This window comes from Mauremys reevesii, linkage group 2, assembly GCF_016161935.1.
Source record: "Mauremys reevesii isolate NIE-2019 linkage group 2, ASM1616193v1, whole genome shotgun sequence".
In the NCBI taxonomy this organism is placed as follows: Eukaryota; Metazoa; Chordata; order Testudines; family Geoemydidae; genus Mauremys; species Mauremys reevesii.
The window spans coordinates 39673519-39954504 of record NC_052624.1 but is presented as its reverse complement, the minus strand read 5'-3'; the positions used below and the strand labels follow the sequence as shown (position 1 = coordinate 39954504).

General features: G+C 41.8%; 4 protein-coding genes and 1 long non-coding RNA gene across 13 annotated transcripts; 4 read left to right on the top strand and 1 right to left on the bottom strand.

Annotated features, from left to right (window-relative positions):
• The first annotated feature begins 14880 nt into the window (after window positions 1–14880).
• LOC120397232 (macrophage mannose receptor 1-like) lies at window positions 14881–72771 on the top strand. 2 transcript variants are annotated; one of them, XM_039522931.1, is made up of 30 exons: window positions 14881–14941; window positions 17266–17667; window positions 19477–19659; window positions 20674–20838; window positions 21182–21295; window positions 23153–23296; window positions 24646–24828; window positions 25024–25181; window positions 27076–27189; window positions 30899–31014; window positions 32595–32743; window positions 34460–34659; window positions 35611–35732; window positions 38475–38562; window positions 42105–42249; window positions 43052–43087; window positions 43188–43357; window positions 44490–44557; window positions 48255–48355; window positions 51467–51609; window positions 53209–53323; window positions 54427–54575; window positions 55792–55894; window positions 57172–57404; window positions 61068–61233; window positions 62673–62825; window positions 65739–65855; window positions 69881–70048; window positions 70992–71033; window positions 71745–72771. In XM_039522931.1, exons 1-30 carry the CDS (start codon window positions 14881–14883, stop codon window positions 71990–71992), a joined length of 4356 nt encoding a protein of 1451 aa, XP_039378865.1. In that variant the 3' UTR covers window positions 71993–72771. The 2 variants fall into 2 exon arrangements, with proteins under 2 accessions (XP_039378865.1, XP_039378866.1); XM_039522932.1 differs by lacking the exon at window positions 70992–71033.
• A 7594-nt stretch (window positions 72772–80365) lies between these two features.
• LOC120397233 (macrophage mannose receptor 1-like) lies at window positions 80366–146844 on the top strand. The gene is made up of 30 exons (XM_039522933.1): window positions 80366–80507; window positions 81854–82255; window positions 87057–87230; window positions 88830–88994; window positions 89568–89681; window positions 91724–91870; window positions 92808–92990; window positions 94700–94857; window positions 96564–96677; window positions 98151–98266; window positions 98829–98977; window positions 100819–101018; window positions 103832–103962; window positions 105710–105797; window positions 110077–110221; window positions 112384–112419; window positions 112546–112709; window positions 113801–113868; window positions 125418–125518; window positions 126618–126751; window positions 131306–131420; window positions 133049–133248; window positions 135080–135170; window positions 135767–135999; window positions 136999–137164; window positions 138308–138460; window positions 140290–140406; window positions 142971–143132; window positions 144085–144126; window positions 145862–146844. The coding sequence occupies exons 1-30, from the start codon at window positions 80447–80449 to the stop codon at window positions 146077–146079; spliced, it is 4347 nt and encodes a 1448-aa protein (XP_039378867.1). The 5' UTR covers window positions 80366–80446; the 3' UTR covers window positions 146080–146844.
• LOC120397235 lies at window positions 104395–137627 on the bottom strand. The gene is made up of 2 exons (XR_005593731.1): window positions 137309–137627; window positions 104395–104728 (listed from the first exon to the last, which is right to left on the bottom strand). It is a non-coding gene; the product is annotated as an uncharacterized LOC120397235 (long non-coding RNA).
• An 8832-nt stretch (window positions 146845–155676) lies between the features above and the next one.
• Window positions 155677–213826, top strand: LOC120397234 (macrophage mannose receptor 1-like). 3 transcript variants are annotated; one of them, XM_039522935.1, is made up of 28 exons: window positions 155677–155823; window positions 158528–158689; window positions 159542–159655; window positions 162389–162535; window positions 163827–164009; window positions 165292–165446; window positions 167489–167602; window positions 169032–169147; window positions 175592–175740; window positions 176686–176885; window positions 178321–178448; window positions 180395–180482; window positions 181397–181541; window positions 185071–185106; window positions 185203–185366; window positions 186149–186216; window positions 187612–187712; window positions 187985–188037; window positions 190544–190658; window positions 191288–191469; window positions 192096–192198; window positions 194469–194698; window positions 200640–200805; window positions 202812–202961; window positions 207569–207685; window positions 208937–209104; window positions 212093–212134; window positions 213182–213826. In XM_039522935.1, exons 1-28 carry the CDS (start codon window positions 155763–155765, stop codon window positions 213406–213408), a joined length of 3684 nt encoding a protein of 1227 aa, XP_039378869.1. In that variant the 5' UTR covers window positions 155677–155762; the 3' UTR covers window positions 213409–213826. The 3 variants fall into 3 exon arrangements, with proteins under 3 accessions (XP_039378869.1, XP_039378868.1, XP_039378870.1); XM_039522934.1 differs by having other exon boundaries at window positions 187895–188037; XM_039522936.1 differs by lacking the exon at window positions 212093–212134 and having other exon boundaries at window positions 187895–188037; window positions 213236–213826.
• Window positions 213827–222083: 8257 nt separating this feature from the next.
• On the top strand, window positions 222084–280386 carry LOC120397230 (macrophage mannose receptor 1-like). 6 transcript variants are annotated; one of them, XM_039522926.1, is made up of 30 exons: window positions 222084–222230; window positions 229400–229801; window positions 230678–230851; window positions 232710–232874; window positions 233505–233618; window positions 235170–235316; window positions 237230–237412; window positions 237887–238044; window positions 238479–238592; window positions 244771–244886; window positions 245885–246033; window positions 251338–251540; window positions 251877–252004; window positions 253517–253604; window positions 254161–254305; window positions 255974–256012; window positions 256124–256287; window positions 257233–257300; window positions 258306–258406; window positions 259523–259668; window positions 259815–259929; window positions 262462–262658; window positions 265192–265294; window positions 266406–266638; window positions 267715–267880; window positions 274878–275030; window positions 275954–276070; window positions 277323–277490; window positions 278699–278740; window positions 279102–280386. In XM_039522926.1, the coding sequence occupies exons 1-30, from the start codon at window positions 222170–222172 to the stop codon at window positions 279314–279316; spliced, it is 4374 nt and encodes a 1457-aa protein (XP_039378860.1). In that variant the 5' UTR covers window positions 222084–222169; the 3' UTR covers window positions 279317–280386. The 6 variants fall into 6 exon arrangements, with proteins under 6 accessions (XP_039378860.1, XP_039378858.1, XP_039378859.1 ...); XM_039522924.1 differs by having other exon boundaries at window positions 266406–266671; XM_039522925.1 differs by having other exon boundaries at window positions 237857–238044.
• The last annotated feature ends 600 nt before the right edge of the window (window positions 280387–280986 follow it).

The following is a 280986-nucleotide window of genomic DNA, read 5'->3' as shown; positions in this document are numbered from 1 at the left end:
GTGTCAGGAGTACTCAGGGAAGTGAGACCTGAAGAGAGAAACCTGCATGCTAAAAAGTTAATTTGGAGTGAGAGTTTTACTAGAGGAACATAGGCCTCTCCTGCTAGAGCCTGATTCAAAGCCACCTGATGTCAATGAGGGTCTTTTCCACTGACTTCAATGAACTTTGGATCAGAGTCATGGAGAGCAAGTCTACCATGGAAGAGGTGGCACCAGCCAGAAGAGATTTGAAAGGGATAATTGGAGCAGGAAAAGAAACAAGGCCATATTTATTTTTATTGTAGTAACATCCAGAGGCCCCAGTCAAAATCTGGGCCTCATTGTGCTAGCTACTGTTCGACGACAAAGGTAGACAAGGTCTCTGTCTGATTTGAACCAAGCCACAAAAAATGAAAGTGACAATAAGAGGGAAGGAAGGAGAGAAGAAAAGGAGTGAACTATCTTCTGAGTGCTCTGAACATCATCGCCACATACAGTGAATTAGAATAGACATGGAGCTGACAAAAGAAGGGATAAGTTTAGCAAGATTTGTATCCAGAAGCAATGGTTACATTCTCCTAACCACTAGTGAAATTCACCCAATGCAGGGGGCCTGCAGAAGGTCTCTGAGCATTTGTGTCCCATCTGAGCCCTCAAGATGGTGCTTTTATCTGAAGTGCAGATGAAAAAGGCATGTTTGGCTATAGTTACTAACTGAGTATCCAGTATCAGGCTTGGGTCTAACAATACTGAATGTATCCATGCCATTATATAAACCAATAGTACTAGTTCATGTAGAATATTGTGTTCTGTTCTGGTCACCTTATCACTAAAAAGATATAGCAAAAATAGAGGAGGTTCAGTGAAAAATAATGTAAATCACTCCATTTGAAGACAGATCGAAAACTCTGGATTGTTCTCCTTAGAGAGAGGATGAATGAGAGAGGTCATGGTAAAGATGCACAAGATAACAAACTTTGAAGAGAAGGTACATCAGGATCTTCTGTTTGCACTGTCACAATACCAGGACAAGAGGGCATTCAATGAAACAGCAAATTTAAACAGGAATACTTTTTCACACAACACCAGTGGAACTCATTGGCACAAGATATGTTCAAGGCTGAGATTAGCAGGATTCCACAAGGATTGGACGTTTATAAAGATAAAAATATCCATATTCCATCATAATAGTATGTAAAAAGACGAGCTTTGGGAAGGCTATAAACCAACCTGCAGCCCGTCAAGGTAATTGGCGGGCTGCCAGACAGTTTGTTTACATTTGCACGGCCGCTCACAGCTCCCAGTGGTCACCATTCCTGGCCACTGGAAGCTGCGTCAAGTAGCAGCCAGCATGTCCCTGCAGCCTGCGCTGCTTTCCGCAGCTCCCATTGGCCGGGAACAGTGAACCGCAACCAATGGGAGCTGTGGGTGGCTGTGCAAATGTAAACAAACTGGCAGCCTGCCAGCGGATTACCCTGATGGGCCGCCTACCACTGCTATAAACACTCATGCTTCAGTGCATAGACCAACCTCTAACTAATGGGTTAGGTTGAAACTTCATCTGTGGGCAGATTACTATGTAATTGCCTACTGCAGAACTTCTTTCGTCTTCTTCCAAATCACTTGGTACAGGCCACTGTCAGAGACAGGCTATGGAGTAGATAAATTTATGACTTGATCTGGAAGTGTAATTCCTATACACCACCACTAAGAGGCACACCTCTGTCATAAAGCGGTGATTACACTTCATCAAGCTGAGGATGTTGATATAATACTCAACACTTCCAATTTCTTCCCCTGAACTAAAAATATGATTTCCCTTTTACCTGGACTGAACTTCTTGTTAAATGACTTGGTCTTGTCCAACATAAATGCAGAGCTGGAAAGAGCGCCCAGTAGTTTTGGCTCCCAGTTCTGTGTTGTTACCATTAAGTTCCACTTTTCCCCAGGAAATGATTACTGTATAAAATGTTTCTACAATCTAGAACTGTGGAAACTACTCATAATGACTAATTTGAAGTTAGCCCTCTTTTGAATTTGTGAATTGTTCACAAACACTCATTTTTTTTTATAAATTTGTTATTTGAAATTAAATATTTAACATATTTTGGCCAAGGGTTGCTCATGAACTGTTCATTGAGTTTATTCAATCAATATTCACAAGTTACCATTTGCTATTAAATGGTCACCTTAGATTAATGTTGTTACTTTTTGTTCCCTGATTGGATGACTAAAATGTATATATATTTAAATTGCAGCCTGAACATTCTCATGACTCTGTGTGACTATATATTCACATGGTGGTTTGAGACTTCCACAAACATTCTTGGCCACAACAAATCACTTCTCCATGCAAATGAACGGATTGTGCCTGGAAACTAATTCATGGGTTTAATTGAATGAATGTTTACCAATAATCCACTGCAGTAATCCCCTGGCTCTACCAAAATTCCTTATTTTAGTTCTTTGCAGTTAACAAATTATATTTAACCCTCTAATTTTATTAATTGCTTAAACAATGTCTTAAACAATTGCTTTAGAAATATTCCCAGCTCAGTTCCTTTTTTGTCCATTATACTGGTGCATCTTAAACTCAGTTTTCACATCACCTTTCTTGCCTAGTGCTGGTGAAAGATGCCAGATTACACAAGAGACTGAGAACACCTGCTTCTTGTACCAAACTAGTACAGCATGAAAAGCAACAGTGAACATTTCCTTAAATTGCTCTGTCAGTGTGTTTTGATCCTGACCTGGAAGCACCCTCTGAAGGGATAGAACCATTATATTCTCTCCTCATATTATTTAGCTCATGGCATGGAGACTTCCAGCAATATCTTTCTAAAAGATATGTTCTCTTCAACCACAAGCTGTTGAGCTTGCTGCAGGAATTACTGTGTGAAATTCTATGGCATTTGTAATGAAAGATGTCAGGCTAGATGATCATCATGTTCACTTCTGGACTTAAGATCTGTTTTTATGAATGAATCCCTGAACAATGATGCCAGTTATGGTGATAGGGTCTGTGATAGGTTGTACCTCTCTGGCACTCCAGTGGGCAGCACTTCTCATGTTGGATGTCCTTCTCTGGACTCTGGTTTGACTTTCTAGGCTGGGTTCCAGACTCAGAGGGCTGTACCTTTTAGGGCATATCTACACAGCCTGTGGCAGCAAGCCTCTGATCCTGGGTTGGGTCTCACACTAGTGCTCTAATAATATCTGGGTAGACCGTGTTTTGAAGTTGGGGCTTGGGCTGGAGCTCAGTTTCTGTAGTCCCCCCCCACTCTCCTTCTCTAGACTTCAGAGCACAAGCTCCTGTCCAAGCCCCATCTTCAAAACACAGTCTACCCAGCTATTATTAGCACAATAACATGAGCCCTGCAGGGCCCAAGTCTGTCAACCCAGGCTGGAAAGCTTGCTGACACAAACTGTGTTGATGTATTCTTGGGGAATCCATCCCTTCCACGGGGGGAGGGAAACAGGGAGGGGAAGGTTAAAGTAGCCCCCCCCCCAAGGGCCAAATACCTCCATGGCCCTTGGGAAGTGCTGGGTCCCTGCAATCTCACATAGGGCAAAGCCCATTAGGTACTTAGAGGAAGGTCTGGGCTTCTTACCCCGTGTGTGTCTAAATAACCAAGGCCATGTCCCAGGACTCTGAAAATAAAAGTAAAGAAAAGTTGGTCCCTATATTTCCTCAGAGGGCTTGGACACCTGGTGCCATCAAGCAGTCCCTCAGTGGTCAGCCTCTGTTCCCTGGGGACAGAGAACTCTGCATTCCTCTCTTTGCTCCTAAATGCCACCAAGCCTCAGCCAGGATCTTCCCTGAAATGTCCTGTCCCTTTAAATGTTTGAGTGCTCTGCACTCACCCTTGCCAGTGAAAAGCCTCACTTCACTTTTGGTTCTGTTTTGAAGCCACCACAACAGACAGTGGTGTTTCTATAGCTCCCCCATCCTCTACTGGGTCTGGAGAACACACTGGTGACAAGAACCTTCTATCCCACGAGTGTCCAATGCACCCATTGCCTGAATAACAAGAAAAAGTGAGCAAACAATAATATAAAAAACAAAGAAAAAAGCTCACCAAAAGGCACAAGATAGCTGACTGCTGCTTTTTCTGCAAGGGGTTGTATGAGCCAGCCAGCAAGAAAGGGGGAGTAGACAAACAAGGCCAGATCAAAGACTTGCTGCAGTGAGGGGAGAGCAGCTTGCTTGGCAAGCTAGAAAGACAACCTTTAGCCTGCACTGACGGGCTACAGCCAAAGGATTGATTTGGAATGTAAGCACACAGCCAGCAAAGGGAGATCAAGCACAGACAGTGCATGGTAAACAGGGGAGGCTCTAGGATTTCCGCTGCCCCAAGCATGGCCGCACGCCGCGGGGGGCGATCTGGCGGTTGCCGGTCCCGCGGCTGTGGTGAACCTCCCGCAGGCATGCCTGCGGATGCTCCACCGGAGCCGCGGGACCAGCGGACCCTCCGCAAGCACGTCTGCGGGAGGTCCACCGGAGCCGCCTGCCGCCCTCCCGCTGGACGCCGCCCCAAGCGCGCGCTTGGCATGCTGGGGTCTGGAGCCGGCCCTGATGGTAAAGAAAAAAATAAAGTTTCCCTATGGAAGAGAAGACCACAGGGAGGGTGTGAAGTTCAACAGGAGAGAAATGAAACGGCAACTTTGTGGGCAATATTAGTAAATTTGATGAAAACCAAAAATCACGGGTGATACCTCAAACGTTTTGAGCAATGTGTAGCTTGCAATTCTATTCTAGACAGACGAGTTTCTACCTTGCTAACAGTGATGGGTCCAAAGGCACGTGGACAGCTCCATGATGTATGGACTCCAACTGTGCCTGGAGCTCCCATATATGCAGCAGTTACTGCAGCAATGCAGGGACATTTTTCTCCTACCCCGCTGATGATAGCAGAACATATTAGTGCCCTCAGAGACATCAGGAAGTAGAGAGTCAGTAGCACAGTTCATTGCTGCTCTAAGGAAGTTGGCAGAACATTGTCAGTTCAAACAAACATTAAGCAATATTCTGTGTGACTAATGAATCTGAATTACACAATGACCAGATCTGGAAAAAGTTACTGCTGTGTCAACTATTTCTTCCAAGAAGACTGTTGAGGTAGCTATTGCCGTGAAAACTGCAGAGAATAAATTAACACAAATCTGACATCAAGAATTATAACATTCAGAAACCAGTAGGAGAACACTTCAATCTCCTTGGACACTCAATAACAGACTTAAAAGTGGCAATTCTTCAACAAAATCTTCAAAAACAGACTCCAACGAGAAACTGCAGAGCTGGAATTAATTTGCAAACTGGACACTATCAAATTAGGTCTGAATAAAGACTGGGAGTGGATGGGTCACTACAAAATTCTAATTCTCCCTCTGCTGATACTCATACCTTCTTGTTAACTGTTTGAAATGGGCCACCTTGATTAAACTGGTCTCATTAGCACTACAAAAGTGATTTCCACCCCTTCTTGTCAACTGTTGAGAATAGCCCACTTCTACCTTAATTAAATTGGCTCGTTAGCACTGACCCTCCCCCCCATTTGGTACGGCAACTCCCATCTTTTCATATGCTGTGTATTTATACCACTCTACTGTATTTTCCATTCCATGCATCTGGTGAAGTGGGTTATTGCCCACGAAAGCTTATGCCCAAATAAATGTGTTAGTCTATAAGGTGCCACAAAGACTCCTTGTTGTTTTTGCTAATACAGAATAACATGGCTACCACTCTGAAACCTGGAATTTAGTGTGACATCATAAACTCACCTCCTGAATCAGCAAAACAGAGGACCACGGGAATGTAAGGAATTTCTGTGTGGTGTGACAAAGTTCCTCCTCTACCTTGGTGGGTCCTGTGCTTATTGGCAGATTTGCTCACCTAAGTGGTCTTCCCCTCTGGTGGAACCCACAGTCTGGGTCAACTCCTCCTGTGTCTGATCAGGAGTTGGGAGGTTTGGGGGGAACCCAGGCCCGCCCTCTACTCCAGGTTCCAGCCCAGGGCCCTGTGGATTGCAGCTGTCTATAGTGCCTCCTGTAACAGCTGCATGACAGCTACAACTCCCTGGCCTACTTCCCCATGGCCTCCTCCAAACACCTTCTTTATCCTCACCACAGGACCTTCCTCCTGGTGTCTGATAACGCTTGTACTCCTTAGTCCTCCAGCAGCACTCCCACTCACTCTCAGCTCCTTGTGCCTCTTGCTCCTAGCTCCTCACACGCACACCACAAACTGAAGTGAGCTCCTTTTTAAACCCAGGTGCCCTGATTAGCCTGCCTTGATTGGCTGCAGGCATTCTAATCAGCCTGTCTGCTTTAATTGGTTCTAGCAGGTTCCTGATTACCCTAGTGCAGCCCCTGCTCTGGTCACTCAGGGAACAGAAAACTACTCATCCAGTGACCAGTATATTTGCCCTCTACCAGACTCCTGTACCACACTGGCCTGGGTCTGTCACAGTGGCTGTTGTGCACAAACTATGCATGCTGAAAAGGATTACTGGGCAGGCCAAGTCATTTGGAGCAAGTGCCAGAAGAAAGGACACATCACTGTGACCTGTCATACAGCTCAACAACCAGCAACACAGAGTAACCATATATCCAAGAAGATGCCTATGAAGACTGAACTTAGGAAAGGATGGAAGTTGGAAATCTATAATATAGAGGGAGATGAGTTCTAGTGACACTGAACAAGACCTAGAACTGCGTATGTTAGAAGCTGAAGTCATACATGGCATCTGGCTCACAGCCTTGGTCAAGGGAGTTCCTACAAGAATAGAGATTGATGTTGGAGCAGCTGTCTCACTGATTTCTGCATCTGCCTATCACCAGACTTTGTCATAAGTTCCCCTGGAAGAAACCTCCACAGTTAAGAAGCCTTATACTGGAGGAAAGTTCATCTTTATGGACAATCAGTCATTTTACCCCTGCATGTGATTGAAGGAAAGTATCCAGCATTATTTGGCAGAACTTGGCTTGAGAAGCAGTTGGACTGAGATTAAGGTGATCACAAAAACACTTCAAAACCTTTAAGTAATACTGGACATACACTCCAAAGTTTTTGAAAAAGAACTTGGACAGATGAGCAACATGTCAGTGAAGATCACTGTTAAGTCTGACAGCCAGCCAAAAGTAGGCAAGTTGTGCCTTATGCTCTGAAGCCTCAGGTTTGCTGATTTGGACAATTAGTGAAAATTGGAGTCTTGTCACTGATTTCACACACTGAATGGGCTACACCCATCATACTAGTGATCAAGAAGGATGGTTCTGTCCAAATTTGTGGAGATTTCAAAGTGATGCTGAATCTGGTTTTTTGTGCAGACCAGTATTCACTACCTCATATTGAAGATTTGTTTGTTGTTCTTAATGGAGAGACAAGATGGGTGAGACTTTTGAGCTACATAGAGCTCTTCAGGTCACCTGTGTAGCCCAAAAGCTTGTCTCTTTCACCAACAGATGGTCCAATAAAAGATATGACCTCATCCTCCTTTTCTCTTTAATATCCTGGGACCAACATGGCTACAACAACACTACAAACAACTCGTAGTGGAAGATAGTGTTTCAATAAATTGGAGGTGCTCAGTGCATACCTACAAATGAAGATTGATCTGGCCTCTCATAAGTATGTCATAATCAACACACAAAAAAGGCTTATTTTGCTACAACATGTTGCCTTTTGGTATCACTCTGAGCACCTGCCCTGTTGCAGAAAGGCCATGGATGAGATCCTGAATGGAATGAATAGTTCAGTGCTATTTGGATGACATCCTTGTTACAGGAAAGTATCAAGAGGATCATCTTCAAAATTTGAATGCTGTCTTGCAAAGTTTGGAAGACTATGGACTGAGAGTATGTCAAGACAAATGTGAGTTCTTCTTTGAGTGCTTGCTCATATCCATTCCCATGTAGGTGTGTGCACTGCATGCATACGTTGAGGGGAAAGCAAAGTGCTGTACCACATGTCAGCAAATTCAGCATGACTCTGGTCCGGCTTCTGACTCTTGGTCCTAGTAAGGAGGAGAGGATGGAAGATGATAAAATATGTGTAGGATCTGGTGAGAAACAGTTAAATGAAAAAGAGTCCCATTCAATTACATTGTGTAATGGCAAACAAAATATTGTCACTTTTTAGCTAAATGCTTATATACAAATGCTAGAAGTCTAAATAATAAGATGGGTGAACTAGAGTGCCTCATATTAAATGAGAATATTAATACAATAGGTATCACAGAACCTTGGTGGAATGAAGATAATCAGTGGGAAACAGTAATACTGGGGTACAAAATACATCAGGAGGACAGAACTGGTTGTGCTGGTGGGGGAGTGGCACTATATGTGAAAGAAAGAAATCATAGATTCAAATGAAGTAAAAATCTTAAATAAATCAAACTGTACCATAGAATCTCTATGGATAGTAATTCCATGTTTGAATAATAAGAATATAGCAGCTGGGATATACTACCGACCACCTGACCAGGATGGTGATAGTGACCGTGAAATGCTCAGGGAGATTAGCGAGGCTATAAATATAAAACAATAATGAGGGATTTCAACTATCCCCACAATGACTGGGTACATGTCACCTCAGGATGGGATGCAGAGTTTCTTGAAACCTTAAATGACTGCTTCTTGGAGCAGCTATTCCTGGAACCCACAAGAGGAGAGGCAACTCTTGATTTAGTCCTAAGTGGAGCACAGGGTCTGAGCTAGAGGTGACTATAGCTGAACCACTTAGTAATAATGACCATAATATAATTAAATTTAACATCCCTGTAAAGGGCGGGGGGGACAACATAGCAGCCCACTATGGCAGAATTTAATTTTCAGAACTACACAAAAATGAGGAAGTTAGTTAAGCAAAAATTAAGATACAGTGTGAAAAGTGAAATCCCTGCAAGCTGCATGGAAGCTTTTTAAAGATAACGGAATAGAGGCTCAACTTACAATGTTTTTTAATTTTGAGGTATACATTTAAGAGGAACAAAAAAAATGCCATCGTGGTTAAACCACAAAGTGAGTGGCAAGAAGACATTCTTTTAAAAGTGGAAGTTAAATCCTATTGAGGAAAATGGACAGGAGCATAAACTCTGGCAAGTGAAGTGTAAAAGTGTAAAAATGTAATTAGGCCAAAAAAGAATTTGAAGAACAGCGAGCCAAAGACTCAAAAACCTAATAGCAAAAATTTTTTTGGGTGATAAGGCCATTGAAGAGAAACTAAATGAATTTTTTGCATCAGTCTTCACTGATGAAGATGTGAGGGAGATTCCCCAACTTGAGCCATTCTTTTTAGGTGACAAATCTGAGGAACTGTCTCAGATTGAGAAAAAACAACCCCGGGAATTATAGACCAATCATCTTAACTTTGGTAGCTGGAAAGATAATGGAGCAAATAATTAAACAATCAATTTCTAAGCACCTAGAAGAACATAAGGTGATAAGTAACAGTCAACATGGATTCATCAAAAAGAAATCATGTCAAACCAACCTAATATTCTTCTTTGATAAGGTAACATGCCTTGTAGTTAGGGGGAAGCAGTAGATGTGGTATATCTCGACTTTAAATCTTTTGATACTGTTTTACATGGCCACTTCTTAAACAAACTAGAGAAATATAGCCTAGGCCAGTGTTGGGCAGCCCATGGGCCACACGCAGCCCCTGGGCCACACGCAGCCCATCAGGGTAATCTACTGGCAGACCACCAGACAGTTTGTTTACATTTGCATGGCTGTCCACACCTCCCAGCCACCAGGGTTCACCGTTCCCGGCCAATGGGAGCTGTGGGAAGCGGCGCAGGTGTGGCAGGTTGGGGTTGATTGAGCGCAGAGGAGTTCTTTAATCCCCTTTTAACTAGGGCAAGGAGCAGTTGTGCCACAAGGACTTTATGTGGAAAACTGTCCACTAGAACCTGGTCTGAGATCACTGACTCATTTCCTCTAGGCCACAGAACATCAGTCAGGTGATGATACACAGCTGTATCTATGTTTAATGCATTGCCACATGTCTTGCTAATTTGTACTTAATCTTCATTTTCTCTTTTTCTGTAAATGTGTCCAGATTTCCAGGCAAGGTGGTGCATCTGAGTACTGTGAATGTAAAGATTTCCTGTCCCCTAGGCAGATGCCTCTGAAAGAACATGCTGAATCAGCACTACACACAGTAACCCTCTTCCCAGGTCCAGGCTTTTGGGCCCCACCTCACCCAATAGAAGCTAGATTTAGGCTCTGCCAACTGCTACCTCCCTGAAGTGTTGCTGCTGCTGCTGGAGACTTGTGCTGCTGGGGTTTGTGCTTAGGGTTGCCAGAAAAACAAACACCCTTCCCGCCCCTTTTCGAAGGCCACACGTCCTGCTCACTCCATCCCCTTCCGTCTGTCACTCGCTCTCCTCCACCCTTGCTAACTCACTCATTTTCAGCGGGCTGGAGCAGGAGGTTGGGATGCAGGGTGAGGGGGGTGAGGGCTCCAGCTATGGGTATGGGCTGGAAATGAAGGTCTCTGGGCTGAGGCAGGAGATTGGAGTGTGTGTGTGGGGGGGTGAGGGCTGTAGCTGGGGGTGCGGGCTTTGGGTGCAGGAGGGGACTCTGGGCTGGGGCAGAGGGTTGGGGTACACAGGGAGGTGGGGGTGCGGGCTCTGGGCTGTGCTTACCTCAGGTGCTTCCAGGAAGCTGCCAGCATCTCCCTCTGGCTCCTAAGCAGAGTCACAACCACGTGGCTCTCCCCGCTGCCCGCACCTGCAGGCACTGCCCCTTCAGCTCCCATTCGCTGCGGTTCCTGGCCTATGGGAGCAGCTGAGCTGGCGCTGGAGGCAGGGGCAGTATGGAGAGTTCCTGTGGCTGCCCCTTCACCTAGGAGCCAGAGGGAGATGCCGGCAGCTTCCTAGAAGTTGCACAGAGCTGGGTAGGGAGCCTGCCTGAGCCACCAACTGGACTTTTAATTACCCACCAGGGTTCCTTTTCGACCAGGCATTCCAGTCGAAAACTGGACACCTGGCAACCCTGTGGTGGCAAAATCAAGTATAAGCCCTGAGGTGAATCAGACCCCTAATATTTCCATTTATTTGGTATTAGCATCTCTCTGCAGGTCATTGGTGCCTTTTAATATCAGCAACTACTTCTCCAAAAACTAATCGATCTCCAGAACAGGTTCAGTTTCTCGTCCCCCACTGTATTAATGTGCATTCTGTTAATATAAGCCCCCTCCCTTGGCTTCTGTTCTATTGCGACACTTGATGTCCTGCGCACCAGGCATGAGAATGGGAATGATGGCAGAGCTTCTACTCTCCAATTTCCTCCCACTGTCATCATCAAGCTGCCTCCACTGCAACTTCTGCTGTCTCTGCCCCTTGCAGAAGAAACAGAAAAACACCTGACCAGGGAGATAGCGATTGTACTAGAAAAAGAGGGCCTTAATCAGGGGCCTCCAAAATAACCCAAATTACAATTTCATATATATTACACACAAAAATTATGCTAAAGGAACATTACAATTGCAAAGCTGAGCATTGCAAAGTTACGCAAGGCCAGAATAAAGGTTGCTTGTTTGTCCTTATTTTGAGTGCCTTGGGCATATACATTATGATACAATCTTTAATTACATGTATACATACCATTTTTCCAGCCACTCATAGTTTCTTCCATCCACTGGCTCCCAGTCACCTGTTCCCTGCCCACCCCCATTTCCCTGCCCAGCCAGTCTCAGGCTCCCCTCCTCTCAGTCCCAGTCACCTTGTCCAGCCCATCCCAGATTCCCATCCACCCCCAGCTTCTAGTCTAAGCTTCTCTTCCCCAACCCCTACCGCTCTCCAGCCCCTGTCTATCAAATCCGCCTCCCCCCAAGCTCTGCTCCTTATCCCATTCTATTCCCTGGCCCCTCCCCAGGGCATGAGTCATGCCAGAATGCTCCAGAACACGATTCCAGCACTGCCAGAAGAAGCATTTCTTTACGACCGGTACTATCGCTTATGAATGAGAGTTCTTGATGTACCAGAAATGCACTGCCCCTCTCTGATCTGGCTCTTCTCTCCACTGCATTTGCCAGGTGGCTTGCTCCTCCCTGCTTCCTGGGACAGGAGCGAGAACACTGAGAGCACAGGACTGAAAGGCTCCCTGTACTCAGTGCTGGTGCCCAGTGCCACCATGGGCTGCAGCAGCCAGGAACAGCAATTTCAGGGAAAGCCTGCTCGGTGCCTGTAGAGCCTGCTTACTGTAGGCAGAATCTTCCTAAAGCATTGCAGTTAAATACTTCCAACTCTCTACTGAGCATGTGTGAAATGAGATTTTTCAAAGACTTATATCTTGGTCAAATCTGGATGAATTTGGTCCCCCTGACACAATTCAAGTCCCTTCTCCAAAGCCTAAAGGCACTTGAGCTTTTCAAAGAGTAGGTCACAGGAATTTTTTTAATATGACTAAACAACATATTTACCTAACCTTGTTCTAAGAAATGGCTGAACCCTTTTGGTGGAAACTTTCAAACAGACAAGCAAATAACAGACACCCAGCACAGAAATTTTCAAACCAAATGATTAAAGTATGGCAAAGTTATAAGCAAGTGAAAATAGGGTCTTATAATGGAAAGTGTCAGGCAACCTCAGTAAGAGTTTGTAACCCCCCTGTACCTATTATATATACTTTTTAAAGGGAGCAAGTGTTTAGAAAAGTGAGCCACTCTTCTAAGAGTGAGGTCGGTGCATATGGCATTACTTTAACTTTCCTAATGGAATTTTTTGTTTGGGAATTGCCTCTAATTTTTGAAAAATAGGAAAATAAACTTTCTTTCATTCTTCATAACTTTACCTTAGGGTATGGCTACACTTGAGAGTTGCAGCGCTGGTGGAGGCTTTCCAGCGCTGCAATTAGTAACTGTCCACACCTGCAGGGCACATCCAGTGCTGCAACTCCCTGGCTGCAGCGCTGGCCGTACACCTGGGTCTGCTTGGGGAATAAGCATTGCAGCGCTGGTTCTGCAGCGCTGGTCGTAAAGTGTGGCCACACACCAGCGCTGTTATTGGCCTCCAGGGTATTAGGAGATATCCCAGAATGCTTTTAACTAAAATTATTCCCTTTGTTTTGTTATGCAGCCTCTCTTTGTTTTGTTGTGAAAGCGGCTCCGGGCTCCGGGAGCTGCTTATCTAAAAAAACAAACACAGCTCCTGTTTGCTGTGATCAATCTGTGAACAATCAAATGAGATATCCCCTTCCCTGCCTGATTCACAGGGGTTGAGTGTTTGCTTTTTGCTTGACCAGCAGCGAGAAAGGGAGTCGGCAGCTGCTTATCTGGTCTGCAGGCTTTTGCAGTTAAAGAGTAAGGGGTCAGAAAAAGTTTCTGATTTTGCAAGTCAGGGAGCCGATACACAGTGTTGGCTCCAAAAATCCACTCTCTCTCTCTCCCCCGCTCCCTGTCACACTACACTCCACCCCACCCCCCTCTTTTGAAAAGCACGTTGCTGCCACTTGAATGCTGGGATAGCTGCCCATAATGCATCACTCCCAACAGCGCTGCAAATGCTGCAAATGTGGCCACACTGCAGCGCTGGTAGCTGTGAGTGTGGCCACACACCAGCGCTGTCCCTGCACAGCTGGACGACCAGCGCTGTAACTCCCAGCGCTGCAACTCTCAAGTGTAGCCATACCCTTAGAGTGAAAATTCTTAATCGAAATGTATTTAGCTGAACAACTCAGCTAGCCAAGGACAGGTCATGTCCCTCAGTCACTGTTCAAAGACAAAGCTCAAGGGAAGGGAATGTACAGCTTTTAGAACTCCGTAGCCTCTCACCTGCAGCGTTTGAATTGCAAGCACCTGCTCCCAAATCCCAATAATGTAAAACTACCTTTAGCCTGACCTATATAGGGCCTACCATCTTTTCATAACATTAAAGCACCCAACTCCTGAAGATTCCTCAGGAAATGCCACTTTGTTGGAGCTCTATGGTTTTTCTGTGGGGCAGTGATCTAGCTGACCTCTAGAACATAAGAGTGGCCATACTGGGTCAGACCAAAGGTCCATCTAGCCCAGTATCCTGTCTTCCAACCGTGGCCAATGCCAGGTGCTTCAGAGGGAATGAATCGAACTGGTAATCATCAAGTGATCCAGCCCCTGCTCCCCATTCCCAGGCTAGGGAGACCATCCCTGCCCATCCTGGCTAATAGCCAGGATGTCTATTAGCGCTATCCCTTGAAACACCACCAAATTTCTAGCTGGAGATCTGCTTTTGTCTCTGTGGGTTCCCTCCATGGCCGCTACTAATGTAGTCATCAGCCTCCTGGCTCCTGTGAGAGCACGGGCAATGGAGCCACGGAAGGGCCAGTTGTCAATTAAGACAGGTCTTGCTTCTTTTCTATGGATTCTCAAGGTTGGGAATCCTCAGTCCCTGCTAACTCCAAGGTCATATCAACTTTGAATTTCATATTCTCTAAAAAGTGTAATGTTGTACTAAAGGTTTTTCTCTGAAGTTACTGACACACATTTACAGACTCATCTCTGCTTCCTCTTTCTCCCTCTACTGGTCTTTTTTACTATATTCTCACTGGAATTCTGATTGGCTTAGTAACCCAGTAAACTACCCTTGTGTGACAACCATGTTCCCAGAAATCCACAATGAACAGCAAACACTAAGTTTGTCATTGATGTTTCGGTAGAAGAACACACACTTTCAACCCTAGAGAAATTAGCTTACGCATGCAAAGTTCTCACAATAAATTTATTTAAAAATGTCACATGGGATAGGATAGTTCCTTATTTAAAGCCTTTATGTAGAACTTCCCTATATTCACCAACTCTTCAAAACTAAGGAGTACCTGCTAATCTGGCTCATTAGAGAAGGATTTTCTTATGAGGCACTGATTATAGCTCATTGTTATTTTTGGTGAAGGGAAGAAGGGAATGAAACATTTGCAATGGCTGTCTACCTGCTCCTGATTTTTCTTTCCCTCATCACTACATCAATTCAACTGCCAGGTAAGTTCCTGTCCTGACTTTTTTTGAAGGGAGGATATAAAAGTGCTTCTCTTATTGTCCTTTCCTTAGTTACTTTAACTTTCTCTTTGGGGCAGAGTGAGATTATTTATTTATGCCTAATTTAAAACAGCTTCACTCAGTTTTGGTGGCATCTGGAGTCCTCAGATTTCCTTCATGGCATAGAATCAGGGTTTAGACCAAGATATGGGTCAGAAACTGTGCTGGTGGATCCCGAGACTGTGGGGTTACTGCCAGGGAAGCTTGCCCCAGTGCAAAGGGGCACCAGGGGCCCGGAGGGACATAGGGGCCCAGGAAAAGCGAGATGTTGGCCTGCAGAGGGCGCTCCAAGGCTGGAAAAAGAGCTAATTCCCAGGACACCAGCAGGAGGTGCGGCAGGGGTGAGTCTCGCCCCGTTACAGGGATACATAAGGCAAGATCCTGGACCCTGCTAGGGCACACTTCTACCACTCTAGTAGCATAAATCCATAAAGTTGATCTAATCAGGCAGCGGAGGGGATTTCCTTTGTGTGACACACAGCGGGCTCTAAACCATCCTTTTCTAGCCCCCAGATGGTAAGGCATGTCAGGGGTGTGCTTGTGGGAGGCAACATGGCCAATGTGCTATTGTGCTCCTTCAAGCCAGAGCCACTATAGTTACCGTAAGGCTGCTCTAACTTTCACAGGGAACTAAACCATTCCCTTGCAGTCCTGAGCGTGCAGCCACCTTTAGTGAGCTTTAACAGTGTGCTCAAAACTGCCCTACATATCAGAAGTCATGGTCTCTGCCCAAAGGAACTTACAATCTAGCCTAGACACTTGAAAAATTAACACGTATAACAACACACTACGTGACAGTACAAGATTGAGGTGGTTGAGGTAATCATGAATTCTCGCAGACTAATCTTTGAAACACTCCTTGGGATCAGCATGTCTTAAGGAGGATCTGAATAAGAGCAACTTGCATTACATTTGTTACATTCCCAATATCTGCAGGTTATACAATGTTATATATTTTGTTTGTTTGGATGATTGTCCTCCTGTGCTTATGATGAGTCACACCTGATCTCTTTCTCAATAAGTTTAGATAGAAAGGTACAGCTGTTAAGATGTCCTACAATGACTCAAGAGCATGCCAACGAAACTCAGGGCAGACTGTTAAAAAGCAGGGTTCAACCCCCAAATTGGTTGTGAGTTCCATACTTAGATTTTACCAATCATTTATTAAGTGCAAATTCCTCAGGCACTATAACAGCCTAGCCATGGATCTTGTCACCCAGGGAAGCTTGGCTTTGTGATAGATGGTCTCTTAAACCAAAAATCAAAACAATATTCAGATTATTGCCAGTCGCAAAGGACCACTCACTTACCCCAGGTCAATTGTTCCTTAGATTTACACCAAAGCCAACACTTGCAGCCAGTCCTATAATAAACTAACTAAAGATTCATTAACTAGGAGAAGGAAATAAGAGAGTTATTTACAAGGTTAAAGCAAGTAACATACACCCAAATGAGATAGGCTCTTAAGTTTCAAAAGGTAATAGAAGCTTCTGTAATAATTAAGCATTATATGTCCTATGGGGCTAAGCCGGAATAAACACTGGGGATCTCTTGCTTGCCCTCGAGAATCCATGCAGCATAGAGATACAATTTCTCCATATCAGGGATTTTTATTCCAGTCCCACTCTGAGCTGCCAATTCAGCTGATGGGAGGAATTCACACTCACTTTTCCTTGTCATGAGGTGCTGGGACGGGGGAAAAGGACAACAGAAGAGCAATCAACAAAGTCTTTTGTTCTCTGACATTCCACAATAGTTTGTCTGGTTTTGATGGGCCTTCTCTGATAGGCAGGACATAACACCTTTTTTGTTGTAGGCCAGCATTAATTTCACACTAATTAATGTCTCTCTCTCCTGTCTGATGACTGACACAGATCCAGACTAACACGGCTACCCCTCTGATACTTGACAGCTATAGAGGCTTGCAATGCAAATGCACAAATATGACCTCACAATATGCGATACAGATGTACTAAGTGAGATCAATGCATGCAGCATCTTACAAGCATTGAATAAAATCTAAACACTCAGCACATTTTTCTAGTACTGCATTTATTTTAATAATACACACAAGGGAGGCAGCATAATTCCAGCTATGTACGTGTCAGTATCAAAGTGAGGCCTGGGGACCTTGGCATAACCTGGCACCTGCTTTGCCAGCATCACAACAGCATCTTTCACTGCAGGAGGCTCAAATGTCCAATAAGTGACCAGCTTACCTCCTATTACAGCCTTCACCATATATTTTTTCTCATTTTGTTTTACAGGCAGTGGAATATTTTTAATACACAATGAAGGCCATAAACTCTGTGTAAAAGCTCAAAGCTCTAACTCAGTCATAATTGCCACTTGCAACCAGGACGATGAGTCTCAAAAATTCAGGTGGGTCTCTGACCATCAGATTCTGAGTATGGCATTGAAGTTGTGCTTGGGAGTGCCTTCAATGAAAGACCAGGCTGCGATCACACTGTATCCTTGTAACAAGACAAGTGAACTCCAGCAGTGGGAATGCAGAAATAAGACCCTTCTTGCAATCCAAGGGGAAGATTTATTTTTCAACTCTGCCCAGGGAGAGGAAAGGAAAGTCATGCTGTCCAAAGGATCGGGCTCATGGAATAGGTGGAAGATCTATGGAACTACAGAAAATTTGTGTTCTCAGGGCTATGAAGGTAAAGTTTTGAAAATTAATCTCATTATTCTGAACTAATTTACTTGCGTAGCTATTAGAGAATTTCGTTGCCAATGCACTTCATCTTACCATCATTCCAGAACCTACGGTTGGCTCAATAGCAGAGCTGACTACAGGTAGAGAGCAGAATTGGACCTTTCAAGAACTGACCTTGGCAATTTGTGGTTAACTTGGCAAGGGCAATTCCAAGTGCCAAATGAAGTACATTAATGATAGACCCCTACATTGTGTCAATCAGTATATAGGGAATGATGATTCTACTTGTACAACAATGAAAACAAAAGATCTGTGTATATATTAGTATCAACCTGGCCCTTTGTGGAAGAAATGTGGAATGACATTGTATTTAATGTCCTAAGGTTGATTTAACTGTTCCTCATGGAATATTACATTCTAGTAAATGGACCCAGCTCTTCCCGAGTTCAATTGCATACATCAGGCATGGTGGTCCAGCAGCATATGAAAAGGAGTTTCAATTTATGATCCCTATTCACTCACTATGTATGCATTATATGGGGAAAATACATTTAAAGGTGAAGTGAAATAATGTTTGTCAAAATAATAATTAAAAGAAAACCACTTAAATCCTAAGGACCTGAAGTTTACTGTACAAAGAAACATATTTTAAAATGGATTCAGTAAAAAATAAGTGGGTTTTTTTCTGCTTATTCCAGAAGTCTTAGCTTTGGAGAAGCAATTTTCACCTACTACAGTTGGTGTCACAGTCTGCTATAAACAGTGAGAGAGTGCCTGAGCATGTTCTTGGCTGCTCCAGCTGTTCCTTCTGATCCCGTGCTTTCATGGGCTGGGAGTTAAAGTTCAGAGCTCATGTCATTAATTTAACAGTAAAAATCATTTCAGTATCATTGTAATTACCAGCGAGCAAACATTAGAAGTCAGGTGATATGGAATTGAGGTTGCACTTAAACTAACCGCAAAACTTTGGAAACTCTTCACCTTTACCAACCACAGGAGAACAAGTGGAAATAATGACAAGACTTATCTATTTTGAACAGCTAGATTGTAACTAGAAGAGTAAGGGGGAATAAAAAACACCCCCATTGTGTCCCTTCTTGGGTGACCCAACTCTTGGCTCCAGTCACAAGGGAATGAAAAGGGTCTGCCTGCCTGTTTATTCCCCTCCCACAGCAAGAGGGCAAGGGCAAGGATGTGTAAGCAGGATTGGACAGAGCTTTGGCTCCTCCCCACAACTGACCAACAGCCATTGCTGCTGAGCTGAGAGAGGGGTTGTCATAATTTGCTGCTGGTAGAAGCCAGACACAAATTCTGATCCCTCGAGCAAAACGGAAGCAGTCAGTGAATTAACCATTCCAAATGTAAGATTTAGCTACAGATCTCTAGGGCTTTATCAAATATTCTTTGACTAAAAGAAAAAAAATCCTCACATAATTCAAAGCAGGTATTAAATATCTAACAGGTCTGAACATTTTTGAAAATCTGGCCCAGACAGAGTTACAAAGAAATATGGTAGGTCGAAATGACTATGAAGGCCAGGCTAAGGTTGTTTGGATGAGCTTAACTCTGCATATCTCTACTTTCTAAATAACTCTTTAAAATGTAACATTCAATCAGAATTTCCTGGCTCTCTCAGCTTTGATTATGACAATGGTCTTAATGTAAGGATTTTTACTATGAAATTAATTATATGTAATGTCAGCATCAACTCCTGCTTAACTAAGTTATTTGCATGGAATGTGGTTTTATGATCAAACATTTTCGTGGACACTGGTACCCAATTATTGCTATCTCTATCCATTTGTCTCCTTAGATATGTTTACACTGCTAGGAAATGCCTTTGGGGCACCCTGTGTATTCCCTTTCAAGTTCAATGGTACGTGGTACGCTGAATGTACAAAGGATAGAAAGGCTGGTAACGAACAGGGCTTCCCCTGGTGTGCAACATCTACAGACTTCGATGAAGACTCTCTGTTTGGATATTGTCCATTGAAAGGTAAGTTCCTCACATTTAAAGCAAGGGCCCTGGTTTAAGCACACGGTTAACCCCCTATCACTTGCAGTCCCTGCCCAGGAGGCTCAGAGACTCTCTGTGTGGTATTGGGGAGGCAGTGGCCCTTTTTGCTGGACTCCCAAAGGCTGGTGATGGAGGAGGAGACAGCAGCCAGGCATCCCCAGAAGTCAGTGGGAGGAACTAGAAGACACACATGTTAAGGGGGAAGCCAGGGCCTGGGGTTAGCTGTGGGGGTGAGGTGGAGAAGGGGGAAACATGGGGAATCAGGATAGCACACTGGGGGATGGGGCAGCGAACGAGGTCAGGGATAAATGAGATAATGGGTGAGGCTGCAAATGTAGGAGCAAGGGCACATAGTGGCAGCAGCTGCCTACCTACCTTCAGAAGGCTGGTAATTCCAGGGGCCTTACCCCCAACTTGGATGTTTCTAGCTAGTGGGCTGTGAGGCAGTATTAGCGTCTTTATCCCCTTTGCTGGCCTAAGGAGTTGGGAGATGGTTCTCAGTTGGTTGAGAGCAGCTATTTACATCTGTGAGGCGGGGGTGGGAGTTCTTCCTGCTGCACAGGCTGAGAGATCAGACTTTCCATCAGGGTGTGTAACATCTCTGATTAGCTGCCCTTCCCCAGTATGTAGAGGAAAAGCCACCAATCAGATGGAGATTTCATCACAGACCAGTAGAAGAGGTCTGAAAACCTAGTCTGCAGCGAAATCCCATAATGTTGGAAATTTGGCAGGTCTTAGGAGAGGTTCTATGGGGTCAGGGAATGGATGTGCAGAATGACATTATATATATATTTGGGTAGGTGTTGAAAAGTAAGTACTGAATGAATGGAGGGTGTGTAAGTGGTGCAATCGGTGTGTGCAAAGCAATCTAAATATATGGAAATTGCTACTTTATGTTAATTAGAATATACTGAGGGCATGGTTTCAAATCTTGGCAGGTATGATTGATTATATTTTCGATTAACAAATACTGTGCCATTCATCTCTTTACAGACAACATTGACAAAGACTTCTGGACTACAAACCCTTTCACAGGCACCCACTACCAGATAAACTCCAACTCAGCCCTAACATGGTACCAAGCAAGAAAAAGCTGCCAGCAACAGAATGCAGAATTATTAAGTATTACAGAACTACATGAGCAAACTTATCTGACAGGTAAAGCTAAATAACAAGTCGATCTCTGGAGCTTTCACATTATATATATATACACACACATACACATACACATACACATGACTCAGGGCCATTTTTAGGAAGATGGGAGGGAACAAAGTGTCATTTTCCCAACAAAATGTATATTAATATGCTCCAGAAATGTACTTCCCCCTTACCAATAACAAGGTGTTGCAGCATCTCTGCATGATGGATGACTCTACATACCTGATTTTGTCCAAGACATGTAGTTTTCAAACTATTAGTTTTAATTAAAGCTTTGTACAGTCACTACAAAACCAATTCTGTTTAATAAATTGTCACTTTATTTCTTTTTGTTACTTAGGGCTAATTGGCAGAGTAAATTCTGAACTCTGGATTGGACTTAACAGGTTGAATTCCAATGGTGGATGGCAATGGATTGGTGGCAGTCCATTCAGATATTTAAACTGGGCTCCAGGTAGGTGCACGTCTGTTTAATGATGGTCTATTTATGGGCAAAATTCTGCTCTCATATATGCTTATATATATAAGCGCCTATATTCTGCTCTCTCCACATTCACAGAATTCCCATTGATGTCAATGGGACTATAAAAAAAAAAGTAGAATACTGGAGTGCTTGTGAGAGGAATTTGTCCTTACTTTGTAGTGCAAAATGAAAGAGAAGATTCCCAAACTAGGAAAGCATTTAAAGTCTAAAGACATTTGCATCATCTTCACGCACTTGATTTTCCAGTAGCGATTTTCTTACATACTATTCAATTCAGATGGAAAACTCATTTAAAAACATTGAAATACCTTCTGTTTAGAAACATTACATACCATACATTGTAGATTTTCATTTTTTCTCATTTTTAAAAACTATTTATAACGTTAGCATGAAGATCTTCATAGACCCCTGCTATATTTCCCCCCAGCTAGATTTATAATCCTGTATCTGTGACATAATAATCATTTTCATGAAGCATGTAAACTACTAACGAATCAAACATTCATTTCTTGTAAAGTCCTTAAGTAAATGACAAACAAGGTGAAACACCACCACCAAATATCATACCCATAATGCTGTTGCCACATCTGTTTTGACCCAGGGTTTCCAAAACAATTAGCTGTTACTTTAGGCAGCTCAAAAGAAAAACAGAATCATGCAAAATAAGATACACTTAAATGCCATTTCCTCCCTCAGTTTCCTCATCACTCTTGAGCATTCTTTGGGATTTGGGTCACTGTTTTCTAAGGAGTCCCTAACTGTTTTTAAAGGGCTGTCTCAAGACTTGAGTCTTTGTTCCCCTTCTGAGGAAATCCCACTGCTCCAAACCCTTCTCCTTGTAGACCTCTTGGAATAACTGGATTATGCAAAGTCAGGTACCTCTGCTGGCATACCCACTGGCCTGCCAGAACACAGTCACTAAAATGTTAGTGTCTTCTTTTGTTTATTCTGTAGCTTCTTCCAGACAGGGTGTGTGATAAATGATGCAGTCCTTGCCAGCCCATGGCTAGTTTGCTACACATTGCAGGTTAGCTTTATACATAGGACTCATAAAATCAATCAGAATTCACAAGTTCTACATAAATAGATTCCCCAAATCAGGGTTGCCATTTCTCAGGTATTTATCTTTTGCCTTAGGCTCTAGTATATTTCTTCAGCATGTCTCCTCCCATTTATGGCCAAAGTGGGATAAGGTTCATAAACTATAGATGCTCAGTAAATACTGAGGTTGAAAATTTTCAAATCAACATATTGCCTCTGACTTGTGGAAATATATATTTTGGTCTATCCTTTGTATTATCAAAATTAATCCAACTTTCTTCATAAATTCAATATTACTGAGTTTCTTCCTGAACACTGTTTCCCTGGGATTTCTAAAGGTCAGAGAGAGCAAGTGTGATGAACACCATGACTGACACATTGGAATGGAATCAGGGACCTCCAGAGCTAAAAGCATGGGTTGAGCTAAGCTTGAGCTAAAGCTTGCTAGGTAGGATTGTAACAGACTCATATTCCCTGGAGATGGGGCTCAAAGGGAGACTGTAACAGACACTCGCCAGTGGGTTAAATGTGGAACTATATATGAATATCCAATTGTAGTCAGACTGTTTGGACTAATGGACAATAACTTCATAGCATCGGTGTTGTTGTCAGCTAAGCAATTGTTTCCTAATCTTCTGTCTTTAATGTGATGATTATTAGCAAATAATATGGCAAAGAATTTGTAAATGCAAGAAGACCCCCAACATATTGTTCCTTTGGTTGGTGAGATGAAGATGTACAGTGTTAATGTAGCGATTCTCTGCTTTTTGTGTCTGTTTCTCAAAGGAAGTCCCTCTCTTGAGTCTGAAAAAATCTGTGGACTGCTACAGTCTGGGAATGGTAAATGGGAAAACCAGCAGTGTGGTCAGAAACTTGGATACATCTGTAAAAAAGGAAATTCCTCTTTGGATTCCTTTATTATTCCCTCAGGTAGGCTAGTCAATGCAAATAAAAGCTATTTATTCAGACTCTATAGAACATCTTGCAATGAGCAAAAGATAAAAAGGAATTCATCTTTATACAGTGTACATAACCTTCTGTCTCGATTGTCAAAACCGAATTGTTAGGCCTGTTGGTGAGTTGTAAACATGTGTGGAAGAATTCCATGATGTCAGTTCTCTGTAGGTATCTAAATGTTACTGCACTAAAGCGGGGTGAAAATAACTTACAGGATTTATCGGTACTGCCGGAGTCCTGAGGGGGGTGTGGCCTCATCAGGAAGAGGCAGGGCCTCAACTGGAAGAGGTGGGGCCTCTCACGATTTAAAGGCCCTGGGGCACCAGCCGTGGCTGGGAGCCCCAGGACCTTTAAATCAACACAGGGCTCCCAGCTGCAGAGGTGGCTGGGAGTCCCCCGGGGCCCAGGGGCAAATTAAAGAGCCCGGAGCTCTGGCCGCCACGGGGAACTCCGAGCTTTGCCGGGCTGGGGCCGGGATTTAAAGGGCCCAGAGCTCCTGCCACTGCGGGGAGCCCTGAGCCCTTTAAATCCCGGCCCCAGACCGGCCCCCGGAGCTGCAGCTGGGATTTAAAGGGCTCTGGGCTGTCCGCAGCCGCGAGAACACCGAGCCCTTTAAATCCTGGCCTCAGCCGCGGGCAGCCCAGAGTCCTTTAAATCTCTGCCGCAGAAGCCGGTGCGGTCCGGCATGGTGTACCGGCTCTTGCCAGTACGCCGTACCGGACGGTACCGGCTTACTTTTACCTCTGCACTAAGGCCACTTAAATCTCCAGCCCTGGGGGGACTAATCAGGACCTGAGTCCCTTGCATGTATGCTGATGTTTGCAGAATGTATTAGAGGGACCATGTGCTGCAGTCAGGGGTGATCTGGAGTGCATCCCGCACCTGGCCTCTGAGACCCATTGGATACATCTATATCTACAGCTATTAAAAATCTGCTGCACAAAGTTTTCGAACCCAGATCAATTGACTTGGGCTCGTGGGGCTTGGGCTGCGGGACTAAAAGTAGCATGGACGGTTGGGCCAGGTTGGAGCTCAAGCTCTGAGATACCCCACCCCTCTCACAGGGTTTCAGAGCCTGGGCTCCCACCCAAATGTAACTTCTACACTGAAGTTTTTAGCCCTGCAGCCCAAACCCAGCAAGGCAGAGTCAGCTGGCCCAGACCTGTCGTGGCTGTACTGTGGGTCTTTTATTGCAGCGTGGATGTATCCTGTCCTACTCTGGCAGGATGAGTCATGACCCGCTTATGTAGCTGGATCCCTTCATTCCCACCTCTTTTGATTGCTCTTCTGAATAATTGTTCGAAACATTTTTTTTCCTTTAGGTGACTTTAGGCCTATTAAATGCCCCAGTGGATGGATCCCCTATTCAGGCCACTGTTATATGATTTACAGAGCACCCAAAATTTGGAAAGATGCTTTATCTTCCTGTAGAAAAGAGGGTGGAGATCTGGCGAGTATCCACAACATTGAAGAATACAGCTTTACAGTGTCTCATCTTGGGTACAGTGAGTATTGCTACAGGGCAGTATTTTACCTGCATACATATTTATAATGTAGCCGTGATCAATTCTGCAGTTCTGACAATGATGTTAACATAAGGTCTTAAAGTCCAAGAAGGCAGATCCACCTTCATTACTCAATCAGGGATGGACATGAAATTTAATACTATTAAAATATATAACTGCTTCTTATGTTTTTAGAGCCTACAGATGAATTGTGGATTGGTTTGAATGACCTCAAGATTCAGAGGTATTTTGAATGGAGTGATGGGACTCCTGTGACTTACACCAAGTGGCTACATGAAGAACCATCCCATGCAAACAACAGGAAAGAAGATTGTGTCACTATGAAGGGAGAGGTAAAATAATGCAGTTATATTTACTACTAGCTTGTTTTCTTTCAAAGGATATGTCTACACTGCAGCAGGTATCGTGCTTCCCAGCTTGGGTAGATAGACACATGCAAGCTCTTCTCCAGCTAGGGTACTAAAAAATAGCAGTGTAGCTGGCAGTAGCCTGGGCATCATCTGCCTGAGTACAATCCTACCTGGATCCCCTGGATACGTGCATGTGTAGCTGGCCCGAGCTGCTGCTATGCTACCCCCATCTACACTGCCGTTTTTAGTAAGCTGCTGTGTGTCTGTCTGCCCCAGCTGGGAAACACGCTGCCTGCTGCAGTGTACACATAGCCGGCCTAAGTGACTAGTGTGGTTTGATTCATTGTCCAAGAGCAAGGGTACTAGTCTGAAGCCAATGACATCTGAAGTAATCATGTCTGGAGATTTAGGTTTTGTAAAAATCCAGCTCTCAGGCCCTGATCCTGAAAGTCTGCAGTGTGAGCATGGAGGCTATGCACAGGTACAAGTAAGGTTTAACATAAGGGGTGATCCATTAGGTTAAAGCTTTGTCTGCTCTCAGGAAGTCGATTAAAGAGCACTGAGCATCCACTCACAAAATGTGGGATCTTCTTGGTAGTAAGACTCTTGGTGCAGGGATTTTCTTACTTGTCTATAAAATATCTTGCATATCTATTGTGCTTTTCTGAAAAATAAATTACAGCTTTGGAAGTCCATGTAGCTGGAGCCTCTTAATCAGGAAAGGCACCACACAGTTTGTGCTCAGTTTACAGCCCCTCATCATGGGCACAGTGGAGATAGGACAACTATATTCCTATTAAATCTCTTATAGTCTCAGTTTACTTTGTTTTCCCCATTTTGCTTGCAGTTTTTTTTTTAAAAACTAAGATGTTTTCTCAAAAACTCAGTTTGACCCATTGTGAGGTTTTGCAACTGCTACACACCCCTTTTCTTGGCTGGTGCAGCCCATAGGGCTAGTTTGCCTTTATTATATTCACTAAAAAATATCTACAAGACCCAGGCCAGTAGGTCCCATAAATCTGGAAAAACATAACGTGTGTGTACATTGGGACATTCTTCTCCATACCGTTCTACTAGATCCTAATTTGTCCTTGCAGAAGCTCCCATCTCTCTCTCGGATGAGTGTTTTTATTGTCAGGAACATGTCATGATGTGGGATAGCATGGTGTATTTCAGTCATAGGCCAGCCCTATGGAAAAACTCCCTCAGGAACCAAGAACTGCTTCAGATCTTATCACATTCTGCTCTGCGTGCAAGGCACACTTCTTTGACTTATCTTTGGTAATAAATATGCAGAGCAGAGCAGAAATTAAAGAAATATTTTTTGAAAATATTTCACATTTTTTTCTTCAAGGAGATAAAAGGAGAGAGAGAGAGAATCATACGTGCCATGGTTGAGACTAGTCACGTCCTGTAATGCACTTCTGCAGCGTGCTCAGATACGGCACTATGAGAAGAGAATAGAATAGAATAGAATAGAATAGAACGTTGACTTATTCAGCAGTCACTGAAGCCTTCATAAATGCCATTTAAACTCTGTGCACTCTGAGGATATGCACCCAGCACTAATAATCTAATGAATTTTTGGACAGAGCAGCAGAGCCTCCAATGAAATTTCAAAGTTAAAGGGATGACCTTTATTGATGGGCCATGGTAAAGAAAAAGATATCTGTAGTCATGTGGGGAGGGAATTGAAGTGACCCAAACCAAAGCTTAAAGGTGGTCTGGGTGCTGCCTGGAGACCGGTGAATGTTCAGTCTGGTTCTTATTTCTTCTGAACCTTTTTACAGAAACCTCTAGAAAAAAGGAATGAGGAATGTTCTAAAGACCTAATCCTTCGTCACTGACTTTCCTTTCCTTTCTTTGCCATGTTCAGGATGGCTATTGGGCAGATGATCTTTGTGAAAAGAAACTTGGTTACATCTGTAAAATGAAACCTTTGGCAGAAGAATCTGAGGAAGTTGAGGTCATTGTCCCAGGCTGCCAGAAAGTAAGTACAATATATATGGCATTACATGAAGATCATTTGACTTATTGGTTTCACTCCTTTTAAAATTATGTTGTCTTTTAGGATGCAATCTATGATAACTGTTTTTGACAAAACTTGTTTTTACCCTAGCAAATTGTTACTTTATGCACATTGATGATTTTCAGACCACTGGGAAAAAATTGCTCCCTCATTTAAGCAAAACCTGCCCTGAATATCTTTTTCAGATACTTGTGTCTCCTTTTGACTTTATTCTCTCTTCTCTGAATTGAGCAGACCTATGCAGTTTTGGTTATTCATGAGTCATCTGCTGTTCACATGTACACTTAATCATTGTTCCACTGAAAGATTTTGCATTGCCCAACAGCACAGCAATAATGATTTTCCTAGAAGTCAGCCTGCAGCCAACATCAGTGTCTTTCTGGGACTTGCACAGCTCTGAAGGCCACGGGGTGTCATTAAATGAGGTTGTGACGATTTCCTCCTGCCGGGGTGCCACCTGGAACTGGGGTACCCCTGAGCTCTCTGACCCACCAGCCTGGACACCCTCTCAGCACTGTGCTGCTGTGACAAGTTTCAAAGCCCTCTCAGCTTGCACCGTCACCAGCATTCATACGGATAGGGATACACCCAGCTGCAGTTACAGACAGACTCTCTAACCACCAGCCTCCCAGCCTGGGACCCCAGAGCACTACCATCCTGCCCTGGTCAAATCTGGCCAGTATATGGGTTTAATACCTGGTCTGCCTCTCCCTCAATGTGAAGAGAACAATGCACACTTGCGGTAACCAAGCAGAAATTTTCCCCAGACATCTTAGTCAAATGCACAGTGGTTTGGATTAAAACATAAAATAAGTTTATTAACTACAAAACATAGATTTTAAGTGATTATAAGTGACAGCAAACAGATCAAAGCAGATTATCTAGTAAATAAACAAAACCTCAAACTGAGTTTAACACACTAGATAGGTAGGATATAAATTAGCAAATTCTCATCCTGATAAACAGGCTGGCATATTCCAAAGGCACAAGCTGCCTTGGCTTTGCAGCCTGGCTTTCCCAGGCTTTCACACACAAGTTAGCAGTCCCTTAGCCTGGGACCATCACCTCCCCCCGTTCAGTCTTTATTCCTCAGGTGTTTCCAGCTGTGTGGTTACAGGGAGAGTGAGGTACCCCCTTTTTGATCGTCTTCCCACTTTCTGGAAAGCTTTTTTTTCTGTGACCTGGGTCAAACAGTTCCCGTTTGTGTAGTGCTATCTCTGAGAGGTTTCTATTGTAAACAGTTCCTAGGGTAATCATTGTGCTTTGTATGCATTTCCTCAATGAGCTATTAACATTGTTTGGCCTTTTTATTGTTGTCCCTGAAAGGCTGCTTATGGGTGTTTTAAACCTCACAACATGTTTCAGTAACACATAAATAGCCACACTTCATAATTTCACATAGGACGATAGCACAAATAATACAATGAGATATTACTGTCTAGCAGATCAAGACTTTAGAATGATACCTCACAAGGCATATTTTGTACAAAACATATCCTAATTACATGACAGTGGTGAATACTGGGGTTCCAGGGTGTCACATTTGTTTTGAAACAAATTGATAAATTAAACAGTAATAAGTGACCAGGACCAGATGGTATTCACCCAAGAGTTCTGAGGGAACTCAAATGTGAAATTGCAGAACTACTGTGTTATGTAACCTATCATTTAAATCAGCTTCTGTACCTGATAACTGGAGGAAAGCTAATGTGACACCAATTTTTAAGAAGGGCTCCAAAGGTGATCCCAGCAATTACAGGCCGGTAAGCCTGACTTCAATACTAGGCAAAATGGTTGAACTTATAGTAAAGAACAAAATTGTCAGACACATAGAGGAACATGATTTGTTGGGGAAGAGTCAACATGGTCTTTGTAAAGGGAAATCATGCCTCACCAATCTACTAGAATTCTTTGAGGGGGTCAAAAAGCACATGGACAGGAGGGATCCAGTGGAAATAGTATACTTATATTTTTAGAAAGCCTTTGAGAAGGTCCCTTACCAAAGGCTGTTAAGCAAAGTAAGCAGTCATGGGATAAGAGGGAAGGTTCTCCCCTAGATTGGTAACTGGTTAAAAGATGTGAAACAAGCATAGGAATAAAATGTCACTTTTCAGAATGGAAAGAGGTAAATAGTGGTGTCTCCCAGGGGTCTGTACTGGGACCAGTACTATTCGACATATTCATAAATTATCTGGGAAAAGGGGTAAAGAGTGAGGTGGCAAAATTTGCAAATTATACAAAACTACTCCAGATAGTTAAGTCCAAAGCAGACTGCAAAGAGTTACAAAGGGATCACACAAAACTGGGTGACTGGAGAACAAAAATGACAGATGAAATTCAGTGTCGATAAATGCAAAGTAATGCACATTGGAAAACATAATCCCAACCATAAATATAAAATGGTGGGGTCTAAATTAGCTGTTACCACTCATGAAAGAGATCTTGGAGTCATTGTGGATAGTTCTCTGAAAACATCCACTCAGTGTGCAGTGGCAGTCAAAAAAGTGAACAGAATTTTGGAATTAAGAAAGGGATAGATAATAAAACAGAAAATATCGTATTTGACTCTATATAAAACAAAGCTATTCCCACATCTTGAATGCTATGTGCAGATGTGTCGCCCCATCTCAAAAAAGATATATTGGAATTGGAAAAGTTTCAGAAAAGGACAACAAAAATTATTAGGGGTATGGAACAGCTTTCATATGAGGAGAGACTGATAAGACTGGGACTTTTCAGCTTGGAAAGAGACAACTAAGGGGGAATATGATAGAAGTCCATAAAATCATGAGTGGTGTGGAGAAAGTAAATAAGGAAGTTATTTACTCCTTCTCATAGCACAAGAATGAGGGGTCACCAAATAAAATTAATAGGCAGCAGATTTAAAACAAAGGAAGTATTTTTTCAGACAATGCACAATCAACCTGTGGAACTCTTTGTCAGAGTATGTTGTGAAAGCCAAGACTATATCTAGGTTTTTTTTTATCCCTGTTAAATTCATGGAGGATAGGTCCATCAATAGGTATTAGCTAGGATGGTCAGGGACAGTGTCCCTAGCCTCTGTTTGCCAGAAGCTGGGAATGGGTGACGGGATGGATCACTTCATTATTACCTGTTTTGTTCATTCTCTCTGGGGCACCTGGCATTGGCCACTGTAGGAAGACAAGATACTGGGCTAGATGGACCTTTGGTCTGACCCAATATGGCTGTTCTTATCTTCTTATGTAATATTTTGCACTGGACAAGGCTCAAATTGTGGATAATTGGCAGCAACGAGGGAGGAAAAACAATAGTACAGCCCACCTTTAATTAAGCATAGGGCAAACAAAAAGTCATATTTAACAGGCTTTGTATGAGAACTGTGCAGTGGTTGTGAGCATGTATTCCCACCAACCCTAGGCAAATGTGGGACACTCACACAAATGCCATTATGGATTCTACTTCAACCACTGGAGTTGCAGTTCGTAAATATGCCCAATCGAGGCATTTGTGGTCCCTATCACTGTTTGATTATCACATTATTTTTTCTCTCATTGTTTCTTAGTTTAACTTCACGGTTGAGTATAACATTAATTTAATTTTTTAGAAGTGTAGTGGACAGTTATTGTGTGCTATGTAATTTCACAATCTGACAATAGCTTGTGTGCATGTCTGATGTTTATGTTGACAGGGCTGGATAAGACATGGTTTTTACTGTTACTCAGTCGGACAGACATCTGTGACATTTTCAGAAGCAAAGAAAATCTGTGAAGGAAACAAAGGTTACCTAGTTACTGTGAAAGACAGGTATGAAAAAGACTGCCTTTGCTTTCAAATGTGTGAGCAGGATGGAAGACCGAAAGGAGGTTCTGTGTTCCAAACTTGTAGTCAGTAATGACTGATGCTTGTCAGATGCCATTCATTGACTGACAACTGCATTGTGGAGTTGAACAAGATTACACAAAGCAGCGTCACAAGGAACATCAGAAGACAATTATACTATCAATCCTGGTTTTAACAAAAACGTAAAAGATGGTCAAGCTCCTGTTACTACCTCTCTGAGGTACTGCCAACCCCCAAAATTAAAAAGTCAGCAGTTAGCCCCCCCAATCATAAGTTTAGCTTAAAAAATAAAATTTGAAAAATAATACATTTTGGGTACTATTTATTTCTCTTCCAGTTTTTGAGTCTTTGAGGTTTACATTTTCAATCTTTTATCTGCAAGCCAGAGGGTTAGAACCTTTTTTTTATTATTGTATTTAATAAAAGCTGAAATTCTCCCATAACATAATGACTCCAGAAGCTATGGCTTATCTCACGACTCATGATAAAATTGTAGGAGTTGGGGACCCTGTATCTGACCATATAAGGGATGTGTATGACACCCATCACCTTGGTATCACAGCATTTTATGTGCTAGAGTGGTACTGTGACATGCTTGATGCCACATTAACTAAGAAAAGAGTCTCAGTTCTGTGACATAAAATGGAGACCAGTATCAGAGGGGTAGCCGTGTTAGTCTGGATCTGTAAAAGCAGCAAAGAATCCTGTGGCACCTTATAGACTAACAGACATTTGGGAGCATGAGCTTTCGTGGGTGAATACCCACTTCGTCGGATGCAAGTAGTGGAAATTTCCAGGGGCAGGTATATATATGCAAGCAAAAAGCAAGCTAGAGATAACAAGGTTAGTTCAATCAGGGAGGATGAGGCCCTGTTCTAGCAGTTGAGGTGTGAAAACCAAGGGAGGAGAAACTGGTTTTGTAGTTGGCTAGCCATTCACAGTCTTTGTTTAATCCTGTGCTGATGGTGTCAACTTTGCAGATGAACTGAGGCTCAGCAGTTTCTCTCTGAAGTCTGGTCCTGAAGTTTTTTTGCTGCAGGATGGCCACCTTAAGATCTGCTATTGTGTGGCCAGAGAGGTTGAAGTGTTCTCCTACAGGTTTTTGTATATTGCCATTCCTAATAAAAATGGAGACCATGGTTCTTGAATACTACCTGGGGCAGCTATTTTATGACGGAAGATGTTTCCTTCGAAAAATATTAGGCTTTAGCTGAGGAACTGCTTATAACACGCAAGAAACAAAGACAAACAACAATACACTACAGTTAAAACTACCCTTTTGTACGTTGTTCTTTATTTATATGCTGAATAAATAAAATCTGCAAATCAACCCAAGTATTGCAGCTTAATTCTCTTTATTGTACAGTACAAAATAAGGAAGGAATCATTGTCGATTATGAAAGTATCAGCATTTGTTTATGATATAAATTAATATGCCATTATAATATTGCAAACATTTGTATTATGTATGATTTCATAAAAAGAACAAAGTATGATAAAATCTTGGTTTAAAATTGATTTGACACTTACTATTCTCCTTCCAGATATGAACAAGCCTTTCTGACTGTCCTGATTGGGTTCAGTCCCGTGAAATATTTCTGGATCGCTCTTTCAGATGTTGAGGAACAAGGGACTTTCAAGTGGGCTGATGGTGAAGCAGTTCTGTTTACTCACTGGAATTCAGGAATGCCTGGTACGCACTGCCATGCTGTGTGGTGGGTAACACTGGGTGAATGTTTTGTCGGTTCTCTGGCAGTTCAAAAAAAAAAAGAGTTTGGGAAGAGCCGAATCTGAATTTTTGGAAAATTAACAAAGTACATGTTTAGTTTAACCCAAATCATTTAGTTTCTGGGCATTTCTAAAGGGTTAGATTCACAAAAGAGCTAGAGGAGGAGCTGGTGTGACCTCTCCCCACCCAAAAGCCACTGGTTAGGGCAGACAACTGGGATGTGCGAAATCAGGTTCAAATCCCCACTCTGGAGCAGGGATTTAAATCCAGGTCTCCTCTATTCTAGGGGAGTGCTCTAACCACCAAGCTGTAGGCTGTTCTTGGAAGGGGCTTTCACAGTCTCTCCTGTTGAATCTGTTTCATTTTGTATAAAATACTTGAATAGTCATTGGGTCAGAGGTAAAGAGTGAGAATGACTTTACAGCCTGGTTGTTAGAGCACTCCCCCGAGGAGGGGAGAGACAAGTTTAAGTCCCTATTTCAATGTCCAAATTTGTTACACAAGTTTGTCATTCTGGTGCCATGGAATGAATCAAGGCAGTCCTTCTACAGAAGGATCATAGAGAAGCAATTAATTAAATGTTCCATGGTTTGGATGTCCTCCCTCTTAAGTGCTTTGGCATGACCAGTGCCATCAACATGGCAACTGAACACTGATTGATGGTCTGACAAGCCACTTAGGTGAGTATTTAATTATTTATATAAAGTAGAACTACTTCAATGGGAGAGACAGAGAGAAACCCATCTCAGAATAGTGCATGAACTGATGGTTAGGGCACTCAGTGGGGAGACTAGGATTCATATCCCTGCTCCAGAAAGGAGATTTGAATCTGGGGCTCCCACATCCCAGATAAGTGCACTCACCACTGGGCTAAAAGTTATAAGTGGAGCACCACCACTACCTTCTCCACTGGCTATTTTATGAATATGCCTAAATCTCTGTGTGAATTGAAAAAAAGGTTTCAGCCAAAACTATTCAGTGAATTCATGTTAAATATGTGAATTGTTTCAGGTCGACTGAAACTACATTTTTCAGCAAATAAACTATTTCTTCTGAAAAGCTTTGCCCAGCTTTCATTGTGGGGACAGCACCTCTGGAAATCAGGCACAAGATGTCACATGGTATCTTTCTAGACATCCAAAAAGTGAGGGTCTCAAAATTAGAGAACACTTCTGAAAGTCTGCCAGCATAAAACTAAAAAATGTACAAATTACATTATTGAAATGATTTCATTTGCACTAAAAATAAGCGCATCAGACTGGATATGCTGGAAATAACTTCCTAATAGACTATTGGGAAATGCTGCTTCTGATGGACTTTCATTTTCCTTAACTCATTTGTTACTTGGGATTTGCTAGTTGGCTCAATCCCGCTTCTATGTTTGTGAGTGAAATTCTGTATAAATTCTTCATGAAGTCTTATTATCAAAGTCATGACTATTTATTGATTATAGTATTTATTTAAATCACACCTGAGCTGCTGGTGAGTGTATGCATATGGAACATGCAACATTGAGTGACTTTGACTCTGAAGCAAATTTATAATCTCCACTTGATAGATATATTTTTTTTAAAATTAAACAGAACAATAAGTACATACTTTGGGAAGAGATCATTAATTAAAAGACTCTTACTTGATTTAACTTACTAGTAGTTTTCTTTTCTTTTGTGTGTCATGAAGGAAGGGAGCCAGGCTGTGTTGCCATGAGAACTGGAACTACAGCTGGATTATGGGATGTTGTGAACTGTGAAGAGAAATCATTGTTTCTCTGCAAACAGTTGGTTGAGGGAGTGACCCCTCCTCCTGTTCCAACAACAACTCCTGCCCCCTCATGCCCAGATGGATGGCGTTCAAGCACCCACAGTAGCTCATGCTTTAAAGTAGGTATTAAACTCCTGAAAACAAAATACTCATGCTTTCTTATAACAGCATAAAATAGATAAATTTGAAGAAACACTTGGCTACAACTGACCCAATAGCAACTTGCATTTGCATAGCTCCTTTTATCCTCAAGGATAATGTCAGGGAAAAGAGACCCCCCCGAGGCCTAGGCCTCAGCCTTAGGCAAAAGCTGTAATATCTTATAGCTATAGCTAAAGCTTGCTTGTCTGCACAAAGGGCATGCGGGGGCAAGAAAAATATGGCCAAAGCCCCAAAAGAAGGATCTAAAATAGGGAAAAGGGGAACCAAGGAATGTAACAAAGGCCCAGTCATGCCAGATTGCGACAACTATCCTTGTATGGCCAGACCGCAGGAAAAGGGGTGTTGGAACGGTCAAACCACTAGCTTGACAATAACAGGAAAACCCCTAAATGGAAAGAAAATTGGTCAGCTTGCTTGTAAGAAACAATGTATTCCAAATAAGGTAATAGAAGTGTGTGTTAAGCGTGTTACGTTTTGCGGTTTTAGCCTTTATAAGCTCGATAAAATTTGCTTGCCTCTTGCGTGGGGCCCTGCTGTCTCTCCCTGCATATATGCTTGTATAAAATGAAGGAGCCTCAGGCTGTCTGATCTCAAATCAACCGTGTGGTCAAATTTTCCACAACAATACCAGGCATTTCCCAGTGGTTTAGGACAGAAAGTGAGGAAGAACACCATAGTCAATTGAAACTACAGTAGGATTCTTAGAGACTCAGAGAAGGACGACTGGATGAGGTTGCAGTAACCAATTTCGAGAGATGACCAGGCATGGACCAATGCTTTGGCAGCAGAGTCACAAGGCAATGGATGAATGTAGATGGTGTTAGGCAGATTAAGATGGACCACAACGGATGTGTTTTCTTAATTTCTGTGATGCCAGGCACAGTATGTAATTGTACAATTCTCTGTAGGATTTTCAGAATGGGCGAAAACATATGAAAACATGGTTTGATGCACGAGATTTTTGCAGAGCTATAGGAGGAGATCTGGCCAGTATCCATAGTGAGGAAGATCAACATGTAATAAATGGCTTGTGAGTATCTGCATTGCCCTTATTCCTTCACTTGAAATGTATTCCATGAAAATAACACAAAATATCCTTTCTGAAAGGGGTCATTTCAGCTGAAAATCTATATGTCTCTATCGTGGTTCTTACCAGGGGCGCTCGTTTTTTTGGCCCCAAGCAGTCATCTTCGCGGCGCGGCGCCCGGCCGGAGCAGCGGCGGACAGGCATGATGCATGACTGGAGAGGACGCTGGGTCCCTGCTGGCTCTCTGCTCGCTCCGCCGCTGAGCTGTCATGCTGCCGGGCATGCCAGCCCCCCGGGCGCGGCCCCCCCCCCCGCCGTCCGCGCCCATGTCTGTGTTGTGTCCGTTCCCCCCCCCCCCCCCCCCGGCGGGGGGGGAGGGGGCCTCCAGCCCCTTTTAGCCCCTTTGCTTTTGATTTTGGCACCAGCTTGTTTTGCTGGTGCCTAGAGCCGCCCCTGGTTCTTACTCAAAGATAAACATTTTTGTTGCATTAAAAATAGTGGGGATGGGCTTTGGCATCATTTGAACTTCACATTAAACAAAATGTTTGGGCATCAGATTTCTGATCTGTGCAGATTTCTGAGTGTCATTTGGGAGTTTCTAAAAGTTGGTCCAGAGTTAACTGAAGATAGTATAACAATATATCCGAACAGCAGACATATTTTTATTATTATTGTTTATTATTTATTGACCATACCCAAGAATATGGTAGGGAGGTGACAGTGAAAGACAGGACCCTGCCTTTGGAGATCTTACAGTCTTGACTTCAGATATGATACAATGAGTGAGGGTGATTAAATAAAGGGTGAAAGTGTTTTAGTAAGATCATGCAGTTACTCAGTTTAAACATCTGTACATCTTTGTGGTTCTGATTTTTTTCTAATTTCTATTCTCAGAGTTTCATACTAATTTTCTATGTATGTGAGATTGCATACATAAGGTTTTAGAAGTGATTTGAATGAGGATAGGGGGTGGGTATGCAAACAGCATTGAAAGGTGTTTCCATGTGTCAGGGCAGCCTTGAAAGAGAATGAGAGATAAGGAAAATATGTGGGAATCAACGTTGGTGTCTGGTGGAACAGAGGGGATAGGTAATGCCAAAAAGGCAGACTCAGATGTGCACTCTGGGGCTAAGTGATGTAGGCCCTTGAGAGTGAGGAAAATTGGTTAGATTTGCTATACAGATCTATGGGGTGCTAGGAGTTGATGGATTCAAAGAGGGAGCAGTGGAAGAGATGATTTTGGCAGAACATTGTGAGTGGAGAGGAACAAGGTGGGTATCAAAACAATTGATGAGGAAAGAGTTACAATAGTCAGCTGTAATTAGGACCTGGACTCGGATTTCGCCATTATGATAGATAGGAAGGGATTTTTAAATAAAGTTCTGTAGGAAGCAATAGGCTTTGTTATGGACTGGATGTTGAGGGAGGAAAAAAGGAAGGTGTCACAGATGATGATCAGGTTGTGGCCCTGCTTACAGGGAGGAGGATGGTGTCATCAACAAGAGTGGCATTCTAGGGTGCTGCTGAAAATTTGGAACTCTGCATTTTTACCCATGTTGAACTTATGCAGATGATGAGTCATCCAGGATGAGATGTTTGAAAGACATGGAGGAATGTGACAGTGATCTGTAGGAAATAGATGCAGTGTAGAGCCGATTCAAAATGAACGACAACAAAAAGAATGAGATTAAAAATTTCAAATACCTTTACATTCCACAGGTTTGGAACAATTTTTCATTTATTTGATTTTTTTCATGAAAATTATTTTAAAAATTGGTTTCAAAAAGTTCATTTTGGAAAAAAAATCATTTTCTCATTTTTTTTTTGGCTTTTGTTTTCCTGCCCTCTCCTACCCACTTCTATTCTTTCTTTCCATTACTTTTTTTCTCCTCTTTCCAACGTTTTAATTTTTTGGCCACTGAAAAAAGGGAAAGGGGAAGGAAAAAGAGAGACCTGGAGGAAGGTAGAATGAATGGGATAGTTTTCTTGGTTTGTTTTTTCTAATTTTGTTGAATTAATGGAAAGTTTTGAAAAAAATGATTTTTTTTCACAATTTTTTATTTTAAACGAGGCCATTTATTCACACAAAATATTTTTCATTAGAAAAATTTCAATCAGATCTAGTTCAATGAGTTAGTTTATATTTTGGGCCTGTCTGTAATTAAATAAATGGATGAACCATTTTTAAATAAAAGAGTAGTTCATATTGCACAAGGATCTTTTCTTACTTAATAAAGGCAAAAAAACAATAGAGAGACTAAGAAAAAATATTTAGGCATAGACTGTGCCAAGTCTTGTATGTGTGCATGTAATTTAAGGCTCTGATCTGGCATAGCGTTATACACACATGCTTAACTTTAAGCACGTGAAAGTGAGTAGTCCCATACTCACATGCTTAAGTTCTTTGCAGGACTATGGTATTAATTTGCATTTACTACTGTGTCACTGTGGGTGGTAACTCAGCAGTTGGGGCCTTTCCTGCAAAGAATTCTAGGACTCGACCTACTGCCATGTGCAGTCCCAGTATATTTTTCTGGGGATGCTGGAAATTAAGTAAGCAATTTAAATTATCGTGTTAGGGAAGCAAAATATTTCTTATGTCTTTAGTGCATATTAGAGATATTGAATAGGAAACATTCAAACTTATAGACATGTTGCAAGTCCTAAAATGTTTTGTGTATAATGATATGCATGCTTTGATTTATATACCGTCCTCTCTCTCTGTATTCATATATAATATTTTAGGGAAAGAGCTCATTACTATCAATCATACTGGATGGGTATGAGTGCCTTTGATCCTGACGGAGGGTTTACTTGGAGTGATGGCTCTCCAGTGAGTAATTAATTGTTTTGCACCAGAGTTGGCTTTCTGAATTTATCCTATCGTTTTTATGCAGTCTTTACTCAACCTATTTCTGCTTCTGTCCTCCTTCCATCTTAAGCTACCCTGTGTGAGCCCACAACAGCATTTACATGAGGCAATACATCTGTTACTCACCATTGCAGGATTTTTTACAGTGGAAGCTGATCAATGATCATCACTATTGTCAGGGCTGGCTCTAGGTTTTTTGCCACCCCAAGCAAAAAAAAATTTGGCTGCCCCCACCCCTGCCCTGGGCTCCCCCCCACACCCCCCTGCTGCCCCATCCCTGGGCTCTGCCCCCTCCACCTGCACCCCCTGCCGCCCCAGCCCTGGGCTTCCCCCCCCCACCTGCACCCTCCTTCCCCTCCAGCCCTGGGTCACTGGTAACTTGCTCCCCGGGCGGATCATTCAGCAGGAATTTTGGATGAACACAGACAGGATTAGTTCCCATATGGTTACAGAACTGCAGTAAAGTGGAACAATTTTCAGCTTGTGTGATTGGAGGATATCTGGATGCATATTATAAGACTGTCCTCCATAAATGAGGAAAAGTTGAGGTGCCTTTATTATTCTTTTGTTCCACTCTTTGTTTCTATGGGGAATTTGCCAAAGCAATATCACTGTCTTCCTTTTAAACAAATAAAACTTTAAAAAAAAGGCAATGGCTGTTGAAAATAGCAATTCCAGTCCTAAAAACTTCTGGGAAGCATTTCTTGCTCAATTTTATCCTACTTTTTCTACAGCAAATTACAGTGGATCAGTATATTTGATTTGGGAGAAATGAAGTAACAGCTGCCCAAATTGAGCTTGAGCACTCCTGAATTTTGAGGTGTTCAAATCTGGAAGGCAGGTGCTAGATTCCCTTTCTGAATATTAGCTAAATCTGGAAAGGAAAAGTCAATTTATGCTTCCATGGCTCAGAAGTGGAAATCCTCCTACGTGCCTGGTACTATATCTAAAGCTGCCCAGGTCCTTTAGAGCCTCCCCTCCCTTACTTTTCATTTTAAATTCTAGTGGGATCCACATACCTCCCTTGCTAGGCTTCAGATAGAGAGGTGCACTGTCCATTTAGTCCACCCAATTCTTTCTTTGGGGGCTGCAAGGTGAGGTCACACCAGTATCCCTAATCCATTCTGGGGATGTCTTCTGAAGGGGCTATCTGGGCCAAAGTCGTCTTCTCCTTGGGCACACTTGTTCCCCATTCACAGTGCCACCCCACTCTAGCAGTGAGCTCTCTCCATTCACAGCAAGCTGCAGCATGAGGTTTCAGCTACCAAACTGCCTCCCACTCCCTTTCCTGTTGATAGTGGCCAAGGGAATGCTGGGAAATGTAGCTCTTTCCCTGCTCCAGGGCTGGCTCTATAGGCAGGGAGCTAACCAAGGAACTACAGCTCCCAGGGCCCCCTGTTGGTTCTCAGCTCCCAGGCTGGATCTTTGCCGGTTGCCACCCCTGCAAATGGGCTGCCCCAAGCACCTGCTTGCTTTGCTGGTGCCTAGAGCTGTGCCTGATTATTGTAGCTGCATAATTTAGTAGCTTTAAACAGCTCACTTCAAGCATTAGTTTCTTTGCATAAGCACTGAAAGATTTCTTACTGCTTTGGAAAATCTAAAAGTTTGCCAGGGCCATGAAGAGATTTCCGAACCTACCAGCTGGCGCAGATGCAGAACTTGGATTCTTTGCAATAGTTGATGTCTAATATTCAGGGCCTTTTAGAGAATATTCAGTGTCTTAGTTTGCAGATGGATGGGGAGGGGGGTCTAGTACAAAGTACAAGATTTTGCCTCACTGAAGAGGTCACATTTGGGAGGGGGCAAGAGCCCTATTGCTTGGGATGCTTTCAGCCAGATGAGAAAGCACTTGAAAATACTCAATAGGGAACAATCCTGCACTAGCCCCAGAGGCAGATGTGATAGGATGCTGGAATAACAAGGTTTTCTCACCTCTAGCTTCTTTCATTTCCCTGCTTTGCAGAAAGGTCCTCCTGGGGTGTGGCATTGCTCCCCCAGGGTGCACGTGTCAGCCTCCTCCCCACTCCATTCTATGCATTATCTTTCCTGTCACTCCTCCAACCCTAACTATTGTTATTATTATTTTATTATTTTATTAGGTAGTGCTAGAGGCTGTACAAACAGATGGAATGTGGTCAGATGATGTTTGCCCCCTAGCTCTTGTGGTGACAATGGAACAGAAATGGCCAAGCTCCAGCAAAGCAAGACTGTTACAGGCAAAAGGCCGAAAATCACTGCACCAAAGTCCCAGTGCATTCTGGGGACTGTGGGTGAACTGTTTTGAGAGCTGGGCTTAGCTGGATACTTTCTGAGACATACCAGGATTGCCTCTGTTTTTAAGTTAATAATGGGTCCTTGAAGGACTGCTGTGAACAGCCTAGTTCTCCATATAATGAGTGGTATCAAACCCAGAAAGGGGATGCTGAAATCAAACTGCTTTGGAGGATAGGTTCATTAATGGCTATTAGCCAAGATGGTCGGGGACACAAACTCATGCTCTGGTATCCCTAAGCCTTCTCCAACTGCTAGAAATTGGGACTGAACAACAGGGGATGGATCACTCAATAATTGCCTTGCTCTGTTCATTCCCTCTGAAGCACCTGGTACTGGCCATTGTCAGAAAGCAGGATACTGGGCTCTACGGACCATTGGTCTGACCCAGTGTGGCCATTCTTATGTTCCAAGTACCTTTCGTGGTAGCCATAAATAGAGTACATTTGAGTAGTCTTGTCTGGAGATGACTGTGTAGCTATGGTGACCCCCGCATATAAGAGAAAAGGTGCCAACAAAAATGGTAAAAAGGAATGCCCAAAAGTCATGGCAACCTTATTCCAGCAAAATGAGCCAACTAAAACACATTGGCTCCACTCATGGATACTTTATTTCATCCTAGCAACATCTGAATTTGTTACTAAAACAATTTTTGTAACATTGTCAAAAGACTGGAGACTCCCTAACTGGTTCTGTTTGTTTAAAGAAAACAGTTGTACAAGTCTCTTTGTCTTAATCTTTTTGCTTACTGTTATAAATCATTTTATATTACAGGTCGAACTAATATTTTGTTACCTTTCACCTTTTTAATAGACTGGAATTAGCAAAACCTAAACTGGAACTATACCGCCCAATGTTAATCTTGGGTTGAATCAACCAAAGAGACAAATCCCCCTCCCGCCGATCCCAACAGTAGTAAAACTAGGTCATTGTCCCACATTGCTCAATCTTTATAGCCCATGTCATGACTGGTATCTTTGTTGACAGGGGCTAGGCACAACTTCTTCAGTTCGTTAATGTAGCTTGTAAATCAGGTGGAAGAGTCACACAGTGTTCCTCCTTCACCTGGCAAGGGCTGAGTATGCTGTTTCCCTAATAGTCCCAGCCTTTACTGTCCCAATGGGTGCAAGATTTAAGAGCTGAAATCAAACTGGGTCCATCTGCCCTTGCAGAGCACAACCATTGTTCTTCTTTGAAAGGAAAATAGTCACCGAGTTGTGTTTCTACCAAAGGTAAACTATGAAAACTGGGCAGATGGAGAACCCAATAATTATGACGGAAATGAAAAATGTGCAATGTTCAATGGATACACTGACATGCAGTGGAACGATATGTTCTGTGAAAATTTAGGAGACTGGATTTGTCAAATAAAAAAAGGTAGGATGATTTCCTTCTTTAAATTAGAATATTAAACAAAAACAGTCGAGTCGGTTTCATGGACTGTTCATAAGGCTTCATGCAAACAGAGCAATGTAACACAGTGGGTACGAAGCGGGAGGTGGTAATTCAAACCTCTGAATTAAATTTAGACATACAGATGCTCAAAAGGCTCCCTTCCATTATGACTATGACCATTACTTCACTCGCTCTTCTTGGCCTGATGAAGAGACCACAAGATAGCAGGGTCATCCAGCTGATAGAGCCAATTTAGTGAAAAACTCTTGGCTCTGTTAAGGGGCTGGGAGGATTCTGAATGCTAACATCTATTAGCTGTTGCAGCTTCCAGATTGATGGAAAGTGTTTCAGTGAAAAGATATTGAAACCTAGTGTGTGCTTAAGGACATCAAAACACTATTTATTTCACTCTAAATGGAAGACACCATTTCATTCTAAATAGGAGTCATTGATTTCACCACCTGAAACATATTTTAGGACACACATTTTAAAGTAGCGTATGGTCTATACTCCGTACTATCGATATCTGAAATCCAATACTTTGAGGACATGAATATGTTCTTTAAGCTTAACCATTGATTGGGCCTAAAATGATATTTTGTTGACTATTAAACATTGTCATATATTCTTATTAATTGTAGGTCAGTACATGAAAAATGTATTAAATAATGCTGGGGTTTATTTTCTTACTCCACATTAAAATTATAATTACAGTATTAATAAATCTCATTGACAGAACATGCGTGAGACATATAACACATTCAGATTTTATTTTATTTTACAGGAGCAACATTAAAACCTGAACCAAGTACCACATTTGGTAGGTTTTGTATTTCCTGTTGCCAGAAAAATGTTACCATATAATGATTCTAACCTGTTGTAGAGACACTGTATATGTGCCTTCATTATGTATCTTGCAGAATATACATATAAAGTCAGTGAAGATGGATGGATTATATATGAGGACAAGGTGTACTACTTCAGCCATGAAACTTTGCCTATGGAAAAAGCCCGAGAGTATTGCAAGAAGAATTCTGGAGATCTTGTTGTCATTGAGGGTGAAAGTAAAAGAAAGTTTCTGTGGAGATATGTAAGAAACATATTTACTACTTCAGAAATGAGTAATTCAGTGCAGCACACTGAAACACTTCTCACAATCTGCTTCTGAAACATTGGAGAGAGTGTACTGTCATGCCATATATCTGCACCACCTTGTCAGGCCCTGAAGGTAACATCTAGCAAGGGTCAGGGCTTGTTTGCACTTGGAAATGTACTGAAATAAGTACTCTGGAACATTTATCTTGGTATAGTTCCAAGGGTGGATAAGTCCTCAGCTTCTTTACAAGAAGTGAAATACAATGCAAACTAACTGTTGCTAACTTCTGGAGCTGTTCCTTTGTTAAACTCAATAGAATTTTGACTAAATCAGGCATGCAAAAATCTGACATTGAGTTACTGAGCTGTCAGCACATGTGAAAATTTCGAAGTGGTACAACCATGGGATACAAGGGAGCTGCTGAAACCTCATTCCATATAAAATCATGGAGTCATGGTCTCGTTCTGAAAGAGGTTTTTTCTCTGCTATTTTGCAACATAAATTGTGGTGAGGTAGAAGAGGACATGGTGAGCCATGGATTAACCATTTTAAAGGATTTTAACTGAGAATTAGAGTTGGCTGGGAAATTAGTTTTTGCAGCAAAACAAAGTATTTTTTATGTTTGTCAACAATGTTCTTTGATATTTTTGTTGAAAATCTAAAAGATAAAAAGAGTTGGGTTATTTCAATTGAAACCTGGACATTTTTTGATGGTGATTTTTTCCCCGCAAAACTTCCCATATTGTAGAAAAAAACATTCTATGACAATAATAATAAAAATATTGTGATGGAAAATTTTCAACCAGCACTTATGAGAACTCTCCTAAACTCTTCCAAAATGTACTTTTGCTTCATTTTAAAATTTGCCAGCCAGGTAAGTTTTCCTATATCCTCGCAGCTTTTCCTCTGTTTCATTTTCATCCTGCTCTACTTTTCTTTTTTACTTTAATATTGGCAATCAGGTGAAGGACTTGTAGTCTTCAGATATAAACCATAATATGGCAAAGTGCCTCCACCATCAGCAAGTTAACAAATCATTGCTGACTATGCATGCTGTACAATAGGCACTAAAACCAGAATTACAGCTATTTCGTTACATTTAATTAAAATTTTATTTTTGTTTTAGAGCTTCTATAATGACTTTGGGGACTCCCTTTATGTTGGTTTACGTGTGAGCCTTGATAAAAAGTTTAGGTAAGTAAACAATGAAAGTCAGACTTGTAGAACATAGTACAAGTATTGTACTTAGCAAAGCTGTCCCTAAAGGGGCTATTACAGTTTCATTTTCAAAGGGGGTGGGGGTAAAACTTGTTTGGGGCTCAATCTTGTCACAATATTTCCAGAATATAATTTTTTTATTTAGAAAATAAATAAAAACATGTATTTTATAGACGTTGTTATAGACCAGAGAAGTTGTTAGTGGATAGACAAAAATATTTAAAAGTTCAGCAATTTTGTTTGATCTGCAAAATTGTTTCTGCAAAGATACCCATCTTAGCTGTACCCCTGTGCAGAACTCAGTTCCAACTTTTAATCAGTTAGTTCTCAGCAGTGAGCCTTTTGCATCACTCCTTCTTACTTCTCAAAGAGTCAGATCTTTTCTGGCCATGGTTGATTATGGGTCTCTCCTGTGATCCCAACTGGCACTCTTAACCTCACATCCACGGTGCTTCATCATGTGGTTTCTCTGACCCTACATGTTCTTTAGGCTTTGGTGTTTGTCTCCTTACTTCGCTGAAATTTTTTTTTTTTTAGTTTCAGATTTTCACCTGTACACTGACTAATTCTCAGGTCTTGTGCTTCTGGCATAGTCAACAGTGCTGGGGCTCATCTCCTTTTATTCAAAATCTGTGCAGCATAGATGGCAGGTATAATAGGCCAGGGGAGGCTAAGCCTCCCCTGCAGCGCAGCCGCCAACTTGCTGTCTTTGAAAGCTGTGGTGGCTCTGCCTGTACTCTGCCCCAAGGCCTCCTCCCACTTTTATCCTGTGGCCCTGCCTGTGTTCCACCTCTTCCTCCCCCTGCTGTACCTCTCCCCCGAGGCACCGACCACTTGTCAAGTCCCTCCTCTCCTCCATCCCCCTACCCTGAGGTGCCAGCCACTCACTGAATCCCTCCCCTCCTCCGCGGAGTGGAACAATGAAGCGAGCGGTGGGCAGTGGGGGTCTTGTGGAAGAGGGATAGAGAGACTCAGAGAGCAGTGGGCAGGAGGATCTTTGGGGGAAGGGGTGGAGGCAGGGAGGGACTCGGTGACCGGTGGGCAGGGATGCCTTTCTGGGAGAAGAGATGGAGGAGGAGAGGGACTCAGCATGTGGGATAGGTCTTGGGCATGTGGAATGACTCAGCAAGCTGCAGGTGAGGGGTGGAGTATGGGTGAGGCCTCGGGGGAGGAGGTCAAGCTGGGGTGGAGCAGGAGGTGAGACCATGGTCCAGGTACCGGGGGAGTTTCCAGCACCTGAGTCAGCCTCCCCAAATGCCAGAGCCATGCAACACCCATGCTGTGCAGAATGTCTTTTCCCCATGTTGACATCGTTTCCGTATATATTAGCATGCCAGCTTCAGCTCCAGAGTTCACTGTGAGCCAACAGAGACAAAACTTAATACCTGTGAGTTCACATTCCTTACCTAGTAGGTTATTTTCTGGTGGCAGCGATTTCAACATCTAGAGTGAATAAGCTACAGACTTTGTTGACTTATTCATTTTCTTACAAAATTCCTCAGTGATTGTATGGACAGCCCCTGAATTTCTCCCCAAAGTGTCGGTGAATTATATTTTCCCATGTCAATGGGGATCCAAGAGGTCATTCTCTACTCCCAAGGTCTGTCTTTTCCTACATCTTTCTTTTTCCATCTATGGCCATGGACCGAGAGACAAAGTGTTATGGTGCCATCTACTGGGACATTTGCTTATGAGTCACAGCCACTCAGCCTCATCTTCAGCCACTCGCTCCACTACTCAGGGTGCCTCATTTGTGCAGATGGCTTTATTTGTATGACTTTCATTAGCTTTAATGGAAGTCCATCTAATGGACTGTAGCTCCAGTGGCAGTCCTGCCTTCTGGAGCTACTGCTTCATACACCCACTGTCTGCGCAAATTACTTACTGGAAATTCTGTTTGCCACAGTCTATTCTTCTCCCATTCTGTGTTTCACTCTCCTCCTTGCTTGGTGATATGCTGCTACTTGTCAGTTATAATAGTTCTCTCAGTTTCTTGCATACTGTTTCTTCCTCTATGGCTCTGGAAGTGTCGCTGACAAGAAACAGTATGTTTACAGTTATGCATTGTGTGTTGCATTTCCTATTAGAATTTTACTTGTAGAGACATCCAGAGAGTTGTGTTGGCTCCAAAACTGGGAATGTTCTGAGCTGGGTATCTTTGAAGAAAAGATACGGATTGCTCACTTGTAGCTGATGCTCTCTGCTGATAGGCAGCCTTGGCAGATTACTTGCCCATCTCCTCCCCAGAGAGCTGAGACTTTTTTTCATTTTTAATTGGCTTTTATTTTGGGAGTATTTCACCAACCACTAAGATAAGAAGTGATTGTGGCATTGCTGAGAGCATCATGCATACAGTGAGGGTGTCTGAGATGCCCTCTACTGGAGACTGTCATTCTAGACCTGCTTGGGGCCAATGTATTAGACCTTTGAGTTGAGGAATCTTCCACTAAATTCACATGTAGGGGCCCTGACCCAACAACCTACAGAGATGTATATGTCCAGAGAACAACAATTACAGGCAAGTAATTATCTTAGCTAGCTGTTTTAGTGATGTGTTGTGATCCATGAACTCTGAGAAAATATGCAGGTGGGGAAATAGAATGTATCGATATGAAATGTATTAGTATATCTATCTAAATAAGGTACATATGATATTCGTTTAACACTGAGCTGTTATACTTTAAATGAATGTAGTTATTGTGAACACGGGGCTAATGTAAATTATAAAAACCAAGAGAATATTCTCTACTTGAGCTCCAGGACTTTGGTCATATGATTTCCATTAATACGAATGAAAGTCACACACAAAGCTGTTGTTAGATGTTAGATGTTCTCTGTGTGCTGTCCCAGCTCTGTGCAGATAGTTGGCACAGCAAACCTCGATTGAGCTGCCCAATAACCACAGACTCAGTTTGTAGTGAGTTGTGAAGGCACTTGGTCAGGTTTATTGTCAATGAAACATAGCCCTAATGCCCTTGTTCAATAGTTACAGGTAAACTAACACATGTGCCCGTTGCAATGGACTAGCTCAGTTAATGGTGAGATTTTCCATTATCTCCTAGGCCAGCCAAAGACACTTCCTCTGAGACTTCATTTTATACCCCAATACAAACAAGTTATGTACTGCCCCTCTGACATAGTTACTGCTCCCTGACATGGGTTGTTACCACCTATTACCTCGTACATGTTGGTTGAATCAAAACATCTCTATCCATCACACTGTCAACCTGACCTTATCTTTAGGAGGGGTCAGTATGTTCTCGTTATCTTTGAAGGGGAGTATTTGTACCATACTTGGTATGGGGTGTTCTGGAAAGTGTTTGTGTGAGCGTTCTGTGCCCAGCACTTCTTAGGAATGTGTGTGTGTTTCTGAAATATCTGCCCTGTTCTTGCTAGATTCTGTGAGCAGACCTGTCTCTTGCTCACAGCCTGGCTTTGCTTTATATCAGCAAAACTTTGACCACTACTTTGGCCCAGGCTTCTGGCTTCCTATCAGGCATCTGATACAAGGGCTTATGTCTCAGACTCTCTTCCTACTACAAAAGGCATGTTCATCAAGCTGACTTTTTGTTGTTTAGCTAGAATTTTTGTAATGTAAAATCAAATGATTAATGCGGCCGTAAAAAATAAAAATGGATCTATCCAGTAACTACTGCTACGTTGTTTCTTTTAGCTGGATCGATGGAACCCCAGTAAACTATGTAGCCTGGGCTCCAAATGAACCTAACTTTTCAAATAATGATGAAAACTGTGTGGTCATGTATACACAAACAGGTGAGTATAGTAATATTTCAGTGTCGTAACAGCTCTGCAGTGTGTGACATAGAAGTGTGTGTGATACACATATTTCATGTAAAGTAATTTATTGTATTAAGTGGGTTGATACTGAGTGAGATTTTCAACAGTAGCTAAATGACTGTGGAGCACAAATCACACTAAGACAGTTGAGGCACTTTTTAAAAAAAGTCACCCTTTGTGCATGGCACTGTACTGGGACTCAAGAGACATGGTTCGATTCCTGGCTTTACCAGAAACTTTCTGTGTCACCAGGGCAAATCAGTTAAACTCTCTGCCTCAGTTTCTATAAGAAAACAGAGACAATAACATTTTATCTCTCCTACAGTTTGTCTGATCTATTTAGAGCATTAGCTTTTCAGAACAGGAACAGTCTCTGACCAGGTATTTGTGTAGTCCCTAACAAAATAGGGCCACTACCTTAGTTGGGACCTGTACATACTATGATCACATAATAATAACAATTTATAAATATTTTATAATACAGAAGATGGGGGAGGAGAATTGATATCTAATATCCAAGTCATGTAGTCTCTCTGCATCTCAGTCCCTCATATGTAAAATAGAGATGAGAATAATACTACTACTTCCCTGTCTTGCGAGGATAAATACATTAAAAGTTGTGAGGTGCTCAGATATTATGGCAGGGGGATCATATAAGACTCTTAAAGTGATAGAGATAACATACTAAAACAAATTGCAAGAGTAGTTAACCTACTGTAGTTCTATAGTAGAAAATGATTTATATGCCACTGCAGCTCTATCTTTATATGCATATAAATGATGGTTTAATGTATTAAATCACCTCAAGAGGCATCTTTAACTCACATATCAAACTTTATAAGCTTTTTTTTGACATTTTTCAGTCATAGTTTAGTACTGTTTGCTCACTTAACCCACTTCCCTCCTTTTTTTTCCCTCCATTCCTTTTTGATCTGCACTGTTCTTGAGTTCCGGCTAGCTGTACAAAGCAACTCCCTGATAAACAGGTGTTCCCCTATAGGAATTTGTTTACATATAGCCACTGCATAAGTTTGGCTATAGAATGAGAGAGGGGCTTGTGGGGTAAGCACTAACTGATACTGCTTCAAAAAAGTTCCAAGATCACTATCCCAAGCATAGGACATTAGTGGTGTGGCTGTGTGGAGGCAAACACTTTAGGAGAAAAACAGTTACGAGAGGTAACTTCTTTTTATTCTGGGAAACAGGAGGACTGTGTATGAAGTAACTCCTGTTTATGAAGATTGTCTTTAATCCAGTTGTATGTCATACATGGAGACTCTTTAACACCTTTCTGTTAGGGCTAGTAAAAAATGTCCTTGAAAATTGTTTTTCAGTGGAAAATTAGGGTTTCAATTATACGACGTTTTTTGCAAAAAAGGGTCTATTTTCATAGAAAATTTGGATTTTTCATCAAAAAGTGAACACTCAAAAACTTAAAAAAAAAGGTGTGTGTGTGTCTGAAAACCAAACTCTTTTGATTCTGAATGTCACTGAGATGCCACCTGAGCACTGTAGTTGGGGAGTCTCATGACCTTATTCTTCTCTATGGGCTGTGCCCCCAGCCAGACTTCATCTCTGCTGATCCACCTGGGCCATGCAACTGCATGGTGCACTTTCCCCTCTCAGCAGGAGACGTCGTCTGACCAGGAAGCCTGGCCTATAGAGGAGAACGGGTAGGTGTTCAGATGAAATATTACACATTTAGGGTTTTTTTTCCACAAACACTTGAAATTGTCCATGGAAATTATGAAAACAATCTTTATTTTCCAACAAAATTTTCCTGGGAGCTGTGACGTTTTGGGGACCACCCAGATCAGTAAGTGGCTCTCTCACCACCCTGCCTTGTAAATTAGGGGCCTTAATACTATGCTGTTATGGCTCAGGGCCCTGAAACCAGTCCTCCAGCATAAAGGTCTCACCCTGGCTTCCACCAGCCTAGTCACTCCTTGCAGAGTGTCACCAACAGCCCTACTGGTCCGGAGTCTTCCCAAATCTGTCCTTCCTGAGTTCTTGACTACCAGACACTCGGACTTTTCCCTTTTGGTTCGTCACCCCTGAAGGTGTGAAAAACAGCCCACTCCCCGTTATCAGTTCACTTTCATACACACACTCCAGACATTTTGTACAACAGAGACCTGCTTGGGAGAAACATAAACAAAAACGTACTTAATAGAAAAATCACAGATTCAAAGATGAGTGAGTAAGGGGAGCAAATGCATACAAATTACACAGAAAATACACATAAAGATGCAACCGTAGGCATTACACTTTCTAATTAGCTACATTCCCTTTTCTAGTACAAGTTACCTTTTGTCTTTGAAGAGTTTCCCAGCAGTCCCCCTGTCATAAAGTGGATCCAGTATTTCACATACAGCTTCCCACTTAAAGGCCTGCTCCTCAGTTTCTGGATACCTTTCCACTTCAAATCCCTTCCCTTCTTATAGAGTTAGCAGGTGTTTTTTTGTTTGTTTTCTTTTTTTTTTTCTTCAGTTTTCTCTCAGATTATGGTGATTCACAGTAGGGGAAATTCCCTCCTTTCTTAGTTTTCCAAAACTGGTGATTTCTTTTCCGTTTCAAGCTGTTTCAGTGTTGTCCCATTAACTTTAATCGCCCACCATTTGCCTTTTCCTGGTTGTACAATGTTAGGTACTTGGAATATTCTCATCTGCCCCTCCCTGTCTGATTGTTTCACCGCCTTGTGGTGAGGTGGAGGTGAAGTTGCACCAAAGTTACAATTACAATTTTCTCTCTCTCTCTCCCCCCATATGCATACATGCATAACCATAACTTGTATACATATCTCACAGTGACAATCAAGTTCAGAACATTACAAGCTTTCATAAATGACCTTCCTTGATATATTTTTATAACACAATAACATTGTATACAACAAGCTGATTCAATTGTTTATTCTTTGGGATTCATATCCCCTGTTCTTCCCCTAAGGTGTCTGAACCCTAAATGTTGCAGGAGGAAAATCCCAACTAACTGTACTTTCTATACTGTAATCACCAGAAGAAGGGGTAGATTTTCATTCCAGTCTTCATCTTGTCCAGTAATTTACTTTCCATATTTAATATGCTCCAGGTATGTGGAATGATCTGAACTGTGGTGCTCCAAACGGCTTCATCTGTGAAAGGCTCAGTAATATTACTCGTTCAACAGTTGCTCCCACATCAACTGCACCTCTAGGGGGATGCCCTCAAAATTGGTTTTTGTTTAATAACAAGGTATAGTAGCAAACATCTTCCATACATTTTATTTGCAAAGGAACCGAACAAAAAATTATATTTTTGTCTTTTATTATTGTAGTATGGGTTTAGATGATCTGAAGTTGTGTTCTGATTAGCTGATCAGGCCATTCTGGTGACATTATATCCATATTTAAATAATCTAAGAAATGAGTTTGAGAGTTGCTATAGGTTTTAAATGGCTTAGGCCCCATTCCTGCAATTACTTTGCAAATGCTCAGTTGTAAAAAGATTGTATCGCTAACCAAATGTGTGCTGTTTTGTCTGTAATTTATACTTGCTTTTATGCATGTTCAGTGAGCAAAAGTGCCAGCTGTCAGCATGAACCGAGAATGTAAAGCTGCTTCTCAGCTAGAGTGAATTAGAAGAAAAAAATGCATACGTCTGTACAAAGCTCCCTCTTTCCCAAAAGGATGTATTCAGAATTGCAGAATATAAATGCATGTCTTCTGGAAAGGGTGTACATTGATTTGGAATTGCCCACTTATGCACAAAAAGCAGATATTTATGCAAGTACTTTTTGTCTCTCCACTGTGAGACAAATGTAGTGCAACTTTATATTCACACCCTCCCACCCTCTCTTGCCTTGTTCTCTAAGATGCTGGTTCCAGATCATCCAAGAGACAGTGAAACTGTACAGAGTTCACTGTGGTGAACGATCACCTACAAGGTGTTAGCAGCAGCATGTGAGAACATTGCCTTCTAGTGGTGGAGCTGCAGCTGTATCATCCTAGCAAACTCAGTCACATTTATACCAACTAAAAATTCTTTGAATACAAAGGTGTCAGCACTGTAGGAAGAACTTACTGTTACTACCCTGTATGTTATGGCCTGAAATGCTCAAATTAACAGAGATTGCACAGAAGGCTACAGGTTACTGTTCCATGAAACATTCAAAATGTATTATCCACATTCCCTGTCAAAAAAATGCACCAATAGTACAAATACTTTACCATTGGTTGAAAAAGGTTGATAGAAGAAATACAAAAAGTGGGCGAAAAAATTAACTTTTACTTAAAATGTTCAGGTTAGATTCTTCCATACTGGGACTGCAAGAATGGGAAATTATTTTCTTTCATTGTGCTTTTACCCCTCTCCTCCCCTTCCTCTCCTCTTCCCCCGCTTTGTACTGGAATCTTCCTGTTGGATGAGGAGGGTTATTTATAGCCAGGATCAAATTATTTTGTTTGTTCACTGCTAATATGTATATTTACCTCACCATTTTTAACAAGCCAGAGAGTATTTCTTTATCTTTAGTCCTTTAATTGATAAGATAAAAGCTTTTCCTCCTCTTTTATTATATGCTTACTTTTTGTTATCTTACAGCCATATTCTGTTCTCCTAACCACTAATCAGTTAAGTTTCTCACTGGATGCTAAAGGAAAGGAGCTTTTATGTTAGTTCTCCAGTGTGCATATTTTCTTTTTGTAGATTCATAGATTTTTAAGACCGGAAGAGACCATTAGATCATCTAGTCTGACCTCCTGTACAATGCCAGAAATTGATCTTGTTCATTTCAAATGTTTTTGATGCAAAATGGCATCAAATTACAGCCTTCAGCATACTTTTCTTTTTCAGTGTTTCAAAATATTCGGCTCCAGTGAAAATGAGAGACTGACGTGGCATGCTGCACGAACGGCTTGTATAAATTTGGAAGGAAACCTGGCTTCCATCCCAAGTGAAGAAGTGCAAGGTGCAATATATAGTCCAGGGGTGGGCAAGCTTTTTGGCCCAAAGGCCACATCTGGGTATGGAAATTGTATAGCGGGCCATGAATGCTCATGAAATTGGGGGTTGGGGAGGGGATGAGGGCTCTGGCTGGGGGTGTGGGCTCTGAGGTGGGGCTGGGGATGAGGGTGTAGGAGGGTGCTCCAGGCTGGGACTGAGGCTCCAGGTGGTGCTTATCTCAAGCAGTTTCCAGAAGCAGCAGCATGTCCCCCCTCCAGCTCCTATGCGGAGGTGCGGCCAGGCAGCTTCCATTGGCCGTGGTTCCCAGCCAATGGGAGCTTCAGGGCCTGCGCTTGGAGCGGGGGCAGCGTGCGGAGCCCCCTGGCTGCCCCTATGCGGAGGAGCCAGAGGGGGAACATGCTGCTGCTTCCAGGAGCCACACAGAGCAGGGCAAGCCCCAAAACCTGCTCTCCATCAGGAGCTCAAGGGCTGGATTAAAATATCTGGCAGGCCGGATGTGGCCCTTGAGCCATAGTTTGCCCACCCCTTGGATAGGCATTTTGGTATTAGATGAGATATCAGCTAATCTCCTAACATACAAGTTAAAGATTTAAAGCTTCAGTTTTTATAATAGAGCCTGCTACTTTTGCTTAAAACTAATAATTAATGGACACTTAAATTAGCTGAGAAAAATGTAATTTTGATAACATTTGTGTGCATGTATCAGTGGCTTTCCTAAGTTGCCTTTTTCGAAGTCTGAGCTTTGGAGGACTTAGTAGCAGATAGACTGGTGTTGCAAGTGTTGTAATACTAATATTTGAAACTTGGAGTTTGTCCTCTGATAGATTGTGTTTTTAAAATCCAAAACCACATGAAATCAGACTGTGCACATGCATAAGTATCATTCAAATTGATTAAATGTTGCAGAATCAGGCTGAGGGAAAATGATAGCTAGACACACCCACCTTCTGATTTAACTGCCAGGGAAACCATCTCAGCTGTGAAGTTGCTGGTCTAAAGTGATAAATCCATTAAAACAATCTTGTTTATATTTTATAACTATGATTCTAGCTCTGGATATTCTGGTGTCTCCATGTTTCACTTGTAAAAATGTTTGTTTTCCTTCAGCCTTCCTCATCACCCACTTGAAGGATGCCTCAACTGATACCTGGACTGGACTGAATGATATAAATTCTGAGTACACATTCCTATGGACAGATGGAAGCGGTGTCTACTATACAAGCTGGGCCAAAGGTTTCCCAAATTATCACAGTCAGGTAAATGTGGATTGCAAACGATCATTAAACCATCATATATTTGATAAGGTCAATCAATCAAACCATATATAACTTGCACAATTTATTTCTTATGTAGGCTTATTTCCATTAACTTCTTGCGGTTGAGAGTAGAATGGTCATGCTGCAGAGTTCCAGCTCTTTTAGTAGCAGAAAGGGATAGCGATGTCAGCTTATAGTAGAACCACCTGTTTGGAGCTTCATTTTCAAATATTCCTTTGCAAAAGCCCAGAACTATATTTGGTTGGTGCTTTACTAGAAATAAAGTATTTGCAGATAGTAAATGTCACTCTGGGGTTTTATTTAAACTTCAGTTTTAGCTTTTCTCTATGATACAATATGAATCCAAACAAATGGATGGAATAAGGTCATATTCTGCAAACCTTACTCAAGTGAATAGACCCATTGACTTCACTGGGACTAGTCAGGAAACTCACATGGGTAAAGGTTACAAGATGGTCTGACAATAACTCTGTAACTTTGGAGCCTTATAAGGGATTATTAGAAGGAATTATAAAATTAAGAGGATGGTGTATATTTATAAATATCAGATGCAGATATGCACTCGTGCATAAGTTATCATGAAATACAATTCTATGAATAAAATCCTCAAACGATGAGGAATCTGTGCCTCTTGTTTTCCTCTTTTTTTTCCCCATGCACTAACCACTAAACATTTCTTCAGAATAAGCTTCTGCTGTGGGCTTTGAAATTTTCCCTAGCATTATGTCAACTTATTTTAATAGCAAAACATAATTGTGTGTGGTTCAATAATAAATGAAATGGCTAATGTGAAATAATGGATGTAGTTCCATTTGTTGTGCTCTTACTTTATTGTCTTGACTAAGTATGTCTCCTTTTAACAATAAAAGCATATAGCTGATAAGTGATCTGAGGCAAACGGGGTGAGTGGTCACAACAGCACCCTGAACAATAGAGAAGTTGGTTTTAAAGGGCTGCCCCATGAGAGAAGATGTGATTTGGAAATGCCATCACAACAACACTATCAGTTCTATTGAAATATGAAGCAATTCAATAGATGATTAGATAATGCGGATGAGAGTGGATATAAATAGTGACAGATACATAGCTGATTGAACCACCCAAGATATCTGGGTCTGCAGATCCAGAAGGAAGAGGATTGTTTCTTGCTTGCTGTTTATTTATTCTTACTCATTTATGTATCATTTTCCCCCAGGCTGATTGTGTTATTATGATAAAGGACCCCATTGAGGAAGCAGGGAAATGGAAAGATGAAGACTGCCAAATGAACAAAAGCTACATATGCCAGAGGAATGCTGGTGAGTTCTTTCTCACCAAGCTTCCAAGTTAATTGCATTAAAAATTTGACTGTGATTTTTAGATTGTCTTTATGGTTCAAATGCTGACTTTCCACATACAGCACATCACCTATGGCGTCCACATGAAATGAGTTTCACGGCCTTATGTGTTAACATTTTAACAAAACAGACACGTACACTGATCTCTAATACATGTAGCAGCCTGGCCTATAGAAAAGCTAGTGTATGCCATGCAGCATCCTGCTCTTACATAGATACAAGAATGGGAGCGCACCAAGGGCCAGAGCTGTTTCTCCTGCAGCCTGGTCTGACCTGGGACCCCTCCTCACAATGACGAGCAGCCCAAAGAGCCCCTCTGCTACAACCCACCAGAACCATGAGGATAGCATGACTTGCTTTGGAAGGGATGATTAGGTTGGGTGATGTGGATCAAGGTGGTTTTGAAAGGATTGGATTAGGAGGAGGAGGAATTTTTTTAAGTGTTTAGTGCTCAAAGACGGTAGGGATGGATGCTTGGAGTCTGTTGACTGATGTTCTGTGTGAGAGAGGGTGGTGGTTTATGGATTAATTTTGAGGGCAGGGTGAGGGAGGTGGAGGGGAGGCAGAGGGATAGTGTTCAGGCCCCAGATTTTGAAGCCTCGCCTGGATTATATCCCCCCTCTTCATCCTCTCTCTGCCCATTTACTGTTGGTGGGGTGTATTGGCTCTGCAGGCTCTGCTCCTTCTCCCCTGCCTTGTCCACAGTCCAGCTAACTCTGACATGAGCTCCACAGGGATGGTTAGTGGGTGGGAAGATTGTGCTTCCACTTAGTACATATAGCGGCATTAAAATTAATCACAATCCAGGGCATAGGGGCCAAATGAGTATAAATCCATGGGAGAATCTGGCTCAGTAGTGGCCAGCCAGAGCAACAAGGACCATGGCTTTTTATAAAAGAACTCCGAGTCATGTTTTTTGTCACTGAAGTCATGAGTGGGATGTGCATCCAGTCTTAATTTCTAGTGTCGGGGGTAGCCGTGTTAGTCTGTATCCACAAAAACAGCAAGGAGTCTGGTGGCACCTTAAAGACTAATAGATTTATTTGGGCATGAGCTTTTGTGGGTAAAGTGTGGTGTTTTACCCATGAAAGCTCATACCTAACTAAATCTATTAGTCTTAATTTCTGTTAGTGCTACCACTCTTAAGTGTTTGAATACTGCAGACATTTGTTGTTCAGTGGAACAATAAGTCCATGTACTACAAAATTACCTTTCCATGTGTTTGTTTTTCACTACAGACCCTAAATTATATAATTCCCAAACAACAGTTCCAGTCTCTGGCTTTACCCTTTATGGTAACAGTAGCTATTCACTCATCACTTCCAGGATGAACTGGAAAGAAGCACGAAAGAACTGCAAGGCTGAATACTCAGAACTTGCCAGTATTTTAGATCCCTACAGCCAGTCATTCCTGTGGCTACAAGTGTTAAAAATCGGGCAGCCTGTATGGATAGGTCTTAACAGCAATGTGGTAAGAACATCAAATAACTGTGAATATGATGCTGATGATCTATGTCAAATCAGACCTCCCCCATTCCTTACTCAAGTGTTGTCTGCAGTTATTACCAAGGGCTCTGCTGATGTGCTTGCTTTTGTCTCATAGTTGAGCGGTGATTGTGAAAGAACTCCTACTGTTCCTGTTACCATGCTTCAAAAGCAGCTTAAGCTATAGCTAGGGAATGGTGGGAGCCATGGAAATGGGCATGGGGGAGACACAGAAAAGGGTGTATGAAGAGGAGACAAGCTGCGGATGGAGTTATATGCCTGTGGAAACACAGTAATGTGAGGAGACCAATAGGAGAGTGGAAGCCATCAAAGTGGTGGGGGAGGGAGAGAAGCCATGGAAGAACATGCGGAGAGGTGCAGAAGGGAAATCCTGAGAATGGGAGAAGGGACGAACCAACAGCAGGTGAAAGGGGATTGTTTTCCTTTTTAAAACAATGATTTAGCAAAATGGTTGAAGATCCCCCAAGCCTCAAGGCCTGATTCGCTGAAGCTGGTGCCTGACTGATAATGAGGAAGGGCAGGAAGTGTTACTGTTGCTTGCCCTCCTTCAGAATTTCCATTGAATTGGAACAATTTTGAACTCTAGGGTGAATGAAATGGGAATGCATTAAATCATCTTACCCCCTAGCTGCCCGGGCATCACACCATTCCCAGTCCATGCCACCCACTTTGCATTTCACCTGACCCCCAGACTATTGGCAGAATGTGGGCCACTTCAGGCTGCCTTCTTGGCAGACTTCTCTCCACCAGATGCCTGCAGATGTATAAAACTTGGGCTTGGGAACACTTTGGGCTGAATTTACTGCAGAGGCCGTTGTTTGTTCCAGTGGCTAGGGCTGCAGTGCTACCACACATCTGTTTACCTACATTCTTAATTAGTTCTCACATCCATTTTGTTGGGAAGCTTTACTCCCGCCGTACTTTGAAGCAGGGGTTTAAATCTGACAGGGGCTGGGATCAAGGATCTGCTACTTGCCCTCCCCATGACAATCTGCCCAAATTTGGCTGAGTTATTAGCCTCTGAAAATTTCAGTTCACACATGCTCAGCAGGGACTTGTTAAAGTTTGGCAGCTAAGTTATCCAAAGATTCCATCTGCTGTGGGCATGCTCCATTCCCTCACTGTGTCTGCGTGCGACCAGACTGAGCTTGTTCCATCCCTTCTCCTCAGAGCAATTGCATGTGCTCCATCCTTAGGCTGCAGGCCCAGAGCAAAGACTCTCCCTGCAATGCTCTGCCTGCCAGTCAGGGGCCACCGAGATACCAGGCACAGGAACCATGAGCAGGGAGCTGACCTTTCTTGTGCTCTCCTTGCTTGGCAATGAGCAGGAGGAGTAGGAGGAAGCATGGCTGGAATGCACAGGGCTGAGCAGCTGGGGACAGTGCACAGTCAACTTGTGGAATTCCTTGCCTGAGGAGGTTGTGAAGGCTAGGACTATAACAGCGTTTAAAAGAGAACTGGATAAATTCATGGAGGTTAAGTCCACTAATGGCTATTAGCCAGGATGGGTAAGGAATGGTGTCCCTAGCCTCTGTTTGTCAGAGGGTGGGGATGGATGGCAGGAGAGATCACTTGATCATTGCCTGTTAGGTTCACTCCCTCTGGGGCACCTGGCATTGGCCACTGTCGGTAGACAGAATACTGGGCTAGATGGCCCATTGGTCTGACCCAGTATGATCATTCTTATGTTCTTATGAAGATACTGAGGTGAAGGGGTCAGGCTGAGACAAAGAGTTGGAAAGGGTGGGGAATGGAGCTGGGGAAACATGAGGAACTGGAACTGGGTCAAGAAGCTGTGGCAGGGGTAGCAAGGCAGGGGGATGGGGATGGGACAAGGAGTCAAGAGAGGCTGAGGGGTGGGAGATTGAGATAAGGGTGCTGTGGTTGAAGAAACTAGGATGAGGAGTTCAGGAAGGTGGAGAACTGGAACAAGAGGCCGGGGGAGGGAGACTGACAGGCTGGGTCAAGGGCAGGCTGGAGAAGCCAGGGCAGAAGGGGGTCAGGCTTGGGGAGGTCAGAGGCAGAAAGTCAATGACCACTACCCAAGAGTCTTGAGCCTCAACATTCCACTGATGTCAGCAAATTGTGGCAAAATTGGCTGACACATGTGTGCCTTTTCTCCCTGCAATGGCTGGCCTACATAGAGGATAACAAACTACTACTGCTGTCAGTCACTCTGTTAGCTCAAGTAGCGGAGGTCTGTGCTATGGAGCCAAAGGTTCTAGCCCTACCTATAAGACCAATGGGAATCAATATGGCTCCACATGGTGGAATTTGTGTTTTTTCAGTTTGCTTTAAACAAACAAAAAACTAGGAAAATACATTTAAAAAACAATGAATGTTAAGAACATTGCTTGTGCAACCTTAATTTGGACTCCTTCCACCTGTGTGTTATGCTCTAGTCTTTAATCATATGATCACATGCTATTTTTTCCCCACAGTATCCCTGCTTCATTCAGTGCACAGCCTGGAAAGTGCTCATTGAATGACTTGGGGCTGTGCAGTGAATGAGGCTGTTGTCTGCAGGACCAATGAGACATATGTTGCACACATTAGAAGGTGTATGGTTGCAAGGATGGTCTCATGGTTTAGGTAATAGAATACTCCTTTGGAGAAATGGATTCTGTCTCTGCCCCAGAGTTCCTGTGTAACACTGGGCGAGTCACTAAATTAACATTTTCACAGGTGGTCAGTAAGGCCATATCTACATGGGGCTACTCGGAATTAAGGCAAATCAACTAAAGGTGTGAAATCAATGTGCACAAGTTAAAGTGCATTAAACTCACGTGTAGATGCTCTCACTTAGGAGTACAGTGACCTTAGCTCGCTGTAACTTAATCCCGCTTTGAGCATCCATGTGGGAGTTTAATATACTTTAACTTATGCATTTTAACATCACACCTTTGGCTGATTTGCCTTAACTTTCCTTAGTGTCCAAATGTAGACATGGCCTTATTGTGTGTGCCTGTTTTCTGGGTGCCCAACTTGGGATATTTGGGGCTTATTTTGAAGAAGTCCTGAGTACTCACAACTGCAACTGAAGTAAATGAGATCTGTGATCCGAACATATAAAGTGCTTTATAATGCTAAGTTACCTGAAAAATCAGGTCATATTCATCTGTCATGGGCCACTCAAAATTAGTGAACACTTTTGACATTAATGTCTCTGTGCACCAGTTCCTGATCTGTCAAATGGGAATAATAATATCACTTCACCTCATTAATGTTTATGAAGCACTCAGATACTATAGTGATGAGCACCATAAAAAAGCTCATTAGAAAATGATTAATTCTGTTTTCAAAGCAGGATTTGAGTAGTGTGCCATAAATAAGGCCTGGGGACATATATTGAACAATGAGGATAAAATCTAATATTGAATAATTGCCCATTCAGTGAGCACCATCCATTTTGTGCTCTGAAAGAAGCAGGCATCCTGTGGAAAAAAATAGTGTGTGATCATGTAATTAAAGATGATAGCATAATGCATACCCACAGGGGGTCTGAATTAAGATTTTATAGACAGACTTATTTCTGACATTTGAGTGCGTGAGTTTGTGACCGTAATGTTCTTTTTTTTTTAAGACAGTTTTTGGATGCAATATTATCTTAATTGTCTTTTATTTTTAGACTAGTGGCTTTTACAAGTGGGCTGATAACTGGAGAATCAAGTACTCTAAGTGGGCCAGTGAGGAGCCAAAACACAACTTGGCCTGTGTTTATTTAGATGTTGATGGGACCTGGAAGACAGGGTCTTGTGATGAAAATTACTGCTCTGTCTGTAAAAGGTCTGATGGTAAGCAACTGAATTTAGCAATTTTAATTAGTGAGCTTCAAGTTTAAATGCATTCAAGTCTTGATTATCACTACAGTAGAACCTCAGAGTTATGAACACCAGAATTATGAATTGGCCAGTCAACTGCACACCTTGGAACTGGAAGTATGCAATGAGGTAGCAGCAGAGACCAAAACAAACAAACAACAACAAAAATCAAATACAGCACAGTACTGCATTAAATGTAAATGACTAAAAAAATTTTTAGTTTTAAAAATTACAATTTTAAAAAAAGATTTGACAAACTAAGGAAACTGTTTCTGTGCTTGTTTCATTTAAATTAAGATGGTTAAAGGCAACCTTTTTTTTCTGTATAGTAAAGTTTCAAAGCTGTATTAAGTTCAGTTGTAAACTTTTGAAAGAACAACCATAATGTTTTGTTCAGAGTTACAAACATTCAGAGTTATGAACATCCTCCATTCCTGAGGCATTCATAACTCTGAGGTTCTATTGTATGTATATATAAATAATGAATGTGACTGTTGACGTGTACTCTGCTCTAATATTGGTTTCTTTAAAGGAAATAGTCATTGATACAGTTTCTTGGTGCCTGACAGATGCTAACTAGTGAATTCTAAACATTTTTCAAAGTTTATTCCACAAACTAATTGGTGCATTATGCCACTTTGTTTTCAGTCTGTAAGCTGTGGACCCACTGTTGAATCCCTTGCATTTCCAAATACTCTGACTTGAATGAGAGTTTTGGATGCTCAAGAATTTCAGAATTAGGCCTTTTCTACTCATCTACAAATCTGTCAATCCAACAGGAAGTATCAATGGAGATTTATTGGAAAGTCTAATATCAGCTGCCCCTGCTTTTCGGTCCCCCCCGGAAGCAGGGTCTAGCCAGCTGGGAGAGGGGTCCATTCTCATCTTGGCTCCCAGCCAGGAGCAGGGTCCAGCCACCCAGCTCTCCAGAGGAGTTGGGGGGCAGCTAGGTTCTATCTGCCTGGCTTTCTTGTCAATTTCATGGCTCCTACAGCTGATGTAAGGGACGCAGGGTCTACACAGATGCTGTGTCACCCTAACTACACCGACATAAGCCCTACACCTCTTGTGGAGTTGGAGTTATTATGCTGGTATAGTAGGGCACTTACAACAGTCGGACAAGGCTGTAGTGTAGACACTGACCTAGTTAGACCAACATGAGCTGCCTTGTGTCGACCTAACTGTGTTGTGTAGACCAGGCCTCAGCTAAAGTCAGTGCAGTTACCCCAATGTAAAATCTCCACAGCAGAGTAGAGAATCTGGCCCAGATCATGAACCGTGACTATCTGAGGTTCTTTTTCATGGTATCACGGTCAAATTAATAGTGGCTACTTATGGTACAGTATATATGTGTTTTCAGTAACATATCTGAGAAGCTCTTATTGATTTCATACAGCATGGTTTCTTCTCAGTTTTAGCACCTACTGAACTTCCACAACTCCCTGGAAAATGTCCTACATCTGACATACGCAGATCTTGGATTCCCTTCCATGGTTACTGTTACTACATTGAGTCCTCAGAGACGGAAAGCTGGCCGCAGTCTTCCATGGAATGTGTTCGATTAGGTGAGTGTCATCTTTAATTAGGACCTAACAGTTTCCTGCAGGCTCACCACTTATTTTGGGCACCAGCCCTACTATCTGTCCCCCAGCAGTTTGAGCTTATCTTCAAAGTGAAAAACTGGGGCATTGTAGGGAAGTGTGCAGGTAGGAAAAAGGTTGGTGGGGAAAGTGGAATTAAAGGAAGCCCTTTCTCCCCTTTCAAAGTGAAAAACTGGGAAAGTAAAGGTGAGGGTAAAAGAAAACAATATTTATCTCTCAAGCCCCCCCCCACCATCCTCTTACTGTCTGCCTTTTAGCTTTCCTCAGTTGATGAGCAGAGCCACCTAGTTAACTGGTTAATCATTCAGTCCTTAACCAATTATCTCCCTAATTTGCTCCATGTGGGGATGCTTACCAAATACCCAGAGTGGTGAGTCAGCCTAAGGCTCATCTCACTCCATCACTGGTCTGAACCTGGCATAGGTTGAGAGTGAATGAAATTAGTTGCTATGTGATTACTGTTTGGTGGTGAGACATAGTGCACTGGCCATTCGGGGTTTGAGGAGGGAACACATCTGGGCTGACAGTGTCCTGGTCCCTAGAAATAAAACCCACTACCCTGTACCTATATAGCAAGGAACCAGGATCAACAAGGATTAAGAGGCTCTGTTTACTTGTAAGGTGGCATTTGGTATCCTGCCAGTTAACCTAGCAGTAGGAATTTAATCAGCTGACTTTCCAAAGGAAGGAAGCTGGGAGTTCAAGATGCAGATCTGCAAGGACTCTTGTCCAGGTACCTGGGAAAAAGCAGATGTATTTTGGACCCTCTTGGTTTCCTTTTACTTGTTTCAATTTAATGACTGTAAAAGGGGTTCCTGGTCTGTGCCAAAATGAGAGAGGTTCTTGATATTTTGTTCTGTTAAAGTCCTAATGAACTGAGCACTTCAAGAAGAGGAGATTTGGTTGTTAGCCACAACTCAGAATTTTATGTGGCCTATATGAAATGAGTTGGTGGTCTCAGTTTAATACTACTTAGATGTTGGTACCCTAGTGTGGGAAATCCACCATAAAAGGAAAAGAACCTAATGCTGGTCTCTTGTAATAATTGGGCCTACAAATTTACCCTAATTGTGAGCTCAACTGTAAGAAGTGAGTAAAGGTTTATAAAATGTCACAACGACCTATGACAATAGATGTTAATAGTAAAAGGTACAAAAGGGGGATGGACTAAATTAGTCCAAACAAAAAGGCTTACTGATACAATTCTAGGACTGTGCTGAGATGGTGTCTGGTAAATAAGAGACATTTGGGACTGAAAAACAATTAACCAAAACTGGCATGTTGGTTATTAGACCTAATTGATGGATAAAATAATAAGGGGAGGGGCTATTCCATCCAGTGTTCCCTTTTGTGGTCCATAAAAAGAAACTTTTTGTGGGGAAAAGCTGGCTACCAAGATGCTGGCTCACTGAAAGATGAGAGAAGGGGAAGGAGCAAACTTTACCATCATGACTGCCACCCCCACCATCTCCTGGGATCCTTGGAGCTATTGGGCCTTCACTGTACTTTGGACATCCTAAGAGAGACCTTCGTCAGACAGAGGGACCCAGATGACACTGGGTCACTGCTACCAGCTTTAGTGAAATCTCAGCCATGACCTGGGATGTGAGACTGTGTCTCCACCACATGTGTCCTTTTCCTTCTCCACCTTATTTTTTTTCTAGCTCTCTCCATTTTCCTTCTGCTTAATAAGGATCTGGCTTAGCCAGCAAGGACTGCATATTTTGCAACATTGCTATAAGGGCAGCTAAATGCAATGCTCTGGGCAGCCCAATAGTGGTACAAGTTTGCCAGGTCTCAGAGTGGCTGATAAGACCTTGTGCTATGCCTGTGTTTTTCCAGAAGTAAAGTTGCAAGTGAGAGTCAACAGATACATAAACAATATTTTCTGTTTTAGCTGTTCTTTTCTTCACTCTTTTGTTTTGTCTTCTAGGAAACAGAATTAGACTTTAACAACAGCTACAACAGCCCTGTCCATTTCAACTAACTTTTTCTCCCCCCACAAAAATGAGTTATTACCATTTTTAATACCATCTAAGAGACTGTCAGATGATGGGGCAGGCAGTTCTTTTTAAAAACTCTCTCCACCTAAAGGGAAGGGGAACATGGAATACTGTTAAAATGGAAGACTTGCTTAATACTTTACATTTCACATGCTTTAACCTTTCTCCTCCTTGCTTTCTGTATCTTTAATAAAAGGTTAAAAATATGTTAATGACATGTTTGCCAAGGTACTAAGGTGTCTGAGGACTCTGAATACTAAACCTTGTTTAACTCTGGTTAATGTTAGACAGTCACAGGATTATGTTAATATGTTGGATTCTTGGGTCCCACTTATTCCATCTACATGAATACAATAGATGTCAGTAGTGAGGAAACTGGGACTATGGTGGTAACAAGATCATCCCCTTACCTGGCATATGATATTTCTTATTTACCAAAACAGCTTCTCTCTTCTTTCTTGTTTTGTTTTGTTTTTATCCCCAGCGCAAGAGGAAATATATTTTAAAAAAAAGCTGCATTTTTCTAATTGCATTGTCTCCGGCCCATTAAACGCAGGGAAGGATTGGGGTTAATTGAAAAAAATGGAGCATGCAAATACAAAACTAATATAAGATATGTATTGCCTGGAAATAACCAGCATAGCTGCTCAAAGAAAAGGATGTTTTCCTCTAAAGAGCAAAATGCAAGGGCTGTTACTGATGTGTTTCTGGAGCTCTCACTGACTTCAGTGGCAAAAATTAATTATAGTCTATGGCTATTTTAAATGTTTCAGAAGGGTTAAGAAAATGTCATCATGATTCTTTCAAGGGGCAGATCATTTTCTATGGTGAAACATGCTTAAATTATGCTTATTTATTAATTTATGTTTTGCAGGAGCCTCTTTGATTTCCATAGAAAATATGGCAGAAATGAATTTTCTCTTGCACCATTTGGACACATTTGCAAGTGACTCAAGACAGTTTTGGATTGGAATGTACAAGAATGTGGATGGTAATTATTTAACTTTCAATAGTTATTTAAAAATATGTACTCAAACAGAAGATGGAAATCTGATGTCAAATGTTTAATATTTTTCAATTATAGAACATAAAAAGGAGAAATTATCCAGAAAGGTGACTGCATATTTTATATCCCCGTCTCTCTCTCTTGTAAATAGAAAAAATTACACACCTACATTATTTCATCCAATTTATTTCATTTCACACTTTTCTTTCATTCCCTTGACATTTAACCAAACTTAACAGCACTTCAGTTTTTGAAGAAACCTCGGTGTTAACTATTTATTCAGCAAGAGGAAGTTCTGAAAAGTTTGCTAAAGTCTTTTAAAGAAATATATTTCTGTATTGATAGGTTAGGATTGTAATGCTGTTTTGTGCCTGTGAAGCCACAGCCTGTCGTGGGGAGGGGATAGGAGGAGGGTTTCTGTAGCAGCAACTATTCTTGCTGGTATTTCGTTTGAGCTAGATGCAATACCTCCAGAAGCCTTGGAGAGCATGTATAACAGCAGACTTTGATATACCATTAATACCACTGCAGTGTGAGGTGAGCATTCTGCTCCTTGCTGGCTGGTTGATCCTGGATGGTGCAGAAAATAGACAGGACCTTACCAGTTTATTCCTTTTGGGCCCACTGGATGTTTTCAGCACAGTTTCTGGTACTAGACTTTCTTAGTCCTAGGCACTGGAACTACAGCTCCCATGAGGCACTGCAACAGCATTTCTGAATTGAACTGTTCAGTTTTCAGTCACAAGTTTTGGCAAAAAGATTAGTTTTCAGTGAAATTATTTTGGTTTTTAATTTGCTGAAAGCTTGAAAATTTCCATGAATGAAAACAATTTGATTTTCATTTTCCATCTAGCTCCAAGTCTAGGCACTGTGATCCTTTCATCCTTGAGACACAGGAAGTAGCAGCTATTCCTGCTAGCTGCACCTGAGTAAGGGAAGAGCAGAGAACAATAGGTATATATTTTAAGTCATCCTGATACAATCAGGCAGAATTAATTAACTAAGCCAGACCTTGCAAGGGAGCTGATTTTTCTAAGTCTTGGCTCTGATGCAGAGCCAAAACCTCAGGGGCTGCTCAGATCCCTGCATCTGAATGACCATAGAGAATACACGGTGTGGGCTCCTAGTGCAAATTCTGGTGCAAGTTCAAAGTACTGGTCTTAGTCTTTAAGGGTCAGTGGGCCTGGCCATTTCATTCATAGTTCACTGAGGCAGCTGTGCTCCTCTAGGACAGCAACCTGTGGCACTTGTGCCACAGATGGCACAAGAGATGATTTTGAGTGGCACTCACAATGCCCGGGGCTCTGCTGCCATCCCAGGGTCTCGGATGCCAGCCCCCTGCTAGCCGTCCACCTGCCCCACTCAGCCCGCTGCTGGCCCCAGCTCCCGGCCACTGGTCCCGTGGGCTCTGCTGCCATACTGGGGTCCTGGCCTTTGACCCAGGGCTCTACAGCCACCCCCAGTAGTGGCCCACTGGCCTCAGCCTTGGGCAATGAGGGGTGCAGACAGGGGCAAGAGAGGGTGCAGCTCAACACCCCCACCTTAAAAATTGTTCCAGCACCACTGTACTGGGATATTTTTAAGTCCTGATTTGCTGCTTACATCACTATCCCATTGCGTGGAACAGCACACTGCGTTTGACGTTGTGCGTGCCGTCTGTTGCAATTTTTTTTCCACTGTAAGTTGAGGGGTACTTTTGACAAAATGTCAGCTCCTAAGAAAGCAAAGTTAGATGTCCATTCGTTTCAGTCTTCTTGGACAGACACATTTGGATTTATTCAAAAGAAGGACCATGCTGTTTGTGCTTTCTGTTGTGAAAGTGTTGTTTGTTGCACATCAAGTGTTCGATGACATTTTGAAATGAAGCACGAGAAAACCTTTCTTGACGAAGCAGACAAGAGTGAATCGATCAAAAAGGCAGTAACAGGATATGAGAAGCAAAGCAGTGTTTTTAAATGCTTAAGTGTAAGTAAAAATTAAGCCACAGAAGGAAGTTACAAGATTGCACAATGCATTGCAAACAACGGAAAGCCATTTAGAGATGGAGAATATATAAAAAGTTTTTCTCAGCAGTTTGGAGGTTTTGTTCAATGATTTGCCAAATAAAGATGCGTATCTGAATAAAAGAACTGCCTGTCTCTGCCAGAACAGTTGAGAGACACGACAGCGAAATGGCAGAAAACATTAACAAAAAGCAGACGACTGCATTAAAAGACACAGCAGTGTTTAGTGTCACAGTTGATGAGAGTGTAGATATAAACAAAGTTCCACGTTTGGCAGTTGTTGCAAGATATTGTACTTCTGATTAAATCCAAGAGGAACTTTGTTGCCTAAAACCCATGCATGGCACAACAAAGAGGGAAGATATAGCAGAAACTTTTGTAAACCATTTTGAAAACCGAGCAGTTGACATCCGAAAAATATTTTGTGTGACAACAGAGGGTGCGTCTGCCATGGTTGGAAAACAGAACGGATTTGTAAAGTTACCTGAAGATCAAATTGGCCGCCAGACAGTCAAATTTCACTGTATCATCCATCAAGAAAATCTGTGTGCTAAAATTTCTAATTCAGAGCTTAATAATGAGATGAATACAGTGGTGCAAATTGTTGCTCTATCTGCTTTGACTCTCAGACAGTTTCAAGCACTGCTAGAAGAGATGGGCAGTGCTTATAATGACATTCCACTTCAAAGCAACATTCGGTGGCTAAGTTGTGGCAAGGTTTTGGTGCACTTTGTAAACTGTTTATGCAATCAAGGCTTTTTTGTTGGAAAAAGGACAAAACTACCCCAAACTGGATGATGACAAATGGCTGTGTAAGCTCATTTTTCTAACTGACATCACTGCTCACCTAAACAAACTCAACCTCTGTCTCCAGGGTGCAGGGCAAACGGTTCTGGATCTTTATGAAACCTGGAAGGCATTTGGTGTAAAACTAGCAGTTTTTTCTCAGGATATTCAAACTTCGACTTTCTGCTACTTCCAACACATAGAAGAGCTATTGACACATTGCACTGTCAGTGTCTCTGAGATTGGAATGTACATGCAAGAACTGGAATCAGAATTTTCTGACAGATTTCAAGATTTCCAGCGATTTGGCCCAGTACTTTCTTTTCTAATTAAAGCTGAAAAGTTCAACGAAAGCGACTTGGATTTGTCTGTATTTCAGTGGATGGATGTTAAAGATTTTGAAATGCAGCTCATTCAGTTAAGAAACTAAGAATTGTGGGCATCAAAGTTTGGAGATCTGCGTAGTGCATTTAAAGCTACCGAGAGAGATCATGGGGCCTCTGTTTTAACCTGCTGGATGTCCCTGCCAGTGAAATTTAACTGTTTGAAGAAAATTGCATTTGCAATGATTTCAGCATTTGGATCCACATACCTGTGCGAACAGCTATTTTCACACATGAAATCTGTCCTCTGTCTCTCTCGGAGCTGGTTAACAACTGATCACTCAGAAGTCTGCGTGCAGCTTAAAGTATCCAAATACGTGCCAGACATTGGAAAATTCAGCAATGACAAGGATCACACTAAACTGATAAGATCTGCATTTTAATTTAATTTTAAATGAAGCTTCTTAAACATTTAAAAAAACGTATTTACTTTGCATACAACAATAGTTTAGTTATACAACACAGACTTAGAGAGAGACCTTCTAAAAATGTTAAAATGTTTTACTGGCATGCAAAACCTTAAATTACAGTGAATAAATGAAGACTCGGCACACCACTTCTGAAAGGTTGCTGACCCCTGCTCTAGGACAATGCAGCTAACAATGTCCAGGTGAAAACTTACAGACATAAGGCATTCTCAGTTGTGTCTGCCTGGAAGGAGAGAGAAAACTGAATCCTATAGAATGTTAATGTATTGATTTAATAAATTAATGAATCCAGTGCTCAGATTACAACAGTGACAGGTGCCGTAGAAATCATATTATATTGTTTTCATCTCTAGAAATAGGTGATCCTTAACCTGTCATTTGTTATTCTGTATTTTTCATTTTAACTTTAGGAGAATGGACGTGGGCAGACAACAGTGCAGTAGAGTTTGTAAACTGGAAAGAAAGAGAGCCTACGGATGGTTATCATGAATATTGTGTTGACATGGATGCCTCAGATGGGGGCTGGAGAAGCTATTACTGCGCTGCTGACAAAAGATTTATTTGTAAAATGCCAAAGAGTAAGTGATATGTTCAGTACAGTGGGCTATTAACAATGACTAATATTTATGCTACAAAATCCTTTGCATTGCGTATTCTGTATGGGTCTGTGTTTGTGGTAGATATTCTGATCCTACTCCCATCGAAATCAGGGGTGAAACTCCCATTTAATGGCAATTGCTAATAGAGAAGGGGCCTGGGACTCCTGAGTTCCACTCCAATCACCCTTATCCTTAGTGCCTTGGAAGAGCAGGCACTAACCAAACCAGGCTCTGTTGGTAGGGAGGTGGAGAGGGCACAACCAGAAGGGTTCAGGGAGGAGGAGGAGGCAAAACATAGGAGTTGCAGATGGGATGTGAGGGGAAGAACTTGAGAAGAAGTTAACTGTGGGTGAGAGGACCCAGAATGACAGAGCTACTGCTGAGAGGGAGGAAGGAGATACTGCCAAGATACAGTATGTAACTGTGAGGTAAGTAGAGGGGAGGATGTGCCTAGGACCCCATGGAAGGAAGATGGGAATTGTGACCTAATTTGTTTTTCTGTTGCCCCCTTGGTCTTGGCATCCTAGACTTAAAAACACAAATATGGATTTTCAGTTTTCCCCATACTTCAGTGTGAAAAATCTTCAGCTTCTCAAAATGTCATGAAGGCTTGACATTCTGAAGGTGTGAAATCATCCCAAATCAATTGGTAACATTTTTTTCATGCAAAACAAACAAAAATATCTTTTTTTTCCTGGATCTAATTTTTAACTGGAATTTGTTGCTTGATTTGGGTAGATGATTCATTTGGATTAAATTAAAGGTATCAGATATTTTGCATCTCCATTATTTTACTTTATTTTAAAATGCAGCGTGTCCAACATAGTAATTCTTCATACAGGATTTATTTACTCTGTGACTGCACAATTTGGTGTAAAATGGAGACTTAAAGACTATGAATATCTTTTTTTTTATTTGAAAGTTACTGAAGTTGAACCATCTGAGAAGCTATCAGACAATAAAGGTAGGACTGCTTTCTTATAAGCAAATTAAAGAGAGACCCAAATCAGGTTATAAATATAAGAACATAAGAACAGCCATACTGGGTCAGACCAGGTCCAGTATCCAAGCCCAATATACCATCTTCTGACAGTGGCCAGTGCCAGGTGCCCCAGAGGGAATGAACAGAACAGGTAATCCATTCCCTGTCACTCATTCCCAGCTTCTGGCAAACAGGCTAGGGACACCGTCCCTGCCCATCTTGACTAATAGCCTTTGATGGACTTGTCCTCCATGAATTTATCTAGTTCTTTTTCAAATATTTATTTTATTTTCTGACAAGATAACTGTTTGATACCCAGCTCTGTGGATGTTTATTTGAAAAGTATTATTGTGATTATTATATCTCCAACCTGACTAAAAAGCAGAACTCTCCCCTCAAACTCAATTTCATTTTGAATTAAGTATTTAACTGTGTTTTGACTGGACCGCTGTATGATATATTTTGTGACTAGCACTATAGAAGTTATCTGTAAACTGTAATGATGTACAGCCATAAAACTCTGCCTTCAGAAATAAGGTCATTGGGCCTGATTTTCTGCTGATTTTCCACAATTTACATTGACTTGGAGTTATGGGTGGTCAGAACTATTGGAAATCAGACCCATTGTCAGACCCTAATATATATCATCATAATCCTTAGGATCCTGAGTAATTGCTTCACATTCATTTACAGTATTGAAGACAGATGAAGCTGTTCCTGCACACCACTTAAGTGGGATGGCTGTTATTCTGGTCCTTCTCATTCTAGTAGGAGCTGGCCTTGCAGCCTATATTTTCTACAAAAAAAAAAGACACAACCAGTTACCAACAGATGTCACCTTTGACAACACTCTGTATTGCAGTAGAGATGCTGTTCCTGCAGCTAGTGACTCAAAGTATCTTGTGGCTAACATTGAGCAGAATGAACAAGCTATGCTTTAATTCACAAAATAAAAATGATTTTGATAAAAATGAATTCATCTGGACTACATGAACCCTTAAGAAAAAGCTGTTTTATCCTGTTAAAATTGTAGTGCATTTTGCAGAGACTGCATTTGTGTGTTACATAAATTCTTTCCATAGTCATGCGAGGTTCTGAATCTACTTGTAGAAGAATAGTTCTGTGGGAGCTATTTAATAAAAGAACCAAATATGACCTCAAGCCACGTGAAAAACATCCACAACTATTCTACTGTCTCTACATGGTGCCTGCATCCCTATCAACTATAAAAAGAGCCAGCTCATCATGCTGATTATGAGAATAATCATTACAGACTCTTCAAAGCACTCAGAAAAGCAACTGTCTAATTCTATTGGAATCGTGCAAATCTCACTCCAGAGTTCCAGCACTCCATGCTGGTGCCATTGTATTTCACTTCAGCATATAAAAAGAGCCTTTTTTTGTTGTATAACTTCAGTTCAGGTGACTTCAGAACACCTACTCAACATGTTCTCTTGTAGGGCTTGATCCACTGAAGTCAATGGGATTCTTTTGACTGACTTCCTAGAGCACTAGATCAGGCCATAGGCGCCGACTCCGTGGGTGCTTCAGCCCTGGAGCACCTATGGGGAAAAATTGGTGGATGCTCTGCACCCACCGGCAGCTCCCCGCCACGCCCCCATGCCTCATCTCACCTCTGGCTCCACTCCGCCTCCTCCCCTGAGTGCACCATGTCCCACTTCTCTCTCCCAGCACTTGCTGCTGGGAAACAGCTGTTTCATGTGGCAAGCACTGGGAGGGATGGGGGAGGAGCAGGAACGTGGCAGGCTCAGGGGAGGAGGCAGGGAAGAGGCGGGGCCGAGGTGGGGATTTGGGGCAGGGGTTCAGTAGGGACAAGGAGGGGGTGGAGTTGGTGTGGGGACTTTGGGGAAGAGGTTGGAATGGGGGCAGGGCAGGGGTGGAGTTGGGACAGGGCTGGAGGTGTGGGGGGGTGCTAAAGCACCCCCCGCCAACAGGAATAGTTGGCGCCTATGGATCAGGCCCGTTCTTGCTGTTCTTTTAGTTCTGCGTTTTATTTTTTGTAATATGTAAACAATAAAATGCTTCATAGGTCTTAGCTTCAAGAAATGTCATATAATCTAATGTTTGTTCCTTTTGTGAAATTTCAATCATGTTTGAATTAAAATGTATCCCTCTGGAGATGAATGGCTGAAAGCAAAGAGTACATTACTTTCCTTTTTGCTGCAGTTCTGTAAAATAAGCATTAAAAGATAGTTTGTAAAGGTTTTGCATTTTTATTATGCCTGGTAAATAGGAACATTTTTATGTAGTTCGCAGTTTTTAAAAACGATATAGATATTTATCAGTTTGGCCGGCAGCCATGTAGCACCTTATGTTGTGTTTTTTAAAACAGTTGTTTAGTGCTGTAAGTTTACATAATACTGTACAGAACATAAGTTGAACATGTTCAGCATATAGGCCTTGATCATGCAAATACTTGCTCACCTGCCTAACTTTACATATGTCCCAAGATTGAAGATGCTGCTGACTGGAAGCTAGGCAAAGTCAAATAGGAAGTAAGGTGCATATTTTAAAGAGTGAGTACATGAGTGTGAATGGGAGAAATTAAAGTCTCATGAATGCAGTAACACTTACTAAGAACATATTCTGTGATGAAGATTTTCAGAATAAAGGTAAGCCTGGCAGAAAAAAAAGATTCATATTATGGTATCAGATATACATGTGTAATTGGGAAAAGCAGAATAAGTTGAGGGGTAGAAAGGGCAGATGGGATGGTTCCAAGCTGGGCAATCACCAGGGTGAAATTCTGGCTCAGTAGAAAAGGCGCAGGAATCCCTTTCTGTAGGTGCTGCATGATAGAGGTTGTGTAGCCAGGAAAAAAAGGCTATGATTTATGTAATTGTGGGCTTGATCTGAAACCACTGTAAACACTCACTGGTTTCATAACTATGGAACCTCAGCTGAGTTAACCACATTCTATATATGAAGTGGCATAAACTGCATCCACAGGCAGGGTCGGCTCTAGGCATTTCGCCGCCCCAAGCACAGTAGGCAGGCTGCCTTCGACAGCTTGCCTGCGGGAGGTCCACCGAAGCCGTGGGACCAGCGGACCCTCTGCAGGCAAGCAACCGAAGGTTGCCTGCCTGCCACCCTTGCGACGACGGCAGAGTGCCCCCTGTGGCATGCCGCCCCAAGCACGCGCTTGGCTTGCTGGGGTCTGGAGCCGCCCCTGTCCACAGGAGTGTATCTTTATCCTTGGTAGAGAAGGAAACACAATGAGGCTACCCCCAGAGATGCTAGTGGCACAGACCAGTGTTTTTCAATCTTTTTGATACCAGAGGACTGGCTTGCGGCCTTCCTAACCTGTGTCAAGGAGATCTCAGGGCCTGGTGCCAGCCCACAGACTGGTCATTGAGAAAAATTGGTATAGACCACATGCCAAGGTGGCCATTACTAGAGGGCAGTGTGATGTGTTGGCTGCAAAGAATGAAATATCAAATGTTCCTCATCCTTTCCAGTGCCCGACCTGGAATTCCATGCTGAGAATTTGATGAGGCCCATCAGCTCATTGCAGGTACTCTAGACTTGCTTGAGAAGTCCATAATATTTGCGCTGAATTAGCGCCTTCTATGTACGGACTTTTCAGACATTAACTAGGCTTCCCAACGCCCCTTTGAAGCAGGTATCATTACAAGTGTCTAAAATATAGCCTGCAGTTTGCAGAATGTCACATATAAGGGAGAGAGCTGAGAACTGAGAAAATGAGCCCTAGCTTTGCTGTGTCCTAATATGCTGCTTTGTGCTGGTGGAGATATACAAAGCTTTCCTACTTGCTGGGGATTCCAATAGATCTGGCCCGAGACCACACATTCATTTTGCAACTGTCAGTCAAACACATCTTTCTATATTTAGTTTGATTCTACATTTTTTTTAAATTTTCTGTTTTTCATCCTCCAAATCTTAACAGAGTCCAGAGAAAGAAACGGGGAGTTTAAATCCTGTCAATTCATAGCCTTCCTCTTTTTAAGTCTCACCTTTTGCAGGAGCTGCCACTTATTTCTATGAATCACACAGAGAACCACCTCATATTTTTATTTTTATTAGCAATTCAAAAAATAATTGTGATTAATTGCGCTGTTAAACAATCATAGAATGCCATTTATTTAAATACTTTTCGATGTTTTCTACATTTTCAAATATATTGATTTCAATTACAACACAGAATACAGTGTTCAGTGCTCACTTTATATTTATTTTTGAATACAAGTATTTGCACTGGAAAAAACAAAAGAAATAGTATATTTAAATTCACCTAATACAAGTACTGTAGTGCAATACCTTTATCATGAAAGTTGAACTTACAAATGTCGGGAAAAAAAATTGCATTCAAAAATAAAACAATGAGCACTGTACACTTTGTATTCTGTGTTGTAATAGAAATCAATATATATGAAAATGTAGAAAAACACTGAATAATATTTAATAAATTTCAATTGGTATTCTGTTATGTAACAGCACAATTAATCACAATTAATTTTTTAAATCACAATTAATTTTTTATCACAATTAATTTTTTGAGTTAATTCTGTGAGTTAACTGCGATTAATCATCAGCCCTAATTTTTATCCATGTTATCTTACCTCCCCAGATCATCAGAATTAATATTACCAGCTACTTTCTCAAAAAAAAAAATCTAATCTTTTCTGAATAAGTTCCCCTTCGTACAATTTTATCTGCCACTCCCCAGTTACCTTCTGTCATTACAAATAATTGCTCAGAACAGCGAGTCCACAGTTTTTCTTTCCCTAAAGGCAGGTTACCATTTTTAATTCTGTGATAGATTGCATAGGCATGAGTACCAGCAAACTGAGAATTTACTGCCAGCCTAGCAATACTGCAGGAGCGATGGGCGGGGAGTATGAAGCAGTGAAAAACAGAGGAAAGACTGGAGAGTCTCTAATAAAATAACTTCCTGGTAATTTGAGAGAGAGTACAAGCATGTGGGACAGCAAAGCTCCTGTCTATCCATCTACATATAAGGCTATATACTTCATGTCCACTTGTACTGAGTGCCTAGTCCTTAAGGCTGTAGCATAACCTGAGCAGGTTCTTTTCCCTAGAAAATGTAAAATCCTTTTGTTGTGTTTATTACAACCTGTGAACTCCCACACTTCAAAATAAAGATCTGATGGAAAAGCTCTTATGGTGAAGGAGGTTTTGTGTGTGTCTGTGTGTGTTGCTGTTGTTTCAGAAGCTGCATGTGGTGTTAGAATTTGGGGTAGTGATGGGGTATTCCCTGGGGTATCAGTTGAGCAGATCATAAATTATTTTGATCTGATGTATGAACATATTCAAGACACCCATGATCCTCACAATTTCAAAAAGGCATCTCAGCTTCCAAAGGCTTTTTCCTCCTCAAGGGCTAGGGGCTCCAGTCCAATGCCTATTGAAATCAATGAAAATACTCCCACTGACTTCATTAGATATTGGATTGGTCCCTAAAAGCATTCCAGAGAGAGTCTGTTGGATGTGTCAAAGTTAGAATCAAGACTCACAATTTGTCAGACCACTCTGTTTTTATTAGCGCAGCACTCCGCCAATAACACCCAGATAATGTGAGTGGCCATGCAAGACCCAAACTGTCTTATTTATACAGATAAAAGAGCGGGAATTAAACAAAGGGACAAAGAGAGAAAAACAGCAAAATTCACCTGGGGCCCAGCATGCATATCCTACTTCCTTACTAACTCTTATCAATCTAAGGCTAATGCTTCACCAATTGCCCTTAAACCGTGCAATTGTTCTAGGTTAATGTCTGTATTCCTGACACCTGGACTCCAGCATTCCAGCAATTTTCCTTAAAGGTAAGACAGCATTTCTTTAATCCTATCTATTTTTGTAATATAATTCATTCTACTTTCACAGATGTTACATTCATAACCCTCCCACCATTAGCTCTGCATGTCTCCCTGAATAAAGTCTGTCTTGTCCAAGTATACCACATACAGTAGTGTAGCCAAGTGGACAGTGCACTAAACTGGAACTCAGAAGGCCAAGCTTCTATTCCTGGCTCTGATGCTGGCCTCTTAGGTGACCTTAAGCAAGTCTCTGTGCCTCAGTTTCTCCATCTGTAAAATAGTGATAGTGACCTCTTATGTAAAGTGCTGTGAGATTCACCTATGCAAATTGTTATAAAAGAGCTACTTATTATTAATAGTAGGTATCTCTTCTTATTGAGATTAATCATAAGGTCATGTAAGTCAATGGGAGATCTTGTCTAAACAGTGAGTTAGTGTACAGCGAGCTGGGGTGCAAATCTACAGTGCACTAGTGTGTCATGCATTAACTGTCCATATGGACCTTGCTATCCTGCATGCATTAAAAGTTTCCCAATGCGCATTGACCTACTCCCAGAGTAGATCAAAACACACTATATCACTTTTAATGCATGATAGCAGGATCCACACGGACAGTTAGCTAGCGGCATACTAGTGCGCTGTAGATTTATACCCCTGCTAGCTGCCCACAGCCTCCCCACGTAGCCGCGCCCTCATTTTGTGTGAATAAGGACTTATGTTAAAAATTAGTAATAACCTCAAGATTTGGGCGTCAAAACACATTTTAAAAAAATCTTATAACCTGTGTCTGAGAGTGACTAATGCGGGGGGTTCATCGAATGAGATCTTCATCTTGTTCTGTGAATTACTGATCTACGTTACTGTCTTCTCCTGAGTCTCAGAAGAAGCCTTCATATAAAATAAAACTGTAAGCATCAGTTAATGAGGAGGAGAATAATTTCAAGACTGTCTAGAAAAATATCTGCCAGAACTCCAGTTGGGGCTTATGGTGTTATTTTGTTAATTTTTAACTATGTCCGATAAATTCTTGCATAATGAGCTTTGCACTGTTGGGTCTAGGGAAACTCTGAAATGTGAGAGCTTCTTGCAGAGAGCTTCTTTGCCAAAAAACCCTTAAAATCAGAAAAAAATAAACATTTTCCTTTAACATTTCCAAAACAAATGTGTTTACATTTTTGAGCTGAATGGGCTTTTCATTTAGAAGTTTCCTTTAATTTCATTAAACAGCAAAACAAAACATTTCATTTCCATTCAACCAAAAAGTTTTGTTCCAATCTAAAATTAATATTTTGATTGAGAATTTTGAAAAATGTTGTTTTCCACTGGTGCAAAATGAATTTTTCTTTCAATTTTTGCAGAATTGCCAAAATAAAAAAATAAATCTGTTATTCACACAGCTCTGATTCTTACTTATTTTTGTTTATGTTCTTATTCTATCAACATATTTGGTCCTCAGTTGAAAAGTTCAAATGATATTCTTTTCCCTTGTCTAATGTTTATTATTGCTATCTTTGAGTGTCCATGGAGTTATATTATTCATCAATTATTCAGTTCCTCTTTTTAATGTTCTGGAGCTTCTTAAGGATCTTTCCTTCCTTTTAAGATTTAAGTTGAGCTGTTAGCTTATGTCTACTTTTTGCATTTAGGTCTCTCTGTTTCATAATTAAAGCAGAGACTTCTGAGTTTTTTCACTGGCATATGTTCACTTTAGAGTCTAATCTCTGAGCACTTTCCAAACAAATGCCTGCTACTTGTGATGGGTGTTTCAGCTCATACACCTTTATTTTGTGGTACAGCATTTCTCACAGTAAACACAAAGTGACTTTCTTTCACAGAAGTTTTCTGGTGGTTTAGCAGCCTATCAACATTGGCACGTGGCGTTAAAGCAGCTCATAAATGCTATAACCATACAATAGGTGGAGTGGCAGTGTATAGGTGCTATAAAATGCCTCCTGAGACTATAGGCTGATGTAAAAGTTCTTCACCACCACTTTCCCCAGGCCTCTGCATTGTAAATACGTTGACTGTAGCAGGAGTACCTACACTGCTGCAGCTCACTTCTTCCCAGAGCCTGCAAGTAGACTGAGGCTGCTCTAACAGAGGATCTTGCAGAGCTCTGCACCTAGAATAGATGGGATGAGGTCCTTATTCCTGCTCCAGCCCTTGGATGCCAGGTAAAAGGGCTGACGTGATGTAAAGGTGCCCAGATGCCCCGGTTCTATAAGGGAAGGATTCACCTAGTGCAGACACTTCAGAAAACAGCTGACCTGTGAAGACCCCCTCCCCTGCAAGCTCTGGTATAGGGGACATGTCAGGGGATCACCTGGGGGCACAATTCATGTGTGAGATGCGAGGCCACAGCACGCAGTGCAATGGAGATTCTGGGCAGGGCTGTGGTTCGTGGTGCAGCCCTGCAACTCTGCTATAATTTAGACATGCCCCTCACAGCTTTTAAAGTTACACCAGCAGCCCTGGAGCAGCCTGGGACTGGGATTAGAAAAAAAGGTTAAAGCCACCTTACGGGCCCCACTCTCCCCGGACTGTGCATTCTGTGCTGCGCCTCCTAGAGGCACAATGCACAATCTCACCCAAGGAATGTTACCTTTGCTACACCTCTTCCTCTGCTGCCTCATGCAAAAGAACAAAGTCAGGGCCGGCTCCAGACCCCAGCGTGCCAAGCGCACGCTTGGGGCGGCGTCCCGCGGGAGGGCGGCAGGTGGCTCCGGTGGACCTCCCGCAGGCATGCCTGCGGAGGGTCCGCTGGTCCCGCGGCTCTGGTGGACCTCCTGCAGACGTGCCTGCGGAGGGTCCATTGGTCCCGTGGCTCCGGTGGAGCATCCGCAGGCACGCCTGCGGGAGGTCCACCGGAGCCGCGGGATCAGCGGACCCTCTGCAGGCACGTCTGCAGGAGGTCCACTGGAGCCGCGGGACCGGCGACTGCCAGAGCACCCCCCGCAGCGTGCTGCCCTGCTTGGGGCGGCGGAAATTCTAGAGCCACCCCTGAACAAAGTAGCTGTGAATTAGGCCCAATATTCATGATGAGCCATTCACAAACAATCCAGTGCCCATGTGTGTTTGGAAAAAGGATTCATGGAACAATTTTGACTGATGAACAAATTGTAAAAAAAAAAATAATAATAAAAAAAGGGATTTGTTCATGCATACTTTATTACTAGGGAAAAATGGCTCAATCTAATAAATGTTTGCAACATCATTTCAATCAGCTGTATTGCTGCCTTACTATGGCAACCCAACACCTGACCTATTTGTCACACAAACATGTCCCCAGAAAATCTGCACTGAACTGACACCACTTTGCTTATCACTTGCATTTCTGTGGAAGAAGACTTTAGCCTCAGTAGAAAGTGATTCACGTACAAAATCAAAGTTTGCTCTGTGAATTCCTGGTGTTTCAAAATGCTACATGTGACAGGATATTTCCTTATTTAGAAACATCCCCGGATCCATCTGCCTTCAGAACTGAGGAGGCCCTACTATGCAGCTCATTTCATAAGAATCTTTTAGTTTGTGATGGGAACTACTCACACAGCAGAAGAAAGCGATTAAATATTTGCAATGACTCTCTCACTACTCCTGGTTTTTCTCTCTCTTATCCAGGAAACTATTCAGCAGCTGGGTAAGTCCAGGTCCTAGGTCTGTTGTAAATAAGGCTATGAAAGTGCTTATCTTCTCATGCTTTTCCTGGGTCACTTTAACCCCCTTTGATGCAGTCTGCTGCTTCTTTATATTTTATTTCTGAAATTATTAATTTGAATGGCTTATAGAAATGGGATAGGGATGCAGCTCTGTGTAGCTGAGATGTGAAAAACAGCATCTTGTCTGCTTAACCTTAAATGTCTCACAAATGTTTCCTGTGGTGAGAGAGACACGTTCTGATTGAAGTCACCTCTCATTTACACAAGTGTAATTCCTTTAGCTTCAGTGGAGTTACTTCTGATTGGAACTAGGATGCATAAGAGGAGAATCAGAGACTCAAAACTGGATTTACAATAAAGGAAATGTGTTTGGAATATTATACAGTATTGCTAGGCCTGGAGCAGAGGACATTGTCCCCTCAGGTTATGAACAGAGCTCTATGTCCACACAACGCCAGCTGGTCTACTCTGTGGAGCAGGGTAGCGACATTATTTGACACGAGTTTTGACTGTATAAGGAACGCAGGGTTCAGCCTGAAAGATTTGACTAGAAATTGATACTTCTGAAAAATGAAAGTGGAAAGGTTCAGTATGGAGAATTAGAAATACCCTGTAGGAACCTTTCCAAAAAAATAACAGAAATAGGCAATTGGTTGATTTTCAGATTATTAAAAAAGTAAAATCAGACCAGGATAGCACAGTAAATGACAGAGAGGAGGTTAGATATTATATAACTAAATGATTGCCAGTAATGCAACAAATTGCACAGCATTATTATTATTATTACTATTATTATTTTCAATAATGATACCAATGAATGGACAATCAGTGCTATGAAATTTGGCCTTAGGATTTGTCAAACTTTAAAATCTGAGTCTCTAAAATGGAGTTGTTGATTTTTATGATATATCATATTTAAAATCTATAAATCACCAATGGTGTGTTTCAGGCTGTACAAATGTATAAGACATTACCACAGATGTTAGTCTAGTTACTAAACACACAAAGCACTTTTAACACACTATACCCAGTGATATCATCTGCTTGAAGTTATTTTGAATTCTCAGAGTTCATCTTTGAAAGGCTTCTTGGAAAAATGTCTTATGTATTTGATCTGTGCGTGTATGTGAATGATTGCTTCTCTGTGCATGCATGATTTCTCCTCAGTTATCAGTACTTCAGAAGAAATTACTTTTTTCTGCTTAGGTTTAACAGAACCTATAGTTAAGTGGTTAAAAATCATGCTTCCTTCACTAGGAAAAAATCTACTCTTCTGCTTACAAACCCCTCTTGCCAAAAAAATGTGTTTTCTCATGTTGTTTTACAGATAGTGGAATATTTTTAATATATAATGAAGACCACAAGCGCTGTGTACAAGCTCACAGTTCTAGCTCAGTCAGAACTGCCATTTGCAACCAGGACAATGAGTCACAAAAATTCAGGTGGGTCTCTGATCACCAGCTTTTGAGTGTGGCATTGAAGCTATGTTTGGGAGTGCCATCAAAGAAAGACCAGGTTGCAATCAATCTGAATCCTTGCAACAAGACAAGTGAACTTCAACAGTGGGGATGCAGAAATGAAGCCCTGTTTTCACTTGAAGGAGAAGATTTATTTTTTCATTCTGGCAACCGAGACGAAGAAAATATCATACTATCCAAGGGAGCAAGTGTAAAGAGCAAATGGAAGATCTATGGAACCACAGATGATTTGTGCTCCTGGGGCTATGAAGGTAAAGGTCTGAAAATTAATCCTGTTATTATTTTGCTAATTTCTTTGTGTATTTATTAGAGCATATGGACTCTTCTACATTTGACCCCACAATCCTTGACTCAGTTTTAAATATGGAGTTTTGAATATGGATGTATTACAGAACTGGGCCTTGAGTGAACTGACCTTCCAAGTTGGTGGCTAACTTGAGAAAGGTAATTTTATCAGCTAAGTGTTAATAATGACACAAGGACAACTATGTGATTACACTGTAGATGCAACACATAGGGAATGATGACTGCTACAACACGTAGATGAAATTAGACCCTGATGCAGCAAAACACTTAAGCATATGATTTGCTGCATTGGTATCTTAGTGATTGTACCTGCCTTCTTTGACAAAGAAATGTGAAATTACACTGTAAGTATTGTGTATATCATCATCATCATCATCATCATCATCTTGTTAGTTTATTCAGCTACTCTGCATGAAAAATTACTTTCTGCTCACTGGCCTATGTTCACTGCTCTCATCAAGTTTGGTGGCCTCAAAGGAATTTTTCTCCCAGATTTCTCTCACTGAGTATGAATCTGGATGGAGAAAATACACTGAGAAGGATTTATATTTTAAACCAGTTCATCTATGGAACAGAAATGCATCTTAAAAAAAGATTTTAAAATACAAAATTAGTGAAAAAAGCAAGTTCCCTCATTTACCTCACAAGTCAGTGCATCTGGGAGTTTGGTTTTCAGCTGCTGTAGTTAGTGATAGTTGTTACTATATACATTCACCAGGAGCATAATTCAGATGATTTCCTCTCTAAAGTCCTGATTCAGAAAAGCACTTGAGCAAATGTTTAAATACATCCCTATTCCAGAAAGATCTTGAGGAGGTGTTTAACTCCCATTAATTCAGTGGGACTTAAGCACTTGCTTAAAAAGTCAGGTATGTGCTTAAGTGCTTTGTTGGCTAGGGATGCTTTTGTGAATCAGCCTCCCTACAGCTCCCTCACCTCCTAGTTTTCTTTTGATAACAATGGGCAGCAAGTGTTGAGAGACCTTGCCTCATGTTGCTATAAAGTTATTTTTTGGGGTCCAATCTTGCAGTCTCCTCTCAGTCACAACACCTACTTGCTATAAGGGGGAGTTTTCTTTCTCTCTGTTAGTTTTAGTATTGCACTCTTCACCATAGTATCTGAACAGAGTTGGGAGCATAGAAATTACCACACTGGATCACACCCAAAGTCCATATAGTCCAGTACTGTGTCTCTGACAACAAATGCTGAAGAGGAAGGCATAAGAAACCTGCAACAGGCAGGTGCATGGTGATCTGCCCCATACACTAGGTCTTATCCTGATCTCTGAGACTGGCTAAAGCCATGAAGCATGACATGTAATATTTCTTCCAAAATGCTTGTATTTAATTATAATTTCTGGATATTCTTGCAACCTATGTAAACAACCAATTCCTTTTTGAATCTTGCTAAGTCCTTGGTCTGGGTGGCTACCTGTGGCAGTAAGTTCTACAGTCTTTCTACCCATTATGTAAAGAAGTATTTCCTTTTATCAGTGCTGAATTTCCCACCTTTTAATTTAATTGAATGTCTCCTTGTTCTCGTGTATGAGACAGGGTGAACAGATGTTCCTAATTTACTTTCTTTATATCAGTCTTTATTTTATGTACTTTTTCTCATTCATCTCCTTTCTATAGTAAACAACCCCAATCATTTCAATCTCTCTTCATAAGATAATTTTTCCAGGCGCTTGATCATTCTTATTACCCTTCTATGTACTCTGTCTAATTTTGCAATATCCTTTTTGACAGGGGTTAACTCTCACTCCCCAGCTAGGACTCTAGGGATGAAGACTTCCCTGCATGTCCTTTTGGCCTTTGACTAAATAAATGAGACACCCCCCACCCCGGAAGGGACACTGTTCACTCTATAAAGCCTCATTGAACTTACTGATAGCCCATAAGAGGAAACTGAGTCAGGCACACCCTGCCCCCCCAGCTCCACACTGGCCAGCCAGGGAGTATGCAGGGTGACGCCAGTTTTGACACAAGTTAGCTCCAGAGATGAGGGCATGCTACAGCAGCTGCTCAGTCACTTAGCTTCCTTAGGTGTTTCTAAAGTTTCTCACAGTCCTCTCTGGTCCTGACTAACCTAAATAACTTTGTGTCCTCTGCAAAATTTGCTACATTGCTACACTGTTTACAAATCATTAACAAATATAGTAGGCAGTACAGGACCTAGTATGCATCCTTGAGACACTGGCCTGTTAACATTTTGCCAGGATAAAAATTGTCTATTTAATCTTACTTTTTGCTTTCTACCTCCTAGCCAGTTTTTGGTCCATGACTATATTTTGCCCAATAACCCATGATTAGTTGGCTTCTGTAGTAGCCTCTTGTCAAAGGCTGTTTGGAAATCTATATAAGGTATGTCAACTAGTTCTCTTTTATCCTCTAGTTTATTGACATGGTCAAAGAATTCTAAGAGATTCATGAACATGATTTTTCTTTGCAGAAACCATGCTGGTTAGACATTATCAGATCATGATCTTCCAGGTGTTTCATTTTTCTGTTTTTAATTATAATTTTAACCAATTGGCCAAGTACACATGTAAGACTTACAGGTCTATAATTGAGAAAGTTTAACATTCATAATAAACTTTTTTGTTATGGAAAAATGCTTTTCAGTGCTTTAATTATAATTGTTTGGGATACACCAATCTTTTCTACCTCAGTATAAGGTTATTTTTCAATTTAGTTTTACTTTTTCCATTGAGCTGTATACTTTTCCCTGTATTTGCTCAGTGTTCATGGTTACTCAATAACTGATGATTAGCTGGAAAATTGAATATCCATTACTTAGGCTTAGAGGGTATGTAAACAAACTAGTCATTTTCAGTGACTTCACTTTTTTCCCTTAAGTCAGTATTTTTAACTATTTATATTTCATTCAAATGTAACTGTATTTCTCCAGATTTATATAGATATATAGGCTGTCAAGTGATTTAAAAATAATTATAATTAATAATGCTGTTAAACAATAATAGAATACTATTTATATAAATATTTTCATATGTTTTCCACATTTTCAAATATATTGATTTCAATTACAACACAGAATACAAAGTATGCAGTGCTCACTTTATATTTATTTTTATTATAAATATTTGCACTGTAAAAATAAAATAGTATTTTTCAATTCACTTAATACAAATATTGTAGTGCAATCTCTTTATCATGAAAGTTGATCTTACAAAGGTAAAATTATGTACAAAAATAAGTGCATTAAACAAATGTAAAACTTTAGAGCTTACAAGTTCACTCAGTCTTACTTCTTGTTCAGCCAATCTCTCAGACAAAGAAGTTTGTTTACATTTATAGGAGATAATGCCGCCCTCTTTTTATTAACAGTGTCATCTGAAAGTGAGAACAGGCATTCACATGGCACTGTTGTAGCTGGTGTAGCAAGATATTTACGTGCCAGATATGCTAAAGATTCATATGTCCATTCATGCTTCAACCACCATTCCAGAGGACATGCGCCCATTCTGATGATGGATTCTGTTTGATAACAGTCCCAAAAAAGTGCAGACCAATGCATGTTCATTTTCATCATCTGAATCAGATGCCACCAGCAGAAGGTTGATTTTTATTTATTTTTTTGGTGGTTCAGGTTCTGTAGTTTCCACATCAGAGTGTTGCTTTTTTAAGACTTCTAAAGCATGCTCCACACCCCATCCCTCTCAGATTTTGGAAGGCACTTCAGATTCTTAAACCTTGGATTGAGTGCTGTAGCTATCTTTAGAAATCTCACATTGGTGTCTTCTTTGCATTTTGTCACATCTGCAGTGAAAATCTTCTTAAAACAACCAACATGCTGGGTCATCATCAGAGACTGCTATAACATGAAATATATGGCAGAATGTGGGTAAAACACAGAGCAAGAGAGGTACAATTCTCCTCCGAGGAGCTCAGTCACAAATTTAATTAGCACATTTTTTTTAATGAGCATCATCAGCATCGAAGCCTGTCCTCTGGAATGGTGGCCTGGAAGGGGAAGAAGGGTCACATGCCCCCCAGACACCTGGGGGGCACATTCAGCAGGGAACCTCAGTGGTGAAAGGAGCAGAATGTGGGGTTGCCACTGCCAGGACGGCCCCACACCAGCAGTTCCGCCGGTGTGGCTGTACTGCCACCAGCCCTTCCACGTAGCTGTGTCTCCTGTCTGTGGTCTGTACAGCCCCACCAGAGGACAGGACTCAGGCTGGGGCTGAGGATGGTTCTGGTACAGCCATGCTGGAGGAGCTGCCAGTGTGCGGCCCCATGTTCTGCTTCTTTTGAGGCTGCAGTTCCTGGTGCAGCAGGAGGACATAGGTAATGTGGGATGGGAAGGAGACAGGGAGAGCCTGGGGCTCCCAGGCTGGAGGCAGAGAGGAGTCATTTTGGGGCTATGGGGAGGTCATGTACCCCCACTCCCCCTTTAGCTGGTGCCATCCTCTGGGTCCCTCCCATGAGTTGCACAGTTGTAAATAAGAAGCAGGCAGCATTATCTCCCGTAAATGTAAATAAACTTGTTTCTCTTAGCGATTGGCTGAACAAGAAGTAGGACTGAGTGGACTTGTAGGCTCTAGAGTTTTACATTGTTTTATTTTTCTGAGTACAGTTATGTATAAAAAAAATCTAAAGTTGTAAAGATGACCTGGAATGTGATGCTGTTTGGAAGGCAATCTCCAGCATGTTCTATATACAGCAGACCCTGCCTACATTAATATATTATCACTTGTGTGTCTTTATTATTTTGTCTCCTTAGATATCTTTACATTGCTAGGAAATGCAAATGGGGCACCCTGCGTATTCCCTTTCAAGTTTAATAGCAAATGGTACAGTGAGTGTACAGATGCTGGCCGGACAGACGGTTGGCTCTGGTGTGGTACAACTGCAGACTTTGATGCAGACCAATTATATGGATTTTGCCCATTAAAAGGTAAGTTCTGCATTAATATATTGTTTGCTTATAGCACAGTATTTAACAAACCAATGCTAGCAAAATGTCACTATCTTGTTAATGTCGAACAGTCTAACAGATAAAACTGCAGTATATGACTCATTCCCACATCCTGTTCTTCTTGGCAAGGCAGTAATACAAAATGTTGCATATGTGAATAGAAAAGGGTGCAATTTAAAAATAAAAGAGCATGCAGTTTCCCTCACTTAAAGTCTTGCTGAAAAGCAGTATAATAGAATGTTCCCCATTTACACCTTACTATATTGTATTAATAGCATGTGCATCGCTCAGTATTACGTAATCGTGCAATGAGACCCTATTGTAATGTATATGCACATGAGAACAGAGTTACAGTTAATGTAGGATGCTTAGTTATGAATTTGCTTACTCGAGAGAGGTTAATATCTCATGTTGCAATAATCTAGTTTTATGTTTTCTAACATGTTTTTTTTTAATAAAACCCTCTACGAAAACTCTTTAGTCCCAACTTGTCTGAACCACTGCAACATTCTCCTTCCTCTACCATCTTCCCCACATTCAGTCTCTCAGAATTGCTGCTGCTAAAATTCTTCCTCTGTTATGGCTCTGCCGACATCAGTCCTTCTCCAAATCCCTTCACTGCTTACCCTTGACTTTAACATGAACAAGTTTCTTCTCCTCACTTTCTCATCTGCCACCTTACATTTCAGCTCTCACTGTCTCTCAGTTCTTCCCTAGATTCTCTTCCATTGTTGTGCCTTCTTTCATGATGCCTATTATCCTTAAACCTCACTTCCTCTCCTGTGGATTCAAAATGCTTTTCTATCATGAAAACACACTTCTTCAAGTCCCTAGAGAGGGTGCTACAAACATTCAGCATAAAGGAATCCCCTCCATCTGCATTTGAGCAAACTGTTTCCAAAGTTTGTTATTCACAGCCAACTCTATCAAGCCCTTCTTTCAACTCTTCTTTGGATTGGCTTTGTTTACCATTCAATATCTGACTTATTTCTTCATTTGTATTTTATGAACACTCAGATTTACAACAACCCAAAAAAGCAAAAGAATCCAAAAGAGGAGTAAATCTATGCCTCAGTGACATTATAATGGTCAGTTTACTACAGGAGGAAGTGTACCAGATGTTGTTTAACCCCATAAAGTGTATTAATCTAGAAACTATTTAAGGTTCAGTTCTTGGGGCTGCTAACCTAGCTTTCGTTGCTCTCTGTGATGGCTGTGTGCATAACTCCATCAAGGGAAGAATTGAGTCCTACAGACCTTTGCATAGATTTGTACTCAGCAGATTCCGTTGATAATATTCCATGCAAATATGGCACCTTCCGTCCAGTCTGAAGTAAACCCTACTAACCAAGTGTCCCTCATTCCACAAGTGGCAATAATTGCCAGTTTCACATAATTGCTGGTGTGCTGGCATTATTATCTTGTCTCCTTGGCCTTCCTGAATTGTTCCCGGATTTCCTGTGGAACTGGCACAATGACGTTTTACAAAAATATCAGACTCCATTTGACTCCATAACCAATTTTACCTGGTTAGCCATCATTACTAGTAATCAGACTGTATCCGTCATTTCTCTGCAGGTAAAGACACCATCAGATTTTGGAAGACAGATCCTTCAACAGGTTTCCACTACCAGATAAACCCCCAATCAGCTCTAACATGGCACCAAGCAAGAAAAAGCTGCCAGCAACAGAATGCAGAATTATTAAGTATCACACAGCTGCATGAGCAAATGTATCTAAGAGGTAAAGTAACAAACCACTAGAAAGCCCTGGCTTGCATTCTGGGAATACAAGGCATAGTATTATAGCTACCTCCTCTGATAGTCTTTTGGGAACGGTAGGATGGAGGGAACTTGTTTCATTTTTAGTCTTTAATGCTACTTCCAAGAGTTTATATAAAGGTGGTTAGCCTCGTATGAATGGATGTATGTGCTGATGGGTCCAATAATGTCAAGAAATGTGGTATTTTAGGCTACTTTAGGAATCGTCAGTGAACAGAAGAGCAGTTCTTAACTTCCAGTTTGGAGCAGGATAATAATGAAATTGACCATTTGTTAATGTGTTTTACGTATAGCTTCAAGGCTGAGTTTACTCTGTGGAATCTTGCTCATGTTCACTTTGCAATTGCTGCCATTATTTCTCATACTGACTTAAGAAATGCAGCTTCTTGTCAAAATTTCAGCATGAAATGTTAATTAACTTCTTATTAGCCTGTCTGAAATGCATATACGTGAATAATCTACAAAATATAATTTTTACTGACTGATCCTATCCGAAAATGTAATAGTGCAGCATGTCATGCAATTTCTTGTTTAGGGTTAACTGAAAGTATGGGTTCTGCTCTCTGGACTGGGCTTAACAGGCTGGATTTAAAGAGTGGATGGCAATGGATTGGTGGTAGTCCTTTCAGATACTTGAACTGGTCACCAGGTAGGTATAAATCTGTTGAATATTTAAAACCAGAATTCTGTTTTCATATGACCACAATGGATCTCAGCAAGGGCTGCCAAGCAATTAGAAAACATTACTCATGATTAATCGCATGATTAAACAATAATACAATACCATTTATTTAAATATTTTTGGATGTTTTCTGTATTTTCAAATATATTGATTTCAATTACAACACAGAATACAAAATGTACAGTGCTCACTTTATTTTATTACAAATATTTGCACTGTAAAAACAGAGGAAATAGTATTTTTCAATTCACCTAATATAAGTACTGTAATACAATTTCTTTATCATGAAAGTTGAACTTACAAATGTAGAATTATGTAAAAAACAAAAAACCTGCCTTCAAAAACAAAACAGTGTAAAACTTTAGAGCCTACAACTCCACTCAGTCCTACTTCTCGTTCAGCCAATTGCTCAGACAAACAAGTTTGTTTACATTTGCAGAAGATGATAATGCTGCCTGCTTCTTGTTTACAATGTCACCTCACAAAATGAGAACAGGCATTTGCATGACACTGTTTTAGCGGGTGTCACAAGATATTTACATGCCACATGCACTAAAGATTCATGTCCTTTGATGCTTCAACAACCATTCCAGAGGACGTGTCCATGCTGATGGCAGGTTCTGCTCAATAATGATCCAAAGCAGTGTACAGTGAATCATGTTCATTTTCATCATCTGAGTCAGATGCCACCAGCAGAAAGTTGATTTTCTTTTTTGGTGGTGTGGGTTTTGTAGTTTCTGTATCAGAGTGTTGCTCTTTTAAGACTTCTGAAAGCATGCTCCACACCTTGCCCCTCTCAGATTTTGGAAGGCACTTCGGATTCTTAAATCTTGGGTCGTGTGCTGTAGCCAGGGTCGGCTCCAGGCACCAGCGAAGGAAGCATGTTGCTCAAAGACTAACTTTGGCATTAGACAGCCCCCAGTGAGAGATTGGCGGGAAGGGAAACTTTGAACTGATAATGATTCATGATAGTAACCTATAAGATAATAGTCTGTGCATACAGAGATATAGATATAGATATTTATTTGTTTTTATTTAGATGGTTACATATGGTTAAATAACCTTGGTAGAAAGTTATACTATGCATGTGTATCCAAATAATTATTTTTTATTATATATACTCTTAATATATTTAATGTTATTGTAGATGGGTGGAATCCAGTTCCATTCTGATTTGAGTAAAATACCTGTTATGTTTTGTTTTTGTATTTTTTGACAGTCAGTTATATTACTTTGTCTACTATTAAATAACTTTTTATCGCAGTATACTACCCACCCACACACACACACATACGCTTCCCGGGTCTCACCTGCTGAATACATTATACCACCACTGTGACAGACAATTGCTAAATCTTGGTCAGTGGTTTTGGGACAGGGTAACCCATGCATGTATTTCAAATTATAACACAATAACTCTACTCTGAGAGGTCAGTTTACACATGCATAATTTTTACTGTGAACAAAAGCTTGTTCAAGAATCTATAGAAGACTGCAATATTCCAGTACCATAAATATTGAGTTAAATTCTGTCCTGAGATTACATGGATGTAAATAAGGGCAGGATCTGGCTCATTAACTGTACTTCTAAGCATCATATCAGCATCTATTTCAGCTTCTCTTGTAAGATATATCAGTTATAAAACATTCAAAAATGTATGTTTGCGCCAACTATATTTTTTTATCATAAAAATAGATTTGCCTTTCCCATAAATTCAATATTTCTTGTTTTTCTGTATCCCATTATGATGGGATTTTTAAGGTCAAAAGGATGATGGAACTGAATGAACCTCGAGTTCAGATGTTTTTCCTATTCCTTAAATTTGAATACTACATGTAGCTATTTCTAAGACTGCAAATCTGAGTTTGGATTGAAATTGGGGAAAAATGAGAATTTCCTGGTTAACATTCATCCAGGAACGAGCTCCCCAGTCATATTTATAACTCAGAACTGTACTTGACATACAGAGAGAGTCTCTCTTTTTGTGTCTTTTTTTTTTTCCCCAAAGGAAGTCCCTCTCCAGAGTCTGGAAAAATCTGTGCAGCTTTAAATCCTGGAAGAAATGCTAAATGGGAAAACTGGGAATGTGATCGGAAACTTGGCTACATTTGTAAAAGGGGAACCACCAGATTAGATTCTTTCACTGTCCCCTCAGGTAAGTCAGTCAATAAATATAAAGTTTGTTGATCTGTGCTGTAGCATTCCAGCCTGCAAAGGTGAGCAGATAAAATGCATTTTATCTTTGTATCTATATGAGATTATGAACTATTTTCAAAGAGAAGGAATTCTTTTCCTAACATACACTCTTCTGTTTTGTTGGTTTTCATTTTGCAACCACCCTGCCCTTTACCCTGTTTAAACATCGCGGGCTGGATCTTATAACTCACTGGCACAGTAGTAAGTAAAGACGAGGAAGGAGAAAAGGAACTTAAAATCCACCTTTTCCACAGCATTTCTGCCAGTTAAATGCTTCACTGAAATATTCACAATAGTGAACATAAGAAGGGGAGAAGACAGTTGAAACAAAGTGAATCATTTTTTCATAAAAGGGAAGAAAGTAAGAAGTGAAAAAGCAAAGGGAGAAAACAGTGACACATCACAGAGGTGGCGCACAAGTTATTTTAAGGGAACAGGGTTTTTCCTTGTAATTTTTCCCTATATCCATATCTGGGAAGTTCACCTAGTCCCATATATGGTCTGATATTTCTTAGTGAAAGCATCTATTTAAAAAATACTCAATTCAAAGGCATTCAGCATTAGATTACAATTTCTGATGTTCAGATAACTGAGAATCAATTATGAAATAATATAGAAAAAGATGTCAATACCTACACAATACTTAGCTGTAATATATGAAAATCTTACATCTGACATTGAAAATAGTACCTAAATTGTAAAATGTCCTCTTTTTCAAGTGTTTTTAAAATGTTCATATTTTTAATATCTCATTTGACTATACTGATATTTTCTATAGCAGATTCTGCATCAAGTATTAGACCTGACCTTCAGACTTTTATACAGAATGAAAGCAAATACAGCCAGTTTTATTTACTTTGTTTTTTTAATTATGCTGATACATTGTTTAATTTTAGATGATTTGGGTCCTATTAAATGCCCAGATGGATGGATGTCATATGCAGGTCACTGTTACATGATTCACAGGGAGCCCAAAATATGGAAAGAAGCCTTGACTTTTTGTAGAAAGGAGGATGGTGATCTGGCCAGTATCCGCAATGTTGAAGAGCACAACTTTATAGTGTCTCAGATTGGGTTCAGTGAGTATTTTTACAGGGCAGTAATTTGCCTGTGTTCATATTTATAATATTCCACTTGGCTGGTTTATATTGTTTAAACTAAAATGACTTGCATCTGAAGAAGTGGGTATTCACCCACGAAAGCTCATGCTGCAGAACGTCTGTTAGTCTATAAGGTGCCACAGAATTCTTTGTTGCTAAAATGTCTGTAGCCAAAGAATATAGATCAAAGTTCACTTGACATATGGAGGGGATAAATGATGAAAAATAAAGTACAATTGTACAATATGGAACAATATATATATATTTTTAAAAAAGCTCAAAATTGTAATTGAAATTTCCTTTCAAGGTGAACAAAACATTTAATCTGAACTGAAACAAAATTCTTTTGACTTTCTGATTTGCTGAACATTTTTTTTTACCTGAAATGATTTTTTCCTCAATTTTTCAGAATTATCAGTGAACTGAAAAATCTATTATTTACCTACCTATTATGAAAATGCGGATTCTACTGTGAATAGGAATGTGAGGTATTTATTTTTACCCATTTGTCTTGTTTTTTGTCTTTGAAGAGATGTGGCACAAGATGAGTAGGGTTACATACATTTTGCTAAAAAGTTTTAAAGGTAGAGTAGGGTGAATAGCAGATTTTTTTATCATTGGCAATTCTGAAAATTCGGAAGAAAAAAATTACTTTGGAATTGGACTGTTTTTTAATTTTTTTTTTAATTTTCAGAGAATCAACAAGTTGAAGAAAAATTATTTTGGATTGAATGAAACATTTCATTTCAGAAAAATGTTTCATTTCAATTTTAATCACTTATCTATTTTTGAATTTCTAAAATTAAAGAGAATTTTTAAATGAAGTCTTTCAAATCAAAGTAAAACATTTTATTTTGAAAATGTCAAAAATAAATGGGTTTGTTTGTTTTTTTATTTTTTTACCTTTAACGAGCAATTCAGTGAAATTTGACACAAATTCACAAAAACATTGGTCACTAAATCTCCATTTTTTCACCAAAAAAAAGTGTTGGCAAAAGAATGTCACCCAGCCCTGCTTAAATGTTTGTTAAAAGTAAGAGAAACTTTTTATTTTCTTGGTAGGTGGGTACAGTGTGTGAGAACAGGAAGTATGATTTTTGAAGAGTTAGAGTAAAGTTTTGTTTGCATTATTTTATTCTAAATATACTGGCAATGTGTTTTGGACAAAGTTGGCAACCTTTTGGAAGTGCTGTGCCTAGTCTTCATTTATTCACTCTAATATAAAGTTTCGTGTGCCAGTAATACATTTTAACGTTTTTAGAAGATCTTTCTATAAGTCTATAATATATAACTAAACTATTGTTGTATGTAAAGTAAATAAGGTTTTTAAAATATTTAAGAAGCTTCATTTAAAATTAAATTAAAATGCAGAGCCCCCCGGACTGATGGCCAGGACCCGGGCAGTGTGAGTGACACTGAAAATCAGCTCGCGTGCCGTCTTCAGCACACGTGCCATAGGTTGCCTACCCCTGGTCTAGAACCATGCTATTGTAACAGATAAGACCCCCAGTTATTTGTCTAACTGTTGCTGTTAAGAGGCACAACCAAGGTTTTTGATAAAGCAGCAAGAATTCACTTCTTTGTGCTACATCTTAAAATTCTTGAACACAACTTCCTCATTCCAAAATCAACATGAAACTTTATCCTATAGACGGATTGTTATCACAATAACTGTTTTTATGTTTTAGAGCCAACAGATGAGCTGTGGATTGGACTGAACGACTTTAAGGTTCAAATGTTTTTTGAATGGAGTGATGGGACTCCTGTGACATACACCAAATGGCAACGTGGAGAACCAACTAGAACAAACAACAGGCAAGAAGACTGTGTTGCTGTGAAGGGCCAGGTAACATAATCCGATCAATATTAACACAGTTAACATTGAAGGTAGCTTCCCAATATACATCTGGTTTTGAGCCCCACTTTCACCACCTAGCCAGGGCCAGACTAAAGAGTAGGTTCTACAGGCCCATGTTGAGGCCTAGAGTCACAGGATGAGATCAGAGTGATGAAGAATCCACCACACGGTACCTACGTTGTTTCAACGGTTGGTTACAACTAACCATTCAATGGTTAGTAAGATGCTAAGAATTGCATCTTATTTCTAGTAAAAATATATTCTAGTGTCAGCTTCAGCCATTTTTATGCTTTTGCCTGCTAAATTAGAGAGCTCTCTTGCCTGCTAAATTAGAGAGAAATTGATGGTTACCTCTTAACCTTTTCTTGGATAAACTAAATACACTAAGGTTTGCTTTATTTTTGGTGAAGAGTGGTGCCTTTCATTAGTTTGTGGTGAATTATGTAATTATTAGCTGTGATTTATCATTCATAAGCATATACTATTTAGAGTGGTGAAGGAAGCGGCTGCCTACTTGCTAAGTGGTACTTCATGCAAACAGCACATTTCACCAGTGCTTTGAGATCTGCAGTGGTTGCCAAGGAGCCTATAGGTGGAATTTAAGGTACTGGTATGGTTGATAAAGACCTATTTGATTTGAGCCCTGCCCACTTGAAAGAGTCTCTCTCATGTTAAACGGAGATACTTGTGACTTTTGGAGACATTCTAGCTAGTACACATTGTCTGTGATGAGTTCTTGACTGACTTCCTTCACTGCCCCTTTGGACTGACAAACCAGATTTGCTGTATTGCAAAGCGCTCTCCAAGGCTTGCTTATTTACTGGGGGGTAGGTGGCAAGTGGGGCAAGCATTTGGTAGAGACAAGTCAAGGGACTTTGTATGAATTAAAATTGAATTAGTTTAACATCTTTGCTGGTGGCTGAAATATTGTCAATATTTTGTAGCAACATTGTCAAAGGCAATTTACTGTGCAAGTTATATTATGGATGTAATTTAAAAATTGTACACATGCTTAGATTCAAACTAGTGTAAATATTGAATTAGATTATTATTAACACAGTTCCCAGAAGAGTAGTGGTGGACAAGGACCTCCGTGTGCTAGTGCGATACAGAAACAGAACAAAGACTGTTCCTGTCCCAAGGACCTTACAAGCTAAATATAAGCGAGAACAGAAGGATACAAACAGACCAATGGGGGAGTATAAGGAAGGAAACAATGGCACAATATTAGCTAGTATGATAGGAAATGGTCTCAGCACATACCCAAAGCTAACTGACTAATAGTTGTTTCAGTACAGAAAGAGCTAAACATTGACTTTTAGTTTAAAATGACATTTATTTGAGATTAAGTAGATGAACTACAAGAAAGAACAAAGAGAAAACCACCATGAGCGCACAATGCTTGCGTCTACTCTGTAGCAGACTTCAGTAGAGTAGATTTGCTGACAAAAGTGATCTGGACACAACCTTCATAGTACCTTTGCCTGCTTCCCACAGTGACACTGTCACCACTATATGCTTTGTGAAAGAAATGCGATTTATATTTCTAAATCAATTAATAGAAGTGCTTAAGAAAGAGAAAGAAACAGGATTTTCTCTTTCAAAGAACAGGACAGATAAAGGAAATGAGCAGTTTTCTAAAGACTCTGAATCTCTTTTCACTGACATTCCTTTCTTCCTAATGCCAAATTCAGGATGGCTACTGGGCAGATCATCTTTGTGAAAAGAAAGTTGGTTACATCTGTAAAAGGAAACCATTGTCACAAGTATCTCAGGAAATGGAAAGTACAGATGCAGGCTGCCAGAAAGTAAGTAGGCAGTGAGAGTACCATTAATTTTCAAAATCAATGGGAGCTTTGCTTGTGAACAACTCAAAATGAATTATATGGATATCCAGGAAGTTAAATTTTATTACTAGGTTTCACTCTTTCAGTTACTCTCTTTCATTATGCCATCTACAATAACCACTTGTAAATGAGCCTAGTATTTTTGCTGTAAAGCATTGGTAAATTATGCATATTGATTATTACTAATCTGAAAAAAAATACTACTTCAGTTAAGACAAATCTGGTCTGAATTCATTTTTTATTTATATGTATGCTCCCATACTGATAGCTGGGACCAGCCTTAGGGAAAATAGTGCCCTGGGCAAACTCGTATTTTGGTGCCCTTTTCTTTGAGTTTGAGGACAGCAGTATGGGATGGTGAGCATGTGGACCAGCTCCTGACCCCAGGGCCCAGCTGAGCTATACAGGGAGGAGTTTGAGCCCGGGGGCTTCCCTAACCATACACTCCCTGACCACCTAGCATGAGGAGAGCAGGTACGCAGCCACCACTAGTGCCCATGGGAAGGGGAGACACAGCCACAGTATTGCCAACTCCACGTAGCAGGAAGTTACCAGACAAACCCGAAAAGTCACTAGATGTCACTATTTAAGTACTCAAAAGGAGTAAAAAATGTCACTAAACAAAATTTCCAGAGAATTCCACAGATAATTTTTATATGTATATAATATGTATGTGCCCAGGCGAATATAGTAACAAAATCATTCACAAGCAGCTCAATAGTGTTAATAAAATGCATTTCATGCTCTTCTTACTACATTCTATTGCACACCAAGTCAATGTCATTAGGTCTAAATTGAGCATGTCCTCATTAGCCAGGGCTTGTGTTTACCCAAATGTGTTCTTTCTTGCCACTCTGTAGTAGGTAGCGAACCCTGTGATGCAGGGAAAGATGGCTAATGAAGCAGGCAGTGTGGGGGAAGCAGGCTAGAGAGGGCAAGGAGAGCCGCACGGGTGGAAGGTGGGGTGGACTCTTGTGAATAAGTCAACTAACAGCAGAGCTGGCATCTATGTGCTTCAGGTCTGGCACAACTCTGGAGGCTGTGAAAATTTTGCAGTAGACCAAGCACAAACTGAGACTACTCCATTTTCAGCAGACTGTAATACAGAAATAGTACTGATGTCATTTTACTCATGGTTAGGCAGACAGAGTTAGTCAAACATCTCTGTAGGTTTGCATGTGGTGTTCCTTCAATTAAATTTACAAAACCATTATCCCTAGTGGAAATTCTGAGAGTAAGTGCTAAATAAGAATTTCCTGCCTCTGATGATGACATTCTTTTCTTTTTTTTCTAATTATGTCTTAGTTTGGCTTTAATGATGAATTCTTAATTAATATGTTATTAATACACTTCAAAATGGGTCGAGTTCATTCAATGTGTAGTATATCACAATTCATCAAGAACTCATGCAGATGCCTGATGGTCATGTTACAGGGCTGGAAAAGATATGGCACATACTGTTATTCTATTGGACAGATACCCGTGACATTTTCAGAAGCAAATAAAATCTGTGAAAGGAATAAGAGTTACCTAGCATCAATTGAAAATAGGTACGGTAATGATTTTTTCTTTTACTTTTACATTTGTGCTAATGATGGAAATAACTTAGAGCCTCCTAAGTTCTAAAACAGCCTAGAACTTGTTTATCAAATCTAATGTTGTATCAAAATGGTCTAATCTGCAAATAAAAAATCAAGGTGGAATGTTAAAGTTACCTGCTCCTGTAAATTTTTTTTTTTTAACAAAATTTCCTTCCAGGGGAATAAGTCATTTTTGTTTTGGAAAAGTGCTTTTCTACATTATAAAACCACCACCTCATGCCATAGCTGCATCCCTAATTTTAGTACCGAATGGTCAGTAGAATGCCCCAAAACTGAGACAAAAGAAAACAAACAAAAATCTGACTTCCTCTTTCCCATCCTGTCCCTCAGGCCTTCATGGTTTAGTGAACAGCAGAAAAGAAGAACTCAATTGTTATACATTATGAATATTCCAAAGTTAATATGCTGCCTGAGTTATGTTAGTAATTATATCTTGTTTAGTTTTAAAATAAATACTATGAAAACAAAACTCAATTTATCTTTGGTTTGACACTACTTATCCTTTTTATAGGTATGAACAAGCCTACCTGATTAGTTTGGTTGGGCTGAGGCCCGAAAAATATTTCTGGATCGGTCTTTCAGATGTAGAGGAAGAAGGGACTTTCAAGTGGACCAATGGTGAAGCAGTTCTGTTTACTCACTGGAATTCAGCAATGCCCGGTATGCACTGCAGTGCTGTGCGATATATACTGTCTGTATTGTAAATATGGTCTAAAACTAGAGCCCCTGCTTGTTCAGGGGAAGCCACTGGCGGGCCGAGCCGGTTTGTTTACCTTCTGCGTCTGCAGGTTTGGCTGATTGCGGCTCCCACTGGCTGCAGTTCACTGCTCCAGGCCAATGGGGACTGCAGGAAATGGCACGGGTCAAGGGACATGCTGGCTGCCCTTCCTGCAGCCCCCATTGGCCTCAAGCGGCGAACCGCAGCCAGTGGGAGCAGCAATCGGCTGAACCTGAACAAGTGGCGGCCCAAGTTTGAGAACCACTGGTCTAAAAGACTGAATGTTGAATCTCCAATGAGATTCCATTCTCTATTCCTTAATAGATTTTACAGTTGTTGATAGTTCTCAATACATCTTTATTGATTGGTTTCATTGTCAGGAGATTTGGTATTTCTATTCTCAGAGGAATGCTATGACTTCTGATGTGCTATCTCCATAAGGTTAACCTGCTGGCTAGTCTTCACAGGAAAATCAGATGACCTCACAACACCTTAAGTGGGGAGGAGGAAAGTGGCAGCACAGTAGCAGTGTTTGGTTTGCTGGAGAAAAAGGTATACCGCTTTAAGAGGCAGAGAAACATGGATGCTAGTGCAGCCACAGAGCGGGTCAGTGTGGGGGTGCTGACTCATCCCCCCCAGGTGACCGGACTGGAAGGGAGGGGAGAGTACATAGGGTAAATGGGCAGGAAAAGCCCTCTGAAACCAGACTAAATGAGTACTCCCAGACAGTTATTAATAACGTTGCGGCCTAATTAAACCACATCCAGAGTCTCTTGTTCTTCTTCCCATATGGCCGGACAATCAGAATCCTTGTTGTTGTTATAGGCCAGGGTCAAAGACCAATTCCTAGAGCTTTATGTCTTGAGTTGGTCTCACATTCATCCCCCTAACTTGGGTGATATTTAGCACTGGATAGAAGTGGCCCAAATAGAGAAATAGTAGCTATGGGGCTATGTTAGAAATTAAACAATTGCATAACTAGAGATTATCATTCTTTGTGTGTTGCATTTGTATTGTTAGCCTGAATATATGGAAACTTCCTTGCAAACAGATATCTGGAATAGTTTGTTGGGACCTGATCCAAAGAGAAACACTCACATTAGCTTCAATAGGTAGTGGATTGAGCCTTTTATCAGCAAGTTGTTTAAATCATTTTGATACAGACGGATTTTTTAGGTGATTTAATGCTCTTTACTCTATATGGGAATAACGTTCTACATACCATTTTCAGGACTTCTCATGGTCAAGGTGGTGAAGGTTCCTGTTTAAATTCTGTAGGGGTTTCCTTCTTTGTTAAAAGTGCTCATGGGACTTAGCATATCACGTGTGCTGCTGGTGTGTGTGTGTGTGTGTTTGTGTGTGTGTATATGTATATGTGTATATATATACATACATACTGAGGACCTGATTTTTGGTGACACTAAAGCCACTTTACAGAGCCAGAGCAGAGCCCTTGTATTTACACTCACATTAATGCCTTTTACATGACTTCAGTAGTACGCGAGCCTGCGTGTAAATGGGAAATCATGTCCTGAATGTCTTTGCAGTAAAATCTTCATCTTTTACCTCATAAAATGTATTATTAAGTTAACTAGAAGTTTCATTTCTTTCGAGCTACTCAGGGCAGGGACTCTGTCTTCAGTGTTTGGAAGGCACCTAGACCATTGTCTACCATGTAAATATTAAAATACTATTAAAAAGTATTGCTGTAAATATATAAATAACAATCAATTAATATGTTATATTATTGTCAACTAATTTGTGCTATTTTTTTCTCATTAAGGAAGAAAGCCAGGCTGTGTTGCTATGAGAACCGGAACTGCAGCTGGATTATGGGATGTTCTTAATTGTGAGAGGGTGGAAACCTTTCTCTGTAAACAATGGGCTGAGGGAGCGACACCACCTACTATTTCTCCAACAACTCCTTCTCCCACATGCCCCCAAGGTTGGGAATCAAGCGCTTATAGCAGTTCATGCTTCAAAGTAAGTTCTAAACTAGTCAATGGAGGGTGAGAGGCTTAATTCTTGATTTTAAGGAAAGGAGGGGACTCAGTTCTCTCTGCCTTATCTGAGGGTATGGCTACACTAGCGATTTGCAGCGCTGGAAAGCCTCCACCAGCGCTGCAATTAGTAAGTGGCCACACCTGCAGGGCACTTCCAGCGCTGCAACTCCCTGGCTGCAGCGCTGGCCGTACACCTCACTCAGCATGGGGAATAAGGATTCCAGCGCTGGTGCTGCAGCGCTGGTCATCAAGTGTGGCCACACACCAGCGCTGTGATTGGCCTCCAGGGTATAAGGTGTATCCCAGAATGCTTTTATAAATTACTCTCTTTGTTTTGTTATGCAGCCTCTCTTTGTTTTGTTGTGAACGAGCTCCGATCGGAGCTCCAAACAGAGCTCCTGTTTGCTGTGATCATCTGTACCTGGCTGTAAACAATCAAATGAGAGGCAGGCAGGGAGAGTGAATGAAACAGAACCGATCGGAGCTCCGTTGAACTGCTAATCTAAAAAAACAAACACTGATCACAGCAAACAGGAGCTATCTGTACCTGGCTGTGAACGATCAAATAAGAGGCAGGCAGGGAGAGTGAATGAAACAGAACCGATCGGAGCTCCGTTGAACTGCTAATCTAAAAAAACAAACACTGATCACAGCAAACAGGAGCTATCTGTACCTGGCTGTGAACGATCAAATGAGAGGCAGGCAGGGAGAGTGAATGCAACAGAATGGACGATTGGAGCTCCGTTGAACTGCTTATCTAAAAAACAAACAGAGCTCCTGTTTGCTGTGATCATCTGTACCTGGCTGTAAACAATCAAATGAGATTGCAGGCAGGGAGGGAGTGAAACAGCGGGGAGCTGCAGGCTTTTTGCAATTAAGAGTTAAGACTAAGGGGTTGGAAAGGTGTTCTGATTTTTCAAGTCAGGAAGCTAAACACACAGTGTGGCTCCAAAAATCCCCTCTCTCTCTCCCCCCGCTCCCTGTCACACTAGACCCCACTCCACCCCCCTCTTTTGAAAAGCACGTTGCGGCCACTTGAATGCTGGGATAGCTGCCCATAATGCATTGCTCCCAGCAGCGCTGCTAATGCTGCAAATGTGGCCACACACCAGCGCTGGTAGCTGTGAGTGTGGCCACACACCAGTGCTGCTCCTACACAGCTGGATGACCAGCGCTGCAAACTACCAGCGCTGCAAACCGTAAGTGTAGCCATACCCTGAGACTAGACCAAGCTCCCCTCAGATAACTGAACTCAGTCCTAAAGATCCAGCTCAATTCTATACCCACCCAGGAATGGAGGAAGATCAGCTGTCCATTAATATCCTCTGACTTGGGGATGGGCAAGGAAGGCACTCCTTTTATGCGAGGTGTTGGGACTAGTGTGAGTGAATATTGCTGTGAATATGAATTTTGGAGAGTGGAAAACAAAGGAGGGAGAGACTGACAAGGAAGGTGATTGAAGGGTAGGAAATGGTTAAAGAACACAACCCAGAACAAGAGAAGAAAAGAAGGGGAATAGAGTAAAAGGAAGAAAAAGATAGGAAGATTATACACTAGAGGAAAATAAACGAGTAGAAAATTGGTGGGGAGGGGGAAGGAGGAACAAAATACATCAAGACATTCGGTCTATGAAAAGAAATAACAAGTTACGGCAACTACAGGAAAAGAGAGATCAACACAAACAGAGCAGATCTAGTATTTCTGAAAAAAATACTTAATAAAAAGGGAAAGGCTAAAATGCTTGATTTAAATAATACAAACAACAAAGCTTGGCATCAGTGGGATTATTTAGTGAGTCAAAAAACAAACAGAGCTCCTGTTTGCTGTGATCATCTGTACCTGTACAAGCTCACCGTTGTGAGTTAGAGGTTCCATATTTGCACTCATGACAGGATGGGCTATAAGGATAGATGGCATGGGAACATAAATATTAAGTTCACCCAAGGCAGGAGAGAGTCTCAGGCTTGGCCCATGATAAGAACAGGACGTTCCCCATATTCTTTAGGCTAACATCTATCAGGGATGCTGGTGGGTTAATTTAAATTAATATTTGTGAGGAGCTTTGAGCGCCTCAAATGAAAAGTGATAGATGGGAGATGTCCAAAGACATATGAAATAAGTATCTTTTAGAAGACATTTGAAATGACCTAAGAAAGAAGTGCAGGACTGGGTGCAAAGTGTGTCCAACATGCTTTGGGATTCTACAGAACAAAGAGTACAAAATAAATGTAAGATGTTAATAGTTTTTGTTTTAGGAGACCCTTGTTTTAGTTTTGTAATTTTTTTGTTTTTTGTTTTTTTAAACAAACCCAACCAAAGGTAATTTTGATTCTGGTCCTATTATTCCCTTATTGGTCAGGTCAGCCCTGTGCTCACCCATTGCTCAAACCTCTTCTTGTGAGGCCTAAGCCACTCTAGTCAGCATACCCAGATGCTCCTCACTCCACTTTTTCTCATCTCTGACAATTCTCCCTCCCACTCACGTCACGGGGTATCCTTGGCACTTCCACAGCTCCTATGAGTTGTAAACTGACTTCTTTCCTTCTCTGCTATTCTAGCAGCTACAAATCCTCCCCAATATTCCTCACTTCTGTGAGTGAGTGATAGATCTCCATGCGAAGTGAAACAGTTAAATTTACAAATAGAGCACTCTGTAACTTGTTACCTGTATATGACATGCTCTTTGACTTGTCTAGCTGTACAAAAATCCCATTTTTAAAGAAAAGAGATGTTTCTTGATTTTATAATATAATGTAGTATAGACTATTGTATTGTAAACTATATTCTCTTTAGTGTTTTTGTAAGAATACACAACAACAAAAGAAAACATGGTTTGAAGCTCGAGATTTTTGCAGAGAAATAGGAGGCGATCTGGCTACCATCCAGAGTAAGAAGGAAAATCGTATAATAAAAACTGCAATAAAGTATGTATCATATTTTATTCTAATTAATTATATGTCGTCTAATAATAATTAGAAATGCTCTTTTATCCTTTGTGAAATAGTTAGTCTGTAAAAGCAGAAAAATCCTCTGTGTTGGTCAACACTCTCAAATTATTAATTTTCTTAGCGGTCACATTTTAAAAAAAAGCTTGGGTATATACAGGAGCTTCATAAATATGTGTCATAATATATGGAATATGGTTTGGGAGAATATAAATTGGTCCAGAGTTCATTTGTGCAAAAACAGCTATATTTACAAAAATAAGAATAGAAAATAGGGCCAATTTTTGTGACTCATCTTTAACTAAGCACTGATTGAACCCATTTCAAAAAAAAAAAGAAAAAAAAAGGCAGCCCTGAATTGACAGACATTTTTCTTTCTTAAAAGAAGACACAACACAGAAGAAACAAAGGTTAAGAGCAACATTAATAGTTTTAGTTTGAATTCATCAGTCTCTTCTATGGAATCAGTATGTGGTAATTCCTCCTCTGGGGCCTCTCCTTTACATATGTCACAGTTCCCTGGTTAACGACATCTCTGACCTCTTTGTCGCCTCCCGGAGAGCACTCCTATTTAGGTCTCACTTGGTCAAGGTGGAATCTCATAATCCTCTTGCTCCAGACCAGGTCCTTAGGCTGCAGTCTCCTGTAATGAAGTGTGACCAACTCAGCGGGTCTGAGTTTAGTTCAGCCCCTGCAATTCTGTTCTTTCAGGGGCAATGGCAGAGTTATCTAGTGAACCATCCAGCTGTCAATAAAGCAAAGTATTATTTATTCAGACAAAAGTATTACAGATAATACACATCTTAAAAATAATAAACTGCTTCTACACATGCCTCGCTTATCACATAGAGGCTCTGGTAGGTTTGAATTACTTCAGGTCCTTTCTGTGCAGCCTGTCTTTTTTTGGTTACAGTCTCCAGTCTGTCCATTCTTGGCTAGAGTGAGAGTCACTGTCTCCTCTGGTCAAAGCTGTTATTTTACATGATTTCAAGTCCTTTGTTATCTTACACTTCTTGAACCAGATCAAACCAGTTTATGCTATTCCCAGAGGGACTAGCAAATACTTGTTACCTGCGTTTTATCCCCATTGTCTTAAATTCCTTCAATAAACATCCCTAATCTTACCCATTGAGCCAGGAATAAAGTCACTAGTCTGCCCATAAAGATATTGATAACATTTATGAAGTTAATACAATAGTCTTTGAATACTCCATGATTCCAGGGCATTGCATTGGTCATACACTTCTACCTCGATATAACGCTGTCCTTGGGAGCCGAAAAATCTTACCGCGTTATAGGTGAAACTGCGCTATATCGAATTTTCTTTGATCCACCGGAGTGTGCAGCCCCGCCCCTTCGGACCACTGCTTTACTGTGTTATATCTAAATTAATGTTATATCGGGTTGCATTATATTGAGGTAAAGGTGTATCATATACCAGTGAGTTTGATCTGATGATACTGGCAGCAGTAAATAATTTGAATTTTCAATTGAAAACTGCAAAATGTCAGTTGATCTCTCCGATCGATAATGAGGTATTTCTATAGAGAACTTGTTGAAGTACTGTAGGATCCTGATCTGAAGCTCACTGAAGTCAGTGGGATTCCTTCTGTAACTTAATTGGGCTTAGAATCGGGACCCATGTTCTAAAACATAACAGTTTTTGTTTATATAAACTACACTTATACCTATTTATATACTGTTCTCTTCATGCAATATATACTAGAAAAGGTGGATCCTCATATAGTACTTATTGGACTGGTATATTTTCCTTGAATCCTGACGAAGGATTTGCATGGAGTGACGGCTCTCCGGTGAGTAATTTAATTTTTAATGATGTTTCTGACTTCAGGATGTCTTTTTTCTCTGTTCTTATCTCAACCTATTCCTGTCCTCCTCCTCCTTTCATAGGCCCTAATCCTGCCAACACTTACACACTTCACTTTATTACTCTGAGTATCTCATTGGAACCAATGGCACATTTGAACATTGGTCACTTTGAAATCCACGGGCTACTCATGGTAGTAAAGCTAAGCATGCCTGTGTTTCCAGGATTGGGGCCCCAGGCGACCCGACTCAGCTCCCAGCCTTTCCTGAAGAAATGCTTCTGTTACTAATCATGACTCCAACTACAGATTTCAGTGAGTCAGTTGCCTTGTTCATGTCAAAGCATATAGAGCATATTATCCTTTCTAAGGGAAACCAAAGATCTCCAGTCATTGCTTCTGAAAGCCAAAGCATGTACTAGAGGTTTCCAGTCCCACTAGCCAGTAGCCTTGAATCCTGGGAACAGTAGATGTCTAATACTTATATGCTTGCTTGTTGTTGTGACCAACATCATGGTATCTGACATTTATTACAAAATTTGCAGTCATCCCACCACTACCTTCCCAGGATATTACAGATATTACTACTGGTTACAGACCCAAACCAAGAAAAAAATAAGTGGATCATGTCCTAAAAGACAGGGTTCGTTTCCCTGCAAAAAGGCTCAAATTCCAGAGCTGTGAGCCCTTCGCTAATAGCACCCTTCTACTAACCCCCAGGAGTTCAGCCATAGAGAAAGGCAGCAAGAGAACTGCAGTGAAATGCGGGTGTTACAGTGGGGCAGACTGAGGAATGAGGTCTCTGAGGCCTGGTCTACACTAGGCGTTTAAAACGGTTTTAGGAGCGTAAAACCGATTTAACGCCACACCCGTCCACACTGAGAGGCCCTCTATATCGGTATAAAGGGCTCTTTAAACCGGTTTCTGTACTCCTCCCTAACGAGAGGAGTAGCGCTAGTATCAGAATTACCATATCGGATTAGGGTTAGTGTGGCCGCAGATCGACGGTATTGGCCTCCGGGCGGTATCCCACAGTGCACCACTGACCGCTCTGGACAGCAATCTGAACTCGGATGCAGTAGCCAGGTAGACAGGAAAAGCCCCGCGAACTTTTGAATATTTCCTGTTTGCCTAGCGTGGAGCTCAGATCAGCACGTGTGGCGATGCAGTTAAAAATCAAAATAAAGAAAGAGCTCCTGCATGGACCATGCGGATGTGATCGCTGTAAGGGCAGGCAAATCTGTTCTATCAGCGCTCCGTTACAGAAGACGAAATTCAAAATCATTTTAAAAAAATCTCCAGACAGACGCCATAGCAGGGTCTCAGCGCACTGCTGCGTGACAAACATAACGGAAAGCCCAAGAATCAAATGGACGCTCATGGACTGGAGGACTCAAGCTATCCCACAGTTCCTGCAGTCTCCGAAAAGTATTTGCATTCTTGGCTGAGCTCCAAATGCTTCTAGGGTCAAACACAGTGTCCGCGGTGGGTCAGGGCATAGCTCGGCAATTTACGCACCCCCACACCCACCCCCAGAAGTGAAAGGGAAAACAATCCTCTCTTGACTCTTTAACATGTCACCCTATCTTTACTGAATGCTGCAGACAGACCCGATGCTGCAGCACTCAACACCAACATCCTTGCTCCCCCCCGCCATGGGTGGCTGATGGTGCAATACGACTGGTATCCGTCCTCGTCATCAGCCTATTGGCACATGGGGCAGTGCAAAAGGACTGGTAACCATGCAGACTAGCGTTGGTGAGGTCTATCAAGGGTGCCTGGCCCTAATTTTTCATGGTAGATGGTACAGTATGGCTGATAACCATTGTCGTCATAGCAACAGGGGGCTGAGCTCTGTCAGCCCCCACCCTTCATGTGTAAAAAAAAAAGATTCAATTGCCCCTGGACTAGCAGAGGGATGCTGGGCTCCTCTGCTCCACACTCCTTACTGTCCTGTCTGGACTATCATAGCAGCTGGAGGCTGCCTTCCACTCATTTCTCACTAACAAGTCAGTGTGTCTTATTCCTGCATTCTTTATTACTTCATCACACAAGTGGGGGGACAATGCTACAGTAGCCCAGGAAGGCTGGGGGAAGAACGGAATCAACAGGTGGAGTTGTTGCAGGAGCACCCCCTGTGAATAGCATACAGCTCATAATTTCTGCAGGATCTGACACAGAGCAGCTGTGCTCTCTGATACAGTGGTTCTCTAGTACACTTGCCCATATTCTAGGCAGGACTGATTCTATTTTTAGATACCAAAAAGGAGGGATTGACTCTGAGAGTCATTCCCAATTTTGGCTTTTGCGCCCCTGGCTAAGAGCAGCCAGGGGCACTTATGACAGCAGCAAATGGTGCAAAACGACTGGTAGCCATGCTCATCTTTTTACCAAGTTATGGATTGGTAGATGGTACAGTATGGCTGGTAACCATCTCTGCTGTCATGCAAAAGCAAAAGCATGCTGCTGTGTAGCGCTGCTGAATTGCCTCTGTCAGCGGCATCTAGTACACATACGGTGACAGTCACAAAAGGCAAAACAGGCTCCATGATTGCCATGCTATGGCATCTGCCAGGGCAATCCAGGGAAAAAAGGCGCGAAATGCTTGTCTGCCGTTGCTTTCCCAGAGGAAGGAGTGACTGACGACATTTACCCAGAACCACCCGCGACAATGATTTTTGCCCCATCAGGCACTGGGATCTCAACCCGGAAATTGCAAGGGGCGGGGGAGGCTGTGGGAACTATGGGATAGCTACGGAATAGCTACCCACAGTGCAACGCTCCAGAAGTCGATGCTAGCCTCGGACCATGGACGCACACCACCGATTTAATGTGTTTAGTGTGGCCGCGCGCACTCGATTTTATACGATCTGTTTTACAAAACCGGTTTATGCAAATTCGGAATAGTCCCGTAGTGTAGACGTACCCTGAGATAGCCATGTCCAAAAGGATTCAGGGCTTTATACAGAATTACATACAAGAAAAGATGTTAAAATGAAATGATTTAGGTTGCAAGGTCAAGCATTTGAAAGAAAGGAAACACCAGAGTCACAGTTGCCCACACAACCGTAAGTCTTCCCCTTTCTGCCCCTTTCCATCCTATGCCCTGAATGAGAGAGGGTTCCTGTGGAAAACATGAATATTTAATCATTCCTCATTTTCCAATGTTTGACTTTAACTTGCAATGCTTGTAACTTTCTTTTAAGATTCTTTGAGTGTGTTTAATTTCCAAAGGAAAAAACAATTCTATTATGTGCAACTCTAACAACCTTGCCCCATTATGCATCAGCTGATTATACATCATCAGCAGGGATTGAACCCTGAACCTTCAGCATTGTACCACAATGCTCAATCCCAACAAAGGAAGGTGTGAGTCAGGGTGAATGCTTCTGAGATTAACTTCAAGTGACAACTGCCTGAGCAGGGGCCTAGTTCCTGCTTGTTTTGGAGATGCAGGTAACTTGTCCTCACAAAGGGAGATTTTAACAATTCCCATCACTTATGGATCTAGGCAGACACTCTGCTGCTACTCTTGGAGGCAAAACACAGAAAGTGCAGATCAAGGAGAGGGGAGGTAAACATGGCTTTAAGCCCTCTCTGTGCCCCCAGATGCCAGCTGTGGGGTGCTTTAATTTACAGCAGCCTTACCTGGCTGCCTACAGGCTGTTCTGCATCTTGTAGAATCCCAGTATATCAGTCAGTGCTGTGAAGAGTTCTCTTCCATCCCCAGATTGCTCCTTGTGCTGGGGTTTGCAAGGGAGGCAGCATCGGGCTGCCAGTACAGCAATATACAAGGGCAGAAGCAGGGGAGGACTCTCTACCAGTGTCTGTTTAATAGCCATGAGGGAGACAGCTCTATCACGCAGGTAGTCAAGTGAAGTTTATCCAGCACTTACAGAAACACCAGCAGTGAGGCTAGATGAAACTCGCAGCCAGAGAAGCAAGTGCACTTGTCTGTTCCTACCCTGACATTGTGTCCTCAGACTGCAGACAGGAGGGAAAGTTCTTCACAGCAAGAAATGCTTCATCTTACTCCCACTGAAGATAGTCTCAGTCCACCAGTGGCCCACTATGCTATGCCTGAAACTACGCTCATCCTCACAAGTGTTAAGCACATTGTTTCCACTACACTCCCGCTTTCCCAATCCCATTGAATAAGAGACTAAATCTGTAAAACAAGCCTAGGTCACTCTTGCATGATAATGCAGAAAACAAACACTGTCCCTCTTTAAGGCAAAAATAGTAACTACGCTGTTTTCTACAATAGGTAAGGTACACAGACTGGGGAGAAAGATCAAGAAATCGGGAAGGAGACAAAGATTGTGGAGTGATCAGTGGATACAGTTTTGCCTTACATTGGGAGCATGCATCTTGCGAAATGCTGCATGATTGGATTTGTCAGATAAAAAAAGGTAGGATTGCTTCCCCTATAAATAAGAAAACTAAACAGATTTTTTTTTAAAGTACCTTTGGTGGGCTAATTACAAATTAAAGAGGTGAGATTTTGAAAACTATACTTTACTTAAGGTTACATGCAAAAAGAGAGCTAAGTAGCACAACATATATACGGCCAGATTTTCAGAGTTAGGAATATGCAGTTGAACATGCATATGTACATGTGCTTAAATAAGGCATATAAATAACTGGCGAGTTTGTATATGTCCTATAGAGAGCAAATTCAATATGTGGTGGGTTAATGTTCTTTATAGGTTCATACCGTAAAAGTTAACACTGTTAATAATTATGGTGTGTTCTGTGAAACATTTGTTTTTATACTTGTATAAGTCTCCCTAACAAAGGAAGGATTTCAAAAATAACCATAGACTGAGAATCCTCTTTCCTCTGTGTGTGAATATTTGTACTGAATGGCACTGGAAGCAACTGAAAACAATTGTGGATTAGATCAGAGAGTTCGGACTAATCTGTTTAGATGAGATAATATCTCTGGAACCTTATGTGCTTTTCTAACTGAAATCAAGCTTGTTTTCTTTTGTTTGGTAACACAACTGTGTCTAGTAACATTGATGAAAATATCTGGAAATACTTTGTAGTAGTTTTTAATTTTTAATTATTTTTTCCGGTACAATATATAAATAATTATGACTTGTATACTTATAGACATTACCTGAAAAACCCACACTTATACATTTTTGAAATGCAACGTTTGAGTAGTGTTTTACAAAAGGGCATGAGGGGAGGAAAATAAATTGGCTTCCTTAATTTAAATGTAGAAGGCCAAATTCTCCTCTCAGTTGTATAAGGACAACCCCTTTAGGTTGAAGGGTGTTACTCTAATGTAACCAAAGTTGGTTTTTTGTTTTTTGTTTTGTTTTGGGGGGGAGAGGCGCTTAAGATTCACATAGTTAAATTGTTATCAAACTAGAACTTTTCAAAAATTTTAATGCAAAAGTTGAAGCCATGCAAAATTATCCGGATTTCAGGTCACAGTCAGATCAGAGCAGCAGGTTTGTGTTTGATTTTCCGGGATTCATAATCTTTTTGCCAATGTTTGATGTGAAGATTTCTTCTCTATCTGCAACATGTTCAATCTTTAGAAGTTGTCTCATTGGGTCATTTTAGATAAGTCTGGCCAGAAAGCTGTTTAGCTGAGGCGCCTAGGGAGCGGGCCAGTCTGCCAGGTGGATGCTTGGACAGCTTAGGGAACCAGAGAGCCACCTGTTTGCCAGACAGGTAAAGCAGCCCAAGGAGCTGGGTAGTTGGGAAACAAGGAAGCCTCAGAGGTCAAGGAGCCAGGTGGCCAGGAGAATCAGGGAGCCCTCATGTCCCCCAAGTGGGCAGCCCTGGGAGCTAGCCAGCTGGGGAATAGGGCATCCAGGGACCAGCTAGCTGGGGGCTCCAGGCAGACTGGGGAGTCCAGCAAACCAAGCAGCCAGCCACCCAGGAAAGCTGCCTGCGTACTGGGCAGGCAGCCTGGGAGCCATACAGCCCAGTAGCCTGCTAGCAGAGGGATCCCAGCAAGCCAGGCAGCTTTGGGAGCCAGCTGGGTTGGCAGGAAATCCAGTAGCCTTGCCTGGTTTCCACCTAAAGTAACTGTTGGTGGAACAGACACATTCCCACAGGAATCGGCATTATTGCTATCACTGCTGGATGGGCACATGACAGTAAATGCTCTTAATTCCCTTCCATTCTTGAGTAAGAAATCAAGTGCTTCTCAGAAAAGAAATGGCCAAAAGCCATGGCTATCTTGTTCCATCAGAACTGATCAATCAAAATAAATGGCTGATGATCCATACATTCACACTTCCTCTCATCTTAACAACATTCAGGCACTTTGACACTGGAGTAAATTTAGAAAAACTTATCTAGATTGTGGTGAATGGGTTGCTCTGGGTGTTAGGTCCATTTTCTGCTGCAGCTGATAGAATTTAAACATAACTATTGAATGTACCTACCGTGATATTTTTCTGATTGAAAAACATTAACATTGTGACGGCGTCTAAAACATCTTAAGTAACACTGCATTTCTTTGCATTAAATCACTGTGTAAAATAAATTTTCCTTGAAGAATATGCATGACATACATTACACATTCAGATTTTCTCTTGTTCTGCAGGAGTATCATTAAAATCAGAACCAATTCGCAAGTATGGTAAGCTTTTTTTTTAATTCTTTTTTTTGGGGGGGAGGGATATTAACTCTTAGTAAAACTACTATTGTAGAATAAATGTTTTGTGCTATAGATGTAGAATTTATGGATACATTATTTACTTTCCAGAATATCAAACCACTAAAGATGGATGGATTATATATGAAGACAAACAGTATTTTTTCAGCAGAAATGAGGTGCCTATGGAAAAAGCCCGAGAGTTCTGCCAAAAGAATTTTGCAGATCTTGCTGTAATTGAGAGTGAAAGTGAAAGAAAGTTTCTATGGAAAACTGTAAGAAAAAACTTTTATTTCAGAAATAAATAATGTGGCATACTGGGAAATAGATACTTTTGATATTGTGTTTCTGAACTTTTGGAAAACACAAATTGAGACATGTTGTATTGAGAGGAGTGGAGCCGTGATTTTTGTGTGTGTGTTTGTTTGTTTTGATGAAATTTGCCTGCTGTTGAATTTATGAAACATCCCCCAAAATATACCTAGTTACTTGTGAAATTGTTCACATTTGAGAAAAATGTCAACCAGGTGTGTTTGCATGTCTATCAAGGCAGGGACGGCGCTAGGGATTTTACCGCCCCAAGCACGGCAGGCAGGCTGCCTCTGGCGGTTTGCCTGTGGAGGGTCCACTGGTCTCGCGGCTTCGGCTTGGCTGCGGGAGGTCCTCCGAAGCGAGGACCCTCCGCAGGCAAACCACCGGAGGCAGCCTGCCTGCCGCCCTCGCGGCACCGGCAGAGCGCCCCCTACGGATTGCCGCCCCAAGCACGTGCTTGAGCCAGTCTCCCCTACTGGAAGAAGCATAAGGCTGTGGATTCCTGGAGCTCCTGAGTTCGCTGTATGTGACTAGCCTTAGTAGTAATTTACACGGATATGACACTGGAAAAACATAATTTCTGTCTCTCAACACCCTGAGTAAATGGATAAATATCACTGTCCCTGTTTTAGAGATGTGGAAATTGAGGATCGGAAGTTGTTACATAATTATGCAGTGTTTAGGGACCTAATTAAAAGTAGTGCTGACTGTCTGCAGTTCCTAATGAGCTCAGACTTTAGTATGAGTTGTGGGTGCCCAAGACCTCTGAAAAGCAGACCACTTGTACTGAGATACCTAACTATAGATTTTTAGGCTCTGATTCAGGAAAATATTTAAGCATGTGATTAAATCCACCTCTATTTATAATAGCATTTAAGTACATGCTTACCTTTAAGTTCCTGATTAAATCCCATCGATTTCAATGATTGTCTTCTCTTCAGACTCTACAGTACCCACCTAATCAATTGAAAGAGAATGGCTGCTTGTTTTGCCTGAGACCTCTTTGTGACATATAAAGGAATTATTTAATTAAAATGGCATCTTTTTATTTTAGGGTATCTCCCCTCATCGGACCAGATCATATTTCATTGGTTTAACAGTGAGTCTTGATAAAAAGTTTAGGTAAGTAAATATGAACATCTAGGCTTCTAACATGTAGCAAAAAAAATGTATTTAGGTCATCAAAAGTGAAGAGTCTATAAATGCTACCATTTTCAAGAGTTGATGATAACTCTTAGTTATAGTTAGTTGTGGACTAATCTTAGCAGAAGAGTGGCCGTAAGTGGCTGAATAAGTGGAAAGTGCTATGGTAATCAGTTCCTTTCTGACTATATCTCCCTTAGAATAGCTATCATCTCTCCAGCTGTGCAGAATCCTGTATATCCCTGATAGACCCTGGTCATTGGCAGGCAGAATCAAACCTGGGAACTCTGAAGCTTAGGGCTTGTCTACATTAGCGCGCAGGATCGATCTAAGATACACAACTTCAGCTATGTGAATAGCATAGCTGAAGTCAATGTACTTAGAGCTACGTACCGCGGTGTCTTCATTGCGGTAAGTCAACAGCTGATGCTCTCCCATTGACTCTGCTTATGCTCCTCATTGTGGTGGAGTACTAGAGTCGATGAGAGAGCGCTCAGCGGTCGATTTATCGTGTCTATACTAGGTTCCCTATGTCGAAGAAAAACTTAGTTCTCGCTTTTTGTTTGGGTGCAGCAAAATTAAATACTTTATTATTTCTCCAGTAATTACCATGGAGGGAGAGAGTGCCATAGGACACAGGGTCACCCCAGTCCTGGACAGGTCTCTCAACTGGTAAACAATCACAGCAAGCCTTTATACCTTTTACAGACAATTTCTAACAATAATACAGACAGTAAAAAGCAACAACTACATTTTGTTTATACATAGCAAAAAGGCTTATCTTATTTGTCTCAATCCTAAGAAAAGCAAGCCTGCATTTTGGTTAGTGATTGCAAGGTCGTAATAACTTTGTACACAGTTCCTGTCCTGTCGCCTCGCACTATCTTTGCTCCTACAAGTCTTACGTCATTAAGGTTACAGTATGGCCTGACTCTTGCTAACTAACATTCATTAAGATCTCTTCAAATCCTTGTTAATTATTTACTGGCTTCCACACTCCCCCCTTTTGTACTTCTAGTACAACAAACAATTTCAAATCTCAATTCGCATGAAACCATGGACTTCAGATTCTACAGCAAACATGTCAACCATCATGGGACGTAATGACAATGCATGATTAGCATGAACATGAAAGGTATTGCTATTCTTACGTTATTTACAACAACAACAACAATAATATAATCCTAAATTAACTAACAACACTACAAACAATAACAATCCCATAGGAATAATATAATAGGGCTGTTGTACAATTGCGAACACAAAGCACAAAACATCATACCTAGTACATAAAGTAAACACTCTATAAGCTGTATGAAAGGCATTCCTTCCAGCTTGATATATATTCTAAAGCATGGGAATTTGCCCTTGCAATTCAGAGATTCTTTGAACCTTTGGTAACAATGAAAGCAAATTTTGAAACCGATCAGGCACTATTCTAGTCCAATCAAAATATACCTAAAATCTAAGAGCTACTTGCAACATTCTATCTGCATTCTATCTGCAGGCCAGTAAATGATATAATGGCCTGCAGCAGTGGTAAGATCAATATGTATATCTTGTCAGGTGTTATTCTAGGGGTACTGTCTATAAATCAGGTAGGTATACCAGGTGGTCTAATTTCCCAGATGTCTCGGTAAATAATTCAGTTCCACATGCATCCTCCCCATGGACCCAGCAGGATTCGGTATGTGGGAGCCCACACCCCCTAACTGGTCCATATGCTTGGAAGGAGCACTGTGAATGTCCACATTTCCATCCAGAAAGTGTCCAAGTATGTATTCATGACCACAGATCAGATGGTACTCCTGACATGTCTGTAAGGGCAGTGGGCCAAGTCTGGTCCAGATCCCACTGCAATGCCTTCCCAGCCTCAGTGATATTCAATACCATCTCTGTCAGTAACTTCTGGGTCATAGAACTAAGGGTGGAAATGACATGTAACTCACCAACTCCAGCCTGTACTTAAGATAGCTGAGCTTCAAAAATAAGACTAGTGGCCTTTTCTAGTTGCCCCAATTTCTTATCATGTTCTTGGCCTTTAAGAATAGTCCAAATGACTACTACACTATTGGCCCCAGCCCACAGGGATCTGGTCAATTCCCTTTTTGTCCAGAGGAAATAACCCAGGCCTTTTGTTGTGCCAATCTAATGGCAGCCCCTTGTGAGCAATCTGGGTATGTAGAAGTGATTTGAAAATTGGATAAGGGCAATGTCAGTTAAAATCCAATTAGGGAGGGCAATACATACTGAAGGATTTATCCAGAACACAGGGCGCAGCCTGTAGAATAAACCCCAAAATCCAATTAATACCACAGTCCCAAGCATGGGTCCCACAAATTTCTTCCTGCCAGTATGTAATTCTTTGTTTCTTCACCAGGGTCAGTTCTCAGTGTCCTTTTCAGTCAGGAATTCCTGGACTTTGGCAATGTCAGTGGAGTGAGTGTTTCTTCTTCGTTCCCAAAACAATCGAGGTTTAGCATCCTACAGGAGAGGTTGCCAGCACATATCACCCTGTAATGGCTTTGCTTTTTTCTAGAAAAGTCTAAAGGCACAGTTGGTCTGTCAGTGGACAAGGGAGAGGTTGTCCAGAAGCTGTCCAGAAGCACAGTAGAACTAGAAGAAAGAATAGGCTAATCATCAATAGGAAAATTCTTCTGATGTGGAGGGGTCTTTTTGCAGTGAGAATCCTGGGTCCAAGCAGTCAGTCTGTGGCACTTCACAGCGGTGTCGGTAGTCAGCAGGACTTGGAAAGGGCCTTTCCAGCATGGAGCCAAGGCAGTCTTTCGCTGATGGATCTTTATGTAGACCCAGGCTCCTGGTTCCAACGAGTGGCAAGGTTGCACAGGATCCTTTGGTAGTGCTTCCATCACCTGTGTATAAAAAGACTTAACACATTTCATTAGTGCCTGACAATATTTAAGCATTATGTTATCCAGCAAATGAATGTCCATCTGAGCTGGGGTTAGTGGGGGTGCAGTTGGTAGTCAGCATTGGGTGTCCTGTCAAATTTCATGAGGGCTGAGTCCAGTCGTTCGATTGGGAATGGCTCTCATACACATCAGTGCCAAAGGAAGGGCATCTGGCCACTTTAAGTGTGTCTCAGCACAAATCTTGGCCAGTTCATTTTTTTGTAAGTCCCACTGTCCCAGCAGACTGTGGGTGGTGAGGGCAGTGAGTTGCACATAACTCCATTAAAATCTGTCCAGTAAAGTGAGTTCCACGACCACTGTTGATAGTCACAGGGATGCCAAAACGTGGTACAAAATCTGTAAGCAAAGACATCTACTGTCCTGCAGGGAAAAGCTTCAACCCAAGTGGTAAATACATCAACTAAAACTAATACATATTCATAACCACAACATTTAGACATTTAAATAAAATCAATCTGAATATTTACAAAAGATCCCCAGGGAGGAGAGTGGTGTGCAGCGGCCAGCCCAATCTCGTGTAACTGCAGCAACCATTCCCCCACCCCCTTCCCTTGGTAGGCAGCCAAGCGGTGTCCTTGACTGGGGCCAGCGCATGTTAGTCATTCTCTTCTTGGCTTTTTTTTTTTTCATCTAACCTACAAAGGAAACTTTTACTCTTCAATTATACACCTTTTTCATACCATGAACACATAAACAGTACTGTTATACAGTACAGAAGTATTATCATTCAATGTATGCCACATATACCCTTTCACTAAAATAACCTTATTACAGAACTTTGGAAGAACAAGCCAGGACAAGCACACCCACTTTGAGAAGTTCACTTAATATAACTTCTAGTCCAATAGCTATCCACCATCCCCAGCCCTCTGGCTAAAAGTCTGAGGTAGCCAGAAGAATCCCTTGTACAATATGGGGAGTGGGTTAACTTTTTATGTCCTCGCTTCCAAAGACTGTCAGTATGCAAATTTTAACAACAATTCTCAATTAAAAGATTTGGCCAATGTAGTTTCTTTCTCTTACTTAAGAAAATGTATTAGACTTTAGTATATCACATTTTCTGATGTAACCAAACACTTTGTATTCTAAGTTGAACAAAACAAGTATCTGCATCTCAATCCAACATTTCCGCTTGATATCAAATCAGACCATCTCATGAAAATATTAAACACAACAATTCTAAAAACACAACAAGACAGAACATAGAACACACAACATAATTTTTACTGTGCCAGTAAATCAAGGTACGTTGAATGCTGTGCAGCTGGCATTAGTTTTCTTTGATTATCTGAAAGACAAAAACAGAGGTCCACCCCGTCTGGGCAATTAAATACTTAAAATATACAAATACTCTTGTTGATTCTAGGCAAAACAGAGGAATTACCCCATATTTTCTCGTATGTGTTTCTTAGACAGCCTTGGTTTCAGCGGCCTTTACCTTATCAGTTAGTTAATTTGCAGTAACACAGATTATTTCTGGCTTGCTTTTTATTTCTTTTAACTCCTGCTTTTAAACACTGAAAGAAAACATCACCACTTATAGTGCCTGTAGAGCCTAATAAAATTCTCAGTACATAGCACTGTATACATTCTTCAACTGATTTAACAAAATTGTTCATAGCCAAATGATTGCAATCCAATAAGTTCTTTGCCTGAATTTATTTACAAACATTTCATAGACACCAAAAACTGTTCTCTTAAAAATCACTTGCTTTTCCCTTCCAACAGCCACTTTTATCAACTCAAATCACCATTCCAAATATCCTCTTGAGTATTTGAAATCCTCATGCTTATATTCACTTACTCCTTCTTTCCACTACACCCTCAAAAGTTTCCAACCTGTTTTCCAAATCTCTTTGTCTGTTGCCTTCCCGCTTGGGCCCGATCCTTTTTCCTCACTGAATCGTCCCGCCCATGGACACGAGCTTGTTCCACAACCAGTTCTTAGCTAGGAGGGTGGGCTACTCAACTAGCCCCCACCCTTCTGGTCTTGTCCCCAAAACATTTCTACTCACAAGACTACCTGAGTCCTCCCTAGTAAGGCTTGCCACCTGGGCAAAAATACATGGCCATTCACTTAACACATAATCCAAACCCCTTTGGGGGTCTACCCAGAGACCCACCCATTTGTCTGCTGACACTTAAACAGAAAAGAAAATTACACAGAGAGCCAAGAAAATTACAGTCTAAGCCAGATTTTTCCTACTTCTATTACATTGTCTGCTGGACTGTAAAATCTCAGGACAACCTCAGAGCTTCATCGCACACATGGCTTCCACCCTGAGGAATTGAAGTTCAGTTCCGCTCACACACCTAATGCCCAAATGAACAGAGCAGAAAAACATCAGTAACCGTTAAACAAAACAGAGCCAAAGCTAAATAGTGCACCAAAACCAAATAGTGTTTCCTTATTCTATTAGAGCTCACCTATAATCATGCTATTCTTAACACATAACACCAACAGTACCAAACAAAGCAAACATAAACTAACAAGGGTAAAACAGATAGATGGTGTAAATTCTGCAGTGCCCCCCATTCTTAATTGCTCACCAAACTGTGACAAATTCCTGTTACTAATTATCCCTCATGTCAGGTGATCAGACCGACAGAGCATATAATCAAATTTTAAAGCTTCATTAAAAATAATAAAACAACAATGGAGAGTGTTGGGAATGCTCCCACATCACTCGGGAAAAATATGAATGCCCCAAGCCTTAAACCACTTTAATACTCACACATGTCTCACTGGGAAGTTAAGCTTTGCAAATATAATTCCAATTCTGTAACTCCTGCTTTTGGTTTGCCTCAGTTTCTATTTTCCACAAGCAGCTGGGGCTGAAAGCAGTTTTTCTTTGCACTTAGCATAGTCTGCACTAATTCATGACCTTGAACACAAAACAACTTCTCCTTTATCTCTGGGCTAAGCCGAATTTCAAATTAACCCGTTCCTAGACAAATTGCTCACACTGTGTCAGAGGTTTTTTCTCTGTGATTAAAGCTCCACTGAGATATATGATCTTATCTAGATTGAAGGTACCTTCTAATGGGCATTGTTTAAATGAATTTTCACGCGTGTACATTTAAATACCTGCAGGTTTTAGGACCATAATGTACGTACATGTAATATGCTGGGGCACCCTTAGGGGGTAAGGTGGAATATTTAGACTGTCCCTTACCCATTTTCCACTTACACACACAGAGAGGGTGTCCTGTCCGCGCTAGCGGCTCAAAAACCAAGGAGATGATCAGACTGTCAGTAGCCCACACGGAAGGGAAAGGGGAGGGAAGATGGGTTCACACACCCCTAGACCCAGGCAGCTTCCTCGCCGGACTATGCCAGGCTGAGTCAGCCCACCGTGGGTCGGATCTCCTAAAGATCCACTAGTTACCGGGCTAGCCCGGTAACAGCCACTCACACTGGTGTACACACACACACACCAAGGCCTCTTTTTCTTCCTTTTTCTTTTTTTTTTTTAAACCCTTTTTTTTTTAACCTTTTTATCTCTTTTTTTTTTTTTTTTTTTTAAACCATGATGCATCTTTACCTGGTCCGGACCAATACCATGAGGCGGTATGACAACCCCTCTTGAGGCGGTAAAAACCCCTCAGCACCGGTGCATTCTAATGCATTTACCTATGCATTACCTTATGCATTACCTTATGCATTTCAACTCAGCAGTTCCCAGTACTGCTATAACCTAACCTTATTGGGGCCTCTCCCCAATACCACTTTGCATCTGATCCTGCTGCACAGTCAATAAGTTCAGATGGCGTGAGCCCAACAGAGACAGACGTCCTCACGGAAAGTCCTCCTCCAATACCCCAATAGAGATTTCAAAAGGTCTCATACCTCTCATGTGGCGCCATGGGGTTCAAAGGGGAATGATCCGTATCCCAGACGAGCCCCCAAATTGTCGAAGAAAAACTTAGTTCTCGCTTTTTGTTTGGGTGCAGCAAAATTAAATACTTTATTATTTCTCCAGTAATTACCATGGAGGGAGAGAGTGCCATAGGACACAGGGTCACCCCAGTCCTGGACAGGTCTCTCAACTGGTAAACAATCACAGCAAGCCTTTATACCTTTTACAGACAATTTCTAACAATAATACAGACAGTAAAAAGCAACAACTACATTTTGTTTATACATAGCAAAAAGGCTTATCTTATTTGTCTCAATCCTAAGAAAAGCAAGCCTGCATTTTGGTTAGTGATTGCAAGGTCGTAATAACTTTGTACACAGTTCCTGTCCTGTCGCCTCGCACTATCTTTGCTCCTACAAGTCTTACGTCATTAAGGTTACAGTATGGCCTGACTCTTGCTAACTAACATTCATTAAGATCTCTTCAAATCCTTGTTAATTATTTACTGGCTTCCACACCTACTAGACACAATAAATCAATCCCCGCTGGATCAATGGCTGCCTGCCGATCCGACGGGTAGTGTAGACAAGTCCTTAGTTTATGAGCCTCTACTGCATGAGCTAAAAGCCACAGATCTCTTAGCTAAGGCTGTAGCAGACTCATCAATCTCTCAGAGCTGCCCAGAGGGGGGGCTAGTGGGGCAATTTGCCCCGGGCCCCACAGGGGCCCCACGAAAGTTTTTCGGGGCCCCTGGAGCGGAGTCCTTCACTCGCTCTAAGGGCCCCAGGAAACTCTCTCGGGGCTCAGGCCCCTGGAGCTTCTTCCGCTCTGGGTCTTCGGCGGAAGAAGCGGAATTACCGCCGAAGCTGGACCCGCCGCTGAAGTGCAGCTGGGTCTTCGGCAGTAATTCGGCGGCCGGGGGTCCTTCCGCTCTGGGACCCGCCGCCGATGTGCCCCGAAGACCCGCAGCAGGGCCCCCCCTGCGCTGAATTACTGCCGAAGACTCGGCTGCACTTCGGTGGCGGGTCCTGCTTTGGCAGTAATTTGGCGGTGAGGGGTCCCTGCCATGGGTCTTCCGGGCACTTTGACAGCGGGTCCCAGAGCGGAAGGACCCCCCCACTGCTGAATTACCGCCGAAGAGGGGACCCCCTGCTGCCGAAGACCCCAGGCCCTCAGAATCCTCTGGGCGGCCCTGCAATCTCTAGATGGTCTAGGGAAGGGGTAGGGAACCTTTTTACTATTGGAGGCCATCGACCCACAGAAAAAATCAGTCACGGGCCACACACGGCCTAGCAGGGTGGGGAGGCATAGAGGCTCGGGACTTGCCCTAGGCTCTGGGGTGGGGCCAGAAATGAGGGGTTCAGGGTGCAGGAGGGGGCTTTGGGCTGGGGCAGGGGGCTGAGGTGCAGGAAGGGGTAAGAACTCTGGCTGGTGGTGCGGGCTCTATGGTGGGGCTAGGGATGAGGCGTTTGGAGTGCACTCAAGGCAGGGGATTGGGATGCGGGGGGAGGTGCAGATCTGGGAGGGAGTTAGGGTGCGGGAAGGGGTTCAGACTGGGGCAGGGAGTATGGGGTGTGGGGTCTGGGAGGGAGTTAGGGTGCGGGAGGGGGTTCAGACTGGGGCAGGGAGTATGGGGTGTGGGGTCTGGGAGGGAGTTAGAGTGCGGGAGGGTGTTCTGACCTGGGGCAGGGGGTTCAGGGTGCGGGCTCTGGCCGGGCAGCACTTACCTCAGGTGGCTCCCAGGTGGTGGCGTACCAGGACTAAGGCAGGTCCTGCCTGCCCTGGCTCCATGCTGTTCCTGGAAGTGGCTGGCCAGTGGGAGCTGTGGAACTGGTGCTGGGGGCGGGGGCAGCGCGCGGAGCTTCCCTATTCACCCCTGCTTCTACAGGCTGCAGGGACATGCTGGTTGCTTTCAGGAGCTGTGTGGAGCTGACCGGACTTTTAACTGGGGGAGGAAGGGCGCTGAGGCTCAGGGCTTCCAGCCCGCAGTGCAGAGACTGGCAGCAGGCTGGATTAAATAAAGCAGTGGGCTGTAGGTTCCCTACCCCTGGTCTAGGGGCTACTAGAGTGGGACAGAGCACCATACCAAGCAGGCATGGGTTGCATCTGCTCTCCATGATGCTTCATGTCACCTCTTTGCATCTCACTGTGCTATCAAAGATGCCATATGTCATCGTTATTTTGTCAAAGCTTTTTTCTAGTTCCTGCCTTAGAATCATAGAACTGGAAGGGACCTCGAGAGGTCATCTAGTCCAGTCCCCTGCACTCAAGGGCAGGACTAAGTATTATCTAGACCATCCCTGACAGCTGTTTGTCCAACCTGCTCTTAAAAATCCCCAATGCTGGAGATTCCACATCTTCCCTAGGCAATTTATTCCAATGCTTAACCACCCTTACAGTTAGGAAATTTTTCCTAATGTCTAACCTAAACCGTCCTTGCTGCAATTTAAGCCTGTTGCTTCTTGTCCTATCCTCAGAGGTTAAAAACAGTTTTTCTCCCTCCTCCTTGTAACAACCTTTTATGTACTTGAAAATTGTTATCATATCTCCTCTCAGCCTTCTCTTCTCCAGACTAAACAAATCCAATTTTTTCAGTCTTCCCTCATAGGTCATGTTTTCTAGACCTTTAATAATTTTTTGTTGCTCTTCTCTGGACTTTCTCCAATTTGTCCACATCTTTCCTGAATGTGGCATCCAGAACTGGACACAATATTCCCATTGAGGCCTAATCAGTGCAGAGTAGAATGGAAGAATAAATTCCGTGTCTTGCTTACAATACTCCTGCTAATACATCCCAGAATGATGTTTGGTTTTTTTTTTTTTGCAAGTGTTGCGCTGTTGACTCATATTTAGCTTGTGATCCACTATGACCCTCAAATCCCTTTCCGCAGTGCTCCTTCCTAGGCAGTCATTTCCCATTTTGTATGTGTGCAACTGATTGTTCCTTTCTAAGTGGAGTACTTTGCATTTGTCCTTATTGAATTTCATCTTATTTACTTCAGACCGTTTCTCCAGTTTGACCAGATCCTTTTTAATTTTAATCCTATCCTCCAAAGCATTCACAACCCCTCCCAGCTTGGTATCATCTGCAAACTATAAATGTACTCTCTCTGCCATTTTCTAAATCATTGATGGAGATATTGAACAGAACCGGACCCAGAACCGATCCCTGCAGGACCCCACTCGTTATCCCTTCGAGCATGACTGTGATCCAGTGATAACTAGTCTCTGGGAACAATTTTCCAACCAGTTATGCACCCACCTTATAGTAGCTCCATCTAGGTTGTATTTCCCTAGTTTGTTTGAGAAGGTCATGTGAGACAGTATCAAAAGCCCTACTAAAGTCAAGATATACCACATCTACCGCTTCCCCACTATCCACAAGTCTTGTTACCTTGTCAAAGAAAACTATCAGGTTGGTTTGAAACAATTTGTTCTTGACAAATCCATGCTGACTGTTACTTATCACCTCATTATCTTCTAGGCTTTTGCAAATTAATTTCTTAATTATTTGCTCCATTATCTTTTCAGGTACAGAAGTTAAGCTGACTGGTCTGTAATTTCCCAGGTTGTCCTTATTTCCCTTTTTATAGATGGGCACTATATTTGCCCTTCAACTGACTTCCATGTCTGTCTGGAATCCAGTGCAACCAGAATCTTTGAAGCCCTGAGTGTTTCATGTGCTCTTCTCCTGCTGTGTATATATAGAGACTTTTCCCCATGCCCATCCTTTTGTTTGGCACAATTTTACATAGAAGGGATGATTTTCAGGTGCTAATGACTGATTTATCACTTAGAAAATTATTCAAAATAAGATGTTGATTTTTCTAATTTCAGTTGACTTATTTTGGGAGTAGTTCACCTCCCACTAAAACAGGGAATGAATGTGGAGCACCTTAGGTTGGTGCAGCTTAGGGACTGCAGTAGCAGGGTGTAAACTGAGAGAGTTTCTACAAGTCTCTATGCAGGAGCAAAGACTGAAGAGTGGTAACCTATTGAGATATTTATCTTCTGAGACTAACAATTACAGATAAGTATCAGAGGGGTAGCCGTGTTAGTCTGGATCTGTAAAAGCAGCAAAGAATCCTGTGGCACCTTATAGACTAACTGAAGTTTTGCAGCATGAGCTTTCATGGGTGAATACCCACTTCTTCGACTTGCATCCGAAGAAGTGGGCATTCACCCACGAAAGCTCATGCTGCAAAACGTCAGTTAGTCTATAAGGTGCCACAGGATTCTTTGCTGCAATTACAGATAAGTAGCTCATCTCATTTTTGCTTATGTGAAATCAGTAGCAATTCACAGCTGGGAGAACAGAATAGATTTATAAAAATATATCATATCTGTTTAAGTAATTGCCATATTTGATATTCATTATTTGTATTAGAACTCGTTGAATACTGTTTCCAAATTTATTTAATGACTTCTATCAATCAATGGAAAAAAATTTTGATTGTTTTTTTCATTATTTCCCAATCTGTAATATTTGTTTTACATAATTTATCTCCACAAAGGAATAATCAAAGTAAAGAAATAAAAATTTCTGACCTGATGCTCATGGTTTTAGCCATGTAACTCCCATTATTGCTAATGGATATCATGCACCTAAAACTGTACATAGAAATTATGAATATACCTTTTTGGATTCTTGCCAAATGATTTTTGTAATGTATTGATGTGCCTCTTTCTAAAAGTGATTTGATTAATGATTACTGTTACATCCTTTCTTTTTTAGCTGGATGGATGGAACCCCAGTGAATTACGTAGCCTGGGCTCCCAATGAACCCAATTTTGCAAATAATGATGAAAATTGTGTGATCATGATATCAGCCTTTGGTAAGTGACAGAACTAGGTTTTTAGATTTTATTTTTTGTGTGTACAGAAGTAAGATTTCTCTTTCTGTGTTGTTTCTAGCTTGCTGCCATATCGTGTAGTCTGTTGGATCTAGTCTTTTAAAAGGCTTGTCACCACTTCTACAGAGAGAGGCTGGTGCTGGATAAGTGGGATGGGCCTGTTGAAAAACTGCCATACTGTACCTTTCATTCCTAAGCTCTTTACAAATGATATACAAAAAGTCAGCACTAAATGCAGGAGTCTGTGGGATTGAAGGTAAAAAACATCCAGTATGTGCAGAAGAGAGGAGCATATGTTTACATAACAAGGAAAAAACCCTTATCTTATAAATGCTCTATAACATTCACACAGAATAAAGAAAGTTTCAGAACTAAATTTTCCTTTCAGTTACATCAGTGTAACCCAGCTGAAGTGAGATGAGAATCAGGCCCTCTGTTTTTTAGATGCTGTCTGAAACCCCACAGCACTCAATGTAGAATGAAGAGACTAGAAAACCCTGACTTGCCTTGAATCTCTGGCTCCAGAAAGACTTAAATATTTCAAAGCAGTTGGTTAAAATGCTAAACCATCTCCTAAAGGAGATGCTAAAAGTTCCATCTCTCATGTATATTTTCTTTCTTTAAAAAAAAATCTATTTCAATCTGTTTGTGCCACAGAAAATTCTTCTGCCAAACATCCAGCTATTACTTCTCAACCTGTATCCCTGGAAATTCTCCTATTCAGGCTCCATGTGAAAGAAAGCAGAATTAAGAGTAATTGATATAAACTGTTTGTTCTTTTGAGCCACTTCCTTTTTTTATCTCCATTTCTTATTCATTTTTAATTGCCCTGTCACAGGGTACTGGTCAAGTAACTAACTGTACGGAACAGCTCCTGTCAATAAATACCTATTTTTTTGTGAACAATACAGAGATTTGTACATTTTCCAAGCAGCTTAGCTGACAAATCGTTTTTAAGATGTGTATATTCTACTCTTAGAGAATATAAATGCTGTTTTTAAACAAAACAGGAAGTGTCCGATTATCATTCCATTTATTAATATTATACATTCATTTACTTACTATAGTTAATTTTTTTCAGGTTTGTGGAATGATATAAATTGTGGCTATCCAAGTGGTTTTATCTGTGAAAGGCACAACAGTACCATTAACTCAACATTTGCTCCTGCACCTGTAGGAGGCTGTCCAGAAACTTGGCTTTTGTTTAACAATAAGGTATGTTACAATTTACTGAAGATATTTGTTATATGGCAGAGTAGGTGAACAAAGGACATATTTTTATGGTTAGAATAATACGTTGGACAGTGATTATCCAAATCTGCATGCTGTTTGGCAGGCAGGGCCATTTGGGAGATATTATACCATTTTAAACCTCCAAAGCAATGAGTCTGTAGGTTGAATTACTTAAGACAGAAGTACGCTTTGCAGGTCTTTGCTGATATAACTTACACTTCCTCCCCCGCCCGTGTAATTTATATCCCATTTTAAGGACTGAAGTTATCAGTGGTCAACCTGAAAAGACAATATAAAACAGTACTCTCAGCCAGGATAAATTAGAAAGAACACTTTGAACAATAAATATTTAATCTTCATAAAGTTTCCCAAATGCTTGGATTCAGAATGAAAGAGTAAAAATGCTAGGGTTTCAGTATTGGGTTATGTATAACATTGGCTTGAAATTTATCTTTGATGTACCAGGTGATTTACACAGATTCCTGGGATGGTGTCCTTAGCCTCTGTTTGCCAGAAGCTGGGAATAGGTGACAAGGGATGGATCGCTTGATTATTACCTGTTTTGTTCATTCCCTCTGGGGCACCTGGCATTGGCCACTGTTGGTAGGCAGGACACTGGGCTAGATGGACCTTTGGTCTGACCCAGTATAGCTGTTCTAATGTTCTTATGTTCTGTTTTCTTTCCACTCAAATGCAGTCGCTACTGCTACTTTACAAACACTGTATTAGTCTTGTATTCTGAAAGTGTTAGGTGACAAGATCTAACTGTGAAATTTCAGGCAGTTCAGGAGCATGAATGATCACTAGAAAGAATCACTAGTGGCAGCATGAGAAACATTTCAGATCAGTGTATGCAGCTGTATGACCATAACCAATAAGAAGTTATATTTCTCTAGCTGTAAATTCTCTAACAATAAGGATATCACATAAGCACTGTGGGAAGAATTTATTAGTAAATAATAAAACTAAAAGTCTGTCTATACTGTATACCAAGAAATGCATGCCCTCCCCCCCCCAAAAAAAAAAAACCATACAGGAAAAAGAGCATCATGTCGTTGAAATTTGTCATTGTGCAGCATCATGTATACCGAACATTTACCACTCATTTTCCCTTTTCCCCAATTTCACTTTCACGGATAGTGGTAGCGGTAGGAGAAGGAAATGTGAAAGGGGCAGAAAGATCAAGCTGTGATCAAAGTGTTTGATTTTAAATTGCTCTGTAGTTGCGACAGTAGGCACTCTCTCATCTTTTTTCATAGCTTATTACCTGACAGGTAGGTAGCAGATAAAGGTAGGGTCATGTGTATTCCACAGCCACAGAATTTGTTGTGAAATTCACCCCTTGCTCCAAAGTATGAGCTTTCATTTCTACCATGGTGCCAGAGAATGTAATGTGGACATCGCATATGACTGCATTCTAAACAGAGAATAGGATAGATACAAGTTTGGTATCCTTCTTCCCCCCCCCCCCACACACACAAATTCACTTTCAAATTATTCAAGAGGGTTACTAAATATTTCATGTAACATGCATTTGGAGACCAAAATTCTTTGCAACAAGACTACAGTATTTAGACTCATCCTCATAATGCTATACAACTAATTTTTTTCTCAAAATCAATAATACAGCTCTGACAATGAATAAAACTACCAATATATCTGTATTATGTGATCCAACCATGCACCTATCATCACTGTAAAAAACCTGGTTCAAACCAGCATCACAAAATGATAAGGGATTTACTAATCAATAATCTGAATCCCAGACTAATGATTCTGGCTAGAATCAAAGGCTACCTAGAAGAACTAAAGGCTGTGACTAAACCCACCAGCCTAACATCCTTTAAACTGCGATTGTTGTTAAGTATCCACTAGGATGTGTTGTGCTGAACTTAAACATGGTTATCTAAGTATTGTGGTTGTTAGTCCCACTTCATCTCACCCATCTCCTACCACTGTAACCCTTCACTTCTCCATTTTGCTTATCCTATTCCTCTCCCCATTCTCCTTATTCCTGTTCCCTTTCCATAGGCAGCAAGTTATATGGGCTCGAGGTGCCCGAGCACCAGGAATATTCAGGGCTGGGGACCCTGCTCCAGCAATATTTGGAGCTGAGTCTCTCCCCTGGCCCTGCCTGGATTGGGCCCCGGCCCCCGCTCCCCTATGCATCTCTGCCGCCACCACAGCTCTGCCCGGAAGAAAGTGGCAGGTGCCTCTCCCGTTCCTGCTTGTGCTGCAGGTGTAGCACATTCCTATGTGGAGCTGCTGTCTGCTGCCCCAGGGTCCTAGTGCCCCCATCTATTAATGGCAAGGCAGGCTGCCCTTACCCTGCCCTTCCACCCTACCCCTGAGCCTCTCCAATGCCCCAAACCCCTCATCTCCAGCCAAGCCCTCATCCCCCTGCACCCTAATCCTCTGCCTCAGCCCTTAGCCCCCTCCTGCATCATGAAACCCTCATCCTCAGCCCCAACCCTCATCCCCTCACACCCTGATCCTCTGCCCCAGCCCTGAGCCCCCCCGCATCATGAACCCCTCATCCCCAGCCCCAGCCCTCATCCCCCTGCACCCTAATCCTCTGCCCCAGCCCTGAGCCCCCTCCTGCATCATGAACCCCTCATCCCCAGCCCCAGCCTCATCCCCGCACCCTAATCCTCTGCCCCAGCCCTGAGCCCTCCTGCATCATGAACCCTCATCCCCAGCCCTCATCCCCCTAACACCATAATCCTCTGCCCCAGTCCTGACCCCCCTCCTGCATCATGAACCTCTCAGCCCCAGACACAGCCCTCATCCCCCTGCACCCTAATCCTCTGCCCCAGCCCTAAGCCCCCTCCTGCATCATGAATCCCTCATCCTCAGCCCACAGCCCTCACCCCTGCTCTCCCTCCTATCCCCAAACTCCCTCCCAGAGCGTGCACCCCCTCCCCCTTCCCCCACACCTCTTCCCACTCCCAACTCCCTCCCAGAGCCTGCACCTCCACCCCCATCCCAGAGCCTGCACCCAAACTCCATCCCAAAGCCTGCACCCTGCACCCCTCCTTCACCCTAATCCCCAGCCCAGGACCTGCACCCCAGACCGCCCACCACAAACCCCCTCCCAGAGCCTTAGGCAGGTGGGGGCGGAGTTGTGGGGGTGGGTTCTGGGCACCACCAAAATTTCTACAAACTTGCCACCCATGTCCCTTTCTATTTTCCTCTCCTTCAGTTTACTTCTCTCTTTACTCATTCCCCTATTTCACATCAGCTATCTCTTCCAATCCTCTATTTGAACCCCGAGTATCCTCTCACAAAAAGCCTCTACATTTCTGTAACTTAAAAAACACAGCAAGCTCTAACAACACAGCACATGTCTATCATCAGCATGATTACTTTGGGCTAAATTGGGCCCAAAGTATCCTGTCTTCTGCCGCTCACACTGTACCATGCATGAGTATGTACACGTACATGTCTTGCATAGCCCACATAAAAGCTGCTCCTGAGCTGATTGGCCATACAAGGTGAATATGGGAAGACTAGTCATGCCAGGAGAAGTACACTCTGTAGAAGACTATAGGAAATTTACTGTCCATCTAGTACAATCAGGGAATGCATCCAGTACTTTCCTGTTAATTGAGTTTGCCTAGTAAATACCAGTTTATGACTACAAAATAAAACCTCCACTGTTACTTTTTTCTCATCTGACTGCTTAAAATAAAAGCACATTGATAATGGGACTTCTAGCATTTAGTATTCAAACTGTTTTAGCTTCAGAAGAAATTTAATTTAAATTTTATAAAATACTAGAATAGAACTATGATGCAACAGAAGAAGGCTCTTAAGAGCTGCAGAAACTGACCGGGATTGATTTCAGTTACCCTAGAACTCACCAGATTTAGGCTTTGCATGTGGAAAAATAATCAATACTATGTTTGTTTTATTTTATTGCATTGTTTTCATATAGTAGATGGAAAGCAATCGTTTTCCTGTGAGAAGCACTTTTTAAAAAATCTGCATGTTCTCCCTGTCATTGAGGGATAAGATGAACTTTAACAATAAACCTCTAAGTTGCTTGAATTCACAATGCTTTTCAGCTCAGGTTTAGCAAAGTTTAAATTACAGATCCTAAAGCTTTGCTAGCCTTCCCATCCTTGCTTTCTTTCTGTGGGAAGATGAATAGCACATGAGTAATTAGGATTATTCACATATAACAGCTTCCATTTGGTGTGCAGCATTCAGGGGCGGCTCTAAGAATTTGGCCGCCCCAAGCACGGCGGCATGCCGCAGGGGGCGCGCTGCCAGGCGCCGGTCCTGTGGCTCCGCGGGACCTCTTGCAGCTGGTCTGCGGCACCGGCGGAGCTTCCGCAGTCATGCCTGCGGGAGGTCCTCTGTCCCGTGGCTCCGGTGGACCTCCCACAGGCATGACTGCGGAAGGTCCACCGGACCCACCTGCCGCCCTGCCGGCAAAATGCCGCCCCATGCCCGCGCTTGGCGCGCTGGGGTCTAAAGCCGGCCCTGGCAGCATTGCATGAAATGTCCAGTTGATTTTTTTTTCTTTTTCAGTGTTTCAAAATATTTGGCTCAAGTGAAAATGAGACAATGACGTGGCATGCTGCACGAATGGCTTGTATAAATTTAGGAGGAAACCTGGCTTCCATACCAAATAAAGAAGTCCAAGGTATAATGTGTGAACCCTTTGGTACTAAATGAAACATCAACCAGTTCCCATAAAACAATTATAAATGAAGGCAAAAAATGTAAAACTGCAGTTATACATTCTACTCTGTTTGCCCGTTGTATAAATGTAACAAAAAATTTAGTTTGATAGGAAATGGGCCTTTGGATCATAGGAACATAGAAACTGCCATACCAGATTAGACCAGCAGTCCATCTAATCCTGTGTCCTGTTTCTGAGACTGCCCCTGTGACAGAAGCTTCAGAGGAAAGTGCCACAAACCTCATAGTGTACAGTTGTGGACTAATCCGCTCCCTCAGGAAATTACTTGTTAATCCCATCAGTTATTGGCTGGTTTTTACCCTGAAGTATGAGAGTTTATATTCATTATTACATACAAAAAACGACATTAGGCCCTCAGAAGTTAGGAAATGTCAAAATTAAGGTTGCCTGAAGTCACAATGGTCAAGCACCCACCAGTGCCAGGAGAAGTTGGCACCTATGCTGTGAGCACAGAGTGACCCGGGAAAAGCGAGAGAGAGAGAGAGGGAGAGATAGAGAGAGAGTATGGATCTGTTGGCTACAGAGGCTTGGGCCTGTAAACTAAGAAACTGCTCCTTTTGTTCCTGGTTCCTCCAGTGTTTGGAGAAGCAGGACTTTGTACATTCCTTTTTTTTTTAAAAAATGCATCAAAGAAAATATTGGACTCCATCAATTTCTACTTCCAACTGGAACCTCCCAAGGGCCCCAAAATTTGACTAGCTGCTCAGGTCAAAAAGGGGCGGCAGTCTGAAAATATTTGGTGAATCATCACGAATTATGTAGAAATTGGGATAGGTTTGTGAAAGATTCTGTTAACTGTTTAAAAAAAAAGTATATGTTCATTATGAAAATTATTCAAAATGAATCATTTGACCAGCTCTTCTAATAATGCTGCATTACTCATAAAAGGTCATCAGGTCTATTTTCAGTGTTGTTGCACAACAACCTCAAACGAAACAAAACTAAGAAGGCATTTATTCCTTCCACTTTTACACTGGCAATATGAACGGAGAGAAAATTTTGGGGAGGCATATTTCAGCATACTCAAAACCTTCCTTTTCGCATTGGTTTTTAAAATTAAAATGCCTTGTTTCCTATAAGTTAGTGTTTGAATAGCTTATATTCCTTATGATTTCACCACCAAATGCTATATTTAAGCCATAAAATGTGACATGTAGGGTAGGTGTACACTAGAAGTGCTGTATTGGCACAGCTGCACTGATGCAGCTGCACCACTGTAGAGCATCTGGTGAAGATACTCTATGCTGATGGGAGAGCCGGCATAATTACTCCACCTTTGTGAGAGGTGGAAGCTATGTCAGTGGGAGAGCGTCTCCCACCAACATAATACAGGCATGGACAGCGCTTCAGTTGCTGTAACTTGCATCACTCAGAGGGGTGTCTTTTTCACACGCCTGAGTGATGCAAGTTAGATCGACTTCAGTGATAGTGTAGACCTGCCCTTATTTTCAAGCAGGTGGGATTTTGCAGAAAAATGTTTTCACCGTGACCTCAGTTGTGTTAATTTTTTCTATCTGGAGAAAATCATGTTGAGGTTCCCTTCATTTAAAATGTTTGCTTCCTTTCAGCCTTCCTCTTCTACCATTTAAGAGAAGTCATGACTGATCCATGGATTGGATTGAATGATATAAATAGTGACCTATCATTTCTTTGGACGGATGGAAGTGGTGTCTCCTATAAAAACTGGGCCAATGGTGCACCTACATACAGACGCACATACTCTTATTTTTATTATGGTGGTGGTGGTGGTGATGAAGACTATCAGGAGGTAAATCAATCATCATTAAATAGCCATGAATGGCTGTGCAACCGTAATTGAGCCGTCTTGTGAATGTGCATTATTCTGCAGTTTTTAATTACATAATTACGTGCTATTTTTCTCACAGGGCTAGTTTTTGAACAGGATGACAAAAGGCACATCCTTAGCACAAAGGCTTTTCCCTAGCCAAATTTCAAATCCCTGCTCCAAAGCATTGAGGCATTAGAACTCCTCAAAGTAAAGGCTACCAGATTTTATTTTAAAATCTAGCATTAGTCTCAGAAACAGCTGATCTGCTCATGGCTGAAACTTCCCAGAAAAATTCAGCCTGAGGAAGACAACCAATATGGAAAATTTCATCCTGGTTGGTTAAATTCTGGCAAAGGCATAAAGCAACTGAAAATAGGGTCTTGTAACAAGAAGTATCAGTCAAACTTAATTATTGGCAAGGCTGCATGCTATGTCTGCAATATGATAATAGCTATACAGCCTGAGTGCACAATAAGTGATTTTTTTTAACACTTCAAGTGCAGTTGTACCCATCTAACACACCTACAGACTAATGCTTTTAGTATGTAATTTTACTAAAATAAGTTTCAAATAGTCTTTTCCTCTTTCCTGAAAATCCATTTTAATGATTTTCTATACAATCAAAAGTTGGACCTAGATAGACATACAATAGATATTCTAGTCCATCACCCTGATCCTTACAGGAGTCTTTCATGTTACAGGAGTGGGCGGGTGAGATTCTGTGGCCTGCATCGTGCAGGAGGTCAGACTAGATGATCATAATGGTCCCTTCTGACCTTAAAGTCTATGAGTCTATTACAGCTGATAAGAATTATGCTTTTACAAATAACATTTTGTTACAAATTTAGCCCCTTTTCAGGTGAGTAAACCATCTGTGAACTGCATCCGAAGAAGTGGGCTGTAGCCCACGAAAGCTTATGCTCAAATAAATTTGTTAGTCTCTAAGGTGCCACAAGTACTCCTGTTCTTTTTGCGGATACAGACTAACACGGCTGCTACTCTGAAACTCCTCATATTAATGTTTTTATTTGTAAGTATTCGCTGTCTACAACTTCTGGCACTAGACAGCCCAGAAGTTGTGAAGAGGAAATGAGGCCATGGCCATTCTCTTTCCTCCACAATAGCTAGGAAAGGGGTGGGGCAGTCTTAGAAGGAAGGTATTTGATGAATTCTGAACGTTCTGATGAGATTCAGCAGTATCAGTATCTTCAGTCCGACTCCATGCTACCAAGCTCCCATTGATATCCTTCCATTAGGAGTGGAGAAGAACAGCTGAATTAACCAAGGATAAATGAACTGCCGCCATCTGTCCTCCCAAACATTTATCACAGTGCCACGTAGTGGTGAGGAGCCAACATTGCTTCTAAAATAATCCAGAGCAACAGCAGCTTCCAAACTCCAGGGAACATTGTCTGGGATTATGAATCATAGACTATCAGGGTTGGAAGGGACCTCAGGAGGTCATCTAGTCCAACCCCCTGCTCAAAGCAGGACCAGATAGATTTTTATCTCAGTTCCCTAAATGGCCCCCTCAAGGATTGAACTCACAACCCTAGGTTTAGCAGGCCAATGCTCAAACCACTGAGCTATCCCTCACCCAGGAGGTATTTGTAAAAGCTTGGTTCCAACCAAAAAATAGATTTTTAGGAGCTATATGAATACTGACATTACAGTACTGAGACTTCAAACGTTGGAGGATTGAAACACTTGTAATATGCATGTCTACAGAACCTGCGAGAGGAGGAGGAGAACTTGTCTCCTGACAGTTACTTTTTCTTCTGAATGTGTGTTCTCCTTTTTCCCCTCTTAGAAAGACTGTGTCATTATGACAAAGGAAGAAGGGGAATGGAAAGATGAAGACTGTGAAAATGACAAAAGCTATATATGCCAAATGAATTTAAGTGAGTTCTATTTCACCAGCTTTCTAAATTTAAAAAATCATTGAAAACTCATGATGGCTTTTTAGTTTTGCTTGTGGATTAAATTCTGGGTTTCCATATAGAACATATCACTTATTGGAAGGTATTCTGATCCTCTAAGGCCTCTAAAATTCCTTCTTCTCAAGTGGTGCAGTTCTGCATCCACCCTAAGCAAAGTTTCACCTTAAAAGTACAAGCTTCCCACAATATTTTCTGAATATTGGGGAGAAATTATTATTTTAATTTTTTTATTTGTTCTACAGAAAATAAAGGTTATACCAAAATATGAACGATGATAGAACTGAATACATTGAAACTGATGCCATAGCAGATTCCACAGCTGGGTCGATCTAACTTTCTAGCGTGGACCAGGCCTATATTTTCTGTATTCACAAACTATTCATAATTTTTCATTAATTTTAACTGAAGAATTTTCACTTATTGTTAGTGCTATACCACTTAATTTGTGCAACAATGTAGATATTAAACATTATTACTACAAAGTAAATCCATGCACCTGATTTTTGGTTGTTATGTATGTATGCATTTATTTATTTATTTATTTAAAATTATTACAGACCCTAAATTACTTCATTCCCCAACAACAATTCCAGCCTCTGGCTTTATCCGTTATGGTGACAGTAGCTATGCAGTCATCCATTCCAAAATGAAATGGGAAGAGGCAAGAAAAAATTGCAAGGACAGATCTTCAGATCTTGCTAGTATTTTAGATATCCACAGCCATTCATTCCTATGGTTACAGATGTTAAAGTATGGAGAGCGTGTATGGATTGGTCTTAACAGCAATGTGGTAAGTGTTGGATATTATTGTACTATTACATACAAAAATAAGCTCTCATGTTTTATATATAGATATGGGTTGCTTTCATTGTAATGGTGCTGTAAAAGATACAGTCTCAATTCACCAGAAGCATGCATGGACTTCTAGCACTCCTGCTAGAGTTCCTCAAAGACCACATAAAGCACATGGGATGGATAGGAGGATCCATAGAAAAAGTCCTAATGGGAAATAGTAGATGGAGAGCTATAAAAACTGCGGAGGGACTCGGTGTTAAAATCAGGAACCATGGAGGCAGGGCGTTGAGTGCCAAATAATTTTTACCCTCAAAATTATTAAAATTGTAATCTAAAGAAATGATGATTAGGCAGGCTGGCTTGTCAATAATCGCTTCTCTTGATAACTATCTGGGAAATGATCCCACATGTACTCACCTAAAGTTCTAGCCATGCTTTAGAGGACACCATTACTGCAACAAGCAAAATAGTAATAAATAATTTAAGAAGATAACACCGAATGTAAATAGGCAATAAAATAGACTATGCTTAGAATAAGTTATGCTTGGAAGAGCTGCTCAATTAAGTTTTAGTTTGTGCTGCCCTCTCCAGCTTTATAAATCCCCAGAAAAATTATCTGTCCATGTAAATATCCAGAGCCAGAGCTCCAGCCTATTATATTATTTTGTCATATCCTGCATTGTGCCTGCTTGTTCCTGTACATTGAAAACTCCTCAAGGAAGAGATTCTGCTATTTGTTCAACTCAGTTCATATGTTGGACTGTGAAGTGCCCTATAAATACTGTTAGCTTTAAAAAAATAATAAAGTATTACTCTCCTCATGACTCAAGTGTCAGGCATTTATTCACTATTTTCATATGTGAGGTATTAGAAAATGACCTAAATAGAGTGTTTCTGATGAAAAGCTCAAATAACTAATGCCAGTGCAATTAAAACTACATATTGGTACCTTTTGTATTGCCATTTATATTATCTTAATTTATACTGGTTTTAGACAGATGGCCATTATAAATGGGTTGATAACTGGATACTCCAATATACTCAATGGGCAACAAGAGAACCAAAAGAGAAAATAGCCTGTGTCTATCTAGACCTTGATGGAACCTGGAAGACAGCATCTTGTAATGAAAGCTACTTCTCCATCTGCAAACAGTCAGATGGTAAGCAATTGAATTTAACAATTTAAAGAACACAAGACTTACTGTACTGGATCATGCCAGAGGTCTAACTAGTTTAGTATCTTGTCTCTAGCTGTGACTGTCCCCAACAACCTCAGAGGAAGGTGCTTCAAGAATTCCACCTACCTGCCTTCAGAGTCTGGGATTCTACTAATGAGGTGGTACATGACTTTAAAGGCTTTGGCACTTTAAAGCCTCAGTTGATGTAGATGGGAATAGCTCCATTGACTTCAGAGGTGTTATTCTTATTTACTCCAGCTGAAGATTTGGCCCTCCATTCCTTTCCAGCTTCAAGATATTTTCCTTGTTATATGCAATTTTCATGGGTTGCATTGGTGGTTGTGCATAAGTTAGATTGGCACTGGGCACTCATCATGATTATCCACCCAGTAACTAATTATGAAAGCTCTAGGGGGAGGTGTCCCGGCAGCAGTTGGAATGGAACACTTGGGAGAGGTTCATGCCCAACTGTCGGGGTAATAATTCTAAGAGCTGGTACGCTTCAGGCCAGCGTCACGGCAGGGAGACGAGACTCAGGCCTGGGAATCCTGTGTGATGACACCTTTAAGAAGAAGTTTTAAGGGCATGTACTTTTCCCTCACAGCACTCTTTAGGCTACACAATATAGTCTTTTCCTGATGAGGGTTACAGAATAAATGGCATCACTTTACAGAAGCTTTTGAGTTAATGCATCAGGCCATAAACCTGCTTTAATCTGCATATGCAACTCACAGTGGTGAGCCCAGCGATGTCAATAGGAGTTGCACACATAATTAAGAGCTATATTTAGCATATGGCATTCTGATAACCAGTGGTAGGCCCCATATAAGTGTCTAAACTTAATGTGACTAAATAAAGAGTACAACCAACTATACAGCATGCAGTTGCAACACCAATACTTCACCAGTTGAAGGTAGTCTCATAAAGTGATAATGGAAATTCCAGATGGATATCAATATTTAGCTGTGACTGGGGGGGTGGGAGGGTCAGTATTTTCCTAGCATCATTCTAAGTTAGTAGTAGCTACGTGTAGCATGGTATATGCATGCTGAGTAATTTTAAAGACTAATTTTGGGGTTATTCATAAAAAAGTACTGCTTTCAAACCACATGGTTTTTTTCACAGTTGTGGCCCCTCCCGATCCTCCACAGCTACCTGGAAATTGCCCTGAATCAAAAGAACTCAGATCTTGGATTCCTTTCCACGGTCACTGCTACTACATTGAATCATCAGCCATGAAAAGCTGGGCCCAAGCTTCCCTGGAATGTATTCGATTAGGTGAGTGACTTTTATTGAGAGCAAAGACTTAATTAAGGACACTGTGTTCATTTTACAAAGTTCCTTAACTGCCAAAAACATATTTATTAAAATGAGTTATTTTAAAAATAGAGCATACTTCTTCCCACTTATGCTTTTTGTTTTGTTTTTGCTTTTCACTCCGCTGGGAGATGAAACTAGGCTGATATGTTTGACTTTCTCATTATAGTCATTTTCATTGTCTGGATTTCACGCATTGCAAAATACTGTAAAATTTTGATCCCAACATATATTTATATCTATATTTTTTTATAATAAAATTACGGAATAAAAAAGCACGTAACCTATGTTTTAGGAATCTTTGACAGCTTCTAAACATATGGGGCCAGATTCATCAGTACACTCTGTCTCCCCTCCAGATTATTCCAGTCATCTGTTGAATTAGTATACTTTCCAACATAGACTTTAAAGCCAGAAGGGACCAGCTAGTCTGACCTCCTGCACATTGCAGGCCACAGAACCTCATCCACCGACTCCTGTAAAATACTTCTAACCTCTAGTTGAGTTACTGAAGTCCTCAAATCATGGTTTAAAGACTTCAAGTTACAGACAATCCACCATTTACACTGGTTTAAACCTGCAAGTGACCCTTGACCTATGCAGCAGAGGAAAGTGAACCCCCCCGCCCATAGTCTCTGCCAATCTGACCTGGGGGGAAATTCTTTCTCACTCCCAATACAGCCATCAGTTAGACTCTGAGCATGTGGGCAAGACCCAGCATCCAGACACCTGGGAAAGAATTCTCTGTAGTAACTCAGAGCCTTCCCCAGCTAGTGTCCCATCCCCGGCCATTGGAGATATTTGCTGCTAGCAGTTGCAGATCTGCTACATGCCATTGTAGGCAGCCTCATCATACTACCCCTTCCATAAACTGATCCTCAACATGAAATCCAGATCTTCATATTTTAATATTTCCTTAAGATCATGCTGAGATGCAAAAGCAAAGCAGGGACAGTGGGAGAGAGAGTTAAAGGGAAAGTTGTTCCCTTTAATTAGGAACAATAGCTCCCCCAGTTGGTTCAGTTTGGACCTTTCTCTCACAGCTGAGGAGCCTTCCCCTTCATCTGCATATGCTCCCCGCCTGGCTGGCTCTCAGTGTCAGGGGCCAGCCAGTAGTGGAGCCAGTAACCTAGTGAGCGCAGCTGGCCCTGAAGGAAGCTGTCTGACTAAGCCACCTGATTGGCTGCAGGAGTCAGCTAGCTAATACTTAAGTTCAGTAGCCGTCCAGTGGCTGCTCAATATGCTCCTGACCTGCAGCTATGCTTTCCCATGCCCCAGCACCCCACTCTGTCTCCTGACTGTGATTTAATTAACCCTTTGGCTTCTGACAGTGACTCGAGTTAACTCTCTAGCTTCAACTTTGGCTTCAGACACTTATGTCCAATTCTTGCTTACTCCTTCTAACTATAACTTTGGCTCAGGCTTTGGCTTCTGACTCCCAGCTCTGACCTGTGGGCTTTGCTCCAGGACTGTGCCCCAGATGCATTCAGTGCTACCTGTAGGCCAGACTGTTGTTTCAGCTGATCACGGCGCTCAGGGCTGTGGGCTTCAGGAGAAAGGAGCATTAGCTGTTGATGTGTTGAGAAACCTAGTTGTGACTCAGCACATTCAACTGCCATGATTAGCTGCTCTCCCCCCAGCGGCAGAGGAATGGAGGAGGCAGCCAATCAGAAGGCATTGTGCAAAAGTCTTAAAGATAAAATTAACTGCTATTATAGTTGTGAAGGGGCAGGTCATTACATTAGTTACTCTCTTTGATTATGGTTATTTGTTTTGTTAATGCTTTCCAGATGCTACTTTGGTTTCAGTAGAAGATTTGGCTGAATCCAACTTTCTGACACACAGGATACAGGCTCTGGAAAGCAAAACACAAGGTTTTTGGACAGGAATGTACAGAAATGTGGATGGTAATTTTATTTTACTGTCAATATTTAAATTAATAAATATTTGTCAATAAATGAAATCTGAGGAATATTTTTATCCTTTGATGCACTGTTCTGCTGATGGTTTAAGTAGAACTGTATATGTCTTTTAGTCTCTGTCAATGGGTTGACCCTAGGCATCCTCTAGAGTCTACAGTGACCTTGTCTTCAGAGGCCACCAAAGGTATCAGATAACCCACCAGAAATGACATGTGAGGGAAGATCTACTAGATCACAGTGTCTTCAGGTGAATCTGGTTGCATTGTGAAGTCTTTCTGAAATCACACATCATTGCCATACAAGAGGAAAAGACGAGATTTTTTTTTGTCTCTGATATAGAATCTATAAAAACTTGGTCAGCAAATTTGTTTTGAGTTGTGCATAGGCTGTTTAACCAAACAGATCTCTGTCTGGTTGCTGGTTCCAGTCCCTCCCATTAAGACACATTTCTAGATAGTCTGAAAAGCAAATTGTTCATAATTGGGCTGATGTATCCACCTTTTTGGTAGAGCAGTATTTTGAGTGCAAGTGCAAGGCCTTCTCTGGTTGAGTTCCAATTAGTGTTGCTCACCAGGATACTGGAGGTGTTGGGAAAACTTCAGACTTCAAGGTGTGTGTTAGACTTCCTGGCTAGTGAAGGCCAGGAGGGAAGCACTGTATCCAATATTGATGGGGATTGTGAGTGTTTCTGTTAAGGAAAGTATGCCACCAGATTTGATGAAAACCTACATATACTTTTCAGTTATTAAATCCTTGCTTGACTTTGGCAATTTTACCAGTCATTTAGCAGCTTCCAGCCTTCCCTGCTTGAGTAAAGTGACTGAGAAAATGTCTGTATGCCTCAGATCTCCTTGATCCTTGTAAATCTAGTTATGGTCCTGGATTTGAACAAAAACCACAGTTGTTACACTGATCAATGTTCTCCGCCTAGTGATGGTCAGTGATCAGGTGCTTATGCTGATATTAGTTCTGCCAGTTGCCTTCAGTACCATTGATCATAAGGTGTTGATGCTTCTGCAGCTGTATGCAGGGGTTCATGGGGCTACCCTTGGAGTGGCTACATTACTTCTTGTCAGAGGGTTGTCTTGAAAATTGTTCATCAGCCCCAATGCTGCTCTCACGTTGGGTGCTACAGGATTTATTTTTGTCACCATACTTGTTCAATGTGTACATAAGGCCTTGATGGAGGTTAATGAGGAATCATGGTTTGCAACATTTTTAGTAGTGTGATTGCACACTAATGTATATTGTGAATGGATGTCTGGACATAGTTAAGAAAGTAAATGATACCATATTAAGCATTGAAAAACTGATAGTAAAGAAGTAGCTATGAGTCAGCGTATACAGTATAATCTGATTTATAATTGCATAGCAAATGAAAAATGAGATTCTACAAGGGAGGCATTTAAACAGAAAAGTATAAGTGTTTTACTGTTATATAGTTTTCTTATTATAATAACTCCAGCTGGGAACACACGGTATAAAAAGATGCTCCTTTTTATTTTATCACCGTTTTAATTCCTGCCATTGTCTCGCACTCTTTCATTTATCCTGTTTTGACAAGTCTGCATTCATAATGAAGTTAACATTGTTTCTAACTACATATTGCTGTTAACACTGTGTTTCTTTTATGTCACTTATTGCATTATGTATAGCTGAAAAACTATAGAAATAAAATGCATAAAAGTTCTTTTCCATCTCAAATGTTGAAGTCTTTCAGCCTCTGGGATTCTTACATCTTCTGTTAATACATGTTAGTTTGTAGTCAGAGAAATGTAATTAGCATATAACACTATTATGGTCTGATCTTTCTGGAAGCACTGTCCATCCAAATCAAATTGTAGTAATGTGGTGGGGTTTACAGATCCCACACCGAACCCAGGCTAAGGAATAGAGCAATGCTGGGCTAGGGATGTCCCACCCCTCAACAGGCACAGGGCATGCTCTTGGTGGAGGAATAATTCATAAGGTCACTTGTAGCCCAGGAAAAGTGGGAAAGGAGCTGCAGGTTGCACCAAGAAGGAAGGCTGAAGCCAAGAGTTGTGACAGAAGTAACTACAGCTTTGTTAAGGCTACTGTAGCAGCGGGGATCTGGATACCCTATCCCCCTCTTTGGGAGCTGAAAGCCCTAAATGAGACTGCTTTGATTAGAACATTAACAGACCAAATGGAGTCTTCTAAACTAGCTACCACACCCCAAACAGAGGTGCTCTAATCTGTAGGAAATGACCCAGGGAAAACGTAAATAGAAGTAGTCAGGAGGGACTTAGGCCCACCATGTACAGCATGGCTTGAGCCCCCTCTGGGATGACAAGGCAGGCAGAGACTGATTACAATGCCAGCACCTGAACACTAGGACAGTTGGTTATCAGACAGTTTTAAATACTTGTACCAGGACAATGTGATATGTCTTCATGCCACAAAGAAGGAGCTAGTTACTAGTAAATTGCTTGATTTTTTTTTAAGTCGCTTGGTGAGCTAAGGAGTTACAATGAACACATTGATTTTCTTCTAAGCTGTTATAATTAATATATTCTTTTTTACTTTAGACCAATGGTTGTGGCTAGACAACACCATAGTGGATTTTGTCAACTGGAATGTAAAAATGCCCACTGAGAGCGAGCACTGTGTTGAAATATCTGCACCATCTGGGTATTGGAATAATATTCTGTGCTCTTCTGAAAAAGGATTTGTTTGTAAAAAACCAAAGAGTAAGTGATATGATTAATATGATATACTGTACTAGATTTATGATTTTTTATTAGTAATTATTATAATATTTATACTTTGAATATATGCTGCGTATTGTGTGGTATATGTATGTGTGGTATGACATGCATGTTTGTGTGTAACCCATATATATATTATATATTTACTAGGGCTATCAAACAATTAAAATAATTAATCACAATTAATTGCACGATTAAACAATGTTAGAATGCCATTTATTTAAATATTTTGGATGTTTTCTACATTTTCAAATATATTGATTTCAATTTCAACACAGAATACAAAGTGTCCAGTTCTCACTTTATATTTATTTTTGAGTACAAATATTTGCACTGTGAAAAACAAAAGAAATAGTATTTTTCAATTCATCTAATACAAGTACTGTAGTGAAATCTTTTTATCATGAAAGTTGAACTTACAAATGTAGAATTATGTACCAAAAAAGTGCATTCAAATATAAAACAATGTAAAATTTTAGAGCCTATAAGTCCACTTAGTTCTACTTCTTGTTCAGCCAATCGCTCAGACAAACAAGTTTGTTTACATTGTAGGTGATAATGCTGCCTGCTTCCTGTTTACAATGTCACCTGAAAGTGAGAACAGGCGTTCTCATGGCACTGTTGTAGCCGGCCTCAGACGATATTTATGTGCCACATGTGCTAAAGATTCATATGTCCCTTGATGCTTCAACCACCATTCCAGGGGACATACATCCATGCTGATTATTAGAAATAAAAGTGAACATTTTAAAACTAGTGTTGTGGTTCAGTTACATTAAATAGAAAAGTAAAGCAGTTGTCACATATTTAGCATCTCTGTTAATTTCCTTTACCAAATGCATTGTAGAATACGAAGCTAATTGTAGTCCTTCATATTTTTCCCTGCATAGATTTTATAGATGTTGAATAAGTGTTTTATTTTTCTCTTTGAAAGTTCTTGAAGTTCAGCCAACTGAGAAGCCTCCAGATAAGAAAGGTAAGACTATTTATAAGCAAAATAACAAGAAATCCAAAATACCACACAAACATAGGTGATTTTCAAAATCTCACCCCCTCAGTGATTTTGGAGCAGAAGTCCTAAGTCAACAGGACATGTGCTCCTAAGTAATTTAGGAGCTTTTGAAAATCCCACCCCTGGGTAGGAGTGGTTGTAAATGTTCTGACATAAAATTACTGTAAAATGCATTTCCAAATAATTAACAGTTCATATCTCATTCATTAAAAGTGTGACTTTGTTAAAATGATACCTTCTGATTCATCAGATCTGTGGTCCAAATCCTGAGGGCCTTATTCAGGGTCACATTTTATCTGGCTCTTGGATAGCTGTGCTGGAGTGAAGGAGTGCAAAGAACTTTCCTGTCTTGAATGCCTCATGCAAGGGCCAAGGGCAGTCACAGTCTTTACATGTAGGAGAGCTCAGGGAAATGTTTCCACCTATATCCTCAGGATGCAGATTGTCCTGAAGGCAGTTACAATGAGGCAGGGCTGTGGCACTGAACGTCATCTAACTCGCCCATTGAGAAAGGATTGTGCACTAGAGAGAATGAGGAGCAAAAGGTCCTCCTTACACAGTGCTCCCCATGGAGGCAGGGACAGGGTGGCTCTACATGGTCTTTTACTCAGACATAGTCTAGCCCTCAGTTTTTACTCAGTCTCTGTTCTGTCCAATTCTCATAGTCCCATTGACTAAACAGGAGTTGAGCTGAAACAAGGACTGAATACAGTATGGACATCAGGGTTTGGATCTATATATTCAGGATAGAGCTGTTCAAATCATGAATAAGATGGATAATATTTGTGATTAATTTGATATGTGGCCAGATTTCTCTCTGTTTGCTGTTCATGGAGTCCTGTTGTCCATGATTCACATGTATTTAGAAAACCACCAGATATTGATGAAAATATTCAGAAATCTCCACATTTCCATGAATTTTTGGACAAAAGAATCTTAGTTGAAAAATTTGTCCTGGAAAGATATTGTTCATTACTTGCTTTCTGATATTTGTTATTAGTTAGTGAATGTTTATCGTATGTTCACCTGTTCAAAAAGTTTGTCACCCAACTGGGAACAGAAACAAATACCATATGACCTAAGTGACCAGTCATGGGGCATAAATAACAAATAGATTCCCAGATCTCCAAATTTGCTCCTACACCACCTTATTTCCAGCCTACTGCATAATACTTAGCTGTGGGAAAGAAGGCCCGGCTACACACCAGCAATCCCCTTGGTTGCTCTAAGCTAAACTGGGCTCATATTGGCACATACTGGGCTCATACTGGCTCCTGGTTCAGGATGGGAAGAACATCTCCATCATCAGATGAGCCTAGTGCATCTTGGGTACAGCTGAGCATCGCAGAGTCATAAAGTTTAAGGCCAAAAGGAACCAACAGATCATCTAGTCTGACCCTCTGTACATCACAGGTCACTACAGAACTCCACCCAGTTACCCTTGTATTAAGACCAATAACCTGAATTAGACTAAGTATTATGGCCCTCAGAAGACTGAACTATTGTGAGAGAGAAGCAGCGAGTGGGAGGGACCAAAGTGCACCAATGCCTGAGACCCTGCATGGTAGGGAATTGATTAAATGAGAGAGACCCAGATGAGCCTAGCAAGCAAATCTGGTCCATTGTTGTCCATAGTCCAATGGCTTCCATCTGTTATAATCACTGAGATCCTTAGCAATTGTTTTGTGTTCATTTACAGAAGAGGCTATTGCACCTGCTCACCTCACAGCTTGGATACTAGTTATTCTGGCTATTCTTATTCTCATTGGAGCTGGCCTTGCAGGCTGTTTCTTCTACAAGAAAAAGAGACAAAACCAACTACAAGGAGATGATCAAGGCACAGACACACTCTTAAAATGCAGTGATGCTGTTGCAAGAACTAGTGATACAAAGCATTCTGTGCCAAGTATTGAGTAGAATGAACAGGTTATCCTGTAGTGTAATAAAATTTGTGCCTGATTTTGGTAAAATTTGCCAACTAGAATACAAGAAATCTTAAACCAAAGCTTATTTCTCTTGTTTAAGTAGTAGCCTGTTTGTTTAGCACTGTCTGTATTTTTATACATGTACTTAGCAGAAGCATTTACTCCTATTATAGTCTTGTAGCATTCAAGATCTTCTCATATAAAAGTAGGTTTTAGTGAAAGGAATGGGAAGGGCTATTCAAATGGGACAACGGATATACTTAAAACAACTAAAATGGAGCAAACCAGTGTGAACAAATATTCAAGAAACTATGGTTTCTAGTCAGAACTGGATTGCCATGAAATATAATGAATGGTCAGTTTATGCACCTATTGTGTTTGTGGAGACTGGAAAGAACTCAACAAAACATTTGTCTAATTCTGTTGAAATCCTGAAAATAATCCTGAAAACTTCACTCCAGCAGTCAAGCTCTGTTTTTATTGATGGGACTGTACTTTGCTTGAGTCTTAAAAAGAAACAGTGTTGTATATTATCACTTTTTAGATAACTTCTGAAGACAAGTAGTCTGCTGTTTTCACTTTCTGTTATGTATAAACAGTGAAACCTGTCAGAAATCTCTCAAAAGGTTTTGTAGTTTGTGCTTGTAAGTCTTATAGCATATTAAATGATGTGAATTAAAATGTTCTCACCCAGTTATGAATGGGCTGAAGCAGAATGGAAATGTTTTCCTTCATTCAGTTTAGTTCTATGAAATAAACAGACAGAAAATGTCTTTTTGTGACGTAGTTTTCATCTTTAGAACTCTCTGTGCAACACGTAATCTCTGCCCTTCACGCTTCACAGATATTGTCAGTCACTAATGAAAGCAAATTAGCTCAGCCTCCTAGCATGTAAGTAGACTTTTCAGCAATAATTTATAAGTAGAGAATTCCTCTTGAAGTATCAAAGATATTGCTACAAACTGTTGAGCCTTTTAGCCCTACTTTAGTGTGCCAGTGTCTGAACCAGCCTTCTCTAATAGCTCTGAAAACTGGATGGGGAAAGACCTAGCAGGTATAAATTTATTCTGTCTGGGGGAACAAAAACTCACTTAGGGTACGTCTACACTACGGGACTATTCCGAATTTGCATAAACCGGTTTTGTAAAACAGATTGTATAAAATCGAGTGCGCGCGGCCACACTAAACACATTAAATCGGTGGTGTGCGTCCATGGTCCGAGGCTAGCATCGACTTCTGGAGCGTTGCACTGTGGGTAGCTATTCCGTAGCTATCCTATAGTTCCCGCAGCCTCCCCCGCCCCTTGGAATTTCCGGGTTGAGATCCCAGTGCCTGATGGGGCAAAAATCATTATCGCGGGTGGTTCTGGGTAAATGTCGTCAGTCACTCCTTCCTCTGGGAAAGCAACGGCAGACAAGCATTTCGCGCCTTTTTTCCCTGGATTGCCCTGGCAGATGCCATAGCATGGCAATCATGGAGCCTGTTTTGCCTTTTGTGACTGTCACCGTATGTGTACTAGATGCCGCTGACAGAGGCGATTCAGCAGCGCTACACAGCAGCATGCTTTTGCTTTTGCATGACAGCAGAGATGGTTACCAGCCATACTGTACCATCTACCAATCCATAAATTGGTAAAAAGATGAGCATGGCTACCAGTCGTTTTGCACCATTTGCTGCTGTCATAAGTGCCCCTGGCTGCTCTTAGCCAGGGGCGCAAAAGCCAAAATTGGGAATGACTCCCAGAGTCAATCCCTCCTTTTTGGTATCTAAAAATAGAATCAGTCCTGCCTAGAATATGGGCAAGTGTACTAGAGAACCACTGTATCAGAGAGCACAGCTGCTCTGTGTCAGATCCTGCAGAAATTATGAGCTGTATGTTCCTGCAACAACCCCACCTGTTGATTCCGTTCTTCCCCCAGCCTTCCTGGGCTACTGTAGCATTGTCCCCCCACTTGTGTGATGAAGTAATAAAGAATGCAGGAATAAGACACACTGACTTGTTAGTGAGAAATGAGTGGAAGGCAGCCTCCAGCTGCTATGATAGTCCAGACAGGACAGTAAGGAGTGTGGAGCAGAGGAGCCCAGCATCCCTCTGCTAGTCCAGGGGCAATTGAATCTTTTTTTTACACATGAAGGGTGGGGGCTGACAGAGCTCAGCCCCCTGTTGCTATGATGACAATGGTTATCAGCCATACTGTACTATCTACCATGAAAAATTAGGGCCAGGCACCCTTGATAGACCTCACCGATGCTAGTCTGCATGGTTACCAGTCCTTTTGCACTGCCCCATGTGCCAATAGGCTGATGACGAGGACGGATACCAGTCGTATTGCACCATCAGCCACCCATGGCGGGGGGGAGCAAGGATGTTGGTGTTGAGTGCTGCAGCATCGGGTCTGTCTGCAGCATTCAGTAAAGATAGGGTGACATGTTAAAGAGTCAAGAGAGGATTGCTTTCCCTTTCACTTCTGGGGGTGGGGGGGGTGCGTAAATTGCCGAGCTATGCCCTGACCCACCGCGGACACTGTGTTTGACCCTAGAAGCATTTGGAGCTCAGCCAAGAATGCAAATACTTTTCGGAGACTGCAGGAACTGTGGGATAGCTTGAGTCCTCCAGTCCATGAGCGTCCATTTGATTCTTGGGCTTTCCGTTATGTTTGTCACGCAGCAGTGCGCTGAGACCCTGCTATGGCGTCTGTCTGGAGATTTTTTAAAAATGATTTTGAATTTTGTCTTCTGTAACGGAGCGCTGATAGAACAGATTTGCCTGCCCTTACAGCGATCACATCCGCATGGTCCATGCGGGAGCTCTTTCTTTATTTTGATTTTTAACTGCATCGCCACACGTGCTGATCTGAGCTCCACGCTAGGCAAACAGGAAATATTCAAAAGTTCGCGGGGCTTTTCCTGTCTACCTGGCCACTGCATCCGAGTTCAGATTGCTGTCCAGAGCGGTCAGTGGTGCACTGTGGGATACCGCCCGGAGGCCAATACCGTCGATCTGCGGCCACACTAACCTTAATCCGATATGGTAATTCCGATACTAGCGCTACTCCTCTCGTTAGGGAGGAGTACAGAAACCGGTTTAAAGAGCCCTTTATACCGATATAAAGGCCTCTCAGTGTGGATGGGTGTGGCGTTAAATCAGTTTTACGCTCCTAAAACCGGTTTAAACGCCTAGTGTAGACCAGGCCTTAGGGTCAAATTGTGGCTGGCCCTTATCCAGATGTGTGGACAGAGGAGGGTGTAATTTCTGGTTCCCTCGTCACTAACCTTTTAATGCACAGTGCCCCATAGGGGGTGTCAAAGAGAAGCCAGGCCCTGCTCCCCTCCCTCTCCATTGGCCCACAGACTGGATCCAGGGCAACACAGATCTGTTAAGGTTTCCAGATTAGCAAGAAGATCTCCAGTTTTGTGGATCCCTGCCTGGGACCCTGAGCAGCTGAGTCATTCTCCTAATCCGGAGAGCTGCAGAGCTACGGAGAGGGACTCTAGGCTGTGTCTTTATAGTTAGAGACCCTGCCTAGATGGAACTATCCTCAGAGTCAACCAGGAAATTAACCATGGCAATCCCACACACAATACGGCCCTGAACCCACCTACAGCTCTTCCATAGTGATGTCAGAAGTCAGCTAACTTGAGCTGGCATGGCTCCTTTTGTGTTCATTTTAAAACTGGGAGAACAAATTCTGTTAATAGCTTGTTGAAATTTTATTCAAAACTAAAACTGTTTTTGGTCTTTTATTTTAAGAGTGTTGTTGGTAAATGTATTTGAATTTTTTCTGATATTTACAAAAATCCCCAAAATCCAAAATGAATTTTGTTTTCAGTTTTTAGTTATGTTAGCTTTGTGACCCTTTTTTCATCTCCCTCAATTTTCCCTTTTCCCATTTTGTTGCTGAAATGGTGGGGGAAGGGAGGAGGAGAAAAGTGTGCGGGGAGGTGAGGGGGGAAAACACTGTGACGAAACGGTAATTTTCTGAAATATTTTTAGGAAGCCTATATGTGTCTCAGTTTCCCCTGTATTTCACTTGGCTATTCAGTGGGGATGAGGGGGAAGCACTGTTTGCACTCAGGGCAGGCTAAGGCCTGGCCTATACTAAAAAGTTAGGTTGATCCAGCTATATTGTTCATCAGTGTGAAAAATCTACACCTCTGAGTGGTGTGGTTAATCCAACCTAATCCCTGTTGACCTAGCTACTGCCTGTCAGGGAGGTGGATTAACAGGAGAACCCCTCCCATTGGCATTGATAGTGTCTACACTGAAACAGTACAGCAGCACAGCTGTGCCATTTTAGGTGTAGACAGACCTTAAGTTTCCAGTGTAAACCAGCCCTCAGAGAGACATGAGCCTGAACAATGGGGTTCTCAACAGCTTGGCTGGGGCTCTGGCTAACCAGAATGGACTATTCTTTAGCCTTCATTTCTCTGTGCTAACCTAAGGACTTCCTATGCTGTGTTGCCCTGGACTAATAAACTCTGTTTTGACGATGCTGTTTGAGTGTTACTGCAAAGGCTTGGTGAGGTGTGTTAATTCCAGAAGAGTGTATGCTTCTTTACCGAGGGTGACCAGACTGCAAATGTGAAAAATCAGGGTGGGGGTGGGGGGCAATAGGAGCCTATATAAGAAAAAGACCCAAAAATCGGGACATCTGGTCACTCTATCTTTACCAGGAGTCTGTCTCAGTTGGACTCACTGAACAGCGCTCACAATGTGTGACAGGAGTGCTGAAGCCCCAAATGCTGTCTGGTGCAATCACGTGGCCTACCCTGTGCAGGAAGAGTTAGACCCTTTGGGTCTGGCACACTGGCGGGGATTCTCCTAGAGACTTTCAAATTTTTAATAAATTAAAAAAAAAAACAAAAAAAAAGTTTCACCTCTCTTTTTCCTCCCTTCCAGAAAGATAACAGGCTAGCAAGCTGGGATGTAAAGCTACCCCGCACACACCAACTGTCCATTTTGACCATGCTGTCGTGTACTAGAAGCTCCCTCGTGTGCTTTGATCTACTTCTGTTTTGGGTGCAGGATAGATTTACTAACCAGTTGCCACTAATTAACTGTTTGTATGAGACAAGGCCTTAGATCGATGGCTGATCCTCAATATTTGAGCTTTAATGTATTTGCTTTTCTTAGCTCTAGAAACAGTTTTGCCAGTGTGTGTTTCTATAGGAAACAGATGTGGTTTTTTTTAGTTTCAGCTTCTACTACTTGTTGAGTTCTGCTTTTTTACAAAATTATTTAAAGGATGAAGAATTGTTTCCTTAGCTGTTGTTTCTTTCCTATCAACTAAATGTATATGGTTTCAGTCTTCTTGGAAATCCCCACCCCTGATCCCCCGGAGTGATGCAAGTTTTGCGCTGTCCACACTGGTGTTATGTCAGTGGGAGACACTCTCCTGCAAAATAGCTTCCTTTTCTTGCTGGGGTGAAGTAATTATACCGATGGGAGACTGCTCTCCCATCGTCATAGTGCATCTTCACCAGATGTGCTGCACTGGCACAGCTGCAATGGTGTGCAAAATCCAAAATCAAACATTTTAATTTGGGAACACCAGAAGTTTTTATTTCAATCAAAAATGCCAAAATGAAAATTTCTGAAAAATTTCAGTTCAGAATTTTTAAGAAATAAAGATATTGAAATATTGGAATTTTATTATGGATGGAAATTCCAATTTAAACTCAACTCCATACAGAACGCTGTAGCATATCTTCTCAGCATGTCAAACCTGCCCTCCGCTCTCTTCACTAGCTTCCCTTAGACTATCATGTCAAGTTCAAGGTTCTTATCTTCAAGGTACTCAGTGGCCTGAGCCCCTGCATATTTGAAGATCACCTAAAGCTCCAGGACCAGGACCGGCTTTATGACCCATGGGGCCCCACTGGAATACTTGGCGGCAGTCAGGGGCTTCGGCGGCACTTCAGCGGCGGGGGGTCCGCTCCGGGTCTTCCATGGCACCGAAGGACCTCTCGCTGCCAAAATGCCACCAAAGACCCCGGAGCGGACCCTCCCGCTGCCAAAATGCCACCGAAGACCCCCGGAGTAGGGCCCCCTTAGGCGTGGGGCCCTCTTTGGTATGGAGCCTTATTCTGGAGAATCGGCGTAAAGCCGGCCCTGTCTAGGGCAAAGACCATAGTAGACAATTCCACTCCTCAGACAATGGAACTTTCTACAATAAGGGTTTAAAGTTCAGCTGGGTAGGAGACAGAACTTTCTTGTCAGCCAGTCCAAGACAACGGAAGGAACTTTCCTCTTCTCCCCGCCCCCCCAGAACTAAGGACCATCATAAAGCTCTCCGCCTTCTGCTCCAAGTACAGAGTGCACTTCTTTGACCTTCTCTAATATAAAACAATAAACCCACTACAAAAACAAAACCCTACACACACAATTCTTCTCTTGGAGAGAGGACGAGAGGGAATGAACTACATGTGACAGTTGTTGAATGTGCGATTGGAAGCTGCTTGGATACTACAGCGAAGGGGGCAGTATAAGACCACATATAGTATAGACTGGTCGTTCTTTAATGTTTGGGCTAATTCAAAACTGTCAGTTAAGGAAGGTTAGCAAATCCTTTAAAATTAGGGCAGGGAACTGGCATCTTTTTGGCATGGAGTCTCCTGCCCTCATAACAATTCCCTTTCCTGGTACACAGGAGCCAAATGTGGCTTGGCAAGTGGAGAGCTATGATCATGACATGACCGGCCAAGGAATTGTGCACATCCTATTACTGTATTTATTTTTTTACCCTGTTTCACCTCTCTCTGGCTGTGTCATCTACCTGCTATGTCTTATCTAGCATAATAGAGCCCAGCCTGGTTGTGGCATTTAGATGCTACACAATATAAATGTTTAATAATTCTACTACTAATAGTAATGTAATTTATTTCCTTCAATCAGTCACCTAACATTAAAATCAATGATTACCAGCTTACCTATGTCATACAAGAATTTTGTCCTAGTCTTACTGTGGTGCCATTAGAAAGTGACACAGTCAACAAATATGCAACCAGTAAAGTCTTGTTGAGCTGGTAGATGATCTGGCAGGACTTGCATCAGTCCAGTGAAGTAAATGGGATAATCTTGCTGATGACATGTGTCCTGGGGCTAATGCATGTCTGAGTGGTCGGGGACTGGTACTGCAGGATGCTGCTGTGATGGTAGCAGATACAAAGCAATTTATTCAGATAGGAAGAGTTAGTATTCTACTTTACAAGCAGTTTTAGGGAACTAGTGGTTTAAATGGTCTACATGATTTCAAATGGGACTAATTAACATTAAAAAATGAGAAAAACATTACAACTCCTTCTTTGGTTTTAAAATGTCTTAAATAGTGAGATTCAGGATTATATGTATTTCTTGCAGGAACATTTTCAGGGTGTCCATGAGCCAAACTAGTCTTTGCATAAAATTACACATTGACTTTGTAGTCTATATTCCTTTCTTTAGAAGACAAACTTTAATTTATACCACTGAATATTACTCAGCGTCTGTGGAGTGTAGCAATGAGTAGAGATAGAACCATCAATAAGACCCTACAAAGCATATTCCTTTTCAGTGGTGTAGCCATTCAGTAGAATAGAAATGCCTTGTACACGCTTGGAATATATATTTTAAAAGTATTCCCAGGTGTAATATAATTAGAATCACAAAATATTCTAATATTTGCTATGCTACAATATATACCAAAATGATATTCTGACAATGTGTACACCCATATAGTTGAGCAAAAGTTCTCTTTTCATTAGCTATGTCTGGAAGATATTATAAATCTTGGTGACTGGAAATTTTGGGGGGCAGGGACTGTCACTTTTGTGTATGTGTCAGTTCCTTGCACAGTGGGGCTCAACCTGATTGAAGCCTGTAGGTGTTGCCACAATGTAAATATTAAGTAGTACTAATTAATACCAATGACAATGATTGATTTAAAAAAAACAAAACCACCATATGGTTTTGAGGATGCTGTCATGCTGCAATTCTATGAGCTCCCATCTTAATAAATACAAAGGTACTGATTGAAGCCAAGGGGAAAAAAAAGCATTTGTTCTCTCCAGGCAAAATTAACAACAGAACATGAAAAATCTTGGACAAAACAGATACTCTAGAGAATGCTGGTGATATTGTTGAGGGGAAGGATTATATTTGCTTTGCTTTTCGTTACTGTTACCTATTTTGTCATAATTTCAAAAGGCAAAATTCTACCGGCTTTGTCCTTAATTTCCTACTATCTGTATATTAAGCTTCTATAGAATTTTATTATTCAGTGATTCATTCAATTCCTCTTTTTTATTTTGGTCTTGCAGACTTGCTTAAGGATCTGCCTTTCCCTTTGAGTTTTCTGCTGTGTAGCCAAATCAGGCGGGTTGACTAATTCTTTGTATTTAGGCATCTCCATTGTAATAATAGCAGAGATTGATGAGTTTTCCTGCTGTCACAGCTTCCCTTCAGATTCTGAATAAATATATTATTGTGCTTGAGGTGGTTATTTCACCTCACACATGTTTTATAATTTCATGTCCCAACTTCTCTTAACTTCAGTGAAAGGAAAGAAACTGGTGGGATCTGTCTAGATGGAGAAATTAACTGACATAACTATGCCAGTATCATTATATAACACCGCAGGTGGACACTGATTCTAGAATAGTTCCTTTTTCCGATTTAGTTTAATATGCTTATACCGGTGAAATGCCATGTCAGTAAATTCCACTGTGTAGACAAGACTGTAGTTTTGTCTGACAAAAGTATTCTGGTACAAAGTCCAGTCCTCACACGTACTATGGGAGCGGGATTGGCCTGTACAGTCAGACTCACCCCTTCTATCTCTACCTCCAGAAATGCGGTGGTAATATTCACCAGTTCAACAATATAATGTACAGAACTGTTGAATATTCCCACTGCAGGTATTTAGATAAATGTCATGACCTTTCTTGAAGAAGGCCCTTGGAAATGGTGTACGACAGTTGTCTAGTCTCTACACAGGAAAGCTAGAAATTACCTTTGAAATGCACTGTTCCTGAGATACCTTTTGGCCAGATACCCAAAATGTGTATGCTGAGGCTGGCACATCTGGCAATCCTAATTCAGCAATCTTTGTTTTCGGAATTAAAATTCTGCTTGTCCTGCCGGGAGATTTTAACTGAATAATGCTGTAAAGTTAATTCCTTACCTTCCAGACAGGTGAAATGTGAGCTGTACCAATGTTACTGGAATACTGGAAGTGTTGTCTACTCTCACTATCTGTCTGAGGTGTACAGTTTAAATGTAGAGGCTGAGCTTTTATCTGTGTTCTGCTGCAGGCTTTACACTGTTAGCTCCCTAATATCTTTTAGCGATTTCATTGGCCTGGAAACCCAACAACTGACCCAACATTGTCCCAGGAAACTGCACTGAATTGTAACCACTTTGTTTATCACCTGCATTTCTATGGAAAGAGACTTTGCCCTCAGTAAAGAGCGATTCACTTACAAAAGCAAAGTTTGCTCTGTTAATTCCTGCTATTTCAAAATGCCTCATGTGACAGGATAGTTCCTTATTTAGAGCCCAGAGCTTTCCCCTGGTCTGTCAGCCCTTTGAAACATAGTAGGATCTGCCAGCCGGCTCCTTACAGAAGGATTTTATTGACAGCAACTAATTACCATTCATCACTTAGTGGAAAGGAAGAAAGGAATGAAACATTTGCCATGACATTCTCCACATTGCTTGTTTTCCTCTCTCTTGTTCACAGTACTTTGCAGCTGCTGGGTAAGTCTCCACTGTGTGTCCACTGTAAAAATTGGATATTAAAGATCTTCACTTCATGCTTTTCCTTGGGCATTTTGATACTTTTTGGTGTAGAGTCTGGCTATTCTTTCTTTGTTAGTAACCTTATAGCTTATAGCTGTGATGTGTGGGACCCGCCTCAGGGAAAGTTGCAGATTCACATAGGATGCACGGGAAGGCACAGGGCCTAGTAGGGTAACAGAAACAGGTACAGAGGGGGAGACAGGACCGGAATTCTGAATGTCATGACTTGCAAATGGTTGTGGCCAGCTTATTGATGGCTCTGCATGGGTGTGCAATGGGGGAAGAAGGTGTAAATAGCTTTCTCTGCCTTCTCTTGCAATGACACCCCTTGTGCAGTGATCACCCCTAGGACAGTTGCTTTGTGGAGCCATTTCTTCATGGCAGCATTATCCAGGTCTCTACCCTCTTTGAGGAAGAGACTACAAGAGCAGGAAATTGCTTCCCCCCCACATTAGGCTGGAGTCTCATTTCTGATCTGGTCGGTGTGTTTACATGATGGATGAAGGAATGGATGTAGATGATAAAGGGTACATCTACACTGCAATCGGAGGTGTGAATTCAGTTCAGGTCGGCATACACGTTCTAACTTTACTCTAGCTAGTACTAGTAAAAATAGCAGCGAAGATGTGGCCGCCCAGGCTTCAGTGCAGACTAGCAACACGAGTACATGCCTAGGGTTTCAGGCAAGCGTGTACAGCCTGAGTTGAAGCCCATGCCACTATTTTCAGCTGTGCTAGTTAGCTTTAATCTACCACAAGAATGCCTGCCCGAGCTGCAATCACTTCTTTGACTGCAGTGCAGACATACCCAAACATATAAAGTGTGTGTGTGCGTGCACATAGATAGAAAGACCCTACATTTTTAAAAGTGACATGATTTGTGTGCCTTTGTGTTTTGAGCTCCCAACTTTAAACACTTTCAGGGGCTGGATTGGGGCAAGTGTGCAAAAATCACTAGTTAGATATGAAATCTTAAGTCATATTGTAGGCTGAGCTGTTAGGCTGACCTATTATTAAGATTGCCCAACACTCTCCATTATAAGACCATCCTTTTAGTTGCTTATCACTTTGCCAAACTTTAATTGTTTGGGCTGAAATTTTTCATGGATATCTTCCGCGGGCTGAATTTTTTTGGTTCAGCCACTTCTGAGAATGTAATTAGGGAAAATAAAGTTGTTTTTCAATATTAAATTCTGATGACTATGGCTTTGGAGAGCATCCCCATGCTTTGGAGAAGAGACTGTATAATTGGCAGGGGCTACCCTTTGTGTCTGGGATCTGGCTTATGCCATTCCTGTGGAAATCTGTCTGAATTTGGTCAAGTTATAAGCTTTTGGAAAATCACAGTTGGCACATATTCCGTGGAGACGACGTATATTTTAGTAACTAATATCTCTGAAGATTCTGTCTTCACAGAGCATATCTGAGCCTCTCTCAGCTACTCTTACAGCTGATCAGACTGCTCATGCACCATTCCCTTAGTGTAACATCGTTTCACAATTCATAAATGTGACCAGACTGCACATGCACCATCCACACAGAGTGACTGTGGGGGAAGATCAGTGCATAGATGGAGGCATGGGATTGGCTGGGTGAGGCTAGGCCTGGGAGCCAGGGAAGGAAACAGGTGGAGAGGGAGATAGTGGATGGTGAACTGAAATTGAATGAGGAGCCAGGGGAGAGTGGGACTGACAGGGCAAGGAAACTGGCAACTGGAACTGGTTGGAGGTGGGAGGAGGTGCAGGGAGGGAATACAGATCTGATGAGGAGCCAGGCTGCATGGGGGATAACTGGAATTGGCTGGGCAAACCGACTGGGACAAGAAGCCAAGGGAGGGGAAAACAAGGAATCTGGAGAAGGAGACTGGCACTGGGAGCCAGTGGGGACAGAGAGCATGGCCAGGGAGATAGGTGACTGGGGAGATATGGGGGACACATCTGGGCATGGTGGAGGGAACTGGGAATAGCTAGGCAGAGAGACTTGGAGCATGATGAGGGAGATGTGGACTGGAAGAAACTGGTAAAGGGAGTCTGGAGTGGGAGACTAGGACTTGTACAGCAAGGAAATTGGGACTGGGACCAGTAGCCTGAGGAGTGAAGACTGGGACTAACTAGATGAGGAGAATGGGCTTGGGACTTGGAGTCAGTACTAGGACTGGGGCAGGTTGAGGGTTCAAGACTGGGGACAAAGGAGTCTGTGATATCTAAAGCACACTCACTTTCAGAGTCTGAAATGGAACTCAAGATCCCTGAAACCCACCATTCCTCTGCTGTCAGAGGCAATTGACCGTGGGCCTGGGTGAGCATGAGTGACAGCTCATCTGAATGCCCACCCTTCTCCTTTCACCTATGTTTAAGGCTATCTTGGATTTTGTGAGCAAAACCACATTTAAAATACCAACCCACCCCTAGCTCTCCCCCCTCCCTGCAAAAAAAAAAATTCAGAAGTTTAGAAGACTATACAAAATAGAATTGTACTAATAGAATTCAACTCCTGGTTTGATTTTAGTGTTGCTGTTGCTTTAGAATTGATGGTATTTTACAATTAATATCATACATTGATGGACTCTGACAGATTTTGCATTCCATAGAAGTACAGACTGCATAACAGAGTCTATTTGGGCCAATCATAATTAATATTATATATCTTTCTTCCCTTTCCAGGTGACACTGAAAGATTTTGGACTACAGATTCTTTGACAGGTTTCCACTACCAGATAAACTCCCAATCAGCTCTAACATGGCACCAAGCAAGGAAAAGCTGCCAGCAACTGAACGCAGAATTATTAAGCATCACAGAGATACAGGAGCAAACATACCTGAGAGGTAAAGTAACAAAGTAATCAAGAGTGAAAAAGCTGCATTGAAGTTAATGGAAAGTCACAGTCGCATTGATGTCAGTGGGACCAGGGTTTCACCCACAGTGATATTTCTGTTTTTGTGTCAATTCTAAATATATCTCAATGGTCTGAGAAACCTTTTCAGTGAGGCAGCAGCATTTACATCACCCTTTAAAGGGATAAAATACATCCCCCCACCCACTAGCCTGCAGTACAGGAAGACTGGCCATTTTCCTATGGGGAGCATAGTGACATTGGCCATTATAGTTGGTCCTATCTTGCATTCCACAAAAAACCAAGAAGCAAGTCCTGGTGCAAAGGTGGTCTCCACATCTCTGCTTCCTCCCACCACTGATCAGGAGTAGCCATAATCTGATCCATAGATTATATGTTTCCTGTAATATTTAGTGATTATTTATAACTCCAAGAGAATACATGAAGGTCGTTAGTCTCATCCTAATAGGGGTGGATTTTACATGCGTCAACTTCCAATAACGCCAGTGGAGTTAATGATTTAAGCTCCTTTATAAAAGTCATGAAGGAGGCATCATAAACACCAGTTTGGAACAGGACCAGAAGAGAGCTAATGAATCTTTCATGTGCTATGTTTGTGCTGAAATGAAAAGTTCATTTATTCCTTTTATTTCCTACAGAAATCTCTGTAACCTTTCCACATATATGCTCACATGTATATTGTGTTCCTATTTTCATCTATATATTTTACTAATTGGAAAAGTGATATTTTTATTGACTGGCTCTGTCTGAGAAATGTAAATTTCCTATTTTTAGTTTTACTTCTTTTGGTTCAAAGTTTCATTTAATTTCTTTTGTAATTTAGAGATAACTAAAAATATGGATTCTGCTCTCTGGATTGGACTTAATAGTTTGAATTTTAACAGTGGATGGCAGTGGATTGGTAGCAGTCCTCTCAGATATTTAAACTGGGCTCCAGGTAGGTAAATCTGTTTATAATAATCAAAATAGATCTTCTGTTGGTGTAATGTGGTATAGCTCCACTGAAGTCACTGATTTACACTAGCTGATGGTCTGCCCCATCATTTTTAAGAGTAAAATTCTCTGACGCACATTATAGATTTCAATGCCAGTATTTTTTATCATTACAAGCATGGAACTTGTCTATAGAAATGAGTATCATTTGGAGTTAATAATCACTAAACAGATCTGATCCAAATTTTTCCTAAAAATGTAATCCAAAAATGAAAAATATAAATTGAAGCTTCCAGAAGCAGCAAAATATTTAGGAAATAAAGGCATTGCATCTTCTTCACATATTCTCAATATTATATAGCGTTAGAGTAAAACTGATGCTTCATCAAAAATCTTCAACACATTCTATTTAGAGAACAGGGACCACTGCATCCTTTGATGACAGTGTAACTGGAATAATGCAGTAGAAATCAAGCCCACTCTTGCTTACATATTTTCTATTTTTTATTTCTAGGGCTAGTTCCATGAAAACTTGATTGTAACTTGTATGTGTTCATCTGCTTTTGTAGCTTATTTGTTGCTGTAATCAATAATCCAATGCTTGTGACAGGGTATGATTCAGGGGGGAACATGATGGTTTCCAAGCTGCTTCCACAAAATAAACTGGCCATGTAAGTTGACAAATGAGCAGCTGCTCATAGTGGATTGTGCAGATGTTCAAAATATGATCATGTGAACTGCTAGGCTTCTCCTCAGTAGGTCTTGAAAATACCTATGTGCTCCACTGGGCTCACTGGGCTTGGCTCTTTGATTAAAGAAAAAGGAAAAAAAGCAGATCTGTCTTCCAAACTCCACCCGCTTGTGGCACCAAAATAAGACATCACTCACAATAATATGTGTGGCGCTATCCTTCCCTCTCTACTCTTTCTGATATGTACAATGAAGTAATCAACAATGTTGACATTTAAATTATCATTACTGGGTGTCTGCATTAACACCTCACAGAAATGAACGGGGTAGTTCACACCAGTCAGAGCTATTGCTCCAGGGTCTCTGCAGACACATCTCTGCAGCTTGTGCCAGGTCTGCACTACAAAGTTATGTCAACATAAGCCACCTCAACATAAGCCATCTCATGCATCCGACGAAGTGGGTATTCACCCACAAAAGCTCATGCTCCAAAACGTCTGTTAGTCTATAAGGTGCCACAAGACTTTGCTGCTTTTACAGATCCAGACTAACACGGCTACCCCTCTGATATATAAGCCACCTTGTGTCAACTTAGGCCTTGACTACACTTGCAAGTTAGAGCACATTAACTCAGTCCCAGGTGCCCTAACTCCCGAGGTGTCCACACTGGCAAGGCATGTAGAGCACCCTGACTCCACGGCTGGAGCGCCCCTGGTAATCCACCTCCACGAGAAGCATAAAGCTTGTTGCGCCACAGCTGGAGTGCCACCGGGCCAGTGTGGACGCCATGGTCTGTTAATGTGCTCTGATCAGCTTCCAGAAGTGTCCCACAATGCCTGTGCTAGCCACTCTGGTCATTACTTTGAATTCTACTGCCCTTCCCTCAGGTGACCAACCGTCAGACCTGCCCTTCAAATTCTCTGGGAATTTTGAAATTCCCCTCCCTGTTTGCTCAGCAAGGCGTGGAGTGCTCTCAGCACATCTTTCCGGGTGACCATGCCTCCACGTGCCATGCGATCCCCAGTACGGGGCAATGGCGAGGTGCTGGACCTCATTAGTGTTTGGGGGGAGAAAGGAATGCTGTCTAGTCCCAGCTGTGCTCCAGATGTAGGAATTATGATACCTACGGGCAGATATCAAGGGCATAAGAGAAAGGGGCCATGACCAGGACGCACTGCAGTGCAGGGTTAAAGTGAAGGAGCTGCAGAGTGCCTACCACAAAGCGCAGGAAGCAAACCACCACTCCTGTACTGCCTCCACGACCTGCCATTTCTACAAAGAGCTGGACGCGATACTTGGGGGCGACTCCACCTCCATAATGAATGAATGGGAATCTTGACTTGGAACAGAGGTTATTTTACCTTTGAATTTTGCAGGAATACTGTGTCCAGTCCTGGTATCCACAATTCAGAAATGATGTTGATAAATTGGAAGGGGTTCAGAAAAGATCCATGAGAATGATTAAAGGATTAGAAAATATGCTTTATAGTGATAGATTCAAAGAGCTCACTCTGTTTAGCTTACCTAAGAGAAGGCTATGGGGTGAGTGTCTGTATGTATCTATATAGGGAACAAACATTTAATAATCAGCTCTTCAGTCTAGCAGAGAAAGGTATAACACAATCCCATGGCTGGAAGTTGAAGCCAGACAAATTCAGACTGGAAATAAGGAGTAAATGTTTAATGGTGACAATAATTAACCATTGGAATAATTTACCAAGAGTGATGGTAGATTCTCCGTCACTGAAATTTTTAAAATCAGGATTGGCTGTTTTTCTACAAACTCTGCTCTAGGAATTATTTTGGGGAAGTTCTGTGGCGTGTGTTATACAGGAGGTCAGGCTAGATGATCCCAAAGTTCCCTTCTGGCCTCAGAATCTATTCACTTTTTTCAGTTTGATTAATCTGTGTGGCTGATAGCGCTCTACGTCTAGTCAGTTTAACAATCATAAAGGCACGAGAGATCACCAAAAAATTGTTCCTTCCATTGGTGACATGATTTTTTGCAGTGATTACATGGCAAGTCTGTTTTATATGTTTGTCAAAGGAAGCCCCATTCCAGCCCCTGGTAAACTCTGTGCCATGCTGAATCCCAGAAGAGCTTCTAAATGGGAAAACCAGGCATGTAATCAGAAACGTGGCTACATTTGTAAAAGGGGAAACTCCACTTTAGAGTCTCTCAATATGCCTTCAGGTAAGTATGTCAATTTAATAAAAGGTGATTTGGTTTTTTTTGTTTTGTTTTGTTTTTGGTAGAAACTGCAGCCTGCAAAGATGTGCAATGGATAAAAAGGAGATGCATTTTGATCACCATGAAATTACTGTAGAAGTTATTTTTTTAGCCAAGAATAATACTTTAAAAACACCCGTGTGTGTATGTGCATGCCTTTGTGCACAAGCAGGTGGAGACACACAATTTTCTATATTGCTTGGTACAAAAGGCCATTATTCTGCCCTTATCCTTTATTAACGACTCTGGGAAGAATTCCATTAGTCCATTCATCTAAAGCAGAGTGGCTAAATTTTACACAACTAAAAGCCATATTGGCAATTTGATAGGAGCCAAGGATCGAATTTGCATAAACCATAATTGTAATTTCATGTCCCTAATTGCACAACAGGCACACACCACAGCCACCCTAACCTTTAATGCAAAGAGTCAGTCTGTGATGACTACAGCATGCAACGCTTCATGTCCATCTGAGCAGGACAGCAGGAGCACTAGTTTTCATTATCCATGTCTCTGTATTAAAAAGCAGCCATAGGCTACATTTTACATTTCCTTGGACTACATTTAGACTGCAGGCTGCCTTTGACCTAAAGCATAGAAATGACAAGTTAGTAGCAGTCACATACTATACCTAGAAGTGATCTTCAGTAGGCTGTTTCCCAGGGATGCTTTGAAAGCTGCTGTAAATGCTCAGTGACAAACTTATTAAACTAGAGAGAGATTTTTTTAAAGAATATTTTAACTGACAATAATAACATGAAAAGGAAATGGGTCAAGATATTTTAAAAAGGGGACCAAAAATTAGGGTCTGAAACCTGTATTTAGTCACCTTAGTGGCCCAATGTAAAAAGGTGACAATTTAAAGACGAGACAATTAGTTGCAATAGTTTACAAAATTATTTCTGTTACTGATAAGCAGTTACTAGAGATTTAGACCATGAATGTCAATAGCTGAAATTTCTAGGGAGCTGCACTATGTGACAAGTCTGGGTAGCTCTGTCCAAGTCTGGGTATTTTATGATATTTAGATGTTTAAATGATAAAGAACCATATTTTATTTATATTCACATTTAACATATTTAAAATTTGTCATATTTCAATTCTTACTAGAATGTTCTTGAATTTCTGACCTCAAATTTCACCTATAGTCAGCTAGATCTCCTGTATTTTATGCACAATAACAAAAAATACTACCAGTCTCATTTACGTTGTTCCCTTTTACACTGCTCTAAAACATTTTTTATTTTTATTTTAGATCACTTGGGGCCTATTAAATGCCCAGATGGGTGGCTACCATACTCAGGTCACTGTTACATGATTCACAGAGAGCCCAAAGTATGGAAAGAAGCTTTGACTTCATGTAAGAACCAAGATGGAAATTTGGCGAGTATGCATAATATTGCAGAGAACAGCTTTATTGTTTCTCAGCTTGGCTACCGTAAGTATTTCTACAGGCAACTGTTTTGTCTGCAGTATTTATAATGAACAGTTAGCTGTTTTTTATTTTGAACGCTACCGCTAACATTTATAGCCAAAGAATAGATCAGACTTAAGAGGTGTTTTTTGCATAAACACAGAAGAATATTTTTTGTTGACTTATGAAGTAAAAATCTAAGTACAACTAAGTAAAAGTTGTACAGTAGGAAAGGAAAAATTCTATTGCCCCTGAGGCCCAGCTTGTGTGTGCCAACCTGCTTTCTTAGTACATAAAGGGGGTGAATCTTGTGCCTCCAACCCCAGTCCCATGCATTGGAGCATGATGAGTTCTGCAGTGACGAAGCCTCAAGCCAACATTCGAGCATGTGCTTAACTTTAAGCATTGGAGGAGTCCCATTAAAATTGATGGAACTACTCATGCTTAAAGTTGAGCATATGCTTAAATGCATTGCTGCATTGGGGCCCTAGTGAAGAACAGTTGGGGAAAAAAACAACTCTGCTACTTTGTACAAACAAAATATGGGCTATTGTGGTTGGTGTCAGCATAAGTTATTTCAGCTTCCTCTCTCTCTCTAAGAAACCACCAAGTTCCTTCTCCTGTTTGTTTCATAGACCTGCAGGGGACAGTCAGGCTGAGGTATCTCCAAAGAGTTTTTGGGCTGCCAACATTTTGTAAATGTATTTTTTTTCTTGTGAACCATAATGAGGAAAATTTATTTTTCTTTTATAAAGAGAAGTCAAAAAGGTGAACAAGGTACATAGAACTTCATCAAATATGTGACAGGCCAACCACCACAACTGGTGCTGAATTGTGGGATAGCTGGTCTGGTTCCGCAGTTTTCCACTCAATGGCAGCCCTCTGTTGTTAAGAGGGATGCTATTGCTCAATCTCAGCACCTCTAAGCCCACTGCTGACAGAAGACAGAACCAGGCACAAACCAGCATATTTCTGCCTTTATTTTGTTGCTTTGTTATCAATAAAGTTTGTCAAAAATTGTTTGTATCCCTCCTCTGCCATTGCAAAGGGCATATGTCCCTTTGTTAAAGGCAAGACTTTTTGAGTGAGTCTAAAACTTAGCCATGTTAAAATGTAGGCCAGCTTACCCCTCACAGCAGAGAGGGATGTGAAGGAGCAACCGGCATTTTTGCTAAAGGAGAAAGACTTACCATAATTCTCTTAGTGCTATATCCCAAAATCCATGACTGAAATCTCATTCCAGACATGGAAATGTACTCTGTTACCTGTAAAAACATCATTAACACACCAACTGCTTTTATGTTAGAGCCAACAGAAGAGCTGTGGATTGGACTGAATGCCCTTAAGATTCAAATGTATTTTGAATGGAGTGATGGGACTCCTGTGACATATATTAAATGGCTACGCGGTCAACCCAGCTATGTAAAGAGACAAGAAGATTGTGTTGTTATGAAGGGACAGGTAAAATAATCCAATTATTTTTCATAGCTCTATAGATTTGAAGGCCAGAAGGGACAGCTGTGATCATCTAGTCTGACCTCCTGTATAGCACAAGCCATAGAATTTTTCCCTAAATAATTCTAGAGCAGCTCGTTTAGAAAAATATTGAATCATGATTTAAAAATGTGGCTGCTGGAGAATCCACCATGACCCTGGGTAAATTGTTCCAAGGGTTAATTTACTCTCACTGTTAAGAATTTGTGCCTTTTAGTGATGCTAATCAATACATAGATCAGGCTGAAACTGCCATTCATTATAAGCCTGATTCTGAAACGTTCACATACCTCTCTTCTCCATAACCTTACCAAAAACACACGAAACCACTTGAAATTTCACGTGCCAGATCTCAGCCTAAAGTAAGTTTTCATATAAGTTTGGGACTAATCAGACAGGGCATTTATAAGATGTGTGAGATCAAAAGTGAAGGAGTAATATTTTCCTAATGTCTTTTAGCATTTCATATCTCCTAAAGAACTCCTCATTCGTGATTACTGAGCATCTCAGGTTGGCAATACTGCTGCTCCAAAGCATGAAGCTTTTGGAGTAAATGATTATAAGATTTTTTTTTTAACATGGGCAAAACAACCTCTTTTTATCTAACCTTGTTCTGAGAGGCAGCTGAACTGTTTTTGTTGAAACGTTCAAAAGAAAAGTTCAGCTTCAGGGAAAATTTAATCTCAAACGGTTAAAGTTTGGCAAATTATAAGCAAATGAAAGCAGGGTCTTATAATGAGAAGTATTAGGCAATTTAGGTGTCACTACTAGCTCGGCCCTGGATATTTTTTTGTTTCTCTCAATGGTAAATGTTAATCCCCTCCCACCATTAAATGGGGGGAAGAACAGAGCTACTGAAGAACAGAAAAATTAAGTAGTTTACATAGTGGGCACTGTGGTCTAATGGATTAAGCATGGACGAGGGCATGCGTGTGGGGGGAGGGACAGCTCAGTGAGTTGAGCATTGACCTGGTGAACCCAGGGTTGTGAGTTCAATCCTTAAGGGGGCCATTTGGGGAACTGGGGTAAAAATCTGGGGATTGGTCCTGCTTTGAGCAAGGGGTTGGACTAGATGACCTCCTGAAGTCCCTTCCAATTCTATGATTCCATTTTAAACCTAGTTCTGACTCTAACTCACTGTATGACACTCTGCATGGGCTAAACCAGGGGTGGGCAAACCACGGCCCATGGGCCGGATCCGGCCCCTCAGGGATTGTCCCCCGTGGTGCACAGATGGGCTAAACTGAGCATCTAGGTTCAGCCTGTGTAAAAGGCAGCATGTAGACGCACGCTGGGAAGGAACTGTAACTCAGTCCCCAATCTTCCCCTCTTTCCCTCTTGCTCAGGGTGCGGCTTACTCTCCTTGCTTGAGCCTGACTAGCTGTCTTGAGGGAGGAGGGAGCTATGGCTTCATCTACTTCTTGGTCCTCCCAGTTTCCTCATTCATGCAGGGCAGTATGCAAACATAGCTAGATTTGTTAAAAATAAATAAATGGAAGGTCACAAAACACCTCAAACCACCATAAATAAAAACAAAAATCATTTCAAGTTGACTGTTTCTCAGCAAAGATCTAATGGCAGATAGCTCTTAGGTCTCTTTTATATAATATAATAAATAATTAAAGAGAAATGTCTAACATCAAAATTAATTAACATTTTGTGGGACATTATGATTTATTTTTAGTGTGTTTTTCACTTTCTCTCTCACAAAATTCACTGGCTTTCAACAAGTCTCCTATTCATAAGTGTGACATCATCATACTTATGGGGACACATTTAAGCCTGCATTACTCCAGTTCTACTCCTTTCACTGGAGTTACAGTAGTGTAGAACTGGAGTAACGCTGTGATGAATCTGGCACATCACTTTTTGATGCAATCTATATTTATCAACCAATTCATGCAACAGATTAAAAATGAGCATGAGCAAGGAGAGAGGAAATTAGCAGTTTTCTAAAGATTATGCGTCCTTCTTCCTGGACATTCTTTTCTCTCCCCCGTCATGTTCAGGATGGATATTGGGCAGCTAATGTTTGTGAAAAGAAACTTGGTTATATCTGCAAAAGGACACCTTTACCACAAACTTCCAGGGAAGTGGAGATCATCGATCCAGGCTGCCAGAGAGTAAGTGTGAAATTGATTATATGGGGATCTATAAAGGTCATTTAGCCTATTGGGTTTCATGCTCTTTAAAGTACTTTGTCTCTTCCATCTATTTAGTAACTGCTTTTGAAGGAGCCTGGTGTTTTTTTCCCTTAGCAAGCTGCTCATGTATGTACGGTTTTTATTATCATTCTTTTTCAGATGCAAATCTACTCTGAATTCATTTTTCATTTATATGAATGCTTCCATCTCCTCCCTCTTCTTTATAATGGAGTCCGGCTTCCCTCTCAGTAATAGATATACATAGACCATTTTGGTTAACAGAAAGTCTTCACAACATTCTGTGTTTATTTAAGGCTCTTAACCCAATGAAATAACAAACATAGCACTCACCACAGGCCTCTCTGTCTCAAGTCTCAGATATTCTGTCTCTTCATAGTCTTTAGCATCAGCAACTAATAAGAAAAGGAAATCAATTCAAAGCAGAGAAGAATCTCCCGTCCCAGGCTCCCAACTCTTCTGGTTCAGATTCCTTACTTGTGGGCTGCCTGGCTGGACTTTGAACATCCCCAACCGGTGATATGGTTCCTAGTCAGCAAACTTAGCAAGTCTCACCTGCCCAGAAATCCACTTGTTTACTCTATGCTGGTTTGGGGTAAGCCTCTGTAGTAGACTCAGGAGTAACAAGCCTAAGGTGGATCACAAGGGGTCCTTCTTTGAATTCTGAAGAGCCACTTTAGTCCAATATTTGTAGCTCTGGTTATATTTCAATATATTTGAATAATTTAAATCGTTTTTGTATTTCAAGGTTTTAGAGGCCACAATTCTTGAGCTACATAGACATAATTTCCCTCTGAGCTGAGCAAAGTCAGTGTTTTGTTCTTTTGCCATGTGCGTAACCAAGCCTGCAAATCAGTGTAAGGCCATCCTGATCAGGAAAGATAATCTTCCACTCCAGGAAAATCATACCAACATAAGAGGAGGAAAAGATGGGTCAGAGGAGGGATAGCTCAGTGGTTTGAGCATTCGCTTGCTAAATCCAGGGTTGTGAGTTCATTTCTTGAGGAGGCCACTCAGGGATCTGGGGCAAAAATTGGTCCTGCTAGTGAAGGTAGGGGGCTGGACTCAACCTTTTGAGGTCCCTTCCAGTTCTAGGAGATTGGTATATCTCCAATTATTACCCTTTTTATTACCTTTATTAGGTGCGAGCTGCCCCGGCAGACCTCCCAGCATGATCCCCTGAGTAACAACAATACTGATCTCTGTAGAGGCAGGGAGCTTCCTTTTGTTAAAGAACAGCCCTGCCTATCTGTGGTGATCACAGTCTCTTTTGTTTTCTCAATCAATTCAGTCGATTTCACTTTAATATGTATTTATATGTTAAAGGGCAGAACAGAATCAATATGTTAATCTGTCAAGAACTCATGTGTTTACATCATGTTTGTTACAGGGCTGGAAAAGACATGGTATTCACTGTTATTTGGTTGGACACACATCTGTAACACTCTCAGAAGCAAATAAGACATGTGAAAGGAGCAATGGTTACCTAGCTACTGTGGAAGACAGGTATGAAAAATATTTTTTTCTACTTTTAAATTTGTGCTGATGACAGGAAAAGCTTTGAAAGTTTTAAATTTTAAAATACTCTAGAACTTTTCTAGTGCTGAGCCAAATACAAAGGATCTCCACAGAGAAAATGAATGCCTATGTGCCTTGGGGTTTTCTATAGTCTCTGTCGTGGTAGTATCTGAGTGCTTCCCAGATAAAATTAGATTTGCAGAGATGGTTCCTCATGGGCTAAATGGATTCTTATGTTCTTTTCCATTTCCTGGTTATAGGAAGGCTTTATTATTTATTCATTTGCTTCTTTTTCCTTCCAGGTCTCATTCTGACTTTTGATGTTCTGTTTCTGATATTAACCATATCCTACAGCTCCATTATGACCTCACTTGCAAAGAAGAGACACTTCTGGGATTGGATTTTAACTTTCAAGTTTATATTTTGATTTGGTTTATTGAGATGAATACAGTGGTTTAAATTTGGTTTGGCCATTCTTTCATACTGCTTTCATGCATACATCTACTTCTGTGCATCTCCATACTTGTTGGGATGCTATATCATTTCAGAAATCTTTCCTTACTCTTATCCAGGATTTTCAAATAATGTTTTCTTTCTTGTTTCCAGGTTTTCTTTCCTTCATCTCTTCTCACTGCTCAGTCCAAGCATATGTAAACTATGCTTATTGGTCCAGATTTGGCTTGTGAGGGAAATGTAGTGCACACATCTTTCAGTATTCAAAACTGCCAGTATGTGACATGAGCCATCAGAATGTGTGACAAATGACCAAAATGTGGAACACCTTGTGTTGATGGATTCTAATGACTTTTAATGGTTTATCATTTTAATTTTAATTGACAGATTGTAATAGTTATAAATCTTTCTTTAAACTATTAGTTTAATTAGTTTATATATCCTTGAGGTGAAATATTTGAGCAAAAATATCAGGGGAAAAATATTTTTTTAGTAATAGTTCTTTGTAACAGGGTCAGCACCCACCTCTCGTGAGTGCCCCCTTGTGGTCAGGTGTGAGCCTACTGTTTCTTAGTTCTTGGAATGAGGTGGCACCCACCTCTCACAAGCAACGCCCCCCCGGCCAGTGGTTTCTTTGGAGGGTCTTCAATGACTCAGCCCTCTGGCCGAATCTCAAACACTGTCTATAGATGGAACAGCACGAACAAACCCCTTCTGAGATATACAGTGTTTACTTTCCACCACAACTTCCTCCCTGGAGGCACTGCCCTCTATACCAGCTCAACAGGGCCCAACAAGGTACCCTCCATTGGTACGTCCTTTTCGGCAGCAACCCCACCCCCATCCCGCTTAGTCTTTAACTAGATCAACAGGGCCCATTGTGGTACCCTTGCTTAGTCTAGCTAAGTTTTGGGCTCAGTCCTTGCTTGGTCCCCTCAGCCATCCAGGAGTTCCTTCTTAACTCCCCTGGTCTTCAGCACCCCTCCGTGGGCTCAGCCCTGCCATAACTCAGCTGTCTGTGGTCCTGCTGTTCTTCCAGCTGGCCACAAACCTGGTTCTCTCTCTTCTAGCTCCAGGCAGCAACTGACTGCTTTGTCTCTGGTCCTTCTTTTTATACGATGCTCCATCCACCCCTCTGATTGGCTGCTTCCCCTATAGCCATTCTAGGCCACCTGGAGGGCTTCTCCTCTTCTCTTTTCTGAGGCAGAGTGAGGCAGGCCTGCGAGGCCTCCAGCAGAGGACCTCTGGACATAGTCCAGCCTATCACATTCCTTTATTAAAAATCAGAGGATAAAGGTTTGTGGGGTCTCTCTTAGCATATGGCCCTCTGTTTCCTAAGGCAGTGATAGCCTCAAAATTTAAACAACAAAACAAAATGCAACATATAAGGAGCTAATAGACAGCAGCTCCACCATGACCAAACTAGGATCTGCCTCTGCCTTCTCCCTTTTAACTCTCAGGGTACGTCTACACTACGGGATTATTCCGAATTTACAGAAATCGGTTTAGTAAAACAGATTGTATAAAATCGAGTGCACGCAGCCACACTAAGCACATTAATTCGGTGGTGTGCGTCCACGGTCCGAGGCTAGCGTCGATTTCTGGAGCGTTGCACTGTGGGTAGCTATTCCGTAGCTATCCCATAGTTCCCGCAGTCTCCCCCGCCCCTTGGAATTCTGGGTTGAGTTCCCAGTGCCTGATGGGGCAAAAATCATTGTCGCGGGTGGTTCTGGGTACAGCCTCACCCCTCCCTCCCTGAAAGCAGCAGACAACCGTTTCGCGCCTTTTTTGCTTTGTGAACTGTGCAGACGCCATAACACAGCAAGCATGGACCCTGCTCAGCTCAATACTGCAATCGTGGATGTTTTAAACACCTCACGCACTCTCGTGCAGTATATGGTGAACCAGGACCTTCAAACCAAGGCGAGGAGGAGGCGGATACGGCAGCGCGTCAATGACAGTGATGAGGATGTAGACACAGAATTCTCTCAAACCGTGGGCCCCTGCGCTTTGGAGATCCTGATGGTAATGGGGCAGATTCTATCCATTGAACGCTGATTTTGGGCCTGGGAAACAAGCACTGACTGGTGGGACCGCATTGTGTTGCAGGTGTGGGACGATTCCCAGTGGCTGCGAAACTTTCGCATGCGTAAGGGCATTTTCATGGAACTTTGTGACTTGCTTGCCCCTGCCCTGAAACGCCATAATACCAAGATGAGAGCAGCCCTCACAGTAGAGAAGCGAGTGGCGATAGCCCTGTGGAAGCTTGCAATGCCAGACAGCTACTGGTCAGTCGGGAATCAATTTGGAGTTGGAAAATCTACTGTGGGGGCTGCTGTGATGCAAGTAGCCAAAGCAATCACTAAGCTGCTGCTACGAAAGGTTGTGACTCTGGGAAATGTGCAGGCCATAGTGGATGGCTTTGCTGCACTGGGATTCCCTAACTGTGGGGGGGCGATAGATGGAACCCATATCCCTATCTTGGCACCGGAGCACCAGGGCACCCAGTACGTAAACCGGAAGGGGTACTTTTCAATGGTGCTGCAAGCACTGGTGGATCACAAGGGACGTTTCACCAACATCCACGTGGGATGGCCAGGGAGGGTTCATGACGCTCGCGTCTTCAGAAGCACTACTCTGTTTAAACGGCTGCAGCAAGGGAATTACTTCCCAGACCAGAAAATAACAGTTGGGGATGTTGAAATGCCTGTCGTTATCCTGGGGGACCCAGCCTACCCCTTGATGCCATGGCTCATGAAGCCATACACAGGCAGCCTGGACAGTGGTCAGGATCTGTTCAATTACAGGCTGAGCAAGTGCAGAATGGTGGTGGAATGTGCATTTGGCCGTTTAAAGGCGCGCTGGCGCACATTGCTGACTCACTCAGACCTCAGCCAAACCAATGTCCCCTATGTTATTGCTGCTTGCTGTGTTCTCCACAATCTCTGTGAGAGTAAGGGGGAGACCTTTATGGCGGGGTGGGAGGCTGAGGCAAATCACCTGGCTGCTGATTATGCGCAGCCAGACACCAGGGAGATTAGAAGAGCACACCAGGAAGTGATGTGCACCAGAGAAGCTTTGAAAACGAGCTTCATCAATGGCCAGGGTACACTGTGACTGCTGTGTTTGTTAATGAACACCCACCCCCCCCTTGATTGACTCATTCCCTGTAAGCAACTCACCCTCCCCCTTCGAGTACAGCTTACTTATGCAAATAAAGTCACTATAGTTTAAAAATCATGAATTCTTTATTAATTCATTATAAAAAGAGGGAGAGAAGTAAGGGTGTGGTTTGGGAGGAGGATAGGAGGGATGGAGAAGGCCACTAAAATAATTTCACATTAATGACAGCCTTCTGGTTGGGCTGTCCACGGGGGTGGAGTGGGCGGGTGCACGGAGCCTCCCCCCATGCGTTCTTACACGTCTGGGTGAGGAGGATGTGGAACATGGTGAGGGGTGAGGGTGGTTATACAGGGGCTGCAGCGGCACTCTGTGATCCTGCTGCCATTCCTGAAGCTCCACCAGACGCCGGAGCATGTCAGTTTGATCACGCAGCAGCCCCAGAGTTGCATCCCGCCACCGCTGATCTTCCTGCCGCCACCTCTGATTTTCCTGCCGGTCTTCCTGCCGCCACCTCTCATCTCGGGTGTCCCTCCTGTCCTCACATTCACTGGCATCTTTCCTGTAATTTGATACCGCCTCCTTCCACTCATTCAGATGAGCTCTTTCCTTGCGTGTAACTTCCATAATATCCGAGAACATTTCATCTCGCGTCTTCTTTTTCCTCCGCCTTATCTGGGCTAGCCTTTGGGATGGAGTAGGGAGGCTTGAAAAATTTGCAGCTGCATGAGGGAGAGAAGTATTTAAAAAGATACATTTTACAGAACAATGGTTATACTCTTTCACAGTGAACAGCACTATTCACCTTACATAGCACATGTGATTTCCCTACAAGGTCGCATTTTTCATCTTAATACTGAGTGCCTGCAGCTCTGGGGTTACAGATCTCACAGACACAGGTCCGGGCATCAGAATTCAGCTTGCATGCGGCCATGGTAAGCCACTGTCTTTCGGCTTCTGCAGTGATTTACCCCTCCCCCCAACGCATGGCTAATACCATGCTAGCTCCCTGCTAATCACCACCCTTCCCCCCCACCACCGCATGGCTGGTAGCTGGGAAGATCCCCGCTGAGCAAACGCGAAAAAGATCATCGGCATTTCACTCCACCTCTCCCCCCGCTTGGCTAAGTGCAGGAAAGGATTTTTTTTTAAGCTGCTGCAGTCCACGAACCCAGTAGGAAAATGGCCATCCCCCTTACTCAAATTCCTGATTTTCAGCCAGGTTACCCTGAACGATATCACTTTGCTGAGGATAACACAGCGAGATAAAGAACGGATGCTTCTTGAATGCCAGCAATCACCGGGACCATACGCAGCTATGCTTTGCCATGCAATGATACCTGATTACTTGCTACATGCATGGCGTGGTAAAGTGTCCTACCATGGTGGATGGAACAAGGCTGCCTTGCCCAGAAACCTTCTGCAAAGGCTTCTGGAGTACCTACAGGAGCGCTTCATCGAGATGTCCCTGGAGGATTTCCGCTCAATCCCCAGACATGTTAACAAACTTTTCTAAGTAACTTTACTGTCTGCGAATGCATCCCAAGTCCTCAGGGCAAATCAATCATTAAAAAACGCTTGCTTAAAAAACAATGTTTGATATTTGCAAAGGTACACTCACCAGAGGTCCCTTCCATGGCTTCATTGTCTGGGGTAGTGGCTTGGGAGGGTAATTCCGTCAGGGTGAGAAAAAGCTCCTGGCTGTTGGGGCTCACGGAGTGCTGTGTGCTCTCTGCTAGTTCGTCCTCCTCTTCTTCATCATCATCTTCCCCGTCCACATAATCCTCAGCCATGGCAGAGATTACAACCCCCACCTCGGAATCCACGGACAGGGGTGGGGAACTTGTGGCGCAGCCCCCTAAAATTGCATGCAGCTCAGCGTAGAAGCGGCATGTTTTTGGCCCTGCACCGGACCTTCCGTTTACTTCTTTGGTTTTCTGGTAGGCTTGTCTGAGCTCCTTAACTTTCACTCTGCACTGCAGTGAGTCCCTGCTGTGGCCTTTATCCGTTATAGACCTTGAAATTCTTTCAAATACTTTTTCATTTCGTCTTTTGGAACGCAGTTCTGTTAGCACTGAATCCTCTCCCCATATAGCGATCAGATCCAGTACCTCCCGTGCAGTCCATGCTGGGGCTCTTTTTCGATTCTCAGGAGACTGCATTGTTACCTGTGCAGATGAGCTGTGCGTGGTCACCTGTGCTGATGAGCTCTCCACGCTGGGGAAGCAGGAAATGAATTTCAAAAGTTCGCGGGGCTTTTCCTGTTTATCTGGCCAGTGCATCAGAGTTCAGAATGCTGTCCAGAGCGGTCACAGTGGTGCACTGTGGGATACCGCCCGGAGGCCAATACCGTCGATTTGCGGCCACACTAACCCTATTCCGATATGTTAATCCCGATATTAGCGCTACGCCTCTCGTCGGGGAGGAGTACAGAAACCGATTTAAAGAGCCATTAAAATCGATATAAGGGGCCTCTTAGTGTGGACGGGTGTGGCGTTAAATCGGTTTAACGCTCCTAAAACTGGTTTAAACGCGTAGTGTAGACCAGGCCTCAGACAAACGTATAATGTCTTATATTGTGCAGGAGGAGAAGGAATCATTCCAAATTATTAATAGGCCATAATTATCATAGAATCTCAGGGTTGGAAGGGACCTCAGGAGGTCATCTAGTCCAACCTCCAATCATGCTTCCTTTCTGGTGTCAGCAGCAGAATTTGTTCAAAGTATAAATTAATAGATTTAAACCAACCATTTTATCAACTTTTAATTCTTTTATCAAGTTTTCCATTCTGAATGATTTCATTAAAAAAAAAAAGCCATGATTAAATCTTAGTTCTGAAATGTTATTTTCCTTAACAGAAATGAACAAGCCTATCTGATTAGTCTGATTGGGCTAAGGCCTGAAAAATATTTCTGGATAGGTCTTTCAGATGTAGAGGAACCAGGGACTTTCAAGTGGACCGATGGTGAAGCAGTTCTGTTCTCTCATTGGAATTCAGCAATGCCTGGTATGCACTGCAGTGCTGTGTGATATGTGCTGTCTGTGGTTTTAGTATGTGTTAAGACTGAATATTGAAATTCCCATGAATTTCCACTCTCCATCCTCTGGTGGATTAGACAGGATTCAGCCATGGGCCCTCTTCTGTATTCTTGCAGGGGAGGAAGGGAGGAGTAAGGAGCAGGCTAGCCACATGAAAATTAGTGGGCTGCTACTCCCCGTCTTGTGTAGTTGTGAAAGCAGGGGCTTTGAAGGTCTAGAGACAATGCTAAGCAGGGGCTGAAGGGGCCTCAACATTTTCAGAACTTTATCACAGCATTAATGGTTGACATAGTTCATCACACTGGGGAAAATTAGTGCTGGACGTAAGTGGCCAAACAATTAGACCTATAGAGTGCTTAGTCGAGAAATGAAGTAATGGCAAATATATAGATTGTTAAACTAAAAATGGTTACACTAGGGTGGGAAGAAGTGACTATCAATGTTCACCTTTTGTGAGTTTTCTCACCGTTTGGCAGAGGTGGGCTCATGGGATTTGTTAACGTACCTGTGCTACTGTTCTGTGTATTCCTATGACACATGGAACCAAGACCCAGATTTTTAAAAGTATGTAGCCATTGTTGCACTCAGTGTTGCAACACCTAACCGATTAGAAGCCTAAATCTTACTTTCAAATGGAATTTAGGCACAATTAATGGAATTTAGGCTCCTAAGTGCCTAAATCCCTTTTGACAATAAGACTTTGCCTTCTAGGTGAGATATGTATTGCAATGCTGAGCACAGCAATGCCTATATACCTTTAAAAATCTGGACCCAACTGACTTTGCATCTGCATTAGAATTTCCATCCTTTGGCTTATAAAAAACAAACTCAAATAGGAATGGAAACAGAAGTTTAATTTCTTTGAGAGAAATATGTAATTATCAATTAGGTTTTTTAAATTTCTTTCATGAAGGAGGAAAGTCAGGCTGTGTTGCCATCGGAACTGGAATTGCAGCTGGATTATGGGATGTTCTTAGTTGTGAGAAGACAGCAAAATTTCTCTGCAAACAGTGGGCTGAGGGTGTGACACATCCTCTGATTCCACTAACAACTCTTGCCCCCACATGCCCTGAAGGCTGGGATTCAAGCAATTTTATTAGCTCATGCTTCAAAGTAAGTACTAAACTTTCCTGCCTCATTCACTACACACTGTCCATCCCATGCACTGAAAGTTAAAATCTGCTCTCAGTTGTTCCCTAACCTGCATTGTGTAGCAAAATGCACACTTTTTAGAGATTCCATTTCGCAACACTATTGTCAACACCAGGTATTGGAAAATTATGAGTCAGGGTTCCAAGAAATCATGATATTGGCTTAAAATCATGAGGTGTTTTTTTTGTTTTGTTTTTTAAATATTGGGTTCTTTTCTACATTGTTTTCAAGCTTTTCCCCTCAACCATGAGGGCTTGAAACATACTTTTCTCTTTTTAAATGAAAGCTGAGATTCTCAGCTGATTGAACTGTGTGGAACTCACGATAAAATCATGAGGGTTGGCAACAGTGTTAAGATAACATTTTCCATGAATAGACATAGGAACCTGGCACCATTCCAAACTTTTTGCACAAAGTACATAATGTGATAGCAAACAAACTCAGTTTCACGTTTGGGATCTGGTGGCACCTAGGCAAATAGAACAATAACATTTAAAAAGTGCTTTCCCTATTTACTTAAAAGATAAAATAGAAAATTCCTCCCAAAGACTATATTAAGATAATATATACAAGACAGCAAAGTAATTTACAGAAACAAAAGTGAATCAGTGACTTTCTAGCCAGAGCTTCCCAGAGGCATTCTTCCATCTCTGTCTCCCAAGCAGTCATTTATACTCTTCCCCTTGTATACCCGGTCAAGCATAAGGAGTAAACAAAGCTGAGATTAAGCTCTTACTCTTCAGAGACTACGTAATTCTGTTACATTGTATCACACTCAAATTCTTATTTATTTATTTGGATTACCATTTATGAGATCAAATACTTTCCTGCTGCTGAGACCTCTTCCCCTAGACTTAAATAACCTTAGTTATGGGCTCAGTCCTGCCAGGTGCTGAGCATTCTGGGCCCACAATCCAGCAAAGCACTTAAGCACGTGCTTAAAGTCAGGGCCAGAGTGCTACATCCACATCTCCCTTTCGCTCCCATTACTTTGGGTTTTGCTCCAGTCATTTCTCAGTAATCTCCTGATTTTCACACCCCTTGGATATTTAGATATAATCACTCTATTTTTCTTCACCAGTTTCAGTGGTCAGAGCTCCTATTAAGTTATACAAACTAGCCTTTTCCCTCTCTGTGAATTGTGACAGCTATGGGTCTTCTCAGTCCTCCCCTTTACTTTTGCTCAAACAAAGTGAAACAATGGATGCTAAGAATTAGGCATTCTATAATCCATATTCCAGGTGTTATTTTCCTTCTGGGTGTTCTTTTGATTTGGTTAGCTGGATTGTATGAAATCCCACCACTGAGAAAGTAGCTGCACAGGGTGTTGTTTGATTTTATTACATAGGGAGGGTATTGTTATATACTAGCTTATTGTGAAATTTGTCCTCATTAGATTTTTGTGAGAGAAGGAAACCAAAAGAAATCATGGTTTGAAGCTGAAGATTTTTGTAGAGAAATGGGAGGACACTTGATCACTATCAACAGAAAAGAAGTAAAGGATTTAATATGGCAGATGGTTCTGTGAGTATTTACAAAATTACTTCTTCTTTCACTTTAATAACAAAAAACACTCTTGTATTCATTCTGAAAGGGTTTAGAAGCCTAAATCTTACTTTCAAATGGGATTTAGGCACAGTTAATGGAATTTAGGCTCCTAAGTGCCTAAATCCCTTTTGACAATAAGACTTTGCCTTCTAGGTGAGTTATGCATTGCAATGCTGAGGACAGCAATGCCTGAAAGGGTTAATTTCAAGAAAATATCTGTTCATTATATCTTTATCATTATACCCCACTTATTTTTTAATTACTATATTTAAAATAAGCCCCAGGAATTTAGGTGTAACAGAAATCTCAGAATTCAGGAACTTGATGTGCAAATGTTTGTGTATCGGTTGGAGACTTCTAAAAGTGATAACAGAGTTAATTTATGATAATATATCAAATTTACTAACAATTAGAAGAGCTTTATGTCCTGACTATGAAAAGTTGATGGTGGTTGTTAGGATGTTTTTGTTTTTTGTTTTGTTTTGTTTTGCAGATGTAAATGCTAAAATTGGGCATCTAACTGCATGATTGTGCCCACAAATCAGGTAGTTAGGCCTCTAACTGCTAGCATAAGCAGGTGCCAAAATGAGTCCACAAAAATTGAGGTTGCTGTGAAACTTCTTTCAAAACCAGGCCACTTAAGTGTGACTGTACTCTGAAAAGTAACTCTATACAAATGATACAAAGTCTCAATATCTGGTGTTTCCCAGTGAATTCATATCAAAGGCTCTCATTGGCATATACAAGATGGTAGTTTTGTTTGTTTTTTCTTGTTGTTTAAATTGCCAGGCGATGATGTACTATAAACTTATTTTTCCAATAGATTTAAGAGTGGGAAAGAGACTTTTTGACACTTTGTCCATTTTAGTTTTATATATAATAATATGTAGGATGTATTTGCTTTTTTCATTTTTGTTTTGCTTGGTCATCTGTCTACCAATAGATAGATTAGAGATTCAGATCTTGTCTACCCTTTTTTCCTGGAAGAATCTATGGCTTAGTGTAGCTATAAGCTTTTTGGGTCAGGAACTCATTCCTGTGATGTGTTTATACAATACAGAGCACAAGGAGGCCTAGATCTCAGTCTGGGACTGTATCCGCTACTGCACTGGAAATAATAATGAGTATCATGAAAGTGAAACCTAAGCATTGAGAAACAGATTTTTAGTTAGTTAAATTGTTCTACAATTCTTTATTTTTGTTTTAAATGTTGTTGAAATCTCTTAACCCAAACTCCTAACATATAGTTGAGAGAAAAGATCTCTGAGAAAAGCCTGCACCCCTCACCACTTTGATAGAGGGCTGAGATAGCTCCCTCCCACTTCTCTGGTCCTTCAAGTTGTTCTCCATCAAACACAAGGATGACAAATATTTATATTCCCCGTGGGCCTGATGATCTGCTGCAGTCAAGATCTACTTGGTGTGGTAGACAGGAAGCACCATCAGGAGCTGATTATGACACTCTGATCATTGGGCCAGTTCTGTAGTGGCTGCTAGTGGCTATTCTAAACTCTACCAGCTGGTAATGGTTCACAAGGAATTGTCTATCAGCTCAGAATTGTCAGATACATGGAAACTGTGACAGGTTTAGGGTAGGAGCTGGTTCTATGTCCTCTGGAGAGATGGGGCTGTTTTTCTCCTACTGGAGTAACACAAACAGAGTGGAATATGGGCCAATATGTCTATGACAGAAAACAAGGAGAAAACACTTTCCCAAGAGGAATACATCATTGTACATCATGAAGAAAGGCAAATGAATATAAACACATTTTCTTCCTTTGCAGGTTCCTTTTATGATATAATTGTATAGAGATTTCAAAATTTTTGAACTGCTATAAGTTCTAAAATGTCTTTTGTATAAAGGGCTTATATCATTGTCCTATTATATACAACCACATATCAAATCATATAATATATTTTAGGGACAAAGGATTTATCTTTCAGCATTTCTGGATGGGTCTGATTTACTTGAATCCTGATGAAGGATATACCTGGATTGATGGTTCTCCAGTGAGTATATTAGTTGTTAGACAATCATTGTCTTTCTGGCTTTTATAATATCTTTTTTGTAATCTTTTCTGAGCCTTTTCTTACTCCCTTCCCATGCCCTCCTAAACTTTCATACCCAGTTCCATAGAACACTCTCTGCCACTGCACTAAACAAGTGCAGTAGTTTAGTCTTCACAGAGGCTATGATGGAGGAAAAGAATCACTTCATATCTTCCACCCCAGCCACACAACCATAAAACAGGAGCATATTCAATCTGAATCCCATGATATATTCAAACTGGAAAATGTCTTCCATCACCCATGCTCTAGTGACCTTCCTTGCTGCTTCATAATATATGGACATGGATATCAATCTGGAAGGAAGATGTGGGGGAAGGGAGCCTTGATGGTTAATAGGTTGATATATGTGGCTCAAAGACAGTTATAATGTCCCACTAGGTCAGCATTACCCCTCAGAGCAATCTGCTTCTAACAGGGCCTATTCATGTCTGAGGTTGGACTATCAAAACTAGTCTGCCACCTCATGGAAGTGAGAGTAGGCCCTGACCTCAGCCTGGAGATGATAAACTGACTTTGACATAGGTAAAATAGAATGCTTCTATAGGGATGTACTACACTTCCTCTGATTTTACACCATTTTACAACCCCATCATTGCAGCCCTGAGTCATAGTTATCAACTAGTAGATGTAATTTCTTCAGCCCATCAGGGTTGCCCTTTTCAGCTATATCAGTGTGCATATAGTACAAGGTGCTCATCTCCCTCTGTACAAAGGCTGAGCTTTTTGGTTCCACGACACTTGCTCCTACTGGCCTCAGAAATGAAACACTTGGAAGGATCAACCCTTGAGGCTTTTTGACAATGCAGTTCACAACTATAGAAGTAACTAGTAATAGAGCTGTGTTTCCATCATAGGTGATTTATGAAAACTGGAATGAAGAAGAACCCAATAATGACAAAGGAATTGAACACTGTGGAACATTTCAGGGAAGTCCAAAAATGCAATGGAATGACTTGTATTGTGAGCATTTACTTAATTGGATTTGTGAAATAAAAAAAGGTAGGACTACTGATCTATTTAATTAGAGCAATATAAACAAAGTACAGTACAGACTAACTAAAATTAAAAATAGGTAGGACACTGAGAATCACTCTTTGTCTGAAAGCACAGGAAGGGAACACAGTAGATAAAGAGCAAGGCCATGAATTCTGATCTCTTAACTAAATACAGAGATACAGAAGGTCAAAAAAGGTCCCTTGTATTTTATTTGTGGCCATAGCTCACTATCCCATATGTTGAAAAGGTTTGCAGTGCAAGGATGCCTATCTCTTTAAGAGGAGTATCTCTCTTTCTTATCTCCTCCCTTTATCTGGATCAGTTTTGTCCAAAGGAGAGCTGGAAGGCAGGAGGTATAGAGCTTCAATTTCCTTGAGCAAAAGTAGCTCTGTTTTATATTGTCTGAGAATATAATAAAAGCGAATGGACCAGTTGGTGTAAAAATCATTTGCTCTGACAAGGAGGAAAAAATAGAGGTTGATTTAGCTTATACTAGCATTGTCCAAGGGACAGGGCTCTCAGAAGTAGAAAATCCGCAAAAGGTCATTGTGGCAACATGATTGACCCCAAAGCCCACTTTGTCATGTTGCTCACAGGTTGCCCCAATGTCACCCACACTCTAGCAAAACCCAAAAGTGAGTGGTACCACGAGGTGCTGTTTCCCTGGGAGTGCAGGGATTCAGAGAAATAAGGGTTATAGGAATAACTGACCGATACTGAAATAAATACTAAATAAAATAAATATTTAGCTTATTTTGACCCTCTGCCTAATTTTCCTTCCCTCCCCTCCCGGTTGTGTGTAGAATTTCTGCCCCCTCCCCCAGTTGAGTATTTGAGTACATAAGCAGAGGGCATGGGCACCAGAACCTGTCTGAACGAGAAGAGAGGGGCAATGTCATCCGTGGTACAGAAATATCTTCGAGGCAAGTTTGAAAGCACCCACTACCCATGTCCCTAAAATAAAAGGAAAGCTGGGGGCACACAAAAAACTGGCCGAGGGTGAGGTGAGGGATGGCAGCACCTGCCCCCAGGCAATGAAACTTCGGACCCTTGAGATCCATCCTGACAGAAAGACTATTCTGGAACACCAGCAGATGTACTGGACTGTCATGTTAAAAACCATTTGTCATTTGATTAATCAAAGTTATCTTTCTAGTAAATTACTCATGACTAGGATGTCATCAGAATATTGGCTTCTGTGTACCAACTGAGCAAGCACATCCTGTGCAGCCCCTTTTTAGCATTCTGAACGCTATGTTTTGGTTGGTATCTGTTTATCAGTTATCAACAAGGCTTGACAGGAGGATTTGAGAAACTGTGGGTAGGAACCCTGATCAGTTCATCTTCATCTTGGACAACCTTTCAGAAGTAGAATGAAAAGAAGTAAACGTTGTTATGAATAAGTATTATTATTCTATCACTTTTGGATCTCTGCAGAGAGAGGTTAGCAGTTCTGTTATCAATTCCTGTATTTTGTAATGTTTAACTCTTTTGTTTGGCCTCGGTGTGACCAAGGGACTGTCTTTTGTACGATACAATATTGCCCATGCAGTGTCTTAACATACTGTTCCATAAGGAAGGGATTGTAAAAGTATATAAACTAGCATATTGATATTATATTTTGTAAAATCACCATTATTATTTCTATTGCAGCATTGCCAGGGGAAATAAAACATAGATATAGGGGGAGCCCATAAACGGCAGAGATGTTGGAACTCTGGGACTCAGCACCCTCTTTTCACACAGTGCTGCCCTCAGTAACACAGCGCTCTAAACCAATATCAGTTGTAAACTGAGAGCCAAATTCACTGGTATGCTTTAGCTGCTTTGCACTGCTCTAGCAACGTGAAGCACATGTAAACTCATCTCAGTTAATCAGGGGCTCTGGCTATTTTGCACTGGCAAATCACCCTTAAATGTTAAAACCAAGAAAAATTTATTTTAGGCTGCTACTGCATATCTTCAACTCAATGGAACTTTGGGTTCCTTGATTACTGTTCATGTATGAGATTCTGAGTAATTTTAAAAAATAAGACAAAAAAACCCAACTAGGTTAAGATGGAGCTAAGGATAGGAGAACTTTAGAGTAATTTAGAGAAATTAGATTTCAGAGATACTGTAATTGTGTTCAAACCAAGCATTACAAATCCAGGAAATTCAGAGTTCAGGTCACACTTAAAAGAAATCCAGATATGATAAGGTGGAAAATGCACAATTAAGGCACCTAAACAACCTTAACTCTGCCCTGTAATGTCACTTTTATCTTTATCAATGACCACAAACAATACTGTATGTGATCACTGCAGGGCAAACTTAAGGTTATTAGATCCCAAATTGAAGCAATAACCTACAGAAGTCTGTTTCTCATTCATACTGTTTCATAAAATCTTCCCCTCAAACAAAATCAGAGAAGGAAGGAGGAAAGATAACTGCAGAAATAATGGCCTTTGCGCAACCCCCCCTCCCCCACAAGGCATACTGAAGAAAGAAGAAGAATTTTCAAGGGACCAGACCTGGGGCAAGGGACAGGATGGTTTCTTCCTCATTGTCCACTTTCTAACTAGGGCATTAGAACTGTTCTGTTGGAGCCAGGCTTTGGGGCTCTGTGTAAATCTAGCCCTTATAACCAGTGCTTAATTTGTACCAGGGGCTTACTTGCACTGAGCCCCGGCACCTCTAGGCTTGGCAGTTTGTAGTCCCGGCACCTCTGGGCTTGCTGCATCAGTTATGGATGTAATAAAACTGCTTGAGCCCTGGCACCTCTTTCATTACAAATTAAGCACTGCTTACAATCTATCCTCCTGCATCACCTCCTTCCCACTCTGCCAGTGTTCCTACCTTGTCTGCCTCCTTCTTACTTTCTCAAACAGTCACCTCCATGGGTTCTTCCACACTGTCCTCTGCTTGGTTTGACTCCCCTGAACTCATCTGCAAGATGCCTACCCTCTCTCTCTTTAAATTTCTCTTTAAACTCCACTTTTCTAACACAAACCAAACCATCAAGATAGCACAAGTCAGTGAAGACATGGAGAATTACTTGTAATATTTTTGAAAAATCTGTGTCAAGCTTTGAATCCTCGTGTCTGGTTTGCACCGGTGTAAATGGCAGCATCACTGCTGACACAGGCCTGCAATGGCTTGCTCTGACCCCTACCATATCGTAGAATGTTAATGAAATAATTAATTTCTGTCTAAGTAGGCACATTGAGGGTCTGAACCCATGGATTTCACCTAAGGCAATATATTTTAGAGCACATTTAAAAGTACTATACAGAGTGCATACTTATTGCAACCCAGTACTTTCTATGGACATGTGTGTTTTCTTCAAATGTAACTATTCAATGATATTATGTAAATTATAAATATATTTTATGTTAGTCTTGTGAAGTTCATGTCAAAAACCTGTGCAATGCATAAGATAATGCTTGATTCCTTTTTTCCCCTGCAAGTCATTGTCATTAGCTACTGCACAAAATCAATTTCTTTGAATAAGTGTTTGAAACATAGCTCATGCTGATATTTTGTTTTACAGGCATACCATTAAAACCTGAACCAAGTACCAAGTTTGGTAGGTATTTTTCCCTCTTGCCAGAAAAAAATACAACTGTATGATGAAAATGTGTACAGTACAGATACCACATATGTCACTTTATTTATCTTTCAGATTATAAAGTCACTGATGATGGATGGGTTATCTATGAAGACAAGCACTACTACTTCAGCATAGAAAATGTCAATATGGAGAAAGCTTGGGATATTTGCAAGAAGAAGTTTGCAGATCTTGCTGTCATTGACAGTGAAAGTGAAAGGAAATTTCTATGGAGATATGTAAGAGCCAGACATATTGATTCAAAAATATGTTCAATATAGTGATCATAGACACCTCACACTCTGCTTCCAAAACTTTGGAGAGAATGCAGAGAGTCCCTTCAGACCCACACCACATCTCATCAGGAGCTAATTGTACAATAGACCAGCATGGTTAATTCATTACATTTACATTTGTACATAAATTAACTTCTTAACAGCCAAATTGCAGTGCAAAATAATAATTACCAAACTCCGCTGCTGTTCCACTTGTTAGGGTCAAAAGTTCCAAAGATAATGGGAGTTTGGACTGAGTCAGGCATGCAGGATAGGCCTTAATGGCCTAATGAAACACCATCTGATGTTGATGTGAGTGCTTCAGGCATGAGCTGCAGTGAAGCAGTTGAGAAAATAAAGGCAACGATCCAGAGAAAAGCACAGGCCCACAATTTTATTTTAGGATTTTATTTACTATTGGTGAGTAGAGAAAAAGTATGTGAATGCTGAGGAGGTAGAGAGGGAGATACTGCCCTGGGCTGTATTATCTTGTCTGTCTGAGCTCTGCAGAGCTGAGGAGCAGAAAGATGATGTGCATTCCTGTCCTGTTCTATACATTCCTCCCACCCTTACTCTTCCTGGCTTTACTTCCTATCCACAGCATGGATCCTGAATCTGTTCTCGGTGCCCCCTAGGATCCAAAGAAGGGGGAAACAGCACCACAAAGGTGGCTGAGCCCCTTCTAGTTTTCTGCTCAGTATAAAAGATAAATTGTTTTAAATTAGTGTAATCTCTTCATGTTTTAGATTTACACTAAAAACAGAATGAATTCATATTTCATTGGTCTAACTGTCAGCTTTGATCAAAAATTTAGGTAAGTAAAGAAGCAACTTTAAAGTGTGTAATGTGTAATGAATGACTGCTCTTTAGCACTGCTATATTTTGTTTCTTAGGTATTCCATTTTCAGGTTTGCTAACTGTGTTGTGAAACTTACTCTAACTTAGTTTCAGCAGAAAAGTCTGTGTGAAAATGGTTTTCCAGTGTTATACAAACAAAATCTTTTCTTTTTCAATTTCTGAATTTTGGGGGGAAATGTGAGCAAGTCAAGTCCATGTGTTAAATTTCACCAGTTTATTTGTTTTGGTTGTATTATGTAAAGTTGTTCCTCCAAAAGATGACACACTCTGCAGATTTTCATTCTTGGGATTAGTGCCCCTTGCTATGGGCATATTTAGTGTGAGAAGCGTGGTTTCCTTTTTTCCAAAAAGGACAATCATATTGTCTACATCAGGGGTAGGCAACCTATGGCATGCGTGCCAAAGGCGGCACGCGAGCTGATTTTCAGTGGCACTCACACTGCCCAGGTCCTGGCCACTGGTCTGTGGGGCTCTGCATTTTAATTTAATATTAAATAAAGCTTCTTAAACATTTTAAAAACCTTATTTACTTTATGTACAACAATAGTTTAGTTATATATTACAGACTTATAGAAAGAGACCTTCTAAAAAACGTTAAAATCTATTACTGGCACGCGAAACCTTAAATTAGAGTGAATAAATGAAGACTCGGCACACCACTTCTGAAAGGTTGCCGACCCCTGGTCAACCTGTACTCTTCATTTCATCATCCTCTCCCATCGATTCAGCAGGAAACAAGAACAGGATGGGACCAGACAGCTCTCTGTGGATCATTACTGTTTTAGAAACATACTTGGAAAGGGTTTTCTGGAGCAGATGGGAGTGGAGGAGAAGCATTGCCAATGCCAGCTCCCTCACCCTCACTGGAGCATTAAGAGGAGGGGAGGTCAAATGAGCTGCTAGAAATAAGTTCATTCTTCCACATCAGCATGCCAAGTAGAAAGAAAGCAAATGAAGACCAAACATGCAGTGACGTGCTCCCACCCCAGCACTAAAATCTTGAGGGAACAAAGAGATGACTGGGACACTAGTGAGACCTTGAGGTTTCAGGTTTTCTCAGCTTTTAGGGAAGGGCCTGACTTTTACTATATATCTAGCTGTACTAGTAAAATGGAGCAACAACAAGGTTGTGACCTATAGGTGATACCATAATACAAACAATAAATAATAGTAATAATATTAATAATGAATAAAGACTGTGTCCGCTACTTGATGCGCAGGGCTTTCACCATGTAACTCTCACTATTGCGAATGGTATTTCTCTTAAATTTGTTTGCCAAATGATTCCTGTAATGCAAAAACAGTTATGAGGCTCGATATCCAGTAGCTACTGTCATACTGTTTCTTTTAGCTGGCTGGATGGAACCCCAGTGAACTATGTAGCCTGGGCCCCAAACGAACCCAACTTTGCAAATAATGATGAAAACTGTGTGGTCATGAACAAAGATTTTGGTGAGTAATGTGACAATATTTTTGGATAAATGTTAAGGAATGAGTTGTGATAGGGGTGGGGTGAATCCTCCAAAGAAATCTCAATTCTGTTTAACTGACAATGTTGGAGGCTCACCGTTCCGAGGGTGATACTACAAATGTCAATCTCCGAAAGTGATTTTCTCTATTTAACTTATTTCCAGGGTTTTGGAATGACATAAACTGTGGTATTAAAAATGCCTTCATTTGTGAAAGGCACAACCATTCTACTCACTCAGAATTTGCTCCAACAGCACCTTCTCCTCTGGGAGGATGTCCTGAAACCTGGCTTTTGTTTAATAATAAGGTACAGTAACAAACATCTACAGTATTTTTCAAGGAAATTAAATATGGAACAAATGAATTATTATCTTATATATCATTCTATACAGAAAGCTGCATTCTAACTGGATGGTTGGGCCATTTTGGTGATGTCATACTCATATTTAAATCTCTAATGAATTAATTTGAGTGCTTTAAGTGCCTTTAACAGAGGAGTGATTTTTGTATCTGTTAGTAGGCCTAAATCAAAGTTATCCTTCTTTTTTCTGCTATTTGGGTTTGTTTTAGACAAGTTTAATGAATGAAAATACCAACTGTTCTATTGAACAGAAAGTTTAAACAGTTTTCCGAATGTGGGTGAACTGGAAAAAATGCAGTAGGTCCACTTTAAATAAATAGCAGGACATCTTAATGTTGTCAGCTTAAATATCAGCAAACTAATAGCTGACAAGGAAAACAAATGTTAAACCTTCTTGTGAAAATACTACTTTGTTCCCTGGCTATGGTAAATGGAAATACACATGACCACAAGAACATGATAATAAGGAACTACTCCCCTTATGCAAGGGCAGGAAAAGAGGGAAGTAGCAAGTTTCATTAAGAAAAATATACCTCTTCAGTCACTGAGCACTCAGACAAATCAGGGAGATAACTTTTTGTATCAGCATTGCAGAAAGACAGTCAGAACTTCCTGCTAAATATATACGCACTGAATGAAAAACCTTCTTCTCTTTTTATGTCTAACTGGGTCACTGCCCAAACTATCCCAGAAACCAACTGAATGGGGAGATTTAGTTGTTGATTAAACTTTACAAAAGATTGATTACCCAATGGGTCAGAGCCTCAGCAGGTGTAAATTGATACTGCTCCTTTCACTTCAAAGCTGGTTTACACTAGCTGAAAGTTTTGGCCTAAAAACTTTAATATGCTAATGAGAGACCTAGACTTGAGAGAGATCTGGGAAAGCGGAAATGCCAAAGGTACTGTACACAAAGTTTGCTCCAGAGCAGACCCCTTTCTTATCCCTAAAGCAAACCTACTAGAAATACTCAAATGTAAAATCCTCTGCTTATTTCTCTTAGACCATTCTTCTATTCTTTTGCCAGTCCTTAGACAATAATATTTTCAAGAGATAAATAGCATTCATAATTTTTCAGTCTAAGTGACTTTCTTTTTCTGAATTTTAGCCACATTCATGAAGACGATAATGTGTTCCATAAGAAAGCACAGTATGTGTCTCCTTTGTTACAGGCTCCATTTTAACTGAATGCAAAGACTTTGTCTACACTTGCAGCACTGGCACATAGGGTGCGTGTAGCTGTATACCACAGTGAAAAGCAGCCTATGTCTACACTGTGGTGTGTAACTCCATGTGGCAGCAAAAGGCTCTGGTAGTGGGGAAACAGCTGGGAAAGGTCCTGGCAAGGGAGAGGTGGGGGGAAAGGCTCTGGCAGCATGATGCTGCTGGAATCTTGCCTCACTGCCTCACTCCTGGGGGAGCCTTTCCCTGCTGTTGGATTCTTTCTCTGTGGCTGGGAAAAGCTCGGTCAACAGGAAGGCAGAGAGACACTACACTGCTTAAAAAAAAGCAGGGGCGGCGCTGCTTGGGCGAGAAGAGAATTGTGTAGGATATATACCATAAGGTTCTGATGCATCTTTACTCACCTAAGCAGTGTCCCACTATCTACACTGCTGTTTAGACCCATGCCAGGGGGCATGCAAAACCTGCTTTCTACACATCTCTATAAGTGTAGATATAACCAAAATGGCAGCTGCCTCCAGCAGAGAGCACATTCCTAGATCTTTAAAGGTTAAGTACATATAAAAGAAAACAGGTTTTATGATCATGATGATGATGAAAAAAACTAACTCTTATATAGCAGTTTTCTTCAGTAGCTCTCAAAGCGCTTTGCAAGGGAAGTTAATATCATTATCCCATTCTTACAGGTTGGGAAACTAAGGCTCAGAGAGGTGAAATGATTTGCCCAAGGTCATCTAGCAGCAGAGCCAGGAATAGAACGTAGGTTTCCTAAATCGCAGTCCAGTGCTCTGTCTGTTAGATCACAACTCTCTCCCAATTGACAAACAGCAACCAGCAGGGTGCTGCCAAAACAGGCCTGGATTTAACCCAGTCTGCATCGTATTGTTCAGTTCCTTCTCCCCTTTGGACATTGATAGTTACATTTCACCTTATCCTACAATTATTGCCTAACCTCACTGATGAACTTGGACCAGACATAGTTCCTGCTTGGACGCTCTTAGAGAATTCACTCCTTCTAGCTCACCCCTGAAATCAATGTCCTTTATCAATAGACCTTCTAAATCATAAGTTCTTCTCCAATGCTCATCTTGGATGGCCTGTTGGGGTGGAAGTACTGCACATCCTGCCAGCTCCACTCCTTTTTATCTGACATTACAAACATTCCCCCACTCTTTGTTCTCAGTATGCATGTGCACTAGGACTGGGTCAAATCTCATGGTTTATGCTTTCTTTGGCATTTTACAGTAAAATGTCTCATTTCCCCCCACAGTGTTATAAAATATTCGGCTCCAGTGAAGCAGAGAGACTGACTTGGCATGCTGCACGAAACACTTGCGTAAAGTTAGGAGGAAACCTGGCTTCTGTACATAACGAACAAGTGCAAGGTATAATATCTGGTCCCTTTGGTACTAGATAAGACAGCTACCCATCTCTAACAATCATAAAAATAGTTTATGTAGCTGTAATTTTGAGGCTGCTCCAGTAAACTATGCTGCCTTTGTAGCTAATAGTTAATATAAGAATTAATGAAAACTACTTTGAGAAAAATGTCTGATACCTGCCTAACTTCCAAAGTTCGATGCTAGCATGCATCACCATAGTACTTGAATGCCTTCTGTAACACACTATGCATACAGGGTACTGAACAGCAGTTCCTAGGTGTGAGGTACAAATTACCTGTGTTGTGGCTGTACTATTTCTGTGTCCTCTCCCAAGGGGCTGTGGTTAGGGTTTTTACACTGAAAACCTTTACTTGTACTTTTCTTAATTGAATCCTCCTATCTCTTTTAAATTACTATTTTTGTAACCGACATTCCTTTCAATCTCACCATCAGGCAATAATCTAGAGTAATAAAATGTAGCATTTGCAAGTTTTTTTAATTCAATACTTGAGCAGTAATTTTATTTTTATTATTTTTTACCATTGTTCAAGTTTTGGGCATGCTGGTGTCTTCAGAGATTGGAGAAAGGGAATCCATTTTTTGTAAAACATATACCTCTGGGGTTTTTGCAGCTTTCCTCACCTTTCATTTGAAGGATGTCATGGCTGAAACCTGGATTGGACTGAACGATGTTAACCAGGAGGGCCATTTTCTTTGGACAGATGGGAGTTTATTTGACTATGCAAAGTGGGCCAGGAATTTCCCATTTAGAGATCGTTACATACAAGTTGACTGGACATTTATTACACAGGAGGTAAATAGAACAAATATGACTAAGCCACCATAACCTGGGGCAGAGTCAAGCTTTATGCAAACAGTTCAACTTGTCTTATTTAGCATCCTTTCATTCAATGAAACCATCGACTGCCACGGAAGGCAGTACTGCAAGAGGAGGGTTTAGGTTTTTTACATTGTCTCCATGTACTAGCAGTTCTGATTGCAAATCTATTATTTTGCAGAAATCTAGAACTATAGTAGCATGGTGCTTTAACATATTCATTGCAGATACTCAACGTCCAGTATGTTTTTTTTTAACTTTACATTATTGTCTTTTACACTATAGGTTGTATGATAATAGTGTAATAGTCTGGATGCACTGTAAGGCATTGCCAGCACTTGACAAATGCTCTTATACCAATCAAATGCAAGCCCCGAGGTTCATTTTTGCTTTTTAAGAAAATACTTATATTTAACCCGCCTCCTCCCAGAATTTTAAATACTTGTTTTCTTTTCTTAAAAAGGTCATTTTACGTACACTATGCCACAGAATCAAAATTAAAACAGAAAAAGATTTATTGGGACTCATTATTAACAGGTAACCTCTATTATTTTGCCAGCATTTTTTTCACTTTTATTAATTCATGTATTCTCTGTCCCTAGACTGACTGTATTGCAATGATGAAGAGATCGGTAGGAGAGGAAGGGAACTGGGGAAACAATGATTGTCAGCAGAACAAAAGCTATATATGCCAGATGGACAGCAGTGAGTTTCATTTTATCAGCCTTCTAATTTAAAGCACATTTAATAACTCCTCTGAGTTCTAGAGTTCCTTGTTTACACAGATACTGTGGCTGCCAATATCTCAAGCATCTGGTGCCAAGAAGCTGCATCTTCTGTCACAGCCCAGGAATTCTAGATGGAATAGCTGTCACCCTATGTTATAGCTCTGAGTTGGGGCTAGATTTCACCTCCAATTTATCTGCACTTCACCCACAGAGTCTGAACACTCAGGTTTTACCCAGGAAGAGTAGATTCCACTCCGGATTTGAGTGAAAAGGGAAAAGTTTATTATTTCAGTTTTCCCATTTGTAAGTTGTGGCCAAGATTTTCAGAAGCGACTAATAATTTTGGGAGCCTGAATTTTTCAGTGCCCATCTTGAGACCCCTCAAAAGGATGTGATTTTCAGAGGGCTGGTGGTCAGTACTTTCTGAAAATCAGAACCATTGAAGAGGTCTCAAGTTGAACACCCTGAAACTGAAGAACTTAAAATCACTTTTGAAAATCTTGTCCTGGAAAAATAGGTAGGGTTTATGTCAAAGTGCTGAACGATAATAAAAGCTAATAAGTAATTACTGTTTTCATAATATTGAAATGCCATACCATTGGTCATGGCATTGTTGGGTTTCTTTGCTGCAATTACAAAAATAAATTGCTGCAATTTAACTGGCACTGCTTGGGAAGGTATAATGTCTGGCCTTAAAGTCTGTGAGTCAAAAGACTTGTCGTCACTACTGGGGAGATCAACTTTGCTGAAATCAATGCAGTGGGTGTCGATTTGGGGGAGGGATCTAATGAAGACCTGCTAAATCAATGGCAGAGTGCTCCCTGGTCAACTCCAGTACTTCAGCTCCCCAAGAAGAGTACGGTAATTCGATGGGAGAGCATCTCCCATCGATGTAGTGCAGTGAAGACACCGGGATAAGTTGACCTAAGTTATGTCAACTTCAGTTACGTTATTCACGTAGCTGGAGTAGCGTAACTTAGGTCGACTTACCCTGGTAGTGTAGACAAGGCCTCTGTAAACTTCTCTGCAAAATTCTACTGCTGTACCTCATGCCTGCAGCTGGTTTTTTCTAGTTTTGAGCCTCTCATGACCAGAGATGTCCCTCTGTACATTACTTTGTTGTAGTTTTCCATGCACTTATTTAATTTATAAGAACAACCACAAAAAGTGCCTATCCCAATCTCTACGTGCCCTGGCTAATATTTAAAAAGCACAAGTCCAACAGTAACCTCCACAATATAGGGTATAACTAACAAAATTGTACCCCTTAAAAATCATTAACAGAGAAAAAATGTCTATTGGGGATTAAGTTAAGGACACGATAACAGGTTATACTACTCATCTGGGTCTGTGGGGACTTCACGTAATTTCACTGGCATTACCCAGGTAGGGTCAAAGCTCACAACCCAATTTTCCTCTAGATCTGCAGAGTGGGAAGTGGCTGGAGAACAGATGCATAAAAAGCTCATTTTTGCTCATAGAGCCCAGAGGACGAGGAAAGATGTGGCTAGTTATGGGGAAATGCTGGTCTCAGCTTGATAGCAGACTGGGTGCCACAGCTGGCACTACCAGAAGAACAAAAATTTGGGTCAGAGAATGGCAGCTGAGGATTCCATTTACATAAGGGAATCTCTGGCTGGCATAAAGCATTCCCCAGTTGCTACTAAAACTGGGTAAGCACAAAGGCAGCAGCTTTAAGTCATTTTTGCCCTACCTTTTCAGGCCCTGTATTGAGCACAACTCAGGCAAGGTCTTTGTGTCTTATTTCTGTATACCATACCATCAGAAGGAGAACTCTGGTTTGGTTTTTCGTTTGTACCCCAAACTCTTTCGATTAAACTCTGGAATGGGAAGAATGAATATTCATTTGTTTGTTTTGCTTGTCCATTTAGGAAGCAATTTGCCCCACCCCTGTGTACTCATATTTTGAGGATTTAACTGGTGTCTGTGTTGGGTGAATTTCACAGCTGGCTAGAGGGAAATCTATCCTGTGACAAGCACCCAGCTGATTTTCACTTGTGACCTAAAGAAGGTGTGGATTCATAGCTCTAGATTTGAACAGCAAACACGATTCGTCAAAATATATTCTTTATATTTCTTTGGGTTGTAAATGAGGAATGATTTTCACATATTGCTTGTGCTGTCCCACTAAATTTTTGTAATGCTGCATTTATTTGTGGTGCAATGGTACGACTAACCAGGCCTGAAAACATTTTCATTGTTTTTTTTTCCCCAAAAAAACAACAGATCCTGATTTATTTCATTCCCCAGCAATTCCAGCCTCAGACATTATTCAATATGGTAACAGTAGCTATTCAGTTATCCGCTCCAAAATGAATTGGGAAGAGGCACGAAACAATTGCAAGGAAAAATCTTTAGAACTTGCCAGCACTTTGGATTACTATAGTGCTTTATTCCTGTGGTTACACGTGTTGCAGTTTGGAGAGCCTGCATGGATTGGTCTCAACAGCAATGTGGTAAGAACATGAAATGGGTGAGGTTTGAATAGTACGCTGCTACTCCAAATAGACCTTGAATTTTCCTTTAAATTTTGACCTTATCCATTTTATAGGCCTTTAATAGGTAGACTCTTGATGGTCTCAAGCTGAGTATCAAATTATGTAGGAATCCTTAACCCTTCTACGTCACGGTTCTTCAAAGATATGCTGAGATGCAGCTAGAGTAGCAGGGAAGCTATACTAGGAGAAACAAGTAGTGAGTAGAAAAGGAGAACAATAGAAATGGGGTGAGGAAAGCTGCTTAGCAGTTGGAAGGGAAGTCTAGGAAATGTGGTTCGGCTGGTAAAGACTGTAGAAAGTTCTTTTCTGTTTCTGAGGGTATGTCTACACTACAAGACTATTTTGAATCAACTTAAGTCGAATTTGTGGAATCGACGTTATGAAGTCGAATTTGTGTATCCACACTAAATACACTAATTCGACTGTGTGAGTCCACAGTAACGGGGCCAGCGTCGACTTTGGAAGCGGTGCACTGTGGGAAGCTATCCCACAGTTCCCGCACTCCCCGCTGCCCATTGGAATTCTGGGATTTCCCCCCAATGCCTGCTGGGGGAAAAATGTGTCGAGGGTGGTTTTGGGTAACTGTCATCACTGAACCGTCAATCACGCCCTCCCTCCCCGAAAGCGCCTGTGGGCAATCTGTTCGTGCACTTTTCTGGTCAGTGACAGCATGGATGCCACAGCACTGCGAGCGTGGAGCCCGCTGCAGTTATGGCCATTTTCACCTCCTCGCACCTTATCGTTCACCTCTTCCACAGTCAGCTGCTGAGAAATTGGGCTACTTTTCAATGGTGCTGCGAGCACTGGTGGACCATGGGGGACGTTTTACCAACATCAACGTTGGGTGGCCAGGAAAAGTTCATGACGTGCGTGTTTTCAGGAACTCTGGTCTGTTTAGACGCCTGCAGGAAGGTAGTTTCTTTCCGGACCACAAAATAACTGTTGGGGATGTGCAGATGCCTATAGTGATCCTCGGGGACCCAGCCTACCCGCTAATGCCCTGGCTCGTGAAGCCTTATGCAGGCGCCTTGCACAGCGACAAGGAACTCTTCAAGTACCAGCGAGCAGCGTGACCTGTGCCTGTTCAGTTTCTTTACAGAGAAGCTGAACCTGCCCCTGTTTCTTTATCAAGTTACTGTTGACTAGCATCTGCAGTTACATACCCCGTCCACCCCGCTTCCCCCACTTCCAACACACGTTTAAAAATAAAATACATGTTCCACTGTAACTTTACAAAGGTTTCTTTATTGATGACTTTGCATTAAAGGGTTGAAACTGGGACGCAGACTGTGCTGGGTAGGGTGTGCGGTGATGTAAAGACCGCCTCTAAACTCGAGGAATGACAGGCTCCTGCTCCTAGAGCAGTCCGCAGTGCCGGACTGCTTGTTTCAACGGAGCCTGCCATCCCTCCTTTTTGGGATTCTGTGTGCGGGGGCTATGTGACCTTGTGGCGGAGGAGGACGGATACAGATTCCTCTGCTGCGTGACTCTGCGGTCCAGGACAAGGACCGCTGCATAAGATCTGTAAATGCCCTCCCCCGCTACAAAGTCACGTTCCCCCACACCCACACAGAACCTGGAAACCACCTCCCATACCGACCAGGGTGCCTACTGACTGCACTGTGTGTGTGACCTGCTGCTGATCCTGCCCCTGTGTCTGTACCCTGGTAAAGGTGACTGCCCTATGCAATTACCAACCCCCTTCCCCCCCTTCAAACACAGTCTTCTGTGAAAAAACATGACGGAAACAGTAATTAACAGCAAAGTATTTTTCATAATTAACTAGACAGTTAGGGGATGAAACTGGGATTGGGGCTTGGGTGAGTCTGGAAGGGAAGAACTTCTCAAAAGTTAGGGTATGAGAGCTTTTGGGTACTTGAGCACTCTGCTGGGGTGCAGTGACAGTTTTCACGGCCCCTGGCGCCCCTCCTTCTGGTTTTTTTGGGTGAGGGAGGTATGGGACTTTGTGGCGGGGGAGGGCGGTTGCAGATACACTGCAGGAAGGCTCTGTCCTCCTGCCTGCGGTCCTGCAGAACATGCACAAGGCGCCGGAGTGTGTCCGTTTGCTCCCTCATTATTCCAAGCAGCGTTTGAGTCGCCTGCTTGTCTTCCTCACACCACCTCTCCTCCCATTCGCTGTGTGAGCGCTGGTACTGCGACATGTTCTCCCTCCACTGGGTCTGCTGGTCCGCCTCGTCTCGGGAGCAGCCCATAAGTTCAGCGAACATCTCGTCCCGTGTCTTTTTCTTTCGTCGCCTAATCTTTGCCAGCCTCTGTGAGGGGGATGCTGTGGCAGGTCTGGAGACAGTCGAAGCTGTGTGATGGGAAACAGGGAGTGAATTCCTTGCAAAGATACATTTTTGCGAACAATGAACACAGTCTAGTCTGTCTTTGTGAATTCTGGGTTGAGATCCCAGTGCCTGATGGTGCAAAAACCATTTTCGCGGGTGGTTCTGGGTAAATGTCATCAGTCATCCCTTCCTCCGGGAAAGCAACGGCAGACAATCATTTCAAGCCCGTTTTCCCTGGATTGCCCTGGCAGATGCCACAGCATGGCAACCATGGAGCCTGTTTTGCCTTTTGTGCCTGTCACTGTATGTGTACTAGATGCCGCTGACAGAGGCGGTCCAGCAGCGCTACACAGCAGCATGCTTTTGCTTTTGCATGACAGCAGAGATGGTTACCAGCCATACTGTACCATTTACCATACCATAAATTGGTAATAAGATGATCATGGTTACCGGTCCTTTTGCACTGCACCATTTGCTGCTGTCATAAGTGCCCCTGGCTGAGATCAGCCAGGGGCGCAAAAGCCAAAATTGGGAATGACTCCCACAGTCAAGCCCTCGTTTTTGGTATCTAAACATAGAATCAGTCCTGCCTAGAGTATGGGCAAGTGTACTAGAGAACCACTGTATCATAGAACCAGAGAGCACAGCTGCTCTGTGTCAGATCCTGCAGAAATTATGAGCTGTATGCTATTCACAGGGGGTGCTCCTGCAACAACCCCACCTGTTCATTCCATTCTTCCCCCAGCCTTCCTGGGCTACCATAGCATTGTCCCCCCATTTGTGTGATGAAGTAATAAAGAATGCAGGAATAAGACACAGTGACTTGTTAGTGAGAAATGAGTGGAAGGCAGCCTCCAGCTGCTATGATAGTCCAGACAGGACATTAAGGAGTGTGGAGGAGAGGAGCCCAGCATCCCTCTGCTAGTCCAGGGGCAATTGAATCTTTTCTTTACACATGAAGGGGTGGGGGCTGATGGAGCTCAGCCCCCTGTTGCTATGATGAGGACGGTTACCAGCCATACTGCACCATCTACCAGGAAAAATTAGGACCAGGCGCCCTTGATCGACCTTACTGATGCTAGTCGGCATGGTTACCAGTCCTTTTGCACTGCCCCATGTGCCAATAGGCTGATGATGATGATGGATATCAGTCATATTGTACCGTCAGCCACCCATAGCGGGGGGGGGGGAGCAAGGATATTGGTGTTGAGTGCTGCAGCATCGCATCTATCTGCAGCATTCAGTAAAGATAGGGTGACATGTAAAAGAGTCAACAGAGGATTGTTTTCCCTTTCACTTCTGGGGGTGGGTGGGGGGGGTGCGTAAATTGCCGAGCTATGCCCTGACCCACTGTGGACACTGTGTTTGACCCTAGAAGCATTTGGAGCTCAGCCAAGAATGCAAATGCTTTTCGGAGACAGCAGGAACTGTGGGATAGCTTGCGTCCTCAGTCCCCCCTCTTTCCATGAGCGTCCATTTGATTCTTTGGCTTTCCGTTACGCTTGTCATGCAGCAGCGTGCTGAGTCTCTGCTATGCCGTCTGTCTGGAGATTTTTTTAAAATACTTTGGACCAGGCGTAACATTACAGTAATTCCCCTAATTAGATGCAGGAGTCTCCGAGCGAGATCACCCTGAGGACGGTCACTGAAGGAGATAGAGAGTGCATGCTGCGTGAAAGCCAGCACAAACCAGGGGCCTATGCAGCCGTGCTCGGGGAGACAATGCTCCCTGAGTACCTCATGAAAGCCTGGGGCGGAAAGGTGTGCTACCACGGAGCACCCAGTAAGGCAGCTCTCCCCAGGAACCTCCTGCGGAGGCTTTTCGATTCCCTCCTGGAGAGCTTCGTGGAGATCTCCCAGGAGGATTTCTGTTCTATCCCCATATATAGAGAGACCTCCTTTTCACATACTTCAGATTCCTGTAATATTAAGAATAAAAGTTTACATGTTTAAAGCACTTACCGACTGCTCCTTCCCCTGATTCAGGGTCCGGGTTAACGGCTGGGGAGGGTTGGTAGGGGATCTCCGTGAGGGTGATGAAGAGATCCTGGCTGTCGGGGAAACCAGCGTTGTAAGCGCTGTTGCCTGCCTCGTCCTCCACAAACCCTTCCTCATCTTCCCCGTCCGCGAACATCGCCGAGGAACTGGCCGTCGATACTGTCCCATCGTCAGAGTCCACGGTCACTGGTGGGGCAGTGGTGGCAGGCTCCGTAGCGTCCGTTTGCCGCTTTGATTTTTTGGTAGCCTTGTCTGGGGTCCTTGATTTTCACGCGGCGCTGCGTTGCATCCCGCCTGTATCCTCTGTCTCTCATGGCTTTGGAGACCTTCTCGTAGGTCTTTGCATTCTGTTTTTTGGAGCGCAGCTCCGAAAGCACAGACTCCTCGCCCCACACACCGATCAGATCCAAGACTTCCCGGTCAGTCTATGCTGGGTCCCTCTTTCTATTCAGAGATTACATGAACTCCTCTGCTGGAGAGCTCTACATTGCTGCCGGTGCTGCTGAGCTCGCCCCAATGTCCAACCATGAAATGAGATTCAAACTGTCCAGACAGGAAAAGGAATTCAAATTTTCCCGGGGCTTTTCCTGTGTGGCTGGTCAGAACATCCAAGCTCGGACTGCTGTCCAGAGCGTCAACAGAGTGGTGCACTGTGGGATAGCTCCCGGAGCTACTAAGTTCGATTTGCATCCACACCTAGCCTAATTCGACATAGCCATGTCGAATTTAGCGCTACTCCCCTCGTCGGGGAGGAGTACAGAATTCGAACTAAAGAGCCCTCTATGTCGAATTAAATGGCTTCCTGGTGTGGACGGGTGCACGGTTAATTCGAATTAACGCTGCTAAACTCGAATTAAAGTCCTAGTGTAGACCAGGCCTGAGGAAGCTGCTATTTAACAGATATTGCAAAAGCCCCACTCTTTGCGTGATGGTTGTTTATCCCAGTGGTTGTGGCTGTGGTGGGTGCAAATTCTGCTAGCAAAGACCAACACATTTAGTGTGGATTGGCAGAGGGGTATGTGGTGCTTGTGGAGCTTTTTTCTTCTATTTGAATTTCTGTCTGCAGTTTTTTCAGTAACACAGTTGGGAGTATTACGGGTAGAAGCTTATGGTCTCGTGCTTTTAAATAGTGATTGTGATGTTTTCCCAAATTAATGCTGGGTCACTTTTCCTTTTTAATAAAAGCTTTATTTTGTTGTACACGGACTCAGTGCTTGCAAATGGGGAAATATTGCCTCTGAGAGTTGCCCCAGGGTGGTTTTTAGTTTTCCCAGCTTGGTGGGGCTCAATCCGGTTCTATTTTGTGTTGTTAAGAGGAATCCCTAGATATTGAACCCAGCCCTTGCTGCTGCCAACTCCACCTGGCAGAAGGGTTACAAATGCATAAGGGACACTGTTCTACATCACCCTCAGACCTGCTCAGTACTCATTTGAATGGTGTCATAATAACAATGGCATATGGGTGTTTCCTGCAAAGATAGAGCTGCATATATCATCAGGGGATGTATGTGAATCCTCTGATCTGAAACAGGAGGCGAGAGTGCAAACAGAGAATATCATGTTTATGCCTATGAGCTGCCATTTGTTAATTCCATTTGTTTTGCTTTTAGACTGATGGCTATTACAAATGGACTGATAACAGGAGAATCAAATATTCTAACTGGGCTAGAGGGGAACCAAAACAGAAAATAGCCTGTGTCTATCTAGACCTTGATGGAACCTGGAAGACAGCATCCTGTGATGAAAATTATTTCTCTGTCTGTAAACAATCTGATGGTAAGCAATTGAATGTAACATTTTTAGTTTGGTGCCCTGAAATTTGAGAGCCTGCACTAGAGGTTGGATTTGGTTTTACAACAAAATATAATATTTAACATATATTAACGGAGAGAGAACCTGTGTCTGTCAAGTACATAACCCTATTTTGCATTAATATTGCATTTTTTCAAACACGTATCAATGACACAGATTGCTGTTGCTTTTTGGAACTCAGGAGATAGCTAATGAGTTATACACAATTTCAAAGTCATTCCTTAAAGCCAAACAGAACATGTGTATTATTGGGATAAGTGTCAGTACTTTTAAAGTCTGTAACATGGAGTCTCTATCCAGTTGAAGAAATAAACAGGAGTTTATGGGAGTAGGTCTGGTCTATGAAGTCCAATTGTTGGAGGAAACACTCTGTTCCTTCAAAATAAGCCAAGTGTATACAGTAGCAGAAACGTCTATGTTCTGCCCAATAATGCCACTACATTGCAACAGTTGGAGGGTAGCCTAGATAATTACATCTGGTTACTCCTATTAGCTATGGAAACAATGACTTCTAGATGGCTAATGTGCTATAGGATGCAAAAAAAATCACTGGTGGGACAAGCAGAAATATTACACTTGCAGTGACTCTATAGACTGCATATATAGGCATCATCTATGATAGAACCCAACCTCTTCTGCTTCAGAAAATCAGATCACTTGAACTACAGGAGACTCACCATTAGCTATAGCAGCAGGAGATTTAAAAGTGTGGAGAACTCCACATTTTTGGCTTTAAAGAGTCAGGCCAAGCTTTTTGGTGTGTGTTTCAGCTCATATGAATTTGCATCCCCAAAGTTTCATTGGAATTTTGGATTTACCTGAAAATATGATTTGTTTTCATTTTTGCAAGGTTTGCAAAGCTGTACTTATCATCCCTTTGTGAGCCAAATGATAGAATCACATATACCAATCACACAGATTTTAGCAGTTCTGAAATTACATCCTCTAGGCTGCTCTAACCTTTGCTCGCAGCTAATTGTGTGAGCATAGCCAGAGTATGCTGTACTCCAGCCAGTCCTCCTCCCCATGCCTCTCTGCACCAGGGGCTGTGGGAAGGGCGTCCTAGAGGTCATAGGAGTAATTTATTTGTTTACATACCTGACCATCAGATGGAGGCCCTGAGCACAAGAACACAGAGCCCATTGGTCCTAAAATGGATTGCTAGGCCCCTGAAGAGAGAGGAATAAGGGATTCTACCACTCTTAGGGATTAAAATTAAAATAGCCTATATTTCTTGAGAGTAGAGTTCTTTTCTTTTCTTTTTCCAGGTCATGCACTGAGCTTGATCTGCATATTCAACTCCCACTGATGTCAATGGGAGGTGCATGTACAGACTGACAGGATTACTGATTTGTGGCCTGACATGATTAATTGCAGAGTATTCTGCGTAACAAGAGGCTGCAACATTAATATTTCACAAGTTTAAGGTTGTGCTATACAATGTAATGATTGGAACTGGTTGAAAATTTTCTGCTGGCAGTTTTCCTGTTAGGATGGCTGATTCAACAAAATCTATAGCTCCAACAGAAATGTGTCAATTTTGCTGAAATTTTGTTTTAAAAAAATAAAAAAATATTTATTTCAATAGGATTAACTGTTTTATTTCAACCTTATCAAAGTTTTGTGTTTTGGCTTTTTTTCTTATGAACTTGTTTATATTATATTATTTATTTAAAAAAAAATAGAAGAAAACAAAATGTCAAAAACTCTAAATTTCCCAGGGATTAAAATTCTGAGTTTTGCTCAGCTCTAGTGATAATGAAGATTCTGATTTGTATAGATTTGATTGTGTTTATGAGCTGTGATTGGGAGCTTCTGCTACTTGGTATCTTTTTTGAGCTTGTAGTATCTACTTACTAAAAACGTGCTTAGCAGCTTTTTAATTAACTTTTAAGAACCCTATTTTTTGAAGCCATTGAAGTCAATAGCAAAATTCCCACTGACTTTGCTTTTTAACTGTTTCTTAACAGTTATAACTCCTACTGATCCTCCACAACTCCCTGGAAAATGTCCTAAATCAAGAAACCCCTTATCTTGGATTCCTTTTCGTGGCCATTGCTACTCCTTTAATGCCCACAGTACCAGCTGGGCTGAATCCTCTACTGAATGCATTCGATTAGGTGAGTGTTCTCTTTTATTAAAAGGTCAGACTTTAGTATTCACATAAAATTCACATTTAAAAATCATTAATTGTATTACTAATATGGTAAAACATTTGCATGTTAAAACAAAGAATTTTAACATTTAATTTATTTTCTACCATTATTGCTGTTTGCTTGTTTTTTGCATTTCACCCACCTTGGACAATGAAACTAGGCTGATTAGTTTCCCTGGTCATTTATAGTCATCTCAGCTCTTTGGTTCTAATGCATGTATGTACTGCTTCAACGCTCTTAGGTCTGAGTTTCTATCATCACATTTCATCATTTTATTTTACAATTATAGAGCTAACTATAACAGGATCACTTGGAAATAGTGACCATAATATAATAACATTTAACATTCCTGTGGTGGGAAGAACACCTCAGCAGCCCAACACTGTGGCATTTAATTTCAGAAAGGGGAACTATGCAAAAATGAGGAGGTTAGTTAAACAGAATTTAAAAGGTACAGTGACTAGAGTGAAATCCCTGCAAGCTACACGGTCACTTTTCAAAGACACCATAATAGAGGCCCAACTTAAATGTATACCCCAAATTAAAAAACATAGTAAAAGAACTAAAAAAGAGCCACCGGGGCTTAACAGCCATGTAAAAGAAGCAGTGAGGGATAAAAAGGCATCTTTTAAAAAGTGGAAGTCAAATCCTAGTGAGGTAAATAGAAAGGAGCATAAACACTGCCAAATTAAGTGTAAAAATTTAATAAGAAAAGCCAGAAAGGAGTCTGAAGAACAGCTAGCCAAAAACTCAAAAGGTAATAACAAAATGTTTTAAAGTACATTAGAAGCAGGAAGCCTGCTAAACAACTAGTGGGGCCCATGGATGATCGAGATACAAAAGGACCACTTAAAGACAATAAAGTGGAGAAACTAAATGAATTCTTTACATCAGTCTTCATGGCTGAGGATAGGGTGACCAGACACCCCGATATTTAGGTGTTTGTCCCATGTCCTGACCGATCTTTGGTCGGGACACAATTTGTCCCGATATTTTGCTCTGCTGACAGCACTCAGCATTTTTTTTTTTTGCTCCATCGGCAGCCCTCCTCCCCTCCCCCTCCCCCTCCATCCCCATGTGTCCCGATATTTTCTTCCTCTCATCTGGTCACCCTAACTGAGGATGTTAGGAAGATTCCCAACCCTGAGTCATCCTTTGTAGGTGACAAATCTCAGGAATTGTCACAGATTGAAGTGTCACTAGAGGAGGTTTTGGAATTAATTGATAAACAGTAACAAGTCACTGAGACCAGATGGCATTCACCCAAAAGTTCTGAAAGAACTCAAATGTGAAATTGCAGAGCTATTAACTATGGTTTGTAACCTGTCCTTTAAATCAGCTTCTGTACCCAGTGACTGGAAGATGCCAATATTTAAAAAGGGCTCTAGAGGTATCCCTGCAATTACAGACTGGTATGTCTAACATCAGTACCGAGCAAATTAGTTGAAACAATAGTAAAGAATAAAATTGTTGGACACATAGAAGAACATAAATTGTTGGGCAAAAGTCAACATGGTGTCTGTAAAGGGAAATCATGTCTTACTAATCTATTAGAGTTCTCTGAAGGGGTCAACAAACATGTGGACAGGGACATAGTGGACATAGTGTACTTAGATTTCCAGAAAGCCTTTGACAAGGTCCCTCACCAAAGGCTCTTACGTAAATTAAGTTGTCATGGGATAAGAGGGAAGATCCTTTCATGGATTAAGAACTGGTTAAAAGACAGGGAACAAAGGGAATAAATAGTAAATTTTCAGAATGGACAGAGGTAACTAGTGGTGTTCCTCAAGGGTCAGTCCTAGGACCAATCCTATTCAATTTATTCATAAATGATCTGGAGAAAGGGGTAAAAAGTGAGGTGGCAAAGTTTGCAGATGATACTAAACTGCTCAAGATAGTTTAGACCAAAGCAGACTGTAAAGAACTTCAAAAAGATCTCACAAAACTAAGTGATTGGGCAACAAAATGGCAAATGAAATTTAATGTGGATAAATGTAAAGTAATGCACATTGGAAAAAATAACCCCAACTATACATACAATATGATGGAGGCTAATTTAGCTACAACTAATCAGGAAAGAGATCTTGGAGTCATCATGGATAGTTCTCTGAATGCAGTGTGAGGCGGCAGTCAAAAAAGCAAACAGGATGTTAGGAATCATTAAAAAAGGGATAGAGAATAAGACAGAGAATATCTTATTGCCCTTATATAAATCCATGGTACGCCCACATCTCGAACACTGCCTACAGATGTGGTCGCCTCATCTCAAAAAAGATATACTGGCATTAGAAAAGGTTCAGAGAAGGGCAACTAAAATGATTAGGGGTTTGGAACGGGTCCCATATGAGGAGAGATTAAAGAGGCTAGGACTTTTCAGCTTGGAAAAGAGGAAACTAAGGGGAGATATGATAGAGGTATATAAAATCATGAGTGGTATGAAGAAAGTGAATAAGGAAAAGTTATTTACCTGTTCCCGTAATAGAAGAACTAGGGGCCACCAAATGAAATTAATAGGCAGCAGGTTTAAAACACACAGTGCACAGTCAACCTGTGGAACTCCTTGCCTGAGGAGGTTGTGAAGGCTAGGACCATAAGAGGGTTTAACAGAGAGCTAGATAAATTCATGGAGGTTAAGTCCATTAATGGCTATTAGCCAGGATGGGTAAGGAATGGTGTACCTAGTCTCTGTTTGTCAGAGGGTGGCAATTGATGGCAGGAGAGAGATCACTTGATCATTACCTGTTTTTTTATAGGTAATAATTGGAGATATGCCAATCTCAGGTCATCAAGTCCAGTCCCCTGACTTCACTAGCAGGACCAATTTTTGCCCCAGATCCCTAAGTGGTCCCCTCAAGGATTGAACTTACAACCCTGGGTTTAGCAGGCCAATGCTCAAACCACTGAGCTATCCCTCCCCCCTGTTAGGTTCACTCCCTCTGGGGCACATGGCATTGGCCACTGTCGTTAGACAGGATACTGTACTGGATGGACCTTTGGTCTGACCCAGTATGGTCATTGTTATGTTCTTTAATCATAAATTGAAAACCTCAATTTTTGTCCGAAACCATTTCAGAGTGTCCTTATAAATTTAGAAACAGGAGCACGCACACAAAAATTCCCAAACTGTGGTTATATCATCAACTGGTGGGGCATGGTCCAAAAGTGGGTTGCACCTATTGCATGAAAGCTGCAAAATCCCTCCTTAGTAAGACCCACCAGTAATCTAGGGAGGGAAAGGAAGAAGCAGCTCTCTCCTTTCTTCTTCCTAATGCTATTGCCTGTGCCGTGCTCTTTCCTCTCTCACCCGCCAACCAATCCAAGAGCAGCACCTCACCCTCCACAGCACTCCATTCCAGGGTAGGGAAAGGGAAAGTGATACTTCAAGGGGTGGTGGGACCATCTGCTGAGCTTCCCAACATCCAGAGCTGCATGCTGCACAGACAAGGGTAAGGAGGGAGAAGTTACTCCAGCCTGGGGGAATGAGCCTTTTCATCCCTAGCCCCCATCAAGGCCCTCTTCACCCCAACACTTTTGGATCTCCAGCCCACAAAATTCCCCACAAACCAAATCCCATTACCATTTGCTGCAAAATACTATGGACTATAGCGAGTTCCATGCAGGGGTGAAAGTAATTTAAAGGACTTATGAGTACGCCAGAGTCCTGAGCAGGGGGCATGGCCTCAACTGGAAGAGGCGGAGCCTTTAAATACCCAGACCCTTTCCATCAAGATTTAAAGGCCCCAGGGGTTCGGCTGTGACTGGGAGCCCCAGGGCCTTTAAATCATCCCTGGAGCTATCAACTGCAGGGGCAGCTGGGAGCCCCGGGGCTCAAAGGTGATTTAAAGGGCCCAGGGCTCCAGCTGCTGCTACCACAGCAGAGCTCCGGGTCCTTTAAATCACCAACAGAAGCCTGCCGCAGCTACCCCAGGGCTCCGACAGCAGGGCTCGAGCAGTGATTTAAAGGGCCCAGGACTCCCCGCAGCGGCCGGAGCCCCTGGCCCTTTAAATCACCACTGGAGCCTTGCCGCTGCTATCCTAGGCTCTGGCAGCTGGGTTCGGGCGGCGATTTAAAGGGCCTGGGGCTCTGGCTGTTGTGGGGAGCCCCGGGCCCTTTAAATCGCCAGCCTGGGGAAGTCGGTCTAGTCCAGCATGACGTACTGGTTCTTGCCGGTATGCCATACTGGACCGTACCCCCTTACTTTCACCTCTGGTTCCATGAGATTATTTTGGCTCACTTGCCAAACAAGAATGACAACCATCGGTATATATTGTCTATAAAAATGTGCTTTCCCCAATAGCCTCAAAATAGTACTCTGTGTGATGTAACCTAAAGTTTTCAAATTATGTTTACATTGAAATCCATGTCTTTATTTTCGATTACATCACTTAGGATCCACACTGTTCCCTCCCTTACAGCCTTACCACCCTCTGTATTCTTTATTCATACACCCGCCTATACCCTATTAACTGCAGGGGCATTTATTACAGAACCTTGTACTGTATCAAAAGCCATAACCTGAGACAGGTTTCTATGGCAGGATACAATTGATTTGTTTCCTAATGTTTTGCAGGTGCTACTTTGGTTTCAGTAGAAGATTTAGCTGAATCCAAATTTCTAGCAGACACGATAGAGCCACATAAAGGAGAGACAAGTGGGTTTTGGACAGGAATATATAGAAACGTTGATGGTAATTATTTTAGTTTTGATATTTAATCATACATATTCTGTATTAAATAGACTGAAACCTGATTAAAATATGTCATAGCTTAGGCTGTAATGAATAGAAAATAGAAATTCATCTGGAAAGATTACCAAGCAGTTACAAAACACAAATTAGACCTATGGTATCTTAATCTGAAAATCTTACTTCAAGGTTTTGGTTTCATCTAGCAAAAGTGTGTTCTGTGAAATATTGTAAAAGAGAGAGATTTCTGACTCTTTGGTTTGGTTTCAGTTTTAAGGCCCAAGCATGTAATAAGATCCAAATGAGTGGACCCTTATGCCTGCATGGAGACCTAAGGAATTCAATGGCCTTATGCTTATTAGCTATGTTTTGTGATAAGTGTCTGAATAGCATAATAGGACAGATTCTCATACACCTCCTGAGATGCACAACACAGTAGGTGCAGTTCATAGGAAGAGGGGACAAAGGTGCCTTTGCACTGCCTATATTCTTGGCTGTTATGGGGTCCAAAATGAGAGCTGTCTATTGAGCTTAAGTTCAGAAAACAACGTGAACCTGGCTAGAGGATGTTGTCTTTCCGCAGCTGCAGACTAGTTAATCAGTACTGGTCATGAGCGGTAAGGAAAGAATTAGACTTACGGTTACCAGGAAAACAGGATTTTTGGAGAACAAGGAAAGAAAACGTTGGAATGGAAGGGAGCAAAATTAGCCTCAGTCTAATGTCATCAGAAGGTTTTCACTCCCCTCCCCCCCAATACTTCCAGTATCTTTAAGATATTTTAGAAACTATGATGAAAATTTTCAAACCAGGGTACCCAAAGTGAAGTATGTAAGTGTCTATATTTAAGCACTTCAGAAAAATCAGCTTTCTTTTCAGTGGGAGTTACCTACACATGACTTTAGGTACTTAAATAAAAGTTGCCTGACTTTGTGGATTTAGGTGCCTAATCCCCAAGTTTGAAACTTTTGTTCCATATACCTGAGAAATATGGGCCTATATCATAGAAAACTAGGAAAATGTAATTCTCCATATCTAAGAATGATAATTTGCAAAGATAAAGGCAGTATTTCCTTTGGAAAAGAATAAAGGAAAGTAAAAATCTATATGCATGTCATGAAATAAGCACCATGAAGATTTTTTTAAATTTTCTTTTTAGAAACTAAGAAAATTAAATATAAATTCAGAGTGACACATATTAACCAAGATTGTCTATAGTGAGTTATGGCTACATTTTTAATGCATTTTGTCATTAGGGTTGTGGTTATGGCTAGACAAAACTACAGTAGATTTTGTCAACTGGAATAAAGGACAGCCTTCAAGTAATCAGTTTGAGTACTGTGTGGAAATGTCTGCATCGTCTGGGTACTGGAATACCATTCCCTGCTCTTCCCAAAAGGGGTCCATTTGTAAGAAACCAAAGAGTAAGTGATATGTTAAATCATATGATTTGATGTTGATGGTTTTATTTTAGTAGTAATGCCACAGAACATATACTACAAAATACATACTGTTTGTGCTGTGTGAAGTACAGTGTGTCCACATTTCTCCTTTGCTGTTTGCGATTACAACATAAAGCCAAAAATGTCTGAACATTCACATAAGGTAAATACCACAGATTAAAGACCCTATTCACAAATATCGTGTATAAATATAATCTAGATCCAGTTTTTCTGCATTTCACATTCAAATATCAAAAACTTCAGCGCATGCTCTGTGACTCTGTCCATACTTAGAGTGCAAGGGTACAATTTGCTCTAACATGCCGAGGTGGTAAATGAGAGGGGAAAGCAAAACTTAAGAAAGAGCAAGTAACAAAATGTATATGAGATTTAACAAAAAATATTCTGTTTTACAAAGTTTAATGGGCCAGTTGAGTATCCCTCCCCAATTCTTGTGCAAATGTAATGTATGCCTCATATGGCTTACCCACAACTAACTGCATGTAACTTCACGGGCTTTCCTTCCAGGCTTTCCTTCCACCTACTGCTGTAGATGTTTCGATATCTTATTTATTACCTAGTATCAGTGACTATTGCATAGGCACATAAGTAATATCAAGATTTGGGTATCCTCCATGATGTACTTCATACAGTTTCAGACTTTCCCACATAGTTGCACTCCGTGAGCACAGACCAAAGAATGTTCAAGTAATAACTCAGGATGTTACTGAATTTGAAAATTCTTTAAACATTTCTGCATTTTTTTTCTTTCCTTTTCCAAACTCCTTTAATTTTTTTTGCCTTTGGAGAACAAGACTGCATTTAAGTGATTTTCTTTTCTTCCTCTTGCCATGTGAAGATACATGGTGTACTGTGTTCCAGTGGCAGGGAGGAAGGCCAGTTCCGGTTAAGCAATCACTAAACTGGATCTTCACCCAGAACTCAAATAGAAATCTTTTAAAAGCTAGAAAAAATGTTTTGGTTAGCATTTATCTTATTGCTGTGCAACTCAGCACCATCTGCCTTTGTCAGGAAGCAGATCTATCAAAATATCATGAGCTATGCTGCTCTTGTGGTATTTCTGACTCAACTCAAACAGCAAGTACTAGAAATATGATACAAAAGCTTGATTTCCTGTCCAATTTTGCAACCTACACAGATTGGTATAAGTTCTACATTTTGTGAGGTTCACCTATTATTAGTCTCTTCTCCTAAGTGGGTGTAATTGCCCCAGACATCAGCTTTTCATGCAAGTGGTAGCATTAGGGCCTTCCAGATGAGTGAGTGCTTGATTTAAGATAATTCTTCTATATCTTTTATCATGAGTTCATAGCATTATAGACCAATAAGCGTTTTGTTGCCAAATATATTGGAAAGTACTAAGTCAGTGCTGACACCTGGTTAGTACTTGTGGGACTGATTGTCTCCAACCCCTATGTGGAAGCTCAATGTGGGGTGAACGTGCAAGGAGCCTTCCTACCCTTTTGTTCCCCGAAACAGGGCCCAGCCACAACTGACAGAAAGGGAGCATAGCTGTGGTCACATGGTGGCATAGTAGGCACATTCCCTTTGCACTCCTGTATGCACTGGAAGGCACTATGCCTCCCTCCAGCATGACATTTCGGGGTGCTCCTCTTGGAGATGTGCAAATCTGTACTGCCTCCTGCTCAGGGCTGTGTCTGAAAGATACAGTCTGCCTTTTAATAGCAGTGAAGTCCCACTGCCCATATTTTAAATTTGCATTTGAATTCATAATCATCCAGTTGCCATTGAAGTATTGGTAAGTGGTATTAATTTTAAAAGCCTTGCAGACAGCACACTCCTTGTACAGCACAGCGAAATAGCATAAGCAACTGAGCTGGTACAAATCAAGTGTTTGAGAACTGAACCCTGTAGATGCAAAATTATGAGCTGCATATACTGGAGCATGTTAAACTAAAACCTACTATGTCTTGACTAGGCTGTGTACAGTACAGAAAAGTAGGACATTTTTTCATCATTTGAACATGCTAAGCCAGATTCTCTCCTGTACTGAGCTCCCTTCAGTGCAAGAGATTCGGGGTCATCAGGGAGCCAGCTATGCCAGGACTGAGTGGGCAGTTGGTATAGGAGCCAGCTCTGGAGTCTTTGCATCAGCAGAGCCCTCCCACAGGGAGAATTCTCAGCTAGGAGGCTGTGGCCAGATCTGGTATCTTTGCACTGCCTGAGAGGTACAACAGGAAAAGTGGTCAGAACAGTGGGGGTGGGAGACTGGCCATTCTCTCAGAGTGGCAGCCATGTTAGTCTGTATCAGCAAAAACAACAAGGAGTATTTGTGGCACCTTAGAGACTAACAGATTTATTTGGGCATAAGCTTTCATGGGCTAAAACCCACTTCATCAGATGCATTTTATGCCCAAATAAATTTGTTAGTCTCTAAGGTGCCACAAGTACTCTTTGTTGTTTTTGGCCATTCTTTGGGGATTATCATTAAATGAGCTATAAAACATGACTGGTGCATCACACATTTTAAGTAATTCCCAAACTTTTTTGGCAGAATGACAACTGCAAATATCTATGTTCACATTAGGTCATTAGGTCATTAGGCACATGTTTAACTGTGAGCATGTGAGTAATGCCATTGAAGTCAATGGTACTACTCACATCCTTAAATACCTTCATGAATCAGAGTCTCACTGTGCTTGGACATTATTTGATTATTTATCAAGAAGCAAGTACAGTAAGAAACTTTTATCACTAAAGTGTTTGGGTTCTGCTACAATGAATGTCAAGTTAAAGTGGGCATCACATTTTTCATCTTTATTAGTTTCATTTAGCAAATGCATCTACAATAAATGAATAAAGCGGTATGACTGAAGCAGTAATTGTTTGTACAGTGTGTGCTTTACTGCATATATAATTTTAAGGGTAAAATGCAGCTGTTTGCAGATTTTGACTAAATGTGGGGTTATTTGTTTTTGTTTTTGCAAGTGATTGAAGCTCAACCAAGTGAGAATCTAATAATTAAGAAAGGTAGGACTATTTTCCTCACAAATAACTTCAAAGATAAATCCACATAAGTTTATAACTGTTATTTATTGTGTTTTCTGCCATAATTACTATAAAATGCATGTCAATGTCCTAAAATATCCATATATCTTGTTCATGCATAAGGGCATGAGTGGGAGTGAGTTTTAAATAACATTGAGGGGTAAGGTTATTCTTTTTCCATATTCTCCTTTCCATGGTGTCACTTCTTTACAGTCAAAAAATATCTCTGCAAACTGACAATATATTCAAACATAAAATACTGTCTTTCCGCTCCCCTGATCCTGGGCCAGCCAGGGGCTAAATGACCCCCAGATTACCCTTAGGCTACAGGCACCTATAAGGATTATGGCACAGCCTGGGGATCAAGGAAAGTGCCATGTGCTGTGTCCCTCAGCCTGCCCTCTCCCAGGGCTGCCCAGAGGATTCAGGGGGCCTGGGGCAAAACAATTTCGGGGGCCCCTTCCATAAGAAAAAGTTGCAATACTATAGAATACTGGAGGCCTCACAGGTGTAAATCAGCGGTTTGACCAAATGCTCCCTGCTCTCTGAGCTACACTCAACATAGGACATACACTCAACATAGGTGCGGTGAAGGAGGTGAGGGAAGAAGGTGACTTTAAGTTCATCCCCAGCATGACTTAGAGCTACCTATCACCCCAGAAGGCTGTTGTAGCATCTCAGAATAGCTGAAGTGCATTGGCACCCTGACTGTTTCCTCTTTATCTCAGCCATTTTCTCCATGCTCAGGACCAGGAGCAGATTGACCTACAGACAGTGTGCTAGACTGAGAAAATTCTAGGCTAGGGAAATCATCAGTAGACTGGCTGAGCTAGCTTTCTGGTCTTTTTTAGCTGCCTGAACAGTGCACAGGGGTCATAGGATGGTTGAGGGTTCTTCAAAAGGAATTAACTCCTGATTTACATCAGTGTGAGTGAGAAGAGACTCAAGCCAATGTTTTTTCTCTAGTCTGCTGCCTAATATCTATCCTAAGAATTGTCTCTCTAGTAATTATTTTTCATTTATTTTCAGAAACACCTGCCCATGGCACAGTTTGGATTCTAATTATTCTGGTCCTTATTCTAGTAGGAGCAGGCCTCACAGCCTATTTCTTATTCAGGAAAAAAAGACAAAATAAACTACAAACAGATGCCAGCTTCAATCATGTGCTATTAGAACACAGAGATACTGTAACTGGAGAGAGTGACACAAAGGATTCTGTGGACAAGAAAGAGCAAAATGAACACACTGTCGTCTAGTGTGATAAAATAACTGAATTGCATGTCTGATTTTGAGAAAAAATTATGTAACTGGAATTAATGAAATTTTAAGAAAATTTGCATTCTCCTAGTAGACTGTTTTGAGCTCCGCATATATACATAGTAGCCAAGGCAATTATCCCTTTTATAATCTTGAAAATGTCCTGGAACAATTTCACAGGAGGGAGACTTTTGAACATGCACAGTGTGGATAACTAACAAGTATGGCAAATAGACAACTGAAGAAAACTAATGAAACACGTAGCCGTGTGAATTAACATTCAGGCATCTTTGGTTTTTAGAGTCTTGCATCGCCATTACCCATAAAGAGTGTCAAGACAGCTGAATAGTGAGAATTGTCTCAGCAAAGCAGGTATCCTATAAATGTCACTCAAGAGATCCAGCTGTTTAGACTATACATCAGTTCAACATTTAAAAGACTGTAGTGTTATTTCAGTCAAGATAACTTTGATATGTATAATTTATAATTATATAATATATGTAATTATATTATATAATATATAAAAATTTGATCTACAAAATAGATCACAATAATCTTACTTTTACACAAATTGTTTTACCCACTTTATTAGTTCAGTATTATAATCTTAGTTTGTGACTTTGTAATACGATTTCTGTAAGCTAATCAAATGTATGTCATGTGTGGATTAAAATATTTTTCTCACAATATATGAATAGGTGAAATTCAAATGTAAATGTTTTTCCCTCATTCATACCTCCAATTTCAGTTTTGTAAAATAAATAAGGCTGTTTATTTCCTATAGGCTTGCATTTTTATAAGATTCTATGGCTATGAATATTTTTGTATCAGCTTCAAATTAACATTAAATATGTAAACAAAAGGATTTGTTACTTAGATAAGCAATGATCAGCTTAACATGCAGAGATGCTGATCAAGTGAAGTATTTACTTGTGAGATGGATTGGCTAAGACCATGGGGGAACAATAAAGTATGTACAACAAATGCCTGTCTAAAAAGAGAAATAAACAGTAGGGCAGATGCAAAATAAAGCTGTCTGTGCCCATTTTTATTTGTTTGATGTGGGTTGTGCATTTCATTATCGTGCCCTCCATGACTTGCTTTGGAAATTGTAACAGTGCTTGAATTGAAATGCTCTGGACCATATGACATACCAACATTTCTTGGTAGCATTCCACCTGACAGACATACTGGACTCTCTTACCTTTCTGTAAATCTTAGGACATCTGTGCCAGATTGCAGAAAGACCTGTGTCCAAGGAACAAGAGGGAGCCAGGAAATCAAGTGTTCTGAGAAGAAAAACCTGCAAAACCAAACTCTCCTCAAAGCAGAGCCCCCCCTCTGGAACTCCTTTCCTCTGCAATCCCTCTGAGCCAATGTCTAGCTACTTTTAAAATATGGTTCACGATACACCTTTATTTGGCTTCTTCCAGATAATGACATTTTGCTTATGGCCCTTCATTGTTTGGTTGCTGGGAAGAGGGCTTAGGGGAGAGTCAGTTTCTGCCTCTTTAAGGACCGGGTGAAAGGGTGTGTTTTGTTTTATTTTGTGGTGGCACCTGGGTGACATGATGGTAGGTACCTAAGATAACCCTCATACTAAATAGGTAAAGACAGGTTTCTACATTTCAAAAATGGGCAGTTATGTTTTTGAGGTGAAAAAGAACATGATTTTTAATCTGGGTTTTCTATGGCAGGCAAAGTCAAAGGCCAGATCCTCATGTCACCAGGGTTTGAATCCCCTTCCTCTTGTTTAAAAGCGGTTTGCCAACAAAATTTTGATCCAGATACACGAACAAAACAAAGACAAAGGTGCTCAAAAACACACAAGTAATGTCCCAGAATGAAGAAATAGTAACTTACATAAGAAATAGAGAAAAAGGAAACAGCACTTTTAAGTTCTTACGTAAGTTTATAATACAGAGATCTGTTAGCAAGACTAGTAGAAACAGGAGCTAGAAATACTGCACCATCTGTTTCCTGTCAAAACCAATAAGAACATAAGAATGGCCCTACTGGGTCAGACCAAAGGTCCAGCTAGCCAAGTATCCTGTCTTCCGATAGTGGTCAATGACAGGTGCCCCAGAGGGAATGAACAGAACAGGTAATCATCAAATGATCCATCTCCTGTTGCTCATTTTATCAATAATGATAAAATTGCTTCCAATAGACAATAGAAAACAAATATTAGTTCACATCATAAAGTTCATAACATGAGACATCTCTATAAGACTTAGAGTAGGAGGGACCCTCATTACTCCTTCGTGTCTGGCCTCAAACCCATTTCTTTTGTCATAGTCATGTACTTGTAAGTCAATTCTGAGGCGGACATAGCTTCATTTCAGACCCAGAGGTCTACAAAGTGCTTTTTGATCTCAGATGAAATTATGGTTGGGTCATTACACAAAGTAAAATCATTTCCCCATGTTTATTCTTCCCACACACACACATACTGTTCCTCACACCTTCTTGTCAACTGCTGCAAATGGACCATTTTGATTATCACTACAAAAAGTTTTTTGTTCTCTACTGATGGTAATAGCTCACCTTAATTGATCACTCTTGTTAGTGTGTGTATGGTAACACCCATTGTTTCATGTTCTCTATGGGTATATATATATATCTTCCTACTGTATTTTCCACTGCATGCATCCGATGAAGTGGGCTGTAGCTCACTTAAATTTGTTAGTCTCGGTCATACATTCGATGTTATGTGTCCCCACTAAAGCACATGAATTCAGCGGAGTGCATCCACAGTACCGAGGCTAGCATCGAATAGCGGAGCATTGCACTGTGGTAGCTATCCCACAGTTCCCGCAGTCTCTGCCGTCCATTGGAATTGTGGGTTAAGCTCCCAGTGCATGATGGGGCAAAAAACATTCTTGTGGGTTTTTCTGGGCGTATGCCGTCACTCGCTCCTCCCGCCATGAAAGCTACGGCAGACACCATGCTGCCAGCAGACAGTGCAGCACGGTGCACCGCCTGTCTCCTGGTATGTTCAATCCACTTCGAATGTGCTCTCCTCTTTCTACCTACTCTTTCATCTAACTATTTCCTGCCATTTCTCAGCCATCGTGAACAGAGCCGCACAGCTTCCACTGCTTTTTCCATGTTGTCTGTCCTGGGCTCCCGTGGAAGCTACAGAAGGCAACAATTCCCTGCCATCTCTCACCCATCATGAACAGAGCCACACAGCTTCTGCCACAAACTCTGCTCTCACCACTTTTTCCATGTTGTCGATCCTGGGCTTCCACTGAAGCTACAGAAGGCAACAATTCCCTGCTGTTTCTCAGCCATCGTGAACAGAGCCGGACAGACAATCTGGAGAAAGCGGCAGGAGCTGTCCTGGGCTCCCATGGAAGCTACAGAAGACAACCATTTACCGCCTTTTATCGGCCATCTTGAATGAAACAGCTCATTTTGCGCCCTTTTTCAAGGATTACCCATGCAGGCGCCATTGCGCAGCAAACATGGAGCCCGCTCAGATCTCTGCTGCAGTTTTGACCATTGTAAATACCTCGCACGTATCCAGCAGTATGTTCAGTACCTGTAAAACCGGGCAAGGAAGCGATGACAGTGCAATTACTGTACTGATGAGAACATGGACACAGACGTTCCTAGATGCAGGGCATGTGGCGATTGGGAGATCGTGGTGGCATTGGGCCAGGGTCATGCCGTGGAACGCCGATTCTGGGCCTGGGAAACAAGCACAGACTGGTGGGACTGCATAGTGTTGCAGGTCTAGGACGATTCCCAGTGGCTGCGAAACTTTCGTATACATAGGGCCACTTTCATGGAACTTTGTGACTTGCCGTCCCCTGCCCTGAAGTGCAAAGACACCAAAATGAAAGCAGCCCTCACCGCTGAGAAGTGAGTGGCCATAGCACTGTGGAAGCGTGCAATGCCCGACAGCTACCGGTCAGTCGGGAATCAGTTTGGAGTGGGCAAATCTACTGTAGGGTCTGCTGTGCTGCAAGTAGCCAACACAATCATTGAGCAGCTGCTATGAAGGGTAGTGACTTTGGGAAATGTGCAGACCACTGTGGATGGCTTTAATGTGCTGGGGCTCCCTAACTGCGGCAGGGTGATAGACGGAACGCATATCCCCATTTTGGCCCCAGCCCACCATGGCGGCCAGTACATAAACTGCAAGGGGTACTTTTCCATGGTGCTGCAAGCACTGGTGGATCACAAGGGACATTTCACCGACATCAGTGTGGGATGGCCAGGAAAGGTGCATGACGCTCGCATCTTCAGGAACTCTGGTCTGTTTGAACAGCTGCAGGAAGGGACTTACTTTCCAGACCAGAAAATTACTGTTGGGGATGTGGAAATGCCTATAGTTATCCTTGGGGACCCAGCCTACCCCTTAATGCACTGGTTCATGAAGCTGTACACAGGCACCCTGGACAGTAGGAAGGAGCAGTTCAACTATAGGCTGAGCAAGTGCAGCATGGTGGTGGAGTGTGCTTTTGTACGTTTGAAAGGGCGCTGGCACAGTTTACTGACTCGGTTAGATCTCGGCACAACCAATATTTCCATTGTTAGTGCTGCTTGTTGTGTGCTCCACAATATCTGAGAGAGTAAGGGGGAGATGTTTATGGTGGGGTGGGAGGTTGAGGCAACTCACCTGGCTGCCAGTTTTGCACAGCCAGCCAACAGGGCGATTAGAAGAGTGTGTTCCTGTAATGCTTTACGAGACTCCGTAATTGTTTGCCTCCATGCATTCAGCTGGGCCCTATCAGTGCGGGAGGACTGCATGAGCTCAACGAACATGTCCTCCCGAGTTCGTTTTTTCCGCCTTCTAATCTGGACCAGTCTCTGGGACGGAGTAGATAGGGGCCAAGTTGAAACATTTGCACCTGCGGGAGGAGAAAAAGGGAGGGTAGTATTTTAAAAAATACATTTGCAGAGAACAAAGGGGGCACTTTGGTATGAGTAAGCCATCACACACGTCCGGGCAACAGAATTCAGCTTGCAGGCAGCCCCTAGGGGCGCGCAGGGTTCTGCTTCTTCTACATTCATTTCAATGCTTTCAAACTGCTGGGCCCCCTTTCCCACAGCCAGGGGCAGCTCTAGGAATCCGGCTGCCCCAAGCACGGCCGCCCGCCGCGGGGGGCGTGCTGCCGGTCGCCGGTCCTGCGGCTCCGGGGGACCTCTTGCAGACGTGCCTGCGGAGGGTCCGCTGGTCCCGCGGCTCCGGTTGAGCTTCCGCAGGCATGACTGCGGGAGGTCCACCCGAGCCGCGGGACCAGCGCACCCTCTGCAGTCATGCCTGCGGGAGGTCTGCTGGTCCCGCGGCTCCGGTGGACCTCCCACAGGCGTGACTGCGGAAGGTCCGCCGGAGCCGCCTGCCGCCCTGCCAGCAAAATGCCGCCCCACGCGCGCGCTTGGCACGCTGGGGTCTGGAGCCGGCCCTGCCCACAGCAAGCAAAGCCTGGTGGGTTTGCCATGTAAAAGGAGGTCCTGCGGGCTCTCTGTGATGATCACTGCACACATAACAACCAACCCCCACCCCCCGCCCCCCACCGCATGGCTCCGGTCAGCTTAGAGCAGGGATGAGCCATTTACTCTAAATGCGAACAACCCAGCATGGCTGGGTTCCCCCCCCCCTCACCGCGTGGCCCCGATCAGGCTCTCACTCATCAGGGTCATGGAACAGGAGCCCACCTTGGGAATGAGGGGAGGCTATTGGATCCAGCGTTAAGATTAGTTGCTGGCTAGAGGGGAAAACGGATTTCCCACTTGCCGCCTGTGCACTGTCCTCCTCCTCCTCCTCCTCCTCTTCATCCTCCAATGTCTCTTCCTCCTCGCTCCGTGCAACTCCCCCATTGCAGATGTCCACAGACAGTGGTGGCATCACCCCCCATAATTGCATGAAGCTCACGGTAGAATCAGAATGTATGGGGCTGTGACCCAGAGTGCCTGGCTTTTGGGTATGCTTGCCTGAGCTCCTTGAATTGTGTACGACACTGTTCTGGGTCCCTGGAGTAGCCTCTTTCCGTCATGGCCCTGGAGACTTTAGCGTAGGTATTTGCTTTCTGTGTTTTGGAATGTAGTTCTGCCATAACAGACTCATCTGCCCAGCATGCGATGAGATCCAGTACCTCCCATTCGGACTATGCTGGGGCTCGTCTGCGAATCCAGGACTGCATGGTCGCCTGTGATGGTGGACTGTGCTGATGGTCACCTGTGCTACTGGTGACCAAACAGGAAATGAAATTCAAAAGTTCCCGGGGATTTTCCTGCCCACCTGGCTAGCACATTGGAGTTGAGAGTGTTGACCAGAGCGGTCACAAGGGAGCAGCCTGGGATAGCTCCCGGAGGCCAATAATGTCGAATTGCATCCACAATACCTTTAACCCAGGACTGCGATCTTGATTTAAGCACTACTCCACTTGCCGAGATGGAGTACAGAAATTGAATTAAAGAGCCCTTTAAATCGAAAAAATAGTTTGGTCATGTGGACAGAATCTTTTTTTTCTGAAATAACTCAGCTAATTCCAAAATAACAGGCTAGTGTAGACCAGGCCTTAGTTTGTGACAGTGCGGAGGCAACTTCCTGCTTAGCTCTCCTGCTGTTGTAAAAAAGGGGTAGTGAAACTGTCTGAAGCTGGCCTGGATGAACTCGTTGATACTCAGACAGGAAACAGGCAAAACCTTACATTCCATAGCTATTTTGTTTATCAGCATTTCTTTAGAATTCAGCAGCTTATCCAATGCCTCCCGTTTTGCAGAGCTCCTTAAGGATTTTCCTTCCCTCTTGAGTTTATGTTGAGCTGTTGTATCAGACAGTTTGTCTAATAGAGCTGTTTGGAGGATGGAAGGTCCATTTTGCAACGAATTTTGAGATTTCAAAAACTGGCTTTTTTCTAAACTGGAACCACCCCTGCCTCCCCCCAACACCACATTGTGAAATTCTCCGCAAAGTAGTCAGCTCAACTGAAACATTTCATTTTGATTCATACTTTTGTTTATTATTTTGTATTATAAGATATATTCATAATGTATCATACAAAACAGAAACCATTTTAAATGAAGTCATTTTGAAATAATTGAAATGCTTCATTATGAAAATGTTATAATGGGACATTCTTCTGAAACAGAATTCCAGCTAAGTTGACCTAATTTCTCAAAGCATTTAAATGCTGATGGAATATGGTTCAAAGTTTCTCCAACCAGCTCTGTTCTCTAATTCTTGCATTTGGACCTCTCCATTTCATTATTGCTGCATTGGTAAATCTGATTTTGGATTTTATGAGCACATAAGCACACAGATACCTACCCACCTTTAATTCAAGTTACCACTTCTCTCAGCCTACCTGGTATATGAGGAAGTATAGCTACGTAGATTAATTGTTGAGTCACAACTCTTCTAGCACATATATAGATCCATAATGTCCTGATTAGGTGTGTCACCATTGATTGCCAGGATCCAATACAACTTTCCCTTCACAGAAGTGTGTCCTCATTGATAGATGTGATGCCTTCACTCTCTAGCTAGCTGAATGCCTTTTCTCTTTTAAATCATATTTTTCAAACAGTGCAATCCGTAATTGTGAGAACTAACTGGCAAAAAAAATATAAAATCATGCATGCTATTTCCCCTCTTCATCTTCCCCACCCCTGCCTTCCTCCTTTCATGCTGGAAGAAATGTTAAACATACTGTTTAAGTTTACTCGTGGCTTGCACAATGTAAACCAGGTAGCAGGTCCGGTGGTGGAAGGTCAGCTTTGTGGAGTTTGTGGTGATGCAAGACAGCACATGGGGTGAAACTTTCAAAAGTACCTAGTAGCCCTAGTCTCTTTTTCAGAAGGTGGCTTTCTCTGGCAAATGGAGAATAAACTAAGATAAAGGCCAGCTTTAATGTTAGTGTTAGAACCTTAGCTATTTCCAAGCATTTTGACATTCAGGATTTTGGTCTACAATATTTTAAATTCCTAATGCTTCAATGGAAGCTTGGTCCAGGGGATAGGGTACATGATGGCACAGCCCTGACAACTTGCCTTCTCTGCTAAAAAAGGTATATTTTTTAACTCAAGGAAACTAATGTATACAAGCTATCCTGAGGTAAAAACACAGGAAAGAATAGGCATGTTTGTTTTGCTGTGAGATAAACTATGCAAGGTCAACCCCAGGCAGATGTATTTTGCTGACCCAGCCTAGCTTACTTCATGATATAACTAAAGTGCCTTGTCTTCACTGTGTTTTGTTTTTTAACCTCAGGAGAGCTTGTGTACATTAGTTTCCTTGAGGTAAAATGTATATATTTTTAAAGTAATGACAAGGCCTGGGAGTCAGAAGACCTGTTTTCTATTCTCTGCTCCACTGCTGGCTTTCTAAGTATGTTTTTGAGAGTTAAAGTTCATTTTTGAAGGAAAGGGAACAGCTTTGCTCTTTTATTCTGTTTGCTCCCTGATACCTTCACTAGAGAGTTGATTGACCTGACAGTCCAACAACTGATTCATCTGCGAAACTAACGTAAGTCCAGAAAAACAGTATTGATCTGTCACTATTTATCGCCTGCATTTCTATGGAAGGACATTTTGTTCTTAGGAGCGAAGTTTACACTCTGAATTTGTGTTATTTTAAAAAGCCACGTGACAGGATATTTCCTTATTTAGAGCCCAGAGCTTTCCTCTGATCTGTCAGCCTTTTGAAACTGAGGAGGACCTGCCACCTAGCTTGTTTGAGAAGGATTTTATTGACAGCAACAAATTACAACACATCTCTTGGTGGAAAGGAGTTAAACATTTGTGATGACTCTCTCCATGTTGCTGGTTTTTCTCTCTCTCATTCACAGTGCTTTGCAGCTACTGGGTAAGTCACTGTTTTGTCTCCGGTATCAGAGTGGATATGAAAGTGCTTCTCCTTCTTACCCTTTTCCTTTGACACTCTGGTCCAGTCTGTTTATTTTGCATTTATTATTATTCCTAATTTGAGTGATTTAAAGAAATGGGCTAGAGAGGCTTATCCAGATGTGTTGGATCCTTCTCAGAATAAGGTAAATATTTACTGAAGCAGCAGGGTCCAGGCCTAGCAGGGGAGCAGAAGTAACAGCAGAGGCAGACACACTCAGGTGCAATCTTGAAGATTCCTGTAGGATCTGATTTAATCAGCAATATATATCTATATAAAAGAATAAAACATATTGGATGTGTACCTTCTTCCACTTTAGATGAGCTTGTAAAGGAAAAGATGTGACTTGCAAATAAATAATTGGATGTTGAAGTGGGGCTATATGGCTGTTAGAAATATATAAGCTTGTGTGTAAAAATGTATCAAAGATATAGGCAGAAATGGTTGTGAGCATTGGCACGGGGCAGAGTTAAGGTTGGATGTGCATATTTAACTCTGAATAAGAACTTTTGGCTCAAATCATGGTTGGCCCTGCATTCATAGAATCATAGAATCTCAGGGTTGGAAGGGATCTCAGGAGGTCATCTAGTCCAACCCCCTGCTCAAAGCAGGACCAATCCCCAACTAAATCATCCCAACCAGGGCTTTGTCAAGCCTGATCTTAAAAACCTCTAAGGAAGGAGATTCCACCCCCCTCCCCTAAGTAACCCATTCCAGTGCTCCACCGCCCTCCTAGTGAAAAAGTTTTTCCTAATATCCAACCTAAACCTCCCCCACTGCAACTTGAGACTATTACTCCTTGTTCTGTCATCTGCTACCACTGAGAACAGTCTAGATCCATCCTCTTTGGAACCCCCCCCATTTCAAAGAGGATGGACCTAGATCAGGTAGTTGAAGCAGCTATCAAATCCCGCCTCATTCTTCTCTTCTGCAGACTAAACAATCCCAGTTCCCTCAGCCTCTCCTTATAAGTCATGTGCTCCAGCCCTCTAATCATTTTTGTTGCCCTCCAATGGACTCTTTCCAATTTTCCCACATCTTTCTTATAGTGTGGGGCCCAAAACTGGACACAGTACTCCAGATGAGGCCTCACCAATGTCAAATAGAGGGGAATGATCACATCCCTTGATCTGCTGGCAATGCCCCTACTTATACAGCCCAAAATGCCATTCGCCTTCTTGGCAACAAGGGCACACTGTTGACTCATATTCAGCTTCTCATCCACTGTTATCGCTAGGTCCTTTTCTGCAGAACTGTTGCATAGCCCTAGTCTGTAGCAGTCCATGGGATACTTCCATCCTAAGTGCAGAACTTTACACTTGTCCTTGTTGAATCTCATCAGATTTCTTTTGACCCAATCCTCTAATTTGTCTAGGTCCCTCTGTATCCTATCCCTACCCTCCAGCATATCTACCACTCCTCCCAGTTTAGTGTCATCTGCAAACTTGCTGAAGGTGCAGTCCACGCCATCCTCCAGATCTTTAATGAAGATGTTGAACAAAACCGTCCCCAGGACCAGCCCTTGGGGCACTCTGCTTGATACTGGCTGCCAACTAGACATGGAGTCATTGATCATTACCCGTTAAGCCTGATGATCTAGACAGCTTTCTATCCACCTTATAGTTAATTCATCCAGTCCATACTTCTTTAACTTGCCAGCAAGAATACTGTGGGAGACCATATCAAAAGCTTTGCTAAAGTCAAGGAATAACACATCCACTGCTTTCCCCTTGTCCACAGAGCCAGTTATCTCCTCATAGAAGGCAATTAGGTTAGTCAGGCATGACTTTCCCTTGGTGAATCCATGCTGACTGTTCCTGATCCTTTCCTCTAAATGCTTCAGAATTGATTCCTTGAGGACCTGCTCCATGATTTTTCCAGGGACTGAGGTGAGGCTGACTGGCCTGTAGTTCCCTGGATCCTCCTCCTTCCCTTTTTTAAAGATGGGCACTACATTAGCCTTTTTCCAGTCATCTGGGACCTCCCCCGACTGCCATGAGTTTTCAAAGATAATGGCCAAAGGCTCTGCAATCACATCCGCCAACTCCTTTAGCACCCTCGGATGCAGTGCATCCGGCCCCATGGACTTGTGCTCATCCAGGTTTTCTAAATAGTCCTGAACCACTTCTTTCTCCACAGAGGGCTGGTCACCTCCTCCCCATGCTGTGCTGCCCAGTGCAGCAGTCTGGGACCTGACCTTGTTCATGAAGACAGAGGCAAAAAAAGCATTGAGCACATTAGCTTTTTCCACATCCTCTGTCACTAGGTTACCTCCCTCACTTAGTAAGGGGCCCACACTTTCCTTGACTTTCTTCTTGTTGCTAACATACCTGAAGAAACCCTTCTTGTTACTCTTAACATCTCTTGCTAGCTGCAACTCCAAGTGTGACTTCACCTTCCTGATTTCACTCCTGCATTCCTGAGCAATATTTTTATACTCCTCTCTGGTCATTTGTCCAATCTTCCACTTTTTGTAAGTTTCTTTTTTGTGTTTAAGATCAGCAAGGATTCACTGTTAAGCCAAGCTGGTTGCCTGCCATATTTACTATTCTTTCTACACATCAGGATAATTTGTTCCTGCAACCTCAATAAGGATTCTTTAAAATACAGCCAGCTTTCCTGGACTCCTTTCCCTGCTCATGTTGTTCTCCCAGGGGATCCTGCCCATCAGTTCCCTGAGGGAGTCAGTCTGCTTTTCTGAAGTCCAGGGTCTGTATTCTGCTGCTCTCCTTTCTTCTTTGTGTCAGGATCCTGAACTAGACCATCTCCTGGTCACTGCCTCCCAGCTTCCCATCCACTTTTGCTTCCCCTACTAATTCTTCCCTGTTAGTGAGCAGCAGGTCAAGAAGAACTCTGCCTCTAGTTGGTTTCTCCAGCACTTGCACCAGGAAATTATCCCCCACACTTTCTAAAAATGTCCTGGATTGTCTGTGCATTGCTGTATTGTTCTCCCAGCAGCTATCGGGGTCTCCCATGAGAACCAGGGCCTGTAATCTAGTAACTTCTGTTAGTTGCACCTAAAGGCCCTAACTAGCATTGGAGTCACTATGCTAAGCACTTTATAAACACATAGTAAGAAACAGTTTCTGCTAATTTGACGCTTACCATCTAAACCAGGGGTGGGCAAACTACGGCCCGCGGGCCACATCCGGCCCGCGGGACTGTCCTGCCCGGCCCCCGAGCTCCTGACCCAGGAGGCTCACCCTTGGCCCCTCCCTTGCTATCCCCCATCCCCCGCAGCCTCAGCTCACTCGCTCCGCCGCTGGCGCAATGCTCTGGGCGGCGGGGCTGCGAGCTCCTGGGGCAGCGAGCTGCGGAGCCCGGCCTGACCTAGTCTCTGTGCTGCACGGTGGCGGCGGCTGCGTGGCTGTAGCGCCGCCAGCCAGCGGTGCTCCAGGCAGTGTGGTAAGGGGGCAGAGGACGGAGGGGTTGGATAGAGGGCAGAGGAGTTCGCGGTGGTGGTCAGAGGACGGGGGTGTGGATAGGGCAGAGGTGGGCAAATTACGGACCGCGAGCCACATCTGGCCTGCGGGGCCATCCTGCCCAGCCCCTGAGCTCCCAGCTGGCCCCGGCCCCTCCCCGGCTGTCCTTCCTCCCCCGCAGCCTCAGCTTGCTGTGCTGGCAGCGCGGCATCCTGGCTGGCTCCGGGGCTGGGCGGCGCGGTGCAGGGGCAGATTTACAAGTGAACACAGGGTGCCCTGGCAAAGGCCCCCCAACAACAGGGGGACCCAGGGCCGGGCACTCGGGCAACTCAACACTGGCTGCACTGAAATCATATGCAGGCGGGCGGTGCAGATGGCGGGAGCGCAGGGAACGCAGGCGGAGGACTCTGGGAGCACTGGGAGGCCACGCAGCCGGACAGAGAGAAGCGGCCCTTTGAAGGGGAAACCGCCGCTTCTCTCTGGCTGTGCGGCTGCCCCTGCTCCTGTTGAGTCCTCCGCCCATGTTTGCGGGGCCACATTCCGAAAGGGGCTGTGGGGGAAGACGGATAAGGGTAGGGTCCTGGAAGGGGGCAGTCAGGGGCAGGGGTCCTGGAAGGGGTGGTCAGGGGTGGGGTGGATGGATGGGGTCGGTTGGGGACAAGGAGCAGAGGGGTTGGATGGGTTTGGAGGTTCTTAGGGGGGCAGTCAGGGGGAAGGAAGTGGGAGGGGGTGGATAAGGGGTTGGGGGCAGGCTGTTTGGGAGGGGGCACAGTCTTCCCTACCTGGCCCTCCATACTGTTTTGCAACCCCAATGTGGCCCTTGGGCCAAAAAGTTTGCCCACCCCTGATCTAAACACACAAAACTGACAGAGTAGAAGAAAATATTTTTATTATTCCCATTGTACAGCTAGAAAACTGAGGCACAGAGAGATTAAATGACTTGTTCAATGTCACACAGGAAAATGGTAGGCAAACTGGGGAGTGAATCCATATCTCCTGATCCTAATCCAGTACCTTAGTCACAAGACCATCTTTCTTCATGGATCTTGATTACTTGGAGTTTCTCAGATTCTGCTTTGTGGCTTCAACTCTGTTCACCACAGAGCTGTGATGTTAAGACACAATCTAACCATTAGGAATGGAAGTCACTGGGAGCTGTGAGTGTTCTGGAGTCTGAAAATGAGGATTATTCCATTTAGATGCCTAAATATGGATTTAGAACCCTAATTTTGGATACCCAAGTTTGAAACATTTAGTGATAATATAGAATAATTCCTCTTCAGTCTTAACTATACCTAATAGAATGTTTGGTATCAATAGTTGTGTGTAGAGCTCTGTTCGATAAGAAATTCTGTGGTCACACTACAACTGCAGCATGGAATTGTGGGCAATAGACTTGTTTAAAATCACTGATCAGAGGTAGGGCCAAGGCCTATTATACATCTAAGAGAGGTTATTTTTATTTTGAAATTCCATAAAGGTATATTCAGTATATTCATTTGATTTAGAAAAGTTAATGTAACAAGATACAGTTAACATCTATACAGGTGATTGAGGCAATTGATCCCCTCACCCGCCCCCCGCATTAATTTTTTGTTTTGTTTTAGCCATTTAAAAACAATTTGACTTCTTAGCCTCCACTGAGAAGAATAAAGTAAGAGGCCCCTGGCACTGACCACACAGGAATACACAATGACAACAAATAAATGAGGAAAAAGCTTCCTCAGCTGATGCTCAGCCTCTTGGCAGCCTTGTCACTCATTCTCGGAGTTCAGATGGATCCTCCTCAGCTGGGTTGTGGGTAATTGTTCTGCCTTGTCACAAAGGGGCTCCTGTGGCACCTGCTTTGCCAGGCCAAGCAGCCTCTCTGCCTCTTCTGTTGCTGAATTCCCCCTGTTGGAGCTGAGCAGGGAAAGAACAGCCAGCAGGAGCAGGTGGTGCCAACATGTGAAGCAGCTCAGAACTGTTCCCAGGATCCTCCAGCCAGACACAGCCATCCAGCAAGAATTCCCCACACCAGCCACCGAGCAACCATAGCCCTCCAGTAACACCTTAGCTACCCTCCCAGGTAGCACACACTCACCTGAAAACCCTAACACCCAGCTGTCGCCCAACAGCACTCTGTTTACACCCAAAGAACACCCAGGTACCCCAGTCTCCTGTCTAACACTATATCCTGCACCTGTGTCCTATCCTTGCCATAGCTTGGAGCAGGGTGTGTTGACCATAAGATGAGATTTATGGTTATAAGCAAATTATTTACAATATAAAAATTAGCTCATTAAATAATTTGTATAAAATGCTACACATGAGCTCCTTCAACACTTGTGTAAGCCCCAGAGCTAGAAGGCTTAGGGAGCTGGAACATAGGTACTTCTATAGAGGAAATGCCAGTTCTAGCCTTCCCTATTTATGTTAATTGTAATATTGCATACTTCCACATTCTGTGTTTCATTGCTGTAGTGGAATTTGCCTATCAGCTGATTGTATAAGTTATATTAGACTCATAGACTTTAAGGTCAGAAGGGACCATTATGATCATCTAGTCTGACCTCCTGCACAATGCAGGCCACAGAATCCCACCCATCCACTTCTATAACAAACCCCTAGCCTATGTCTGAGTTATTGAAGTCCCCAAATTGCGGTTTGAAGACCTCAAGCTGCAGAGAATCCTCCAGAAAGTGACCCGTGCCCCATGCTGCAGAGGAAGGCGAAAAACCTCCAGGGCCTCTGCCAATCTGCCCTGGAGGAAAATTCCTTCCCGACCCCAAATAGGGCGATCAGTTAAACCCTGAGCATGTGGGCAAGACTCACCAGCCAGCACCCAGGAAAGAATTCTCTGTAGTAACTCAGATCCCACCCCATCTGACATCCCATCACAGACCACTGGGCATACTTACCTGCTGATAATCAAAGATCAATTGCCAAATTAATTGCCAAAATTAGGCTATCCCATCATATCTCTTACTGTAACTGCACTAATGAAACATTGGATAACAAGCTATTAGTTTTGTACGCAGTGTAGTTGTAACCATGTCAGTCCCAGGATATTAGTGAGACAAGCTGGGCGAGGTAACGTCTTTTATTGGACCCACTTTGGGTTTCCTTTGAGGATGAGGTCTGATAGGTATGATATAGCATGATCATTCTGTGAAAAGTGTTCACCCACAGGTGATTTATCTTTTATCATTTTATCATTTTCCTTTGTGAGTGCATTCAAGAGCAGGGTGATTGTGTGGTTTCACCCACATAGTTATTATTGAGGCATTTAGTGCATCCAGAAAAGTTTCTTGGAAGAAGTTTGTTTCACCCACATCGTTGTTATTGGGCCATTTAGTGCAATCAGAAAAAACTTCTTGGAAGAAATGTGGTTTTGGGACAAAGTTAAAGGAAAAAAGAAAGTTCCATTATAATTATTGCTTTGTTAAAATGAGGTATAATATAAAATCTTACATTTCTTCTTTGCTTGATTGTCTCTTTGTGTTGTGTATGCACAAGTCACACCTGATTTTTTTTTCCTTCCTACTTACTAGGGCTCCTGAAGATACTGCCTCTGTCGCTCTAAGTGGGACTTGAACCCACAATCACTTGCCATGAGTAAAAGGCCCATTCTTGATTCAATAAAACAACACCTCACATCAGCTCACTGTTTTCCTCTCAACCTCTCTCCAACCCAAATACATTAATTATTCTCATTTTGTTTTGCAGATAATGAAATATTTTTAATATATAATAAAGACCTCAAGCACTGTGTACAAGCTCAGAGTTCTAACTCCGTCACAACTGCCACTTGCAACCAGGACACTGAGTCACAAAAATTCAGGTGGGTCTCTGATCACCAGCTTCTGAGTGTAGCATTGAGGCTATGCTTGGGAGTGCCTTCAAAGAAAGACCAGGTGATGATCACTCTGTATCCTTGTAACAAGACAAGTGAACTCCAACACTGGGAATGCAGAAATGAAACCCTTCTTGCAATCCAAGGAGAAGATTTGTTTTTTAACTCTGGCAGCAGAGAAGAAGGAAATGTTATGCTGCAGAAGGAATCAGGTGTGAGGAGTAAGTGGAAGATCTATGGAACCACAGATGATTTGTGCTCTCAGGGCTATGAAGGTAAAGTCTGAAAATTAATCTTTTTATTGTTCTGAACTAATTTATTTGTGTATGTGTTAGAGTAATTTGATGTATATTCATCTGATTGTATAATCAGCCATGCTCAGTTCTCATATGAGACTATGGCAGAGCATGACCGGGCTTATACATCCCAACCCTACAAACACACTCTTCACTTTACACACGAATCATATTATGATATGATTTATTCAGCACCATGAAGGAAAAAAGTGTAACATTTGTTGTCTTATTTGTAAAACAAAAATGGAATTACATTATTTTTAATTATTAAATGTAACTGTTAGTCTAGTCAGCTGCAGTATATGTGCTAGTAAAGTACATTGTAGTTCCTGGATGAGAGGCACAAATTTATCTCTGCTTACTTTACACTTCAACTTTGATGGCCCATTAATATCAGAAAAGAAAATCAATTCTGTGTACAGTTCCTCCAAATGCTCTAAGTGACTTTAGAAGATGAAAAGTCCTTTTAAAAGTGAACTGAAAAGATATTTACTTAAAAATAAACAATTGTTAAAAATGAAGCTATACCAGGAACACTTTTTTTTCCATTCAAAGAAATGTATCTTAAAACGAATTTAGTGAAAATAACTAGGTGCTTCCACCAGCTCATGAGCATGAGTTCTGAAAGTTCAATTTCCAGCTGCCACAGCTAATGATAATACTGACCAAATGTGTAAGTCACACAGTGTTTCCTTGGCTGTCTTATGCTGCTCTGAGAGTAACAGTTGGCCATCAGTGACCATGCATGCAGTGGCCCTCCCACGTGGGATACAGAGGATTAGAGAGTTGGGCACCTCAAGCTTCCTTATTTTTATTACTATTTCTATACTGACTTCTATCATTTTGTATCCTCAGATTTGTTTACATTGCTAGGAAATGCCAATGGGGCACCCTGTGTATTCCCTTTCAAGCTGAGTGGTAAATGGTACGCTGAGTGTACAGATGCTGCCAGGTCAGATGGCTTGCTCTGGTGTGGAACAACAGCAGACTTTGACACAGACCAATTGTATGGATTTTGCCCGTTAAAATGTAAGTTCTGAATGTTGATTTAGAATATATAATAGCACGATATTTAGGAAACAGAACAACCCTGCTGAAATGTCACTGACAGTGTCATGTTCACAAGGCAGAAACTTGAAGTGATTTATTTTGCATCATCCTCTATCTCCACCCTATAACATTTCGTACAGAGCAATAATGTGAAATCTAGTGCAGTAGAGGCAGCCATATAAAATGTTACCTGTGTGCATCTATAATTATAGAAAAAGAACTCTGGCTAATTGGGGACTGTTATCAACTGCAGAGTTTTGAGCAGTATCTCTAGGCAACTCTAAATTCTACTGTAGTCAGCATAAAACCACCAGTGAATCAGGCAGCCACTATCAGTTGCCTCAGGGGCTACTTCCCTTACTGCCAGCTATGGATAGCAGCAGCATATTTCCTCTCCATCTCTGGCAGGCCCCCTATGTTGCAGCTGCAGGAAGGGTGACCAGATGTCCCGATTTTATAGGGACAGTCCTGATATTCGGGGCTTTGTCTTATATTGGTGCCTATTTCTCCCCGTCCTCTGTCCTGATTTTTCATACTTGCTATCTGGGTACCCTAGACATAGGAGCTGGCTATGCTAGATGTATATCCCCTTGGAAGATGTCAGCAGTCTCCTGTGTGGTGAAAGGGAATAGAATGGGCCACGGGACCTGACCCAGCATGAGTAAGGGTTGTAGAATCAGGCCATTACAATCTTCCTGGAGAGCCACATACTCAGTTGATAGCCATATGTAGGGTCAGGAAGGAATTTTCCCCAGGTCAGATTGGCAGTGCACTTGGTTTTTTTCACCTATCTTTGCAGCATGTGGGTACAGGCCTCCAGCACTGGTGCACCTCGGTCTGTCGTATTCTTTGCCTGTAGCATATAGTAGTCTAGTCTTCTGTGGGTTGTAATACTTTGATTTGATTTCAATTGTTGTGCTTAGTGTTTGGGTGCTGGGTGGTGTTGGTGGCCTGTGATTTACAAGAGGTCAGACTAGATGATCTAGTGGTCCCTTCTGGCCCTAAACTCTCTGGCTTCATGACCCTATTGAAATGGATACACACATGAGGTTAGAGAGGTCACACTAGGAAGCTTAACTCTGAATTTACAGAAAATAATACAAATGCAATCTCAGCCTTCATCTTGCGTCAATGTCATCATTTGCTTTTAATTTTCTTGCTTTTTCAGAATGAGAAAGTCAAAGACCAGATTCATCAGTTTGCTGTGACTGTTCTGTGCCACTCCTGTGATGCAAAGCAGCTGTGAATCTGCCTTAACCAGTGCTGAATTTGGCCATAAAACTAGAAACAAATAACTCCTTCCTGAGGGTGCAATGGCTGTTGAGTCAACTCTCATCCTTTCTTGGCCTGCCTAACCCCACCTCCCAAATATGGCAGCATGGGAATGCACAGGGAGCCACCCAAGAGCTTTATCATGTACGAGACTGTAGATATTGTGGGCAGGAACCCCAAATTCTTACCTATTCTCTACCCCTTGTTGTGGAACCATGTTAAATCTATTATGACTGGGGCTATGTAGTGCCAGGGAGGGAAGGAGCAGGATTTGCCCCATTGTATTTCTTTCTTTGGAAGATTGTCACGTCTGAGCTATGAAACCGAATATATCAGGTGAAATCTTGGCCCCGTTGAAATTAGTGGCTTATCCCATTGACTTCAGTGTGGTCAGGCTTTCATCCATGGAACAAAATAACAGACTCCCACTTTTAAAGAAAGGGTTCTGTTTTCTCCATTGGAATAGTGCAACTTTACAAGTACACTCACAGTTAAATTTTATCATACATTTTATATGTATTAATCAGAATAAATGTCAACATTGCATCCCACTTCTCTCATGCAGATAATGAAACTCACAGATTTTGGACTACAGACCCTTTGACAGGCACCCACTACCAGATAAATTTCCAATCAGCTCTAACATGGCACCAAGCAAGGAAAAGCTGCCAGCAACAGAATGCAGAATTATTAAGTATCACAGAGATACATGAGCAAATGTATCTGAGAGGTGAATTATGGAAGCAATTCTGAGTGAAAACAAGTTATTTTTCAATATTGGTTCACTAACTTTTCAGTGGTTTAATCATCTATTGTAATTAATGAGACTTTTGAATATTAGCAATATGTGATAACTCATAGGGAAAAAAACCTAAACGCAGAAAGTGATGTTTTTGAACCGTGATGTGGGATTACCATTCAAATGGCTTAGAAAGTGTCTGATTCAATTCCCTTTGCAGTAAATACAAGGATATCAACCTCAAAGAAAAGTAGTTTAGGAAATGTCCTTGATATGATAAGAGTGAAGGAAGAGCTGTTTTGTTGCATATTACACTAGATACTGCCATTTATAAGCTTACAGTACTGGAAATTCAGCTGTTCCTCATATAGAAATTCTAATACATACAGCATTCTGGGAATTTCCTTTCATATGAAGCACCTGACTGGATTAACCCTGTCAGCAGCTCACAGAAATATTGTGCACATAAATATAGGCTCTGTTTGAATTAAGCCTTTGAATGATTTTGCATCAAAACTTAGTGAATTTAGTAATAAAAATATTATTTGCAGCACTTAATGCTTTTCATTGCCAAAGCTTATTGCAATATATGATGATGTATTTTAATTTCTTTTGGTTTAGATTTGATTGACAGGATGAGATCTGCTCTGTGGATTGGACTTAACAGTCTGAATTTCAACTATGGATGGCAATGGAGTGGCGGCAGTCCTTTCAGATATTTAAACTGGGATCTAGGTATGGGTAATTTTTAGAATGGTTTTAAGGATGAAAATCTGCAGCTAGACTGTTGAATGGATCTCAGTTACAATTTTGTACTATCCGACATATAAATATAGTATTTGTAATGAGAGCCATGTGAATAGATCATCATTGGAGCTGAGCTCCACTTTAAAGATCTGACAGTGGAGTTATGCTTTAATATGTAATCTGAAAATAAAAAAACAAAAACAAAACAGAAATTATCATCTTAAGGAAACCAAGTTCATTAGAAAAGTAAGAGAAAATCATATATCAAAAGTAAAATGCAATAAAATCCTACAGAACCTCTGTCTGGGTAACAGCTGGGTTGTATAAGGCATGTATTTAGAGGTAATGTTGAGTCAATTAAGACATCTAACATTCTCTTGATGCCCCTTAAACTTCACCATCTCCATCTGAGAGCATCTCAAAGTGTCCGTTCTCAGTGGCAGTGGGTATTAGTCTTTTTCAGAGTTTCTCCTCCTTATTTTGGGGACTTTCTTCTCATTTTATATCCTAAAGAGTCTTTGACCATCTGAGTCCCTGTGCATTTACATTCTAGCCCTGAAGTAATCTCTACTGTCATCACAGTAACAATGAGGTGGCTCAAATTCAAAATTCCTGTTATGCTCTCAGCTGCCTCACAAACCCCAATTTTATTCAACATTATATTTGCTTTCTGAGCAAATGTATTTCATTTTCTTAAATCTGAAAGTTCCTTTGGTGTTGGGGTATATGGCTACCTACCTTTCCTGACACCGTGACTGCGGGACGGCTTCAGACTCAGGCCTGCCTCTATCTTCCCCACAACTCCAGGGTTTATCTATTCCCTGCTGGTCCCATCAAACTTCCTGTCCCACCCTGTTGATTCAAGAGGTAGGGGAGCCTTGTGCCTTGGCCTCCTACCGCCTTCACCCAGGTTGTTTCTGCATTCCCTTGACAATGGGTCATATAGGTCAGTAATAAAATTCTCATGTCCAATAATTTTAGCAAATATGATCTTCCACTTATCTTCTTTTACTTTCTAAAAGATAAATAGAATTTATAAAAGGAATATGAATGTTTCCCTTAAATGCATACAATTTCTCTTAATTGTTAGTGTCTGATTATTCAAACACAGGGGTACATTCTTCTTTCAATACATATGTATATAATTCCTAGCATGAGCTGAAATTATGCACAAGAATCAATAGGAGAATATGCAGTGCACAAAAATATTGGGCCAAATTGTGTCCTCAGATTTCATGAGAGTAAATGAGGGCAGAATTTGTCTCATTAAGTTCACTATTCAGCAGTCATATCAGTATGACCTGACCCCAGTTGAATATTACATCAGATGTTATGTAATTCATATTTTATCATAAGTGTTTAAGGGGACATTGTCAAGTAAAGAGCTATTTTTGAACACATTTCTTTAGCTACAGTATAAAAATAATAATACCAATGAAATGCTGAGTCCATAATCTATATGGGAAAAGATACAAAATAAATCTGAGGATCTGCACTGCCTCTGAGGAATTTCATTGGCTTTGAATTAATTTTTTGAAGGAAATCCTTCTCTGGAACCTGAGAAAATCTGTGCAGTACTAAATCCTAGAAAAGGAGCTAAATGGGAAAACCGTGAATGCGATCAGAAAGTTGGCTATATTTGTAAAAGGGAAAACTCCACTTTGGATTCTTTCTCTCTTCCCTCAGGTAGGTCTGTCAATAAAAATTACAGTAAAAGCTTTTTATTTAAATTGTATGGATTTGGTCTGCAGAGATATGCAACAGAAATGCATTTTTATTTATATGAAATTACAAACTTGCTTCATCCAAGAGTAATTCTTTTTAAAAATCACATATGTTCTGTTTTGCTGGTTGCACAGAACAAACCATTCTACCCATTCCCCTGTTTTAAATACTCTAGGAATAATACCATTATTTAATTTTTCTAAAGTAGGATGTCTAATCTTTGGCAACTTTTCTAGAACTCAAATCACACCTAAGTTTAAACAATTTTTTTTTATTGATAAAAACAGAGATGACCATCCAAACCATGGACATCCTGACATAATTTAACTTCACAAAGTAGTAAAATGGATTGTGCTTCCCACGTAAAGCCAATAGGAGTTCAGGATGTTTAGCACCTGCTACAATGTGTTCTGAACTTCCAAGAATGACTCCCCTTGACTTGAGAGGTCACTGGATCTGGGCCTTAGCAAGCAGCAAGGTGATCACTGGAAGCCCTATAAAGACTGCAGTATGGGCTCATATCACCTCCTGATAAAGTCAAATGGAATTGGTCCCTAGGTATTAGAACCTGTAACTGGCAAAGGGAAAGATTTACTGCAGCACCACTTTTCTGAGAAAATAAAGGCAGCTATCCTGTCTCTGACAAACTGTTTAATGAGAACCTATGATGTAGTTGTAGAAAGTAAACATATACAGAGAGGTAATTGCTACTGTTGGGATTTTGTGGTTCACAATGAGTCTGATGCTGGGTAGAATCAAGGGACTTCGATTCTATGCGATGCGATTTGATGCGATTCAGTTCAACAAGGCTTTATTCAATATGTACAAAAGGAGAGCCCCTGGTACAAAAAATCAGGCAGAGTCCCTCCAGCAAGGAGCCCCTCCCCTTGCTATTTTATAGCATATGGCACTTACATAACAAGTTACATAACATGAACCTCTAACCAATCAGATTTAACCTTTCCATAAATGGATTTGTTTATCACATGTTCACAGTTTCTCATTCCACATGCTGAGCTCAATCCCCTCCCCCTGGCCAGGGGCGGCTCTACCTTTTTGGCCGCCCCAAGCAGTCATGCGCGGGAGGCGCCCCGGAGCCGCGGGAGCAGCGGACCTCCCGCGGGCATGACTGCAGAGGGACCGCTGGTCCCGCGTGGCTCGGCTGGACCTCCCGCGGTTGCGGACGGTTCGCGGGTCCGGCCGAGCCGCGGGACGAGCGCCCCCTCCGCAGTCATGCCTGCGGCAGGTCCGGTCGTCCCGGGGCTCCGGTGGACCTCCCGCAGGCATGACTGCGGCAGGTCCGCCGGCCCAGCCTGCCGCCCCCTAGATTTTGCCGCCCTAGGCACCAGCTTGTTTTGCTGGTGCCTAGAGCCGCCCCTGCCCCTGGCCTTCTCTAGAATGTTCCTAGGGTGGTGAGTCACAGCATGCTTCCCTATGCATAAGCACCCTGCAAACCACATTCCATCCAAAATGAACATAAGCATACCCTTCACTACTGTTGCGAGAATATACAAAACATAATTAGATGCAATGCATCATGTGAAAATATTACATCTGGAATTATAAAACATCATTTTGTCCAAATTTGCACATTTTGCAGTGTTGATGTTTTCAAACTGTGAAGTCCAGTTGGCACTGATATCATTTTTTTCTGTCTTGGTTGAATGTGTTTATATTTTCTACCCCAAATTCTGTGTATCATAGCAGATAGATCTAATAGCCTTACATATTTATATGCAGAATGAGAAAAAAAATACTTCCAGTATCTTAACTCTGCTTTTATTTTTAATTAATTGCATAATTAATTTCAAATTTAACCACACTTATTCCAGCCTCTAACTTGAATTGTTCTGAAATATTTTTATTTATTGTAGAGCTCTCTGCATCTAGTAAATGCCCAGAGGACTGGTTGCCATACACAGGTCACTGTTACGTGATTCACAGGGAGCCCAAAGTGTGGAAAGAAGCCTTGGCTTCCTGTAGAAAGAAGGATGGTGATCTGGCCAGTATCCGCAACATTGAAGAGCACAGCTTTATAGTGTCTCAGCTTGGGTACAGTGAGTATTTCCACTATCCAGTAATGTGCACATGTGGATAATTTTAAAAATTAGAAATGTTGTAGCTTTTTAATGGTTTATATTTAATTTATATGGATATTTACAGGTAAGCACACACATAAATATACATAAAAGATACCAGATGACTGATACTAACTTATCATCGCTGTTAATTTACAACATGTCTTTTGAAGGAAATCACAGCCCCCAGTTACTGCAGCATTGGGGAACTGCAGTGGTCACAAAAGGAGCAGCCGATACTGCTGCTAAGTAGAATGATTTGCTTTCCTGGTGGTATCTCCTATCTCTTCTTGAATGAACATGAAATAGACATTAAGTAGACATCATTGCCAATTTATCTGGAATGGCTTTGTAATACAATGTAACAATTTCAGCTCATCGTCATAAACTCTGCTCCTGAAAATTATTATTATTACAATGCAGATAAAAACATAGCCGAATTTATGTTCTTAGAGCCAATTGATGAGCTGTGGATTGGTTTGAATGACCTCAGGATTCAAATGTATTTTGAATGGAGTGATAAGATGCCTGTGACATACACAAAGTGGCTCCATGGAGAACCAACCACTGCAAACAGCAGACAAGAAGATTGTGTTGTTATGAAAGGACAGGTGAAATAATGCAATTATATCTATGCATTAACATCATATTTTCTTTCTGTTTTTTATTTTCAATTAGATGTCCAAAAACTGGAGAACTTGTTTTAGAATAATGCCATATGATGATATCTCTAGTTGCTCGGCAAATTTATGCTTTAAATTTTAGAGAAATTTAGATCAGTATTCAGATATGATAATACATTTACTTCTCTAGCATATCCAGCAATCCTTGTAACTCTGCACCCATGCTTCAGGCCAACTCAGTTCAACAGCTGTAGCTTCTTTATGAATCAATTCATGGACTAGCTTCAGGGAAAAATAATAAGCATATTTCTTTTTTACTTTTAAAGGAATGTTACAAAAAGAAAGAAAGAAAGAAAATAAGCAGTTGTGTAAAGAATTTTAGTTCCTCTTAACTGACAATCTTCTTCCCAAACTGCCTTCAGGATGGATACTGGGCAGACAGTGTTTGTGATAAGAAATTTGGATACATTTGCAAAAAGAGTCCATTGCAAGACACTCCTGGAACAGTGAAGCACATTGATCCTGGCTGCCAGAAGGTAAGGACAAAATAAATTATGTTTAGATCAGATAAAATCACCCTTGAAATAGCATGGTATTTTTGTATTTTTGACTAGAACATTGCTAGTTTATATTTGCTGATGATTTTCAATCTGAAAAAAATGTGGTCCTTCATTTAAACTAAATTTGATTTGAATTCCTTCAGACACATGCACCCCCCCATATATATATATATAAAAGCTCTATTTTTTCTCAGTACCCTCTCTGAATGAAACAGAAACCGGTATTGTAGCTTTGGGCATACACGATTCATGTTGGTATACATATATTTCAACACTGTGTAATTAGCTATTGGGTAGCACAGTGTGGGGATTTCCGAATTATGTGACATCACTTTCTCAATGGGTGCAGAAATGATGCTGTGTTCTACCAGTGGGAATCTGAATTATTAGAAATGACTAAGCACTAGAACTGTATTCATGAAACCATTTTAAAACAATTTGCTGTGTTTCCTGTTGTTATTTTTCTTCTCTCTTTCCCTTCCTTTTGTTTTCCTTAATGTATCATAGAATCATAGGATTAGAAGGGACCGCAATGGTCATCTAATCTAACCCCCTGCCAAGATGCAGGATTTGTTGTGTCTAAGCCATCCAAGACAGATGGCTCTCCAGCCTCTTTTTGAAAACCTCCTGTGACGAAGCTTCCACAATTTCTGAGGCAGTCTGTTCCATTGTCCTACTGTTCTTACAGTTAGGAAGTTTTTCCTGAGAGTTAATCTAAATCTGCTGTGCTATAATTTGAAGAACCCATTGCCTCTTGTCCTGATCTCAATGGCAAAAGAGAACAACTTTTCTCCATCTTTTTTATGGCAGACTTTCACATATTTGAAGACTGCTATCATGTTCCCCCCTCTTTAGCTCTTAAATATACCCAGTTAATTCAGCCTGTGTCACAGGGTTAGCATTCCATCCCTGTGATCATCTTTGTCACTCATCTCTGGCTCCTTTGCAGTTTCTCTACATCCTTTTTATACATTGGTGACCAAAATGGGACACAGTATTGCTGGGGCCTAACCAGCACTGAGTAGGGTGGTACAATCACCTCCCATGACTTGCCTAAAATTGCGTTTGCTTTTTTTACAACATCGCATTGGAGGTCGTGATCCACCACACCTCCCAGATCCTTCTGAGCTGTACTGCTGCAAAGCCAGTTTTCCCCCACTCTATATTTGTGAATTTGGTTTTTCTTCCCTACGTTGTAGCACCTTATTTCTTTGTTGAATTTCATTTTATTGTCTATAGTCCAGTTCTCCAATTTATCCCTCTGAATTTTAGCTCTATCCTCCAAAGTATTGGTAACCCTCCCAGCTTTGTTTCATCTGAAAATCTGATCAGTGTGCTCTCTATTCCTACATCCAGGTAGTCAATAAAGATGTTAAACAACATTAGACCCAGAACAGATCCCTGTGGAACCCCACTTGAGACCTCCCTCCAATCCGATTCATTCCATTAATAGTTACTCTTTGTTTGTGGTTGTTTAACCGATTATGTATCCACTTAATGACAGTTCTGTTGAGCCCACATTTCTCCTGCTTTCTTATTAGAATGTTATGTGGGACTGTGTCAACGGCCTTGATGAAGTCCAGATATATTATGTCCACCACATTCCCCTATCTACCAAATCAGTTACCCTGTCAAAGAAGGAAATCAAGCTCATTTAGTGGCATAATTTGTTCTTGGTAAATCCATGCTGGCTGCTAGTGATCACCCCTTTATCCTCCAGGTATTCACAAATTGAATATTTTATACAGTGCTCTAGTGGTTCCCAGGTATTGAAGTCAGCCTGACTGGTCTATAGTTTCCCAGCTCCTCCTTTTCCCCCTTGTTAAAGATGGGCACTACGTTAGCCCTTCTCCAGTCTTCTGGGACCCCACCTGTCATCCATGAGTGTGTAAATATTATTGCGAGTGGCTCTAAGATTCCTTCAGCTAATTATTTCAGTACCTCAGTTAAATAGCATCCAGCCCCGCTGATTTGAAGTCATTGAAATTGATCAGAAGATTTCAGACATGTTCTTTATTTATTTTGATCTGCATCCCTTCCCCTTTATTGTCTCTGGTAACTTTGCTAGTCATCTGGGTACATGTTCTTCTTTTCTGTGAGAAGACTGAAGAAATGGAGGCACTGGGCAGCTCTGCCTTCCTTTCATCTTGACCAGCTCACCTCCTCCTTTGAGCAGCAGACCCACACCACCCTGGATCTTTCTTTTTGTCTGACATATTTGAAGAACCCCTTCTTGTTGTCTCTAACATTTCTTGCAGGTGTAACTCATTCTTTGTCTTGGCTTTCCTGATTTTGTCCCTACACTATTGCACTGTTCCCATGTACACTTCCTTGGTGATGTGCCCCTCCTTCCATTTCCTGTATGTATCCCTTTTGGTTTTTCAATTTTTCAATTTTTTTTAAACCATTTGAACTAAATTGTGCCTTTTTGTCCGATGAGTTTGGTGATGTTAATGGGCCACTTCGCCTTGAATGGTTCCGTAGAGTATGTGTTAACTACTTATGTTGAACTATCTGTTCAACCTTGTATTCAGTTGTGGCACTCTGAGTACCTTTTCCAGCCCCAAGGAAGAGATTTGTGTGTAACCCTTCTGCCAGATGAAGCCAGCAGCAACCAGGGCTGGGTTCAATATCTAGGGGTTCCTTTCCATTGATACAACACAGACCCAGCTCGAGCCCCCACCCAGTAGCCTGGGAAATTTACACACCACCCCTGGGTGCCTCTGAAAGGCAATGCTTCTGCGCTCACAAGCACACAGTCTGAGTGTAGAAAAGAAACTTTTAATAAAAGGAGGGAAGTAACTCGACATTAATTTGGGAAAACTCCAAAAACAGGGTTCATAAACATAAACCATGAGTAAAAGACCCACCTCCACGTAGGTTGTGCAGTGTCCTTTTCCCCTCAGGTTCTTAAGTCCAGCAACCCAAAAGTCCCTTTCACATGCCCAATCCTTCTCTGCACCCCACTCACGGTTACTGTCCTTGGTCAGTGCAGACCCAGAGTTCAGAGGTGCATCTGCAGAGTTCACCTCCCCCTGCCTGGGTGGGCTAAAGAGGTACCTTACTCGCTCCACTGCTCAGGCACTTGCTCACCATCCTTCTCTGACAGCCACCCTGCCTGCCACCTGCTCACTGCTGTCACCGCGCGTCTCCATCAGCTGCCCTGCTGGTGGCTGGCTCACTGCTCTGGCTGTACCTCTCCACTCTGCGGCATCAGCCACTCATTCACCAGCTGATTGTCAGTCGCCTTCTGCTGCTACCTGCCTTTCTGATGTGACCTCTGCACATCAGTCATTAGTGATTTTTGGCTCTTTGCAGGCTGGGCAGAAACACAGATTTCAGCTCTGATAGGGCATTTAACATAACAAAGGGGTGCCGCCTCCTGGCTGGGGATACCTGTTCCCACTCCTCTTACTTTCACAGGGCTCTGACTTTTGAGCCTCTGGCTTATCAAGATTCTTTCAACTGATGGCCCCCTCATCTGGGACAGGTTAAGCACAGTCCTGGTTCCCTGTATTCCTACAATAATTGCAACATTGGTAACCATATTTCACTATCCCTGCATTCAGAACTAAGGTGATTTGTAACCCAACCCCATCCAAAGTTGATCACTTTGACACCACTCTATCTGCTGAATATCTAAGCAGAGCAGGACCAAACTGTATTTACATTAACACACCCAAGTCATTCTCCCTCCCAGCTATCTGTCAGGGAAGTATTCATTCAAACCCTGCTTACTTGTGTAGCTCAAAAGTTGTCTTTCTCACCAACAGAAGTTGATCCAATAGAAAATATTACCTCACCTACCTTGTCTCTCTTAGGCCAGGTCTACCTACAGAGTTAAGTCGACTTAAGTTATGTCAATGATCATAAATCACTGTAATTACATCACTTCTGCAAGTTCACACAATGCTCCTAGTGTTGGCAGAGCATATCCACAGTTGGTGCTTTAGCACCAACAGAGAGAGCAGTGCACCATGGGAAGCTAGCCCACTCTGCAAATTGCCACCTTCTCCTGGTAGAATTTCTGGGAATGGATCACAGTGTATCATGGGGGTGGGCTCAGCACCCCATGATGCAGTTTTCTCTATCCCATAATTCCAAGGGCTTCTGACTGCATTTCCTGCCATTTTTCAGCTGTGACTGTAAAATTTGTGCCCCCCATGTCTGACTGAAAGTATGGACCATGCCCTGCTCACCAGTCTTGTGATAAGCATTTTGAACATAACAGAGCTGATCCTGTTGTATTATATGAGCTGAAAATCTGAACAGGAATCCATGCTGCCTGCCGTGCTGTGTGCTATGGACAGAAACAATTCAAGATTGATGTTTGCATTCACAGTGCTGCACATGGTGGACTGTTGCTATTGGGTTCAGGAAACAAGCACTGAATGGTGGGATCAGAGGGTATGGCTACACTTACAAATCTGCAGTGCTGGTAGTTGCAGCGCTGGTCGTCCAGCTGTGCAGGGCCAGTGCTGGTGTGTGGCCACATTTGCAGCATTTGCAGCGCTGTTGGGAGTGATGCATTATGGGCAGCTATCCCAGCATTCAAGTGGCAGCAACGTGCTTTTCAAAAGAGGGGGCTGGGGTGGGGCGTAGTGTGACAGGGAGCGGGCGAGAGAGAGAGTGGATTTTTGGAGCCAACACTGTGTGTTACCTTCCTGCCTTGAAAAATCAGAACATGTTCCCGATCCCTTACCCTTAACTCTTAACTGCAAATGGCCTGCAGCCAACGGACTCCCTCTCTCCCCTCTGCCCCGTTTCTGTCAAGCAAACACTCACTCCCTGCCTGCCTCACTATCTCATTTGATTGTTCACAGATTGATCACAGCAAACAGGAGCTGTGTTTGTAGATAAGCAGCTCCGGGATCAACGGAGCTACGGAGCTACGAGTTCACAACAAAACAAAGAGAGGCTGCATAACAAAACAAAGAGAGTAATTTATAAAAGCATTCTGGGATATCTGCTAATACCCTGGAGGCCAATAACAGCGCTGGTGTGTGGCCACACTTGATGACCAGCGCTGCAGCACCAGCGCTGCAATCTTTATTCCCCATGCTGAGCCAGGTGTACGGCCAGCGCTGCAGCCAGGGAGTTGCAGCGCTGGATGTGCCCTGCAGGTGTGGACACTTACTAATTGCAGCGCTGGAAAGCCTCCACCAGTGCTGCAACTCGCAAGTGTAGCCATACCCAGAGTGTGATGCAGGTACGGGATGACAAGCAGTGGCTGCAGAACTTTGGTATGCACACAGCCACCTTCCTTCAACTCTGTGTGGAGCTCGTCCTGACCCTGCGGTGCCAAAACACCAAAATGAAAGCTGTCCTAACAGTGGAAAAGCATGTGGCGATCGCTGTGTGGAAGCTGGCAACTCCCGGCTGCTACCAATTAGTCATTAATCAGTTCGGAGTTGGGAAGTCCACTGTGGGGGTTGCAGTGATTCAAGTGTGCAGGGCCATTAATCGCCTCCTGCTATGAAGGTCAGGGACACTGTGCAATGTGCTAGAAAAAGTGGATGGCTTTGTGGTAACTGGATTCCCTAATAGCGGCAGGGCAATAGGCGCCAACTTCTTATCCATAACACGAGCAATCTGACACTGCCTTGCTCTAATTTTGTTGCAAAAAGCTCTATGCAGCTTGTCGAGATGGTTTTATGATGTCGGCGTAGCAGGAGAGTTAAATTGGCAGCAGGAGCATTGTTGTGTGAACACCTCCACAGATTTGTCAACAAAACTTAATTAAATAGACAGAGGAAACCCTAATCAAATATTCCCATTTGTTTTGAATTTCTGTTCTTTCCACATCAACTATATCAGCACTACAAAACAAATACTCCCATCTTCTATTTTGATCAAGGACATTGATTCATTAATTAATTAATTTGTTCTATTGTTGAATAAATTCTCTGTTCTGTATGGTTATAATTTTTTTAACTACAGTAACACCTATTTATCAGCTGTTAAGTGTCAAAAGAGGATAATGCATCATCACTTTGATTTGTAGGTTTGTGGATGTTTACTTAGGCTTAGTTACTTTTGTGAGTTTATTATTGGATTCCAAATTAATATATCATTTTGCAAGGGCAGAGTATAGTCAATATATTATATCACAATCTATTACTAATTCATGGTCATTCCTGATTGATGTTGACAGGGCTGGGAAAGACATGGTTTTTACTGTTACTTGATTGGACATACATTTGTAACATTTTCAGAGGCAAAGAAAACCTGTGAAAGGAGTAAAGGTTATCTAACAACTGTTGGAGACAGGTATGAAAAACACTTTTAAATTTGTGCTTTTGATGGAATAATCTTAGAACTTTCTAAAATACTTAAGAACTTTTAAAAAAAAAATTCCAGAGTTAAAACAGATAAATATAAAAAGTTTGAATCAATACAAAAAATGTTCTATTTCATGAGAAGTTACTCAGAAAATACATGTTTTTTTCAGACTAACTATTATATTTTGATATGTTCACTTTTGACAGTTCTCCAAACAGGTAGAAAGTAAAGCCATTTGCATCTGTAGCGCTACAAAATTACATTTGAGAAGAAAAAAAACATTTTTGTTTTGGAAAAAAATCGCATTTCCGCTTTACCAGATCTCACCCCCTGCCATGGCTGTCTCTGCTTTATAAGAGCTAGTGTTCAGTACAGCAGTTACTCATGCTACAAACTATGTAACTCAGAGAGGCATTTTCACGTAAAAACAAATGTTACTGAAACTAAATTTTATGAGTGTATCACAATAGCTTGGTGTGCTAGGTCCTTATCAAAGAGTTAGCAATACAAGGATTATTCAGATGCAAAAAAAAAACCAACCCAAATGCAAGTTGGTAAATTAAATCAAAGCCTAGGAGGGCTTTTAGGGCGGTGTCAGCATGAGATGATGGCATGATAATGAAGAACAAAGTGGGGAAAATAAGCAGAAAGAGAAAAACACGAAAAAGTCAGAATGAGAGCTGGGAGCAAATGAAGGACCTGCTGGTGAGAGACAGCGATCCTGGATGAAAGAAAGGGCTCAAAGGGGATAGTTTGAAAGGGTCTGGGAGAATGGAGAAAGTGAAAGAGGGATATACTATAGTAAAGGACACTGAAGACTGAAACACCATTAATGCAGCTATAGAAAGGGGATGGTGCCTCGCAGCAGAGAGGAAATATACCTGTGCCAGCACTTGGTAAGCTTTTGAAATCTCAGTCATTTGTGGACATTACAAACTATGAGAAAATTAGGTTTAATCTCAGTTAGCCACTTCCTCTCTTTACAGATATGAGCAAGCCTATCTAACTAGTCTGATTGGGCTGAGGCCTGAAAAATATTTTTGGATCGGTCTTTCAGATGTAGAGAAACAAGGGACTTTCAAGTGGACCGACGGTGAAGAAGTTCTGTTCACTCACTGGAATTCAGCAATGCCTGGTATGTTTTGTCATAGGTATTTTCCATTGGCTTGTCTACTTTGTGCAGCAACACACCCCACAGGTGTATGAATTCTAATGCACATTGCAACAGGGCTGCCACTTCCTGAGCAGTCTCTCTTGGTCATAGTGCCCATTACAGTGGCTTCCCCTTGTTCGTCCCCCTACTGGGCCACTTAGACTCCCCACAGTAGGGTCGGCTCTAGGTATTTTGCCGCCCCAAGCACGGCAGGCAGGCTGCCTTCAGCGGCTTGCCTGCAGGAGGTCCCCGGTCCCACGGATTCGGCGGCACGCCTGCGGGAGGTCTGCCAAAGCCGCAGGACCAGCGGACCCTCCACAGGCATGCCGGTGAAGGCAACCTGCCTGCCGCCCTCGCGGCGACCGGCAGAGTGCCCCCCGTGGCTTGCCGCCCCAGGCACGCGCTTGGCGTGCTGGTGCCTGGAGCCGCCCCTGCCCCGCAGCCTTCCTTATAAATCCTACTACCCTCCACTTGGAGTTGGTTTAATGCCCATAAACAGTCCTGCCCATAAAGTCCCATCACTGCAATCCAAAGGGTCACACTTATCTCTGGCTCTTCTACCATCCACACAGAGCTCTTTTCCTGCCACAGCCCACTCTTCACAGGGTTGCTTCTCATAGCCCCGGAGTTCAGCTTTCTGGCTCTGGCTTCTTCTCTTGCCAGCATCCCTCCTCCCCTCCCCCCCATTCCAAGGAAGAAGGCAATCAATTTACTGTCCTGCTCCAGAGAGCTCCTCCAAATTGGCTGAAAGAGAGGGGAGCCCTGCCCTACCCTACATTCCATGGCTCCCAATACTGGGCCCTTAACAGAGCAGTGTCCTGGGGTTTTCCCTGTATCCAACTCCTTATTCCCTGGGACTGCTTCCTCTCTTCCACTACCAGGCCATTTCCTCAGCCTTTGTTCATTCCAAGTCCCTGGAACAGAGTCTTCTGGATCCCCTCTACTCTTAAAGGGCCAGTGTACCCTGTTACACGCAGGAGCATGGGGCACACTAAGTGGCTCGTGTCGACTCTGCTGGCATGCACTAAAAGTTCCTTAGTGCAGGTCATTGTAGTACTGTTTCAATCTTACTTCATTAATGTGTATTAGAGAACTTTTAGTGCATGCCAACAGGGTCTACGTGGGCCTGTTAGTGTGCAACGTGTTGGTGCGCATTAGAATTAAGACCAGAGTGTATTGCTATACCATGCAGAGGAGCCCCATGGCTTGAATCCATTTTTTAAAGGCTGAATTTTGAAATTCCAGTGAAATTTCATTCTTCAGCAGGGGTGATGTATAGACTGGTTAGTGACTCTCAAATACATCTTTAGTGAATGTTGCCACGATTACAGTGGTAGCTGCATCTCTGTGCCCTTTATGGTTTCTCTGAGTGCTCCTGCTCAGGTATTAGGTCACATGCCTTTACCTATTCCAGGGTAGAATTTCACAATTCTCCCATTCTTTGGCTGATCCTGGGCTACAGGACCCTGTGTATCAACTGCTATTACCCTGCAGATCTGGCTGAGTTTGGGCACCTGCAGTTCTTCCATTGAGGAGTTTGTGACCAGTGGTATACAGAGATCAGATTAGAGCTGGGCAAATATTGGAGGGAAATAGAAAATTTGCCAAACATGCATTTTGGGGGTTATCCAAACTATTTGGCCATTTCAAAACAAAGTATTTTGACTTTTCATTCAGAAGCAGAGTTTCATTTTGAAAATTAGGTGGTTTTTTTTTTCTTTTTAAAGTGTGGATGAAAAGACACCCAAAACAAAAGGTAAAACAGAAAAAAAAGCATTTCAAATTGAAGGAAATGTTTCTTTCAACTCAAAATCATTTTTTTCCCATCCTTTTCATTTCGGGGAGAAAAAAAATGAAAAAAAGATCATGTAAGTTTAAATGGAAGTGATTTTTTTCCATTAATTATTTACTCTACTATAGCTCAGACAGCCTTCTTTTTTAAAAAAGTGTTGATTTGAACATTGTAGGAACAAAGCGTCTTTAAAGAAAAAAGGATTTTAAAACAACAAACAGTCTTCATGTATATCTATCATAAATGTCTTGTCTTAGACCCTGATGTTAGACCTATGCAGGCCTAACTTCTTTCAGCTCACCCAACAGTTTATTATGTCTCAGTCTGGTTCCCTTCAATTAACTATTGCCTTGAGAGTGTGACCCTCTTTTAACTTGGCTATAGTTCTTTTGTTCTTCTATGTTGCCAGACTTTCACCCTTCCTGGTCCAAACCATTTTGCAGGTTGGCTGAAGAGGAGGTCAAACCATCCAAGCTAACAGTTGTGGCATTGTCTCTTAACAACTCTTGAATGTTTCCTGAGAAGTGGCTAGCTTGAGTCATTCTTTTCTTTCCTGCCTGTTTTCCAAGACAGCCCACTACTGAGTTAACTATTCATATAGTTAACATCCCAAAAACGAGGCCAATATATATTATTCACAAAGCACTACAGAGCAGTTCCAAATCTGTCACAAATGACTCTATTGCCAGCTTGGTACCACTATGAAAGATGTCATGAGTGATCTGCTGTTTATATCCGTTTAGTCAGCTTTTAACCCACCAAGACAAAAAAGCCAAAACATAGGATCAGAATCCCGAAATTTGCTATTGTTGTTTATGGGCAAGTATCACAGACCACTAAGTACTAGGGCCTGATCCTCCTTTGGCCTGCCCAATGTATAGCCATTTACATCAGGGTCAAGTGGGTGTAAATACTGTCATTCTGATCTGGTAGCCTTTTCCGTTCGCTTTTCACTTATTTTTGCACCACTGCAAAGAATCAGGCTCCAGGTCTGTGTAGCCCGTGTCTCATTGACCTACCATGAACATCTAATAGATTTCTCCTTTAAGGGCTACACTCTTAGCTTCTCTTGGAATTAAAAGGAGTTTCCCAGGCTCAGGGTTGTGATTCCAAACTATTTTCTGTTTTTCCAACTAGCCAGGACCAAAGTATTTCTCCTTATTTTGTGCTTTTGAGATACTAACCAAGATTGCATTCATAGACTAGAAGATTAGGGTTGGAAGAGACCTCAGGAGGCCATCTAGTCCAACCCTCTGCTCCACACCAACTAAATCTTCCCAGCCAAGGTTTTATCAAGCTGGGCCTTAAAAAACCTCTAAGGATGGAGATTCCACCACCTCCCTAGGTAACCCATTCCAGTGCTTCACCACCCTCCCAGTGAAATAGTTTTTCCTAATATCCAATCTAGACCGCCCCCACTGCAACTTGAGACCATTGCTCTTTGTTCTGTCATCTGCCACCACAGAGAATAGCCGAGATCCATCCTCTTTAGAACCCCCCTTCAGGTAGTTGAAGGCTGCTACCGAATCCCCCCTCACTTTTCTCTTCTAAAGACTAAATAAGCCCAGTTCCCTCAGCCTCTTCTTGTAAGCTATGTGCCCCAGCTCCCTAATCATTTGTTGTGCCGAATAGAGGGGAATAATCACTTCCCTCAATCTGCTGGCAATGCTCCTACTAATGCAGCCCAATATGCCATTGGCCTTCTTGGCAACAAGGGCACACTGTTGACTCATGCCCAGCTACTCATCCACTGTAATCCCCAGGTCCTTTTCTGCAGAACTGCCACTTAGCCAGTCAGTCCCCAGCCTGTAGCAGTGCATTGGATTTTTCTGTCCTAAGTGCAGGACTCTGCACTTGTCCTTGTTGAACCTCATCAGATATCTTTTGGCCCAATCCTCCAATTTGTCTAGGTCACGCTGGACCCTATCCTTACCCTCCAGTGTATCTACCTCTTCCCCCAGCTTAGTGTCATCTGCAAACTGTCTGAGGGTGCAATCCATCCCATCATCTGGCTCATTAATGAAGATGTTGAACAAAATCAGCCCCAGGACCAACCCCGGGGCACTCCACTTGATACCAGCTGTCTACTAGACATTGAACCATTGATCACTACCCATTCAGCCTGGTGATCTACCCACCTTTCTATCCACCTTATTCACTCGAGCCATACTTTTTTAACTTGCTGGCAAGAATACTGTGGGAGACCGTATCAAAAGCTTTGCTAAAGTCCAAGATATATCACCGCTTTCCCCATATTCACAGAGCTAGTTATCTCATCATAGAAGGCAATCAGGTTGGTCCGGCATGACTTGCCCTTGTTGAATCCATGTTGACTGTTCCTGATCACCTTCCTCTCCTCCAAGTGTTTCAAAATGGATTCCTTAAAGACCTGCTCCATGATTTTTCCAGGGACTTAGGTGAGGCTGACCGGTCTGTAGTTCCCTGGATTCTCCTCCTTCCCTTTTTTAAAGATGGATACTATATTTGCCTTTTTCCAATTGTCCAAGATCTCCCACTATCACCACAAGTTTTCAAAGATAATGGCCAATGGATCTGCAATCACATCAGCCAACTCCCTTAGCACCTTTGGATGCATTAGATCTGGACCCATGGACTTGTGCATGCCCAGCTTTTCTAAATAGTCCTTAACCTGTTCTTTCACCACTGAGGATTGCTCACCTCCTCCCCATAATTCCTTAAATATATATTGCAGTCAGAGGTATTTGTAGTTCTTCTTTCACAATCCTTACAAGGGTACAAGCTACTTTGTGTAGAGAATGAAAGGAAGATGGATTGGATAGAAAAAGTACTACAGAAAACTGGCTGTAAGATGTTGACTAGTTTGCAGGCATGTGTTTAGCTGCTCTCAGGTGGTTTCTGTATCTGCTTTCCATGCTCCTATCTATTCATCCATTTTGTTCCTCTTATCTCTTTATTACTGGGTTAGACAGCTTGCGTTAAGATTTCTTTTAAATAATACAATACATATGATAAACAGAACCACAGAAAAGTTTGACAAAAACTGGTTGCTTTATGGAAGTGGTCCATGGAATATTGTTCCAAATGGCTTTCAGGCTCTGAGACCACATACTGCCAAATAAAGAATGTGAAAGTCAGGTGAGTATGTGGATGTGTGAACATTTCAGAAGTTATTTGTAGGATCTTGATCATTTCAAGATGACAGACTACCAGCTACTTGCATTGTCACAGAAAAGACCTAGGCAGGGTGTCCTTTAGATACCAATGATTGCCCATGCATTTGAGATTTAAAATTTTTGGCACAGGAGTTAAGATGCTGGACAACTCCAATCTCGTCTTTTCAGTTTAAATGATTCACTTTGCAAAACTCTTTATTCGAGCAGCCAGATAACTATTACCCAATTCCAATACAGGTTTCACTCTCATAAAACATAATAAAATGAGATATGCAAATTACAGGGGGAACAAAAAGAAAAAAAAAGTGTGCATTTTAATTTCATTTACATCTCATGAAGGAAGAAAGCCAGGGTGTGTAGCAATGAGAACTGGAAGTGCAGCTGGACTATGGCATGTTCAGGACTGTGAAGAAAAGGCAAAATTTCTCTGCAAACAACCAGCTGAAGCAATGACCCTTCATCCTCCTGTTCCAGAAAAAAAATCTTACTCCAAATGCCCCATGGGTTGGGATTCAAACAATAACATCAGTTCATGCTTCAAAGTAAGTATTAAATTTCCAAACTAATAATGAACCGGATACATGCAGATAGATACAAAGAAAGTCTAGACTTCAGAGACTACCAGGCTATGGTACAAACATAACAAGCTAGTGTATAGACTATGTATAGGTCTTGTTTTAACTGTCAATTATCAGTGAAACAGCCGATTATCTGAACAGGGCATTCTGTAATCCAATTTAAATACATTTACTTTTATATGATTAGCTATTTGATTTCTCAGATTGTCTTAAATCCCCATACAGGAAAATAGCAAGGATGTCTTTTTTTCAATGCATATAACCTAATATACAGTGTTTAATTGTAAAATATATCATTAGCCTTTTGTGAGAGAAGGAAACCAAAAGAAATCATGGCTTGAAGCTCGAGATTTTTGTAGAGAGATAGGAGGAGATCTGGCTGCCATCAATAGTGAAGAAGAAGAAGAAGTGATACAGCATTCAATAGTGTAAGTATAGGCATCATAATTGGTCTTTCAGTATAACAATATTGCAGTATCAGAGAGGTAGCCGTGTTAGTCTGGATCTGTAAAAGCAGCAAAGAGTCCTGTGGCACCTTATAGACTAACAGAAGTTTTGGAGCATGAGCTTTCATGGATGAATACCCACTTCGTTGGATGCATGTATATTGCAGTATAACATGTTGTATAACAAAACTAAAAATGCTATTGGATCCTTCCTAAGATAGTCAGTTGAAAATCTATTAATATGTATAGTTAGGTTTATTAGAAAAAGGGTTGAGTCAATACAAAAACTTCACAAGTTAAACAGACTTGCTATGTACTAATTTCTAAGTATGATTGGGAAGATTGGTTCAGATGGTACAAAAAACTTAAGAACAATGGAAAGAAATGAATGGCCAATGTTTCCATTTAGGACTCATTTCTAACTACATTTCCTAGAAATGTAGGACAGGAAGGGACCTCGAGGTCATCCATTTTCCCATACTGAGGCCAGACCAAATATATCTGGATATATCTGATAGCTATAAGTGGTTCTGAATGTTTCCAGGCTAATGTACTCCTCTCAGGAGTCTGATTTGTCTTGGCTAACCCCAAGTTTCATCTCACTTAAAAACTACTTGGTTAAAAATCAGACATAAAAATACAAAAGTGCAACAGCACACTATTTCTGAAAAATTGCTTACTTTTCTATTTTTACCATATAATTATAAAACAAATCAATTGGAATATAAATATTTTACTTATATTTCAGTGTATAATATATAGAGCAGTATCAACAAGTTTGTAGGAAATTTTAGTTTGTACTGACTTCCCTAGTGCTTTTTATGTAACCTGCTGTAAAATTAGGCAAATATCTAGATGAGTCGATGTACCCCAGGAATACCTCTGGGTATCCCCAGGGGCATGTGTACCCCTGGTTGAGAACCACTGGCCTAGACTGTTCCTAACAGGTGTTTGTTTAACCTGTTCTTAAAAACCTTCGGTGACGGGGATTCCACAACTGCCTTGGTGACCTATTCCAGTATTTAACAATCCTTATACTTAGAATGTTTTTCCTAATATCTAAGCTAAATGTCCATTGCTGCAGATTAAGCCAATTACTTCTTTTCCTAACTTTAGTGGACATGGAGAACAATTGATTCCCACCCTCTTTATAACAGCCCTTAAAATATTTGAAGACTATTACTAGGTTCTCCCTCAGTCTCCTTTTCTCTAGGCTAAGTGTACCCATTTTTAAACCTTTCCTCATACTCAGGTTTTCTAAATCTTTTAACTTTTTTTGTTGGTCTCCTCTGGACTCTCTCCAATTTGTCCACTTTTCCAAGTGTGGCACCCAAAACTGGACACTGTACACAAACTGATGCCTCACTAGTGCAGACTACAAAGGGACAATTACCTCCCATGTCATACAGACGATATTCATGTTAACATACCCAATAATGATGACCTATATCCTGTGATATTTATGTGCTATTCTATTTCTATCTCACATTTTAGGGACAAAGGACTGTCATTTCGGCCTTTCTGGATTGGTTTATTTTGTCTGGATCCTGATGAGGGCTTTTTTTGGAGCGATGGTTCTCCAGTGAGTGATTTAGTTTTTAGCCATATAGCTGTGTTTCTAACTTCATCATCCTTGGAGCGACTGGGGGCCAGTTCAGTAAGGGATATGGACTGAAGATAACTATAATCTTCCAGTAAGCCATCAGCTCACTGGTGAAATGATTGGACAGCAATCTCCTCAGTGTGTTCTGGAATCAAGTGGAGCCCATTAGTCTTTGAGATTATACCATCAAAACAAGTGGTAGTAGGGACTATTGAAGGACCCTGACTACTGGCTTGGAGACAATTATATTACTGTAACAAAGATATAATAAAGCCTGTCCAAAATGTATTTAGTTACTGCATGCAGATATATAATGCAGTTCCCGTTCTCAAATTAATTTTTAGCCCCACTTGATATCTCTTCTTACAAAGGCTGAATATGTTGCTTCCATAACACATACATCTGGTGTTGGCACAAAAAGCAAGAGCCTGGCTTGAAATTAAACCTGGGTGTTCTCACCTCCCTTGCCAGTGAGAGCATAATTTTTGTCCCTCTTTAGGAAGAAAATAAAAGCCAAATTGTGTTTCTACTATAGATGAGGTACAAAAACTGGTATAATGCTGAACCTAATAATGAGCATGGAATTGAATATTGTGGAACAGTCAATGAAGAGTTTTCCATGAAATGGATTAACGCACACTGTGAACATTTTAATGATTGGATTTGTCAAATAGAGAAAGGTAGGTTAAGTTCTATTTTAAATTAGAATAGTAAACAAAAAACCAATGACCAGTTAGCTGGACTAATTAGATTAAATTGATGTGACCCTGAGAATCATTCTTTCCATAAGGGGACATGCAGTGAGACTGAGACACAATGGTTCTCACAGATATAATGAGATGGAGTTAATTCAGACCTTAAAACAATGTCATTAAAGTCGTTCATTGACCAAAACACACACAAAAAGAGACAGAAAAGAACAGCAAACATAGAAAATGCAGCTTCTATCTCTGGTGCTGAGTCTTACCTGCAACCTCACTGTTGTAGATGCACAGACACAGCACCAGTTGTTATCAGCCACTCTGTCACTGTGACCTGGTAAAATTCTATCAGCATCAGGTTGTTTAGGGTGTTGCTTTTGCTGCCTCATTAGTCACAGGCTCATAAGAGTATTGCAAAAGAGATTGTCTTGGTTGCTTAAACTCATCTCTTATTAAACAAAAGGCAAAAAAGACAGACAGACAAAAGAGAAGAAATAAGGGAGGAAAGGGACACATGAGATAGGGGTCTCGCATGCCAGGTTTAGCCAGAATGGGTGGAGGTGACAAAGTCACCTGGGTCCCTCTCTCTGGCCCTGTCTATTCAGCACATCTCTCAGGATCAGGACAATGAAGCTCCAATGGTGGCACAGTGGATCCTGGGGTCCCAAGAGATGGTAGGGGTAGCAGCCACACTGGTAAAGTTCAGTCCTTTAAGTCAACTCTTCTAATTATTTTGACCGTCCCTCTGAAGTCTCTTTTTAGGACCCCAAAAGGGAGTGATGGGCAGAATAGCCCACTACTTCATTATTTTGTCCACCAGTGAAGCCAAATTTCCAACACACCAGTTTTGATCCATTAATTTCCAGTTCCATCCTCCTCTGTTTACCAGTCGCAATCACAACACAGTAGACCTGGTTTTTGGACTAATTCAGTCTTCCTGGCTTTAACTTTTGATGACTTTCATAACCAACTTTATGTAACAGACTGAGTTGGGCTTTTGATACTTTGGAGAACTTTCATCCCTCCCCTCCCCTAGGCTTTTAAGGAGGCAGCGAGCTGTCCTGTCCTGTCCTTCCCCTCTTTATATCTTTGGAAGGACAATCAAAGTAGGTCTTTGTCTAACAAATCAACTGGTAAGAATGTTCAGTAGACAGGCTACCCACCCTTTATCCAGCTGCAAGACTCAAAATCTGCTGTAGGGCTGAGAGGTGCTAGGGCACCAGCAGTTGCACCTCAGTTCTGGAGCATCTTGAAGCCCTATAGTTAAAGGGCTAGCAGCAGTGGAAGAAACAGCAGAGTTCCATTCCTATTATTGCTAAAGTGGTAGGAGCTGGGGAGTCAATCTGAACATACCAATGATTTGGAGCATACCACTTACTTCATCGTATTTTCCCTCTTATTCTTCCCAAAGGCATAAGTTAGTTTCACACCCCCCCATAAAACACATTTTATTACACAAATATAAAAGTAATATATAGTGTGTCATATGATGGATTGCTAAAATCCAGTACATTGGAGGGATTCGTGCTTTCTTTAAACTTAAAAACTTGGGGGCTCAAAATAATATTTTGCTGAATGAAAAAATTCCTTTAATATCATGAGCATATGTCAAAAATATAGAAAATTAATTTTTCCTTTCCTTTACAGGAACACCACTTAAACCAGAACAAACAAGCTCGTCTGCCAGTAAGCTCCTGTCTATTTCATCTTATCTGGAGAATAGTACAGTATAACAAGAATAGCCTACCTTCATGCACACTGGGTACAGAACATGGAGTTTCATTATTTATCTTGCAGAGTATGAACTCACTGAAGATGGATGGATTATATATGGGGGCAAGCAATATTTTTTCAGCACAGAAAGTTTCCCCTTGGAAAAAGCTAGGGAGTTCTGCAAGAAGAATTTTGGAGACCTTGTTGTCATTGAGAGCAACAGTGAAAGAAAGTTTCTATGGAAATATGTAAGCAAACACTTTATTACTTAATTCAGCACAGTCAGCATATGCCACATATGCTTATGAAATACAGGAGAATGTGCATTTTCACATCATCTCTCCTCTACAGTGTCTGTAATAATTTGAATATTAATTGGAAAAGGACATATATAAAGCAGCTTCTTAACAGAAAATTAAATGTTCAAAATAATAGCTGGCAGATTCTGCTGCTGCTCCACTTATTAGGCTCAAAAGTCAACTATACCTGGTCTTAGTCAGTTATACTCCGCTGAATCCAGTGGATGTTTTGCTTGAATCAGATGTTGCCCAATCAGGCCCTTGAAAGGTTCAAAATGTTGCAAGTGTGGGAACTGACAGAGTTGCTAATATCATAAAGTCCCTATTGCAAAAAAAATCACTGCATTAGGCTGGTGCTTTTGGTGTGTGAGAGAATATGAACAAGCAGAGAAGGAGATTTTGAGGCATAGTTAATTAACGGATTGATCTAAAAGAAAACATGTAGGTGTTTTTTTACCCTGAACAACCTAAATAATTTAAACTAGATTCTTCCTAAAATTAAGGACGGAATACTTACCTTCCATGCAGCCTCACCAGGGCAATAATCTCCCTCCTGGGAGGCATTGTTCAGTGCTGCACACAGTGCCCCACAAAGAATTCTCTTAAAATCAGGAATATGCTTGCCAGGCTGGCTTGGATACATTTCTAACTGCTTTGATTATAGCAGTATGGCATCCAGAACTAGCTGGAAAGCATTCAAGCTAATAAGGCAAAAGTTTGTATTCTTGCAGATGTGATCCATATTTCCACTGAGTCACAAGTCATTGTCAGCTGTACAGACAGTCAACAAGATTATTCCAATCCAAATAATTTCAAAATAATCTGCTTTTCATATCAAATAGCTTTTGTTATATATATGGAAGAATTTAATTAAAATCACATCCTTGTGTTTAGATTTTAAGAAACGGCAAAAAGGAGTCATATTTCATTGGTTTAATTCTGAGTGTCGATCAACAGTTTACGTAAGTAAACAAGCAATATCTAGTTTTATTCCATGGAGTAGTTAACATCTTGTATGTAGTGCATTGATTCATAAAGGGACTTGGTAGGGTTCACGATCATCACCAGTGTCTCCCCTTGTATCCTGGTAAGCTGTTGCAGTGGTTTTCATCTCCAGCGGCCCTGTAGGCCTCTGTGTGTAATTCAGCTTTCCGGCTGAGAAGCAGCTAAGTCAAATCCCTTTTGGGGTAACAAAAGCTCAAACAAATATCCCAAAGTCTCTCAACAATCAGCCCTTCCTTGGGACTCTGTTTTCAATCTCCTTTCTCAGCTACTCGAGAGTCTTCTTCCTCAGCTCCAGTATTGGACAGTGGCCCCTCCAGCTGCCTTCCTGAGGTATCGGTTCTCCTGCAGTATCTGTCTCAGGCCCCTTCATGGGAGTCACTCTGCTCCATGTGTTTCCTCCCTTCAGACTGAACTCTCTCCCTTTGATGATGACCCCATGTCCATTAACTTATCACCGGATACCGCTTACTCAGACCTTCTGGCTTAAAAGCCACTTATTAATTACAGCATAGATGCAACAGAGGTAACTAATTGGCTATTAACTCCTTTCCAGCTAAAATGGGGTTTCATCCCATCACGTGACCCTTAAAAAGGAGTTATAAAAATGGTTTCAGGTAGTTATATTATGTGTTGAAAGGTAAACTCAGTGAGTTTAATTATGTTTTAAATGACCTGCATCTTAATGAAGGGTTTTTTTATGGGGAATGTAAGTGCTGTGAATACAGAGATAATCACCATGTAAAATAAAATGTATACTGTATTCTTTACCTTATGTGCAGGGCTTTAGTTACCTTTAATCCTAACGGAAGTTGAGCCTAACATCACATATGCAAAGTAGTAAATATACTTATACTCTTGTGATATTTCTATCAAATGATTTCTGTAATAAAACAAATGGATTTGCGTAATTTCTTTTGTAAAAAGAAAGTAACCAGTAATTACTAGGCTATTTGGTTTTTTAGCTGGATGGATGGAAGCCCAGTGCACTACGTAGCTTGGGCAAAGAATGAGCCAAACTATGCCAATCTTGAAGAAAATTGTGTGGTCATGTATAAAAACTTCGGTGAGCTACACATTTTGATGTTTGTGTGTGTACGTGTTTGTGTGGCTATATCTTTCCCCCATGTGTTTGTTAACTGGCTTCCCCTCTTTTTATATGTAGAAAAGATAACTTTGGAAAAAAACAATGTACCCATAATAAAAGATTCTCACTCTTGCGGGTTATATCCCACCCAGGCAAATGCAGTGTTGGGCAAAAGTGTAAGCTAAAAAGTGATGAGTGGAACCAGACATGCAGGGGAATCCAGCCCACTTTAAAAAATTTACTGCTCTGCAGACAAATAGGGCGAAATCCAGGCCCCACTGAAGTTGATGGGAGTTTTGCCATTGACTTCACAGGGGCCAGGATTTAACCCCCAGTTGGTAACCAGAGTAAGGCTGGCCAAAGAATGGGGAACATAGTTAAGTGCCTAATGGGCATGTTGAGGTTTGTGTTTAATCCTGTATTTCCTCAAAGAAAGCCACACACTGTCTCTTTTTTAGTTTGAGCTCTTGAGAATAAGGAAATAGGTGCCCAAAAGCTTGAAACTTTGGCTGAGAGTACAGGATGACAGTACATTATTGCTTAACTGTACGTCTCCCCAGGGGCGGCTCTAGGTATTTTGCCGCCCCAAGCATGGCAGGCAGGCTGCCTTCGGCGGCTTGCCTGCGGGAGGTCCCCAGTCCCACGGATTTGGCGGCACGCCTGCAGGAGGTCCACTGAAGCCACGAGACCAGCAGACCCTCCTCAGGCATGCCGCCGAAGGCAACCTGCCTGCCGCCCTCACAGCAACTGGCAGAGCGCCCCCCGTGGCTTGCCGTCCCAGGCACGTGCTTGGCGTGCTGGTACCTGGAGCCACCCCTGCGTCTCCCCCACATAGTCTCTGTTCCCACTTACACTGGATTCCAGATACCTAAACTATGCACCACCCAAGGATTAGCAGGCTCAAAGCCTTTGTGCAGGCATTGCAGGTGGGATGTAATTAATAAACTTTCCCAATTCCAGGAACTAGTGACAGTTGACTTGACACACAGCCTGAGGCATTCCCAGGGGGAATAAAAACATGGGGAGGTGATAAATTTTCACCAGAAATGTCAAACTCATCCAATGGCTTATTTTCTATATTTAAATTGCTTTCAGGTTTGTGGAATGATATCAACTGTGGTAATCCAGATGCCTTTATCTGTGAAAGGCATAGTAGTAGTGCTGTAAACTCAACATTTGCTGTGACAGCACCTTCTCCTCCAGGAGGGTGTCCTGAAAGTTGGCTTTTGTTTAGAAATAAGGTATGGTAGCAAACTTCTACAATACATTTATCATAAGAACAAGGGAAATTCAGATCTGAATTTGAACACTATATATTATAGCTAATGCAACTCAATTAACTTCTATTTTCTTTTGCTTATAAAGTAAATATCTGACTTTTCCCCAGTGTTACAAATTTTTTGGCTCCAGAGATGAAGATAGAGTTATGTGGATTCCTGCACGTAGAACTTGTGTAAAGTTTGGAGGAAACCTGGCTAGCATACCTAATGAACAAGTGCAAGGTACAGTACATAGACCCTTTAGGGATTAGATGAGACACCAATCAATTCCTGCAAAGAAAAGCATGCCAAAATGGGGGAGTGTGTATTATACTATCTCTTCCTGTTATTGTTCAGGTGAAAGAATTAATGAACCTTCCTTCTAAGAAATATATATATTTTGATAACATATACAAGTCCTTTATTATACCAGCCAGGCCAATGGAAGTGGCAAACACCAGGTATATTGGGTGGTGATGGTAGTTGTGGTGCTAAAAGTTGGTTCCCTGTGCTTACCCCATATTCCCTGACCACACCAAATGGGATATGTTTAGTCTACTGGTGTACTGGTAAAATAAATAAATAAATAAATAAATAAAAGGCGGGTAAACTAACTGAAACTAAACTTAAGCTATGTCTACACTACCACTTATGTTGGTATATCTTATGTCACTCAGAGGTGTGAATAAGCCACCCTCCCCGAGCGACATAAGTTACATCAACGTAAGCACCAGCATGAACAGCGCTATGTCAGTGGAAGAGCTTCACTAGAGAGCTTATAGCAGCTCAGCTGCATCGGTGTAGCCTCTAGTGTAGCCATAGCCTGAGAGAGACAGGGTGGGTGAGATAATATATTTTATTCCTCCAACTGCTCTTGCTGAAAGAGATGAGCTTTTGAGCTTCACAGAATTCTTCTTGTGATCCCGTAAAAGATATTAACTCTACATATTGTTATTCTGGAAGGTGTTAATGGGTACCATCAAGTGGATGTCTGATCTATAGACAAATACAGACCTGTTTCAAGTGGATGGGTATGCTAAGCATCCTTCTTTCAGACTCAATGAAAGGAACAAATAAGCCCCCTTAATATAGTGATAGCTGGAAACAATCAGAGTCTGCTGGCCAAGGCACTGAGCAACATGGCAAATCCTGGGAGTGGTTGCAAACACAGTGGCTAGAGGATTGACTCTGAGCTGTGTGCATGGGCACCTGGTTATATGGGTCTGTGAGAAAGACAGATGGCAGCTTGATAACCTGGACAGCCCAGGTTACTGAAACACCATCTTTCCTTCTGGAGCTGGTCTAGAACCAGAAGAGGTGGAGGAGGCGAGGATGGCATCTCCTCATGCTGCTTCCTCCACATCTTCCGTTTCTGGGCCTGCTGCAGAAGGGGAGAAGATAGCTCAGTAATCAGGTTGCCTAGCCATCATCTTTCCTTCTAGAGCAAAAAGCCAGGTCTGGGGTTATCCCCTGGGGTTCACCCAGATTATTGAGCCACCATCTTTCTTTCCAGAGTGAGGTGCCAGGTCCAGGGGTTCCGCCAGGGTCCACCCAGGTTACCAACCTGCCATATCACATTCTGGAGCAGGGAGCCAGGCCCGGGGGATCCCCCTGGGGCCCACCCAGGTTAATAAGCTGCCATTTCTCTTTCTGGAGTAGGGAGCTGGGTCCCGAGAATATTTTCAAATTTTTCTCCTACCTGGGGGGCTCCACCCTCAGGCTCCAAAGTATAGAGGACTTTGCCCCTTATACCTCCACTCAGGACTTCACCCTCAGACCCCAGGATCCCACCAAAAAATTCACAAACCTGGCACCTGTGTCTGTGTGTGGTGGGGAGGGGGAAAGGGGATGTAGAAAGCTAGCAGACAGCGAGAGAAGTGTCATGAGTGCAACCCTGGGAAGGAGCAGAGAGCCAGAGATCCTTGGACACAGGGACTCACTGGCAAGATAAGGTTGGAAGTACTGAGCATGGAAACTACCTGTTGCCGTTGGTTTCTACTGTGCTCAGGGAAACAGGACTTCGTGTACCTTCTTCATCAATGGACAGGATTACACCAAAGAAACCTCTGAGTTGTGTCCTCAATGTCTCCTCCTAATGGAAAAAAATCCTGATTTTGGCTAACTGCTGGGGCCAAGGGGCAACAACATTAATCGCAGCTGTTTCAATACAAGACCAACTTCATGCACCATTCACCTGCCCCTACTGCCATTCATGTTCATCCTTAAATGTCGTGTGTTACGGTGCTATTCGCTGTGGGGCGTCTCAGGGTGCCTTGCCATGCGAGGGAACTTTTAGTGCACCATAGCAGCAAGCTGCCGCACTGAAGAAACACAATCTGGCTTGCTGTGCACTAACTCATCATGTAGACACTGAATTCGGATACATGGATGTTAAATTCAAGCACATGAGTGAACAACAATATGAGCAGGCAGGACTTAGTAGATTTTCAGTGGCCTTAGATATGATGCCCTGCTTTGCCCTTACCCATGTTTCTCCACAGATCCAGGCCTTTTGCCCTCTGAGCCTTTTCCCAGCCAAGAGCCTGGATCCATGGTTCTGGCCCAATTCTGCTCTGCCAGATACTAATCTAAAGATGTAAAATGTTGCATTTACAAGATTATTTAAAATTAAATAATTAAGCAGATTTTGTTTGTTTTTTGTAACCATGCCCTAGTCCTGGACATGCTGGCATTTTCCTTGATTAGAGGAAGGCATGTGCCAGGTTTCCTCATGCATCGTCCTTTCCTATAAACATTTATTTGGCTTTATTTCAGCTTTCCTCACTTACCACTTAAAAGATGCCAAAACTGATACCTGGATTGGATTGAATGATATAAATTCTGAGCTCAACTTTGTTTGGGCAGATGGAAGTGGTGTCTACTACACCAACTGGATTGCAGGTTCACCTGTAGTTGGAGAAATCACCCTATATGATTCTCTGCGGCCAGAGACTGGCAACAATCTGCTTCAGGTAAACATTAATTAGAGATTTCCAATAAACACTCCATGCATCTGAAAAAGTTGGTTTTTTTACCCATGAAAGCTTCTGCCCAAATAAATCTGTTAGTCTTTAAGGTACCACCAGACTCCTCGTTGTTTTAATAAACTCATTGGAAAAGGCAATCCAACTTTAAATAACCTGCTCAATTTACTTCCTATATAGGCGACTTTGTTTTCCCAGTGTTCATGTCTGTTGCATTTGGGAATAGAGTGGCAATATTGCAAGGGTCAGGTCTTCTGTTGATGTAATAGGAAAGTTTAAATGGTGGCTTTCATCACTCCCCTATTTCTCAAGTAAGAACAAAGTGAATTTTGCAATGATGTTCTAAAATATTGTAGGAGAGTTGGGCTGACTTCAGTCACAAGGTTACAAGAGGAAACTATTAGCTATTTGTTTTGGAGAACATTTTTTAGTGTATTACTGACATAAAAAGAGATACCATCTGTTTTGAAAGAGCTTGTGGGTATCAAAAAGAGAAGATGTATCTATGAAGCTGGGAAGATACCACATGCATTCAACTTTTATTTTACTTCCAATCTTTTTAAAGAATAGTTAGTTTGAAGATATTTCAGTGTCAATAGATATTTCTGAAGTAGCACTGGTAGAAATTAGAAACTGGCAATCAGGCTCATTGTTTAACGGTGAGTTAACACTGGGAAAATCATCATGCATCCCTGTCAACATTTGAAATAAAAAAATAGTATATTTTAATTAACACAATTTTGCATACACTTGCACAAATATACATTGATTTGCATTGACATATTGCCTATTTACTCCTCTTATCCATTCCCTGCATTCAAAACTTACATTTTCACACCACTCTGTTCCCAGCCTTTCCACCTACCCACAGACACATTCTCCATACCCAACTCACTCCACGCCTCTCCCAATTTCTTCTGCATTTACCCATCCATTTATTCTTCACATGCACACACATCCGGTACCTGCCCCTGATTGCTAGCTGCTATGGAATCTTTCCCTTGCTCAGTAAAATGTACAAATGATCAAAACCAAAAGGAGAGTGTAAAATGAAGGAATATGTCACTCTTATTATTTTTGTTTGCTACCAATTTATTCACCTTCTGATCCTCCCTCTCATGCACATCCCCTCTCCACATACACACACTTTACACATTTTTGAAATTGGGTGTAAATTATCTATTATACCATCTTTAACCTGTGGAGTTTTTATTTAAAATATCTGAGTTTTTATCAGTCTGATCATTTGACTTGTCCTTCCCTCTTTGCGAACATTATTACCCAAAGACCTAACTAAGGAGATAGGATGGTCCTAATTGGTGCTGTGAAATGTAATTGGTAACAAGTAAAGCTGATGGCGTGACAGAATGTTTATAGTCCTATTTTAGTACATTTGCTTTTTGTATTTAATTCTCTTCTCAAGAATAGTAGTATCTCTCCAGTATCTCCAGAATAATAACAGAAATGTGAAATTGATAAGCAGGCAGAGGCTAGAGCTGAGGAAGTAGCTGCACTGAAACAGCCCCTAGGAATAGGAGCAGGGGGCTTGGCTACACTTGCAGGTGTGCAGCGCTGGGAGTTACAGCTGTGTTCATACAACTGTGTAGGGAAAGTGCTGCAGTGTGGCCACATTTGCAGCATTTGCAGTGGTGTTGGGAATGGTGCATTATGGGCAGCTAACCCAGCGTTCAAGTGGCTGCAACGTGCTTTTCAAAAGAGGAGGGTGGGGTGGAGTGTGACAGGGAGCGTGGGGGCGAGAGAGAGAGTGGATTTTTGGAGCCGACACTGTCAGCTCCCTGCCTTGCAAATTCTGATCACTTCCCCGACCCCTCATTCACTCTTAAATGCAAATAGCCTGCAGACCAGATAAGCAGCTGCTCCAGCTGACTCCCTTCCCCCCTCCCCCCCGCCGTGCTGTTTCTGTCCTCAAGCAAACACTAGGCTGTGGACATTCATCCCCCTGCCTGCCTCATTCACAGCAAACAGTAGCTGTGTTTGTTTTTTAGATAAGCAGCTCCGGGAGCCCCGAGTTCACAACAAAACAAAGAGAGGCATCATAACAAAACAAAGAGAGTTCTTTAGTTATAAGCATTATGGGAAAATTCTGGAGGTCAGTTACAGCGTAGTAAGATTACTCACTGTTTACACTGGCACTCCAGCGCTGCAGCACCAGCGCTGCAGTCGTTATTCCTCAGGCAGACGTGGAGTACAACCAGCGCTGTAGCCAGGGAGATACAGCGCTGTATGTGCCTTGCAAGTATGGATGGTGAGTGAGTTGCAGCCCTATAAAGCCACCACCAGCGCTGCAACTCTCCAGTGTAGCCAAGCCCTGTGTGTAAAAGAATGCCACATGGGAGAAGGTGTTGCTGGATGTAAATTACACACCAAATACCAGCAGAATTCAAATGTGCAAAAATACAGGGACTGAAACTGCCCAGGGCTATAGTTCCAGAAGAAGGAAAAGGCTTTCTTCTTTGTTGCTGACTTTTTTTAGTAATTCATATATGCTTTTTTCCCCTAGCTGGATTGTGTTGTTGTGAAAACAGGTCCTGTTGATAAGATAGGGCAATGGAAGGATGAACCGTGTTATGAAGACAGAGGATTTATATGCCAGATGGACAGTGGTGAGCTCTGATTCACTAGTTCTGCAAACTAAAAACACATTAAAAACTAATTTTGCAATTGTCTGTGGATTAAACATGGTTTGTATGCATCGTAGATCAATCCTGTTATTAAGTTATATGAGTTTCTCTGCCTCAATGATACTAGTGCACTCCATAAAAATAAATATATAGGGTCACATGTTCTCCTCTTTCCTGTGGCACAAAAGGGAGCGTTCAGAGTAACATTTTGCTAAATCTATCCTGATGTCTCTTTGTGAGTAAGCCATGAGTACATGGCATGCTCCCTGAAGCAGACATTGTACCACTGGAATGGAACCAAGGGGCAGGAATACTGCAGTCCCTAATTATTCACCCTTTCTCCAAAGATTTGGTACCATGAGGGTACAGGAATGTGGCTTCAAGTCTCAGCTTTTTGAAGGTTTTTGACTATAACATTTAGAGTGTTTGTGTTTGCATCCGTAAGAGAGTGGATCTGCATAAGTTTTTGCAAAAAAAAAAATCTAAATGATAATGAAAGCAGCTAAGAATTGGAATGCTACTTTTCCTGTTTTGTTTTACCACATGGGGATGTTAATGCTAATGCTGAGGGTGTAATGCAGTGGCACTTGTTTGATCTAGGCATGGTCTGTGCCAATGTTATGTAAAGTTCCATAGCAACTGGAGTATACCTCATTGTGGGTCTATAACAGTCTACTAGTCCTGATCTTCTCTTGAGCAGCGAAATTGAATGATATCTAATTTAGTTGTGGATCTGTATTGGGAATAAATTACTTCTATGGATTATGGAAATGGTACCAAACTCACTCTCGCTTTTGGCCTACCAAGGTATGAATTCAACATTGTAGATGTAAACCACTACTGCATTACTCCACTTTGTCACCATGCCACCCTCCCCAACCTGAAAATGCAGAGTTTTCGGTCAGAAGTGTTCACTGCTGTTTTGAAAATGTCAATTTCTCATGAATGTCCAGTGAGGAAGGTTTTTCATTAATAATTAATGCTACACTACTTACATTCTGAAGACTTCAGATGCTTGTTGTTCACTGGCACAAGATAAATCTTTGCACCCAAAGTTTATCTTTGCATGTTTTGTTTTGTTTTTGTTCTACAGACCCTAAACTGTCTCATTCCCCAACAACAATTCCAGCCTCTGACTTTACTCATTGTGGTGATAGTAGCTGTTTAGTCATCCGTTCCAAAATGAAATGGGAAGAGGCACGAAAAAATTGCCAGGAGAAATCCTCGGAACTTGCCAGTATTTTAGATCCCTACAGCCAATCATTTCTGTGGCTCCAGGTGTTAGAATATGGAGAGCCTGTATGGATTGGTCTTAACAGCAATGTGGTAAGAACAACAAATACGTTGCTGCTTCTCCAGGTAATATTAGAACTCTTATTCCCTTTTTAAATGGTAGGAGCATCTATTATCACAAGACTGTTTTAGCTGCACCCCTTATGGTCTTACACTGAGCATCTGACACCTCTATGAAATCCTGTCAGAATGCAAGGGTGAGACCAGCAGGACATGAGGATGAGGGAGGCTACAGGAAACGTGGAGGAGACAAGCAACAGGCAGCTATGGGTACAAGGTGTGGTGGCAAGACATAAAGCCATAGTAATGGGAAAAGGGGGAAACATAGAGGAGAGTTGAGCAGTGAAGCAGTGGGTGAGGGCAGCCTTTGAAAGACTTGGTAGGTAAAGAAGCAGAGTGTGGAAAAGGAAGACCAACAGAAGTGGAGGTAGGGGCTGAAGACCAGCAGCAGGTAGAAGAGGTCATTTTTCCTTTATACCAGTTCTTAAACTTAGCGACCAGTAATTTAAACCCTTCCTTCTCTGTTGTGTATTTGTTTATCCCAGTGGGTAGCTCTGCAGTGACACCACATCTAAGGTTCCCTAATGGCTACTTAAAATTTTTTCCCAATGAAGAAATCTTTTGGATTGTTTCTTAAATATACAATTTACAATTTATAAGCTTCAGGGGGGAGGGATAGCTCAGTGGTTTGAGCAGTGGCCTGCTAAACCTAGAGCTGTGAGTTCAATCCTTAAGGGGGCCATTTAGGGATTGGTTCTGCTTTGAGCAGGGGGTTAGACTAGATGCTCTCTTGAGGTTCCTTCCAACCCTGATAATCTATGAATTCCTAAAGAATTTCAGCTATAAGGGCTGCAACCTACTCTGTTTGCATTCTTTTATAACCTACTTTATTATTCTAACATATCTGTTCAGCACACTTCCCCCCTTGTACAGTGCCATAGTCATGTAGGTCCCATTACAATATGACATTATTAATCTTATTATTCCTGTGCTGCTGACAAGAGGTGCTCACTTCAAATTTTAAATTATATATAGATACCAAATTACTTTAATACTATATAATGCTATAATTATGCTAAAAGCCACCCTTGAATTGATTTTGCTTCCAGACCAATGGCAATTACAAATGGATCGATAAATGGAGAATGGGGTATTCTAAGTGGGCCAGTGACGAGCCAAAGCAGACAATAGCTTGTGTCTATCTAGACCTTGATGGAACCTGGAAGACAGCATCTTGTGATCAAAAATACTTCTCTGTCTGTAAACAGTCTGATGGTAAGCAATAAAATTTAACAGTTTACATTGTGGAGCCTGGAGATTCATTTAAGTTCACTGACGAGTTGTATTATAAGCATTCAGAAAAGATACTTGCTTCCTCTCTTGAAAAACCCAATCCTAAACCATAATACAAGATTTAGAGGCTATCAAGTTCTAAAAACTCAAAATTCTTCCCAGAAACCAATCAGTTTACTCACTATTAAGGTCACTTTTCAGTTTCTTTGGACTGAGCAGGCATCATGCTCTACACTGGCTATTTAAGCATTTGACAAGGGTAATGGAGAGGAATACTCTGCATGACCTCGAACTGCAAGTGAATGCAAACATTTCTTCATAATAAAACATTTAATCAATGAAACAACTTTGTTTACAAAGTTGTTTCATTGATTAAATGTTTTATTATATGAGCTTCTGGACATAAATAAAACCATAGTGCTTTGCAGTGAGGGACAATATTAATAGTTATGTTTAATTTTTTGGCTTAAATTTTTACAAAACATATTTTTCAGTGAGAAATAGGTTTTGTCAAACAGTTCCTCCCTGCTCTCCTTTTTAACAACTAAATGTTTGTTTTTTCAAAAAAAAAAAAATTTGGAGGGGGGAGAATTTTTGTCATATTTGAAATTTTTCATTGTAAAATTGTGTGGAAATTCCTACCTTCTCTCAGCTTTTTACTGTTTCCCCCACTGAACAGGTGAGAGGAAAAGTTAAAAAGGTGAGAGAGAAAGTAACGCTTTTACTTTAAAGTCTTATTATGAAAACTTTTCATTTTTAACAGTAACACTTTCTTTGTACTTTTTAATTTTCATTTTAAGTGAGAGAGTTTTCCCCACTTAGTTTCTTTTTTTAAAATCTCCATATCCTCTCCCCCTACCAAAAAAACATAATAATAATAATGATACCCCAAATCAAAAACCCTTGAAGAACAAACAAAACCAAACAAAAACAATGTATACCTTTTCTAGTTATTTTTATCATCTATCTAAACAATCACTCCTTAATCTACTTGGCCCATTTAATCACTCTGCAAAACAAAATAGTAATAATAATAATAATAAAATAAATAATATGGGCCCAGTTACACCTTGCCATAGGAAAACCCATTCATTTAGATAAGTAAGTTTTATTGTGATTTCCAGATTTTAAACTTCATCTAAAAAAATAATTACAATCTCCCTAACAAAGTTCGGGAAGCTGGGATAGATGGTTTAGTTTTGCGTCATTAGTATATAATGGAAAAGCCAGGTTGGTTGTGGTTTCACAAAATTGTGTCAGGCCATTCATAGAAGTAATATAGTTTCTGTGGTCCAGCATCTCCCACAATTTTGTACGTCTGGGCTGCTTTCCTCTCTCTGCAGTTCAGACAGAAGCGCTCTTTTGCTCCTCATTCTCACAGATGTACCAGGAGACAAAATATTCCCCTAGAGAAAAGACTGGAATTTAGGTTGGGGGGGGGAGTTCAGAGGGACCTCAGCCCCCCCAAATCCACTGAATGACAGAGATTGCATAGGCTTCCACCCAGAGCTGAAGCTGGGGGACAGGATTTCCTATTTCAGAGAGAAATGATTTTCATTGACCACAGCCAGGGAAATAGTGAGCCAGGGATACTCCCATGAGCTAATGCTCCCACATGCCATCATCTCCAGAGATCCTTTAAAACACAGTCTGATCCAGACTGAAAATATCTCATCTTCTGGATACGGGAGTGATAAAAAGTGTTTTCTCAGAAGAAAGATTCTCTGGGTTCTACTCCATCATTTTCTTCATTGTACAGAAACTCCTGGGGGGTATCAGAGCCATTCTCAACCACCTCCAAAGGCTGAAGAAGTGGATGAAAATAGTGGTGATGATAACAGCCAGAGTCAGGTCATAGGGAACTCACCTGTACCCCTTCCTGGACAACATCCTGATCAGAGCTCCATTGCAATCAGCAGCACACAGGATCATGTCTAGGATGTTGAATCTCCTCCAGGCACAAGGCTTCATCATCAGTGCCAAGAAAAGTTCTCTGGCTCCATCCAGAAATTTGTTTTCTTGCTCCAGAGCCACAGGAGACCTGCTATAGCACTACGCCTCCAACTGCTATGTCATGTGCATGGATCACACCATGACGATAATCACGTATCATAAATCTTTAAGCCTTCATACTAAAGATGTGGGAACACTCCCTGCAACACAGGGGATCAAGTATGGGTTCCAGCACAGGTGTTCAACACTTTATAGTGATGGTCAGGCCATTACAGTGTCCACAAAGGCATGCCCATCTGCCTTCCAGATTTTTTAGTTTTCACAACCAATGCCAGCCTCAAGGGCTGGCAAGCACCCATGGAAATCCAAACAGCCTAGGGCATATGGAACCAGGAAGAAAAGGCTCACAGAATGAACCCCCTAGAGCTGAGAGTGGTGAAGCTAGATCTTCAAAGATTCCAGCCCACCCTAAGGAGGAACCATGTCGTGACTACAGTCGCGTATTTAAACAACCAAGGGGGAACCAAGGAGTCTGGCACTACAAACGAAAGCAATGGAAATAATAATGTGGGCAGAACAGTTCCTCCTTTCCCTCAATGATTCATATCAAAGGGGACCTGAACTAAAAGGTGCAGGTCCAAGTGTTGCCTGAATCAGGTTTTCAATCTCATTGTTCAGATGTTCAGCCTCCCTTCAAACAATCTGTTCTCAAATAGTGTTAACAAAAAGAGGCCAAAATACTTCACAGGAGAGGCAGAGCCCAGATCCATGGAGACAGATGCTTTATTGCACAGTTGGCTGCAGGGCCTACTTAGTGCTTTTCACCCGTGCCACTATTGGGGACCATGATCAAGAAAATACAATGAGAACAGGCGTTGGTAATACTGATAACTCCTCACTGACCAAGGAAACCTTGGTTCTCAAACCTGATAGAGCTGACACTGGACTCCATTCCAGCTTCAGTGTAGACCAGACATCCTCTTGCAAGGTCCTCTTCTTTATCTGGACCTGAAACTGCTTCAGCTAACAGCCTGGCTATTATGAGGGAAGTACTAGGGTATGTCTACACTACAAGAGTAGTTCGATTCAACTTAATTCGAATTTGTGGAATCGACCTTACGAAGTCGAATTTGTGTATCCACACTAAGGACACTAATTCGACTTTGTGAGTCCACACTAATGGGGCCAGCGTCGACTTTGGAAGCGGTGCACTGTGGGAGGCTATCCAACAGTTCCCGCAGTCCCTGCTGCCCATTGGAATGCTGGGTAGAGCCCCCAATGCCTGCTGGGGGAAAAAATGTGTCAAGGGTGGTTTTGGGTAACTGTCATCATTGAACCGTCAATCACGCCCTCCCTCCCCGAAAGCGCCTGCGGGCAATCTGTTCGTGCACTTTTCTGCTCAGTGACAGTGCGGACGCCACAGCACTGCGAGCATGGAGCCCGCTGCAGTTATGGCCGTTTTCACCTCCTCGCACCTTATCGTCCACCTCTTCCACAGTCAGCTGCTGAGAAATCGGGCTACTTTTCAATGGTGCTGCAAGCACTGGTGGACCATAGCGGACGTTTGACCAACATCAACGTTGGGTGGCCAGGCAAGATTCATGACGCGTGTGTTTTCAGGAACTGTGGTCTGTTTAGACACCTGCAGGAAGGCAGTTTCTTCCCGGACCACAAAATAACTGTTGGGGATGTGCAGATGCCTATAGTGATCCTCGGGGACCCAGCCTACCCACTAATGCCCTGGCTCATGAAGCCCTATACAGGTGCCTTGGACAGCGACAAGGAACTCTTCAAGTACCAGCGAGCAGCGTGACATGTGACTCTTCAGTTTCTTTACAGAGAAGCTGAACCTGCCCCTGTTTCTTTACCCAGTTACTGTTGACTATCCTCTGCAGTTACATAGCCCGTTCACCCCATTTCCCCCACTTCCAACACACGTGTAAAAATAAAATACATGTTCCATTGTTACTTAACAAAGGTTTCTTTATTAATGACTTTGCGTTAAAGGGTTGAAACTGGGATGCAGACTGTGCTGCGTAGGGTGTGCAGTGATGTAAAGACCACCTCTAAACTCGAGGAATGACAGGCTCCTGCTCCTAGAGCGGTCCGCAGTGCCAGACTGCTTGTTTCAATGGAGCCTGCCATCCCTCCTTTTTGGGATTCTGTGTGCGGGGGCTATGTGACCTTGTGGCGGAGGAGGATGGATACAGATTCCTCTGCTGCGTGACTCTGCGGTCCAGGACAAGGACCGCTGCATAAGATCTGTAAACGCCCTCCCCCGCTACAAAGTCACGTCCCCCCACACCCACACAGAACCTGGAAACCACCTCCCATACTGGCCAGGGTGCCTACTGACTGCACTGTGTGTGTGACCTGCTGCTGATCCTGCCCCCGTGTCTGTACCCTGGTAAAGGTGACCATCCTATGCAATTACCAACCCCCTTCCCCACCACCCCCTTCAAACACAGTCTTCTGTAAAAAAACATGACGGAAACAGTAATTAACAGCAACATATTTTTAATAATTAACTAGACAGTTAGGGGATGAAATTGGGATTTGGGCTTGGGTGAGTCAGGAAGGGAAGGACTTCTCAAAATTTAGGGTAGGAGAGCTTTTGGGTACTTGAGCACTCTGCTGGGGTGCAGTGACAGTTTTCACGGCCCCTGGTGCCCCTCCTTCTGGTTATTTTGGGTGAGAGGGGTATGGGACTTTGTGGCGGGGGAGGGCGGTTGCAGATACACTGAAGGGGGGGCTCTGTCCTCCTGACTGCGGTCCTGCAGAACATCCACAAGGCGCCGGAGCGTGTCCGTTTGCTCCCTCATTAGTCCAAGCAGCGTTTGAGTCGCCTGCTGGTCCTCTTGATGCCACCTGTCCTCCCGTTCGCTGTGTGAGCGCTGGTACTGAGAGAGGTTCTCCCTCCTGGGGCATTTCCTGTGTGGCTGGTCAGAGCATCCAAGCTCGGACTGCTGTCCAGAGCGTCAACAGAGTGGTGCACTGTGGGATAGCTCCCGGAGCTACTAAGGTCGATTTCCGTCCACACCTAGCCTAATTCGACATGACCATGTCGAATTTAGCGCTACTCCCCTCGTCGGGGAGGAGTACAGACGTCGAACTACAGAGCCCTCTATGTCGAATTAAATAGCTTCGTGGTGTGGACGGGTGCACGGTTAATTCGAATTAACGCTGCTAAATTCAAATTAAAGTCCTAGTGTGGACCAGGCCCTGGAAGGTCTCATTCTGTCCTCCAGCATCATTAAGATATTGCTTTCATCTAGGAGAGTATCAACACAAATATACTCTGTGTGGGCCAGATTCAACAACTGGTGCCAGGAGCACAAGGTGTATCCCAGAAATCCAGGAATTCCAACCATTCTTGACTTTCTAGGAACACATGGACAGAGGCCCTCAGCCCAGCACTATTGTACATCAGCTCTTTGCACCATTGTACATTCATCCCTGCACTATTGCCTGCTCTTAATAGCATGCTATTCACAGGATTCTTTGGCTCCCTGTCAGCCAGTCCAGAGTAGCCGGATTCCTCCAGTCTAATTAGCCAGACTGACAGTCAATCCACTCTTCCCAAAATGAAACCTTTTACTAGTGTTGAGGGCTCTAACAAGCCATCTCTCTGAGTCTCTTAATTCAATGTCAGCCTTTTATTTATCGATTAAAACTTGTTTTTTAGTATCTGTCATGTGTGCCAGACAATGTTTGGGGCTGACAGTCTTATCTATACCAGAGCCATACTGCATGTTCCACAAAGAAAAGCTGATGCTCAGGACATCAGAATCCTTTCTTCCCAAGGTAAATTCCTCCTTCCATACTTCCCAAGAGGTTGTGCTTCCTTTGTTCTGTCCAAAACGTAAATATCCAATGGAAAATGTATCACACCATAGATGTCCGAAGAGTGTTGAAAATCTCAAGCATATAGAATCCATGAGAAGATTAGGGTCACTATTTGTGTCCTTCCACCCTATATGCCAGAGACTCAAAGCTTCCAAGTCCTCCATAATTAGGTGGCTTGACCTATGTATTGTGGAAGCCTACAAATCATTGGAGGTCCCTGTCTCAGGCCTGGTCTACACTAAGAAGGGGGGTCGAACTACTGCGCGCAAAAATTCAGCCGAATGAATAAGCGTTGATGAAAGTACTACCTAGACCTACTCCCCACCCCAGGCCCAGCGCGTCGAACTCCGCTCCCTCTCGACTCCCGCGCCGCCCGCGCGGTGGAGTGTGGTGGAGTATCGTCGCGACGCTTCGCTTCTTCCGAAGTTCGATCTCTAGATCATGATCAGATCGTTTCAAGTTCAAACTCTGTTGAAACCACGAAGGTAGTGAAGGTAAGTGTAAACCTACCCTCAGAAGGGATCAAGCCGCACTCCAGAAGATCTGAAGCATGGATGGAACAAGGAAGTGCATCCACTTCGGAAATTTGAAAAGCAATCACTTGGTCTATCATGAATACCTTCATTATGTACTACATGGTGGACCCTCCAACTTCTGCAAAGGCTCCTTCATCAGGAATGTGCTGCAGGTGGTAGCCCTGAAATAATACAGACCTTTGAGCAAGCTCACAAAAAGGGGGTATTTCTTTTCTACCAAAATTTCACTGCTCACTACTTTCCAGACATCCAGAATTGTGGAAGACACTAGGCTGCATAATGGTGCTTACTGATAATTTCCTTTCTGCTAGCAGTGTTTTCTATGATTCTACCCACTCTGGGTAGCTCATAAGTCAGGGTCATATATTAAGTGGTTAGACCATCTTCCTTGGGCTAATGTATTTATTTTGTTACTTCTAGAATATTTATTAATAATGCTGTTGTGCAAGTTTTACAGCTAGGGAATAACTCATTGGGCAGCGAGCAGCAACAGAGGTGGTATGGTCAGACAATGGAGGCACCAAAACACTGATCATCTCTGTGAGCTGCAGAGAGGACAGCAGCCCAGCCCAGATGTCCAGAATTGTGGGTGATACTGCTAGAAGAAAGGAAATAATTGGTAAGAAATTTTCTATTCTTAACAGTTATGGCCCCTACTGATTCTCCACAACTCTTTGGAAGATGCCCTGAATCAGAGGAACACAGATCTTGGGTTCATTTCCGCAGTCATTGCTACTACATCGAGTCCTCGTATACAAGAAACTGGGCCCAGGCTTCCCGAGAATGCACTCGAATAGGTGAGTATCATTTTTTTAAGAATGAAGACTTAGACACATGTAAAAACAATATTATTCAAAAAATAGTCATCAAACTTTAGATCATTAAAAACAAATTGACTTTTTCAGTGTTAATGATTTTTATTTATTATTTAGATTTCACACGACTTGGACAACAAAACTAGATTGATTAGCTTCACTGTCTAGTTTTCATGCATTAGAAATTTCATAGTTGTTTAGCACCCAGATCAGGTGGAAGACTCTCAGTTTTGGGCACCTCCTCCCAAGCTGGTGAGCATCTGCTAGTGGCAGAAAAGGGAAGCTGGGGGAGGGAGGAAGGAAGAAAAGCACTCTAACCCTCATCTCTGTGGGTAAGTCTGGGAGAACTGCTCAAGGGTAATAACTCATAGAGATTCTGCCTAGATGGTAATCCCTAACCTCCCCCATGTTTCCTTAATTGTTCCAATATATTTCTGACTTCTAGCCAGATTTCATAACAGATTAAATATTAGACACTATATTTCTGAATGTTTAATAACAATTTAAACTCAAGAGTGGGTACAAAGATTTTCAGGAGCATTGCATATAGTTGCTGGGAAGCAATAACAATGTTCAGCAAATAGCAAAAATGCAATATACATAGGCATTTTACTGTGCAAGTGTGTTAAAAATAAACCACTAAAATGATTACACAAATATGTAATTTAGTCATAAGGAAAAGGGTAATTTTACACTAACAAGCAAAATTCAAGGAGAGCTATATTGTGCCATTGTATCACACACAGAACTTCCATTCTCTGCAGTGGATGTTTTGTGCAAAAATCAGTGATATGACACAGCCTCAAGAATTAATTGCTTTCGGTTGTTCATAAAACTTAGAAAATTAGCTTTTCTCCCAAAAGGCAGATTTTTTTCAGTTATGTCTTATTAATGCTTTTTTTCAGATGCTACTTTGGCTTCTGTAGAAGACCATGCTGAATCCATCTTTCTGTCACATAGCATAAAGCCACTTGAAAGTAAAATAACAAGCTTTTGGATAGGAATGAGCAAAAATGTGAATGGTAATTTCTTACTTTCAGTAGTCAATAATATAAATAGACCATTATGGTGTCAGGGGTCAGTACTCAGTAACAGACTTAAAGGTGGCAATTTTGCAACAGAAAAGCTTCAAAAACAGACTCCAATGAGAAACTGCTGAACTTGAATTAATATGCCAACTAGATACCATCAATTTAGGTTTGAATAGAGACTGGAAATGGCTAAGCCATTACACACATTGAATCTATTTCCCCATGTTAAGTATCCTCATACCTCTTGTTAAACTGTCTGTAATGGGCTATCTTGATTATCACTACAAAAGTTTTTTTCTCTTAATTAATTAGCCTCTTAGAGTTAGTGGGCAACTCCCACCTTTTCATGTTCCCCGTATGTGTATATAGATCTCCTTACTATATGTTCCATTCTATGCATCTGATGAAGTGAGCTGTAGCCCACGAAAGCTTATGCTAAAATAAATTTGTTAGTCTCTAAGGTGCCACAAGTACTCCTGTTATATTAAAGTTTTAACCCTGTACTGTGCTTTTTGTAAATAAAATTTCTGCTCATTTTAAGATTTTCCTATTGGCAACAATCCAGGTCTAGATTAAAGTGCTAGCCCTATTTAGAAGATTGGCATTTTTTGAATGACTCATTAATCTGTAATAACCAATAGGAATTTAGATCTGCTTGTGAGGAAAACAGGATTTGGGGGAGGGGGGGGATGAAGTCAGAAAGATAAATATCACACTGAAAATATGGAAGGGAGATAGACAAGATAAATGCTATCTGAGTATATAAGATACTTAAAGACACATTTTGCTAACAATTATTGCATACATATATCAGTTTTAATTCATACTTAAAATTGGAAATAATTATGGTGATTATGTGCTCTGTTTGGCAATTCCTAATCACTGTAGCTTTCTTAGACATGAGTCGGTAGTTAAGATATTATCCAGTACAACGTTCAACTATGATCTGATCTGTCCTGTAAGATACATTTCCCTGAAACCAAAAACTATAAGTAAAATGACTCAATCTGGATGCAGACCAGAGAAGGAGAAAGGCTACTTACTAGTACATTTGATCCAGTAATGATAGTCTTGGTTTGGTGATTAAATCAAAGCTTAAAATATCATCTGGTGGCTGACAAATAGAGGAGTCCTTTACAAACTCTGGGGCTCCATCTGTTGATACCTCTATTCTGGTATTTTAAATACTTTTAAGCCTTTCAACATGTTCTTTCAGTCTAAACAGTTAACCTTTTAACATTAGGTCAGTGGTTATGGAGAGACAACACTGCAGTGGATTTTGTCAACTGGAATGAGGAAGAGCCTTCAAGTTATGGTAATGAGAAGTGTGTCGAAATGTATGCATCATCTGGGTACTGGAATGATGCTCAATGTTCCTACAAAAGAGGATATATTTGTAAAAAATCAGAAAGTAAGTGATATTTGCAATATATTGGGGTTATGGTTAATAATGTGTATAATGGGTGTATACATTAAAATGCATGCTGCATAGTATATTATAGCAGAGCACAAGCTCTGCTATAGTCAAGATATATACATATTACAGATATTGTGTGTGTGTGTGTGTATATATATATATTTATATTTATATAAAAATATATAAAACCATACACATTGAGGGTGAAGTCAAAGATCACTTATACTTCATTAAAGGCCAAATTTTATCCATGTTAAACACAAAACTCCCATTGACTTCAATGAGGTCAGGATTTCACCAAAAATACCACACACACCTGTGTTTAGAAGTAACAAGTTTGGTTTCACCTCATCTTAAATACTGGGGTATATATAAAAATGATTGTTGTGATGGACAGTCTCCCTTTAATGAAAAGTAATATGCTAGAATTGGATTTCCCTTATTCACCATCATCCTACCATGCTGATGGAGTACAGAATTGTGATTCACACCCATGCCAATCTTGTAGCATTCCACAACTCCTGTACTGTAAGGTTTATTATAAATAACGTTTATTAAAACATTTGCACTTCTTTGGTATTAAAATAGTTTTGGGGAAAATACTAAGGATAATTGAACCAGTTCAAATTATATAAGACAAGACCAACTAGAACCTTCCTTCAGAACATGAAATAAACATGATTTTCTGAGGATTAGAAAAGTGTGATTAACTTCACATTTTTATATTTCTGTGCATCTTTGCACTACCTGGTGCTGTTAGGAAACAGAAATACCCTAGTATTGTGAGCAAAGATATTCCAGTGGTATTTCTAAGCCAATTGAGGCGTCTATTCCGGCAAGCCTCCTATTTTAGAAAGCACTTAAGCATGTGCTCAAGTCCCATAGAAGAGAGATGCTTAAAGATAAGAACATGCTAAGGTGCTTTCCTGTGCTGGAGTCTGATGTAGGAAATATTGGAAGTCATGCAAGATCCTGATTTCCTGCCCATATCTCAGCTGAAGAGAGTCTGATACTTACCAGAATTAGACAGCCAAGCGTTCTGAGCTTCACACATTCTTAGCTCCATCTCTTAAGGGAGTTCAACAGTACCAAAAGCAGGGTATGTGGAAGCCACAGATTTTCATGCTTATGGGATGGCACCATCAAGACCATCCATGTGAGTGCATCTGGAATAAATGTCTTGCTTTATTTCTTTTTGAAAGGTATTAAAACAGTATTGACTGAGGAGCCACCAGAGAGGAAAGGTATGATTATTTTCTTTTTAATTAAAGTAAGGAGAAACCTAAATAGAATACAAGCATAATAATTATTTAGAGTAAGTTTCTGGACCATATAATTATTACTAATAGCATTCCAAATTAATAAAACCATATGCATTATTTGTATCTAAATACAGAAAATTGGCTTTCATTTTTAATTGTGGTGTTTAATATAACTTATTATATTTCCTCCTTCACTTCTGTTAGCAAAATCTCTCCAGGAACTGAGAACATATGCGCATATCTTGCTTTTTAAAATTGTGATTAGCAATATCACTTTCCACTCCCACATTCCTGGAATCTCTCATATCATTCTGGTATGCAAATGCTTTGTGTTTATTTACAGGAGAGAAAAAGGATGAAGAGGTTTCTGGATCACCCACCAAGATCACTTGGCTTGTAATTATTCTGGTCATTCTGATTCTATCAGGATCTGGATGTGCAGCCTATTTCTATGTCAAGAAAAAAAAACAAGACAACTTCTTACCTATTGTAACTCGAATGAGTGATACAAAAGAATCTGCCGATAGCCAGGAGCAAGATGAGCATGCTGTTGCCTAGTGGGATAAAATGATTGAATAATATGTCTAATATTAATGAAATTATACAATTGGAATAAGTGAAATCTTAGGCCAACATTGCTTTCTCTTACCCCAAATAGTAGTCTGTTTCACAATCTCTGCATATATGTATACGTAACATACATAAAATATACTGGTAGACATGATTATTCCTTTTATAGTCTTGTAAATTTTCTAGATCTACAAATTTCAGTGTCCAATAAAACATAGTATGAACTATTTATCAAGTGGGCAAATGCATACATTTCAGAGATCTAAAATGAGCCACACAGCAAGGTGAACTAGCATTAAAGCATCTTCAGGTTTTACAGAAATCCGATCTGCCATCATTCGTAAAGACATCCTGTTCATGCAAACTGTGAGAATTCCTTCTGCAAAGCACCGTGCTAACTTCAGTTCAAAGAACCAGCACAATCTTTTAGCTTTTAGGAATGTATATCAGTTCTACATATAAAAAACTGTGAATGAAATCCTGACCCCATTGAAGTCAATGATAAAACTCCCATTGATTTAACTGGGGTCAGGATTTTGCCCTGTGCAGTTGTTTCAATTAGGATAACTTTGGGATATCCATATCTACATCTCTAGAGAGAAGGAATACAGTAGCTCTGCCTTTATGTTAATTTTTCCCCACTCTTTTAGTTCAGCAGTAGCTGTAACGTGCAAAGACTGAAATATTTCAGAAATCTGATTTACAACTTAAGATTCACAGAAATCAAATTATAAAATCATATCAAACTTCAGCCATGTGAAATAAAATATTTCTCCCCATCAATATATAAATAAATGGGTGGAAACCAAATGTAAATGTTCCTTCATTCATGCCTTCAACTCATGTTCTTTGAAATGAGACTGTAATTTTCTATAACTTTGCATTTCTATAATAGTCTGTGAAAATGAACATTTTCCTATCAACTTTAAATTAACAATAAAAATCATTAAGAAAATGATCTGTCCATTAGACAATACTACTTGGGAATGAGGACTTTAGGATGCTGAGCTGCCACTTTTATATGATCTAGTGATGTTTTTGTTTGTGGCTTTGGTCTAGTGCAGCATACAGGTCTCTAAATTAGAGAAATAAAAAGGATTCACAAATAATTTGTAACTAGAGTGTTTCCATTTTTGTTTCAAGTTAACTTGTTTGTGTATTTCAGTATAGGCCCCTCCATGATTTTCCAATCAATTGGCTGCTATAGCAATGCTTGGCTTGAGATGGTATGGGCCAGTATGGCCTACCAGCATTTTGCTGTAATGGGCCTATTCTTGGCTTATTTTATCTTTCTGTAAATTTCAGGACTTCTGTTCTCTATGGTAAGTTGTAGAATGGCCTTTCTCTAACAGGAGGGGAGCTCAGCATCAAGGGGCCTGAAGAGAAAAACCAGCAAATGCAAACGCTCATCTGAAGCAGGAACTATATGGGAATCAGGTACTCATCAAAATACATCTGTGATAGGGGACAGGTTTTCTCTTATGCCACTTTATGGATATTGTGATTAGTCAGAGTACTTGCTTTGTCCCCATGGATAAATGACAAGACAACTTTGACAGACAGTCCTTTGCTCTAGTACTCCTTTGCTCTGCAGTTCCTCTGAGCTCACATCTGGTCACTCTTCAGGTATGGTGCCAGGTACACCTTTACTTGGCTTT

Excerpts from the sequence above, each read along its gene's own strand:
- LOC120397232 (XM_039522931.1), top strand. The coding sequence starts at position 14,881 with ATGGCTGTCTACCTGCTCCTGATTTTTCTTTCCCTCATCACTACATCA. Across the intron at positions 61,234-62,672 it reads TGTCTGTAAAAGGTCTGATG|TTTTAGCACCTACTGAACTT; the intron begins GTAAGCAACTGA and ends GTTTCTTCTCAG. Across the intron at positions 71,034-71,744 it reads GAAGCTATCAGACAATAAAG|TATTGAAGACAGATGAAGCT; the intron begins GTAGGACTGCTT and ends ATTCATTTACAG.
- LOC120397233 (XM_039522933.1), top strand. The coding sequence starts at position 80,447 with ATGACTCTCTCACTACTCCTGGTTTTTCTCTCTCTTATCCAGGAAACT. Across the intron at positions 137,165-138,307 it reads CATCTGCAAACAGTCAGATG|TTGTGGCCCCTCCCGATCCT; the intron begins GTAAGCAATTGA and ends TTTTTTTCACAG. Across the intron at positions 144,127-145,861 it reads GAAGCCTCCAGATAAGAAAG|AAGAGGCTATTGCACCTGCT; the intron begins GTAAGACTATTT and ends GTTCATTTACAG.
- LOC120397230 (XM_039522923.1), top strand. The coding sequence starts at position 222,170 with ATGACTCTCTCCATGTTGCTGGTTTTTCTCTCTCTCATTCACAGTGCT. Across the intron at positions 222,231-229,399 it reads CAGTGCTTTGCAGCTACTGG|ATAATGAAATATTTTTAATA; the intron begins GTAAGTCACTGT and ends TTTGTTTTGCAG. Across the intron at positions 256,013-256,123 it reads ACAAACAAGCTCGTCTGCCA|AGTATGAACTCACTGAAGAT; the intron begins GTAAGCTCCTGT and ends TTTATCTTGCAG.
- LOC120397234 (XM_039522934.1), top strand. The coding sequence starts at position 155,763 with ATGACATTCTCCACATTGCTTGTTTTCCTCTCTCTTGTTCACAGTACT. Across the intron at positions 169,148-175,591 it reads CTAGCTACTGTGGAAGACAG|AAATGAACAAGCCTATCTGA; the intron begins GTATGAAAAATA and ends TTTCCTTAACAG. Across the intron at positions 207,686-208,936 it reads AATATATAGAAACGTTGATG|GGTTGTGGTTATGGCTAGAC; the intron begins GTAATTATTTTA and ends TTTTGTCATTAG.